Genomic DNA, 288,358 nt, shown 5'->3' with positions numbered 1-288,358 from the left:
TATGGTTTCTCCTATGCTAATATTCCTCCTTAACGTCGGTCGAATGACTGGGGTAGGCGGAGCCTAGGAGGGATCATGTGACCAGCTTTGCTGGGCTCTTTGCCATTTCCTGTTGGGGAAGAGAATATCCCACAAGTAAGGATGACGCCGTGGACCGGACACACCGTTGGAGAAAGAAATTTATCAGGTAAACATAAATTCTGTTTTCGTTATTCAGATAGAGAATAACATTTTAAACAACTTTCCAATTTACTTCTATTATTTAATTTACTTTATTCTTCAGATATCCTTCGTTGAAGTAATAGCAGTGTACATGGGTGAGCCAATCACACGAGGCATCTATGTGCAGCCACCAATCAGCAGCTACTGAGCCTATTTCTATATGCTTTTTGACAAAGAATATCAGGAGAATGAAGCAAATTACATAAGATGTAATTGGAAAGTTGAAATTCCATGCTTGGGTTTCATGTCCCTTTTAATGTTAAAGCGAAGCAATAATGCACTATCTCTTTATTATTGCACTGCGCAGACCCATGTGTTCACCCCCTGCAAAGGTTAAAGTCCGCTCCAGACCAGTAATGCACTGCAGATCCCGAGTTAAACTTAGCTAATTAGGGGAGGTATAATGTGCACAGCTGCAAGTCTCTGGCCATGGTCATCTCTGTAGTAGAAATGCATTTCCTCTCTCATGCGGACTTTAAATGGACATAAAAGTGCTAGAAGAAAATGGTGTAACATTCTGTTATTGCACTATTGCTGCCATATAACTATGTCATTCCTGTAAAAGGGTTAAACGTAGCAATGCAGTACTGGGAGCTCTCTCAACACATCTGGTACCTAGGTGTGCCTTTCAACAAATGATAACAAGAGTACAAAGTAAATTAGATAATAGAAGTCAATGAAAAAGTCTGTTAATATTGTGTGCTCTATCTGAACTGCAGCTTTTAAATATAACCTGAGATGCGAGAAGCACTGCATTTTGTAGATGCTGCTAAATTCATTCTTCACCGCTTTTGTACCTCTCGTGTGTTTTGTAAATTACATGACTGCCTTAAAGGGACATAAAACCCAATTTTTTTTCTTTCATGATTCGGATAGAGCATACAATTTTAAACAACTTTCCAATTTACTTCTGTTATCAAATTGTCTTCGCTTTCTTGTTATCCTTTGTTGAAGAGCTGGGATGTAAGTTCAAGAGTGTGCACGTGTCCACAACACTATATAGCAGCAGTTTTGCAACAATGTTATACATTAGCAGGAGCACTAGATGGCAGCACTATTTCCTGTCATGTAGTGCTTCCGGTGTTCTAAAGTAACGTATACCATAGGAATGTGTATACTACGTCACTTCCGGTGACGTGTAATCAGCTGTTGGAGGGGTGTGGCGCTCAATGCGCATGTGCAAGAGGCCCAACCTCCTCCAAACATCTGTTTAAGGAGATTTATTAGATAAAAACGGGTCGCAGGATTCTATGGACCGTAATCTGCAATGCGCATGTGAAAACAATGCCGCAAACAATGCCGCGCATGCGCACACGGCCCTACTCCTCAGTGATCCATTGTGCGCTGCTGACTTATGTTTTGAATTTTATAATAAAGGCTATATTTTTCTATGAAGTCCGGTGACTGCTCCAATTTTTTATTCTGGTAGGGAAGGTGAGGGTGTGTGGTGTGGGTATCATGACAGTATCACTATGCTGTCACATTTGTCACTGTTGTCATGCATATAGTTTTTAGCTCACTCAAATGTACTCTAGATTATATTGAATAAAGCGACCGCAGTGCGTGCATGCACAGTGAAGGGTATTAGCCTCTATAAATTATGATTACGGGCCATATATTTCCTCGATCCATTGCTTAATTTACATCAGCTGTTTGGAGGAGGTTGGGCCTCTTGTGCATGCACATTGAGCGCCACACCCCTCCAGCTGCTGAGTCACGTGACCTAAAGTAACGAGGTATACACATTCCTATGCGGTATACCATTTTCTTTAGAACACCGGCATGGGCATTCTACCTACCTAGGTATCCCTTTAACAAAGAATAATATGAGAGCTAAACAAATTTGATAATAGAAGTAAATTGGAAACTTTTTAAAAATTGTATTCTCTATCTAAATAATGAAAGACATTTTTTGGGTTTATTGTCCCTTTAAAGGGACATGAAAGTCAAAATGAAACTATCATCATGAATCAGACAGAGCATGTAATTCTAAGACACTTTTAAATGCCTTTGTATTATCAAATTTACTTTTTTTTTTCTTGGTAGCCTTTGTTGAAAAGCACACTTAGATAGTCTCAGGTGCAGCAACGCACAACTGTGTGCTAGCTGGTAATTGATTCCCTTGTACATATGCCTCTTGTCAGGGGCTCACCAGACGTAATCAGCTAGCTCCCAGTAGTGCATTGCTGCTCTGGAGCTGATTAACTCCCTTTTAGGGGTTAAACACATTTGTTTATGTGCAAGCAACTGTTCAATAATAAAATGCAATAAAATGTTAGAGCATTTTACATTTATGGCCTTTTAATTTATTATTTAAATTCCACCTAGACTTAATAATTTCTTAAAGGGATACTCAAGTAAAAATTAAACTTTCTTGATTAAGATAGAGCAACAATTTAAACAACTTTCCAATTTACTTCCATTAACAAAAAGTGCACAGTATTTTTATATTTACACATTTTGAGTCACCAGTTCCTACTGAGCCATGTGCAAGAAGTCACAGAATATACGTATATGCAATTGTGATTGGCTAATGGCTGTCACATGATACAGGAGTAGTGGAAATAGTCTGAACTTCAAATGAGTAGTAGATTTTATTCTGGCTATTTTTAGTTATGTCTAAGTGCTATTGCATTGTCTTGTTATCATGCATTTGTTGAGTATACAAATCTACTGTATTAACTGGTACTTTAAAGTCTTTAGTGTTCAAACCATAAAAATATAACAGATCCAAATTAAAATCCTTTTTTCTTTTGAAACTTTCAATGACACAATCTGGGGGGAAAAAAAACGTTTTAATTGTATTTCAAATGATCTTTCCATCTGATCCATTAATAATGTTTGTCTTTTCCACCTTCTGTGTACAGGTTCATATTCCTTCCTTCAATGTGTTTTCGAATTTCCCAGTACAAACAAAGAGAAAAACCATCCATTTTGCACGGGCGCTTGATTTCTCACCTCATAGTGGCTTCTTTTCCATAGCAAACAACAAAGGCGAAGCTTTGTTATATAGGTTGGTAATCTTAAAGCTTTCTATATTGATTATATTGCATTGTTGGAAATCTGCTTTAAAAGGCACAGTCTATATGGGCTACATACGTGGTAGGACACAAGATGGTACAAACCCTCCAACCTCTCCGTGGTCCTTGGCATTGCTTCTTAAACTGGGGGTCTTGCCCCCCTGGGGGACCCTGGGGGTCAAGACCCCAGGGGGACCCTTAAAACATTTTGGGGTCCCCACAAGGTTTGATAATTTACTTTATCCTTAAAACATTTCGTGGTCCCCTCAAGATTTGTTAATTTACTTTATCCTTGTTATGAGTGAGTGTGTATTTAAGTGATTGCGTCTAACCTTTAGTGATTAGCAATGGCTAAGAAAGTTTAATTTATTTTTTGCTAATAATGCCCTCACTTGAGTAGAATATTGACATATCAAAAAAATGTATACTCATCTGACAAAGGGTTTGTTTTGGACTTTATTATAATTATGGGGGTCTCAAATTTAAATTAAAAAAACGGGGGCCCAGGTAAACAAAAGTTAGCTCTGGTCTACAGTAAATAAAGCTGAACAAGGTTAAGATTGACTTATTCCTTAAAGAGACATTATACACCAATTTTCATTTAACTGCATGTAATAGACACTGCTATAAAGAATAATATGCACAGATACTTATATAAAAATCAATACTATTATCGCGTTTGTAACACGTTCGTCACCAGTTGTGCATGCATCCTCCACCACCCTGCCATTTTCGTAATCCACATGGATGCAGTGTAGGGAAAGCTGAAGCCTTAAAAAAAAAACAAGCCACTGCCCGCCGAAATAACACATAACCGCCCGCAAGAAATAAAATTTAAAAAAAAAACGAAACCGCCCGCACAAAGTATTAACAAACACCTAAACCGTCAACCCTCACATCGCAAAATAATAAAGTAATTAACCCCTAAACGGCCAACCCCCCACATCGCAATAAACCTATTAGCTCTTAAACCGCCAATCCCCCCACATTGCAATAAACCTAATTAACCTATTAACCCCAAAACCGCCAAACCCCCACATCACAATAACCCTAATTAATATATTAACCCCTATACCGCCAACCTCCCCACAACACAAATAACTAATTTAATTACTAAACCCCCTAACCTAACCCCAATTACTACTAAATGACAATTAAAATTAAAAAAAAACTAACATTAAATTACAAAAAATAAAAAGTCTAACATTACAGAAAAAAAATAAAATTATCAAAAATATTTTTTTTATACCTAATCCCTATGAAAATAAAAAAGCCCCCCCCCAAATAAAAACACCCCCTAATCTAAACTACCAATAGCCCTTAAAAGGGCCTTTTGTAGGGCATTGCCCTAAGTTAAACAGCTCTTTTACCTCTAAAAAAAATTCTAAGTCCCCCCTAACAGTAAACCCACCCCCACCCACTAAACACCCCAAAATAAAAAAACCTAACACTAAAAAAAATAAACTACCCATTGCCCCTAAAGGGGCATTTGTATGGGCATTGCCCTTAAAAGGACATTCAGCTCTTTTACTGCCCTTAAAAGGGCAATCAGCTCTTTTTAAAGCCCAAAAAAAGCCTTATCTAAAAAAAAAAAAAAACACCCCAAAAATTCAAATAAAAAAGCCTAAGCCCCAAATAGGTACTCACTATTCATGAAGTCTGGCGGAGAAGGTCTTCTTCCAGACGGATCCATTATCTTTTATCTTCATCCGAAGTGAAGGCAGCGCCGAGCGGAGGTGCGGAGCTGTGTTCCCAATACCTGGATCCTCAACGGCCGCAGTCCTTGACAGCATGGAGGCTCCTCTTCATGCGATTGTCCGTCGCACACTGAAGATTGAATGCAAGGTACCCCATATTTATTGGGGTACCTTACATTCCTATTTGCTGTAATTTTGAAATCAGCCAATAGGATGAGAGCTACTGAAATCATATTGGCTGATTTGAACAGCCAATAGGATTTCAGTAGCTCTAATCCTATTGGCTGATTTAAAAATTTAAGCCAATAGGAATGCAAGGTACCCCAAATTGATTGCGGTACCTTGCATTTAATCTTCAGTCTACGACGGACATCAGATGAAGAGGAGAATCCATGCCGCCGAGGATCGAGGCATCGGGTACACAGCTCTGCGCCTCCGCTATCCACCGCTTTCACTCCGGATGAAGATAGAAGATGATGGATCCGTCTTCGCCAGACTTCAGGAACAGTGAGTACCTATTTGGGGCTTAGGTTTAGGCTTTTTTATTTTAATTTTTGGGGTGTTTTTTTTTTTGTTTGTTTTTTTTTAAGATCAGGTTTTTTTTGGGCTTGACAAAGAGCTGAATGCCCTTTTAAGGGCAATGCCCATACAAATGCCCCTTTAGGGGCAATGGGTAGTTTTAGGTTTTTTTAGTGTTAGTTTTTTGGGTTTTTTTGGTGGGTGGGGGTTTTTTACTGTTGGGGGGGACTTTTTTTTAGAGGTAAAAGAGCTGTTTATGCCCTACAAAAAGCCCTTTTAAGGGCTATTGGTAGTTTAGTAGTAGATTTTGGAGTGTTTTTATTCTGCAGGGGATTTTTTATTTTTATAGGGGTATTAGTTTAGGTTTAAATTTTTTTATTTTGGATAGCTTTTTTTTCCTGTAATTTTACTTTATTATTTTTTGTAACTTTAGCTTGGGGGTTTGTATTTTTTAAACATAGACTGCCCTCTGGGCAGGCTTATCGCCTAGTTCAGTATAGAACCCTTAAAAACTTACTTAGAAGCTCCCAGTTAGCTCTGTTAAAAAGGTTTGCTGGAACACCCACTGCAAGTGGTTCTATAGCAAAAAAAAACCTTCCTCTGCATATGAAAAGACCCTTTACACAATCAGGAGCAAACTGGAGTAGGTATACATCAGTATTCTTCTAAAACTTTAGGGCTTGGTTAGGAGTCTGAAAATTAGTGCAATGTTATTTAAAAAAAAAAAAGCAAAGCTATAATAAAAAAAAGCTGTATAGGCTATATAAATGGATCATCTACAAAACATTTATGCAAAGCAAAATCTAGTGTATAATGTCCCTTTAAGGCAGGGGTGTCCAAACTTTGCTCTCCAGAGGTTTTGGAACTACATTTCCCATGATGCTCAGCTAGATAAAATGCTGGCTGAGCATCATCGGAAATGTAGTTCCAAAACCTCTGGAGAGCAAAGTTTGGACACCCCTGCTTTAAGGGAACCCAAAAGTCCCTGCAATGCTGTAAAAGTTGTACTTTCAAGAGTAAACTAATTATGAGCCATGTGACCTTGATTGTATCAGATCTCCTAGATATAGACAGTAAAATATCTTCGCTCCAATCACTGTGCTTTAGAGAAATGTAATTTATTAGAAAGTAAAAATCTTTTTTTTCTCTTGAAGGATAAAACACTATACAGATTTCTGATTTGAGAAATAGACGGTAAGTTGAAAATAAACTTATTTTTTGGCTACAAGATTTTGAATCAATTTTCTTTTTTTTCCCCACACACTTTATTGATAACACTCTCTCTTTATTTTCCCATTTCAGACTCAACTTTAGTCTCCAGAGCCCTCTTTACCGTCTGTTAAAGGGACGTGAAACCCAAATATTTTTCTTCAATGATTCAGATAAAATCAATTTGAAAGTTATTTAAAATCACATGCGCTATCTAAGTTATGAAAGAACATTTTTGGGTTTCATGTCCCTTTAAATGCTGTGCAAACTTTGCATATATTTTCACAGGGATTTGAGGCTGTACCAATCCATATAAAAAGCAGACTTTGCATGTTTTTCTAATGCTTTCTAATGACTTGGCACCAAAGGAACTCATGACTTTGTATTAAAGTAATATTCCAGTACATTAGAAAACAATTTTCACAAAGCTTTTTTTTATTCATGTGTTTAATACATCTGTATTAACAACTTGAAAGCCTATTTGGCCTTGTTTGCACAGCATATCTTGGCATTTCACTTATTTATTTTGTTTGTTTTAAAAAATGAGCACTTGACGTTTTAATAGTATCTTAAGAATTCAGCCAGATCACATTTTTAACCTAAAATATGATTAGCACAATGTTTGGTCATTATGTGATAGGATAGTACAAAAGTGTATTAAAAACCATCACAAAATTATATAATTTTAGCTTTTGCTATATGAGTCAACACTTGACTATGAACTCAATAAATTGCTATGATTTCATTTCACTTTTGCAGCAAATATTTTGCATCTATAGGTTTGAGAAAATCTAAGTAAATGAATGTAGTTGACTGTTTTTAAAGGGAAATACAACTATTATATATTTGTAAAGTATATATCAATTGAACACTTCATTGCAAACAGTTTAAATGTTTCTAAAACATTTTTGCATGAAGACTGTCATCTGCTTTGCAGTACCCAAAGGGATTTTGTCTCCTCTGCTTAGTCTGATTAGGGTCAGAGAGCTACTATAGTTGTCAAACAAATAGAAGTACCAGGGTTATGCTTGTGAAGTCTGAATTATGCACCATAATGTTCAGTTAATGGTATTGTCCACCCCAACATTGAAATGCACATCACAAAACAAATATAGCCAAAAATGCCTCTAGAAAAAGCCAATAATAGTGTACGGCAAAAATGTTTCTAAGTGAGAGTTTTACTGTGCACATGAAGCATATCTGTATATGCTTCTTGTGTATCTTAAACCGTATGCTTGTACAGAGAGCCGGTAGTGCCTGTGTTGGCAGTGACTCACTCTGCTTACTGGGTGTCTAAGAAGGACAAACTGCTTAAAATACTGATGCACGGAGCATATCTAGATATGTTTCACTTATACATTGAAAACAGTGATAGTTTTAAATAGAATGAATTTTTCTTCTAAAAGTGCATTGCAAAAATGACTTTATTCAGAATTTAAATGCATTCATGTACTTTTCAGTTTTGGTTGAAATGTCCCTTTAAATTATAAGTAAGGGAACAAAATAAAGTGTATTGCAAAGTTTTAATTAAACATTTTACTTTATGATTTCAATGTATGTCGTGTCCCTTTAAGTTATCCAAACAGCCGCACATTTGCTGTATTGGGCTCAATAGAAAACTAAACTCTAAACACTCATTTGAGTTAGATGTATTCACTCATTTAGTTAGATGTATTCACTCATTTAGTTAGATGTATTCACTCATTTAGTTAGATGTATTCACTCATTTAGTTAGATGTATTCACACATCACCTATGCCATTTTTTATGCTAATCTTTTACAGTTATTTCCACTTTTTTAATAGGATGATAAAGATGGTGCAAGATGATCTACAAGTAGATGGAGGAAAAAGCACACGTTTCATGTTACACAACAATGTTTATTTTGTAATTAGTTGTATAGACCATCACACTGCTGGTTTTGTTATTCCGATTCATGTTGGCCATTGGAATTTTACCATACTTAGAAAATAGTATTCATTGTTTTATTCTCCTCTGTATTCTGTAGAGCGAAGTATAACAAATCCCCAGTCAGTAAAAGATCTGTCCTTTTGAAAAAAATAACACAATAAATGTATATTCTGTAAAACTGATTGTGACCATGTATTTTCCACACCTGTAATAAATATTTTTTTTAAAGTATTGTTGCGTGACTGGTATTTTGCGGTTTGCTGAGTCGTCATTTACACTCATTTTAGAAGTTGCACATCAGACTTCTTACACTTTCCTGTAGATGGATAGCAGCTCTTAAAGGGGCAGTCTACCCGAAAATTTGTATTGTTTTAAAAGATAATGCCTTTATTACCCATTCCCCAGCTGTGTATTACCAACACCTTAATTTAAAGGGACACTGAACCCAGTTTTTTTCTTTCGTGATTCAGATAGAGCATGACATTTTAAGCAACTTTCTAATTTACTCCTATTATCAATTTTTCTTTGTTCTCTTGCTATCTTTATTTGAAAAAGTAAATTCCAGAACCTTGGACAGCACTTGTTTATTGGTGGATGAATGTATCCACCAATCAGCAAGAACAACCCAGGTTGTTCACCAAAATGGGCCGGCATTTAAACTTACATTCTTGCTTTTCAAATAAAGATACCAAGAGAATGAAGAACATTTGCTAATAGGAGTAAATTAGAAAGTTGCATGTTCTATCTGAATCACAAAAGGAAAAATTTGGGTTCAGTGTCCCTTTAATATAGTTTTTACTTCTGTGATTACCTTGTATCTAAGCCTCTGCAGACTTCCCCCTCTTAGTGCGTTTAGCAAAAAGTTATCTAAATAGCACACAGGAACTAGCACTGTCTGACTGTGAAAAGCTGATAAAATGCACTGATATGAGGTGGCCTGCAGAGGCTTAGAAACGGTCAGAAATGTAGAGGTTTAAATGTTATAAAGTATTTTAATATAAAAATGTTGTTTGTGCAAATCTGGGGAATGGGTAGTAAAGGTGTTATCTATCTTTTTTTAACAATAAAAAAAAAAGATCAAGTAGAACTGTCCCTTTAAAGTAGCAATTAGTCATTTATATGTGCATAACAAATATCCACAGGAAAGCACTGCAATACAAAAGTTCTGCTTTCAAAATTATTATTTCTTCTGTTATGTGCGATCAGTCCACGGGTCATCATTACTTCTGGGATATAACTCCTCCCCAACAGGAAATGCAAGAGGATTCACCCAGCAGAGCTGATATAGCTCCTCCCCTCTACGTCAGTCCCAGTCATTCTCTTGCACCCAACGACTAGATAGGATGTGTGAGAGGACTATGGTGATTATACTTAGTTTTTATGACTTCAATCAAAAGTTTGTTATTTTACAATAGCACCGGAGCGTGTTATTACTTCTCTGGCAGAGTTTGAAGAAGAATCTACCAGAGTTTTTTTACTATGATTTTAACCGGAGTAGTTAAGATCATATTGCTGTTCTCGGCCATCTGAGGGAGGTAAAGGCTTCAGATCAGGGGACAGCGGGCAGATGAATCTGCATTGAGGTATGTAGCAGTTTTTATTTTCTGAATGGAATTGATGAAAAAATCCTGCTATACCGTTATAATGACATGTATGTATACACTTCAGTATTCTGGGAATGGTTTTTCACCGGAACTACTCTGTTAAAGGTCACTAATCCTTTTAATAAATATTGTCATGTTAAACGTTTTTGCTGGAATGTAGAATCGTTTACATTGCTGAGGTACTGAGTAAATAAATGTTTGGGCATTATTTTCCACTTGGCAGTTGTCTGCTTTAAATTGTGACAGTTTCGTTTCTCCTCACTGCTGTGTGTGAGAGGGAGGGGCCGTTTTTGGCGCTCTTTTGCTACGCATCAAAAAATTCCAGTCAGCTACTATTATATTTCCTGCATGATCCGGTTCACTGACAGATCTCAGGGGTCTTCAAACTTCTTTGAAGGGAGGTACATTCTCTCAGCAGAGCTGTGAGAATTTTTATTGACTGTGAATAAAAACGTTACTCTATAATTTTTTATGTCAAATTTAGTTATTTACTAATGGGAACAAACCTTTGCTAAAAGTTGTGTTATTTTAAACTTGATGCTATAACTGTTTCAGTTCATTATCTCAACTGTCATTTAATCGTTTAAGTACCTCTTTGAGGCACAGTACGTTTTTGCTAAAAAAGATTATAACCAAGTTGCAAGTTATTGCTAGTGTGTTAAACATGTCTGACTCAGAGATTATCTGTGTCATTTGTTCCAATGCCAAGGTGGAGCCCAATAGAAATTTATGTACTAACTGTATTGATGCTACTTTAAATAAAAGTCAATCTGTACAATGTGAACAAATTTCACCAAACTGCGAGGGGAGAGTTATGCCGACTAACTCGCCTCACGCGGCAGTACCTGCATCTCCCGCCCGGGAGGTGAGTGATATTATGGCGCCTAATACATCTGGGCGGCCATTACAGATAACATTACATGATATGGCTACTGTTATGACTGAAGTTTTGTCTAAATTACCAGAACTAAGAGGCAAGCGTGATCACTCTGGGGTGAGAACAGAGTGCGCTGACAATACTAGGGCCATGTCTGATACTGCGTCACAGCTTGCAGAGCATGAGGACGGAGAGCTTCATTCTGTGGGTGACGGTTCTGATCCAAACAGATTGGATTCAGATATTTCAAATTTTAAATTTAAATTGGAGAACCTCCGTACATTACTAGGGGAGGTCTTAGCAGCTCTCAATGATTGTAACACCGTTGCAATACCAGAGAAAATGTGTAGGTTGGATAAATACTTTGCGGTACCGGCGAGTACTGACGTTTTTCCTATACCTAAGAGATTAACTGAAATTGTTACTAAGGAGTGGGATAGACCCGGTGTGCCGTTCTCACCCCCTCCAATATTTAGAAAGATGTTTCCAATAGACGCCACTACTCGGGACTTATGGCAAACGGTCCCTAAGGTGGAGGGAGCAGTTTCTACTTTAGCTAAGCGTACCACTATCCCGGTGGAGGATAGCTGTGCTTTTTCAGATCCAATGGATAAAAAATTAGAGGGTTACCTTAAGAAAATGTTTGTTCAACAAGGTTTTATATTGCAACCCCTTGCATGTATCGCGCCGATTACGGCTGCGGCAGCATTTTGGATTGAGTCTCTGGAAGAGAACCTTAGTTCATCTACGCTAGACGACATTATGGACAGGCTTAGAGTCCTTAAACTAGCCAATTCATTCATTTCGGAGGCCGTAGTACATTTAACCAAACTTACGGCTAAGAACTCTGGATTCGCCATACAGGCACGTAGAGCACTGTGGCTAAAATCCTGGTCAGCTGATGTTACTTCTAAGTCTAAATTACTTAATATACCTTTCAAGGGGCAGTCTTTATTTGGGCCCGGGTTGAAAGAAATTATCGCTGACATTACAGGAGGTAAGGGCCACGCCCTACCTCAAGACAAAGCCAAAGCTAAGGCTAGACAGTCTAATTTTCGTCCCTTTCGGAATTTCAAACCTGGAGCAGCGTCAACCTCCGCTGCACCAAAACAGGAAGGAGCTGTTGCTCGTTACAGACAAGGCTGGAAACCTAACCAGTCCTGGAATAAGGGCAAACAGGCCAGGAAACCTGCTACTGCCCCAAAGACAGCATGAACCGAGAGCCCCCGATCCGGGACCGGATCTAGTGGGGGGCAGACTTTCTCTCTTCGCTCAGGCCTGGGCAAGAGATGTTCAGGATCCCTGGGCGCTGGAGATCATATCTCAGGGATACCTTCTAGACTTCAAATTATCTCCCCCAAAAGGGAGATTTCATCTGTCAAGGTTGTCAACAAACCAGATAAAGAAAGAAGCGTTTCTACGCTGTGTACAAGATCTGTTATTAATGGGAGTGATCCATCCAGTTCCGCGGTCGGAACAAGGACAAGGGTTCTACTCAAACCTGTTTGTGGTTCCCAAAAAAGAGGGAACTTTCAGGCCAATCTTAGATTTAAAGATTCTAAACAAATTCCTAAGAGTTCCATCGTTCAAAATGGAAACTATTCGGACAATCTTACCTATGATCCAAAAGGGTCAGTACATGACCACAGTGGATTTAAAAGATGCTTACCTTCACATACCGATTCACAAAGATCATCAACGGTATCTACGGTTTGCCTTCCTAGACAGGCACTACCAGTTTGTAGCTCTTCCATTCGGATTGGCTACGGCCCCAAGAATCTTCACAAAGGTTCTGGGCGCCCTTCTGGCGGTACTAAGACCGCGAGGGATTTCGGTAGCTCCGTACCTAGACGACATTCTAATACAAGCTTCAAGCTTTCAAACTGCCAAGTCTCATACAGAGTTAGTTCTGGCATTTCTAAGGTCGCATGGATGGAAAGTGAACGAAAAGAAAGGTTCTCTTTTTCCTCTCACAAGAGTTCCATTCTTGGGGACTCTTATAGATTCTGTAGAAATGAAGATTTACCTGACAGAAGACAGGTTAACAAGGCTTCAGGATGCATGCCGTGTCCTTCATTCCATTCAACACCCGTCAGTAGCTCAATGCATGGAGGTGATCGGCTTAATGGTAGCGGCAATGGACATAGTACCTTTTGCACGCCTACACCTCAGACCGCTGCAATTGTGCATGCTAAGTCAGTGGAATGGGGATTACTCAGATTTGTCCCCTACCCTGAATCTGAATCAAGAGACCAGAAATTCTCTTCTATGGTGGCTTTATCGGCCACACCTGTCCAGGGGGATGCCATTCAGCAGGCCAGACTGGACAATCGTAACAACAGACGCCAGCCTGCTAGGTTGGGGCGCTGTCTGGAATTCTCTGAAGACTCAGGGATTATGGAATCAGGAGGAGAGTCTCCTTCCAATAAACATTCTGGAATTGAGGGCAGTTCTCAATGCCCTTCTAGCTTGGCCCCAATTAACAACTCAGGGGTTCATCAGGTTTCAGTCGGACAATATCACGACTGTAGCTTACATCAACCATCAGGGAGGGACAAGAAGCTCCCTAGCAATGATGGAAGTATCAAAGATAATTCGCTGGGCAGAGTCTCACTCTTGCCACCTGTCAGCAATCCACATCCCGGGAGTGGAGAACTGGGAGGCGGATTTCTTGAGTCGCCAGACTTTTCATCCGGGAGAGTGGGAACTTCATCCGGAGATTTTTGCCCAAATACTTCGACGTTGGGGCAAACCAGAGATAGATCTCATGGCGTCTCGCCAGAACGCCAAACTTCCTCACTACGGGTCCAGATCCAGGGATCCGGAAGCGGTTCTGATAGATGCTTTGACAGCACCTTGGAACTTCGGGATGGCTTATGTGTTTCCACCCTTCCCGCTGCTTCCTCGATTGATTGCGAAAATCAAACAAGAGAGAGCATCTGTGATTCTAATAGCGCCTGCATGGCCACGCAGGACTTGGTATGCAGATCTAGTGGACATGTCATCCTGTCCACCTTGGTCTCTACCTCTGAGACAGGACCTTCTGATACAGGGTCCATTCAAACATCAAAATCTAACTTCTCTGAAACTGACTGCTTGGAAATTGAACGCTTGATTTTATCAAAGCGTGGTTTTTCGGAGTCGGTTATTGATACCCTGATCCAGGCTAGGAAGCCTGTTACCAGAAAGATTTACCATAAAATATGGCGCAAATACCTATACTGGTGCGAATCCAAACGTTACTCCTGGAGTAAGGTTAGGATCCCTAGGATATTGTCTTTTCTACAAGAAGGTTTAGAAAAGGGTTTATCGGCTAGTTCATTAAAGGGACAGATTTCAGCTCTGTCCATCTTGTTACACAGGCGTCTGTCAGAAAATCCAGACGTCCAGGCTTTTTGTCAAGCTTTAGCTAGGATCAAGCCTGTGTTTAAAGCCGTTGCTCCGCCATGGAGTTTAAACTTAGTTCTTAACGTTTTACAAGGTGTTCCATTTGAACCCCTTCATTCCATTGATATAAAATTGTTATCTTGGAAAGTTCTGTTTTTAATGGCTATTTCCTCGGCTCGAAGAGTCTCTGAGTTATCAGCATTACATTGTGATTCTCCTTATCTGATTTTTCACTCAGATAAAGTAGTTCTGCGTACTAAACCTGGGTTCTTACCTAAGGTAGTTACTAACAGGAATATCAATCAAGAGATTGTTGTTCCATCCTTGTGTCCAAATCCTTCTTCAAAGAAGGAACGTCTTCTACACAATCTGGATGTAGTTCGTGCCCTCAAGTTCTACTTGCAGGCAACTAAAGATTTTCGCCAAACTTCTTCCCTGTTTGTCGTTTATTCTGGACAGAGGAGAGGTCAAAAAGCTTCTGCTACCTCTCTCTCTTTCTGGCTTCGTAGCATAATACGTTTAGCCTATGAGACTGCTGGACAGCAGCCTCCTGAAAGAATTACAGCTCACTCCACTAGAGCTGTGGCTTCCACTTGGGCCTTTAAGAATGAGGCCTCTGTTGAACAGATTTGCAAGGCTGCAACTTGGTCTTCGCTTCATACTTTTTCCAAATTTTACAAATTTGACACTTTTGCTTCTTCGGAGGCTATTTTTGGGAGAAAGGTTCTTCAGGCAGTGGTTCCTTCCGTATAATGAGCCTGCCTATCCCTCCCGTCATCCGTGTACTTTTGCTTTGGTATTGGTATCCCAGAAGTAATGATGACCCGTGGACTGATCGCACATAACAGAAGAAAACATAATTTATGCTTACCTGATAAATTCCTTTCTTCTGTTGTGCGATCAGTCCACGGCCCGCCCTGTTTTTTAAGGCAGGTAAATATTTTTTAAATTATACTCCAGTCACCACTTCACCCTTGGTTACTCCTTTCTCGTTGATTTTTGGTCGAATGACTGGGACTGACGTAGAGGGGAGGAGCTATATCAGCTCTGCTGGGTGAATCCTCTTGCATTTCCTGTTGGGGAGGAGTTATATCCCAGAAGTAATGATGACCCGTGGACTGATCGCACAACAGAAGAAAGGAATTTATCAGGTAAGCATAAATTATGTTTTTTTTTTATTTTTTTGAGGGGGGGTTGTTTCAGTTAAGGGACAGACCCCTAAAAATCTTTTTCAGTATATTTAGCTTATCTCCTTTGCTGCCAATAATAAATATATATATATATATATATATATATATATAATGTGTGTGTGTATATATGTACAGTTGTATGCAAAAGTTTAGGCACCACTGACAATGGACACAGTAATATTTCAGTAGTGAAATTAGGTTTATTGGATTAACAGAAAATGTGCAATATGCATCCAAACGAAATTAGACAGGTGCATACATTTGGGCACCCCAACAGAAATATTGCATCAATATTTAGTAGAGTCTACTTTAGCAGAAATAACAGCCTCTAGACCAGTGCTTTCCAAACTGTGTGTCGTGACACATTAGTGTGTCGGCAGCAGTGTGTAGGTGTGTCCCTGCTTCAGCACACATTTTTTTTAATTTCATTTTTTTTTTTTTTTGTTTCCGCCTACCGGCTACGCATATCACATGGTTGACACGTGATTGATACCTAGTGGGTCACAGATCACCCTACCCTATTGGGGCAGCTCAGTGGGAACTGAAACTATTCCCATTGGCGGCACATTGGTTCCTTACTGCACGTGTAGTCTTCTCAATCGGCTCGTGACTGCATGTGTCGTCAGTGAGTAGGACAGCAGTGTGTTTGCAGCGTTGGCAGTAGTCAGTCGGACTTGCAGAGCTCTGAGGGTGGTAGCTTAAACGCTGAGCTGAAGTCAGAAATCAGTGGGTTTTTTATGCAGCTAGCTCCCAGTAGTGTATTGCTGCTCTTGATATATGGATAGGAAGTGGAAGCTTAAAGGGCCATAATACACAAATTTGAAAGTGATGTAGCATAGCTGTAAAAAGCTGACTAGAAAATATCACCTGAACCTCTATGTAAAAAAGAAATATAATTTTACCTCAAAAGTTTCTCAGTAGCCACATCCCATTGTAAAGGATTTCTAAGCAGCAAATCAGTATGCCTGTCCCGGGACAGCGGAAGGAGCGAGCTTTCGTGCACACTCACGTTATTTCACTTTTCAGTGTAAGGAAGTTTACAATGAAATCTCATGAGAGTTAAGTGAAATCTCATGAGATCACAGTAAGAGTTCATGACCTCAGCACTGCTGATGCTGATTGGCTGCTGTTCATTTCTTCATTTTTTATTTTTTTTTACCTGCAGCTGGGAGCAGCTGAGTATAACTTTTTACACAGAACTTACTCTGCTGAGCTAAGGAGATTGTGAGGTAAAATATCTTCCTTTTTTACATAGAGATGCTCAGGTGATATTTTCCTGTCAGCTTTTTACAGTTAAGCTGCATCAGTTTTAAGTGATTTAGCATATGAGTATTATGTCCCTTTAAAAATGCTTGATGATGAAATGCGAGTGTCTTTATCTAATATTCCACCAAATATTCAGAAACTGTTCATCCCATCAATCTCATACATCCCATTAAAATAGTAAGTAGCTATTGGTGTTATTGAACCGTTTTTTAATTCTTGCACATACTTACTGTTACTTGTAAATACATTTTGTTGTTATATAATTTATGTATGTGTCCGTATCTCTTAAAACAAGTTAGTTTAACCTCCTGTTTGCCAGTACAACTGAATTACTGTGTCGCAAAATGATGTAGGGCTAAAAAGTGTGTCACCGACATGAAAAGTTTGGAAAGCTCTGCTCTAGACTCTTCCTATAGCCTGTAATGAGTGTCTGGATGAAGGTATTTTGGACCATTCCTCCTTGCAAAACATCTCCAGTTCAGTTAGGTTTGATGGTTGCCGAGCATGGACAGCCCGCTTCAAATCGCCCCACAGATTTTTTTTTTTTTGAATCAAGGATTTTTATTGAGGCAAAACAAGAGAAAGAAAATACATGAACATAATGTACATTTTGCATTACAGTGATCATTTTTACATACATGACATTATTTATCTATTGAATACTGAAACCTTCACAAATATGAGAATAAAAGGATCTTAATTCAAGTATGATGCATGTATCTCACTAATCAAACATAAAAAATATAGAAGATACTGTATGCATATACGAAATCAAATACACAAAATCAAGCATTACCTCATTTTTCCTTTTGTTACCTTATGTAAATACATAATATAATAGAATTTAAACATCCCAAGAAAATTATACTTCCTATAGAGTGGTATATTAAAGATAAAATAAGTGTATTTATTATTTGAAGATTGACAAATTATAAGGGGCCAAAACAAGTTGCTCCTATGAGATATACGTGAACAGGAGGCAAAGCGCCTCATTTTCTTTAGAGACAGAAGACTAAGAGCAACTTATGACAAAGCGATATCTGTAGCTGGTTAATACCGCTTATTTGTTCACCTAAAATAAGAGTGAACAATAGCTATAAGGGCGGGGGGCGGAGCTATTAATTATATTGGGGTTTACAAATTATCCAGGCAGTTATCTTTATAGTTGAACTTTATACATATGCTTAAATAGGCACCTGCTCGGAGACCCTGGACTTTTATGTGTAATATGGTTCAGATTACATTCTGGAACAATTATTCTCACAGCAGGGTATCAGGAAATATGAAATATGAGATATAAAATAAATAATATAACATATAGTAGAGAACAAGATATAGAGGGCTTCTAGAGGAGCTCCTCTCCTGGGGAGATGCCATCTACCGGCGACATGGGAAAAGGGAGTAGGGGTATGACCCGCAGGCAACCAGTACCGGCGGGAAAGGGAGGAGAGGAGACCCCTCTGTATTTTTTTTTTGTATAATGCCAATTCCACTGGCCCGGCCGCAACCAGCAGAACAAGCTTGAATTAGCATACAAAACCCTTCTGGGTAAACATACATTATCCATATACACTGCAACATCCTCCCTATCTTGTAATATTAAAGATCCTCTGACAAGCTAAAGTGGTGGGAGATTAGAGTAATATGGCGCACATTGCCAATAATAAGGTGCACTAGAATAATTAGGCTTATGAAGTGTACAAAAACAGCACTCAGCGAGTATTCAACCATACCTAACTGTTAAAATACCGAGGAATAACATGCGAACACTAACCCAGCTCTACAATCTAGGCATACATAATTGTTGATGCATTACAATTTTTAAACTTTTAAAGGATTGCATATATACATGTGAAGGAAAAAGACAACACACACTTCACACATCATGTTGCTAGAATAGATACACCTGTGAGAGAAACTATACATTAAACAAATAGCATAACTAGAAAAATCAACCAGACAGTGTGGAGTTAAATTATGTTACATATAAATAATAAGTCATATCATATCCAGGGTCCAGTAGATAACATAACCTTATAGTGTGAGATATAGCATTCTCTGTTACAGCCAAGTGTGCTGTCTATTTAGGGATATATAAGAAAAGCACTTCTAAATATAAATGTGGGGACTGCAAACTATAGTGTCAGCTTTAGTCATAACATACATAATGTAGAGTCCAACATTCCCTGCAACCTACAAGAAATTTTTTTTTTTTTTTTTCATTAGAATATAACATAGGGTAACTGTTAAACAGGAATTTTCAGGCTTGAAAGGCGTTATCTTGACAGGGTAGCTGATCTCCCAGCTCACATCACTGCCGTAAGACAAGATTGACCAAAGATGTTGTATGGACTGAAGGTGAATAAAGCTCTGACTTGAGAAATACTGGAGTTCAACTAATAACACTATAAATAATCAGGCCACATATAAGCAATAAAGATAATTCAAAACAACAAATGTCCCGTGAGATTTCTTCAGTTGGCACAAATAATTTATCTCTCATTAAAATGTCCAGCAGGTATGCATGTAAAGAAGCCCTATATAGGGGCGGGAGGGAATGGCCTCACTGACATAACTTCTACATTACCCTACTCCAGTCCTTGTGCTATGGCTTAGGTGTGACATACAGGCAGGTTGAGGTGTGCTGGACGTGGAATTACAGACCTTTGTGATTAAGAATTTGAGATGAGATACCTCCGCAACTGCGGGGGAACAACCAAAAAACTGCACCATATCTGAACTAGTAGGGTATGCCAGCAGAAGAGTATTAGGCATCCGAATCAAACCCGGAGCTGCTGCGAGAGGTGGCCTGAGTCTAGGCAGTTGCTGGCCCTTTGTAATCTGTGGGATCTGATCTAATTGTGCCGCAATGTATGACCAACTCGCTCCTGAATAATTGACAGTGAGTTCCTCTTGAGATAGGGTCAAACAAAGCCCACGTACCTCACCGGTCATAAGGCTTGGCTTGGAATCGGGTATCTGTCGCACCTCCGCCTTCTGCAAGTCCCGTTCCTGAGCGGCTGTTACGTTTAGTGCAGAGGTAAAGTGGTCAGCGAGGAGCGGGTTGCAATTGTATAACGGAGCGGCTCCGGAATCTACATCGCAGCTGTACAACAGAGAGGGTGGGGAATCCTGCACTAATAGGTGCTCCTGTGCTGTTTCTGTCTGCACGTCTCCATATTCTCTACTAGCCAATACCATACCGGTCCCCTCTCTCATCGCCATCTTTAAAGTGTCTGAAAGGTCCAGAAAACCTTTTGTCATCCGCCGGTCTAGGTCCAGAATCAGGGTATATAGAAGCTCATACTCCTTCTCCATATTACAAAGAACCCTATGTCCTGTCTAGTCGGAAATTAAGACGAGAGTCGGGAGCGGGGAGGTCGGGCCCAAACAACTCACTTCCCGTGGTGTGGCGTCTTCCCTTAGAAAATATCAATATTCTTAAAGTTAGTCACCCGATCCAACTCAGGCCAGGTGATCTTAGGTTGAGACCTAGATAGTAGTTGATCTTATGAGAGAGTAGTGTGTTCTTTTAATGAAAATATATATTTCTTTTAGCTGAGGCCTAGGAGCTCTAGAGAAGTGCGTCTAGCAGCTCTGGCTGTTGGCTCCGCCCGCCCCACAGATTTTAAATGATATTCAGGTCTGGGGACTGGGATGGCCATTCCAGAACATTGTACTTGTTCCTCTGCATAAATGCCAGAGTAGATTTTGAGCAGTGTTTTGGGTCGTTGTCTTGTTAAAATATCCAGCCTCGGCGTAACTTCAACTTTTTGACCGATTCCTCAACATTATTCTCAGGTATCTGCTGATATTGAGTGGAATCCATGCGACCCTCAACTTTAACAAGATTTCCAGTACCGGCACTGGCCACACAGCCCCACAGCATTATGGAACATCCACCAAATTTTACTGTGGGTAGCAAGTGTTGGTCTTGGAACGCTGTGTTCTTTTGCCGCCATGCATAACGCCACTTGTTATGACCAAATAACTCAATCTTTGTTTCATCAGTCCACAACACCTTCTTCCAAAATGAAGCTGGCTTGTCCAAATGTGCGTTTGTGGCGTGTGTGCAGAAAAGGCTTCTTCTGCATCACTCTCCCAAACAGCTTCTCCTTGTGCAAAGTGCGCTGAATTGTTGAACGATGCACAGTGACACTATCTGCAGCAAGATGATGTTGTAGGTCTTTGGAGGTAGTCTGTGGGCTGTTTTTGACAAGAACTGTGCCTGTGGTCTTCCATTTCCTCACTATGTTCCTCACAGTGGACACTGACAGCTTAAATCTCTGCAATAGCTTTTTGTAGCCTTCCCCTAAACCATAATGTTGGACAATCATGTTGCCACTCTTCAGAGGGGAGTCAAAGAGAACAACTTGCAATTGGCCACCTTAAATACCTTTTCTCATGATTGGATTCACCTGTTTAAAGGCTTAATGGGCTCACCAAACCAATTGTGTGTTCCAATTAATCAGTGCTAGGTAGTTACAGATATTCAAAATGACAAGGGTGCCCAAATGTATGCACCTGTCTAATTTTGTTTTAATGCATATTGCACATTTTCTGCTAATCCAATAAACCTAATTTCACTACTGAAATATTACTGTGTCCTTCAGTTATTTGATAGATCAAAATGAAATTACTGATCCAAACACTCACTTATTTATAAATGAAAATCATGGAAATTGTTAGGGGTGCCTAAACTTTTGCAAATGACTGTATATAAATGACCCTTTGCACTAATCACTTATACAACAAAGTAAATTAAAAACATGACAACAAAATAACAATTTGTGCAAGAACTTACCTGATAAATTCATTTATTTTATGTGGTGAGAGTCCACGAGCTGTTACATATGGAATATAAACTTTCTCTCTGAACAAGATCACAAAATAAAGGCACCTCCTAGTGTGATACAGCGGATTTAATTGGATAATAAAGATGCTAAATGAATACTCACAAGTGGAGCAGCACCCAATTGTGCTAAATAAGGCAGAATGGGACCTTGCAGTGTCCCAGCTCACTGTACCAGCATTAGGACCGGTATCCCCAATGTCCTCAGTGGATAAAAATAAGCTCAGACTCTCAGTGATAGTATTAAAATAAACCACAGTTTAATGGCATATAAAATTCAGATGTGAACTAAATGACTCTGACATAAAATATCAAAATGCAACGCGTTTCTCAGACTACTGTCTGTTTCATCAGGCATTTTTCTCAACTTGATTCTAATGCCTTTGTTATTTTTGAATTTTTTAAGAATAGGTAATTATTTTTTGGGATTTAATTTCTCAGCGGAAATAGCTGTCTGAGAGTCTCTGTCAGAGGACAGAGGAAGGATAGTGCTGTCAGACCTGGAAGTGCTGTGACTGCTCCACAACAGAGAACCTGGAGGGTAAGCCCATTTTCTTTATCTAGCCTGTGCATTCATTCCCTATGTGGGAGCATTGGAAGAGGACAACAATATTTAAGGTGACCTGATGGCACCTACAGTCCCTCAGAAGGTTTATTAGGATATATATATATATATATATATATATATATATATATATATATATATATATATATATATATATATATATATATATCCATTTAGTGGGATATTTCAGTGGCTTAGGCAGAAAGCTGACAATATTCTCTATATAGCAGGGCTTAGCTGTGCTCAGCAGACATCCCAGTGTTTCACTTATCACTGGATCACTTCTGCCTTGTATGTGAGTTGGGGGCATGTTTTTGAAGACCTGAGTGTCTCATCATATGGGCTCTTAGACTTTAGTGTTGGGGTTATTGCGATTTTCAGTGTTTTTACATTTACTTTTGGCCCCGATTGCAGCGGGTTAGCAACAAAGTTTTGCATGCTTTCCACGACCTTGCAGGGATTGTGATCGGTGGTCTGTGCAACGGCAGATCTCTACTCTTTCTCCGGTTTCCATCTGGGAGGTGGTAAGTACACCAGTCTGTGCATAGATAGCGTAGAGGTGCCCGAAAGTGCTATTTTTCTTTTTAAAGGAACAATTAATCCTCGCTGATTGTTTTGTGTATTACTCCTTGGGATCCAAGATTAAAGTTATGAAGAGTAAGTTTGAAATTTCTACTGAGGATGATCTTCATCCTCTTTTGATTTCTGACAAATGTATGTATTGCGAAGAGGCTGAAGTGTCCCCCATGCACAGTTTTGTTCAGCTTGCCTAGCCTCCCTTTTACAGTCTAAGTCTAAAAAGCCAAAGACTGTCTGCTCCTTCCATTTTAATTATCCCCTCTGTGCCCTTAACCTCACCGGACTCTGTTGTCCAGGACATGCTCAGCTTCATCCTCCACTGGGGTTGTCTGTTTACCAGTGGATTTTGCAGCATATAACAGTCATCAGGGAGGAAAAAGAAGTTCCCTAGCAATGGAGGTATCTTGTATTCTTCTGTGGGCAGAATCCTACAATTGTCACGTCTCAGCCATCCATATTCCAGGTGTGGACAATTGGGAAGCAGACTTCCTAAGCAGACAGACCTTCCATCCAGAGGAGTGGTCTCTTCATCAGGAGGTTTTCAGTGATTCTCATAGCTCCGGCTTGGCCGCTCAGGACTTGGTTTACAGACCTCATAACGATGTCATCTGCTCCACATTGGAGGTTACCTCAGAGGGTTAACCTTCAGCAGAGTCTGTTTCTTTACCAAAATCTAGATTCTCTGAGGCTTACTGCGTGGCGTCTGTCCAAGAGAGGTTTCTCAGCCGGTCACTATCCATATTTACCACAGGGTGTGGCTTACTTACCTGTCTTGTTTTTCCCTGACATAAGGTGAGGGTTCCTCAAATTCTTTTGTTTCTCCAGGAGGGTTTGGAGAAGGGAATGTCTACTAGTATTCTTAAAGGGCAGATCTCTGCTCTCTCTGTTTTGCTACATAAAAGTTTGGCTAATCTGCCTGATGTTCAGTCTTTTGTTCAGGCCCATTGCTAGAAGTCAGCCTGTGTTTAAGCCTGTTGCTCCCCCTTGGAGCCTTAATCTTGTTTTTTGCGTTCAACAGGCTCCGTTTGAGCCTATGCATTGTGTTGACATTAAACTGTCCTGGAAAATTTTGTTTCTGTTGGCTATTTCCTCAGCAGGGTCTCTGAGTTATCCACTTTGGAGTGTGATCCTCCTCTGATTTTTCATTCGGATAAGGCGGTTTTATGTACTAAGTTAGTTTTTTTTACCTAATGTTGTCTCTTCGCGCAATTTCAATCAGGAGATTATGGTGCCTTCTTTTTGCCCTAATCCTTCTTGTCATGTATTTGTACCTTGTTCCTTTAAATCTCTGCTACATACATTACATAACTTCCCTATAAAGGGGGACGACTCCTCTAGCTAGATGCTTAGATATTGCCAAGCCTTACAGTGTTCCTGTGTAATTGCCTGATTGAGCTTTCACTGGATATTTCCTGCCTACTCTGCCTCTGAATCTCTGCCGAGTTCTATCGTCAGTCAGTTTGCGTTCACTCCTGCCCGGATTCTCTCAGCAACTCATCTAGGTTGTTTTCAACTTCTCTGTAGCAAGCCGACTACAATGTTTCATCATCAGTTTTGCTGCCCATTTTAAAGCTCCTTTTTTCCTGCACTGACTGTCTCATACTCACCTGTTAAGCTAATTGTTTCAATCGTGCTGCTGCAAGAATCTTACCATTCAACTTGTACTTTTGCTCCTTTATTTCTGTGTTAGTTGAATCTGCTATGTTTGCTCAATTTGTATTTAACCCCTTAAAGGGATAGGAAAGTCACCATTAAACTTGCATGATTCCAATAGAGCATGTCATTTTAAGACACTTTTAAATTCACTTCTGAATACGCATATATCATTCACCAGTGGGAGCTGCTGCTAATTGGTGCCTGCACACATCTGTCCCTTGTGATTGGCTAACTAGATGTGTTCAGTTAGCTGCCAGTATTGCAATGCTGTTCCTTCAGCAATGGATAACAAGAGAATGAAGCACATTTGATAATCAAAGTATTGGAAAGATGTTTAAAATTCTATGTTCTATCTGAATCATAAAATGTTGGGTTTTACTATCCCTTTAAGGACCAGGCATTTCAGACTAAAACTTCCCCAAAAGACCAGAGCATTTTTAGCATTTTTGCCATCACTCCATTTAAACAGAAATAGATCCTTGTTTTGTTTTTTTATTTATCTATCAAAACTATATATACTTTTTAGTAGACAACCCAGAGTATTGATCTAGGCCTATTTTGGTATATTTCATGCCACCATTTCACCACTAAATGCGATTAAATAAAAAAAAAATGTTAACTTTTTCACAGACTATAGGTTTCTCAATAAAATTATTTACATACTGCTTGTGCAGTCATGGCACAAATGGTTATAAAAGCTTTTCTGGGATCCCCTTTGTTTAGAATTAGCAGACATATATGGCTTTGCCATTGCTTTTTGGTAATTAGAAGGCTGCTAATTGCAGCTGCACACCACACTTTTATTATTCCTAGCAGTGAAGGGGTCAATTAGGTAGCTAGTAAGGTTGATTTTAGCTTTAGTGTAGAGATAAGCCTCCCACCTAACACTTTCCACCCCCTGTTCCCTCCCTGATTCCTCTCAAACAGCTCTCTTCCCTCCACCACCCCCCTACTGGTCACCCCCTTTTTAAGTACTGGCAGTCAGCCTGCCAGTATGCAGTTTTAGACCTTTTTTAATTTAATTTTTTATTATTATTATTATTTTGTTCGGTGTAGGATTACCCCCTTACCTTCCCACCTCCCTGATTTCTCCCAAAAAGCTCTCTAACCCTCCCACCTCTAACTCATTTCCACCATCTGTCTGCCAGTACCCAGTTTTCTATATAAAAAAAAATAATTTCAATTTAATAAAAAAAAATTATGTAGTATATCTGCCCCACCTCGTTTATCCCCCATCTCTCATCCTTCCCCTCCCAGATTGATTTCCCACCCTCTAATCTCCCATCCACTATAGGATCCTCCTCCCTCCCTCCTTCCCCCTCCCTGCAGTCCTAGATCAGTTTTTTGTTGCCATGTCTTCTCTATATGAAGATATAGATGCTCAGTTCACTGCTGAGACTGCCTTAAGAAATATGAAACCAGGCAAAAGACCCGTGGAGGACTTTATTGTTGAATTTGAAAGGTGAGCCCGTGACTCACAATGGAACGACATCAGCCTTAGGAATCAGTTCCGCCTCAATCTCTCTGAACCCTTGAAAGATGAGTTATCCCGAATTGCCTTACCAGCAACCCTAGAGGAACTCATGAAGTTAGCAACAACTATTGATCGTAGATTCTGCAAGAGAAAGGCTGAATTTTCACAAACAGAACTATCGCATAAAAGAACAGTTGTTCAATACACTGTCATGTACCAGCCATGCCCATCACCTGAATCAATGGAGATTGGTGTCATGAGAGGTCCATTATTACAAAACTTTATTTATGAAGTGCCATCATATTCCGCAGCGCTGTCCATGGATAGAGTTTAATTAAATAAAACAATAATATAAAAACAATAATATAAAACTAAGAGACAGGACAAAATTTACAAACACATACAGGAGGAATTGAGGGTCCTATTCCCATGGGAACTTACAATCTAGAAGGGTAGGAGGTTGAGAAACAGGAGGTGAGGATTGCAAGATTGAGAACGATGTTAATGCAGAGTTAGATGAGGGAAATGTTGTTAGGTAAGAGAAATATTATTGAGTTGGGTGGTAGGCTTCTCTGAACAGAAAAGTCTTCAGGGAGCATTTAAAGGAAGAAAGATTAGGGTAAAGCCTGACAGCATGAGGGAGAGTGTTCAAGAGGGTAGGTGCTGCACCACAGAGGTCCTGCAGTCTAGCATGAGAGGAAGTGATAGTCGCAGATGCAAGGAGCAGGCCATTGTTGGATCTTAGTGGGCGGGCTGGAGTATACTTGTTGATTAGAGAGGATAGGTAGAGGGGAGCAGTGTTGGTGAGCGATTTGTATGCAAGGGTGAGAATTTTTAATTTAATTTTGCTGTGAATGGGGAGCCAATGAAAGGACTTGCAGAGAGGTGCAGCAGATACAGAGCAACGGGAAAGGTGGATCAGCCTGGCAGAGGCATTTAGGATGGATTGAATGGGGGAGAGGCGGGAAAGAGGAAGGCCAGTAAGTAGGTTATTGCAGTAGTCATGTCGGGAAATTACAAGGGAGTGGATTATTTGCTTTGTGGTGTTAGCGCACAGAAAAGATTGAATCTTGGAAATATTTCGTAGATGGTTGCGGTAGGATGTAGAAAGCAATTTGATATGGGGGGCGAAGGATAGATTTGAGTCAAGTGTAACTCCGAGGCAGCAGACGGGGCGATGGGGAAATGGTGATGCCGTCAACGGGGATAGAGAAGTCACAAGTCGGCGTAGAGCTTGAGGGGGGGATAAGAAGGAGCTCAGTCTTGGACATGTTAATCTTTAGGTGGTGAGAGGCCATCCAGGAAGAAATACCAGATAAGCAGTCGCTGACAAGAAAGGGACAGAGGGAGAGAGAGCAGGGGTGGAGAGGTAGATCTGGGTGTCATCAGCATAGAGGTGATATTTGAAGCAATAACTGTTGATAAGTTTACCCAGCAAAGAAGTATAAATGGAGAAGAGTAGAGGACCCAGAACAGATCCTTGAGGTACTCCAAAAGACAGAGGCATTGGAGAGTAGGAGTCCTTCATTATCCTACGAAGAAAAGCAAAGAAGTATTAAACTATGCCTCGCACTGGTAAGACGGGTTTTTTAACTGATTGTCTTCCTATTGATTCCAATTCTTCGTCTTATTGCACTCTCTCTGTAGCCATACAGTGGGACCAAAAACTTCTCCAAGTTGAAGCAATTATTGATTCTGGAGACTGTGGCAACTTCATAGATTGCAATTTAATATGTAAAAATAAAATACCATTTGTTGCAAAACTCAACCCCCTGTCTGTGCGAGTTATTGATGGTACTTCTATTGCCAATGGTCCAATCAAACACCACACTGCACCCTTACAGATGAGTACTCAATTCGGGCATACTGAACACCTTTCCTTTGATATTATTCCTTCCCCTCTGTTCCCTGTGATACTCAGATACAATTTAATTCTTCATGATGTCAAGAAACCTGTCTACAACATATTATATTGCACATCTCAACCCTACCTATCCCTGATTCCTATAAGAACTTTGCAGATGTGTTCAGTAAAAAAGAAGCTAAAAACCTACCACTGCACAGGCCTTATGATTGTCCTATAGATCTTATCCCTGAGGCCTCAATTCCTTATGGACATAATGTATTTATTCTCTGTCAGAAACAGAACTCCTTCAACTCAAAGAATATTTAGCAGACAATTTAATTTTTTTTTATTAGGCCTTCCACTTACCCTGCATGAGCTGGCATGTTTTTCGTTAGGAATAAAGACAAAACACTACGTCCAATAATTACTTGACTACCGCCAACTGAACAAAATTACCATAAAGAACCACTACCCCCTGCCATTAATACCAGAGTTGGTCAAGAGACTACAGCAAGCTACTATTTTCACTAAATTAGACCTAAGAGGCCCATACAATCTTATAAGTATAAGGGCAGGCGACATATGTAAAACCGCTTTCCGTATAAGGTACGGCCTGTATGAATATCTTGTTATGCCTTTTGGCCTCTGTAATGCGCCTGCCACTTTTCAATTTTTTATAAACTACATATTTTATGACCTTTTGGATGTTTGTGTGATAATATATCTAGATGATATCCTAATCTATTCTACTATTTAAAAAAGAATATATAAAACATGTATGTTGGGTTCTCTCCAAGCTATGAACATATAGATTGTATTTTAAACTAGAAAAATGCATCCTCAGAATCTATTAGTTTCCTTGGTTACAAAATAACTCCTGATAATATCCAGATGGAAAATGATAAAATTCAAACGATCCTATCCTGGCCAGCTCCAGAAAACAAAAAAGAGTTACAAAGATTTCTGTGTTTTTCTAATTTCTATAGGAAATTAATTAAGAACTATTCAGCCATAGTGTCATGTTAGTACACCTTTAACTAAGGGGCTGGTCCTTTTTCATTCAGCCCTCATAAAAAGCCAAGCAAGGAGGTTCTCATTGCTTGATATTTCCAAGCAGTGTTCATTTGCGCTGTTCCTGTCTCAAGCCTTCGACACTCTTGGATTTACAGAATTATATTTTATTTTTTCCCTGTGTACATAGGTGTGTATTCAACTATATCTTTTCTAGTGAACATTCACACTATTTTATACTTTTGATATTCGTCAGTTGTGTTTTTTGCTAACTGATCTCTAGACGTTTAGCTTTCAGCTTAACTTTTCAGCTGTAGTGATCAGCTGTTAATTCCAGCCTGCCTCACTTCCGCATTTCGGTGTGAACGCCGACTTTTGCTCACGAACGGATTCATCTCCTCCGTGCACACTACATCTACCAACTCAAAGACTTCATTGCTCACCTTATTAGCATCCGTACTGTTTCTCATCATACTCATAATTGTGTGACTTCAGATCGTATTCTCCTCCTGATATTCCACAGTGTATTGTTGTTCCTACCTGATACTTTAAATTCATCCAAGGTCTCAAGTAATTACACTTGTCTCAGTATTACCTACTAGATTTACTTATTGTATCTGCAGAAGCTTTCTATATGCATTTATACATTATAGGATATATTCAGACTAAGTATTTATCCTGATCTGTTACCCTGAATATATCAGACTAATTGCTATTTCAACTCCCAGGATATATAACAGTATTTATACTGAGGCTGTATATAGCTACAAAATAACTTATTACTCGCAAATGTGTGCCAACATAGTAATAATATTTCCCTGCTCTGCATAATAGATTCATTTGCACAGTTGTCATTACACATAGTCAAAACTCTTACTCGCCTCACTGGATCATCATCATCTTTTTGTGGACTGATAATGCCCAAGATATATTTGTATTGCTAAAAAAGAAAATCACTACCAAGCCCATCTTACACATGCAGATCCTAAATTGCTGTATATTCTCAAAGTTGACGCTTCAGAATATGCTCTTGGTGCTAGCCTTTCAAAAAGGAAATTACCCCATAGCAGAAAAGGAACTTCTAGCCATAAAAGTTGCTCTGGAGACACCTCCTTGAAGGGACTTCTCTATCTATTCTAATATAAACCGACCACCGGAACCTTGAATACCTTAAATCCATTAAAAAAATCCTCTCGGCTAGTAAGATGGAGCCTATTTTTCAAAATGTCTAACTTCATTATCACATATCGGCCCAGTTCAGCTAATAGCAAAGCTGATAAATTTATTTCTCTTGTGGTGTATCCAGTCCACGGATCATCCATTACTTGTGGGATATTCTCATTCCCAACAGGAAGTTGCAAGAGGACACCCACAGCAGAGCTGTCTATATAGCTCCTCCCCTAACTGCCATATCCAGTCATTCGACCGAAAACAAACAGAGAAAGGAGAAACCATAGGGTGCCGTGGTGACTGTAGTTTAAAATTAAAAAATACCTGCCTTAAAATGACAGGGCGGGCCATGGACTGGATACACCACAAGAGAAATAAATTTATCAGGTAAGCATAAATTATGTTTTCTCTTGTAAGGTGTATCCAGTCCACGGATCATCCATTACTTGTGGGATACCAATACCAAAGCTAAAGTACACGGATGAAGGGAGGGACAAGGCAGGTACTTAAACGGAAGGTACCACTGCCTGTAAAACCTACAAAGCAGATGTTTGACGAAAATCTTTAGTAGCTTGTAAGTAAAACTTTAAAGCACGAACCACGTCCAGATTGTGTAATAGACGTTCCTTCTTTGAAGAAGGATTAGGACACAAAGACGGAACAACAATCTCTTGATTGATATTCTTATTAGATACCACCTTAGGTAAAAACCCAGGTTTGGTACGCAGAACTACCTTATCTGCATGGAAGATCAGATAAGGAGAATCACATTGTAAGGCAGATAACTCGGAAACTCTACGAGCCGAGGAAATAGCTACCAAAAAAAGAACTTTCCAAGATAAAAGTTTGATATCTATGGAATGAAGAACTTTAAGAACCAAATTTAAACTCCATGGTGGAGCAACAGGTTTAAACACAGGCTTGATTCTAACTAAAGCCTGACAAAATTCCTGAATGTCTGGGACATCCGCCAGTCGCTTGTGCAAAAGAATAGATAGCGCAGAAATCTGTCCCTTTAAGGAACTAGCTGACAATCCTTTCTCCAATCCTTCTTGGAGAAAAGATAATATCCTGGGAATCCTGACTTTACTCCATGAGTAGCCCTTGGATTCACACCAATAAAGATATTTCCGCCATATCTTATGATAGATTTTCCTGGTGACAGGCTTTCGTGCCTGAATTAAGGTATCAATGACTGACTCGGAGAAATCACGCTTTGATAAAATCAAGCATTCAATCTCCAGGCAGTCAGCCTCAGAGAAATTAGATTTGGATGGTTGAAAGGACCTTGAAGTAGAAGGTCCTGTCTCAGTGGCAGAGTCCATGGTGGAAAGGATGACATGTCCACCAGATGTGCATACCAAGTCCTGCGTGGCCATGCAGGCGCTATCAAGCTCACTGATGCTCTCTCCTGCTTGATTTTGGCAATCAGATGAGGGAGCAGAGGAAACGGTGGAAACACATAAGCCAGGTTGAAGGACCAAGGCGCTGCTAGAGCATCTATCAGCGTTGTCTTGGGGTCCCTGGACCTGGATCCGTAACAAGGAAGCTTGGCGTTCTGGCGAGATGCCATGAGATCCAGTTCTGGTTTGCCCCAACGATAAACCAATTGAGCAAACACCTCCGGATGGAGATCCCACTCCCCCGGATGAAAAGTCTGACGTAGTTCTCTACACCTGGGATATGGATAGCTGATAGGTGGCAAGAGTGAATCTCTGCCCAGCGAATTATCTTTGAGACTTCTAATATCACTAGGGAACTCCTTGTTCCCCCTTGATGGTTGATGTAAGCCACAGTCGTGATGTTGTCCGACTGAAATCTGATGAACCTCATTGTCTCTAAATGAGGCCAAGCCTGAAGAGCATTGAATATCGCTCTTAGTTCCAGAATGTTTATTGGAAGGAGTGACTCCTCCTGAGTCCACGATCCCTGAGCCTTCAGGGAGTTCCAGACTGCACCCCAACCTAGAAGGCTGGCATCTGTCGTCACAATTGTCCAATCTGGCCTGCGAAAGGTCATACCTTTGGACAGATGGACCCGAGATAGCCACCAGAGAAGAGAATCCCTGGTCTCTTGATCCAGATTTAGTAGAGGGGACAAATCTGTGTAATCCCCATTCCACTGACTGAGCATGCAGAGTTGCAGCAGTCTGAGATGTAGGCGTGCAAACGGCACTATGTCCATTGCCGCTACCATTAAGCCGATTACTCCGTCAGGTAAATTTTAATTTCTACAGAATCTATCAGAGTTCCTAGGAAGGAAACTCTTGTAAGGGGGGATAGAGAACTCTTTTCCTCGTTCACCTTCCACCCATGCAACCTCAGAAATGGCAACACTATGTCCGTATGAGACTTGGCAATTTGGAAGTTTGACTCCTGAATTAGGATGTCGTCTAAATAAGGGGCCACTGCTATGCCCCGCGGCCTTAGGACCGCCAGAAGCGACCCCAGAACCTTCGTAAAAATTCTTGGGGCTGTAGCTAGCCCAAAGGGAAGAGCTACAAACTGGTAATGCCTGTCTAGGAAGGCAAACCTGAGAAACCGATGATGATCTTTGTGTATCGGAATGTGAAGATAAGCATCCTTTAAATCCACTGTAGTCATGTATTGACCCTCCTGGATCATAGGTAGGATGGTACGAATAGTCTCCATCTTGAATGATGGAACTCTGAGGAATTTGTTTAAGATCTTTAGATCCAAAATTGGTCTGAAGGTTCCCTCTTTTTTGGGAACTACAAACAGATTTGAGTAAAATCCCTGTCCCTGTTCCTCCTTTGGAACTGGATGGATCACTCCTATAACTAGGAGGTCTTGTACACAGTGTAAGAATGCCTCTCTCTTTATCTGGTTTTCAGATAATTGTGAAAGGTGAAATCTCCCTTTTGGGGGGGAAGCCTTGAAGTCCAGAAGATATCCCTGGGATATAATTTCCAACGCCCAGGGATCCTGAACATCTCTTGCCCACGCCTGGGCGAAGAGCGAAAGTCTGCCCCCTACTAGATCCGTTATCGGATAGGGGGCCGTTCCCTTTCATGCTGTCTTAGAGGCAGCAGCAGGCTTTTTGGCCTGCTTACCCTTGTTCCAGGTCTGGTTAGGTCTCCAGACCGTCTTGGACTGAGAAAAAGTTCCCTCTTGTTTTGCATTAGAGGAAGTTGATGCCGCACTTGCATTGAAGTTTCGAAAGGCACGGAAATTAGACTGTTTGGCCCTTGATTTGGACCTATCCTGAGGAAGGGCATGACCTTTTCCTCCAGTGATATCAGCAATAATCTCCTTCAAACCAGGCCCAAATAGGGTCTGCCCCTTGAAGGGAATGTTAAGCAGCTTAGACTTTGAAGTAACGTCAGCTGACCATGATTTAAGCCATAGTGCTCTGCGCGCCTGAATAGCAAAACCAGAATTCTTAGCCGTTAATTTAGTCAAATGAACAATGGCATCAGAAACAAAAGAATTGGCTAGCTTAAGTGCTCTAAGCTTGTCAAGTATGTCATCCAATGGAGTCGCTACCTGTAGAGTCTCTTCCAGAGACTCAAACCAGAACGCCGCAGCAGCAGTGACAGGAGCAATGCATGCAAGAGGCTGTAGGATAAAGCCTTGTTGAATAAACATTTTCTTAAGGTAACCCTCTAACTTTTTATCCATTGGATCTAAGAAAGCACAACTGTCCTCGACAGGGATAGTAGTACGCTTTGCTAGAGTAGAAACTGCTCCCTCCACCTTAGGAACTGTCTGCCATAAGTCCCGTGTGGTGGCGTCTATTGGAAACATTTTTCTAAAAATAGGAGGGGGAGAGAACGGCACACCTGGTCTATCCCATTCCTTAGTAATAATTTCTGTAAACCTTTTAGGTATTGGAAAAACATCAGTACACACCGGAACTGCATAGTATTTATCCAGTCTACACAATTTCTCTGGCACTGCAATTGTATCACAGTCATTCAGAGCAGCTAAAACCTCCCTGAGTAACACGCAGAGGTGCTCAAGCTTAAATTTAAATGTAGAAATATCAGAATCAGGTTGCATCATCTTCCCTGAGTCAGAAATATCACCCACAGAAAGAAGCTCTCCTTCTTCAGCTTCTGCATATTGTGAGGCATTATCAGACATAGCTCTTAAAGCGTCAGTATGCTCTGTATTTCGTCTAACTCCAGAGCTATCTTGCTTTCCTCTAAATTCAGGTAGTCTGGCTAATACCGCTGACAGTGTATTATCCATGACTGCCGCCATGTCTTGTAAAGTAAACGCTATGGGCGCCCTAGATGTACTTGGCGCCATTTGAGCGTGAGTCCCTTGAGCGGGAGTCAAAGGATCTGACACGTGGGGATAGTTAGTCGGCATAACTTCCCCCTCGTCAGATTCCTCTGGTGATACATTTTTTAAAGACAGAATATGATCTTTATTGCTTAAAGTGAAATCAGTACATTTGGTACACATTCAAGAGGGGGCTCCACAATGGCTTTTAAACATAATGAACAAGGAGTTTCCTCTATGTCAGACATGTTTATACAGACTAGCAATGAGACTAGCAAGCTTGGAAAACACTTTAAATCGAGTTAACAAGCAAATATAATAAACGGTACTGTGCCTTTAAGAGAAACAAATTTTGTCAGAATTTGAAAAACAGTGAAAAAAGGCAGTAAATCAAACAAAATTTTTACAGTGTGTATAATAGGCTAACAGAGCATTGCACCCACTTGCAAATGGATGATTAACCCCTTAGTTCAAAAACCGGATCAAAAAAACGATCTAGACATTTTTAAACAGTCACACCAAACTGCCACAGCCTTGCTGTGGGCCTTAACACAGTGGAAAGCCTCAGGAAACTGTTTCTAGGCAAATTTAAGCCAGCCATGTGGAAAAAACTAGGCCCCAATAAAGTTTTATCACCAAAGTATATATAAAAACGTTTAAACATGCCAGCAAACGTTTTATATTGCAAATATAAAAGAGTATTACCTCAGAAAATAAGCATGATACCAGTCCGCTATTAAATCACTGTATTCAGGCTTACCTTACATAATATTGGCAACAGCAGCATTTTCTAGCAATCACATCTTCTAGAAAAATACTTAACTGCACATACCTCATAGCAGGATAACCTGCACGCCATTCCCTCCGCTGAAGTTATCTCTCTCTTCAGTCATGTGTGAGAACAGCAATGGTTCTTAGTTACAACCTGCTAAGATCATAGGAAATCACAGGCAGATTCTTCTATTTTTCTGCCTGGGAAACAAAATAGTACAACTCCGGGTACCATTTAAAAAATAATAAACTTTTGATTGAAGTAAAATAACAGCTACATTTCACCATTTCTCTCTTACTACCTCCATGTTTGTTGAGAGTTTGCAAGATAATGACTGGATATGGCAGTTAGGGGAGGAGCTATATAGAAAGCTCTGCTGTGGGTGTCCTCTTGCAACTCCTTTTGGGAATTGTGGCCTGTCAAAGGACAGTGCCTTTGTCTAAATGTGTGATGGGGGATTTTATGCTTCCCCCCCTGGGAGTGCCCTGTGTGCATGTAACCTAAATAAAAAGCAGGCTGGGCATCCCAGTCCTCAGTTCTTGGTTGTCCCTCAATCGCAGCGTTGACTCGTTTTTGTGGGCAGAAGGGTATCCTAGCTGTACTACAGCTAAGGGGGATTATTCTACATTTGCGAGACTCATATAGAATACTATGGAAAGCAGTTTCTCCCCTCTTCAGCAATAGGAATCCAGGCTACTAAGCGGTCCATCTCTCAGCGAGACTAAGGGTAACCGTAACATTTGGCGGCAGCGGTGGGATTTTTCCTGGATTTCCTAGGAGAGGTACAGAACGGATGGAGAGCGCTTACGAAAAATTGAAGCGTACAACCCTAAAGGATTTACTTGAAAGCAGAGGGGGGTACGCCAGCAACCGGCCGAGGAGAGAGCTGATCGCAGAATTGACCGAACTGGATCAGAGCTTCACAATGGCGGAAACACCGACCACGATTAGTGACGAAAAAACCAGGATTGTTCGGGAGAGGCTCTCACTGTACGGGCCGAACCCCTCCATGGAATTGGTACAGCAGTTGATGGCGGAAGCGGACAAGGATATACGAGAGACTCGAGCCCACGAACTCAACCTAGCGAACGCACACCGCAATGCTGAAGCCCCGCAGGTAATCATCCCTGTCGAAAATGCTGGGAGACCCAAGATACCCTATGCGGCATTTCGACCCTTCCTAGAGAGCGAGACAGGGATTGATGAATATTTGGCGGACTTCGAAAGGCAATGTGCCCTGCACCAGATTCCCAACAGGGAGTGGCCCACGATATTGTCTGGGAAACTATCCGGGCGAGCCCTGGAAGCCTTTCGTACTCTGGGTGCTGAGGAAGTGACACAGTATGAGCTAGTTAAGGAGACACTGTTGCGACGGTACGCAGTAACTCCGGACGCGTATCGCCGACAGTTTCGGGGCACGAAAAAGAAGCCTAACGATACCCATATGGAATGGGCGCACCGAATGCGGAGAGCGGCAAATCACTGGATGAGCGGAAGTAAAGCGGTGACTGGTGAGGAAATTTTACAATTGTTTCTCTTAGAACATTTTTATAATGGCATGGAACAGCAAGGGAAGGAATGGCTGCGAGACAGGCAACCTTCTACCTTAGAAGAAGCAGCCAAATTGGCCGATGAACATTATGACTCCCGTCTTCACGAACCCAGAGAGGTTTACCGTGCACCCCCTCGTGCTGAATTCCGAGCCCCGGTGCCCGCAGGGCCCGCCCGACACTCAGGACCACCCAATAACAGCTCTGAGCGTCCCAGACCGACTTGCCACCGATGCAAGCAACCAGGGCATTTCATGGCTAGCTGCCCCCTTAATACGCACCAGACACCCAGGAATTACAATTACCCCTCTGGGGCATATCGTCCGGCCCGGACCCTCTGTGTTAACCAAGAGGCCCCTATGGAGGAATATTTGGGGCCGCTTCACGAGGCGGACCCTGTATATGCTGCCTCAGATAACCGCCAGCACCATCGGCAGAAGGTATGGCTCGAGGGGCGATCTACCGAGGGATTGAGAGACACAGGGGCTACTATCACGCTGGTACAGAGTCATTTGGTGCCGGAGCACAAGCGATCTGGACAGACTGTGGCCGTTAGAGTGGCGGGGGGGGATGTGTACAAAATTCCAACAGCTAAAGTGCATCTTGATTGGGGAGCGGGAAAGGGGGCTGTGAACGTGGGCATAATGGATAATTTACCTGCCGAAGTACTACTGGGCAATGATTTGGGCCCCATGACTTCTGCCTATGCTCCAGTATGCAACAACGAGGCGGACCCAGTGACTACACGGGCCCAAGCCCGGACGGAGCGAGAACTCTCACCAGTGCGGGAGACACAGGTAAGACCTACCCCGACATTGCCTGACATGTTAGGCCCCATACCCTGGGACACCCCAGATGCTTTCGAGACAGAGTCTAAGACTGACCCGACCTTACAAAAGTACCGGGAACGAGCAGAGACCGGAGGGGGCGGGGCAGATAATGAAACATTCTTATGGGAAAAAGGGAAACTATACCGCTGGACAGAGAAAAGGGGACAGCGTAGGCGACAGCTGGTAGTGCCCCACAAATACCGTCAAGAAATCCTCAAGATAGGCCATGACATCCCCTTAGCAGGCCACCTAGCTGTATCCCGTACCCTACACCGCATTACTCACACGTTCTTTTGGCCAGGGGTACACGCCGACGTTAGAACTTACTGTAACACCTGCGATGTGTGTCAACGAGTAGGAAGGCGAGGCGATCACCCTAAAGCCCATCTAGTAAATATGCCCATTGTAGAGGAACCCTTCAGCCGGGTTGCTATTGACCTAGTGGGACCACTGGCTACCCCTAGTCCCTCCGGTAAGCGCTACATTCTTACCGTAGTGGACTACGCTACCAGGTACCCAGAGGCTGTCGCCCTATCCAACATACAAGCGGATACGGTAGCGAATGCACTAGTACAGGTGTTCTCCCGGGTAGGATTTCCAAAAGAAATCCTATCCGACCGAGGCACCCAATTTACGGCTGAATTGACCCAACAACTCTGGCAGGTTTGCAAAATTAAGTCCCTCCTGAGCTCCCCATACCACCCCCAGACGAACGGGCTGTGTGAGAGGTTCAATGGGACCCTCAAGCAAATGCTCAAGACGTTCACTCAGGAATACCGAGACTGGGAACGCTTCCTGCCGCACCTCCTTTTTGCTTATCGGGAGGTGCCCCAGGAAACGACAGGGTTCTCTCCCTTCGAGTTGCTCTACGGAAGAAAGGTACGGGGACCCCTAAACCTGATCCGGGAGCACTGGGAGGGAGAGATGGAGACTGACGGTGTCCCCATTGTGCCATACGTGCTGGAACTCAGGGACCGAATGGAGCAATTAGCCAAATCCGTGCGGGCTAATCTCCAGTCGGCCCAGAGAAGACAGAAAGTATGGTACGATCGGGGGGCCCGAAAGAGAATCTTTACCATAGGACAAAAGGTGTTAGTACTTAAGCCGGTGAAGACAGACAAATTGCAGGCGTCCTGGCAGGGCCCCTACCAGATCGTAGAGAAAAGGGGAGACACCACTTATGTGATAGCTAGCTGCCACGACAACAATCTTAGAAAGACATTCCATGTAAACATGCTCAAGGAATATTTTGAGCGACCAGAGAACGTGACGGCCGTATGTTGTTCCCCTCAGACCTATTAGAAAAGAGTCTCCCCACAGGTATAGTGGCTCAGGTTCAGATAGGAGACCGACTTAGCCCCACTGAAAGGGAGCAGCTCAACCAACTCCTACAGTCCAAACACCTCACCTTCTCCCCGAAGCCAGGGTACACTACTTTAACCACCCACCAGGTAGATACTCCGGGACAAGCTCCCTTGCGCCAGGCTCCGTACCGAATCCCCGAAGCAGTTAGGATAGGAATGAAGAAGGAGATCGATGAGATGCTCCAACTCGGGGTAATTGAGCCCTCCGATAGTCCCTGGGCCTCCCCAGTTGTCTTGGTGCCCAAGAAAGATGGGACCACCCGGTTCTGCGTAGACTATCGGAGGCTCAATGAAAAGACCGTGACGGACGCTTACCCTATGCCCAGGGTAGACGAGCTACTCGATCGTATAGCCAGGGGAAATTACCTGACCACTATTGACCTCTGCAAAGGTTACTGGCAGATTCCCCTGGCCCCGGAGGCTATCCCCAAGTCGACATTCGTCACCCCATTCGGCTTATATCAGTTTAGGGTAATGCCGTTTGGGATGAAGAATGCCCCAGCTACATTCCAGCGCTTGGTGGATAGGCTCCTGGATGGCTTCCAGAGTTTTGCTTGCGCCTACCTGGACGACATAGCGATCCACAGTGAGTCATGGGAGGACCACTTAGCTCACATAGGAATGGTTCTGGATCAGATCCGGGCTGCTGGCCTGACTCTGAAGCCAGAAAAATGCCACTTTGGGATGGCCGAGGTACAGTACCTGGGTCACCGGGTGGGGTGTGGAAAGCAGCGACCAGAGCCGGCCAAGATAGAAGCTGTCGCCAATTGGCCCACCCCCATCACTAAGACTCAGGTCCTAGCCTTCCTGGGCACGGCAGGGTACTATAGACGGTTCGTACCAGACTACAGCACACTTGCCAAACCCCTGACTGACTTGACCAAGAAGAACTTACCTCGACAGGTCCTGTGGTCTCCCCACTGTGAAACGGCTTTCCAGGCTCTCAAAAATGCTCTAATTAACGCTCCTGTCTTGGCGGCTCCAGCCCTTAACAAACGTTTTATCGTCCACACAGATGCTTCCATGTTCGGGCTGGGAGCCGTCCTCAGCCAAGTAGGCGAAGATGGAGGGGAGCACCCAGTTGCCTACATCAGCCGGAAGCTCCTGCCCCGTGAAGTCAGCTATGCAGCGGTCGAAAAGGAGTGTTTGGCTTTGGTGTGGGCATTAAAGAAATTGACTCCCTATTTATATGGGCAGGAGTTCACTCTGGTCACCGACCATAACCCGTTGGTGTGGCTGAACCGGGTCTCTGGAGATAATGGCAGGCTATTACGTTGGAGTTTATCGTTGCAACCCTTCAATTTCACCATTACTTACAGACCTGGGAAACAGAATGGCAACGCCGACGGGTTGTCCAGACAAACCGACCTCAGCCCCGCATAACCAGCGGTCTGGACAGCCTTAGTCTGCCCCGAAAAGGGGTCAGACCGTGTCTGCCAGAGTGTTCCACAGAAAGGGAGCACTGTTACAGAAGCATTAGTTATTTTGTTGTGAAGAAACTTATTTCCCAGCAGCAATGCCTGAACCAGCCAAGCCAGCGCCTAAGAAGGGCTCCAAGAAAACTGTAACAAGTATCATTTCATAAAGGGTTAACTCTGTTCAGTTTTGAGAAAACTATTTTCTGAGGCAGGTTTCCTAGCATATTGTGTACTGTAATTAAGTTTGTGATAAGCATTCACTGCTAGGTGATAAGAAGGACTCAATTGTTTTCTTGTGTGTACTTGTTATCTGCGGTGGCCTGTCCAAGGGCTTTGTCTAAATGTGTGATGGGGGATTTTATGCTTCCCCCCCTGGGAGTGCCCTGTGTGCATGTAACCTAAATAAAAAGCAGGCTGGGCATCCCAGTCCTCAGTTCTTGGTTGTCCCTCAATCGCAGCGTTGACTCGTTTTTGTGGGCAGAAGGGTATCCTAGCTGTACTACAGCTAAGGGGGATTATTCTACATTTGCGAGACTCATATAGAATACTATGGAAAGCAGTTTCTCCCCTCTTCAGCAATAGGAATCCAGGCTACTAAGCGGTCCATCTCTCAGCGAGACTAAGGGTAACCGTAACAAGAATATCCCACAAGTAATGGATGATCCGTGGACTGGATACACCTTACAAGAGAAAAGCATGTATCATTCCTCCTGACCATATCATTGGACTCATAGAATATTTTAGTTCAAAAATAAAAAATAATTTAAGCCTGGATCCATCCATCCCTTACGATCTATTACAACAACATCCTGATGGTTTATATTACAGAGATGGGAAATTATACGTTCCGTCCACATTACGTGTAGCAGTTCTTAAACAAGTATGTGATGCACCTTTATCTGGACATCAAGGTATTTACAAAACCATTCAATTACTTAAAAGAAATTTCTGGTGGCCCCAAATGCACAAAACTGCAACAGACTATGTAACTACATGTACTGTATGTATAACCTCAAAACATCAAAGAAAAGCACCTTCTGAGATATTAACTTCACTTCCCATTCCACAAGAACCTTGGGAAGCTATAGCAATGAATGTTATTGTTGACCTTCCTCTCTTCCATACCTACAACACCATTCTAGTTGTCATTGATCAACTAACAAAAATGGCATATTTATTCTTCTAACTGCTATACCTTCAGCTCCCAAAACTGTAAGTATCACTACAGATAGAGGTGTACAGTTCACCTCCAAGTTTTAAAGAGAACTGTGTTAAATTCTTTCAATTGAAAATAGATTCATTAGTGCTTACTGTGACGAGACCAATCTCGCCACATTGCATTGGAGGAGCCTGGTTGCCGGCCTGCTGCCTTTAGACTATGGCCCCATGTTGAAACGCCCAATTATCTCCTGGATAGAAGACTCTGTGGAACTGGTTTTGGGCAGAAAAGACATGCTTCATTTGGTAACAAAGGACTTCAACCTAATTTTTAAACCCCTGAACCTATTGAATTTTGGATATGCTTGTCCCCAAGTTATACTGGTTAAAATGATATAAGTTTTATGTATTTGTGATGTATACTTTTAAAGTTATGAATAATGTGGGAAAACTGTATTTCTCTGCCTGTGATAATTACATCAACCATTGTGTAAGGTAATTGTATCCCAGGCAGAGGGGAGGATTTTGTGTGGGAGTGTCTGAGAGTATTGTATGTGTTTATTGGTTGTTTTACAAAACCCTGGGGGTGGTACTAATGTGTAAGAATGTGTATTTAAGAACAATAAACACACAACTCTGGCTGATATCTGTTTGACCCTCACCATGGAGCTTTGCCTCGTGCTTGGGGGAGGGAGAGGGGAAATTTACTGTATACTGAGCCTCTGGAAGGGAAGATCTACTAAACAGCGGTTTAACCCTTTTATGCTTGGGGGTGCCGTAACACTTACCATCCCCAAACCAATGGATTGATGGAGAAAACCAACCAATGGTTAGAGCAATTCCTCCTTTGTTTCGCCACATACTTAAAAGGCGATTTAACCACCTTCCCCTCTCTGTATTTGCCTTTAACAACACGCTAAGCAGCACTACTAAACACACTACCTTCTTCGCAAATTATGGGTTCCACCCACCCTTCTATATCCTTGCTCCAAAAAGTTCAAATAACAGAGCCGTTACTGACACCTTAACTACTATCCAAAAAGGGGTGAGAGTAACACATGCCAACATCAAATCTGCACAGTCCACACAAAAATTCTACTCCAATCAACATAAACGTCAACCCCCCTTGTATAATGTAGGAGATGGTTGTCCATGAAAAATGTAAAGCTTCAGACACCTTTAAGTAAACTATTTGTTGGACCCTTCCCGATCATCAAGATTGTCAATTCCAATTCTGTCCGTTTACAATTACCACTATCTTATCACATACATTCCACTTTTCATGTTTGCTTACTGAAACCCTATAAGCAGGATTCTTTTAACCGTTTACCACAACCACCTCCAGCAGTAATAATTGAAGGAGAGACTGAATACCAATTGGATTCTATACTAGATTCTAGAATCCATAGAAAACGTCTACAATATATTTTCAGATGGATGGAATATAATGTATCTGAAGATTATTGGATTGATGCTACTGATGTTAAAGCCCCCCCACTTAATTAGACATTTCCACCGGTTCCATCAACTCAAACCTGCACTTCAGCCTGGAAGGCTTCTTTTAGAGGGGGGTCCTGTCATGTATTTGTGCCTTGTTCCTTTAAATCTCTGCTTGTATTACATAACTTCCCTATAAAGGGGAACGACTCCTCTATCTAGATGCTTAGATATTGTCAAGCCTTACAGTGTTCCTGTGTAATAACCTGTTTCAGCTTTCCCTGGATACTTCCTGTCTTCTCTTTCTCTGAATCTCTGCAGAGTTCTATCGTCAGTCAGTTTGCGTTCACTCCTACCCAGATTCTCTCAGCAACTCATCTACGTTGTTTTCAACCTCTCTGTAGCAAGCCGGCTACAATGTTTTATCAAAGTATCAGGTTTGCTGCTTCATTTTATAGCTCATTTTTTCCTGCACTGACTGTCTCATACTCGCATGTTAAGCTAACTGTTTCAATCGTGCTGCTGCAAGAATCTTACCATTCAACTTGTACTTTTGCTTCTTTATTTCTGTGTTATTTGAATCTGCTAAGCTTTGTGACTTAATACTAGTTCCATTTGTATTTAAAGTAACCATTTAGCATACTATAAGTACTAGCACTATAATAATAGCAGAATTTATTTATCAGTATTTCCTCTTTTAACTTCTGCTTATACATTCAATCAAAACCTTCAGTTCATGACAAGCTGTATATGAAACTTCTTCTGTGAAGGAGCGTGTGTTACATAATTTGGATGTAGTCCGAGCTTTAAAATTCTATCTTCATGCTACCAAGAACTTTCGTCATTCCTCTACCTTGTTCATTTTGTATGCTGGTAAGGGCAGGGGCCAGAAAGTCACTGTGGCTACCCTTTCCTTTTGGTTGAGAAGTGTCATCCATATGGCATATGATGAAGCTGGTCTGCAGCCTCCTGTGGGAATTACGGCTCATTCTACTCGTGCAGTGTCTTCGTCGTGGTCCTTTAAGAATGAAGCTTCTATGGAACAAATCTGTAATTTGATGTTTTTGCTTCAGCAAAGGCTTCCTTTGGGAGAAAGTTGCTTCAAACGGTGGTGCCTTCAGTTACGGTCTGCCTGCCTTGTTTAGCCCTCCATATTCATTCTGCGTCCTCTTTAGCTTGGGTATTGGATTCCCAAGAGTAATGAATGGATTTGTGGACTTTCACTGCCATTAGAAAGAAAACAAAATGAATGCTTACTGTATAAATTATTTTCTTTCTTGGCAATGAGAGTGCACAAACCCGCCCTGTTCAATTTTTCTTTTTTTGTGCGGCAGTTTTTTCCTCTTCTTCCGGGACCGCTAGTGTTTATCTTACTTTCCTGTTCTTCTGCTGAATTACTGGGGAAGTAGGGGAAGTGTGAGAGAAACTTAATGCTTTGACTGGGGTGTATTTGCCTCCTCCTGGTTGCCAGGTGTTGTATTCCCAACAGTAATGAATGGATTTGTGGACTCTCACTGCCAAGAAAGAAAATAATTTATCAGGTAAGCAGAAATTTTGTTATTTGCATTAGAATGTCCCTTTAAATTATATATATATATATTTTTAAAAAAACCATAAAGATCATTTGTACAAGATTTTAATAACATTTATTGAGATGCTGACAGTAACCAAACACATTAAATGATTATAGAAAAGGTGAAAATGTTTAGTTCATTTTTTTGTTAAACAAAACGAAAATAACATTATATAATAGGATAAAGATATAAATGATCTTGTCTGAAATTTGGATTCTCTTACAGTTTTACAGAAATGTGCTCAAATGGAACAAAACAAAATTAACGCATTTCAACAAATGATACAAAACATGAAATTTTCCTTATGGGGTTCACTATTTTATGACCTGGGGCAAACCTTTTAATCTCAGTATCTTAATGCACCAATTTTAAGCTATTTTTTTTACCAGGCAGATATTCACTGAACTTTAAAAACTATGTGTTAGATGCCTGGATGTTGTAGATTTGATATGAGAAGAATGTGTTCATTTTAAGGGGTGGAGTTAAATAGCAAATAATACTTAAAACAAAACAAAAATTAAAAAGTGCTCAAACAGACAACAGAATGACCAAAAAACTAAATTCAGTACATGAGTTACATTTGCATAACAAAAATGGCATTGATTTAAATTACTATCGGAGAAGTAATAAAGTAATTTATGTCATTATATTCTTTAATAATATATATATTTATAATACATATATTTTGTGTCATGAAATAAACAATTTTAGCCTGGATTTCATTTCCTTTTTAGTTTGTTCACTTTAATTTTCCGTTATGCATGTACGATAAAGCTGTCCAAGAATTTGTAGAACGAGATGAAGAATCCACTGTGAAAGTGTTCAAAGCAATTTCTAGAAACATTGCCATATGTACAAATGGCTGAAAAGTCTTCCAGTTCCAAAGTTCACAAAAAAAAACAACCCATAGTAAGTGCCTCACTTGTCCTTTATGGTAGGCTATATTCATTATTCTTAAAGGTTCCAAGTTTCTTTGTGTGTTTAATTTTTTGCAGCACTTTTGCACATGATGAGCAGTTGTAGTTTATGGAGTACAATTCCAAAAAAATAGTGAATGAGGTCTTGTGCAATCCAGTTCACGCTTACCCAGATGAACGGGATTTTAATTTTTTCACAACTCTAGTTACTTGAGAAGCCATTCATTCACTGCAAAAGTGAATTAAAGAAAGGAGTTATTATAATCAACTGCTTCCAATTGAAAGGTACATCAAACACATTGAGATTATAATAGAAAATGATTAATTATGCATCTTAAAATATACATTTTTGCAATATACTTTCATTATTCATTTCGCCCCTTTTTTCCTGTGATTTAAAGTATTGGTATAATGCCAATCGGCCCGCACTGCTGCAAATCAAATAGCTGGTTTAGGCAATTTGCAGCATTTAAAAAACCTAATTGACAGAATTTGCTTTCTGGCCTCTCTAGGGGGTCAATTTATTATAGTGTGAGCGGACATGATACGATGTAGCGGATCATGTCTGCTGCACATTGATAAATGCTGACAGCATACGCTGTCGGCATTTATCATTGCACCAGCAGTTCTTGTGAACTACTGGTGCAATACCGCCCCCTGCAAACGCTAGAAGGGGGTGTCAATCGACCCTATCGTATTCAATTGGGTTGATTTCTGTCCGCCGCCTCAGAGCAGGCAGACAGGTTATGGAGCAGCGTTCTTTAGGCCCCTGCTTCATAACTTCTGTTTCCAGCGAGTCTGAAGGCTCGCCGGAAACATGGGGCATCAAGCTCCGTAGGAGTGTTGTACGAAGCACACTTTTTACACAAATGTGTGATGTGTTTATTGTTCCTTTAATGGTTAATATAAAGAAACTTTCATTATGTATTTTTTTTTCTTTGGGGAAGATCTGTGAAAATCCTAGCAGAAATCAAGTTGAAGAGCCATCTATATCCCTGTTTGGGTCTTTTGTGTGTGTTTGTTTTACTTCATTTGGATATTTCAGTAATTGTATTCATTCAAACTGCAGCTCTTCTCATTTTGAAAACAAAGTAAAAAATCCCCCTAACTGTGATATGATGTTTACATATTGGTGTTAGCCGCACTGCTCAAGTAGAAACAGCAACATCTATTGGCCAATAAGGGTCAGTACTTTCTGAAAGGGATGGGGGATATTGCCCCAACCCCCTCTGTCCCTTCCCTTCTAGCCAAACCTAGGTCTACCTAGCGACACCCCAACCACCTAGTAAATCCCCAGCTCCACCCACTGAACACTCTGACTCCACCCACACTAGCTCAGTCTCTTCTTATCTTGCCAAGTCCCCGATGGTGCTAGCCGCACCGCAACCACTTAGTCACATCCCCAGCTACACCCACTGAACACATTACATTCACCTTCCACCCATACTAGCTCAGTGTCTCCTTATCTAGCCAAGTCCCAGAAAGCCTAGCCACACCCCCAACCTCTTAGTTACATCCCCAGCTCTCCCTACTGAACACTTTACACTCACCTTCCACCCACATTGGCTAAGTCACTTCCTATCTAGCAAAGTCCCAGACTGCTTAGCCACACCCCCAATCTCCTAGTCATATTTTTATGACATACTCAGCTCTGCTCATTGAAAACATGCCACCTGCCTCCACCAACAGAACAACCGCAACTACCTTACAGGCCTCAGCTTCCTGGGTACATGCATGAAGTTTTACAGAATGTTTGCCCCCTCCAAAGCAATAATGGCCAATCCAACAGCTTTTTATTTCCTCTGCCACTCAAAATTCTTGTCCTGGGACATTTTGTAAAATAGATATCTCAAGTGTTTTGCTTTTTTTTACAATATAACAATTACTGTGATCATTATTTCATGACAAAAACAAAACAAAACACGAGCGTTCATACCTTTATATTGTAGTTTTTGTGTTCTCTTATTTGGACAATCTTTCCCTTGTAAACTAAAGTTGATATTCGTGCGGATGCAGCGGTTGTTAAGAGGCTGAACTGGTCTAAAATTGTCACTCATACTTGAGAATATCTGAGATGGCTGGTTTTGGCTTAGAAGTCGTAAAGAATGCATCTGCAAAGAAATACAAAAACAGTTACATACAAATCTCGCAATGTATTGATATAATCTAGCTAAGAAAGCAAATACGGTTCTAGAAGTTATAAAGTGCTCCTGCGTAGGTAATCTCACAATATGTATGCCAAATTATGCAGCGCTTTACAAATAAATGATAATAATAATAATTTTGTTACAAATGCACATTCGTTATACGAAACACGGATATTCATCTCGTTTCAACGAATGGAATATCCGATTGAATGCTGCATGAAAATGAAAGTGAAAGAAACAATAATTATGTACTAATCCCGTCCTCTTCTGCACAGAGCCCCGGCCGTGTTAATAGGAGGCTTTTTGCGGTGGCTCCCAGGGCCTGCAGTAAATGAGAAGGTCACCTATTAGCCAGCGCTTTGTGAAGAAGGATTAGCCCAGCTCTTCAGTGTGCTAAAGGGAAGTATTTTACACTACAGGTGAATTTCACCTGTAGAAAAATGATATTTACATTTGTTTAATGTCAATGTTCCACAAATTGATGTTTTTCGTTTAGTTTAAAGGGACAGTCTAGGCCAAAATAAACTTTCATGATTCAGATAGAGCATGTAATTTTAAACAATTTTCCAATTTACTTTTATCACCAATTTTGCTTTGTTCTCTTGGTATTCTTAGTTGAAAGCTTAACCTAGGAGGTTCATATGCTAATTTCTTAGGCCTAGATTTAGAGTTGGGCGGTAGCCGTGAAAACCAGCGTTAGAGGCTCCTAACGCTGGTTTTAGGCTACCGCCGGTATTTAGAGTCAGTCATTAAAGGGTCTAACGCTCACTTTCCAGCCGCGACTTTTCCATACCGCAGATCCCCTTACGTCAATTGCGTATCCTATCTTTTCAATGGGATCTTTCTAACGCTGGTATTTAGAGTCGTGTCTGAAGTGAGCGTTAGAAATCTAACGACAAAACTCCAGCCGCAGAAAAAAGTCAGTAGTTAAGAGCTTTCTGGGCTAACGCTGGTTTATAAAGCTCTTAACTACTGTGCTCTAAAGTACACTAACACCCATAAACTACCTATGTACCCCTAAACCGAGGTCCCCCCACATCGCCGCCACTCGATAAAAAATATTTAACCCTTAATCTGCCGACCGCCACCTACGTTATACTTATGTACCCCTAATCTGCTGCCCCTAACACCGCCGACCCCTATATTATATTTATTAACCCCTAATCTGCCGACCGGACCGCACCGCTACTATAATAAAGTTATTAACCCCTAATCCGCCTCACTCCCGCCTCAATAACCCTATAATAAATAGTATTAACCCCTAATCTGCCCTCCCTAACATCGCCGACACCTAACTTCAATTATTAACCCCTAATCTGCCGACCGAATCTCGCTGCTACTGTAATAAATGGATTAACCCCTAAAGCTAAGTCTAACCCTAACCCTAACACCCCCCTAAGTTAAATATAATTTAAATCTAACTAAATAAATTAACTATTATTAAATACATTATTCCTATTTAAAGCTAAATACTTACCTGTAAAATAAACCCTAATACAGCTACAATATAAATTATAAATATATTGTAGCTATTTTAGGATTAATATTTATTTTACAGGCAACTTTGTAATTATTTTAACCAGGTACAATAGCTATTAAATAGTTAATAACTATTTAATAGCTAAAATAGTTAAAATAATTACAAAATGACCTGTAAAATAAATCTTAACCTAAGTTACAATTAAACCTAACACTACACTATCAATAAATTAATTAAATAAAATACCTACAATTAAACCTAACACTAAACTATCAATAAATTAATTAAATACAATACCTACAAATAAATACAATTAAATAAACTAACTAAAGTACAAAAAATAAAAAAACTATGTTACAAAAAATAATAAAATATTTACAAACATTAGAAAAATATTACAACAATTTTAAACTAATTACACCTACTCTAAGCCCCCTAATAAAATAACAAAGACCCCCAAAATAATAAAATGCCCTACCCTATTCTAAATTACAAAAGTTCAAAGCTCTTTTACCTTACCAGCCCTGAACAGGGCCCTTTGCAGGGCATGCCCCAAGAAATTCAGCTCTTTTGCCTGTAAAAAAACACATACAATACCCCCCCAACATTACAACCCACCACCCACATACCCCTAATCTAACCCAAACCCCCCTTAAATAAACCTAACACTAAGCCCCTGAAGATCTTCCTACCTTGTCTTCACCTCACCGGGTATCACACCGATCCGCTTAGTGTTAGGTTTATTTAAGGGGGGTTTGGGTTAGATTAGGGGTATGTGGGTGGTGGGTTGTAATGTTGGGGGGGGGTATTGTATGTGTTTTTTTACAGGCAAAAGAGCTGAATTTCTTGGGGCATGCCCCGCAAAGGGCCCTGTTCAGGGCTGGTAAGGTAAAAGAGCTTTGTACTTTTTTATTTTAGAATAGGGTAGGGCATTTTATTATTTTGGGGGTCTTTGTTATTTTATTAGGGGGCTTAGAGTAGGTGTAATTAGTTTAAAATTGTTGTACTATTTTTCTTATGTTTGTAAATATTTTATTATTTTTTGTAACTTAGTTCTTTTTTATTTTTTGTACTTTAGTTAGTTTATTTAATTGTAGTTATTTGTAGGAATTGTATTTAATTTATTTATTGATAGTTTAGTGTTAGGTTTAATTGTAGATAATTGTAGGTATTGTATTTAATTAATTTATTGATAGTGTAGTGTTAGGTTTAATTGTAACTTAGGTTAGGATTTATTTTACAGGTAATTTTTTAATTATTTTAACTAGGTAGCTATTAAATAGTAAATAACTATTTAATAGCTATTGTACCTGGTTAAAATAAATACAAAGTTGCCTGTAAAATAAATATTAATCCTAAAATAGCTACAATATAATTATAATTTATATTGTAGCTATATTAGGGTTTATTTTACAGGTAAGTATTTAGTTTTAAATAGGAATAATTTATATAATAAGAGTTAATTTATTTAGTTAGATTTAAATTATATTTAATTTAGGGGGGTGTTAGTGTTAGGGTTAGACTTAGCTTTAGGGGTTAATCCATTTATTAGAGTAGCGGTGAGCTCCGATCAGCAGATTAGGGGTTAATACTTGAAGTTAGGTGTCGGCGATGTTAGGGAGGGCAGATTAGGGGTTAATACTATTTATTATAGGGTTATTGAGGCGGGAGTGAGGCGGATTAGGGGTTAATAGCTTTATTATAGTAGCGCTCAGGTCCGGTTGGCAGATTACGGGTTAATAAGTGTAGTTAGGTGGAGGCGACGTTGTGGGGGGGGCAGATTAGGGGTTAATAAATATAATATAGGGGTCGGCGGTGTTAGGGGCAGCAGATTAGGGGTACATAGGGATAACGTAGGTGGCGGCGGTGTACGGAGCGGCAGATTAGGGGTTAATAATAATATGCAGGGGTCAGCGATAGCGGGGGCGGCAGATTAGGGGTTAATAAGTGTAAGGTTAGGAGTGTTTAGACTCGGGGTACATGTTAGGGTGTTAGGTGCAGATGTAGGAAGTGTTTCCCCATAGGATACAATGGGCTGCGTTAGGAGCTGAACGCGGCTTTTTTGCAGGTGTTAGGTTTTTTTTTTCAGCTCAAACAGCTCCATTGTTTCCTATGGGGGAATCGTGCACGAGCACGTTTTTGAAGCTGGCCGTGTCCGTAAGCACCGCTGGTATCTAGAGTTGCAGTGGCGGTAAATGATGCTCTACGCTCCCTTTTTGGAGCCTAACGCACTGAAAACCCTGCCATTATGTGAACTCCAAATACCAGCGGTCTTTAAAAGGTGCGGGGAAAAAAAAGCACGCGTAGCTAACGCACCCCTTTGGCCGCACAACTCTAAATCTAGGCCTTAGACTTTGAAGCCCACCTCTTTCAGATTGCATTTTAACAGTTTTTCACCACTAGAGGGTGTTAGTTCACATATTTCATATAGATAACACTGTGCTCGTGCACGTGAAGTAAACTGGGAGCAGGCACTGATTGGCTAGACTGCAAGTCTGTCAAAAGAACTGAAAAAAGGGGCAGTTTGCAGAGGCTTAGATACAAGATAATCACAGAGGTTAAAAGTATATTATTATAACTGTGTTGGTTATGCAAAATTGGGAAATGGGTAATAAAGGGATTATCTATCTTTTAAAGCAATAAAAAATTCTGGTGTAGACTGTCCCTTTAAAACGAGGCAAATACTGAATAGCACGGGCACTAATTTTTTTTAACTGTTTTTGAATACTTGTAATGTACGTGTAAGATTCTGCCTAACTAACGGCTAGATTACGAGTTTTGCTGTAAGATGAAAAAGCAGCGTTAACAGGTCCTAACGCTGCTTTTCACTACCGCTGCTATTACGAGTCTTGCAGGTTTAGGGGCACTGCACATTTTTTTGGCCTTACAGAAAACCAACTTACGTAAACTTTGTAAACCCTTTTTTCTATGGAATTTTCATAGCGCCGGTATTACGAGTCTGTCCTGGGAGGCCAAAAAGTGAGCGGTACACCCTCTACCTCCAAGATTCCTAACGCATTCTAAAGTCAGTAGTTATGAGTTTTACACTACAACGCTGTAGCATAAAACTCATAACTAAAGTGCTAAAAAGTACACTAACACCCATAAACTACCTATTAACCACTAAACCGAGGCCCTCCCGCTTTGCAAACACTAAAATAAATTTATTAACCCCTAATCTGCTGCTCTGGACATCGCCACCACTAGAATAAACTTATTAACCCCTAAACTGCCGCACTGCCGCCTCGCAAACACTAGTTAAATATTATTAACCCCTAATCTGCCACCCCTAACATCGCCACCACCTACATTATACTTATTAACCCCTAATCTTCTGCTCCAACCTACATTATACTTATTAACCCCTAATCTGCTGCCCCAACATCGACGACACCTACATTATATTTATTAACCCCTAATCTCCCGTCCCCAATGTCGCCGCAACCTACCTACTTTTATTAACCCCTAATCTGCCGCCCCTAATGTCACTATATTAAATGTATTGCGTTAGCTACGCGTGTTTTTTTCCCCCCGCACATTTTAAATACCGCTGGTATTTAGAGTTCACAGAAGGGCTGCGTTAGGCTCCAAAAAGGGAGCGTACAGGCATATTTACCGCCACTGCAACTCTCAATACCAGCGGTGCTTACGGACGCGGCCAGCTTCAAAAACATGCTCGTGCACGATTCCCCCATAGGAAACAATGGGGCCGTTTAAACTTGAAAAAAACACCTGCAAAAAAGCAGCGTTCAGCTCCTAACGCAGCCCCATTGTTTCCTATAAGGAAACACTTCATAAGTCTGCACCTAACACCCCTAACCTTACACTTATTAACCCCTAATCTGCCGCCCCCGCTATCGCTGACCCCTTCTGTATATTATTAACCCCTAATCTGCCGCTCCGTACACCGCCGCAACCTACTTTATCCCTATGTACCCCTGATCTGCTGCCCCTAACACCGCCGACCCCTATATTATATTTATTAACCCCTAATCTGCCGCCCCCAACGTCGCCGCCACCTACCTACAATTATTAACCCCTAATCTGCCGACCGGACCTCACCGCTACTCTAATAAATGTATTAACCCCTAAAGCTAAGTCTAACACTAACACCCCCCTAAGTTAAATATAATTGAAATCTAATTAAATAAAATAAGTCTTATTAAATAAATTATTCCTATTTAAAGCTAAATACTTACCTGTAAAATAAACCCTAAGCTAGCTACAATATAACTAATAGTTACATTGTAGCCATCATAGGATTTAAATTTATTTTACAGGCAACTTTGTATTTATTTTAACCAGGTACAATAGCTATTAAATAGTTAATATCTATTTAATAGCTACCTAGTTAAAATAATTACAAAATTACCTGTAAAATAAATCCTAACCTAAGTTACAATTAAACCTAACACTACACTATCAATAAATTAATTAAATACAATACCTACAATTATCTACAATTAAAAATAATACTACACTATCAATAAATTAATTACATACAAATACCTACAAAGAAATACATTTAAATAAACTAACTAAAGTACAAAAAATAAAAAAAGAACTAAGTTACAAAAAATAAAAAAATATTTACAAACATTATAAAAATATTACAACAATTTTAAGCTAATTACACCTACTCTAAGCCCCCTAATAAAATAACAAAGCCCCCCAAAATAAAAAAATGCCCTACCCTATTCTAAAATAAAAATAGAAAAGCTCTTTTACCTTACCAGCCCTTAAAAGGGCCTTTTGCGGGACATGCCCCAAAGAATTCAGCTCTTTTGCCTGTAAAAAAAAAACATACAATACCCCCCCAACATTACAACCCACCACCCACATACCCCTAATCTAACCCAAACCCCCCTTAAATAAACCTAACACTAAGCCCTTGAAGATCTCCCTACCTTATCTTCACCACGCCGGGTATCACCGATCCATCCAGAAGAGGCTCCGAAGTCTTCATCCAAGCCCAAGTGGGCTGAAGAGGTCCATCATCCGGCTGAAGTCTTGATCCAAGCGGGGGCTGAAGAGGTCCATCATCCGGCTGAAGTCTTCTATCAAGCGGCATTTTCAGTCTTCTTTCTTCTGGATCCATCTTCATCCCGCCAACGCGGAACATCCATCCTGGCCGATGACTTCCCGATGAATGAAGGTTCCTTTAAGGGACGTCATCCAAGATGGCGTCCCTTGGATTCTATCAGCCAATTGGAATTAAGGTAGGAAAATTCTGATTGGCTGATGGAATCAGCCAATCAGATTCAAGTTCAATCCGATTGGCTGATCCAATCAGCCAATCAGATTGAGCTTGCATTCTATTGGCTGATCGGAACAGCCAATAGAATGCAAGCTCAATCCGATTGGCTGATTGGAGCTGAATTCTTTGGGGCATGCCCTGCAAAAGGCCCTTTTAAGGGCTGGTAAGGTAAAAGAGCTTTTCTATTTTTATTTTAGAATAGGGTAGGGCATTTTTTTTATTTTGGGGGGCTTTGTTATTTTATTAGGGGGCTTAGAGTAGGTGTAATTAGCTTAAAATTGTTGTAATATTTTTATAATGTTTGTAAATATTTTTTTATTTTTTGTAACTTAGTTCTTTTTTTATTTTTTGTACTTTAGTTAGTTTATTTAATTGTATTTCTTTGTAGGTATTTGTATGTAATTCATTTATTGATAGTGTAGTGTTAGGTTTAATTGTAGATAACTGTAGGTATTTTATTTAATTAATTTATTGATAGTGTAGTGTTAGGTTTAATTGTAACTTAGGTTAGGATTTATTTTACAGGTAATTTTTTAATTATTTTAACTAGGTAGCTATTAAATAGATATTAACTATTTAATAGCTATTGTACCTGGTTAAAATAAATACAAAGTTGCCTGTAAAATAAATATTAATCCTAAAATAGCTACAATATAATTATAATTTAAATTGTAGCTATATTACGGTTTATTTTACTGGTAAGTATTTAGCTTTAAATAGGAATAATTTATTTAATAAGAAATAATTTATTTAGTTAGATAAAAATTATATTTAACTTAGGGGGGTGTTAGTGTTAGGGTTAGACTTAGCTTTAGGGGTTAATACATTTATTAGAGTAGCGGCGAGGTCCGGTCGGCAGATTAGGGGTTAATACTTGAAGTTAGGTGTCGGCGATGTTAGGGAGGGCAGATTAGGGGTTAATACTATTTATTATAGGGTTATTGAGGTGGGAGTGAGGCGGATTAGGGGTTAATAACATTATTATAGTAGCGGTGAGGTCCGGTCGGCAGATTAGGGGTTAATAATTGTAGGTAGGTGGCGGCGACGTTTGGGCCGGCAGATTAGGGGTTAATAAATATAATATAGGGGTCGGCGGTGTTAGGGACAGCAGATTAGGGGTACATATGGATAACGTAGGTTGCGGCGGTGTGCGGTCGGCAGCTAAGGGGTTAAAAATTTTTATTATAGTGGCGGCGATGTGGGGGAACCTCGGTTTAGGGGTACATAGGTAGTTTATGAGTGTTAGTGTACTTTAGAGCACAGTAGTTAAGAGCTTTATGAACTGGCGTTAGCCCAGAAAGCTCTTAACTCCTGGCTTTTCTCTGCGGCTGGAGTCTTGTCGTTAGATTTCTAACGCTCACTTCAGCCAAGACTCTAAATACCAGCATTAGAAAGATGCCATTGAAAAGATAGGATACGCAAATGGCGTAGGGGGATCTGCGGTATGGAAAAGTCGCCTCTGGAAAGTGAGCGTTAGACCCTTTCCTGACTGACTCTAAATACCAGCGGGCGGCCAAAACCAGCGTTAGGAGCCCCTAACGCTGGTTTTGACGGCTAACGCAGAACTCTAAATCTAGCGGTTAGGGTTTATGTTTATTTTACAGGCAAGTTTGTATTTATTTTAACTAGGTGGAATAGTTACTAAATAGTTATTAACTATTTAATAACTACCTAGCTAAAATAAATACAAATTGACCTGTAAAATAAAACCTAACCTAAGTTACAATAACACCTAACACTTTACTACAATTCAATAAATTAACTAAATTAAATACAATTAAATAAATTTAATTAAATTAGCTAAATCACGAAAACAAACAAACACTAAATTACAGAAAATAAAAAAACATAATTTATGTAAGAACTTACCTGATAAATTAATTTCTTTCATATTAGCAAGAGTCCATGAGCTAGTGACGTATGGGATATACATTCCTACCAGGAGGGGCAAAGTTTCCCAAACCTCAAAATGCCTATAAATACACCCCTCACCACACCCACAAATCAGTTTAACGCATAGCCAAGAAGTGGGGTGATAAGACAAAAGTGCGAAAGCATAAAAAATAAGGAATTGGAATAATTGTGCTTTATACAAAAAAATCATAACCACCACAAAAAAAGGGTGGGCCTCATGGACTCTTGCTAATATGAAAGAAATGAATTTATCAGGTAAGTTTTTACATAAATTATGTTTTCTTTCATGTAATTAGCAAGAGTCCATGAGCTAGTGACGTATGGGATAATGAATACCCAAGATGTGGATCTTCCACGCAAGAGTCACTAGAGAGGGAGGGATAAAATAAAGACAGCCAATTCCGCTGAAAATAATCCACACCCAAAAATAAAGTTTAAATCTTATAATGAAAAAAACTGAAATTATAAGCAGAAGAATCAAACTGAAACAGCTGCCTGAAGTACTTTTCTACCAAAAACTGCTTCAGAAGAAGAAAATACATCAAAATGGTAGAATTTAGTAAAAGTATGCAAAGAAGACCAAGTTGCTGCTTTGCAAATCTGATCAACCGAAGCTTCATTCCTAAACGCCCAGGAAGTAGAAACTGACCTAGTAGAATGAGCTGTAATCCTTTGAGGCAGAGTTTTACCCGACTCAACATAAGCATGATGAATTAAAGATTTCAACCAAGATGCCAAAGAAATGGCAGAGGCCTTCTGACCTTTCCTAGAACCGGAAAAGATAACAAATAGATTAGAAGTCTTTCGGAAATTCTTAGTAGCTTCAACATAATATTTCAAAGCTCTAACTACATCCAAAGAATGCAAAGATCTCTCCTTAGAATTCTTAGGATTAGGACACAATGAAGGAACCACAATTTCTCTACTAATGTTGTTGGAATTCACAACCTTAGGTAAAAATGTAAAAGAAGTTTGCAACACCGCCTTATCCTGATGAAAAATCAGAAAAGGAGACTCACAAGAAAGAGCAGATAATTCAGAAACTCTTCTAGCAGAAGAGATGGCCAAAAGAAACAAAACTTTCCAAGAAAGTAGTTTAATGTCCAGTGAATGCATAGGTTCAAAAGGAGGAGCTTAAAGAGCCCCCAGAACCAAATTCAAACTCCAAGGAGAAGAAATTGACTTAATAACAGGCTTTATACGAACCAAAGCTTGTACAAAACAATGAATATCAGGAAGATTAGCAATCTTTCTGTGAAAAAGAACAGAAAGAGCAGAGATTTGTCCTTTCAAGGAACTTGCAGACAAACCTTTATCCAAACCATCCTGAAGAAACTGTAAAATTCTCGGAATTCTAAAAGAATGCCAGGAAAAATGATGAGAAAGACACCAAGAAATGTAAGTCTTCCAGACTCGATAATATATCTTTCTAGATACAGATTTACGAGCCTGTAACATAGTATTAATCACAGAGTCAGAGAAACCTCTTTGACTAAGAATCAAGCGTTCAATCTCCATACCTTCAAATTTAAGGATTTGAGATCCTGATGGAAAAAAGGACCTTGCGACAGAAGGTCTGGTCTTAACGGAAGAGTCCACGGTTGGCAAGAGGCCATCCGGACAAGATCCGCATACCAAAACCTGTGAGGCCATGCTGGAGCCACCAGCAGAACAAAAGAGCATTCCTTCAGAATCTTGGAAATTACTCTTGGAAGAAGAACTAGAGGCGGAAAGATATAGGCAGGATGATACTTCCAAGGAAGTGACAATGCATCCACTGCTTCCGCCTGAGGATCCCTGGATCTGGACAGATACCTGGGAAGTTTCTTGTTTAGATGAGAAGCCATCAGATCTATTTCTGGAAGTCCCCACATTTGAACAATCTGAAGAAAAACCTCTGGGTGAAGAGACCATTCGCCCGGATGTAACGTTTGGCGACTGAGATAATCCGCTTCCCAATTGTCTATACCTGGGATATGAACCGCAGAAATTAGACAGGAGCTGGATTCCGCCCAAACCAGTATTCAAGATACTTCTTTCATAGCCAGAGGACTGTGAGTCCCTCCTTGATGATTGATATATGCCACAGTTGTGACATTGTCTGTTTGAAAACAAATGAACGATTCTCTCTTTAGAAGAGGCCATGACTGAAGAGCTCTGAAAATTGCACTGAGTTCCAAAATATTGATCGGTAATCTCACCTCCTGAGATTCCCAAACCCCTTGTGCTGTCAGAGACCCCCAAACAGCTCCCCAACCTGTCAGACTTGCATCTGTTGAAATCACAGTCCAGGTTGGAAGAACAAAAGAAGCCCCCTGAACTAAACAATGGTGATCTGTCCACCACGTCAGAGAGTGTCGTACAATCAGTTTTAAAGATATTAATTGAGATATTTTTGTGTAATCCCTGCACCACTGGTTCAGCATACAAAGCTGAAGAGGTCGCATGTGAAAACGAGCAAAGGGGATCGCGTCCGATGCAGCAGACATAAGACCTATAATTTCCATGCATAAGGCTACAGAAGGGAATGATTGAGACTGAAGGTTTCGACAAGCTGAAACCAATTTCAGACGTCTCTTGTCTGTCAGAGACAGAGTCATGGACACTGAATCTATCTGGAAACCTAAAAAGGTTACCCTTGTCTGAGGAATCAATGAACTTTTTGGTAAATTGATCCTCCAACCATGATCTCGAAGAAACAATACAAGTCGATTCGTATGAGATTCTGCTAAATGTGAAGACTGAGCAAGTACCAAGATATCGTCCAAATAAGGAAATACCACAATACCCTGTTCTCTGATTACAGACAGAAGGGCACCGAGAACCTTTGTAAAAATCCTTGGAGCTGTTGCTAGGCCAAACGGCAGAGCCACAAACTGGTAATGCTTGTCTAGGAAAGAGAATCTCAGAAACTGATAGTGATCTGGATGAATCGGAATATGCAGATATGCATCCTGTAAATCTATTGTGGACATATAATGCCCTTGCTGAACAAAAGGCAGGATATTCCTTATAGTTACCATTTTGAATGTCGGTATCCTTACATAACGATTCAATATTTTTAAATCCAGAACTGGTCTGAAGGAATTCTCCTTCTTTGGTACAATTAAGAGATTTGAGTAAAACCCCAGCCCCTGTTCCAGAACTGGAACTGGCATAATTACTCCAGCCAACTCTAGATCTGAAACACATTTCAGAAATGCTTGAGCCTTCGCTGGATTTACTGGGACACGGGAAAGAAAAAATCTTCTTGCAGGAGGCCTTATCTTTAAGCCGATTCTGTACCCTTCTGAAACAATGTTCTGAATCCAAAGATTGTGAACTGAATTGATCCAAATTTCTTTGAAAAATCGCAATCTGCCCCCTACCAGCTGGGCTGGAACGAGGGCCGCACCTTCATGTGGACTTGGGAGCTGGCTTTGGTTTTCTAAAAGGCTTGGATTTATTCCAGACTGGAGATGGTTTCCAAACTGATACCGCTCCTGTGGGTGAAGGATCAGGCTTTTGTTCCTTATTGTGACGAAAGGAACCAAAACGACTATTAGACATAAATTTACCTTTAGATTTTTTATCCTGTGGTAAAAAAGTTCCTTTCCCTCCAGTAACAGTTGAGATAATAGAATCCAACTGTGAACCAAATAATTTATTACCCTGGAAAGAAAGGGAAAGCAAAGTTGACTTAGAAGACATATCAGCATTTCAAGTTTTAAGCCATAAAGCTCTTCTAGCTAAAATAGCTAGAGACATATACCTGACATCAACCCTAATGATATCAAAGATGGCATCACAAATAAAATTATTAGCATGTTGGATTAACAATGCTATGAGAATTATGATCTGTAACTTGTTGCGCTAAAGCTTCTAACCAAAAAGTTGAAGCTGCAGCAACATCCGCTAAAGATATAGCAGGTCTAAGAAGATTACCTGAACATAAGTAAGCTTTTCTTAGAAAGGATTCAATTTTCCTATCTAAAGGATCTTTAAAGGAAGTACTATCTGCCGTAGGAATAGTAGTATGTTTAGCAAGAGTAGAGATAGCCCCATCAACCTTAGGGATTTTATCCCAAAACTCTAATCTGTCAGATGGCACAGGATATAATTGCTTAAAACGTTTAGAAGGAGTAAATGAATTACCCAAATTATTCCATTCCCTGGAGATTACTTCAGAAATAGCATCAGGGACAGGAAAAACTTCTGGAATAACTACAGGAGATTTAAAAACCTTATTTAAACGTTTAGATTTAGTATCAAGAGGACCAGAATCCTCTATTTCTAATGCAATTAAAACTTCTTTAAGTAAAGAACGAATAAATTCCATTTTGAACAAATATGAAGATTTATCAGCATCAACCTCTGAAACAGAATCCTCTGAACCAGAGGAATCATTATAAGAATCAGAATGATGATGTTCATTTAAAAATTCATCTGAAAAATGAGAAGTTTTAAAAGACCTTTTACGTTTACTAGAAGGAGGAATAACAGACATAGCCTTCTTAATGGATTTAGAAACAAAATCTCTTATGTTAACAGAAACACTCTGAGTATTAGATGTTGATGGAACAGCAACAGGTAATGTAACATTACTAAAGGAAATATCTGCATTAACAAGTTTGTCATGACATTCATTACAAACAACAGCTGGAGGAACAGATACCACAAGTTTACAGCAAATACACTTAACTTTGGTAGATCCAGCATCAGGCAGTGATTTTCCAGAAGTATCTTCTGACTCAGGGTCAATCTGGGACATCTTGCAATATGTAATAGAAAAAACAACATATAAAGCAAAATTGATCAAATTCCTTAAATGACAGTTTCAGGAATGGGAAAAAAAAAAATGCCAGTGAACAAGCTTCTAGCAACCAGAAGCAATAAACAATGAGGCTTAAATAATGTGGAGACAATAGTGACGCCCAAATTTTTTAGCGCCAAAAAAAAAGACACCCACATTATTTGGCGCCTAAATACCTTGGCGCCAAAAATGACACCCCATCCGGTAACACCGACACTTTTGGCGCAAAAAAACGTCAAAAATGACGCAACTTCCGATGACACGTATGACGCCGGAAACACAGAAAAAAATTTTGCGCCAAAAAAGTCCGCGCCAAGAATGACGTAATAAAATGAAGCATTTTCAGCCCCCGCGAGCCTAACAGCCCACAGGGAAAAAAAGTCAAATTTTAAGGTAAGAATAAAATGATTTATTCATATGCATTATCCCAAATATGAAACTGACTGTCTGAAATAAGGAACTTTGAACATCCTGAATCAAGGCAAATAAATGTTTAAACACATATATTTAGAACTTTATATAAAAGTGCCCAACCATAGCTTAGAGTGTCACAAAAATAAGACTTACTTACCCCAGGACACTCATCTACATGTAGTAGAAAGCCAAACCAGTACTGAAACGAGAATCAGTAGAGGTAATGGTATATATATAAGAGTATATCGTCGATCTGAAAAGGGAGGTAAGAGATGAATCTCTACGAACGATAACAGAGAACCTATGAAATAGACCCCGTAGAAGGAGATAATTGAATTCAAATAGGCAATACTCTCTTCACATCCCTCTGACATTCACTGCACGCTGAGAGGAAAACCGGGCTCCAACCTGCTGCGGAGCGCATATCAACGTAGAATCTAGCACAAACTTACTTCACCACCTCCATAGGAGGCAAAGTTTGTAAAACTGATTTGTGGGTGTGGTGAGGGGTGTATTTATAGGCATTTTGAGGTTTGGGAAACTTTGCCCCTCCTGGTAGGAATGTATATCCCATACGTGACTAGCTCATGGACTCTTGCTAATTACATGAAAGAAACAAATTACAGATCTTTAAACTAATTACACCTAATCTAATAGCCCTATCAAAATAACCCCCCCAACAAAAAAAAAAACCCCTAGCCTAAACTAAACTATCAATAGCCATTAAAAGGGCCTTTTGCAGGGCATTGCCCCAAAGAAATCAGCTCTTTTACTTGTAAAAAAAAATACAAACACCCCCCCCAACAGTAAAACCCACCACCCACACAACCAAGCCCTCAAATAAAAGCCTAACTAAAAAAAACTAAGCTCCCCATTGCCCTGAAAAGGGCATTTGGAAGGGCATTGCCTTTAAAAGGGCATTTAGCTCTATTGCAGGCCCAAAGCCCTAACCTAAAAAATAAACCCACCCAATACACCCTTAAAAAAATCCTAACACTAACCCCCAAAGATTCACTTACCGGGAGAAGTCTTCACCCAAGCGGCAAGATGTCCTCAAGGAAGACGGCAGAAGTGGTCCTCCAGACGGGCAGAAGTCTTCATCCAGGCGGCATCTTCTATCTTCCTCCTTCCGACACGGAGCGGCTCCATCTTCAAGATATCCGGCGCGGAGCATCCTCTTCAAACGACATCTTCTTCAGAATGAATATCACTTTAAGTGACGTTATCCAAGATGGCGTCCCTTAGATTCCTATTGGCTGATAGATATCTATCAACCAATCGGAATTAAGGTAGAAAAAATCCTATTGGCTGATACAATCAGCCAGTAGGATTGAGCTCGCATTCTATTGCATGATTGGAACAGCCAATAGAATGCCAGCTCAATCCTATTGGCTGATTGCATCAGCCAATAGGATTTTTTCTACCTTAATTTCGATTGGCTGATAGAATTCTATCAGCCAATCGGAATCTAAGGGACGCCATTTAAGGGCTATTGATAGTTTAGTTTAGGATTTTTTTTATTTTGGGGCGCTTTTTTTATTTTGATAGGGCTATTAGATTAGGTGTAATTAGTTTAAAGATCTGTAATTTGTTTTTTATTTTTGGTAATTTAGTGTTTTTTTGTGTGAATTAGCTAATTTAATTGAATTTATTTAATTGTATTTAATTTAGTTAATTTATTTAATTGTAGTGTAGTAGTGTTAGGTGTTAGTGTAACTTAGGTTAGGTTTTATTTTACAGGTAAATTTGTATTTATTTTAGTTAGGTTGTTATTAAATAGTTAATAACTATTTAGTAACTATTCTACCTAGTTAAAATAAATACAAACTTGCCTGTAAAATAAAAATAAACCCTAAGCTAGCTACAATGTAACTATTAGTTATATTGTAGCTATCTTAGGGTCTATTTTATAGGTAAGTATTTAGTTTTAACCCCTTAAGGACCAGCGACGTACCCTGTATGTCACTGGTCTTTTTTTGGGACTTGATTGTTTTATAGCGCGGTCTTACCACCAGCGTTGAGACTGCTCTATTCCACAAAGCCTGCTGGAGGGAGGGCATTAATAGCCTGTTCTTGCTAGACTAATGCTATTATGTCCTGAAAAAAACCCTTAATGACCAGTGACATACAGGGTACATTGTGGTCATTAAGGGGTTAAATAGGAATTATTTAGTTAATTATAGTAATTTTCTTTAGATTTATTTAAATTATATTTAAATTAGGGGGTGTTAGGGTTAGACTTAGATTTAGGGGTTAAAACATTTTATATGGTGGCGGCGACGTTGGGGGCGGCAGATTAGGGGTTAATAAGTGTAGGTAGGTTGCGGCGACATTGGGGGCGGGAGATTAGGGGTTAATAAATATAATGTAGGCGTTGGTGATGTTGGGGCAGCAGATTAGGAGTTAATAAGTATAATGTAGGTGGTGGCGGTGTCCGGAGCGGCAGATTAGGGGTTAATGAGAATAATGTAGGTGTCGGCGATGTCAGGGTGGCAGATTAGGAGTTAATAAGTATAATGTAGGTGTTGGCGATGTCAGGGGCAGCAGATTAGGGGTTAATAAGTGTAAGATTATGGGGTGTTTAGATTCGGGGTTCATGTTAGTGTGTTAGGTGTAAACATAAAATGTGTTTTCTAATAGGAATCAATGGGGCTGCGTTACTGAGATTTACGCTGATTTTTGGCAGGTGTTAGACTTTTTCTCAGCCGGCTCTCCCCATTGATGTCTATGTCTGGCACGTAAAACCAGCTCACCGCTCACTTAAGCAGCGCTGGTATTGAAGTGCGGTATGGAGCTCAATTTTGCTCTACGCTCACTTCTTGCCTTTTAACGCTGGGTTTGTAAAAACCTGTAATACCAGCGCTGCAGGTAAGTGAGCGGTGGGAATAAACTGCACGGTAGCACCGCATACCTCATAACGCAAAACTCGTAATCTGGCCGTAAATATTTCGCCCGTGCACAACTCTTATAATAATAATGATTTAGCACTTTTTTAGTACACGTATTTTTAAAATTTATTTTATTTATTTATTTTACATGCAAATTCGCCGCTAATCAATGGGTCTTAATACATTTAACATATTAATATTTGATTATACGTATAAAAATAATGAAATCTGTTGATTCAGGTAGTACTTAGATAATCACAATCAAAGTCTTTAAGATTTCTTAATTGTATTTAAGTAGTTTCAATCAATGGAGTATGTTCTAATTCTTTAGAAAAAACTTTTTAACTAGCCATTTAAGTCTAAGAGACCTTCTGTAGCTTCATTTATTCAATAGACTTTTTTTTTAAAGGGTTTACAATTAATTATACAAAATAGATCTACTTAATGACGCATACGGTACGTGTCTGCAATCAAACCGTATGTCATAGAGAGTCATAGTTTAATATAAAGATTACACCAACCTCACCTTTAAAAAAGTTTGCCATGAAGACATTTAAAGGGACAGTAAACAATTTGCAATAATAACACACTTCTGCAGTTACAAAAGATTAAAGGGACACTGAACCCAATTTTTTTTCTTTTGTGATTCAGATAGAGCATGCAATTTTTTTTTTAAATCCTTTTATTTTTTTAACCAACAATTGGCACATATGAGCATTAATACATAATCAACTAATAAGAAACACGATCAATAACTTCAGGTGTTCATGCATAATTACCAAACATATAATATGTAATACAATCAATAAAGGGTGTGCAGAACATCTTAACCCAAAACATTGAAAACCAACTTTTAGTATATGCCTAGTGTTGGAGTTTTTTTTTTTTATCTTCGAAAAAAAAAAAAGAAAAAAAAAAAAAACAATACAACAACCGAAGGAAAGAGGACAAAGACAAAAAACAAACAAACAAAAAAAAGAAAAAAGGGGAGGAGGGGAACCGAAAAAAGGAACGAACCAAGAAGATATAAAGGGTAGGGAAGGGAAAAGAAGGGGCAGGGGCCCTCACCCCTGTCCCCCCCACATGGAGCCGACAATTAAAGAAAAGGGGGGAAGTGAAGGAGGGGGCCCTCCCGCGGGGATTCCAAGAGACATCTAAATCTCTTTACTTTATTTAATCATTACCAAAGACCAAGAAGTACCAGTTCCGAATTTCTAAAAGGGAATATTAGGTCATTCATTTCTGTGGCAGGTAGTGACTTAATGAAAATTGACCATTTACAAAAAAATTGTTTAATGTCTGATTCATTATCTAAGTTAGTGTCTCTTTGTTCTAGAGAACATTGTTTTTTCAGACAGTTTTTTATCTCTGGAATCGATGGGATTGCTCTTGATTTCCATTTTTTGAAGATGAGGTATCTGGTTGCCAGTATGGAGAGAAATATTAGTTTGTGGCATGGGTTGTGGTTCTTAGGGCCAAAAATAATTGATAGTTGTGAGAGACTCACGTGGGGGATTTTAAGGGTCCTATTGAGCCAAAACTCTAGTTTCCGCCAGAGATGCCTTATTCTAGGGCAGCTCCAGATCATGTGAATTAAATCGACTGTAGGAAGTGAGCACTTTGGGCATTTATTGAAGCTGGAGTTGTAGATTTTGTGGCCCTTTTGAGGAGTGAAGTATGAATTGTGAAGGAGCTTGACATGTGTCTCCCGCCAAGTGGCTGAGAGAGTGACCTGGGCCACTTTACGAATTGAAGACTGAATGGTTTTAACGTCAATGCCAACATGTGGAACCAACTGGTTCCACATCCTGGTAATTTTTCCAAGCTCTGTTTCGTCCTTACCTGATTTAATTAGCTGATAGCAAAAGGAAATAGAGCTAATTCCATTTTTAAACAAGGTGAACCAACTTCCCAGCTTACCCAAGGTCCAGTTCCAGCCAATCTCCCTCATTAACTCAAGTAGTAAATGTCTGCTTTGCAGAAAAGCATAGAAATCTTTATTATTGATTTGGAACTCTGTTTTCAAATTGTCAAAAGATTTCACACAGTTCCTTTCTATATCCCATAGTTGTATTTTTGAATATTACGGAGTCTACTCCTGCCGGAAAATTCGGGTTCCCCTGTAGCGGGAGATATTGGGAGACTTTGCAATTTAAAGACAATATTTTACCCACCTTCCACCAGGCCTTTAAAGGATTGGAAAAAGATTTGAGCATTTTAATTTTACCTGGTAATTCTTTAGGTGGGCAATGAATTAAGGCTAATGGTAGATAAGGATAGCAGATATTTTCTTCTAGAGAGTTGTTCATAACATAGTTACTTTGAGAGATCCAGTCAACCACCACTCGGGTCAAAAAGGCATAATTGTATGATCGGATGTCTGGGAGTGCAAGGCCACCATTATCTTTTGATAGGGAGAGTTTGTTTAAAGATATTCTCGGTCTCTTTCCCTGCCAGAGGTATTTATTAAGTGCACTGTTAAGACATCGCACATCCCTCTGTAGAAGGATTAATGGAATATTTTGTAATACATAGAGAAGCTTGGGGAGCAAGGTCATTTTAAATAGAGCAACCCGTCCAGAGATGGAAAGTGGCAATGATTGCCAGATTTTAAGTTTCTCCCTAATGTTTGTTAATACTGGGGGGATATTAAGTTCGTACAATTCCCCCGGCGAGGAGGGGATTAGGATTCCTAGATATTTGAGAAAATTTCTCGATACAGTGAAGGGGATATCAGAAGGAGAGTTGGGATTTTGTCTGAGCCATAGCAGCTCTGATTTTGCTTCGTTTATCTTATAGCCCGAGAAGGCACCAAAGCTAGTAGTAATGTCTAATAATTTGGGTATGCTGGTTTTAGTGTCTGAGAGATATAACAGTAAATCGTCAGCGTATAAGGCGATTTTTGTGACCTGCTTGCCCAGTTTAATTCCTGATAGTTGCTGCCTGACCATAATTGCCAATGGTTCAATTGAGACGTCGAAGAGCAGGGGGGACAAGGGGCAGCCCTGGCGTGTGCCCCTTCCAAGGATTATCCGTGGAGATGATAGATGGTTGACGATCAGAGTTGTACAAGGTTCCTTATACAAATTCATAATAAAATTAGCAAACTTACCTCTAAAGCCGAACTTGGCCAAGGAGGTAAAGAGATGGTCAAAAACTATTGAGTCAAATGCTTTCTCTGCATCGATTGAAACAATAGCCAGATCTAATGCTGCCCCGTCGCCCCCGCTCTCCGGCGCCTGCAAGTTCCTGAAATACTCTGCAATGGTCAGAGCCTCCCTGATTTTTGCTGAGGAGTTGCGTCCTTGAAGAAATCCAGCCTGGTCTGGATGTATAATAGTGTCCAGTGGTGCCTGAAGGCGCCCCGCGATAATAGAGCACATAATCTTATAGTCTCCATTTAGGAGAGCTATGGGCCTGTATGATTCCTTTAGGGAGGGGTCTTTTCCGCCCTTCAGGATTAGAATGGTGTTGGAGGCAGAAAAAGAGGTAGCTACAGGGTCACCACTAACATACATTTTATTAAATAAATTCTTAAGATAAGGAGCAATCTCAATATTCATGATTTTATAGAACTCGTTTGGGAGGCCATCTGGTCCAGGGGTCTTATTGGTGGTGAGATCCGTAATAGTTCTTATGATCTCTATTTCAGTTATTGGGGCATTAAGAGTGTCAAGCGCGTCAGTTGAGATTTTAGGACATGTGATATTGCTCCAAAAGTGAGATGCTTGGGTGAGGTCTGGGGTCCTGCGTGTATATAAGTCCTGATAATAACTGGTGAATGCCTTTGCTATCTCCTCCGACTTCTCAAGGAGGGTATCCTCCTGTTGGATACTCTCAATGGGGGATACCTTTTTCTCTCTTTTGACCAAGTTTGCCAGTAGCTTGCCCGATTTGTTCCCAAATCTGTACATTCTGGCTTGAAGTTTCAAGTCCCTCTGAGTCTCCTGGAAAACCGCAAATGTGTCTCTAGTATTTTTGGCCCTGATGTATTTTGCCCAGTTTATAGATGTTTTATCAAGTAAATAAGAATTATACGAGTTGATTAGTGAGTTAGTGATTTCTTTCTCTCTTGATCGTATTTTCCTGGATCTTTCAGCACTATAGGCTATGATTTCGCCTCTAAGGACAGCCTTAGCGGCTTCCCAGAAGACCAGGGGGGAGTCAATGTAAGTCTGATTATGATATAGATAATCAGAAAATTTAAGTTTGAGCCAATTTTTAAATTTCAAATCATTTGCGAGAAAGGAGGGGAAAACAAAACGAGGTGGGCAAGTTTTGTGAAGGTTAGACTGGATCTCGAGTGAAATAGGGCCATGGTCAGAGAGAAAAATCGGTAATATGGCTGTTTTCACTTCTGAAAGGGTTATTCTATCATTAATGAGGAAGAGATCAATTCTGGACAGCGTCTTGTGCGCTCTTGATAGACAAGTAAAATCCCTAACATTGGGATTCTGAAGCCTCCAAGCATCTCTAACTGCAAGATTATGTGTAATTAGTTTTATTAATTTGGTTTCTAAGTTGTCTCGTTTTTGTTTGCCCAGTTTATTGGTGGTTCTAAGTCTGTCAAGTGGGGAGTGTGGAGCCATATTGAAGTCGCCACCTAGAATTAAATGCCCCTCCTGGACCGCGAGAATTTTAGCCTGAAGTCTGGACCAGAAGGCTGGGTCTAGTTTATTGGGAGCGTAAACATTACACATAGTGTAGATTGCATTGTTTACTTTTGCTTTAACTATCACAAATCTTCCATCAGGGTCTGTTTCATTATAAGTGACCTCCAATTTGATTTTTTTCCCGATCAGGATGGCCACCCCCCTTCTCCTCCGATCTCCCGGGGAGAAGAAAATTTCTCTCACCCAGGAGGATTTAAGTTTCAAGGACTCCTCCGGCGACAAATGCGTTTCTTGTAGGAAAGCTATCTCTGACCCAAGTTTCCTAAGGTGTGTAAGAATAGCTTTCCTTTTGATAGGGGTGGAAATCCCACCCACATTCCAAGAGATTATTTTAAAATTTGCCATTTGTCACTAGCTGAGTCTTGAAGTGGAGTCCATGTGGGAGGGGGGAGAGGAAGGGGAGTGAGAGGAGTAGCAAAAAAAAAAAAAAAAAAAAAAAAAAGGAAAAGAAGCACACATAAGCACAAACACAGACATTTGGAAGAGAAGAAGAAAAAAAAAGAGACTGCATTACAGCAGTGACATCCTTAATTCTGACTTGGAATCTATAGACCTGACACATCTGCATCTTTTAAATATTGTTCTACCTCTTGTGTGGTGTTAAACAAATAGACGTTCTCAGCCTCTGTGATTTTAAGTTTTGCAGGGTAAATGATAGTAGCTTGATAACCCTGTTGAATTAATTTGGTGCAGATGGGGGCAAGCAACTTTCTTTTAGCTGTTGTTTCGGCTGAGAAGTCCTGGAAAAGGAGAATTTTAGATTCCCCAAGCGTAATGGGCTGATTTCTTCGGTAAAATTGCAGCAGTGTGACCTTGTCTTGAAAATTTAGTAATTTCGCTATCACCGGTCTGGGTCTATGGTTGCCTTTATTGTCCGCTCGGGGTCTGCCCATTCTATGTGCCCTTTCAACAAGAATTGGGGGGTGATTAGGGGGAATTTTAAGGAGTTGAGGTAGTGATTCAGAAATAAAAGAATTTAGATCCTCATAGGCTTTATCCTCAGGGATCCCTATTAACCGAATATTGTTCCTACGGGAACGATTCTCGAGGTCTTCAAGTTTGGCTTGCATAGCAGTGATGGAAAGGTTAGTGGAGTCTAGATTGGTATTGTGAAGAGTGGTGAGATCTTCAAGATCTGACACTCTCTGTTCAATTTCATTAATTCTATTAGCAAACTGTTTGACTTCCTGAGATAGAAGTGTGATGTCCTGTCTGATCTCCAATTTAAGTGTATCAAAATTAGGGGCCAGAGCTTCTGCTATTTTGGTAACCAGAGCTTGCATATCGAATGGCTCAGTCTGTAGGGGTGCCATAGCATTTGTTTCATGAGTTTCAGGCAATATGCCTGAAGTGTTCTTTGTTTTCCTATCTCTTTGCCTTGCGGCCATGGCAGGCGAGGTAGTCTTAAGGTGAGAGTGAAGAAATTTGTCCATGTAGTGAATAAGGGAAGGGGAGAACTTATTTGATTGGGGGGGTTCTCCCAGTGCACAAGTGGGGAATAAAAGGTGGGGGAGGGGGGGAGTGAAGGGTTGTGAGGGAAGTGCGGGCCAGGGGTTGTGTCTTGTTATCCTAGTGAAGGGGGAAAAAAATAATTAGTTAATAGGTTAATATAAAAGAAGGCAAAAAAAAGAAGGTCCAATCCAAAAAGTGAATTAAGACTCGCTCACCAAGCCATGTATATCAGAATTGAAGCAATTCAAGAGAGAGTCATTAGACTAAGCAAGATGATTACCTGCTGTTTTACCTACTGTTGTACTGATTGGTGGCTTAATTTATCAAAGATCAAAGAATATACACCGGCATATTCACCAAGTCATATGTGGGTTGAAAATAGCAGTAAGAGAGAGGTATACAAGGGGAGAGAACGAAAAAAAAAAAAGAAAAAAAAGAAAAGAAAGAAAAGAGAGAGCAAAAAGGAGTTTCACTAAACGATACACAGTATATACGCCTCCCTGAGTTTTCTCCGGACAATTATAGAGCTGTGTAATATCGAATACTAAGTACCCCTGAGTCAAGACTCAATAAGCTTAGATATATTCTTTTAAATAAGAATAGGTTACTACGTCTTGAATGATTTAATCTCTGTATACACAAATGCACAGCTTTTTACTTCATAAACTATGATGCAGCTCTAGACTATTCTTTGAATAATTTATATAAATGTTTTACCCTTTTAAATCAAGATAGCTTTTGTAATATTCAACAAGGTCCCTTCAGATAATGTCAAAGGTCTGCTTTGTTATTCTCGACATGTTTGTAAGTATTCAGTTTCAAAAGTCTAATAATGGTTTCAGAAGAATTAGAGGACTACTAAGGGGTAAATACTGATAATTATCTGAAAAGTTGATTAAGTTTAACTATAAAGATTTAAATTTTTAAAGACTCACATATTCTATATAACTTAGGCCTTCTTATGCAATTCTTAAATTTATGCTAGTAAGAGAAATACTGTAGGCAGGCTGTAGAAAAGATAACTATGTTAACTGTATTAAATTAATAGCCGCTGATTGTCATTGCGTATAAAAGCAGGTTTTAAGTTTAACAGACTTGAAATGAGATATCCCCAGGACTTTGTGTTTAATAAGTCAGCACAAAACAGGGACCCAGGTCAAAGTAACAAAAAGTAGATTCTGAGATCAACTATGTTGCAGTTTTAAATAACCCAGGGGAGAATAGATTTTCCTTTTACTTTCCCTCTCCTACCCTTTCCCTCTGTACTACGTTCTGAGTAGCTCTGGATGGAATTTTATGAGCTTGAGCAGAATGTTCACACAACATACATTGTATCAATCATGATTTACAAATTTTGTGATTAGGTACACTGAGTCTTATTGCGTTACACAGATTATCCCTGAACATATAGGTACGATGTTCATCTGAGCTTCCCTTAAATCGACCAAGAGCGATATATGAGTTCAATGCTTTTGAGAGCCGTTCTATTAGTAACTGAAGAGGCTTTTTATTTCCAGCAAAGCCCAGAACATAGGGGGGGTAATAAATGGTGATCCTTAAGAAAGTCTTACTGGGTGCCCCTTTTTAAATGTGACATGTCCAGTTTCCATTCTAGCCTCCAATTCTATTCACTTCCACTTCCCCCCTCCGCTAAGTGCTGTAGTATAATGTGACTGCAAGGGGTATCTTAGCCATGTGCTGAACAAAACACTCACCCCTTTGTGTGCTAGCCTGCCGTCCACCCGCACTGCTGTCAAGCTCTGCTCAGCATTCTCCGCCGCTCGTCGCTCCAGCAACCCGGGCTGCAGCTGCAAACAACTCCCCTCGCGCAGCACCGGTGGGAGGGGAGGAAGTAGTGCAGCACCGGATACCGGCTCCAGATGAAGGACCCGCTCCTAAACCGAAACCCCGCTCCAGGGCTGGGGCCGGCTCCCTCCCACGCAGCACCGGTGGGGGAGGGAAGAAGGAGAGGGCGAAGGTCAATCAGCCCCACAGCGGGGAAAGCAGGAGGTAATAGCGGGTGGAGTTTGAGGTGCAGTATCGGGTCCGGGGTTCAATTGGCAAGGTCCGTTGGAGTACCGGGAGAGGGGAAGGTTTTAGTTTGTACAAGGTGTGCAAGTTTCGTGTGGAGGGCTAGAGAAGTCCCAGACCATAAGGGGAAACAATACCGATACTGTGTAAGTTTGATGCAGATACAAGAGGCAAACAGATACAGCCAAATACAAAAGTCCAGGTAACTGGGTTGCAGGGGCCAGTGGGATGACAGGCCGCTGTACAGGGTTCCGGGTCAGATCTTTTTTGATTTCCTAAGAGAGTAGCCCTTAACCTTAGGGCCAGGCGCGAAGAATCCAAGAGTATTAAAACAGAGTGTTTTATCCACCGCCAGGCGTCTGTGGAATTGGAGCTGTAGCTTGAGCCGCACCTGAGCAGCGCACCTGTGCAGGCACACCTGTGTGGCTCAAGGAAAAACAACACGGATTCTGTGTAAGTCTGATGCAGATACAAGAGGCAAATGGGTACAGCCAGGTACAAAAGTCCAGATGACTGGGTTGCAGGGGCCAGTGGGATGACAGGCCACTGTATAGGGTTCCGGATCAGATCTTTTTTGATTTTCCTAAGAGACTAGCCCTTAACCTTAGGGCCAGGCGCGAAAAATCCACCGCCAGCGTCTATGGGGTTGGAGCTGTAGCTTGAGCCACACCTGAGCAGCGCACCTGTGCAGGCACACCTGTGTGACTCCACCTCCACCGGAACCGGGCTCGCCAGCTAGAGCATGCAATTTTAAGCAACTTTCTAATTTACTCCTATTATCAATTTTTCTTCGTTCTCTTGCTATCTTTATTTGAAAAAAAGCCATCTAAGCTTTTTTGGCTTAAGAATTCTGGACAGCACTTTTTAATTGGTGGATGATTTTTTTCCACCAATCAGCAAGGACAACCCAGGTTGTTCACCAAAAATGGGCCGGCATCTAAACTTAGATTCTTGCATTTTAAATAAAGATACCAAGAGAATAAAGAACATTTGATAATAGGAGTAAATTAGAAAGTTGCTTAAAATTTCATGTTCTATCTGAATCACGAAAGAAAAATTTTGGGTTCAGTGTCCCTTTAACGTATCATCAGAGTCTGAGCGTTATTAGGACAGGTTAACACCTTGCTTGCCATTATTTTTTCAATAGTAAAACTCCATCCACTATTTTCATATTTGGAGGAGCTAATCCGGAGTCTAGAGATTACAGGCTTTGCCACTGTCATTATGTTAAAAATCCTCTATTCTTTGGCTACCGCAGAAATGATCAAACTACATATTATGAATATATATGTAACAAGGTTAAATTTGTGAAACCTGCCATGTACTCAGTGTTCAGGGCTGAGAAATCCACGATTTCCAGACTTAGCGAGCAAAATAAATAATTAAAGTATATTGCAAAGTTGTTTTATTATGTAAAATTAACCATTTTATATAATACTCTCAAAGTGTTTACCCCCTTAAGCCACCAGGACGTAGCTACTACGTCATGGTACTTTGCCTAGTGTACCTTGTTGACATAGTACCTACGTCCAACCTTCTGCCTCATCCTGCTGTCCTGGCTGTCAGCTCTAACAGCTAAGACCGCAGTCAGAGGCAGTAGACATCAGCTTTCATATGGTAAGGGAGTGCTGATCATGTTTCCTTTACCATATGAAGGCAGATCACAGATGCAAACAGTTACACCATCAGGCCCATTTATCAAAGGGCTTGCGGACCTGATCCGACACTGCGGATCAGGTCCGCAAGACCTCGCTAAATGCGGAGAGCAATACGCTCTCCGCATTTAACATTGCACCAGCAGCTCACAAGAGCTGCTGGTGCAACGCCGCCCCCTGCTGACTCGCGGCTAATCGGCCGCCAGCAGGGGGTGTCAATCAACCCGATCGTACTCGATCGGGTTGATTTCCGGCGATTCCTGTCCGCCTGCTCAGAGCAGGCGGACAGGGTTATGGAGCAGCGGTCTTTGTGACCGCTGCTTCATAAGTCTGAAGACTCGCCAGAAACACGGCCCTTCAAGCTCTGTACGGAGCTTGATAAATGAGCCTGTACGTCAGGGATCAGGTAGGAATCAGTGGGTGGGAGGTATCATGTGGGAGGCTAATCTCTACACTAAAGATAAAATTAATTTCTAATTACCAAAAAGCAATGGCAATGCCATGCATGGCTCCTATTCCTAAACAAAGGGGATCTCAAAGAAGCTTTTGCAAACAATTGTATTATGACTGCACAAGTGGTATGTAAATCAGTTTAGAGAAAAACCCAGAGTTTGTGAAAAAGTTAACAATTTTTTTAATATGAAAAGGTGCCATGAAATATACCAAAGTGGGCCTAGATCAATACCTTGGGTATATAGTGTTGATAGGTAAATAAAATGTCTGGTCCTTAAGGTGTTAATGACAAATAAAAAGTAATTTTAGTTTTAAATTAAAGGATCATTAAAGGGATATGAAACCCCCCAAAAAAGTAAAAAAAAGTTTCCAATTGACTATTATCACATTTGCTTTGTTCCCATGGTATTCTTTGTTGAAGTGGTGTCTGGAGCACTACATGACAGGAACTAGTGCTGCCCTCTAGTGTTCTTGCAAATGTAAATAATTCTTGGAAAACTGCTTCAATCTAGTGCTTCAGACGTGCACTATCCCTGTTTTTCATCAAAAGATACCAAGAAAACAAAGAAAATTTGATAATAGAAGTAAATTAGAAAATTGTTTCCAATGGCATGCTCTATCTGAATCATGAAAGGAACAATTTGGGTTTCCTGTCCCTTTAAACTCAATGTTTCAACCATTCATAAAGAGTTAGATTAAGAGTGGTGCGCTAACAGTTGCGCGCAAGGGAAAAGGGGTCTATTGCGGCTCTTTATGTGCGTTAGGTTTTTTGATTGTATTATATGTTCAAAGTAAATGCAATCGCTTGCGAGCAATTGAAGTTAACGCGCGACCTCAGAGCTCTGGTCAACTGTTTCACGGAAAAAAAAAGTCTCACGAAACACAGAAAAAATACACAACAAAGTACAGTTACACCCACAATAACACAGCTAATAAAACAATATTTAAAAAAAAATGATTGCACGAAAAAAGAGGTCTCAGGTGTTAGAAAGAAAAAAAAGACAGGCAAAAGTTCTTTAACATAGAGATACATATATATATACAAGTCTAATATATATATGTATGTATATGAATATGTTTATATATAAGTACATATGTATTTATATATATACATACAGTTTCTCACAAAAGGGAGTACACTCCTCACATTTTTGTAAATATTTTATTATATCTTTTCATGTGACAACACTAAAGAAATGACACTTTGCTACAATGTAAAGTAGTGAGTGTACAGCCTGTATAACAGTGTACATTTGCTGTCCCCTCAAAATAACTCAACACACAGCCATTAATGTCTAAACTGTTGGCAACAAAAGTGAGTACACCCCTAAGTGGAAATGTCCAATTTGGACCCAATTAGCCATTTTCCCTCCCCGGTGTCATGTGACTCGTTAGTGTTACAAGGTGTGAATGGGGAGCAGGTGTGTTAAATTTGGTGTTATCACTCTCACACTCATACTGGTCACTGGAAGTTCAATATGGCACCTCATGGCAAAGAACTCTCTGAGGATCTGAAAAATAGAATTGTTGCTCTACATAAAGATGGCCTAGGCTATAAGAAGATTGCCAAGACCCTGAAACTAAGCTGCAGCACAGTGGGCAAGACCATACAGTGGTTTCACAGGACAGGTTCCACTCACAACAGGCCTCGCCATGGTCGACCAAAGAAGTTGAGTGCAAGTGCTCAGCGTCATATCCAGAGGTTGTCTTTGGGAAATACACGTATGAGTGCTGCCAGCATTGGTGTAGAGGTTGAATGGGTGGGGGGGTCAGCCTGTCAGTGCTCAGACCATACGCACACTGCAATAAATTGGTCTGCATGGCTGTCGTCCCAGAAGGAAGCCTCTTCTAAAGATGATGCACAAGAAAGTCCGCAAACAGTTTGCTGAAGACAAGCAGACTAAGGACATGGATTACTGGAACCATGTCCTGTGGTCCGATGAGACCACGATAAACTTATTTGGTTCAGATGGTGTCAAGCGTGTGTGGCAGCCTCCAGGTGAGGAGTACAAAGACAAGTGTGTCTTGCCTACAGTCAAGCATGGTGGTGGGAGTGTCATGGTCTGGGCCTGCATAAGTGCTGCCAGCACTGGGGAGCTACAGTTCATTGAGGGAACCATGAATGCCAAAATGTACTGTGACATACTTAAGCAGAGCATGACCCCCTCCCTTCAGAGAATGGGCCGCAGGGCAGTATTCCAACATGAAAACGACCCCAAACACACCTCCAAGATGACCACTGCCTTGCTAAAGAAGCTGAGGGTAAAGGTGATGGACTGGCCAAGCATGTCTCCAGACCTAAACCCTATTGAACATCTGTGGGACATTTCCACTTAAGGGTGTACTCACTTTTGTTGCCAACGGTTTAGACATTAATGACTGTGTGATGAGTTGTTTTGAGAGAACAACAAATTTACACTTATACAAGCTGTGCACTCACTACTTTACATTGTAGCAAAGTGCCATTTCTTCAGTATATATATATATATATATATATATGTAGACATACATATAAGTGTATTAGAGCCCTTTGCAGTCAAGTAGATGAAAATATGAAAAATCATATTTATGCAATATTTATATTTAATAAATTGTTATACTGTATATTTAGTGTAAATAATTCACATTTCAATGTTCTGTACATAGCAATAAATGCTTTATGTATTTCTAAATATATATTAGGTATTGATATATATTGTACCAATATACCATCAGATATATGTAGAAATGTATATTTATGAATATATAGAACATATTCTGTAATGTGCAGAACATTGGAATGTGAAATATTCATATTTTCATGTCATGCTAGCACACTTGAGAATATGCGATCGTGTTTCCGTGTGAGTAGTGTTTTATTTTTTGCTCCATTGACTTAAATGATGGAATAGGTTATCATGTGTACAGTATTGTAACTTGTATGTGCGTCGGGTTAGCGTGTGAGTGAAAAACTGTTTACTTTTAGCTAATATGAGCACAACCCGACATAAGCAAAAATCTTACATCTAGCGCAGTTAACACTGGAGCGAGAGCGTTAAATAGCGTTCTGCTTGTAACGTGGCCCAAACTGTTTAATTATTGAAAATGAAACATTGGGCTCCATGTACTAAGCAGTGTAAGCTTTCTTGGGAGCCCTTGCGGGGCAGGATCGCACATGTGAGCCTGCTTTCCGCAATGTTAGAAGCCGCGGTCATCAAATCGCTGCTTCTTGTACTCTCTGCCGCTTCTGTATTGGTGGAGAGCAATCCCCCCAAACACTTTGGCTCGGGGTGATGGACATATATACACACATATAAACACATAAATGAACATGTATACACATACTGTATATACATATTTAGACATGTATATGTATGTTTATATTCAAACACCTTGTCACATACCATAAAACCATTTTAAATATATTTTATTAATGGTTCTATGAATATTTTTGATTATATAGTGTAACACTTTATTTTAATATATCTATGTTGTATTTGGAGAAACTTTTTATTTAGCCCTAACCCTTTCCACGAGAACTTCATTGCAATATTGCACCCACGATAGCGCACCTCTTGTAACCTAGCCCTAAATCAGTACAGTAAGAAAATACACATCATAGTAAAAATCATATTTTTAGTTAAGCATATTTATTAAAAGATGATTCTTTTTACCTTCCCATGTATGGTTTTGAAACATTCAGCTTAATATTAAACAGTTTAAAACTTTAGAGTGACAAAAAAAATCATGTGTATATAAATAATATCAAATATTTGGAAAACAAAGTTATTATCTCCATCTAGTGGCCCAAAATGATAACAGCACAAAACCAACAGAGTTTTCATATATATTGTAACAGAATGTAGGTGCTGCTTTGCCATCTAGTGGTAAACTCTTTGCATAACAGCAAAGCAAAATACATCTCGAAACGAAACCTGCAATGTCTCAAAAGCTAATGAAATGCAGCATCTTAATTTCATAGGGAAAATGTACAAGGGTCAAAATGTCTTTTTACTTGTTTGACGGTACAATAAGGAAGCTCAGCAATGTTATACTATCTGGGATCTAAAGGTATTCTGCTCTCTAGCTTAGTGCTCCTTCACTGAAGAGAAGCAAGCAGTGAATATTCTAAAATATGTGATATTATCTATTATCTATCTATCTATCTATCTATCTATCTATCTATCTATCATCTATCTATCTAGCTATCTATCTAGCTATCTATCTAGCTATCATCTATCTATCATCTATCTATCTATCTATCTATCTATCTATCTATCTGTCATCTATCTTTCTATCTATCTATCTATCTATCATCTACTCTATCTATTTATCATGTATCTATCTATCATCTATCTTTCTATCTATCTATCTATCTATCTATCTATCTATCATCTACTCTATCTATCTATATATCTATCTATTTATCATGTATCTATCTATCTATCTATCATGTATCTATCTATCTATCATATATCTATCTATCTATCTATCTATCTGTCATCTATCTTTCTATCTATCTATCTATCTATCTATCATCTACTCTATCTATTTATCATCTATCTATCTATCTATCTATCTATCTTTCTATCTATCTATCATCTACTCTATCTATATATCTATCTATCTATCTATCTATTTATCATGTATCTATCTATCTATCTATCTATCATGTATCTATCTATCTATCTATCTATCTATCAATCTATCGTTCTATCTATCTATCTATCTATCTATCATCTACTCTACCTATCTCTGGAGGGAAAGAAATCAATCCTTGGATTGATGGTTTTGTACACCTATATAGCACTCACAATCCTAAGAAGGGGGTGGCTATGAGTTAGAACAGTAACAATAAGAATTACATTTCTGGAGTGGTGTGCACTGAATACTTAAAATATAACCTTTATTAGGAAATTCAATAAAAATATCCATAAACAAACATACATATATTAAAAACACAGGCTGATTGTCTGGTTATGATTATCAGCGCACTAGATGAGTTTTGGTGCAGATAATTTAATATGAGATTAAATCTTCAACCTAGGATGAATAGATCCATAGTTGAGAAAAATGTCATCTTATAATTTGTTTTAGGAGAGTAGTATCGCAAATACTGTAGCTTATTATGGGTATAGAGGGGAAGTAGGGGTTCCACTTAAGGTATAGAGTAATTAACACGTTGCTCACAATGGGTAAAAATCCGATTGCACATAATGCTTGTGACTAAATAAGAGAGTAATAGCTATCACTATTGTATAGTTCAATCATATGTTAGATACAAGGTTTTTGTACAGGCTAATATTGTTGCTAAATGTAGCGGTTTGCTGACATTAAAAAAATCATCTATATAGATACTTATTGAATATATAATAACAGCAATATATAGTATGTTGTGTTCTTTATAGGTATAAGTTGGTGTATCTCAAGATAAATCTTTGTCTCCTGTATCCTGACTGCAGAGGATTCCTACAAATATATTAGCCTGTTTACGCTGTCGGTAACAGATATTTACTTTTGTATGTAAAAATGCTTATAATATCAAATGTGTTACGACTACAGGAGATTGCTATAAATATATTTGCCTGCTTGTGACAGGTATTCACTCCACTTTGTAAACTGCTTATAATATCCGGTGTATCATGGCTACAGGAGATTACTACAAATATATTAGCCTGCTTAGGCTGACAATAACAAGTATTTACTCTATTATGTGACCTCCTTATAACATCAGTTGAACTGCTCTGCCTTTAAATAAAAATCAACCTACTGAAGCATACTGATGATACTAATATTCCCTTATAACAAATATCCTGATATGATGTTAATGCTGGTGTTCGAATAACGCAATGGTTAAGTATAATTAGATTGCTGCCCGCTATCTATTTATCAAAAGTATTATTTGGCAATATATCGCCATCCATAGAGGGTCAATGCTTATATTATCAACCTATATCTATCTATCTATTTATCATCTCTCTCTCTATCTATCTATCTATCTATCTATCTATCTATCTATCTATCTATCTATCTATCTATCTATCATCTACAGTGGGGAAAAAAAGTATTTAGTCAGCCACCAATTGTGCAAGTTCTCCCACTTAAGAAGATGAGAGAGGCCTGTAATTTTCATCATAGGTATACCTCAACTATGAGAGACAAAATGTGGAAACAAATCCAGACAATCACATTGTCTGATTTGGAAAGAATTTATTTGCAAATTATGGTGGAAAATAAGTATTTGGTAACCTAAAAACAAGCAAGATTTCTGGCTCTCACAGACCTGTATCTTCTTCTTTAAGAGGCTCCTCTGTACTCCACTCATTACCTGTATTAATGGCACCTGTTTGAACTTGTTATCAGTATAAAAGACACCTGTCCACAACCTCAAACAGTCGCACTCCAAACTCCACTATGGTGAAGACCAAAGAGCTGTCAAAGGACATCAGAAACAAAATTGTAGACCTGCACCAGGCTGGGAAGACTGAATCTGCAATAGGCAAGCAGCTTGGTGTGAAGAAATCAACCGTGGGAGCAATAATTAGAAAATGGAAGACATACAAGACCACTGATAATATCCCTCGATCTGGGGCTCCACGCAAGATCTCACCCCGTGGGGTCAAAATAATCACAAGAACAGTGAGCAAACATCCCAGAACCACACGGGGGACCTAGTGAATGAACTGCAGAGAGCTGGGACCAAGGTAACAAAGGCTACCATCAGTAACACACTACGCCGCCAGGGACTCAGATCCTGCAGTGCCAGACGTGTCCCCCTGCTTAAGCCAGTGCACATCCGGGCCCATCTGAAGTATGCTAGAGAGCATTTGGATGATCCAGAAGTGGATTGGGAGAATGTCATATGGTCAGATGAAACCAAAGTAGAACTCGTCGTGTTTGGAGGAGAGAGAATGCTGAGTTGCAACCAAAGAACACCTTACCTACTGTGAAGCATGGGGGTGGCAACATCATGCTTTGGGGCTGTTTCTCTGCAAGGGGAACAGGACAACTGATCCATGTACATGAAAGAATGGGGCCATGTATTGTGAGATTTTCAGTGCAAACCTCCTTCCATCAGCAAGGGCATTGAAGATGAAACGTGGCTGGGTCTTTCAGCATGACAATGAATGATCCCAAACACACCACCCAGGCAACGAAGGAGTGGCTTCATAAGAAGCATTTCAAGGTCCTGGAGTGGCCTAGCCAGTCTCCAGATCTCAACCCCATAGAAAACCTTTGGACGGAGTTGAAAGTTCGTGTTACTCAGCGACAGCCCCAAAACATCACTGCTCTAGAGGAGATCTGCATGCAGGAATGGGCCAACATACCAGCAACAGTGTGTGACAACCTTGTGAAGACTTACAGAAAACTTTTGACCTCTGTCATTGCCAACAAAGGATATATAACAAAGTATTGAGATGAACTTTAGATATTGACCAAATACTTATTTTCCACCATAATTTGCAAATAAACTCTTTCCAAATCAGACAATGTGATTGTCTGGATTTGTTTCCACATTTTGTCTCTCATAGTTGAGGTATACCTATGGTGAAAATTACAGGCCTCTCTCATCTTCTTAAGTGGGAGAACTTGCACAATTGGTGGCTGACTAAATACTTTTTTGCCCCACTGTACCTATCATGTATCTATCTATCTATCTATCTATCTATCTATCTATCTATCTGTCTGTCTATCTATCATCTATCTATCCATCTATCATCTCTGTATCCCGTATCTATCTATCTATCTATCTATCTATCTATCTATCTATCTATCTATCATGTATCTATCATCTATCTATCTATATATCTATCATCTACTCTATCTATTTATCATGTATCTATCTATCATCTATCTGCCTATCTATCATATCTATCTATCTATTTATCTATCTATCTACTGTATCTATAATCTCTCTGTCTATCATGTATCTATCTATCACCTATCTATCATCTACTCTATCTATCTATCTATCTATCTATCTATCATATCAATCTATATATTTATCATCTATCAATCTATATCTATCTATTTATCTATCTATCTCTTTATCTATCTATCTATCTATCTATCTATCTATCTATCTATCTATATCTATCTGTCTAGCTATCTGTCTATCTATCTATCTATCTATCTATCTCTCTATCTATCTATCATATAACATGAAAGTCAAAAACAAACATTCATGAGACTTGTCAGTGTACTCATATTATTCAATGTACTTAATTCTTTTGGTATCCTTTGTTGAAATGCATACCTAGGTTTAGGAGCAGCAATGCACTTCTGGGAGCTAGCTAATAATTGGTGGCTACTCCCCCTTGAGTTATCTTCTTATCCTGGAGTATGCTCCCCTGTTGTGCCAGGTCTGAGAGAGAAAATGCTGGTATGCGTTTGACGCTGTCCTGAATGGTTTTTCTTTAAAATTCACTGGCCTTGTAAGGGAGCCCCCCTAGGAAAGCAAGTGTTAATTGGCTACGCGTTTCAGCTGTCAGATTGCAGTCTTTCTCAAGCCTTTCTAATTCCCATGAATGAATTTCCAAGAAAGCTGTCTGAATTTCAAAGAAACACCGTCCAGGAAAGCGTCAAACGCCAACTAGCCTTTTCTCTCTCAGACCCGGCACAACAGGGAGCATACTCCAAGATAAGGGGATTAATACGGGGAAATTCTGTCCCCAATGTTCCAGTTATATCCCAGAGTAAACAAGGCACCCTGAATCCTTGCGGTGAATGAGTTGTACAATGATACTGCCATGATGATACTTATGCAAGTTATTAACACTGCTAGTGGCTTATTTTATATGAAAGAAATTCATGACACAATGCATAGAAGCCAATATTACCATTGGAGTTACAAAAATACACCAAGAGGCACAACGTTTTCCTACTTTGGGGACCGCTAGAGATTTAGAGGAAAAAACTCTTAAGGACAATAAAGGCGTTTTGTTTGTTTTTTTTTTTACCAATTTTTGACAATTGTTATTTACTGCAATTAATATACCATTTTTAAAGATTTTTAAAACTTAGCTATCAAATAAATTATGTTTTAAATGTTACCTTGGTTGTGTGTTTGAATTTTTTTTTTTTTATAGACAAATTATCTTTTCACTATATATATTTTTAGGGGATACATAAGAGCAAAAGAGAAATATATATATATTTGTTTTGCATGCACGCATTTTTTTTATATATATATATATATATATATATATATAGTTTTTATCACCCCCTGTTTAACTCAGGATCAGTATCACATTACCAGTTCAGAGCTGACTTTAACTATGTGTTTAACTATATTGGCAAGGGGTAAATACAGTTATATGAGCAAATAGTGCAGTAATACAATACTGTATTGCATTAGAGCATTGTATTATTGTACTTGATTTTTCTTTAAGATTGAGATTGTTTTTTAATGTCCCCCAGAACAAAACTGATTTACGTGGTGTTTTGGCAGCAGATAATAACAAATTAACCAGATGTATTTCTGTTATGTACCTTTTGCAGAAGAGTGCAGTGGCTAATGTTTGTTTTTGTTACATTTTCATAAAAGAAACCCAACTTTGTTCTTTCAAGTGAAGGTACAGTAAGTGGAAAGAGCTGCATTGTTTATTTGGCATTACCACTTAACTGACCTGAATATACAGAGGCCGATAAGGTATGGGGCTTGACAACTCTTGGGAACTGAGTTGCTATGACAACTGAAATTTACAGCCTTGTGTGGTCCCCAGTCGCGGTTTACATTAGTTTTTTCCTGCAGGCTTGCTTTAAATGGACACTTTCACTCTTTAGCTGTCTGTCATTTTGTCTGCATTTCCATCCCTCTGTCTGTCTATCTATCTATTTATCTATCAATTTATCTTTATATTTATGCATACAGTAACCAGGAACGAACAACATCTCAGTAGCTTTTTCTATGGCAAGTTACCACACGCGTGCAGCCTCTTTTAGATCCATTGTGCTTTTCACAGAGAACTTTCCTGAAGTATATCAGTCTGATCTCGCCTAGTAAGATCAATCCGGCCCTGAAATACCTGGTATATCTCCTCTGAACAAGGATCATGGCAACCCCAGACGATTATGTCGGCCTTCTGTGGGCCTGGCCAGTGAGGTTCAGTTATGTCTATCTAAGCACAGTGGGCAAGGAGTCCACGTCTTGTTTTCCGATCATAATACAAATGCATACAGAAAGAGAAGCGCTCTACAAGGAACAAACAACATCTCACTAGCTTGTTCTATGGCGATTTACCACCCGGCAGCAGCCTCTTTTAGCCAAATTGTGCGTTTTACAAAGGAGAAGTATATCAGTCTGATCCCGCCTAACAAGGTCAGCCCGAAATACCAGTCAATCCTGCACCTAACAAGGAATAAGTAATACTTATTTAGGCATTGTTTAAGCTCTCAGTCCTGCTTAAAAACACTAGGAAATTCCATACATAAATGTCCTACACCCTGGAATATTTCTGTAACTTTATCAATCACATTACTGATTGTATCACATATGACATAACTGGTGACATCACACATGGTATAATCTATTACATCATCAATAGTATCACATATTAAATTTAAAGATCAATGACATCACATTTAATTGCAGGGACTGCCTGATGAGAGAACTTAGTATCCTGAAAGATTGCAAATTCCAATCAGAATTTTAATTGGAAATACCTTATATTTTGTGTATTTCAAATGTAAGGGCAGCCCAATCTATTAGAAAACTCACTTATTTTTAATTTAAAATAAAAATAAAAGAAACAGATTGTGTAAAAAAAACCCCTGCAAACCACTTACTTGCTTTCTTGCAAAATGAGCACTTAGAATTTCTCATTGTAGCCCCTACCCTCAAGAGAGCAGGCTTATTTTGTACTTAAAGGAACATTAAATCCATTATATTTCTTACATAATTCCGATAGAACATGCTATTTTAAACAACTTTGCAATTTATTTCTATTATCTCATTTGTTTTGTTCTTTTTGTATCCTTTGTTGAAAAACATATCTAAATAGGCTCAGAATCTGCCGATTGGTGGCTGCACATATATGCCTGTAATGCTGTAATGGCTGAATAAAGGCTTTTCATGTTTGTACTACTAAGGAGTGCTTCTTACTCTTTTTTGGAATATTCTACACACTATTAGATAATAGGAGTAAGTTGGAAAGTTGTTTAAAATTGTAGAATCTATCTGAATCATGAATGAAAAATGTTGGGTTTCATGTCCCTTTAAGTTGAATTCTGCCTCTACTGGGCATGAGCAAAACAGACTTACTGTCTCTCTAGCATTATCTGAATAGTAAACCAGCTCATTTTACTGTAGAAGTTTTATGACAACAAGCTATAAATTCCTTCCTGTAGAGACTACAGTCTTATTGTAGGGCTGTGACAGAAAGTAATGGACACTAAACAAATTAAGGTAAAAATTAGAAATAAAAGATAAAATCTGATTTTTGTTTTTCGTTTAACAAAAGGAAAATCAGAATGAATGCACCAAAGAAAAGGAAAGAATGAAAAAATACTGATAAAATCGTCAGTATTCATTTGTTTCCTTTAAAAAAATGTAAGGGGTTAATACTTACATTAGCTTGCTCTCCATACTCTCCAGAGCACCTTAAAGGGCAACTGTAGTCAAATATACTCTCGTGTTGTAACAATAGTATACTGTTAAATAAATCTTTTTTCAATGTACATCCTATTTGAAATCTTATTCGTTTTCAATATATAACTTTTTTAATTTTAATTGTTTTCCAAACCCACTGATTTATAGTCCGTAGCTGTATTCCAATCCTGGAGGACAACTCCAGTTGGAAGATGGCGACTACCGGGCGCAATGCGCATGCGCGATTTCACGCAACGTCATCGGATAGATTGAAATTTAATGTGCGCATGCGTTATTTTCTGTCTGTTGTCAGCGATGTCGGCTTCTGTGCCAATATGCGCATGCAAGACTAATAGAAAACAATTGCGCATGCGATGAGTGACGAAAATGTATTTAAATTACATGCTAATACTGGCCATACGATTGGCAAGTATGTTATTGCTTAGACGGCCCACATTTGAGGGCTGGATAACGACGTCATTGACAGAAAGTAAAAGTTTATTTTTATGCTAAAGGCAGCTTTGTTTTTCAAAATGAAAAGGTACCTTTTATTTATAATAACATTGCAATGTTTAATGTTGAGTGCGTTTTGCTTAAGGTCAGCAAAAGTTAGTATTCCTTTAAGGTAACTAAAATTCAGTATTAGTTTCATTTTAAATTAAATTAATACCGAATAGTGCAGCCATTGAATATTCGGGGAAACCTGAATATTCAGAATGAAAATTTCTTCTGAAATGAAACTTTCTTGGCTGCACATCGCTAAAGCTTAGTGCATTTTTTAATACAACAATGAAACAGACTGTTTAACATCCCTTTAAAAATACCAGGATTTTAAAACCTCCTTAAAATCATTAGTAAACAAATACATTCAAATAAAAAAATACAACAAAACAAAAATATCTATAACTGACCTCTAACGTATGCACAAAAAGAAATTTGAAAACAGTGGAAACCATGAATGTTTTTTTGGGCTTCTGATCTATTGGCCTATTTATGTTTTATTTATAAGTGAGCGCCAGCTAATTTCTTTTACAGTGTGTGACCTGGTTAGGATTGCCAGCTTTCCTACACATAAATACTGGACAATCTGTTGACTAGGCCCAGTGGTATGTGGGGTCACCCAACACCCTCCAAAAGTTCTACCTTAGCCAAAACTTTTGATCCCACTATGTATATTTTTTACAACTGAGCAGTTATTTTACCCCTTGGCTGCTAGTAACAAACAAATAATATTACCTTTATGGCTGACAGTACAACATGTAAAAAGAAGAGATTTGACCGCCATGACTGCCCCTCACTTCTTTCTTCTCCATATTTGTAATGCATTAAATTTAGCTTACACCTGGAGACTTTTTAAAAATGGACATTTAAGTCCAGTATTTTTATTTTTAAAGATTTTAGTGGACAACCTGATGAAATACTGGACTGTCCAGTTAAATACAGAACACCTGGCAACCCTAGTCCTGGTGGGTGGTACTTTCTGTCCATGAGTGAGAGTGCCAGCTAATTTCTTTTACATTGTGTGTCCTGATGGGTTCTGCTTTCTGTGCAAGACTCAGTGATAGCTAGTTTATTTTGCAATATGTGTTTGTTTTATATTTGTGGTTGAACCTAGTGGATTTAGCACACAGTCTGCTCTTGGGTAAGCTGCATATGTAGGGAAGTGCTGCCAGTTTATTGTGAGTGTCCTCATGAGTAAAATTCATCTTGTTTATCCTGGTGGAAGCTGCCCAGGACTTTGGATGTACACCCAGTCCAGTGTAAGAATACAGCCAGTTTCCATGATCTGTAATTAATAATAACATAAAAAACAAGTAATGCAATTAAAGAGATGCATTTCCAAGGAACAAACATGTTGCCTTCTAAAATGAATGATATTCTTCCATCTAACCAACATGCACTGAAGATCCCAGAAAGTAACTTAGAGTTTGCAAAATATGTTTGCTGCTTATGTACAAAGATACATACCAAGGGCCACAGTCACCTGTTATTAATGAGATCTCCTATTCTAATGGCAGATAGTAACTTGTGCAGATATTAGCTCCATGTAAATTTGATCCTCTACTATAAAGATACATTCATTTTAATGTTTGCCCCTATTGTATTGAGTACTTGTAAAGCACGGCTAATCACCCGTAAGGGTCTCAAGACGCTGCTCATTTTAACGACCTCAGAAGGCTGAAAGGCTGAGTGGACCTCACCGGGGATCGAACCTGCAACCCTTGGGTTGCTACAGAGCTCAGCCACAGTGCCTTAGCATGCTGAGCTATCTGTCTGGTTATATTGCTACAATTTTTTAAATCTATATTTACATCATAATTAAATGTTTAAGACCAGGTTAGATTGCACATAGACCATTTTTTCAGCCACCAATATGCTGTTAATGTTAAATCCTCTCTGATTGGTTTAGGGAGCTGTTGGGTAGTATACAACAAGGTAGGAAGACAATTTTCTCTATGTACATGCACTATAACCTGGCTTTAGTAATGCATTTAGTTTTTGTGCTTACAACTACCACTGCAGATGGAGGTTCAGAAAGATCATAGAATTTTAAGAGACTTTTCAATGTATTACTATTATCAAATGTATTTTGTTCACTTGGTATCGTTTGCTGAAAAGCATACATAGGTAGGCTCACAAACAGCAATTTGCTACTGGGAGCTAGCTGCTGGGGTTAAACACATAAAGATAGATTCCAATCTTTCTAATCATGCTTATTGTCTCGGTTACTGCTCCTAATATGCCTTTTTATCATGTGAGCAATAACAATGCTAATGACGACACTATTTCCGTTTTTAAAGAAGATCATACCAGATCAGATGCATGGATAGCCATCACAATCCACCAGACCACACACTCTCAACTAAATATCAACAACAAAATGGACATAGTGAGTTAAAAACCAAAGGATCTTCATATATGCTCAAAGCCCACAGATCAACTGATAATACACATGGGCCAAGGATCTGTGCTTGCTCAGACCAGAAAAACAAAATGGTGCAGCTCATGCCAACAACAGGTCAGCATTTTGAATAGGTTTGAAACAAGGAACAAATAATACTGAATATGTCATCATTATCAATATGTGAATGTATAAACATCTATTAATGTCTCCAATATATCTCCAACTGCAAAATAAATATAGACATCAATACCAATGTATTCTTATCAGTAAATGATAATAAAAACTTATTTTAATTAAAAAAAATAAACACCACTCTACTGAATTGCAGAAACACACACACATGGACTTCATGAACCCATAAAACCACTATAAAAGGAAGTGCTCACTGATAGGGATCGTGTTGCATGTTTGTCATGTTGTCAAGGTTTCTGATTGGTTGTGCAGGCAATAGGAATGTGATGTAAGGTATTTGTTTATCAAAAGCCATTATGGGTCATTAAGGGTAACATTGTGGGGAAATGAACAAAGAATCTTGTGGCAGTTATTAAAGTTGACTGTTGGCTCAGTGAGATTGTGATTACTGTGATAACCCCCCCCCTCAAAAACAGACAATCTCATGTTTCAGATATCGAAAGAGAAAATTAGAAATATTGGAATTTGACCCCCTACAGTTCTATGGAAGCAACAGTACAATAATAACCACATTTTTCTTTTAATGTCCAGCTTCTCCACTACTGCCCTAAAGACATTCCCTGTATGAAATTGAGGTTTAACGAATGAATAATGTTGTCAAAATTCTGAACCAGGGGCCGAACTACCATTGGTGCAGCAGGTGCTGTGGCACTAGGGCCCAAAAGCTGGAGGGGGCCCATAAAAGCCAGTCTATACATAGGTGTGTGCAGAATGTGTACAATACTAAGGCAGGGAAGCCTTTTATTAATGCAAGTTGCAGGTCCATCTATCTATCCTCAAAATCATTATATTAAGCAGAATGTATTTTATTACATTTGCGTTTTATTGAGTTACCCTTGGGGGGCCCTAAAAAATCTTGCACTGGGGCTCTCTGTTGAGTAGGTCCGCTACTGTTCTGAACAATCCCATAAACGAATTTTGGATAAAATTATTAAAGTTTTTTTTATCTGTGATGAAAAATTTGTCCTAAATTATTATTTTTGTCCATGCACATGTCAATAGTAATTGATACATTTGTTTAACCCATTCGACCTGTGCGCGCACGATAAGCCCTTTTCGTTATGCAGGAGTATCGCCGATCATCGCTGGTGGCCTAGTGAGTGGCACTCCAAGGCTTTATTTGAGTGATGGTGATGTCACCACATACGGGATGACAAAGGGAACAGAACCAGGAAGCTTATGTAGCTGCAAGGGAGCTGGATAGGGGGAGGTTTTTTAAACCCTTTCATCTCAGCTCCCTTAGCAGCAACAAACCTCTGATTTTAAAGAGTGTTAGGTGTTGTTTTCAGAGGGGGAGTGTCAGTCAGGACTTGGGCCCACCGTACCCAACAGCTCTTTAAAATAATGGCAGTCTTGGAGCAGTACTGCAAAAGAAGATGCTTAAAAATTAAGTAAAATTGCTTTGGAATATTATATGTGCAATTAAAAAATTCTAGTATGTCTAACCCCTAATGACCCCTAATAAAGTTTATTATCTAGTAGACAAGTCCCTCTTTTGTCTGTATAGTCAGGTGGTCACTATGGTAACAGTTGACACCTTGCAAGAAAAAAGTGTTTAATTTTTATACTATACAATGGGGCCGCTCTAATCTTTATTAGAATCCTCAAAATCCCATATGGCTCCCTATTTCACATGTGGCTATCCTTAGATGACAACTTAGTCAGGAGATCACAGTGACATGAGTGGTCACTGGGCTATTTTCTTTATTATGTACTAAAATCTAAGCAAAAAATGATAAAAAAAATGTAATTGTTTTTGCCGCAGCTATCTCACATGCCATAAAATATAAATAGAATAATGGTATATTGTGATTCTACTGGACCTGCTTAAAAAAAACAATATATAATTTATGTACAAAAGGGTTTAAATGTAGGTAGCAAAAAATCTCAAAATTGTCTCAATACTGGGTGAAAAAAAAAATAGCTTAACAGTGAAAGGGTTAAAGCTGTGGGAAGTGGGAATACGACTTTATAATACAATTCTGGATCTTATAAGACTTTCTGACCTTATGTTAGTACCGGTGTGTTCTATGTACAATTCAATTAACGATAGTTTTTCTTCATCTTGTTCTCCAAGGGAACGGCACGCTGCCTAAGCTGATGCCAATGTCCAGTTCATTAGATTTTATGTGAACTCATTTTTGATTAGGAGACCCAAATGGTCTAATGGCCTTTGTGAAGTTAGTAAGGGAAGACTTTCTTTTGCTTCCCAAAATGACAAATTATCTGTTTTTAATACACCACAGCTCTTAGGGAAAAAAACATAACTTAAAGGGACAGTAAACACATTGGGCTAATTAATCAAGCTCCGTATGGTGCAATGATAAATGCCGATAGCTTATCATGTCTACTCGCACTATAATAAATATACCCCTTGTAATTACAAGACATTTCTGTTGTGTAGCTATAAAATAGCATATCAGCCAAGTCCCAACGTCTTTAAAATACATTAACATCTTGTTTGCTGCAACAGTTTTTAATGGCCAAACTCCACCCACAATTTGCCTTATGTTATGGCGCCAATCTGGGCTTCAGTCTGCAGAGCAGACAAAAATGCTAGTCACATTATATTGTTAGTATAAAATTCATTGTTTTGCAGTTGTTATATGATATGATATGTACCAGGGTTAGACTTGATAAGTGCTTCCTGTCCCTTTAAAGGGATACTAAACCCAATTTTTTTCTTTCATGATTCTGATAGAGCAGCAATTTTAAGCAACTTTCTAATTTACTGCTATTATCACTTTTCTTCATTCTCTTGGTATCTTTATTTGCAAATCAGGAATGAAAGCTTAGGAGCCAGCCCATTTTTGGTTCAGAACTCTGGATAGCGCTTGCTGATTGGTGGCTATTTTAAGCCACCAATCAGCAAGCGCTATCCAGGGTCCTGAACCTAAAATTGGTCGTCTTCTAAGTTTTCATTCCTGGTTGTTCAAATAAAGATACCAAGAGAATGAAGAAAAATTGATACTAAGGGGCCGATTCATCAATCTCCGAATGGAGCTTGATGCCCCTGTTTCCGTGCGAGCCTTCACGCTTGCCGGAAACAGGAGTTAAGAAGCAGCGGTCTTAAGACAGCTGCTCCTTAAAGTGAAGGTCAAGTCTGGCGTACAGGATCGCATATTTCAATGTATCAGCAAAAATCAATATGATGTTCATTCACCAAAATATAGGAAAAGGCAATAATAACTTTTATTTTTTACTTGTTGTACCCGCTCCGTTGATGCTTCACAATCCGCCCGCCATAGTACCTTCAGTGATTGACATATATTAGCTCCTATCGGTATTTTACCCCCATGGCGTCCAGCCCCTTTTCTCTTTCGTCATCGCCACCCTATGCGCATGCGTTTATACAAACAGTGCATCGTCATTGGCATGCTCGTTCATGTAACGCGCATGCATTTTCAGTTCTGTCCTTAGTTACATTGAATCGTCAGCATTGGTCTCATTTTGGATTACAGCAAAACCGCTTGCAAACGAAATAATTGGTTATTAAGTCAGCGCGGCGCATCTCACATACTTATTAAAGTATATCAAAATAGTTTTAAACTATTATTCATGATTCTGGCTATTAATTGTTGCGCCGTGGATCGGAGGATACGCATGCGCAGTTCAAATCTATCGCGGGTGCATGAGCGTAGTCCTCTTCTAAACAACAAAGCTACGTCAGCAGATGAGAATAAGGAAGTGTTGATGGGGCGGAGCGTACAGTGAAAACGGTGGTATAATAAACATACTCTTTATATGTAAAGCAATATTTTTTGGGACATATGAAATAAGCGACTGCAATAAATTTAACATTCCTTTTGAAAAAAAGTCTTGTAAATACGAAAAATGGACCTTCACTTTAACTCATCCGCCTGCTCTGAGGTGACGAACAGCAATCCGCACGATTGCATACAATCGGGTTGATTGACACCCCCTGCTAGTGGCCGATTGGCCGTGAATCTGCAGGGGGCGACATTGCACAAGCAGTTCACAAGAACATGATACGCTACAGCAGATCATGTCCGTCCGCACATTCATAAAATGGCCCCTATGAGTAAATGAGAACGTTGCTTAAAATTGCATGTTCTACCTGTAGGATAAAAGAAAAAATGGGTGATATTATCCCTTAAAATAACGTTTTCATGGAAAAAATCAATATGTATAAATGGTACTGTTTTATATGGATAGTATTTTTATGTCCCTTTAAAATGAGATGTTTTAAAAACGTTTTAGATTGTAACATTAAAAATTTAATTACATGTAGAAAAAACACTTTGCTGTGTACATTATTTATTTGTTTCCCGTGTACTTGTAATTTAAGTCTGAAAATTAAGTTTTCCCATTTATAGTAAACCTAGGAGCAGCAATTGCCCACTGGGAGCTAGCTGAACACATCAGGTGAGCCAATGAAAAGAGGCATATATGCGCAGCTCCCAATCACCAGCTAGCTCCCAGCAGTGCATTTCTGCTTTTGAGCTTTCCTAGGATACCAGGAGAAAGAAGCAAATTTGATAATAGGAGTAAATTAGAAAGTTGTTTGAAACGGCATGCTCCAGTCGCGACTTTTAACAAAAAGACTTTAAAAAGTTGTGATGCAAAATCCCATTCCTCCATTATTTAAAAGCGCAACATAAAAGAGGATTTTGCGATGGGGGCGGAGCTAGCTGCCGTTGAGACTAGACGTGTTCTCATGAAGCTCCTGCTTATGAGAGCATTTTTATGGCATATCATCTATATACAAACTCTGAAAATTCTCTCTTTTGTTACTCTGAAGACTTCAGCTACATGTCTGGTCCTGTCTCAGACTCAGAAACACGCTATAACTACGGGTATACCAACTTCAAGTGCCTCTAAGTGAAGCGAGGTCACTCGGTAAAAACGCCATCTTGAATTGTAATATAACTATCGCATTTAATAAGTTGCCTGTCCGGCCAGAGATCATTTGCTCTATTGTTAACTATGGGGGTTTACTATACTGAAATAAGATCCTGTCTCTTGGAATTGAGCCACCGCATGACGAACCACTTTAATTGTCTGAGAGAGGCCATCAGAAGCGGCCCCGCAAACACAGTGGCGTCTGCTGTAATAATAGAGAAGCAAGTGGAACTTCAAACTACAACTACAGCCTACCCCCAGCAGGGTACTTCGTCAGCGCTAAGATGCCAGACTCCAGTGGCCATTTCACCTTACATCTTGCAAGTGGTGGAGGGAGAAGCTTGTTCTGTTGAAGAGACAGGGTTGCAGCAGTCTGATGCACGATCGATCACATTTGCTTGGAGCGCATATACAGATGGTCCTAAGAGAGCGGCGCCCCACCAGACGATTCACATAGCCGATCTCTGCTTTCCACTCCATGATTGGACAGATCCCCACAACCCCTCAGGCCTGTGTCATAGAAGCGCAGTGCGGGGCCAGGGTAGCTGGCTCTATGTGTCTTTCATTGAGGTGCCGCTGTCTGGGGCAGGAGGTGCACCCGCTACAGGCATCGGTTAAAGAACAGTGATACTCATAGCAGCACAAACTGAATCGGAGAGTATATGTGCTGAGACCCTTATCTGTACGCCACAACCGATTCTATGACACCACACGACTCGCACACTATATCCATATTTAAAGCGGACAAGATCCATTTATTAACTGTGTGTCTGATCTGCTTCTTCCAAATCGGTTATGTGATGTGTCCAAAAATAGATAAATATTTTACTTGGGACTTCCACACTGGAAATGAACATTCTTTGTTAATCCTCCTGCTTATGGTTTGAAATGGTCAACCCCCTCACATTTAGTTATTACCTAGTTATCCTCGCTTAATTTTAATTGCCTATTTATTGCCTGACAAAATTTATTTGCATACCACTGTTTGTTCACTATGTAGAAGCCCTAGTGTGTAGCAGGGAGGTAAGGGTCCTAATACCCGTAATCTTTATCGTTCTCATTCTCCTATGTAGACAGACTACAGAGGATTTCATAGCACTTAGTGTTCATTTACTCAGGCGATCTTATGTTTGTGCATATAACTCACAGCTGTTGATATTAACAATGAGCTGGTTGAAAATTTTGCCCTGTGCACTCAGATTTTACCTAGCAGCCTGTATGTAATATTTTAAGCAGTGAGGCTGGCTCTAGTGGCAGATCAGCTTCATACGCAGTTGTATAGCCCATCTTCTTGAAGTTAAGTACACTTAATACTCCCAATTTCTGAAGCTAAATATTTACATCTTATTGTATACCTTGATGTGGTATGTATACTAGTACATAGTTCTCCCTTCTATAAGGCACTTTTACCTATAACACTGGCTGCTGTTAATGTTTTCTTTACACTTCACTCTCCTTTAGCATAGTAATTAGAAATTGGTTTGAATAAGTATAATGCGGTCTGCAGCGTAAACTATATCAATACTATTTTATCTACTCAGGTTTTGTTATATCTCTCCATTTCTATGCTATGTCTTTTTAGTGCCCCATGGGTTTCGCATCACATTATCTTATGTTTGTTTTTACTATGTTTATATATTATAATCTTTCCTCCATAGAGCTAGCCCAGATATAATAGGCTTCAATGTCAATATATGTTTGCCTTTACTTAGCTTGTATATCTAACTTCCATATATTAACTGCTCAATTCTAATTTTAGCTTTAAGTTGTACAAAGCTGTTAGGAGTGAAGTGCTGTGATCCCCATATACCAGGAGTCATTAACTTTTATAAGACAGTCTGTAATAGTCCACATTTACTTATAGTTAACATTACCACCCTATATCTCTGTTCACTCAAATGTTCTCATACGTAGAAGTGCTTAGAGGGTTGTTTAGGAAAAGCCAAATGGTTTATAGTTATTTCTTAATAGTGTTGTTTCCTCATATACGTATTATCACGTAGCTTACTATGATACTGAGATCCAGATTACCACTTCTCCCAGGTGGAACTCAACTATAATTTGTGACTATGCTCTATGTTCCTACCATTTCCCTAATTGTCTGCTCAGATGTGTTTCTACCACTATCAATAATATCAAGCCCCCACACGCACACTATTGGTATATAAACTAATTACTATTGCTTAGCTCACACTGTAAATACTAACTGGCTCCGCCCTCCAACCCCCCCCATTCCCTTTATTACATTTTGAGCGGCTCTTGCCCGCTGCATCCCCCTCCCCCATAAATATATAGAGTTACCTCCTCCCTAGTCTCACTCTTATTTGAATAGATACCTTACTCTATTTTTTGTACATAGCTAGGAGAGGACCTTTTCTGCTTGTATCACGTTTATGGCACTCTAATACAAAACTGAAGTCTTTCTATGTGATAGCCCACATTTTCTGGTAATATTTGAGATGCTAGAATGCAATACTCTCTAAACTATGCTGTGTATACATTGTCTTGTAAATGTTCTGGGGCATAGACTATATTCTGTATTTGTTTACGACTTCAATAAAAAAAAAAAAAAAAAAAAGAGGATTTTGCATATTTCATAATCCAATGTTCAGCACATAGCAGAATATGTTCTGTTTATTCTTAAAGATATATTTAAATATACATCTGATGGATTTTTGCACAAATATATATTTATACCTATACATTATTATCTATAGGTATAGATATATACATATATACATAGGAATATCTATTTAAAAGTACATAGAACATATTCTGCTACGTGAAGAACATTGGAATGTGAAATATTTACAGTAAAAACACAGTTAAACAATTTATAACATATGAACATTGCATAAATATGATTTTTCATGTGTTTACTTGAATGCAAAGAGCTCTAATGCACTTATATAAAAGTATAATATTTATATGTAAAAGACAGACATTTTAACCCCTTAACGACCGAGGACGTGCAGGGTACGTCCTCAAAAAAAAGGCAGTTAACGTCTGAGGACGTACCCTGCACGTCCTCGGTGTGGAAAGCAGCTGGAAGCGATCCTGTTCGCTTCCAGCTGCTTTCCGGTTATTGCAGTGATGCCTCGATATGGAGGCATCCTGCAATAACTCTAGATGGCCATCCGATGCAGAGAGAGCCACTCTGTGGCCCTCTCTGCACCGGACATCGATGGCCGGTATCGTTGGTGGGTGGGAGCCGACTTGGGAGGCGGGTGGGCGGCCATCGATGGGCCGGGTAATGTAGAGGGGGGCGGGATCGGGGGCAGGGCTGATGGGGGCGCGCACGGGCGCGCACGCGTGCACGGGGGCGGCGGGCGGGCGCGTGGACGGGGCGGGAGCGGGTGGGAATGCTACACTACAGAAAATAGAACTGTGTATAAAAGTTTGAGAAAGGGGTATTTTAATTTGAAAAAAAATATAAATCGAAGGTATCTAGGAGGGGGTGGGGGTTAGTCTTTGGTGGGGCAGGGAGCTACACTACAGAAAAGGGGAAAAATTAAAAAATCAGCAATTTTATTCTAAACTGGGTACTGGCAGACAGCTGCCAGTACCCAAGATGGCGGCCATTAAGACAGAGGGGGAGAGTTAGAGAGCTGTTTGGTGGGGGATCAGTCAGGTTGGGGGCTAAAGGGGGGTCCTACAGAGCAGCATATGTAAATATGCCTTTTCTTTTTTTAAAAAAAAGCCCAAATATAGCTTTTATTTTAGTACTGGCAGTTTCTGCCAGTACTTAAGATGGCGGGGACAATTGTGGGGTGGGGGAGGGAAGAGAGCTGTTTGGGAGGGATCAGGGGGTCTGATGTTTCAGGTGGGAGGCTAAGCTCTACACTAAAGCTAAAATTAACCCTGCAAGCTCCCTACAAGCTACCTAATTAATCCCTTCACTGCTAGCCATAATACGTGTGATGCGCATTTAGCGGCCTAAGTACCAAAAAGCAACGCCAAAGCCATATGTGTCTGCTATTTCTGAACAAAGGGGATCACAGAGAAAAATTTACAACCATTTATGCCATAATTGCACAAGCTGTTTGTAAATATTTTCAGTGAGAAACAAAAAGTTTGTGAAAAAGGGAACTTTTTTTTTTTATTTGATCGCATTTGGCGGTGAAATGGTGGCATGAAATATACCAAAATGGGCCTAGATCAATACTTTGGGTTGTCTGCTACACTAGACTAAAGCTAAAATTAACCCTACAAGCTCCCTACAAGCTCCCTAATTAACCCCTGCACTGCTGGGCATAATACACGTGTGGTGCGCAGCGGCATTTAGCGGCCTTCTAATTACCAAAAAGCAATGCCAAAGCCATATATGTCTGCTATTTCTGAACAAAGGGGATCCCAGAGAAAAATTTACAACCATTTATGCAATAATTGCACAAGCTGTTTGTAAATAATTTCAGTGAGAAACCGAAAGTTTGTGAAAAAGTGAACGATTTTTTGTATTTGATCGCATTTGGCGGTGAAATGGTGGCATGAAATATACCAAAATTGGCCTAGATCAATACTTTGGGATGTCTTCTAAAAAAAAATATATACATGTCAAGGCATATTCAGGGATTCCTGAAAGATATCAGTGTCCCAATGTAACTAGAGCTAATCTTGAATAAAATGGTTTGGAAATAGCAAAGTGCTACTTGTATTTATGGCCCTATAACTTGCAAAAAAAGCAAAGAACATGTAAACATTAGGTATTTCTAAACTCAGGACAAAATTTAGAAAATATTTAGCATGGGTGTTTTTTGGTGGTTGTAGATGTGTAACAGATTTTGGGGGTCAAAGTTAGAAAAAGTGTGTTTTTTCCATTTTTTTCTCATATTTTATAATTTTTTTTATAATAAATTATAAGATATGATGAAAATAATGGTATCTTTGGAAAGTCCATTTAATGGCGAGAAAAACGGTATATAATATGTGTGGGTACAGTAAATGAGCAAGAGGAAAATTACAGCTAAACACAAACACCGCAAAAATGTAAAAATAGCCTTGGTCCCAAACGGACAGAAAATGGAAAAGTGCTGTGGTCATTAAGGGGTTAAAGAAACTGGAAAAAAGTGTAAAAAGACTATACTAATAAATAATTATAAATATTTAGAATAATAAATATTGGAAGGGTAAAAAAACTATACTTATTTCTCAGCGAAAAATAAGTCTGTAAAGCTATGAGACCCTTCACTGGAAAGAGAAGCTCATCTATTAAATAGTCAAATCCCCATTTAGATAAAACATAATTAATGTGATAATGGCAATTTCTTAAACCATTATACACAAGCAGGGTAAATCTGTGTCACTTTCTTAACAAACAAATAAATAAAAATGAATTCATACACCCAGAGAGACCTCTCATTTAACCCTTTAATGACGTCACCTGGCTCAAGGGCTGTAAGCGTGCAGGTCTTTTTGACAGCAGTGAGAAAAGGTTATTTATGTGTGCATCACTGCCCTGTAACGCTACAGGCGGCCAACATAAAGAGTACTACAGCTGCCATTAAGGGGTTAAAACCACCAGACTCCTTAAGATGCCACATGTTTGATGATTTAGGGAAATAACATAAAGTTGGAAAAATAACAGTGCTCACCTTATGCCAGAAAATGATATAATCCAAAACATGCTTGAAATGTCACATTATAAGAAGAGTCTCTTTATTGAAATGACAGGTCATATGAGCTTTTAGAAATCACATGGTCAACTTGAAATATACATGGTTAGAGTTAAAATATGTAAATATATACAAGACTGATTTGTCTGCAATAACATAAAAATGGATGGGAATAATGGTGGCAGCTAAAAAAGTAATGAAGGAAGCATTGTTGTCCTTTCATGATTCAGACAGAGAATACAATTTAAAAAAAGTTTCCAATTTACTTGTATTATCAAATTTGATTTGTTCTCTTGTTATTCTTTGTTGAAATTATATTTAGATAGGTAGCGTGCCCATGTGTGGAGAACAACATGACAGGACATAATGCTGCCATCCAGTGCTCTTGTTAATGTTTAACATTATCACCAAATAGCTGCAGATACGTGCACACTCCTAAATGTATCTTCCTCCTTTTCAACAAAGGATAACAAGAAAACAAAGAAAAATTGATAACGGAAATATATTGGAAAGTTGTTTAAAATTGTATGTATTATCTGAAATATTAAAGAAACGTGTTGGGTTTTATGTCCTTTTAAGTTAGTAAGGTCCATCTTACGGTATCATGTGATAGGACAGAAAAGGAAGAATAAAATGTCATTGTTTAGTTAGAGCATGCCACTTTAAGAGACTTTTTAATTTATTTCTATTATTACATTCCCTTCATTCTCTTGGTGGAAATGAATACCTAGATAGGTCGATGAGCAGTAATGCACTACTGGGAGCTAGCTGGTGATGGGTGGCTATACACATATGCCATTTGTCCACATATGTTCAGCTAGCTCCCAGTAGGGCTGCTCAGGAGTTGACCATTGCAAGGGTTAAACACATACTTAAATGCAAGTAATCAGGTTGTTTCTAGGAGGAAGGGGAACTGGACAGATGCTCGGGCTCTAGAGGCACTTGGGCCACACAAAGGGGACTAGCCAGTGCTCCCACTACGTTTTTATGTTTTCACAGTAAGCAGCTGACACCATTAGTTGATGCTGTTGACCACCCTCTTTTACTCCAGACCTTCCAATCCTTCGGCATCTGCGACACAGCACTCTCGTGGTTCTCTTCCTATCTGTCTAACCGTACCTTTAGTGTAGCCTTCTCTGGGGTATCCTCTGCCCCGTTGCCACTTTCTGTTGGGGTAACACAAGGCACTTTACTCGGTCCCCTTCTCTTCTTAATCTACATGTCATCATTAAGTTCCTTAGTAAAGTCCTACGGGTTTCAATATCATTTGTATGCCGACGACACCAGACCTATCTACTTCCTTGCTAACCCGTGTCACTAACTGTCTCTCTCATATCTCATCTTGGATGTCCTCTCACTACCTGAAGCTAAATCTCTCCAAAACTGAGTTCCTTATTTTCCACCCTTCTTACAAAATCTCCACCCCCTTTTCTCTATAACTGTTGATAACTCCATCATTACCCCAACCCCACATGCCCGATGTCTTGGAGTCACACTTGACTCAGTTTTATCTTTCACTCCTCACATTCAGTCCTTGGCTAAAGCCTGCTGCTTCCACCTTAAAATCATCTCTAAAATTAGACATTTCCTTACACAAGACACAACTAAGATTTGAATCCACCATTCCTGCTGCATGATATAGAAATGATGCAGGAGGCTATTTGCAGCTTAAGCTAAGGTAAGACTCTAAGATGACTAAGGTGTAGACTGTCCCTTTAAGATATTCCTCACATCTGATGATATGAGATCAGAATAATCAGCTGGAATATATGCAATTTAAAATCTCTTATTATAATAAGACTTGTTCAAAATATTTGATCGTTTGCGGCCAGAATAATTAAAATCCATAATTTATACAGATCCCACATTTGTATCTGATTCTCTGTGACCAGAATATTGAAATCAAAAAGATGTAAATTAGATCTAATGTTGTCAACAAATTATCAATAAAATCTATCTGCTTCAATCCATATGATTGACTCTTCTAAATTTACTACGAGATTTCCCCAGTTTCTTCTGCTTCAAAACTCTCATAAGGTCCACTCAGTTCTCTATTCTTTAGTGAAACAGATGAACAATCAGCTGAATCTGGGTAGGCCATGAGGCTAGAGACATCTATGTGATTTTGCCTACTGTGGCCAGAAAGTCAATCTTCAAGAAATGTGACCCAGTGTGCCAAGTATAATCAGGTGTTACTGCAATAACTCACATATCCCTCTGGGGGAAGTATAATCAGCTCTTATTATCATATTACCCACAACATTTCCTAGAGAGCATTCAGGAACAGGAGGATGTGGGCTGGGTCAGGAGGACTTTAGGGTGGAGTTGAGGTAGACTGAAGGTGACGCAAGGGTTGGGCCAGGCGCAGTGTCAGGATCATCCAGGGACAGAGCAGGGTGTTCCACAGGCCAATATTTCATGGGCTGGATGGCAGTGTAGTGAGGTGGTAATTTAAAAGTAAGGGGAAGTTGTGGTAGAGATCTCAGGACAGTCAGAGCCCCGAAAACATTACTATTCCACCAAATGTGTGACAGATGGGAGCCCTGTATTACTAGTCATTTTCTATGGCCAATATAACCAGTGCAAACTGCTTCATCCCACACATGAGCTCCAACCGACCCATGAGCTCCAACCAACCTATTCTATTGGTAATGATGGGAATACACAGAGATACAAATTACAAGCTCTATCGGAATTATGACAATTTAATTTTGAATTTCCATTTAATAGTTGCTTAATCATGAAAGAAAACATTTGGAGTTGCATGTCCCTTTAAAGGAACAGTGTACACCAGTTTTCATAAAACTGGATGTAATAGAAACTCTTAGTTTAGCACAGTTAATGAGGTTAGGCTGGAACAACCAATGAAAGGGGCTGAGAAAGCAGAAAGGGCAGATACCCCCCCCCCCATATGAAAAGACAGAATACACAAAGAATAGCAGCAAGAATCTGTAGACCTGGGTCTGCATCTGATACTTAGGGGCTTGGTTAAGAGTCTGAAAATCATCACAATGGTGTTAAAAAATAAGTAAAACTATGCATTGTTACAAAAACACTCCCAGATAGGCTATATAAATGGATCATCTACAAAACATTTTAGAAAAGAAAAATCTTCCCTTTAAGTTTAGGGACCAGGGATAGCAGGTTTAGAAAGCTAAAGGTTAAACTGAAAAGGTAACGGGATAAGGGTAACAGGATTATGTTTAAGGGTTTAGGATTATGGAATTATCTTAAAGGGTTGGGAATTAGTGTATTAGGTTTAGGGAGTGAAAATGTTAGAATTGTGGATTAGGGAACTGGATTTAGGGAATTAGATTTAGTATCTTAATGAATTAGATTTGGGGGCTAGGGATTTATCTTTAGGAGGTAAGGGAACTAAAATAAGGGTGTTAGAGAATTAGATTTAGGGGGTTATGGAGTTAGGTTAGGGAGTTAGGGATTTAGATTTAAAGGGACAGTAAAGTCATACTGTAATTAGCCATTCATGATTTAAACAGAGCATAAAATTTTAAATAACTTTACAATTTACTTATAGTATATAATTTGCTTCCTTCTCTTGTTATCCTTTGCTAAAAAGTTTATCTAGGAAAGCTCAGGAGCAGAAAAGAACCTAGGTTCTAACTGCTGATTGGTGATTGCATATATATATACCGATTGTCATTGGCTCAACATGTGTTCAGTTAGAAACCAGTTGTGCATTGCTGCACCTTAAACAAATGATACCAAGAGAATGAAGCAAATTTGATAATAGAAGTAAACTGGAAAGTTGTTTAAAATTGTATGTTCTACCTAAATCACGAAAAGGATTTTTGGGGGATTTCATATCCCTTTAAGAGGTTAGGACGGAGGTTGGGTTTTAAGGGGTTAGGGATTTATAGTTAAGAGGTTAGGGAGTTAGGGATTTAGGTTTAAGAGGTTAAGGGGTTAAGGAGTTAGGGATTTAGATTTAAGAGGTTAGGGGTCATGGATTTAGGTTTAAGAGGTTAGGGATTTAGATTTAAGAGGTTAGTGGATTAGGTTTAGGTGGTTATGGATTTAGCTTTAAGAGGTTAGGGGGTTAGGGAGTTAGGGAGTTAGGGATTTAGGTTTAAGAGGTTAGGGAGTTAGGTTTAGGGGTTAGGGATTTAGGTTTAAGAGGTTAGGGAGTTAGGTTTAGGGGTTAGGGATTTAAGTTTAAGAGGTTAGGGAGTTAGGTTTAGGGGTTAGGGATTTAGGTTTAGGGTTAGGGATTTAGGTTTAAGAGGTTAGGGATTTAGATTTAAGAGGTTAGTGGATAAGGTTTAGGTGGTTATGGATTTAGCTTTAAGAGGTTAGGGGGTTAGGGAGTTAGGGATTTAGGTTTAAGAGGTTAGGGAGTTAGGTGTAGGGTTAGGGATTTAGGTTTAAGAGGTTAGGGAGTTAGGTTTAGGGTTAGGGATTTAGGTTTAAGAGGTTAGGGAGTTAGGTTTAGGGTTAGGGATTTAGGTTTAAGAGGTTAGGGAGTTAGGGATCTAGATTTAAGAGGTTAGGGAGTTAGATTTAGGTGGCTAGGGATTTTGGTTTAAGAATTCAGGGAGTTAGATTAAGGAGGTTAGGAATTTAGGTTTAAATGGTTAGGGAGTTAGGTTTAAAGTGCATGTAAAGTCAACCTACTCGCTCTGCATCATAGTGTGTCATTTCAAAAATAAAAGTGAGTTTCATTCATCAAAATGTGAAAATCGCATTCTAAAAAGAAATATTTCATAATTTACTTTCTATTCTTCTCGGCGATTCCTCCGCCCGCCATTATGGTCCCACATAAATTTGATGATTGACACTTCTCTTTCGGAATATTTTCCTCACCCCCGGGGCGTCAGGCCAGTTGTTCCCTACGTCACGCTAATCTACTGCGCATGCGCGAACTACCCGATATACTATACTTTGTTACGGAGTATTAACGCATGCGCAATGTGATACGAGGTGCCGAGGTTTACAGCGTATTGGTTGCTGAACGCATGCGCGTATTGTCATCCAAATTGTGAACGCATGCGCAAATGAGACCCCTAATCGTGAACGCGATTCAAAATGATGTCATCGAGTGGGCGGTAGATATTTAAATGATGCATGGAGAAAAACAGGAAGAAGATGGTTGGGAGGAGTTCAATGGATAGCACGGAGCTAAGTTTAGATATCAAAATAACGATAAACATTATTTATTTTAAAATAATATTATTGCGGTTTGAATATTTATAAGTGTGTGAACAAGTTGGTAACAATTAATAACCAAAAATTTACATTCACTTTAAGAGGATAAAGGTTTAGGGAGACAAAGATTATGGATCATATTCAGAGGATGTGGGTTAGGAGAAAGGGTTTAAGGGAGTCTTTCCCCTTACCTGCATTCTTGTGATATAGATGGGCTTGTTCATTATAATCCAACTTGCTGTCTCGTAGCACGGTGGTATTGTCATGGACCCATCATATGTAATGAAACTAGATGTCTCAGGATAAAGCTCCTCTATATTAAGCCCCTGTAGTAAATATGCATCATCTGAAGACATATCATGAAGAAACACGTTAAATAGTCATATCACAAAAATAATGCACATTCCTAATAGTTACAATTGTAGCATCAAAGCTTCTTCTACAAGAGAGGCAGAACGTACATCAAAGGGGCATACTAGAGAAATATTAAAATGCTCTCAACCATTACACCATTTTATTATTGCATTAATAGTTGCTGTATCTATGGGGCTGGGGAACAAAAACTCACCAGCATGGAGAGAAACCAAACATGGGGATTTTATTTTTTATAATTTTATTGTAATTTAGGTACCTCCCCTTTACATCCAATCTCTCCAGTGCAGAGAGCTTTAAATTATCAGGCCTTATGTGTTAAACCCCTGCAAAAGTGCAAACACATAGTTAAAGGGACAGTGTAGTCAAAATTAAGCTTTTATGATTCCAATAGGGAATGCAATTTAAAACAACTTTTCAATTTACTTTTATTATCAAATTTGCTTTGCTCTCTTTGTATTCTTTGTGGAAAGCTAAACCTAGGTAGGCTCATATGCTAATTTTTAAGCCGTTGGACTGCCTCTTATTTCATTGCATTTTGACCGTTTTTGACAGACACTGCTAGTCCATGTGTGTCATATAGATAACATTGTGCTCACTACCCTGGAGTTATTTAAGAGTCAGCACTGATTGGCTGAAATCCATGTCTATGAAAAGAACTTAGAAACCAGGTAATTACAGAGGTAAAAAGTATATTAGTATGTGTTGGTTATGCAAAACTGGGAAATGGGTAATAAAGGGATTATCTATCTTTTTAAACAATAACAATTCTGGAGTAGACTGTCCCTTTAACGTCTGCTCAGGGTTGACAGCTGACCGATATGCACGCTTGCTGCTGTAACTGACCGATATGCACGCTTGCTGCTGTAACTGACCGATATGCACGCTTGCTGCTTTCGATTGTAGCTATAGAGAAGGTTTTTACTATATATTTAATCTATTTGGGTGGGTTAAACACAGTTACAAGATATCACAAGTGAAATAATAACATGCTGTAATGCATTACAACATTTTCACGTTGCACTAGTATGTCTGTCACTATTTCAGTCAAAACAACAATGCAACATTCTCTCTAGCTGGCATTATGAAGACTGGGAGTATTAATTTTGAAGGGACACACACTTAGGAATAAAACTAAAAATGTCTTATTTCTAAGTTTGAGTCATATTATAGTAGACTTTACAATTTATTGTTCACATATATACTAATGTGATTGGCAAAATTGTTCATTTAAAATAACAAGTGTTGGCTTCATTTGTTTGTTTAAGTAAATGGAAATGACGAAAAATACAATGTGGACCATCTGTTCATACAAACTTTTGTTTCAGTCACTACTGGCGAAACATTTGAGACAAGAGGTTGCGTTAAGTGCAAAAGTAAGTTTGTGGTCTACTTAGTTGAGTGTATTTCCTGTAATAGGCAGTACGTAGGGAGGACGACCAGAGAGGTGGGTACGAGGGTCAAGGAACACTTGGCCCACATCAGTGGTGAAAGGGCAGTGTCAGCTCTATCTAGACACTTTTTGGAGACACACAATGGTGATGTTGGTTCCTTTAGGTGGCAGGCTATCAAACAGATCCAGAAACCCCCAAGGGGAGGTGATAAGTTACAAATACTCTCTAGACAAGAGATTTTCTGGATACATAAATTGGGTAGCCTGCTACCTGTGGGATTCAATTCTGAATTTGACATCATCAACTACTGGAATAGGTAAAAAAAATTCTCTTTTTCTTTCCAATGTATAAGTTGGTAGCTACATTCATGGCATAACAGAATTCAGGGATTGCTGTTCGATATTGATTTTAGGTACCATGGTGTTTACCTTAACATATATTTTAGACATACCCCCTGTGTCCCGGATAGACCCCATACCCCCAATGATTTGTATGAAGAGATAAAATTTAAATCAAGAGCGTAGTGGCCTAATGGTTTAATTGCTATCATTGCACCCATTTTTGGGTTATTAAATGTGAATTGATAGTACCAATAACAGTGATGTAATACCGATTGCTTATCCTCTGTTTCATAATTATAATTATTTTGAGCATTTGGGTGATCTCAGGATTTAATATTAACACACTGGATGAGATAGCTTTATTTGGATATTAATTATATTTTAACCATTTTGTTATATTGGTGAAATCATTTAATTTTGATATTGTTATCTTAAAAGCTTATACTCATTTTTAGGATAATCTAATCACTCATTTATTGAGACAGTTCACTTTAAGAAAAGATACTTTAGGATTGAATAATAACGTGTTAGTTTTTTGCATCTCTAAATTGCCTTACTTTCCATTTTTCATACAACTTCTATTTCAATGTTTATTTACATTTTGCTAACAATGGATAACTAAATATTAGATCAGTTGTACTGTTTATATTGTGTTAGCTATATTCAGTCGAATTATTTCCTTGTCCTTTTTCTATCAATAGTTTTATCATCACAATTAATATGGTGTCTGTAATAAAGTAATAAGAGTTAGCTAAGAGTTAAAATGTGGGAGTGACTGGATTCTCCAATAGGAGAACACCAGTCTGATTAAAAGCCTTAGAGTGGCAGTCTGTTTTTAGGTTTATGACTACGGTCGCAATGACCGAAACCGGTCAAACTTTTCTTGTACCGCATTTTTAACACAAGAGGAACACTTCTTTGTTTTATGGATTATACCCAATAAAGTTTTTTACTTTTAACTCCTATCTCTGCACTGTGTCTGTATTGTGGAGCGAGTGGAACACACTGTGCTTTCTTTTTCCTGTTTAAGTAAATGTCAAATTTTCCTGAATATGGGGAAAAAAGTAATTTTTTCCCCATCATTAAATCAGTTTATCAATTGCAATTTTTCGATTAAGGAATGTAACATTGAAATGTTGATTCTCATAGACATCAATGTCTTGCACAAGTGAGTATTTACAACTTGTTTGCCCTAAATAATTTCTCCTTTATGGTGCCAATATTATGTATCTCTTATGTATAACTCTTTCATATAAATTCATTTTTACAAAGTATTTGACCTCGTTTTATTGCTCGAAATATAGTATATCACTATACCACAAAACATTTATATATTGAAATGTCTATCTTTTGCGATAGAACATTTGGTCTGCAATTATTATGCTGATTCCCCCCCCCCCCAAAAAAAAAATAATAAAAACAAAAAAACATTGAACAGCATTGCTACCTTTGTATACTTTTACTATGAAATGAGATTAACTTACTTTTATATGTTATTCTTGTTATCGTATCTCTGGTAAGCATACGATTTAGGAATGGATTCGAGGAATCTGTTACCTAAAACAAAAGTTACATTTAAATAAGTTAAACTTGAAAATTTGCAGATATTTTACATAGTGCATAAACATTGATACATAATTGTTGTAGTACCAAGAATAAAAAATGTACATTAAGTAGGCAGAGTATGACATTCAGGGAGCAAAACTGTTAGCTCTGCAGATAGCCTAGATTCCATCCTGTCAATTTTTTTGTCAGCCAAGCTATCTCCTGGTCTGGTCTACAAGCCATCAAAATTACTTCAAGTAAATGTATCAGCACTTTTCTGATAGTTTGGATCATCATCTGTTGATATTTACCATTATTTTTACTATCCAGGTGGCTTACTGAGCTCCTGAAACCAGACTATTATAATTAAGTGCTTTTTTGTTCATTCCATGTAATGCACCCCCACATAACTGGAGCTTTAATCCTGATAGAAGTTCTCATTTTTCATCTTCAACCTCTTTCTCTGCAGAGAATGACCTCATAGAAATAAATAATCTAATTTGACAGATTTTTTTTTTAAAGATCCATGAGGGTTTCATATCAGAGCTAAGCAATCTCCTTAACAAAGGTTGTTTAATTACTTGAAAAAGTCAGGGATCTTTCAAAAGACTATTAATTCAGATATTTCCCCCCAAAAGGCGTAACCTGATGAACAAGGGCATCTGTTAAATTAAAGCAACTTTTTTGGATGTGTTTGTGTGAAAGTGAAAAATGGTGGCTTTAATCAAAATTCAAGAACTTTTTTTCCTAGTGCTAGAAGTGGGATAAGGTTAGGTACATATTTTTGCATGATGGTCTTAAGGTGCGCGGGGATGATTATGAGTAGGACGTATCTAAGGTTGGCCAGGTTGGGTATCTTGATAAGCACTATGGAGTGTGCTGTTTCTACAATAGCACAAATTATTTTATCAGTATTATTATTTGTAGGATTCTGTATCTGTTAAAGCCTCCATTATTTAAATGGCCCATATTCCTTTAAGAAAAACATAAATTGATTGTGTTTAATTACTATTAATATATAAATGCATTACTCTTTGCAGAGTTCCACCAAGGAACCAAAATCAGGGCCGGATTTACCATTAGGCAGAGTAGGCAAGTGCCTACAGGCGCCTTCCAGAAAAAAAATACTGGGCAAATACTGTCTGGAGTGTTTTGTTATATATCATGGATTGCCTTTTATGTGGCAAAATCAGCAGCTGCTGTAAATAAAATCAAAATTCTATAAAGTTATAGGGGCTCGTGTTTCTGGGGAGTCTTCAGACTCGGCAGAAACAGCAGTTATGAAGCAGCGGTCACAAAGGCCACTGCTCCATAACCTGTCCGCCCGCTCTGAGCAGGCGACAGAGATCGCCGGAAATCAACCTGCTCGAGTACGATTGGGTTGATTGACACCCCCCTGCTGGCGGCCCATTGTCCGCGAGACTGCAGGGGGCGGCGTTGCACCAGCAGCTCTTGTGAGCTGCTGGTGCAATGCTGAATACGAAGAGCGTATTGCTCTTAGTATTCAGCGAGGTCTGGCGGACCTGATCCGCACTGTTGGATCAGGTCCGCCAGACCTTGTTAAATAGAGGCCTTAGGCTGTATCTATAGGTTCATACATATGAACCGGGAGTGTGTGGGGGGCTCTCAGGCCCGGATTTATAGCCCAGGTGCCTGTAGGCACCAAAATCTAAAGCTCCCCAACACGCTCCCGGTTCACATGTATGAACCTATAGATACAGCCTAAAACTTTATAGAATTATGATTTTTTTTTACAGCAGCTGCTAATTTTGCCACATAAAAGGCAGTCCATGATATATAACAAAACACTCCAGACATTATTTGCCCAGTATGATAAGATTCCAATCAGAACAATATTTTTTTATATATAATTTATACAAGAAAAGTGCAGGTTTTATTGACTGGGGCTTCATTTAGAAACTTTACTGACCAAGCCTGCAATGTTCTCAATCAACCAAGGGTCAGTTGTTTTTTTAAAAAGTGTGTTTATCCTGTGCAACAGCCCTGGCGTTTTGCATTTTAGCAATAATATTCATACCTATGGTATCTTATATGAAAGACTTCCCTTTGACTGTACAATCTGTCATTTTAATTTTGACAGCCGCTGCTGCTACAGCTGATACATGCCCACTGTGCACTCAAAGCGCTCTGTGATAGCGCACAAGTAGTCACTCATTGTCACTCCCCATAAAAGAACCAACCCCCACACACTTACTGTCAGGCCGCCTTGGCTGCTCTGTCCGCATTCACTTGAGAAATGGACCAGACCGGCCAGCAAGGTGGCCATCTTGGTTTAGGGCAAAGTTATTATCTACAATGGTGAGTGAGGGCAGAGAGGCAGAGGTGTGCAGAAAAGGCATATGGCGCAGAGAGACAGGCACCCCTCTATGGAAGGAGCCTGTAGACACATGCCTACTCTGCCTAATGGTAAATCCGGCCCTGGGGGCACTTTAGACTTTGGTGCCTACAGGCACCGGGGCTATAAATCCAGGCCGGACCAAAATGTTGACTTTTTACTCTTATTCATGTACAAGAAACCATTTTAGTGCAGAAGCCAACCCTTTCTCTTTAGAAATAAAACATGTAATACAGTTATTTATTTGTAGCCAAACACACCTAGGAAACATACTAAATATACAATAAGAAAATATACTTACCTTTATAAATATGGAAATTACAACAAGCCCATTTGGACTTTTAGCTGCTTCTGTTATATTTGTATACAATTCATGATTATAGTGTAGTAGCTGGGCCTATGGAAAAAACAGCAAACATGAATTTTATGTTATGTAGAAAAAAAACCCAATAACAAATTTGTTCCACTTTTATGCTTTTCAGAAGCAACAATGAAAAATCAGGTATAGTGGTTCCATTTCCTGCACACATAAGGGATACTAAACCCATTTTTTTTATTTTATGATTTGGCTAGACTAGAGCATACATTGATAAGCAACTTTCTAATTTATTCCTACTATCAATTTTTCTTGTTCTCTTGGTATCATTATTTGAAAAGCAGGGATGAAAGGTTAGGAGCCAACCCATTTTAGGTTCAGCACCTGGGTAGCGCTTGCTGATTGGTGGATAAATGTAGCCTAGACCAAAAATGGGCCGGCTCCTAAGCTTTTATTCCTGCTTTTTCAAATAGAGATACCAAGAGAACCAAGGAAAAATTGATAATAGGAGTAGATTAGAAAGTTGCTTAAAATTACATGCTCTATCCAAATCATAAAAAAATATATATATTGGGGTCAGTATCCCTTTAACCTGGTACCAGACAGATAGAGAGTAAACCTGCCTTTCTACGATTTAAATTCATTGATATTGGCTTTCTCTAGTTCTAATTTTACTTTAGTAGTAAGTTAAACCCTATACTATCTGAGATACTAAAAACACGTTGCCATGATTATTCAATATTTTATACCAATCTAGTCATTGGTCTTGCACATTACCCACCTTACTGATTATTATTGAATAGTTTTGACACTGAATAATGCTTTGAGGGTACAGATATTTCATTTTTATTGTTGTTACAATTTTCTGTTCTTACAAATTTTTTTCTGTAGGCTTGGAAATGCTTGCAGTGCTCTTTAGATCAGGGGTCACCAACCTTTCAGACCTCAGGGACCACTAAACTCACAATTAGTGAATCCCGTGGACCACTAACATTCATTTTTTAAGAAAGGTACAAAACTCTATAATGTATATATATATATATATATATATATATATATAAATAAAAATAAACACAGTATATATATATATATATATATATACACACACATACTGTACATAACTAGTATAACCATAGCTAAATTTACATTATGTATATATTTACACATTTTTAAGAATTATTTTTTTGGAATTAACTAAGTGAATGACAGAACTGAGAGAATACTTCCAAATGACAGATGAAGGGTGAGTGCCCACTTTTGAGCTGGAAACAGAAAGGCAGAAAGTGGGAAAAAAATAATTATGTTTAAAAGGACCACAAGACTTCCAAGTTACCTCCCCAGTTAGGAATTATTCAAAACTAATTATGATCATGGACAGACATTGGAGTCATAAATTAAGTTCATATCAGAAAGCTCTCAATATGGTTGTGAGCTAACCATGACTGATGTTACTGGCAATTACTATAATACTGGTGGATGGCAATTATTATAATTCAGGTGGAATTACTTTGCGTGTGGGAAAATTATTAGAATGAAAAATAATTAATATTTAATAAAAAAAAAAGAAGATGGAGGGGAGTAATAAAAATTACTACAAAGAGACAGGTAAAGGGAAGAAAATAAATAAAATATGAGAGAGAACTTTTTTTAAAGATTTTATTTTTTTTATTTTAATTCCACTATTTCAAGGACCTGTCACCCCGGTCACGCGCCGCAACTCCCTACAGTGCCTGGTTGGACAACAGTGAAAACCGACAGAGGAAGAGTTAAAATACAATCTCCATACGCACGTTGCATAGTACTGCGCAACTTCCGTAGCTAGATTGTATTTTTAACTCTTCCTTCGTCGGTTTTCACTGTTGTCCAACCAGGCACTGTAGGGAGTTGCGGCACAACCGGGGTGTAATCATCAAAGGAAATTAATTCCTGCTTGATGGTGTCAAGGACCATCAACATCTTCTCGTGGACCACCAGTGGTCCAGGGACCACTGGTTGGCGACCACTGGTCTATATAATAGCTCTATAGAACACGGCAGAGACCAGGTCAGTTCAATAAATGTGGATCATTCAGACAAATGGGTAAAAAAGAAGCAGGGTTCAGCAATACTGAGGCAGTACAGACAAAATAAGCCAGAAGTCAAAGACAAAAAACAAACAAAGTTCAGTAACAGCAGAATCAATCAGAATAAAATGGCACAAGAAGGGATGCAGCATTGCTTTAAATTGCGTCAAAAAAGGTGTCAAAATATTGTGTACCAAAGAAATGGATAACTGAATAATCAGGACATGTGGCATCGTTTGTACTGAACAACGGCGGCAGAAATGAGTGAATCACATGGAGAAAGACTCTTACGTAACTGGAGTGATGAAACCAAGAATTGTACTGACACATTTAAAATCTGTTATGTTTGATGTTAGGATTAAGGATTAGTGTTAAAATAAGGTTTAGGGGTGTTTGTTAGGATTAGGGGTTATGATAATGATTGGGGTAGGTTAAGGCTCTGGTTATTGTGTCATTTAGCTTAGCATTTAGGATTGGGTATGACGCTAACTTTAAGGTAGGAGATAGGGATAAACAAAGAAAAACTGCTTTGCTGTCAGAGAAGTTTGAAATACTTTGGAAAGCAGCTATGAGACTAAATTAATCTAAAATATGAAATTTGGAATGACATAACAACCCAGTTATGCAAGCACCTCTTGTGTATCAATTCTTAATAATAATAATGGAAAAAAAATATTTCCAAAAATATATTTAATCCTTAGCATCTTCTGATGTATACCCATTATTTTCTACAGAACGTCTCATTTTTACCTCCCAAGTGCATAAATCCCCTATATACACCTGCACTTTCTCAGCATTCCCTTTCCCTGATTAATCTACTCTCCCCTGGAACAGGACATAGTCAAAATACACCCAAGTGCATTTCAATTTTGATTAGAGGCATTTTGCAATATACATATCAGCAAATGATTCTATTAAAAGTGATCACTGTTTCAGTCAAGGGTAATTCTAGATCTTAAAATATGGGTTTTGTGAAAAAGGTCTCAAACAAAGCCACACATCAAGGCTAAAGGGTGGAACTGGTGGGGTGTGGGTCATCCTTTTTATGACTTATACCTATTTTTATATTTAAATTCCCACTGTGCCACCATTTAACTATATGCTTTATCAGTCACTAGGGGTATCTAGCACACATGGAACCCCACAGAATAGCCACTGTTTTTTTTTAAAGCTTTTATTGTAACTGCAACATATTAAGCACTGCCCATATGAGCATGAACTGGCAGATTGTGCATCCTCAGAGAGCCAGCGGTGAAATGTGTTGCCACCTGACCCCTGAACAGGAGCAAGTAAAAAAAATGCAGGTTCATAGAGCATGTGGAAAAATTCTTAATTTTGATTATAATATTCCCTTACAAAAGTATGCTCTAGTTGCAATATAAATGCTAAAAATACAATGTGGTCATATTAAAAACTGGTGTCTACATATACAGCTCAGTGAATGATACTTTTCATTTTAGTTTATTCAACTTATAATAGCTATTGTGTTTATGGTTTCAACATGCTATGTCACTGGATTTTACAGGCTCTTTTTCTGACTTTGGGTTTAAATAAGTAAAATGGATAAAGCTAAAAACATATAAAGACTCACCTCCCCGGAAAAAGCTTGGCCATTGAGAAGATGTTCAGATCCTCGATCATCTTCACTCCCAAAATGTAACCTGATCTCTTCTAAACGATGGCTATACGTGAGCGGACCACCTGAAATGTTTACTAAATGTTCCTTATCAAGCCTTAGTGACACATGTCTTCCTGTATTGTACATAGTTCCTCCCACCTAGAATGAGAATATAGAAAAGAATAAAGTTTGCAGTGAATGTTGTACAATGTACTTCAAGAACGTTTTGTGTGTGAAGGAGAGACACATATGTTACAATATAATGCTAAAACCCCCCACACATTTTACGGGATTTCTCTCCTTGCTGATGTTTAGTCACATTATTCTAAATACTAAGGGCAAGATTACAAGAGAAGCGTTCTGTAACACTTTTGCATGATCGTTAACTACGCTAGAAGTAAGCTTTTTTGCGCACGTCAGTTTGCGCTCGTATTACAATTTGAAAGTAAATTGTTTTTGCTCGTGCGATAACCCGACGCGAGTAAAAAAACTGAACTTAGAATATTGCGCATGTGATAACCTATTCCCCAATAGAAGTCATTGGAGCAAAAAATCTAACACCATACTCGCGCGTAAACCAGATCTCATATTCTCAAGTGTGCTAACCCGACATGAAAATATAAATATTTCATATTCTAATGTTGTTCACGAAGAATATCTATTTAAGTATACTTAGAACATATTCCCTTATGTGCATAACATTGGAATGTGAAATATTTACATTAAACACATAGTTAAATCCTTTATTAAATATGAATATTGCATTAAATATGATTTTTCAAGTTTTCATCAACTTAACTGCAAAGGGCTCCAATGTGTCTATAAATGTGTACATTTGTATTTATATGTGTATATATGTCTGTAAATACATATATACACATATAAATACATGTATACACATATAAATACATATGCACACATATAAATACATATATACACATATAAATACATATATACACATATAAATACATATGCACACATATAAATACATATATACACATATAAATACATATATACACATATAAATACATATATACACATATAAATACATATATACACATATAAATACATATGCATACATATATTGACATATATCTATACATGAATATACATCTTTAGATATGTATACGTATGTATCTCTATGTTAAAGTCCTTTACCTGCATTTTTTTCTTACACCTGAGACTTCATATATTTGAGCCCTTATTATTTAGATGGTGTTATTATGAGTGTAACTGTACTTTGTAATGTATTTTTGAAGTGTTTTGTGACATTTTTTTGTTTTGCGAAACAGTTAACCATAACTCTGAGAATCCACTAACTCGACGCACGTTAACTTCAATTGCGCTCAAGTGATCACGTTTACTTTCAACTTGTAATATGAGCGAAAAACCTGATGTGCATAAACAGCCATGGTAAAGCCCTTCTCGCTTGCGCGCAACAGTTTGCACACCACTTGTAATCTAGCCCTAAATAAATCTTTTGTAACACTGCAAACTTTTAGTGTGACATTGGCAGGATGACATGTAAGTGTACCCAATTACTATTTGTATAGAAGCTTGTTCAAGTTATATGGGAGTCAAAAGATAAAGGATAAGTCAAAAGGAAACTTTCATAAATTAGATAGTGCCTATCATTTATAAAAAAAGCCAATTTATTTTTAATTAACATGCCTCTTTCTCACAGTCTCCTTTGTTTAAACTCAGCTCCTTCCCATGTGAGCATACAGAGATAGGGTCAGGATTGTGCATGTGTCTTGAGTACTCTCATCCAGATGTGAACCCTCAAAACAATGCCTGTTTGCGGGAGAGCAATGATTAACCAGACATTATAAGTGCTTGTGGTAGCAATTAGTGATCAGAAAATTAACCAGAGATCCAATCTCTGGTTAATTTTCTAAAAGTGCCCTAAATGCCCTCAAATAAAAATAACCTTTTTTTGTATAAAAAAACAACTGCACTAGGCAGTTTGGGGTTCTAAAGTTGGTGGGAGTCGGGTGTTAGAAAAAAAAACTACACTGAAAAGTGCCTTTACATTGCGGTCTATGGAAACCGTGTGTTCCCATAGACCGCAATGTAAATATATATGTATATGCATATATACATATATATATTTATGTGTTAATATGTGTATATTAACATGTAAATATATATGTATATATTCATATACATACATATTTAAAAATGCTGCCCAGCTTTTCCATTGCTGTGCTACATACACAGGTAAGGTCACTGGTGATTTTTATCATTAACAATGTCATGTAGGATGACATCAGTAATGCCATTGATGATGTCATGCAGTATATTTTATCAGACTTTCATATTTTACCTTTAGAGATTGCCTTTATAAATATCTCTAAATGTTAAATATTTTAGAAAAGAGAAAAGAGTTCTCAAACAAATTCATGGTACTGATTTTATACTGTTATAGCACAATTAACACTGTTTGATTTAAGCACTGGGGAATACCCATGGGAATGAGAAAAAGTACTTTTCTGTCAATGCTTTCATATGAAGCAATCTATTCTGCTAAATAAGCAGCACCATTCTGTGTAAAGAAAACAGATGTATAATTGAATGTGCTTCTTTGAATTCAACATTTGTTAATTTTGTTTAACTCTCTGGTATGCTAGGATTTCTTCTAGTTGGAAGGCTCATCTCAGAATGTAAAAATAGATATACTGTTACCAGTGGCAATATAGCTTTAGTTACCTTGAATTAAATTTTAATATGAGTTTACATCAATTAAATTTACATTAATTGGAGGTGTTCTGTATCATTAACAAGACTGACTAAAATGATAAACTAAGGACAGGAGCAGTCAGTCTGCTAAATTGTGGCAAATGGTATCAGAATGTATCTTGACTCCTTAAATAATTTAATAGATAAAAAAAAACCCTACTCCAGCCCATTGTTGACAATTCCTTCAGTACCAAAACAACATTTGAAGTTTACATCACCCTAAACAGACATTTTTTTAAATCAATATACAATCTACAAAACTCACAGACAGATAAATAAATTCCATTTAACCAAAACCTTTAATGATAAGATTTGTTAATCTTCCATCAAATCAAAAAATCAAGTGAAATTAATCTACAGTTTTATTTTTTTTAATGCATAAAATTAGGACTTATGAAGTATATAGCTTTCCAAAATAACCCATAACATTGTTTCACTTGTATTAATCTATTCCCATGATATAATATCTCTGTGACATATTTCATTAAAGGGACAGTCAACACCAGAATTTTTGTTGTTTTAAAAGCTAGATAATCCCTTAATTATCAATTCCCCAGTTTTGCATAACCAACACAGTCATAATTATACACGTTTTACCTCTGTAATTACCTTGTATCTAAGCCTCATCCAGACTGCCCCCTTATTTCATAACATTTTTCAATGTTATCTATATGAAACATGTGAACTAATGCCCTCTAGTGGTGAACAAAGCAAAATTGGTGATAAAAGTAAATTGGAAAGTTGTTTAAAATTACATGCCCTATTTGAAACATGAAAGGTTTTTTTGGACTTGACTGTCCCTTTAACATTGCTACAGTTGTTAATGCTTTTGCTTTATTTAAAAAAACCACCTTGTGGTAGTATCTAAATATATATTAACCCCCCCAAAAAACCATAAATCTAGTTTCCATCAAATATTCAAGATTTCTAGTGACTACCAGTCCAAGAAAGTAAATTTTCTGTTTTTGTAGGTTTGAGTAGGAGCTTAAACTCTGGCATTAACAAAAGTTTTTTGATAACAAAATTATTTGCAAAAGATGGAAACGTCATTGATGTGCCTAAAAAAAATTCACAGATAACATGAATATTTTGGATTACGCAGCGTGCAATTTAGTGCTTTTTTTTTTTTTTTAATTATAGTGCATTTCATATTTACATCTTTCTGCCACATGATAGAGGACATTTTAAAAGTTTGAGTTGAAAAAATAAAAAAAGATTTATGAAGGTTTGTCCCTGTCCACCAAAACAAGATTATCACTTGTTTACATCCACCAATGAGGTTTAATACTGCAGTATGCAACATGAAATTTATGATTTCAGTTTAAAATGAAAACAAAATAAAGTTACATTTTTATGATTTAAAATCTTTCCTGTGCGTGTTAAAAATGTTTCTACAATTTCCCTTACAACCTCTAATAACTAGACAATAGAGATAACCAATGGCACTCATTAGGTATATTGAACCCCAATCCCTAATAGAGCCACTGATTCAGGCTGGGTCTAGGTGCTGTGTATTGATTCAATGAACACAATCTGAGAAGAGAGGTAGTGAGATTACCTCTCCAAAAATACACTCAGGGGACACAAAAACAAAATATGTATCTATAGGTAACTTAACACTAACATCACGTTTGAAAATTAAAAATGGCAAATAGCACAAAAGTATTCATAAAATTTAAAGGACCAGTCAACACATTAGATTTGCATAATCAACAAATGCAAGATAACAAGACAATGCAATAGCACTTAGCCTGAACTTCAACTGAGTAGTAAATTTTTTTATAACAAATTTCAAAGTTATGTATATTTCCACTCTCCCTGTACCATGTGACAGCAATCAGCCAATCACAAATGCATATATGTATAGTCTGTGAATTCTTGCACATGCTCAGTAGGATCTGGTGACTCAAAAATTGTTAATATAAAAGACTGTGCACATTTTTTTTAATGAAAGTAAATTGGAAAGTTGTTTAAAATTACATACTGTATCTGAATCATGAAAATTTAATTTAACCTGAGTGTCCCTTTAACTTTTATTGGGGTAAAGTAAAATTAGGAAAATATGTTAAAAACACACATAGGTACTTAACGTAGTGAATATAATGGTTCAATTATCAGGGTAATCTAATTGAAATAGGTGTGTAATACAGGATTGTTATTGCTGTGTTTGTCACTTGTAGTGATAACATTGAAATAATCTCAATGGTAAATTAATACCTCAGTTGGAAGATCTCTTATGTGCAATAGACTAATAACTGTCTGGTATTTCATTATGGAGCCAAATATGTATGGACATATATTATTGTAGCTATAAAAAATATATGAATCAAAAGAAAAAAGAAAAGAGCAATTAACATACACCTAGATTACGAGTTTTGCGTTACAGTTTTAACGCTGAAAAAAATGGCCATTTCAGCGTAAAAACAGTAATGCAGCCATTACGAGTCTTGTCGGTATAGCTGTACCGCAAGCATTTTAGCTTGTAACGTCAATCCCACACTCAAAAAAAATGATGTTTTTGCGTGGGATGTCCTTTGCGCCGGTATTACAGGTTGTGCGGTGATGCTAAAATGCTTGCGTTCCAGCCTATACCGACACGATCCATTCCGCTATCTGAAAACAGTAGTTATGAGTTTTGCGCAACAAAAATTAAAAAAAACCCTCATAATTAAAATGTTACAAACTATACTAGCACCCATAAACTACCTATTAACCCCTAAACCGAGGCCCTCCCGCATTGCAAACACTATTTAAAACTTATTAACCCCAAATCTGCCACTCCCGACATCGCTGCCACTAATAAAAGGTATGTTGAAGAGAGAATCGTTCATTTGTTTTCAGACAGACAATATCACAACTGTGGTATATGTCAATCATCAGGGTGAGACTTGCAGTCCCCAAGCCATGAAAGATGTATTTTGGATACTTGCTTGGACGGAATTAAGCTCCTGTCTAATTTCTGTGGTTCATATCCCAGGTATAGACAATTGGGAAGTGGATTATCTCAGCCGTCAGACTTTACATCTGGGGGAGTGGTCGCTCCATCTAGATGTGTTTTCTCAGATTGTTCAGATGTGGGGTCTTCCAGAAATAGATCTGATGGCTTCGCATCTAAATAAGAAACTTCCCAGGTACCTGTCCAGATCCAGGGATCCTCAGGCAGAAGCAGTGGATGCGTTAGCAGTTCCTTGGTGGTACCAACCTGCTTATATCTTCCCACCTCTAGTTCTTCTTCCAAAAGTGATCTCCAAAATCATCATGGAACAATTGTTTGTGTTGCTGGTAGCTCCAGCATGACCTCACAGGTTTTGGTATGCGGATCTTGTCCGGATGTCCAGTTGCCAACCCTGGCCACTTCCATTAAGGCTAGACCTTCTGTCTCAAGGTCTGTTTTTCCATCAGGATCTCAAATCATTAAATTTGAGGGTATGGAAATTGAACGCCTAGTGCTTAGTTATAGAGGATTCTCTGACTCAGTGATTAATACTATGTTACAGGCTCGTAAATCTGTTTCTAGGAAGATTTATTATCGAGTTTGGAAGACATATTTCATGGTGTTCTTATCATAAATTTTCCTGGCATTCTTTTAGAATTCATAGAATTTTACAGTTTCTTCAGGATGCTCTTTCTGTTTTATTTCACGGAAAGATTGCTAAACTTCCTGATATTCACTGTTTTGTACAGGTTTGGTCCATATCAAGCCTGTCATTAAATCAATCTCTCCTCCTTGGAGTCTTAATTTGATTTTTAAGGCCTTACAGGCTCCTCCTTTTGAGCCTATGCATTTTTTGGACATTGAACTACTTTCTTGGAAAGTGTTGTTCCTTTTGGCCATCTCTTCTGCTAGAAGAGTTTCTGAATTATCTGCTCTTTCTTGTGAATCTCCATTTCTGATTTTCCATCAGGATAAGGCAGTTTTGCGGACTTCATTTAAATTCTTACCTAAGGTTGTGAATTCTAACAACATTAATAGAGAAATTGTTGTCCCTTTAAACTTAAAGGGACAGTCTAGTCAAAATTAATTAATTGATATCATCGAATTTGCTTTGTTCTGTTAGTATTCTTCATTGAAAGGCCCGGGGCTCTATGATGAAGGGTCAGGATTAGTGCGGCTCTCAAGTGTGCTATAGGTAAGTACTTTAACCCCTAAAGCTAATTAAAAGGAAACTAATGAATACTGACAAATTTTATCAATATTTCTTAATTTTCTTTAAATGATATAGTGCATTTGTTCGGATATTCGTTTTCTGATGTAACAAATGCACAAAACTATCAAATAGTGTTAATGTGAACTTTTTAACTTTTTCCCCCTGCAAAAAGCCTTCCCAAATGTGGAGTAATAGATTTAATGGCATTAATTTGCTTGTTTGTTCATAGAAGGGGCCCTTGTTTAGTATTTTGAAAGAAATACAAAGAATGCAGCAACATTAATAATTTTTTATATTTGTTCAAAATCCAAATCCAAATATTGTAAATGCTACATAGATCTTCTCTTTTAAACAAAAATAGTCAAATTTAAGTAGGGAAGATTTGTAAAGCAAAATCCAAAATGTATTCAAATATTTTAGAAAAAAAAAGGACTAGATTACAAGTGAAGCATGAAAATATTAGTTCTATTGTACTCTAACACCGCTCATTGTGCTCGTATCACAAGTTCAAAGAAATCCCAGGGCACGCTAACATCTGAATATTAGATAGCACTGGTGCGCTAAATCCCTCACATATTAGAATGTTATGGGGCTGTGCTAAAAAAAATCATTTAAACTAATGTCACTCTAGTGCTAACCTGAAAGTGAGCTAACCTGAAGACGCGCTAAGTCAAGGATCTTTTTTATTTAAAATATATATATATGGGCATGCACTAAAAATCCATTCCCACTTGGCATAACTAATAACAAAAAGAAACCAAGTGGCTATTCCTTATGAATTGTGTCTCCCCTAATGGAATTAATGATAATAATAATTATTGGGTATACTTATAAAGTATGTTCTATGATATAAGTAAGTTGTGTAGAAGACGCTGATTTGTGCACTGGGTTTAATATGTTTATTGAACTAATCTGAAAATCCAGGCTTTTGAAACACATCGTTGATGCGTCCGTAATACCAATAACTTATCCAAATAGATTAACTTTGGATATTTATCTTTTTACACATTCGCTCATAAGGTTACAATGGAGGAGTAGGTTCTGACGTAATTGGTTAAAAAACAGTCATGTGACTGGACTTGTCTATGTTTTATTAGTCCTCAATCAGGTAGCCTTATAACACACACACTACTAGATTTTCGCTATAAGGATAAAGTGTTTGAGTAGGTGATACTGGGATTGGTTAATAATAGTCACATGACAAAGGTAAGAATGGAAACTATAGCCAGCCAATAGAAAACCTGAAAGCTTTCAGTCCTCATTCAGGTAGTACGTGACCGGACCAATAGGGAAGAGGGTGGGAATGTATGCTACATTCTGATTGGTTGCTTCCATTTTTAAATAGCTTCGGCTACAGTTATTTTCCAACTTTTTCTTGACCAAATATACTTGACAAAGGCCCGTATATGGGCTGAAATGCGTAGCAGTTCATTTTTTCTTTTTATTTTCTGCCAAACCTGTCGAATCGCATACCCCCAACTGATGCTGACGTGACCTGTTATCGGTCAGGAATATCGGGGGTATTACTGTAAGTTACAGTTAATCTTTTTTAACCAGCAAAGGTCTTTCACTGTGTTTTTTGGTGTTAATTTGCATGTAGGTTCTTAGAACCGAGGTATCTACCATTTTTTTAAAATAATAAATAAAAGGTTAAGTTTTAATATCCCCTGTACCTTACGGGAGCTGATTGTGCATTTGTAATCTCTTCTCTGTCACTCCATATGGTGAGACGTCCTTCCTATCAAGTATTTCCTCTAGAGGAGTAGCACCCGGTCACTGTACCGGTCTCTTTGGCCCCATATTATTAGCATAGTGCCACACTCATCCTAACTGATTTTTCATGCGCTAAAGAAGCATTATTAGTTATCATTTACGCACTAACCCGACACTGTGCTAAAGCTGAATGGGCTTTAGTAATACTTCTCATTCCTATGTTCTTCACACAGACAAAAACATTTTTTTTATTTTTAAATAGATATTTCTATAAATATCTGATATTTTTTATTAAAATATATATCTATACCTACATATCTATATGTATGTATATAAGAGCTAGGAAAGGGAGGGCACTCTCAGGATTTATATGCATCAAAGTTAGTTTATTGTTTATAACAACAACGTTAGAAAGTCATAAGGATAGGTCGACGTTTCGGCTTACACAGAAGCCTTCATCAAGACAGATGAACAACTCACAACGGCGACTAGCAGCCGCACACAACACCACCGGCAAAACAGTATGTATGTATATATATATATATATATATATTTAATTCCAGACACTATAGAGAAGAAAGCATGGTAGAGCTATATGAGATACCATAACTACAGTAGGGGATTTCAGCACTCAAAATATAACCCATTTAATCTAATATCTTAGATATATATGACTGCGGGATAATGTCAAATCCAAAAATGAACCGTACATGCAAAGATTCAATCATATGCAGATAGTTTATTGCAGAATTGCTAAAACAAATATAGCAGCTTAAAAATTTCTCATTAAATCTAATAAGCACCACTGCAGTGGGTTTTAGTTATGCATATCAAACATATCAAACATCATCGCAAACATATTGAAAACACATGCAGCAAACAAAAGTTGGAAGGGCAAAACATAATAAGATGTCAAACTGGACTGGCATTTACATAGATTACTCCATGATAAAGAAAGTAAAATGTCCTTTGAACAAACAGTGTTAGTCCCGAAATTAAGAGATCAGGTGCCTCAATTAGTTGCAATATAAACCAATTTTGTAATCCAACAGATTAGGCATGGACAATCCTGCAATCATATTCATAACAATATATGTTAACCGAGGTGAAAGCTTGAAGACTGTGCAGATTGATAGCAAATTGACCATATCTCAGTGGTGCAAACTAGAAGTAATAGAGCAGACCTGTTTGTAGACACTGCAGCGGCATCCGAGAAACAAAATCACAGGGCTGATAAGTTATGGACCGGGACATGAGCCTCAGGCATCCTTATCTCACCTATGCCGACAGCCAAACGTATCTCCTTGCTCGTTAGGGACACGGACTATGCAGGTGAGCTCTCCGCCTCTGTGCGTAAACCATATCCAGGCGACTTGATATAACCGCTTGAGTACCGCAAGAACCAGGCTTGCTTCTTCAGTTTGAATTTCCCGGGCAGATCAGACCAGCTGCTTGTACTACAGGTATCTTACTAGCTGCTTTAGAAGAGTCAACGCGCATTTCGCCCCATAATGCTGAGCGAAACAGGGGCCTCGTCAGGACTGTCAATCACATCAACTTGCGGGCTTATATTGCTACACCATTGGAGGAGTGGTTTCTATTTTAAACCAATACAATTAGCTGCTCATGCCAAGCCTCTGAAATTAGATGCTAATTAAAAGAAATGATAAGAGATTAGAAAAACTGAAAGATGATGTTGAGAAGGCTTTGGAGGTGGTAAATAAATTTGATAATGACCCTAATTTTAATAAATTGAATGAAGAAACAAAAACTCACATTTCTAAGTTACAAGCAGAAATTAAGATGAGGAAGTGTAGAAAGTTACATCGTGACCAAGAAGATTATTTGAATAAAAAGGTCTATGTTTACAAGTTTGATAGATGATCATATGACTCAGGCACTGACATGTCTGATATTGAAACTGATTTTGAAAGGGTGTCAAAAAACGATGGAACGTCTGGGTCACAAGGTATGGATCAAGGAGGAGGAGGAGGAGGGGTGGGAGGAAGAGGTGGAGAGAACAGAAATTTGAACCTAGTAGAACAGAGATACCACCAACGCAATCAGAGAGGGAGAGGAGAGAATATGAGACAAGGTTACAGGAGCAGAGGGAGACCACGCAGAAGACCCTATCAGGGCTATTAGTCCCAAATATAGTCACAGATGAATTGCAGATAATAAATCTTTCCTCGTTTAGGTTAAATTTGACTCATATTGAGGTATTGAAGAAAGGTCTGTCATTTTGCCCCACAAGTAAATTAAATAAGTTTGACTTAATTAAGGACCTTCACCTTTTTGCCAGAAAAATAGTGTTACATTATACTATGGCTCAGCATTCAGAGCAACAAAAGGATGAGGAAACACTAAAGATATTAACATCATTCTTATTAGAAAATGAAGATAGTGAGGCTAATGCTGGACTAAATCCTACCTTTAGAACTAATTTTAAATTGAAATCTACATTTATGCCCTCTATAGCACAAGTCCCTGCAGTGTCACTTTTTGTAAAAGCTGTGGAAAAACAAATTCGCAAATTGCCAGACGATTAGATCTGGGCAGATAATTTAACAGCTAAACAGAGACAAGCATTAAAGGAGCTTAATACAGCAAAAGGGGTCATTTATAAGCCAGCAGATAAGGGCGGAAACTTAGTTCTATTAGATGAGTCTTTCTATTTAAATGAGGTAAAAAGACAATTATTTAACAAATTGCAATATGAGAAACTTCCTAGGAATCCTATTAATCAAATGAAGCTAAAACTAAGTAGAATTCTACAGGAAGCAAAGATGGAAGGTCTACTCTCTCCTAATGAGTTCAAATTTATGAATCCAATGTGTCCGGTCAAGCCGACCTTTTTATTATCCCTAAAATCCATAAGAGTAGAACACATCCTCCAGGAAGACCGATCGTGTCTGGGATTGACGGCATTAGTGAACACATTGGACAATATGTTGATTTCTTTCTAAGACCTTACCTTCTGTCCCTCCCCTCCTATGTTAAAGACACTCCAGATCTTTTGAGAAAACTTGATGACCTAACTGTTCCTTCTAGCACTATCCTACTCTCTCTAGATGTAGAGAGACTTTACTCGTCTATAACTCACGAGAAAGGAATTAGAGCATGTGAACATTTTCTAAAAACCAGGGGACCAGGCAGTAACAGACATACAGCCTTTGTCATAAAACTCCTTCATTTCATCCTTGAAAATAATGTATTCCAGTTTGATAACTCTATATATAGGCAGGTCAGGGGGACAGTCATGGGTGCAGTATGTGCACCAACTTATGCATGTCTCCACTTGGGAGCATGGGAGTTGGATGTTTTTGAACAATTTAGTGAAGCTTTCGACTCCCATGTCTCCCTATGGATTAGGTTTGTGGATGACATTTTCATACTATGGGATGGCCCCCTGGCCTGCCTACATGAGTTTGTCTCTGATTTAAATAAAAATGATCGAAACATTTTTCTCACTTATGCTTATTGTGATAAAGAATTACCTTTTCTAGATATCTGCATTAAAAAAGAAGGTAGTCGTATCTCAACTGAAAATTTTCGGAAAGATACAGCGACTAACAATCTTTTAGAAGCCTCAAGTGGGCATCCAGAGCCCTTTAAAAAAGGCATCCCATATGGCCAACTGCTAAGATTAAAAAGGAATTGTTCCTCGAATAATAAATTTAACCCTCATGCTGAAAAAATGTGTAAACGCTTTATTGAAAGAGGCTATTCTCATAATTTTGTTAAAAGAACCTTAAATAAAGTACGCAAATTAAATCGTCATGACCTCCTATATACTCAAAAAGAAACTAAGTCTGATAACAGTATCAGATTTATTACTACTTTTAATTGCCAATGGCCAAGTATTAGAAATATTCTATCTCAAAATTGGCATATATTAACCTTGGATGACAAAATTGCAGATAAAGTGGGGAATAGACCATTATTGACCGCAAAAAAATCTCCTAATCTTAAAGATAAGTTAGTTAAAAGTAGATTTGTACCAGCTACGAACTGGTTAAATAAGCAACAAGTGAAAGGAAGCTTTACCTATGGACATTGTGTCTAATGTCCCTACATGCTTAAAAGCAAAACATTTTCAGCTAATACAGGTAAAAACTATACTATTTTTATGTTGTTTTGTTTGTTTTTCAAATTGTAACTCTGTGGGGGTTGTCTATCTTTTGGGGTGCTCCTGTCCCCTGTTCTATGTTGGTAAAACGAAACGTTTGTTCAAGGACAGGGTACAGGAGCACAGGGATGACATCCTCTACGAAAGAGACACAAGTGTTGCTCGTCATTTTAGGGAGGTACATAATAGTAGTACTGTTTCTTTAAAATTTAAAATTTGTAGGGATTGACAGAGGGATAACCAATGGTAGAGGTGGGAATGAAGATAATTGTTTATTAAAGAAGGAAGCGAGATGGACATTTATGTTAAATACAGTGTCCCCTTTTGTCCTAAATGAAAGGATTGAGTATGCTTCTTTTCTTAATTAAAGCCCAAACTATATAATACGATTTCTTTAATACAAGTTTCTCTGCCTTATTTAAGTGTAAAAGGAAATGTCCTCTTTAGAAGCATTGACACATTTTGTTAGCGTTAAGAGTTTATTGTTCCTTTATTTTCTATTTCCTCATTTGTTTGTGTAAAAAATTTTGAGTCATTTCTGCTGTGAAACACCATCAAAGTATTCTCCTAAACTATTTAAAAATAGGATCAAAGTATACTATCTAGACTTATAGTGTTTATTCTTCTTAGGCAATATGTTTAAGTTATGTCCGTTATACTAGTATTGATAACCAATGTAACAATGTTTGATTGAATCGAAACATGCAAGTGATTTTTGAGATGCAGTTAAAGTTTCTTTTGCTGAATTGTTTAACAAAAAATGTTCTTTCACATTATAGAAAATGGCTAATTTGTATCACTTTATTTATGTGTTGGAAAACACTGAATGTAATTGTAAGATGGGCATGATCGTTCCGTCTCATCTATTTTGAGAGGCTTGGCATGAGCAGCTAATTGTATTGGTTTAAAATAGAAACCACTCCTCCAATGGTGTAGCAATATAAGCCCGCAAGTTGATGTGATTGACAGTCCTGACGAGGCCCCTGTTTCGCTCAGCATTATGGGGCGAAATGCGCGTTGACTCTTCTAAAGCAGCTAGTAAGATACCTGTAGTACAAGCAGCTGGTCTGATCTGCCCGGGAAATTCAAACTGAAGAAGCAAGCCTGGTTCTTGCGGTACTCAAGCGGTTATATCAAGTCGCCTGGATATGGTTTACGCACAGAGGCGGAGAGCTCACCTGCATAGTCCGTGTCCCTAACGAGCAAGGAGATACGTTTGGCTGTCGGGATAGGTGAGATAAGGATGCCTGAGGCTCATGTCCCGGTCCGTAACTTATCAGCCCTGTGATTTTGTTTCTCGGATGCCGCTGCAGTGTCTACAAACAGGTCTGCTCTATTACTTCTAGTTTGCACCACTGAGATATGGTCAATTTGCTATCAATCTGCACAGTCTTCAAGCTAAGTTAACATTAGAGGACGCTTTCATCTCGGTTAACATATATTGTTATGAATATGATTGCAGGATTGTCCATGCCTAATCTGTTGGATTACAAAGTTGGTTTATATTGCAACTAATTGAGGCACCTGATCTCTTAATTTCGGGACTAACACTGTTTGTTCAAAGGACATTTTACTTTCTTTATCATGGAGTAATCTATGTAAATGCCAGTCCAGTTTGACATCTTGGTTGAGAGATATTATGTTTTGCCCTTCCAACTTTTGTTTGCTGCATGTGTTTTCAATATGTTTGCGATGATGTTTGATATGTTTGATATGCATTACTAAAACCCACTGCAGTGGTGCTTATTAGATTTAATGAGAAATATATTTTATATTTGTTTTAGCAATTCTGCAATAAACTATCTGCATATGATTAAATCTTTGCATGTATGGTTCATTTTTGGATTTGACATTATCCCGCAGTCATATATATCTAAGATATTAGATTAAATAAATTATATTTTGAGTGCTGAAATCCCCTACTGTAGTCATGGTATCTCATATAGCTCTACCATGTTTTCTTCTCTATAGTGTCTGGAATGAATTATTAATTAATTTTAAAGGGTTCTGCACCACGTTTTACTTCAGCTAAACTGAGTCAATCGATTTGTATAAATTCAGAATAAATGTTCCTATTATTCTTATATTAAGAAGGGTCCTGATATTTTATGTGTCTCTTCCACAACTTTAAATTTATATCTATATCTATATATATTCCCCTCTGTAAAAAATTATAAGACAACTGCAAAATTATCAGTTTCTCTGGTTTTACTATTTATAGGTATGTGTTTGAGTAAAATGAACATTTTTGTTTTATTCTATAAACTCCCAAATTCCAACTAAAAATATTGTAATTTAGAGCATTTATTATATTATATATGCCACTACTGCGGTCATCACTATCCTCTTGCAACTGGACCAGCTGGATGGCAAAAACAGAGCTAGTAATACCTCAAAAGTAATTGAAATAAAAAAAAAAACTATTGACCATGCCCAAAGAGTTAAAAAGAAGATATTTGAGTGAGAAAAAGAAAGGTTCAATTCAGGCTATACTGGCAGAGGGATACAGTGAGCATCAGGTTGCTTCAATCCTTAAAATTTAAAAGATGGCAGTTTATAAGAACAAAGCTACAGTCTGGCAGAGGATGAAACCAATCTCCATTACCTGACTGTCTACTACTATGTTAGTGGATGAGTTTATTTGGGTAAGTACAATATTTTTATTATAGACATTTATATATATATATAAAAGTGGGTAGGAAGCCCTATATATGTATTCAAAGTTTTTTTTCTACCAATAGGACTTTAGAATTAGACCCAAATCGTTATTGAATGTCAATGTTAATAATCCCTCTTACTCAATGTGAGGAATGTGCTCTTTATTAAAAGGTGGTCTTCACTCTACAAGCCAGTGTCCTGTTGAAAATAGCTACCTTGTCAAGATTTGCTACCTTGACGTGCTCATGCTCGCAATTACGTAATTTAAAGGTATTAGTGGAATGCGATTATGTAATGACCAGAATGCGCAGATGCAGGTGCCAAATATTGAATACCGCTGATTGGCTGTAACTGCCTGTGGGGGAGTTCCTAACCAACACAATAAGACACCCAGTGTGTGTGTTGTTAATCAGACACATATACACACTGCACTGTAATTCCCCCATCTCCACTATCTTTTTTGTCTCCGCCTGGGGGGTTGAAGAGGGCGTAGGCCCTCTTGTAAACTTCATCCCCCAAGGTTCCCTTGGGGTGGATGCCAGAAGATCAGTTGGGCCCCCCCTTGAACCCCCCAGATGGAGGGAAAAAAATAGTGAAGATGGGGGAATTACAGTGCAGCATATACAGTATATATGTGATTAACAATGCATACAATAGAAGCAGCAGATCAGTTCCCTCGTTGAGATTTGCTACCTGCATCTGCGCATGCTAGTCATTATATAATCACATCACACACATTCCTTTCAAACATATGTGGAGTGCGATTACGTAATTGTGAGCATGCATAGGTCGAGGTAGCAAGTCTCAACAAGGTAACTATTTTTGACAGAACACTGGCAGCTTCCATATCTGTTAGCCATTTCAGGTGTATCAAATGTTGGTCAGCAAAAAACAAAGGGGACAGGAAGCGCACAACAGGATCTCAGTGTAGCATGTCAATAATACACACTAAAATGGCATTATGTGTGGAATAGGAAGAAGTTTGTTTAGGACTTACAATCTGCTGAGTTACTTCTCTGCATCTTTTCCGAAGAACCAAGCGCAATACAATCCATGGGTCCAGAGGGGAACCCAGGACTGTTGAGTTGTGCTGTTTCTGGAAGGCCCTGCTTCTTGTAACACTGATCACATTCCTCAAAGGTTGAATCTTGTAAGTAGTTCCAACACAGGGGGGTTGGTTTACTTGGCTTTTTTTTTTAATGTTTAATCTTTTATTGAGATTTTTAGCAGTACCAACATAGTAAGGATTTTCATTCACAATAAAAGCACGAGGAGTAAGCATACAAAAAATAATGCGGTCAGCAAGTTACAAGTGTAATTCAATGTATGCTTAAGAAGAGATGTAATAAACATATAGATATGAAATCTCTGTTTTCTATTATATACTCTCCATAGTACATAGGAGGTCACTTTTGGACTCCAAACAAACATATTTCAAAGAGAGGAGAGCTGTGGAAATATTGAGCAATGATATAGATATGTGTTTAAGTATATATTATGATGGGGCTACTTTTGAACCGCCTATAATAAAGATAACAGCAAGTCATAGTTTAGTACTCAGCGTGTAAGCACCACGTGAAATAATGTAATATAAATGAAATTAGCATATAAAACCAAACATAGGGAAATAAGATTAGGCGTATGAATTTACAAGATTAGATCTGAACATTAATCTAATTTGTGATTTTAGGTTTTAGGGTGAGAATCTATAACAAAACATAGGGGCAATAAAAAAGTGTAACTACATAGCAAGATGATTAAAGGTATAATATTATACCGCCTCATATATTGTCATGCTATGATACCAAAGCATGTAAAGATGTCTCTTTTGCACACAACAATATATTTTCAGATAAGGCCATAGTTAAAACAGTGATAGTATAAATAATTGAAACCCTTTTTATGGAGATTATTAACTCCTCACACTCTTCAAAGGGTCACTCATAAGCGTGTTTAAACACAATTTACTCGTAAAGGGAGTCTAATTAACTAAACAGTTCACGTGGGTCTGTAGAGAATAATGATATTATTGAACAAGTTAGTAAGGGTTGTTACTGATATAAAACCTTTGTAAGCAACTGTCTATTTTATATATTGACCTTCAAAGAAAAAAAGGAACCTCTATAAGGTTATAACATGTGTCAATACACCTCTCTCTTGTCACTTCTCAATGGGGTTACGACTACTCTGTCTTAAATTTTACCCACGGTGAGCCTTAAAGGGATAGTAAACACCAAAAATGTTATTGTTTAAAAAGATAGATAATTCCTATATTTACCATTCCCCAGTTTTGCATGACCAACACTGTTATAGAAAGATACTTTTTACCTCTGTAATTACCTTGTATCTAAGCTTCTGCAGACTGCCTCCTTAGATCAGATCTTTTGACAGACTTGAATTTCAGGCAATTAGTGCTGACTCTTAAATAACTTCATGTGCAAGTTATCTATATGAAATACATGAACTAATGCCCTCTAGCTGTGAAAAACTGCCAAATGCTGAGGCGGCATTCAATGACTTAGAAATTAGCATATGAGCCTACCTAGGTTTAGCTTTTAAATAAGCATAACCAGAAAACAAAGCAGATTTGATGATAAAAGTAAATTAGAAAGTTGTTTAAAATTACATGCCCTATTTGAATCATGAAAGTTTAATTTGGACTTTACTATCCCTTTAAGCTAAACTTTTTAAACCTGCGTATTGGAGATTTGTATCGTAGCCTGTTTAGGTGTTATATGTGCAGTCAGGTATAACTTTATCAGCCCAAATACACAAACTAAAATAATATTACAGAAGGGTATAAACATTAATAGGATGCACAAGTAATACTGAGCTAAGAGTATAAATAATGAACAGATAATATTTACAATGTGCTGGACACAGTCATCGAACAAGATTGCTCTCATTAAGGTGCCCCAATGCTAAGGTCCTGAAAATGTAGTCCAGATTATCATTTCAAAATCTGAGGACTGAGGGTTCCTATTACTATGAAAATATTACCCAACGCCAGTTTTTGTATTAGTGATTGTGGGTTTGTCTCTTGATACGTGGGCTTCTGAATGAATGTTATAGTGCTGCCTTGCAAACCATGTAGATACAATATGAGATTCCTGCTATCGCAGTCTGGTAGATAGACTGTATGGAACCCTCTTCTGCAATCTCGGTGGAGTGGACTGTTGGGCTGGGGTGTCCGATGTATCACTTGGCATAAATGGCTGTGTGACTTCAGGCTGCATAATGCTATTTGTAAGGCCCTCCTTTCCCGCATATAGATGACTCATGTCTCGATTTCGGAGATCGGCCACAACTCCTGGATTGATAATTTGATGAGGGAGAACTTTGTAGGCATCAATAGGCAATAGTGTTGCCTGTATGTCCCTTCTCAGCGAGCTCGTTAAAGGTAGGTTGGGATCCGGCATCTTCTCTAGTACAGTGTTTGCATGGATGTTCTGTGCAAACTCTGGGCTAAGCTCCATCTGCTTTGAGGTAGGCGTCATAGAGACCTGTGGCCTCATGTAGCTTCTCATTTCTGCAGTCCCTTCACTGGTCTCACTTTGTAGTGCGGGTTTAGCTGTCTGTTTGCTTCCAGGCTGTAGAAGTAGAGCCAAGTTCTCCATCTTCTTGCAAAACTTGTTTTCAAAGTCTTTCAGGAGAACTTGGATAGTAAAATAGAAATCCCCCATGGTTGATAAATATGTTATATGTAGCTGATCTGTAATTTCTGCAATAATATTGGCAGAGTAATGTTGGCTCTCATATTACTCCGTAAGCAGGGGGGGGGGGGGATGTTGAGAGCCTTCCTAAATGTGGCCACTGCAGGTCCCAATGATCCAGATCACCACATTAGTCATACTCAAAAATTAGCAGAAGTATTTCTTGTAGCACTGAAATTTCATATTCTGTGCTTTTCAGCTTTAGATGACAAGAGAGATGGACGATATTCGGTGGCTTATCAGTTTCTTTGCTTGCAAAAGTGAAAAATGCTGCCAGCCATGACAGCTGCCTGGACACGCCCGTTTACTCAGCATTTTAATCTGTGCATATTGTTATTAAATACGCTACACTGAGAGCCTGTTGTGCGTTTCCTGTCCCCTATGTTTTTGCAGACCAACATATATATATATACTGTATATGTGTATAAATTAGTCAGCACGCACTGGACTTACAATAAAGTGAATCTTTAATGACAAAAGCAGTGAAGTTTTGGGTATTCACCCCTTCATAAGACCAACGTTGGTTGATAAAGGGGTGAATCCCCCGAAACATCACTGCTTTTGGAATTAAAGATTCACTTTATTGTAAGTCCAGTGAGTGCTGACTACTTTATACTTATTGGATTTTTACTTCAGTACCTTGGCCATTATTGAAACTGTTTGTGAGAGTGCACCTATCTGACTTGTGTGTGTGTATACAGTATATATATATATATATATATATATATATATATATATATGTGTGTGTGTGTGTATGTATTGCATGTGTGCACATACATATTTACACATATAAACACATAAATACATGTGTATAAACATATATATACACATTGGAGCCCTTTCCAGTCAAACACTTTGTCATATACCATATGCCTCTTTAACCCTTTTAAAACCTTTTAATCAATATTAAAAGGATATTTTTATTAAAAAGTGTATATATGTAATAGTTTATATTAATATGTTTTTGTGCGCTAAATATTCTAGTGCAGTTTTTGCTTCCCAGTGCAACCTATAACGTTTGACTTTTTATATGAGTGCTATTTAGTGTTGTTGTAATCTCCATTGAAAGTATAGGTTCCTCTAGAACGATGTCAGCCGCGCTAATCCTTCTCTGGTAAATGGGATTTACCGTGGATTTGTAATATTAAGTTGCTTGCCAATGTTAGCTCGGTCCAGCAAAATTGCTTATACACCTTTGCACTTTTCGCAGTCCAACACCTTGTCATATGACATACCTTTTTAAATCACTTTTAAAACATGTATGTAAATTAAATATATATATTTTACATTTAATATGTATAAATTTGAGTGAAACACTTTTTTTTAAAAGATATTATACGTGTTTTGTTATGTAAATATTCATGCCTTAACACTTTACTTTAGGTCTCCAAGCACTATAAATTATACATAACTCACCGCTTGTAATACGACAGATGATAGCCCACCCTGCACTATCCTTTAAAATGGCAGTGTTAAGATTCTCTGGTAAATATTTTTTTTTACCATTCACTTGTAATACCAATTTGTGCTCTATTCTTAGCACAGAGTCACGTTATGTATAGCCCACTCTGCGCTATCGATTGCGCTCTGCTTGTTATTTAGGCTAAAGTTGCATGTCTGCATAGGGCAAAATATAAACACTGCTCTTTTATGTGGGCTTTTATGCTACGTAATCTGTCATTTGTTTATGAGCTGTGCTCTCATGAACAATCTGTACCATAACACAAATGTAGATACTTTGCTCTGTGTGATGTTGTCTATTGCTCCATTGCTAACAATAAAGTTCTCTGGAGAGCAGATGGAAGACTTGTAGCACGATTAGCTGTGGGTTTGTGTGAAGTTGACACTCCTGCTGCTTTTTTAATAGCAAATCAGGTCCTTGATGTGACATTTGTTATTTCTGAAGTCATTTTATAGAGACATTTAAAGGGACATGGAACCCTACATTTTTTTTCATGATTCAGACATTCATACAATTTTAAACAACTTTTCAAATCTAATTTGCTTTCTTCTTTTGGTGTCCTTACTCAAAAGCATACCTAGGTATGCTCAGGAACAGCAATGCACTTCTGGGAGCTAACTCCCAGAAGTGCATTGCTGTTCCTTGAACAAAGGATACCCAAAGAATAAACCACATTTGATAACAGAAATACATTGGAAAGTTGTTTCAAATTGCATGATCTATCTAAATATCGAAAGAAACATTTTGTATTTCAAGTTCCTTTAAACTCAAATTTCAATTTACCATAAAATGTTTTATTGCACATAACTAAAAAACTTTGCTAAGTACTTTCATTATTTATTTTTCCTACTTTTCATTCCTACCCAAAGATGGTCTTGAATGCAGAAAACTGAAACTTTTACCTGTTGCACACAGATTGGCTGATGTGTACAGCAGTTGGGCTTTATTTACACCTAATTGGCTGCAGCAAAGGAAGTGAGATAAACAGCATTCCAGGAGGGGCGGAGCCGACCATGGACTGAAATGGCCGCATAGTTATGAAGCTCTGAAATCCTTAGACACAGTTAGGGCATAAAACCTTATTTATTTAAACTTTTGTCACAAAAAGATGCACTGGAGACACAACGCTCTTCTAGGCACAGAGATGGCTAGTAACAGGAGGAATGCATAGTGCAATCACACTGCACACGAAGAAGCGCCATTATTTTCAAGCACAGAACGGCCCTAAACCCACAGGCAAGAAAAGCCGAAAATAGAGAGATAACTGCTCACCGCAAATCAGACCCGTCTCCACTCCAGGGGGTAAGCAACTACCCGGTCACTGATTGAACGCGATAACACAGCAGACAGCTGTAGGAGCTGAAAGAGGCGGCCATAAATTACAACGGCACGCATTGAAGGTGAGCGCCATGTTTTAGCACTGTAAACACACGGATGTTGGGCTAGCCTTATACCACTGTTGCATACAGCTAGGACCACACAGATCTGAATAGCATACACACCGAGTGGGGGACCCTCCTTTTTACCGTTGGACACATAGTGACAGGAGTCGCTGTGGAATCTCTACAGGGGACATATCAGATAGTCCGTGCACACTGACCACGTGGCATAGGGCAATACAGTTTAACCACACACGATTGAAATTCACTCTCCTGCAGTGAAAATTTGAATGACGATCTCTCCAGATTCTTGCCCCTTGGCTCAGAGTTAGAGCAGTGAGAGCTGATAAAGGGTGTTCCTTTTTTTTTTTTTTGCTGCTGGACAATTAAATATCAGAGGTGCAGAGGCCCATAGCACCCTGCCTTCCCTCTTGCTACATACCATTACCTACAGGGAAATAATTACACCTAAAAGCATCTGTAAAGATCACTAAAAGAGATCAGAGCAAGAGGAAAGGTTGTTTATTACCTGAATAAAGTCCCCCTGCATAAACAACTACAAGCTGCTGACAGGGATCCTAAGCTCTGGGAAGGAATACAGCCCTGTTAATTATCCACTGAGACCTTTAAAATGGCTGCAAGGAAATCGTGTAAAGGAGACAAAAATGTGAAAAATAACCCAAATAAGATGAATATGTTCTTTAAAACGTCACAGGCATTAACAATGGAAGATGGAGAAGTATCCCAGACACCAGAAGAAACAGAAAACCATCAAGATGCAACAGCGGATACCCCACTCACAAGAGCTGATTTAAAATATCTTCCTACAAAGGGAGACTTCACCTCATTCATACAGCAGGTAGGCCGCATGATTAAGGACGGGCTGGCGGAGGTGAGGAAAGAGGTTAATGAGCTGGGAAATAGAATGGAATACCTAGAGGAACAGTCAGAGTCACAAACATCTGACATGGACCTCATGAACAGAAAACTCCTGTCACAAGAATCCCAAATTGCTTTCCTTCAGGAAAAATTGGAGGATTTGGACAACAGAGGGAGGAGGCAGAATATAAGGGTCAGAGGACTACCAGAAAGAATAACTCCTGAAATCTGCACTCCTCCCTCCAGGATCTATTTAAGAATATATTAAATGAATCTACTTACACCGAAATACCACTCGATAGGGCCCATAGGGCTTTGAGGCCACAACCCAAAGAAAAAGACCCCCCAAGGGACGTAATTATAAAATTCCACAAATATCTGGATAAAGAAAGGATAATGAAAGCTTCGAGACAACAACAACCAATTTCTTTTCAGGAACATCAGTTACAACTCTACTCAGATCTCAGTCCACTCACGTTGCAAAATAGAAAAAAGAAACAAGGTTTTTGACACAGCATCTCCAAGACAACGGAATTCCCTACAGATGGGGGTTCCCCTTTAGCATTAAAGTGCTGAAAAACAACCGCATTTATGTCTACAAATCAATAGAGGATCTGGAAGACTTTTGTACTCAATTGGGAATCCCACAGCCATCCTTACCGTCTATACATGAATCAAAAACACCTGCAACTATCAACCCACTACAGCAAAGACCACGTTGGCAGACAGTCCAGCGAAAACGCTCAAGAACCCCTGCTACAGGTGACTCATCAATAGCTCATGAATCTGATGAAGGCTGATTTGTCGTTCGGTATATAGAATATTGACCTTACAGCAAAAATCAAAAACCAGAAGTGAAATTTTGGACTATCTAAGGCTTGGTGAAGACCTCTCTCATCTGATCAGGTAATATCGTTTGTTGTTACTTTTCTTACGCTGCTCGGAATCATCTGTGAGACAGACATTGAACTGAATTACTAAAGACTGAGCAATAAATAAAGGCTATCATATGGCATCTATATTTTAGTAAAGTCGAAAGATTTTGCAGCTTTAGCGTATTAATAAAATTAACAGAGCTTGCTGACTATTTGCCTAAGAAGTGCACTGAAAAAGTTAAAGATATATTACTAAATAAAAAATAAAAAAAAATAAAAAAAATAGAATGATATGCATATGTGATAAATGTAATGTTCATACTCTGTTCCCCTAACTGTGTCTAGACCTATAGAGGTCTTTGGATCCCCATAACCTTTTCTTTGTTTTTTTATCTCTCAATTGAGAGGATGGTATTGATAATTAGAGTTATAGTTCAAATTTTAATATTGTCATATATGGTTACCATGACATGTTTGAATTTTTTATATTGTTGGTCACTGTCACTTGAAAAGTATTATTATACTGCCCGCTGGATAGAATTAATGTTCAGCAAAGAACTAAAGCAGACTGAATTACTAGTCAATGTCTCATGATATAAAGTTGATTTCACAAAACTGTAAAGGTCTGAACTCCCCTACCAAAAGGTCAATTGCAATGGCGTGGTTTAAAAAATCACAAGGATCAATAGTGTTTCTACAAGAAACCCATTTCCCCAAACATAAAGAACCAACACTCTATTCCAAAATCTACACCCAACAAATATTTAACTCAAATCCCCAAAAAAAGAATGGGGTTGGTATTTTAATAAGTAAAGATGTCCCATTCCAAATTTTAGATCAATTTTCAGATGAAGATGGTAGGATCCTGATATTAGTGGGCACACTATACAACACTCAGCTAACCTTAATGAACATATACGCGCCCAACATAAACCAAAACTGTTTTTATAATAAAGCTTTGGCCAAACTAGCGGCTAGATTTGGAGTTTTGTCGGTAACGACCCGAAAAGCTAACGCTGGCTTTTTTCTGGCCGCACCATAAAAATAACTCTGGTATTGAGAGTCCACATAAAGGCTGCGTTAGGCTCCAAAAAAGGAGCGTAGAGCATATTTAACGCAGCTTCAACTCTCGATACCAGAGTTGCTTACGCAAGCGGCCAGCCTCAAAAACGTGCTCGTGCACGATTCCCCCATAGGAAACAATGGGGCTGTTTGAGCTGAAAAAAACACCTGCAAAAAAGCCGCGTTCAGCTCCTAACGCAGCCCCATTGTTTGCTATATGGAAACACTTCCTACGTCTGCACCTAACACTCTAACATGTACCCCGAGTCTAAACACCCCTAACCTTACACTTATTAACCCCTAATCTGCCGCCCCCACTATCGCTGACCCCTGCATATTATTATTAACCCCTAATCTGCCGCTCCGTAAACCGCCGCTACTTACATTATCCCTATGTACCCCTAATCTGCTGCCCTAACATCGCCGACCCCTATATTATATTTATTAACCCCTAATCTGCCCCCCACAACGTCACCTCCACCTGCCTACACTTATTAACCCCTAATCTGCCGAGCGAACCTGAGCGCTACTATAATAAAGTTATTAACCCCTAATCCGCCTCACTAACCCTATAATAAATAGTATTAACCCCTAATCTGCCCTCCCTAACATCGCCGACACCTAACTTCAATTATTAACCCCTAATCTGCCGACTGGAGCTCACCGCTATTCTAATAAATGTATTAACCCCTAAAGCTAAGTCTAACCCTAACACCCCCCTAAGTTAAATATAATTTACATCTAACGAAATTAATTATCTCTTATTAAATAAATTATTCCTATTTAAAGCTAAATACTTACCTGTAAAATAAATCCTAATATAGCTACAATATAAATTATAATTACATTGTAGCTATTTTAGGATTAATATTTATTTTACAGGCAACTTTGTAATTATTTTAACCATGTACAATAGCTATTAAATAGTTAAGAACTATTTAATAGTTACCTAGTTAAAATAATTACAAAATTACCTGTAAAATAAATCCTAACCTAAGTTAGAATTAAACCTAACACTATACTATCATTAAATCAATTAAATAAAATACCTACAATTACCTACAATTAAACCTAACACTACACTATCAATAAATAAATTAAATACAATTCCTACAAATAACTACAATGAAATAAACTAACTAAAGTACAAAAAATAAAAAAGAACTAAGTTACAAAAAATAAAAAAATATTTACAAACATAAGAAAAATATTACAACAATTTTAAACTAATTACACCTACTCTAAGCCCCCTAATAAAATAACAAAGACCCCCAAAATAAAAAATGCCCTACCCTATTCTAAATTACTAAAGTTCAAAGCTCTTTTACCTTACCAGCCCTGAACAGGGCCCTTTGCGGGGCATGCCCCAAGAAGTTCAGCTCTTTTGCCTGTAAAAAAACACATACAATACCCCCCCCAACATTACAACCCACCACCCACATACCCCTAATCTAACCCAAACCCCCCTTAAATAAACCTAACACTAAGCCCCTGAAGATCATCCTACCTTGTCTTCACCTCACCAGGTATCACCGATCCGTCCTGGCTCCAAAATCTTCATCCAACCCAAGCGGGGGCTGGCGATCCATCATCCGGTGGCTGAAGAGGTCCAGAAGAGGCTCCAAAGTCTTCATCCTATCCGGGAAGAAGAGGCGATCCGGACCGGCAACCATCTTGATCCAAGCGGCATCTTCTATCTTCATCCGATGACGACCGGCTCCATCCTAAAGACCTCCACCGCGGACCCATCTTCTTCCGGCAACGTCCAACTGAAGAATGATGGTTCCTTTAAGGGACGTCATCCAAGATGGGGTCCCTCGAATTCCGATTGGCTGATAGGATTCTATCAGCCAATCGGAATTAAGGTAGGAATATTCTGATTGGCTGATGGAATCAGCCAATCAGAATCAAGTTCAATCCGATTGGCTGATACAATCAGCCAATCAGATTGAGCTCGCATTCTATTGGCTGTTCCGATCAGGATGAAGACTTTGGAGCCTCTTCTGGACCTCTTCAGCCACCGGATGATGGATCACCAGCCCCCGCTTGGGTTGGATGAAGATTTTGGAGCCAGGATGGATCGGTGATACCTGGTGAGGTGAAGACAAGGTAGGATGATCTTCAGGGGCTTAGTGTTAGGTTTATTTAAGGGGGGTTTGGGTTAGATTAGGGGTATGTGGGTGGTGGGTTGTAATGTTGGGGGGGGGGGTATTGTATGTTTTTTTTTACAGGCAAAAGAGCTGAACTTCTTGGGGCATGCCCCGCAAAGGGCCCTGTTCAGGGCTGGTAAGGTAAAAGAGCTTTGAACTTTAGTAATTTAGAATAGGGTAGGGCATTTTTTATTTTGGGGGTCTTTGTTATTTTATTAGGGGGCTTAGAGTAGGTGTAATTAGTTTAAAATTGTTGTAATATTTTTCTTATGTTTGTAAATATTTTTTTATTTTTTGTAACTTAGTTCTTTTTTATTTTTTGTACTTTAGTTAGTTTATTTCATTGTAGTTATTTGTAGGAATTGTATTTAATTTATTTATTGATAGTGTAGTGTTAGGTTTAATTGTAGGTAATTGTAGGTATTTTATTTAATTAATTTAATGATAGTATAGTGTTAGGTTTAATTGTAACTTAGGTTAGGATTTATTTTACAGGTAATTTTGTAATTATTTTAACTAGGTAGCTATTAAATAGTTCTTAACTATTTAATAGCTATTGTACCTGGTTAAAATAATTACAAAGTTGCCTGTAAAATAAATATTAATCCTAAAATAGCTACAATGTAATTATAATTTATATTGTAGCTATATTAGGATTTATTTTACAGGTAAGTATTTAGCTTTAAATAGGAATAATTTATTTAATAAGAGTTAATTTATTTCGTTAGATTAAAATTATATTTAACTTAGGGGGGTGTTAGTGTTAGGGTTAGACTTAGCTTTAGGGGTTAATACATTTATTAGAATAGCGGTGAGCTCCGGTCGGCAGATTAGGGGTTAATAATTGAAGATAGGTGTCGGCGATGTTAGGGAGGGCAGATTAGGGGTTAATACTATTTATTATAGGGTTAGTGAGGCGGATTAGGGGTTAATAACTTTATTATAGTAGCGGTGCGGTCCGCTCGGCAGATTAGGGGTTAATAAGTGTAGGCAGGTGGAGGCGACGTTGAGGGGGGCAGATTAGGGGTTAATAAATATAATATAGGGGTCGGCGGTGTTAGGGGCAGCAGATTAGGGGTACATAGCTATAATGTAGGTGGCGGTGCTTTGCGGTCGGCAGATTAGGGGTTAATTATTGTAGGTAGCTGGCGGCAACGTTGTGGGGGGCAGATTAGGGGTTAATAAATATAATACAGGGGTCGGTGGTGTTAGGGGCAGCAGATTAGGGGTACATAAGTATAACGTAGGTGGCGGTCGGCAGATTAGGGGTTAAAAAATTTAATCGAGTGGCGGCGATGTGGGGGGGCCTCAGTTTAGGGGTACATAGGTAGTTTATGGGTGTTAGTGTACTTTAGAGTACAGTAGTTAAGAGCTTTATGAACTGGCGTTAGCCCAAAAAGCTCTTAACTACTGACTTTTTTCTGCGGCTGGAGTTTTGTCGTTAGATTTCTAACGCTCACTTCAGCCACGACTCTAAATACCGGAGTTAGAAAGATCCCATTGAAAAGATAGGATACGCAATTGACGTAAGGGGATCTGCGGTATGGAAAAGTCGCGGCTGAAAAGTGAGCGTTAGACCCTTTTTTGAGTGACTCCAAATACCGGAGTTAGCCTAAAACCAGCGTTAGGAGCCTCTAACGCTGGTTTTCACGGCTAACGCCAAACTCCAAATCTAGCCGTAGGAGAAATGCAGAAAGGTGTAGTGATAATGGGCGGAGACTTCAATATCACATTGAACCCCCTTATAGATTGCTCCACAGGAAAGAGTCAAATAACTCAGAGAAATAGGGCATGCATTACCCAAAAATTAGATACCCTCTTATTAATAGATGTCTGGAGGTTACACCATCCCAGAACACGGAGCTATACCTTTTATTCACATCCAGGTCACTCCTATTCCAGAATAGACTATTGGCTATTAGATCATAATCATATAGCCAATGCCACAGACACAGAGATACTGCCGATATCATGGTCGGACCATGCATCTATCACGCTGGAACTTAGATGGCCCTCAATGCCCTCACGCCAACCTCTGTGGCGTTTGGACTCCACCTTACTGCACAACCCACTTATCAAACACCATATAGGGGAACACATCACAGAATTTTTCCGGCACAACACCTCATCGGGCACAAATAAGATTAACAATTGGTTAGCACATAAAGCTACTATTAGGGGAGAATTAATTAAGCAAAGAGCAACCCTACGTAAACAATATGACACAGAGTATAAAAAATTACTCTCTGCTTTAAAGCTAGCGGAACAGAGACACAAACTCAATCCTGCAGATGATGAACTTACGCAGTTGGTTTGTGGAGCTAGGTCAGCCTTTCGACAACACCTGCAAAGGGATGCTAATAACAAGGCATTTTATCTAAAAAAATTGTATTTCCATAATAACAATAAAGCAGGTACATGGTTGGCAAAAATTTTAGCAAAAAAAAGATATCAGGCCCACATTTTTAAAATAGATAATGATAAGGGACAGACAGAGACAGAACCTAAAAAAATAGCGAATGTGTTTGGGGATTACTATGCCAAACTATATAACATAGCAAATCAGGGAAAACCAGAGAATTTATGCCCCCTTAACCAATACTTAGACTCAGTGGATGTTCCAAAAATCTCCACACAAGAGGCTGATACCCTAGATTCTCCTTTTACACTGCAAGAGGTCTTAAAAGCTATAGAGACACTACCCAACAATAAGAGCCCAGGCCCAGATGGATATTCAAATGATTATTATAAGACGTACAAAGCACTAATAGCACCTCACCTACTAAAAGCTTTCCAACATATTGATGATGTGGGCAGCTTCCCAGCAGAATGTCTGGAAGCATACATTTCAGTGCTCCCCAAACCAAATAAACCAACTAATTTACCAAGTAATTACAGACCCATATCATTACTCAACACGGATCTCAAACTTTACGCAAAGATTTTAGCAGGGCGTATTAATAAAATACTACCCCAGATTATTCATCTTGACCAAGCAGATTTTGTCCCAGGGAGAGAAGCGAGAGACAACACCATTAGAACACTACAATTAATTGACTATGCTAAAATAAACAAATTAGGAATGGTGGTTGTCTCCGCTGATGCTGAAAAAGCGTTTGATCGCTTAGATTGGAGCTTTTTGCAAGCAACTCTATGCAAAATGGAATTCGGGGAAATTATTATAAAAATAATATTTAGCTTCTACCAAAACCCCTCAGCCCAAGTAAAAGCAAATAATATTTTGTCAGATAAATTTTTCATCCAGAATGGAACCCGACAGGGATGCCCTTTGTCCCCCCTTCTATTTGTGTTGAGCATGGAGATCCTGGCCCATAAAATTAGACAAAACGAGCAAATCTCAGGTATCAAAATTGGACAAAATAATTATAAATTGTCACTATACGCAGATGACGTGTTGCTCACACTGTCTGACCCCACAGAGTCTATCCCAGCAGTGTTGAGGGAGTTTGAAGAATTCGGAGTGTTCTCTAATTTCCTACTAAATGATCAAAAATCAGAAATTTTAAACATCTCTATGTCAAGAAAAGAATACTCGGAATTATTAAAAAAGTGCCCATTCATACCACAAAAAAAAGCCATCAAGTATCTGGGGATCTACCTGTCGCCCAGGCTTAGCACCTTGTTTGCTAAAAATTACCAAAACCTATACAATCAGCTAACTAAAGACCTAAATAGGTGGAATGACAAATTGATCTTGTGGTGGGGATGTATACAGGGAGTGCAGAATTATTAGGCAAGTTGTATTTTGGAGGATTAATTTTATTATTGAACAACAACCATGTTCTCAATGAACCCAAAAAACTCATTAATATCAAAGCTGAATAGTTTTGGAAGTAGTTTTTAGTTTGTTTTTAGTTATAGCTATTTTAGGGGGATATCTGTGTGTGCAGGTGACTATTACTGTGCATAATTATTAGGCAACTTAACAAAAAACAAATATATACCCATTTCAATTATTTATTTTTACCAGTGAAACCAATATAACATCTCAACATTCACAAATATACATTTCTGACATTCAAAAACAAAACAAAAACAAATCAGTGACCAATATAGCCACCTTTCTTTGCAAGGACACTCAAAAGCCTGCCATCCATGGATTCTGTCAGTGTTTTGATCTGTTCACCATCAACATTGCGTGCAGCAGCAACCACAGCCTCCCAGACACTGTTCAGAAGGTGTACTGTTTTCCCTCCTTGTAAATCTCACATTTGATGATGGACCACAGGTTCTCAATGGGGTTCAGATCAGGTGAACAAGGAGGCCATGTCATTAGATTTTCTTCTTTTATACCCTTTCTTGCCAGCCACGCTGTGGAGTACTTGGACGCGTGTGATGGAGCATTGTCCTGCATGAAAATCATGTTTTTCTTGAAGGATGCAGACTTCTTCCTGTACCACTGCTTGAAGAAGGTGTCTTCCAGAAACTGGCAGTAGGACTGGGAGTTGAGCTTGACTCCATCCTCAACCCGAAAAGGCCCCACAAGCTCATCTTTGATGATACCAGCCCAAACCAGTACTCCACCTCCACCTTGCTGGCGTCTGAGTCGGACTGGGGCTCTCTGCCCTTTACCAATCCAGCCACGGGCCCATCCATCTGGCCCATCAAGACTCACTCTCATTTCATCAGTCCATAAAACCTTAGAAAAATCAGTCTTGAGATATTTCTTGGCCCAGTCTTGACGTTTCAGCTTGTGTGTCTTGTTCAGTGGTGGTCGTCTTTCAGCCTTTCTTACCTTGGCCATGTCTCTGAGTATTGCACACCTTGTGCTTTTGGGCACTCCAGTGATGTTGCAGCTCTGAAATATGGCCAAACTGGTGGCAAGTGGCATCTTGGCAGCTGCACGCTTGACTTTTCTCAGTTCATGGGCAGTTATTTTGCACCTTGGTTTTTCCACACGCTTCTTGCGACCCTGTTGACTATTTTGAATGAAACGCTTGATTGTTCAATGATCACGCTTCAGAAGCTTTGCAATTTTAAGAGTGCTGCATCCCTCTGCAAGATATCTCACTATTTTTTGACTTTTCTGAGCCTGTCAAGTCCTTCTTTTGACCTATTTTGCCAAAGGAAAGGAAGTTGCCTAATAATTATGCACACCTGATATAGGGTGTTGATGTCATTAGACCACACCCCTTCTCATTACAGAGATGCACATCACCTAATATGCTTAATTGGTAGTAGGCTTTCGAGCCTATACAGCTTGGAGTAAGACAACATGCATAAAGAGGATGATGTGGTCAAAATACTCATTTGCCTAATAATTCTGCACTCTCTGTACAGGCAGTGAAAATCACTGTATTGCCCAAAATTCTTTATATGCTCCAAACGGTGCAAATCGCGCTACCTATCTTATTCCGCAATAAGCTACAGAAATTGATAAATAACTACATTTGGGGCAGAATTAAACCGAGAATCATTAAATCCACAATGTATAGAACTACACAGGAAGGGGGACTCCCTAACATTGAGATGTACTATAAAGCAAAATGCTTGCAAAGAATACTAGACTGGCATCGTAACGCTGAAAATAAAGCCTGGGTGACACTGGATTCCCATATCTTGAGGACCCCTTCCCCCGGGGTGCTGTGCTGAGTGGAAAGAAAGAGTCGACCTCCATGGATTAGGTCATATCCAATATACCACCATACTTTCGATATTTGGGATAATACTATAGCAAGTAACAGCCAAATATCATCCCTGCGATCCCCGATGTCCCCAGTTTCTCCTAATGCAGAATTACACGGGGGCTTGGAGCAAAAACTAACTAGACAACTTGATTGGGAAATGGGTTACACGCTACCCATAACCAAATTCCTAACTAATGGTAAACTAAGGCAAAGATCAGACCTTGACGGGGTATTGGGGGGCGCTTTCACGAAATGGCTGAAGTATTTTCAACTCCAGCACTTGCTGGCCACGTCCCCAGATAGAGAAAAACTAATTAGACAGCCTACCATGTTTGAACAACAGTGTCTTGGTAATCAACCACTATGCCATACCCTGGCATGGGCAAAGAGGGCACTATCGCTCAGTGAGTTGAGCGTGGCCCCTAACTACAGAAGTAGATGGCACAGGGAATTAGGAAAGGAACTAAATTAACAGGAATGGAAACATATTACACAGAATACTAGAAAATCCTTGACTTTGGCTAGGACTTTGGAATTAAACTTCAAGGTCCTGACGAGATGGTACCTCACCCCAGCGAGAATTAAGACAATTTATCCGACAGACTCTGATATGTGCTGGAGGGGGTGCGGTAGCAGGGGAACCATGATACATATTTGGTGGTCCTGTGATAAACTACAACTCTTCTGGTTACTAATAGGAGATTTTATCAAATTAATCAGCAACCAAAGCACCGAATATCAAATCCAACCCACGACAGCCCTACTAAACCTACTCCCAAAATGTAAATGCAAAATTAGGAGGAGACTAATACAGCTAGCTCTAAACACAGCCAAATCCCTGATAGCTTCTAACTGGAAATCACGGGTGGTCCCCACATATAGGGCCTGGGAAACGTTAATGAACCATACAATCCAACTGGAGGAGTATGGCTATTTTATAAGAAAGGATATGGAAATGTTTAACAACATAACGTTTTACTGGGAAGCACGAATGCACATACACTGAAATTCTGCATACGACCTCAGAAATACTATAACAAATGGGTGAGTGAAGTCTCTAGGGCAACCTAATGGACGTTACATAAACATGTAAATTAGCTGAAATGGACAGGATAAACTTTGGCTTCTGCATAATGATAGTGACCAACTTTTGTTTTGTGTTGAATTGATTTGTTTTATTTTCATGGACCTAGATTTAGAGTTTGGCGGTAGCCGTCAAAACCAGCGTTAGAGGCTCCTAACGCTGGTTTTAGGTTACCGCCGGTATTTGGAGTCAGTCAGGAAAGGGTCTAACGCTCACTTTTCAGCCGCGACTTTTCCATACCGCAGATCCCCTTACGTCAATTGCGTATCCTATCTTTTCAATGGGATCTTTCTAACTCCGGTATTTAGAGTCGTGGCTGAAGTGAGCGTTAGAAATCTAACGACAAAACTCCAGCCGCAGAAAAAAGTCAGTAGTTAAGAGCTTTCTGGGCTAACGCCGGTTTATAAAGCTCTTAACTACTGTGCTCTAAAGTACACTAACACCCATAAACTACCTATGTACCCCTAAACCGAGGCCCCCCCACATCGCCGACACTCTATTACATTTTTTTAACCCCTAATCTGCCGACCGCCACCTACGTTATACTTATGTACCCCTAATCTGCTGCCCCTAACACCGCCGACCCCTATATTATATTTATTAACCCCTAATCTGCCCCCCACAACGTCGCCGCCAGCTACCTACACTTATTAACCCCTAATCTGTCGTCCGCACGCCGCCGCCAGCTACATTATAGCTATGTACCCCTAATCTGCTGCCCCTAACACCGCCGACCCCTATATTATATTTATTAACCCCTAATCTGCCCCCCACAACGTCGCCTCCACCTGCCTACACTTATTAACCCCTAATCTGCCGAGCGGACCGCACCGCTATTATAATAAAGTTATTAACCCCTAATCCGCCTCACTCCCGCCTCAATAACCCTATAATAAATAGTATTAACCCCTAATCTGCCCTCCCTAACATCGCCGACACCTAACTTCAAGTATTAACCCCTAATCTGCCGATCGGAGCTCACCGCTACTCTAATAAATTTTTTAACCCCTAAAGCTAATTTTAAACCTAACCCTAACACCCCCTAAGTTAAATATAATTTTATTCTAACAAAATAAATTAACTCTTATTAACCCCTTAATGACAACTGACGTACCAGGTACGTCATGCAAAAACTAACAGTTAATGACAATGGACGTACCTGGTACGTCAGTTGTCAAACAGAGTGCTGGAAGCGATCACAAATGCTTCCAGCAGCTCTGAGGGTATTGCAGTGATGCCTCGATATGGAGGCATCCTGCAATACCACTTTACAAGCCTCCGATGTAGAGAGAGCCACTCTGTGGCCCTCTCTGCACCGGTAGCGATGGTGCCAGTGTCCGCCGGTGTGCGGGTGCGTTCGCGCGTGCACGAGATGTGCGTGTGCACGTGAACCTGCATGTGCGCGTGCACGGGGGCCGTGTGCATGTGCGTGCGTGCGTTTACGTGCACACATTAGCCACACTGACACCAATGAATGAGGGCAGAAAGGGATTAAAAGGTAAACATTTTTTTAAATATAAAAGGATCTGGGAGGGGGAGGGGGTGGGGGTATTGTGGGGGGGGCTGCTACACTACAGAAATAGTTTTTAAGGTAAAAATAAAATAAAAATACTTTTGGGGGGATTTTTGGGGCCAAACTGGGTACTGGCAGACAGCTGCCAGTACCCAAGATGGTGGTAATTATGTAGGGGAGAGGGTTAGAGAGATGGAGGGGGGATCAGGGAGGTTGGGGCTAAGGCAGGGGTCCATCACAGCTAAAATATTTTATTATTTTTATTTAAAAAAAAAAAAAAACCTCTTTTATTTAGTACTGGCAGACTTTCTGCCAGTACTTAAGATGGCGGGAACACTTGTGGGGTGGGGGAGGGAAGAGAGCTGTTTGGGAGGGATCAGGGGGTGGGATGTGTCAGGTGGGAGGCTGATCTCTAAAATTAACCCTGCAAGCTCCCTACAAGCTACCTAATTTAACCCCTTCACTGCTGGGCATAATTAATGTGTGGTGTGCAGCAGCATTTAACGGCCTTCTAATTACCAAAAAGCAACGCCAAAGCCATATATGTCTGCTATTTCTGAACAAAGGGAATCCCAGAGAAGCATTTACAACCATTTGTGCCATAATTGCAGAAGCTGTTTGTAAATAATTTCAGTGGGAAACCTAAAAGTTTGTGACAAATTTTGTGAAAAAGTGAACTTTTTTTTTTTATTATCGCATTTGGCGGTGAAATGGTGGCATGAAATATACCAAAATGGGCCTAGATCAATACTTTGGGTTGTCTTCTAAAAAAAAATATATACATGTCAAGGGATATTCAGGTATTTCTGACAGATATCAAGGTTCCAATGTAACTAGCGCTAATTTTGAAAAAAAGTGGTTTGGAAATAGCAAAGTGCTACTTGTATTTATTGCCCCATAACTTGCAAAAAAAGCAAAGAACATGTAAACATTGGATATTTCTAAAGTCAGGACAAAATTTAGAAACTATTTAGCATGGGTGTTTTTTGGTGATTGTAGATGTGTAACAGATTTTGGGGGTCAAAGTTAGAAAAAGTGTGTTTTTTTCAATTTTTTCCTCATATTTTATTATTTATTTTTTTAGTAAATTATAAGACATGATGAAAATAATGGTATCTTTATAAAGTCCATTTAATGGCGAGAAAAACGGTATATAATATGTGTGGGTACAGTAAATGAGTAAGAGGAAAATTACAGCTAAACGCAAACACTGCAGAAATGTAAAAATAGCCATTGTCATTAAGGGTAAGAAAATTGAAAAATGGTCTGGTCATTAAGGGGTTAAATAAATTATTCCTATTTAAATCTAAATACTTATCTGTAAAATAAACCCTAATATAGCTACAATATAAATTATAATTATATTATAGCTATTTTAGGATTAATATTTATTTTACAGGTAACTTTGTATTTATTTTAACCAGGTACAATAGCTATTAAATAGTTAAGAACTATTTAATAGCTAAAATAGTTAAAATAATTACAAAATTACCTGTAAAATAAATCCTAACCTAAGTTACAATTAAACCTAACACTACACTATCAATAAATAAATTAAATAAACTACCTACAATTATCTACAATTAAACCTAACACTACACTATCAATAAATTAATTAAATACAATATCTACAAATAAATACAATGAAATAAACTAACTAAAGTACAAAAAATAAAAAAGAACTAAGTTACAAAAAATAAAAAAATATTTACAAACATTAGAAAAATATTACAACAATTTTAAACTAATTAGACCTACTCTAAGCCCCCTAATAAAATAACAAAGCCCCCCAAAATAAAAAAATGCCCTACCCTATTCTAAATTACAAAAGTTCAAAGCTCTTTTACCTTACCAGCCCTGAAAAGGGCCCTTTGCGGGGCATGCCCCAAAGATTTCAGCTCTTTTGCCTGTAAAAAAAACACATACAATACCCCCCCCAACATTACAACCCACCACCCACATACCCCTAATCTAACCCAAACCCCCCTTAAATAAACCTAACACTAAGCCCCTGAAGATCTTCCTACCTTATCTTCACCATACCAGGTTCACCGATCGGTCCTCGGAAGTGTTGACCCAAGCCCAAGCGGGGGGCTGAAGAGTGACGTCCATCCTCGGGCTGAAGTCTGGATCCAAGCGGCGGCTGAAGAAATCCATCATCGGGCTGAAGTCGGAAGTCCATCATCGGGATGAAGTCTTCTATCAAGCCGCATCTTCAATCTTCTTTCTTCTGGAGCGGAGCAGAGCCATCTTCTTCCAAGCCGACGCGGAACATCCTCTTCAACTGACGCCTACTCGCCGAATGACGGTTCCTTTAAATGATGTCATCCAAGATGGCGTCCTTCGAATTCCGATTGGCTGATAGGATTCTATCAGCCAATCGGAATTAAGGTAGGAATATTCTGATTGGCTGATGGAATCAGCCAATCAGAATCAAGTTCCATTCGATTGGCTGATCCAATCAGCCAATCAGATTGAGCTCGCATTCTATTGGCTGATCGGAACAGCCAATAGAATGCGAGCTCAATCTGATTGGCTGGTAAGGTAAAAGAGCTTTGAACTTTTGTAATTTAGAATAGGGTAGGGCATTTTTTTATTTTGGGGGTCTTTGTTATTTTATTAGGGGGCTTAGAGTAGGTGTAATTAGTTTAAAATTGTTGTAATATTTTTCTGATGTTTGTAAATATTTTTTTATTTTTTGTAACTTAGTTCTTTTTTATTTTTTGTACTTTAGTTAGTTTATTTCATTGTATTTATTTGTAGATATTGTATTTAATTAATGTATTGATAGTGTAGTGTTAGGTTTAATTGTAGGTAATTGTAGGTATTTTATTTAATTAATTTATTGATAGTGTAGTGTTAGGTTTAATTGTAACTTAGGTTAGGATTTATTTTACAGGTAATTTTGTAATTATTTTAACTATTTTAGCTATTAAATAGTTCTTAACTATTTAATAACTATTGTACCTGGTTAAAATAAATACAAAGTTACCAGTAAAATAAATATAAATCCTAAAATAGCTATAATATAAATATAATTTATATTGTAGCTATATTAGGATTTATTTTACAGGTAAGTATTTAGCTTTAAATAGGAATAATTTATTTAATAAGAGTTAATTTATTTCGTTAGATTTAAATTATATTTAACTTAGGGGGGTGTTAGTGTTAGGGTTAGACTTAGGTTTAGGGGTTAATACATTTTCTAGAAAAGCGGTGAGCTCCAGTCGGCAGATTAGGGGTTAATGTATGAAGTTTGGTGTCGGCGATGTTAGGGAGGGCAGATTAGGGGTTAATACTATTTATTATAGGGTTAGTGAGGCGGATTAGGGGTTAATAACTTTATTATAATAGCGGTGCGGTCCGCTCGGCAGATTAGGGGTTAATAAGTGTAGGCAGGTGGAGGCGACATTGTGGGGGGCAGATTAGGGGTTAATAAATATAATATAGGGGTCGGCGGTGTTAGGGGCAGCAGATTAGGGGTACATAGGGATAATGTAAGTAGCGGCGGTTTAAGGAGCGGCAGATTAGGGGTTAATAATAATATGCAGGGGTCAGCGATAGCGGGGGCGGCAGAATAGGGGTTAATAAGTGTAAGGTTAGGGGTGTTTAGACTCGGGGTACATGTTAGAGTGTTAGGTGCAGACGTAGGAAGTGTTTCCCCATAGCAAACAATGGGGCTGCGTTAGGAGCTGAACGCGGCTTTTTTTTTTCAGCTCAAACAGCCCCATTGTTTTCTATGGGGGAATCGTGCACGAGCACGTTTTTGAAGCTGGCCGCGTCCGTAAGCACCGCTGGTATTGAGAGTTGAAGTTGCGTTAAATATGCTCTACGCTCTTTTGGAGCCTAACGCAGCCATTCTGTGAACTCTCAATACCAGCGGTATTTAAAAGGTGCGGCCAGAAAAAAGCCAGCGTTAGCTACGCACCCCTTTGGCCGCAGAACTCTAAATCTAGGCGTTTGTTAGTTATAAGAGTTATCTCACAAGCATTTTAAAGATAAAAATTCTGGTTGTTAAACCTATGCAAAGCACAGAATGACATGTTGGTCTGTAATCAATGCTATTCTAAATGCATTTCCATGTAATGTTTCATTTTTCATCCAATAAAAAACTTGATATAAAAAAAAAAAAACAGCATTCCAGAAGCTTGTCAAGGACAATGCATGTTCAGAGAAGTCTACCATCCAACTCAATAATAAATTATTTTCACTCACTCAACAACATTTCCCTCATCTAACTCTGTATTAACATCTTTCTCAATCTTGCAGTCCTCACCTCCTGTTTCTCAACCTCCTACCCTTCTAGATTGTAAGTTCCCAAGGGAATAGGGCCCTAAATTCCTCCTGTATGTCTTTGTAAATTGTGTCCTGTCTATTACAGGTTTTATATTGCTTTATTTAAATGAATTGTATCCTTGGACAGCGCTGTGGAATATGTTGGCGCTTCATAAATAAATTATAATAATAATAATACTTTTCTAACAAAATGTCAGTTTTAAATGCTACTAAAACTTCTAATGTCCCCTTAAAGGGACACTGAACCCAATTTTTTTCTTTCGTGATTCAGATAGAGCATGCAATTTTAATCAACTTTCTAATTTTCTCCTATTATCAATTTTTCTTCATTCTCTTGCTATCTTTAATTGAAAAAGAAGACATTTAAGCTTTTTTTTTGTTTAGAACTCTGGACAGCACTTTTTTATTGGTAGATGAATTTATCCACCAATCAGCAAGAACTACCCAGGTTGTTCACCAAAAATGGGTCGGCATCTAAACTTACATTCTTGCATTTCAAATAAAGATACAAAGAGAATGAAGAAAATTTGATAATAGGAGTAAATTAAAAAGTTGGGAGTAAAGAAAAAAATTGGGTCCAGTGTCCCTTTAACATCAAGTGCCTGTTTCTGCTTTTCTCATGTGTTTTTCACTTGATTTTGAATAGCGCTAATAATGTTATGCCTAATTTGTTTGACTTGCCTTTATGTCAACCTCTCTGCATTTGAGATCCTTAGTTCTGGGATTAAATGAACCTATGGAAGCTAAGATTATTATTTGTTGAGATTCCTATTTGGCAAACAGTTGTTGCCCATATGGGCTCCATTTATTATAGTCTTGACAAACAAGACTCCCAAATAGGAAACCTGTCCTTCTGAGGACACGGCAAGTTCGCAGAATGCGCTGCTCCCGGATATATCATTGCATGAGCAGCAACTTGTGCATCACCTTCCCCTTGCTGTCATGCAACCAATCGCAGAATAGCAGAGGCTGTCAATCACTTCAGGATCAGTCTTTTCTTAGGACCGCTTCTTGTTAATTTTCAGCGGTGACTTCCCAACTTTCCCTATTTGAGAGGGACAGTCCCTCGGAGTTCCAATTTGCAGAATTCCTTTTATCAATGCAAGATCAAAATGCAATGCACTGCTTACTTTCTGATATCTACTTTGTATATGTAAAAAAGGACAGTAATATCTATTTAACGTTGATTTATGAAAAGGCTGGATGGATTGACCACTTGCAACTTTATTATATGAAATCTGCATATTCAACATTTAAAAGAGGAGAGGCCCCATTACTGAACCAGCCATCTGTAAAAAGGAAACCTCAGTCATTACAAAAATTAACTATTTTGAATCATTATATTATCAGGATGAAACAAATAAATCTAGTGTACTATGACAGAAAATAAAACAATAATAATAATGTATAGAAAAAAAATCTACAGAAAATGAGAAAGTGATTACCATAACCAACCAGTGAACATATTAGAAGACAATTTTACTATGGAGTTAAAGGGACAGTCAACTCTTAAAAATGCAATGCACTGCTTACTTTCTGATATCTACTTTGTATATGTAAAAAAGGACAGTAATATCTATTTAACGTTGATTTATGAAAAGGCTGGATGGATTGACCACTTGCAACTTTATTATATGAAATCTGCATATTCAACATTTAAAAGAGGAGAGGCCCCATTACTGAACCAGCCATCTGTAAAAAGGAAACCTCAGTCATTACAAAAATTAACTATTTTGAATCATTATATTATCAGGATGAAACAAATAAATCTAGTGTACTATGACAGAAAATAAAACAATAATAATAATGTATAGAAAAAAAATCTACAGAAAATGAGAAAGTGATTACCATAACCAACCAGTGAACATATTAGAAGACAATTTTACTATGGAGTTAAAGGGACAGTCAACTCTTAAATTGTTAAAAAGATAGATAATGCCTTTACTACCCATTCCCCAGATTTGCACAACCAACATTTATATATTAATATGCTTTTTAACATGTATACCTCTATATTTCTTACATGCTTTTTTATTTGCTTTTCACAACAATAGACTACTAGTTCACGTGGGACATATAGATAACGTGTTCACGCCCGTGGAGTTATTTAAGAGTCAGCACAACACAGCAGTAATTGGCTAAAATGCAAGTCAATAGATAATAAATACAAATTCATGTGATCAGGGAGCTGTCAGAAGATGCTTAGATACAAGGTAATTTACAGAGGTAAAAAGTATATTAATTTAACTGTGTTGGTTGTGCAAAACTGGGGAATAGGTAATAAAGGGGTTATCTATCTTTTAAAACAATAACAATTATATTGTAGACTGTCCCTTTAAGCATTAATGGGGTATAGAGAAATGCAAACATAATTTGTCCTAATTTGCGCAAGAAAAGAATATTATGATGATCATTGCTGATTATGTAGAAATAAAATGTACCTCAGACGATCTTGCATAATGAGTAGAACTAGTGAGCTCCCCAGGAGGACAAAGATTGTGCGCATATAGGAATTGTAAGAATATCTGTAACCATTATATCCTTTTGACTAAAATTATGCACACTTCCACACTCCCTAAAGAGGCCAAAAAGTAAATCCCATAACCTGCAAATCCTGCAAATCAAATAGCAGGTTTAGGCAATTTGCAGTTTGGAAAACCAAGGTTACAAATTTTGGCATCTCTAGGGAACGTGGGACAAAGCACGTTTACTCGAAAACAAGAGCTCATCCTCTCTTTTTTACTGCCCATAAAACCCAATGTAAACTGTACACAGTATTCACAATTTATAAAATATGTTATTATTCAATGTAATTCGTCAACTGCAGGATATTGTTCACCAAATTCGATTCTATGGTAAAGCACAGGAAACACAGATGCCACAATAATAAAAATATATATTATAATGTCATGTTCTGAAGCAGGGCATGCCACCGGTCTGGTGATACTTCAATCGTTAGTGGTGACCCAGCTTAAGCTCAGATATTGTACCTGTTTAGTGCCTTTCTTAGCAATCCGGTCTCCTGATTTATTCCTGACCCTGGCTTGTTACCAGCTTGTTGACTTAAATCAGTGGTCTCAAAGTACCGGCCTTAGGTCCATATTTGGCCCTCAAGATAGTTTAATTTGGCCCTCCCTTGTTTATTAGGTAAATTATTAATTTTGCTGCATCAACTTTTTTAGGGTTCTAAGAGGTTTAACAAGTTGATGCTCTATATAGGCTCTCACAAGATAAATATAAAGACAAGCATGCATTGTCCAGTGTAGACTCCCATTATGCACTGTTGGATAAATGTCACTTTTTATTCAGTTCCAGAATGATCATTTCACTTGGCACTCACAAGATAAATATACAAAGGGGACGATTTATCAAAGCATCAATCTCGATGCAGTCGTTGGAGTCAATACGCTCGCCAGACATCGATGACATAAATCTACACACAACGCCCTTATTTATTAAAAAGTCTGTCAAAAACACGCGCGTCAAGTACAGCGTGATGAGCATCGGACTGTTGATAAATAAGAGTCATCGATGTTGCGGATATTCTGTTTTTTCCAACTTTATTTATACCATTTCATTACTGTCCATGAACAAGCACATTTCTCTAAAGCTAATCTTTAATTTTTCATCTTTTAATGGCCAAGAAATAGCTAGATTTATACCTGGACAAAACAACAATATCTCATAGAAAGTTATTTTTCTATTTATTTGTTATACAAAAAATCTGATACATGATATTTTCACATAAATTAATGTGTATTTATATTTCTATAAATCATAATATGCCTATCTCATGTTTTTTTTCTTTTAAAATGATTATTAATGCTAGAATTTGTACATATATCTTTGCACATACTAAATATATATGTGTGTTATGTCAGAAATCTTTTGCAAACATATTTACATGTCCCTAAATTCCTTTTTTTGTTCTAAACAATGTTGTCTTTCATATCTCTGTCTTTATTTATACCACTATATGTATATAGTGTAAATATATTATTATTCTGAGCAAGAATAATTGTGAATATAACATGTAATCACGGTATCATTTGTATTTATTTGCAATCAATGGATATTTTAAGAGCTGGGCCAGTTTTCTCTCTGCACCTGTGTAACCCTTCCTGATTGCAGTCTAGTTTTAAACACTACCCCTACACAGGTGTTTAAATATGGGCTGGCATATAAAATGACATTTCCAAATGAAAATTGAATTCAAGAGAAGGAAGAAAAACACTGAAAATAGCATGATAGTAAAGAGGTAATTTTTAAATTTCTTCTGTATCTGATTCATGACAGTTTAATGTTAGGTAGACTATCCCTTTGAGCTATCAGCTTAAGATTATATTGAATCAAACATCATTTGATTATTAAAATCATTGTCAATCAATGTTTATCTTTAATACTAATTTCACATATACATACTTTCAAAGTATAATACACAATTTAACAAATTGCACTTATAAGTTCTAATGAGTGATCAATGACTCAAGTATAGAGCAATTTGATTTGTTAGTGATAGTAGAAAAGGAATTTAATTTTATTTCCCTATATCTACTAGTGCACCAAATTTGAAGCAATACTTCCCATCATATACTTCCCATCATATTTGAAGCAATAATATTGTCCCCTTGCTTTGTAATGAGAGACAACGATGTAACATAATCCATAAGTAGGGTAACATCTCCTTACTTGATTTTATTTAGTAATAAGGGCTAAATAAAATCAACTAAATAAAGGACATGCAACCCATAATTTGTCTGATTTAGAAAGAGTATACAATTTTAATAAAGTTTCTAATTTAATTTTATTATCCAATATGCTTCATTGTCTTGCAGCATCGAACATAACCTTTTTGTGTTTTCAGACTCCCTTTGATTTCTATGGCATTTGCGGCCTCAAGGGTGGCGGTTTGAACGATAGGTACGCTGCGTCAGAATAGACGCAAGCGTACATGTTGAATGTTTGAGAAATAGGCAAGAGGGTCAAATAGAGTCAAATGTGATGGCGGATGATCAGTATTCTGCTCTAATAACACAAGCATTGATCTGCGTCGGATTGATATCGCGGTAGCGTATATTATGTCACACATTTCAACATTTGACGATCTTTGTTAAATACGGCAGATCAATTTTTGATTTACCTGATCCTGGCATAGTTACTGCCTTAGATATGTGTCAATTCCCTATATATTCCCTGCTGTATTGCTGCAATCTCTAACTGCTTACATTTACCTGATCCTGGCAAAATTACTGACTGGACCTGCCGCCAGTCTCCTTGTCACCTGTATACTCCCTGCTGTACTGATGCAATCTCTAACTGCTTAAATTTAGCTGATCCTGGCAAAGATACTGACTGGACCTGCTGCCAGTCTCCTTGTTGCCTGTATACTCCCTGCTGTACTGATGCAATCTCAGCCTGCTTAAACTTACCTGATTCTGGCAAAGGTACTGACTGGTCCTGCCGCCAGCCTCCTTGTCACCTGTATACTCCCTGCTGTACTGATGCAATCTCAGCCTGCTTAAACTTACCTGATTCTGGCAAAATTACTGACTGGTCCTGCCGCCAGTCTCCTTGTCACCTGTATACTCCCTGCTGTATTGCTGCAATCTCTAACTGCTTAAACTTAACTGATCCTGGCAAAGTTATTGACTGGTCCTGCCGCCAGCCTCCTTGTTGCCTGCATACTCCCTGCTGCACTGATGCAATCTCAGCCTGCTTAAATTTACCTGATCCTGGCAAAAATCTCCTTGTTGCCTGTACACTCCCTGCTTTACTGCAATCTCGGACTACCTGATCTTTTGTCTCCTGTATAACCCCTGCTGTACTGATGCATCCTGGACTGCTTAAATGGACAGTGAACCCAATTGTTTTCTTTTGTGATTCAGATAGAGGATGCAATTTTAAGCAACTTTATAATTTACTCATATTATTAAATGTTCTTCATTTTCTTGGTATTTTTATTTGAAAAGCAAGAATGTAAGTTTAGAAGCCGGCCCATTTTTGATGAACAACTTGGGTTGTTCTTGCTGATTGGTGGATAAAATCATCCATCAATAAACAAGTGCTGTCCAGGGTCCTAGACTTTCTTTTTCAAATAAAGATAGCAAGAGAACGAAGAAAAAATGATAATAGTAGCACATTAAAAAGTTGCTTAAAATTGCATGCTCTATCTGAATCATGAAAGAAAAAAAATGTGGGTTCAATGTCCCTTTAAATTTACCTGATCCTGTTGAAAAGTTACAGGCCTAACCTGCTACCAGTCTCCTGTATACTCAATGCTGTGCTTTAGCAAACTCAGGCTGCTTAAATGTACATAACCCCAGCAAAGTTATATGCTGGACCTGCTGCCAGTCGTCTTGCCTCCTGTATACTCCCTGCTGTACAGCTGCAATCTTGGGCTCTAAAGGTACATGACCCTGGTAAAGTGACTGCTCGGGCTTTCCACTTGCCTTACTTTGAGACATGACATACAATTTAAAAGTGTTCCATGGTCCTTTAAGCTTTCAATTTAAAACAAAATATGCACAAATTTGATGGACCATCTAGATCTACATTCAAAATCTATTTTTCTATGATTCTATAAATAGAAAAAAAGCTTTCTTGTTAATATAGATGTTTGTATCTATGGACTATATGTCTGGTTTATCAACCATAATAAATAAGTACATTTGAGATTGTCATGCTGATTGCAATATTAATATCAATCATTCGAAATATTGTTGACAACTCTGAACAATCGCAGATTTTTATCCTTTTGTAAAGGTTAAAAACTGAAAGTCTCACACTGATTCCCAATACTACTAATAACAGTTTAATTTCAAATGCTGATGTTTACAGCTGTGAGATATTCATCCGATGTCAGAGCTTTAGAAGAAGCTAATGGTTCGAAAATGCCAAGCTAATGTTTAATAATGTTTATAAATGGATCAGTGGACTTACTGCTGTTCTTACTGTCAAATAGAAAGGTGATTTCCTGACCTTTCATAAACCAAATTAGAACCATATATAAAAGTGAATAAATTGAGATGCTGATTGTAAGTGTGGAATGTAGTATTTGATTTGTGTTAAAGAGACATGAAACCCAAATTTTTTCTTTTATGATTAAAGTGATGGTAAATTTCAGACTATACAAATGTTAAAATGAAAAATATATTAGTTTGCAAGTAAAACCACATTTTTTTTTTAAAGTGTATATATAAATTTGATAATAAAAAATGTATAATCCTAATTGGTATTGGCTGTTCTCCCCCCCCCCTTAATTTCCTCTTTTGTCTGGGCTGTAATGTATAGAGCAGTCCCACCCACTCTCTACATAGGCTTTCTAAGGGCTTTAAAGGGGCTGGACTTCGAGATTGTCAAATGACACACATGTTGATTGGATGTTTACTGGATTTGTCATTAAACAAAAAAAGAGTTCATCCATGTGGGCCAGCATAATATTGTAATAGAAACATTACTATATGAACTAATTTAACCCTTGCACAGATGGATTAAAAAAAAAAAAAGCACACATACTTTTTTAATGGCAAAGATTTCATTTATGGCATTGGATTAGTTAAAGTTTACCATCACTTTAAGATAGAGCATGTGATTTTAAACAGTTTTCTAATTTACTATTGGGAGCTAGCTGATCACATTTGGTGAACCAATAATAAAAAAAGGCATTGGTGTGCAGCCACCAATCAGAAGCTAACTCCCAGTAAAGCACCACTGTTCCTGAGCCCTACCTAGGTATGCTTTTCAACTAAGTATACCAGGAGAATGAAGCAAATTAGATAATAAAAGTATATTGGGAAGTTGTTTACAATCACACGCTCTGTCTGAATCATGAAAGAATCCGACTGGTTTTGATATTAATTTAGAGGTACATGAAACACAAAATGTAACTTTCACAATTCAAATTCAGCAATTTTAAGCAACTTTCCAGTTTATTTCTATTATCAATTTTACTTGGTTTTCTTTATTGAAGAGCAGCAGAGTTTGTAACAATGAATAGCACAAATATTGTTGCAAACCCGGCTCCCCTATAGTGCTCAGGATATGTGCATAAAATATACTAAAGAACCAAGTAAATTTAAAGGGACACTGAACCCAAATTTGTTCTTTCGAGATTCAGTTAGTACATGCAATTTTAAGCAACTTTCTAATTTACTCCTATTATCAAATTGTCTTCATTCTCTTGGTATCTTTATTTGAAAAGCAAGAATGTAAGTTTAGATGCCGGACCATTTTTGGTGAACAACCTGGGTAGTTCTTGCTGATTGGTGGATAAATTAACCCACCAATAAACAAGTGCAGTCCAGCGTCTGAACCAAAAATTGACTGGCTAAGGAGCTAAGGAGCTTAGATGTCTTCTTTTTCAAATAAAGATAGCAAGAGAACGAAGAAAGTTTGATAATAGGAGCAAATAAGAAAGTTGCTTAAAATTGCATGCTCTATCTGATTCACGAAAGAAAAAATTTGAGTTCAGTGTCCCATTAATAATTGAAGAATATTAAAAAGTTGTTTAAAACTGAATGATGTCGGACTCATCAAATTGTAAATTTTATAAAGAATAATACATTTAAGTGGCAGAATGAGTTGAAAACAAAACAAAAAAAAATTGATTATTTTGAACTATCCAAAATATAGAACAAAATATACTATACAAAATATATCATGCAAACTACTAAGAAAAAAAATAATTGTAGTTAGTGTTTCTTTTCCTTTATGCGTCTTATTTTTTTTTACAGATTATGGACCAGATAACGAGCAGAGCGCTATTTAACGCTTTCGCTTAAACGTTAACTGCTCTAGAAGTAAGCTTTTTGCTCGCGTCGGGTTTGCGCTTATATTATGAGTTGAAAGTAAACAGTTTTTGCTCGCCGAGTTACCCCAATGCACGTAAAAAGCCGAACTTTCAATATCAAGCGTATTATAACCTATTCCCCCATAGAAGTAAATGGAGCAAAAAAACCCTACCCAACTCACTCACAAACCTGATTGCATATTCTCAAGTGCGCTAACTGACATGAAAATATGAATATATCACATTCCAATGTTCTTCACATAGCTGAATATGTTCTATTTATTCCTAAATACACATTTCTACATATATCTGATGGTATTTTGGTACAATATATATCTATACCTATATATATGCATGATTAAATATAGATATAGATATATACAGATATTTATAAGAATATCTATTTATAAATACTTAGCACATATTCCACTATGTGCAGAACATTGGGATGTGAAATATTTACGGTAAATACACAGTATAACACTCATCTACTTGACTACAAAGGGCTCTAATGCGCTTAAATACATATGTAAACATGTATAGACATATATATATATATATGTTTATATGTGTATATCTGTATTTACAGACATATACACATACAAATACATAAATACATATGTGCACATATATACACACACACATATATTATATATATATACACATACATATACATCTTTAAACATGTATATATGTATGTCTATGTTAAAGTCATTTGCCTGTCTTTTTATTTCTAACACCTGAGACCTCATATCTTTGAGCACTTGTAACTTTTGTGTTCATTTTTTTTGTTGTTTCATTTTTATAAGATATTATTATGAGTGTAACTATACTTTGTAATGTATTATTGATGTGTTTTGTAAAACTTTTTTGTTTTTGCGAGTTAACCAGAGCTCTGAGGTTGTAGTAATCATTCTAGCTTAAATCAGGATTGCGCTCCAGAGATAGCATTTACTTTCAACTCATAATACGCAATTTAACTTGCACACAAAATATAGTGAAAACCCGATATCACTTGCGTGTACTAGAAAGTCTTCTTTATATCATGCAAAATACACCTTTTTTTCTGTTAAGTAACAGCTTTCTATGTAGAATGACTGGAGCTGAATTTTAAAAATATGGTAGTCTCAAACTTGCTTACTAAGGACCCAATTCTAAAAAGATCTCTGGGCTGGCGAGATTCTATAAGAATGCTCACCATACCTTCTATTTCTCTGGTGGAATAATCTAAAGCACCTTTTTACCCTGAAAACAGGTTGTCTCGCTATGGGGTGTATACTGCATTTTTGTATGGGAAGAAGATGCATACCGTAACATTACAAAAGTGCACAATAAAATTTGCAATTGAAAAATCATACAAAACTAATAATTGAGATACTCCCAGAGAAATATGCAGGAAAGAAAATTGTATTGCTAAGGTGCATCAGAAATCATAAAAAAAAGAATTTTATAAAAACCGTAAACTTTGTATATAAAATATACAGGAATAAATTGTATTAACTATACACAGCGTAAATCGTAATTTAAGTACACTGGATGTGCAAAAAAAGCAAGAAATTTGTACTTAAAAGTACAAAATACAAAGCGTAATTGTTTTTTCTTAAAATGGGCTGAACAAAGTTTTCTCTCCAATCCCAGTGTAATTCTATATTTGCAACACAGTTCTCAGTATTTTTTCTCGCAAGTTCACATGTGGCGAATTTTAAACAAAATACTCAAAACAATAATTATTCTGAAGAGAAATGAATGCGAAAATTACAGCAAATTTCAGGCACAGTGAGCTGAAAACAGTGTGATTTGATTTGTATTAAGCCTAAAATTCATGTTTTAAAAGACACCAGTTTCCCTCAGCGTACTTAGCCCTCTATTGGGAACGTTTATCTAGCAGAGAGCTCTCATTATTTGTATGGGAGACATATATTCAATTTACCATTAGTGTGGTCTACTGTATATGTTGTTTGGAATAGATTTAGACACCATAATTTCTAAAAGAACAGAACATATGAGTATATTTTTGCCACAAACTTAAATTCTGAAGACCATATTTTATCCCTTTTAGATGGATGCAGTTAAATGCTAGTAGGTTATTTAGCCTCTAAACATAAGCCTGAATAAACAGCTTGTCACTGTGGATAGGAAAAGCGTTGCTTGATTAAATATATTTTTATAATTTTATGTTTTAAATTATTTGATTTTTATTTTGTGACCTGCATATAATTTTATTTGACACAGTATATGAGACATAAAGTAAACATTTGATCTGTGTATCCCGATTCCTGGTCACTGGAGTTGTAGTTAGCTGAGACTGAAAGGTTCCAGGCTGCCATTATACCACCTGGAGGCGCTATGTACTTCTGAGTCATTTTCTTTCCTTCTCTAATACTTTTGTGTCTGAATGAATAAACTAGGTAGCACCCTTCTGTTCTATATTTTTCTGATTGTTTTGTTCACAAGACTGGAAATCAAAGAGGAAAGCTCTCCTCAACTTAATATAGCTACAATAATGGTGCAAAGCTGTGAATATATATATATATATATATACACAGTATATATACACACATATATACAGTATATATATATAAATATATACACACACATGCATATATATATATATATATATATATATATATATATATATATATATATATAAAAGCATGGAAGGGGACTGCACTCTCAGACTGGACTGGGTACACATCCCATGACCTTGCAACATGCACAGCCCTGGGAGCTCACTAGCACTCTCAGACAGCTGCACTGTCCCCAGAGTCCCAGGCAGTTAACCCCAGACAGGTCTGGCTCTGGGTGCAAGGTCCATAGGGAAAATTACAAAACATTTTAATACAACACACAGAGAAAGTCCAGCACTCACTTGCAAGCTCTCAGCTAAGATTAAAAGCAAAAATGGAAGAGTTAGTTACCACATCTGGCCAAATGGGACAAGCCCAGGTACCACGTCAAGGTCTATCCCAAAACCTGGGTCCCTAAAACAACCAAACAATGCAAGCTCTCAATTAAACAAACTGGGGACACGTCAAGGGTGCACAGAATTATGTAATCACCCTAGACATATACAAAACACGGAAGGGGACTGCATTCACAGACTGGACTGGGTACACATTCTATGACCATGCATTAATATATACTGTATATATATATTTCCAACACATAGGCAGGCACTCATTGGATTTTCAAGGAAAATCACACTTTATTTGTGCAAAAATTTGATTTTTGTGTGAGTTTAGCTCCTCTTCCTCAGAAGCCCCACAGCTACCTAGAAAATTCTGAAACTCCAAGGTGACGGTTATAAACTTTTATTAAAAGCAACATTTTGACAAAAATAATTCAGCTTTTTCAATATACCATTCTGTCACTATAAAGAGGTAGTTCTCGGCTTACTGCGATAATAGCTGCTCGTTTTACATAATACGGCTTGTTACTTGGTACAGAGCAGTTTCGCTTCGCTTTGTAACTTACAAACAACAAACAGTTGAGGGGGCGCCCTAAAAATAACAATAGATAATAACTAGAGACAAGGAATATGGTGGGGAATGATACTAGTCTGTCTATCTTTTAAAGCACCACTGATGGAAGGTAGGGTGTTGGTGTAGTATGAGAGATAAAGCATGTATGAGAGTTAATATTAGGACAGACTCAGATATAATTGACTGTAAAAAAGTATATAATATGCCAAAGACAATATATATTTCATATAGCTAAGAATCTACAGATTTAGATCCTAGAATTAAACCCCTGTAAAATGTGAAATTGTGATAATAATCAAAATTACATATTTTGTATGTAAAATTACTATCAGGCTTCATGAAGCCTGATGAAACAGCCATTAGCTGAGAAACGCGTCGCCTTCGTTTTTAATATTTTAATAAAGTAATTTTTACTTTGAACACTTGCTGCCTTCTTTCTGGGACCTGGTTCCTGAGCTGGGGGCCCCTTTGGATTATCCTGACTGCATTTTGATCTTTGGACCAACGCTGTATCCTGAGTGCCTTATAACTAAGTCTATTGGGTGACTGTATTGACCCCATTCTGCTCCTATAGCATCAATGGAGATGCTATTAATATTGTGAGTACCATTCTTATTTTTTGGTCTTGATTCACCATTGCCCTAACAATACTAGGCCATATAGGTACCTGTGTCTTATCGTTTAATATAGACAACACTTCTTATGCGGGAGGCTTGGTCTTCTGGGTGACTGTAATAGATCCCAGACTGTTCCTACAGCACTGAGTGAGGTGCTTTCTCAAATGTGAGTTCATTTCTTGCATGCCTATTATTCTGCTTTGGATCAAACAATATTGGGCCATGTGGCGCATCTGTCTCCTCTTGCACTTTGTAACTTACCTTGTGACTGTAGTCTGTTTAATAGTTTTTTTTGCTTTTAATAAAAGTTTTTACAGCCACTTTGGAGTTCCAGAATTTCCTTGGCAGCCATGGGGCTTTATACGTAACAGCCTGGAAACTAAGGGCTCGATTTATGAAACTGCTATGGCAGCTTCGGATCGTCTTTGGCTGCAGGCTCTCGTCAGACCGCTGCTTCTTAACCTATTTCGCCAACTGTTATGTGGTGTAACTTAGTCCCCCAGACTTTTCTGACCAGGGAGACTGACTGCAGCCCATGCTCATGCAAATTACATGCAATGATAAATTCGGGCAGCGTATTGCTACCCACTAGACGCTATGCTGGGCAGATGGGAGCGAAGATGTACACCCCTGTCTGCCCGGTCTTTGGCAAATCTAAAAAGCTAAAAGCTTAGTTATAGCTCAATAGACTGCTTATGAGAGGTTCATCAAGCAAACATTTGTGACACCAGACATTCATCCACCTCCTCTTATTACAGGGATTTACACCATGTTGGACTTTTAACATAGCCTATTTTCTGGTAACAAGGTTTATACACTTGTTTCTTTTTACTAAATGTGTTACATGCTTTCAAAAGAATGCTCTACTTTTTATAGCACGGCCAAAATAAAATTCAAATCTTATTTATAAGTTTAAAGCAACATGAAGCCCAAATTATTTCCTTTATGATTCTGATAGAGAATACATGACAGGAAATAGTGCTGCCATCTAGTGGTCTTGCTAATGTAAAACATTGTTGCAAAACTGCTGCTATATGGTGCTGCAGACGTGTGAAACTCCTGAACTAACCTTTCTGCTTTTCAACAAAGGATAACAAGACAATAAAGAAAGTTTGATAATAGAAGTAAATTGGAAACTTGTTTAAAATTGTATGTTCTATCTGAATCACAAAATAATTTTTTGGGGTTTTATGTCCCTTTTAATATGTTAAAATTGTATGTATTTATTTATATTTATTTATTATATATATATATTTATATATTTGTTTTAACCTTTATATAGTTTTTATTTTTCACAAAACTGAATTGCTGTTTATTATTATTCATTCAGCTTGAGACTGCTTTTTAAAAGGACTTTCAGTATTTAAATGCAGTTTGACAGTAGATTGATTTAAAATATATTCTTTTGTTTGAAGTCACGAGAAGCATTCTGAGGGGGCAAAAACCACTTTATCCTTCTGCTTACTGGCTCTTAGACAGGGACAGCGGGAGTTACCGTATGTGTGGAGAAGACTCGTGATTACAAAATGCAGATCAAGGGAATTTTTTTTGTACAGTATATGAATAAAACAAAATAATACTCAGTGCTTGCTTATTATACTGTATATTATATTCTATACATACATATGTAGTACAAATCCACACTCACTATGGGCTAGATTACAAGTGGAGCTCTAATTTATTGTGCGATTGTAAATGGGAAAGTTCGCCCTTTTACGGGCACGCGATAAATAACCAGCCATTACAAGTGGCTGGTTATTGCTACTGCAAGCAAGCTTAGTACTCCGAAAATTAACCAGAGATCAGATCTCGGTTAATTTAAAAAATGTTCCCCAATTGCCCTCAAAATACTGTAGTTCTTGATAAAATAAAAAATCTAGCACTTTTATTTAAAAAAAATAAAATAAATAACTGCAAGAAGCAGTTATAAAGGGTTAAAACAGCAATAAAAGGGGTATTTACATGGCAGTCTATGGGGACTGTGTTATTCCTGTAAATATAAAAATGTAAATGCTTATATATATATATATATATATATATATATATATATATATATATATATATATATATATATATATATATATATATATATTTGAACTTATGTGTTAATATTTGTATATGCACATATTAACACATAAATATATATGTATTATATACATATATATTCAAATTTGCTGCCCATCGCTGCATGACTTACCCTCTTCGTTGCGCTAGGTTCTCATGCTGTCTGATGGCATGAGAACGAGGCTCCCATTCACATTACACCTAACTTGTAATACCAGCGCACATTTGGGTGTGCTGGTATTACTATGTGGAGAGCAAATATCGCTTTCGCAAAAGCAATATTTTGCGCTCCACTGGTAATTTAGCCCAATAGCTGTAGAAAGAGTTTATTAAAGTGATGTTTTAGGGACCTAATTGTGCTTCCTCAGACCAACAACGATTGTGAATCACACAAACATATATAGCTCTAGACGCCACCCCTGCGGAAAAAAAAGCATCAGAACTGTTATCATGGTGATGAATGATTACAGAAAATGGTAATGATGTGAAATATTCAGTGAGCCCTATATAGTCCTGTCTAGAAATAATAACTTGCTACATTTAAATAGTTACTCTATAAATAAATGTCCCCAGAGTTAATTTTTAAACTCTGTGTTAATATGACTGAATTTTCACTTCGGTCGCTAGAGTTGTCATTCTAGTATCCCAAGCAGATGAACAGACAGATAAAAGAATAGATAGGTAGATATATAGACAGACATAGAGAGAGACAGACAGACAAACCCTTGTAACAAAAAGAAGCTACTATCAGAAAATAAGTCAATGATGGTATTTACTGCCTTACATTTCCTATTTAAAAATGTATTGCAATTCTGGAAAATGTACTATGCTATTATAGTTTAAAAACAGATGTACTATTTATCTAGAAATTAATCTGCATAATTGATCTTACAAATGAAAATACATATCAGTGTTTGGGTGCAGTTTTAATACAAACATATAGCTGTAAAACAATCATTATTACTTAAATAATTTAATCATGGGATTAGTTTAAAAACGGATGGATGCCAAATTCAACAAATATTCTTTATTGTCCTGCTTATCCGCAAAGACGCTACTTTTCCCAGACTCCCTTTGTTTTACAAAACATGAATTTGCACAGATGGTGATCTATGATAATCTGCGCTCTCTGTAACTATGCTACCAGATACAGAACAGAATTTTTAATCAAATAGCAGTTTTAAAGCTTTATAGAACACAATTTTTTATTATTCCCCATAGATTTAGTTGTCATGTTGTGGATTTGTTTTGATAAATGTATATTAATTCACTTTGTGAAGCTTAAAGGGAAATGAAACTCAGAAATGTTAATCATGTGATTTTATACAACTTTTTATTTTACTTTTAGGATTATTTTTTCTTTGTTCTTTTTGTATCTTTTGTTGAAAAGCAAAGAAACAAGCTTAGTATTTCGAGCACTATATGGCAGCAGTTTTGCAAGAATGATATTCAAGAGCATTAGATGGCAGCACTATTTACTGCCATTTAGTGCTCCAGACACCTACCTGGGTAGCTCTTCAACAAAGAATACCATGGAAATAAAGAAAATGTGAGAAGTAAATTTAAATTACTCATTTTAATTAATCTTTTGGACTGAAATTATGATGCACAATCTATATTAAAGGAATAGAAAGCATGGGTGCATTTCAATTTTATGTAGAATACTATATATTTTTTTAGTAGACAACCCAAAATATTGATCTAGGCCCATTTTGGTATATTTCATGCCACCATTTCACTGCCAAATGCAATCAAATAAAAAAAATGGTTAACTTTTTCACAAACTTTAGGTTTCTCACTGAAATTATTTGCACACTGCTTGTGCAATCATGGCACAAATGGTTGTAAAAGCTTCTCTGGGATCCCCTTTGTTCAAAAATAGCAGACATTTATGACTTTGCCATTGCGATTTGGTAATTAGAAGGTCGCTAATTGCAGCTGTGAACCACACTTTTATTATTCCCAGCAGTGAATGGAGTTAATCAGGTAGCTTGTAACTTGTAAGGTTAATTTTAGCTTTAGTGTAGGGATTACCCTTTACCTGACACTTCCCACCCCTGATCCCTCCCAAACAGCTCTCTTCCCTCATTCACCCCCCCACTGGTCACCCCCAACTTAAGTACTGGCAGACAGTCTGCCAGTATACAGTTTTATAACTTTGTTTTAAATATTTTTTTATAACTACTTTCTTCAGTGCAAAGCTACCGCTACAGTGTCCCTCACTGCATCGGTAACTCTGCAAGTCTATTTCTGCACTGCCCGATTCCTGGGGCATGCAGAAATATCGCAATCTTGCTATTTTTAGCGAGATCGCGTCAGAGAGAGGCCCAGGATAGCAGTGCCGTACAGGGTACGGCACAGGTCCTTAAGGGCTTAACGAGCAGTGCCGTACAGGGTATGGTGCTGGTCGTTAAGGGATTAAATAAAATAAAAATATATAGTGCAATATAAGAAGAATTAAAAGGGACATTTAAGGCTAGATTACAAGTGGAGCGCTCATTTATTGCACTCCCGCAATCTGGCCCTTAGATTGTCACATGTAAAAGAGGATATTTTAAATGTTTTAATAGGACATTAAACACTTTGAGATTTTATTATAAATGTTTAATTGTAAGTAGTAAAATAACTTTGCAATATATTTATTTATTTTGTACTCATTTTCTGTAAATTAAAGGGACAGTAAACACCTTTAAATTACAAGTCATTTTGTTATAGAACAACATCAGCCAAGTCTAAACATTTTTAAAACAAATTAACATCTAGTTTTGCTGCAGCTGTTTTTCAATACCCAAATTTTCCCTAAATTGTCTTAATTATTGGAGCTAGTTTGAGCTTGAGTCTGCAGACAACAAAGTTAGTATTAACGTAAATGTTTTGCAGTTGTTAGCTGCTGAAGCCAAATATTGAAATATAGGTAGCAAGGTTAGAAATATTCATGTTCTGAGAATACGAAAATCTACAATTTTCAGGGCAAAATTACACGAAAAAGGGGGCAAAATAAATGATGAAAGCATATTGCAAAATCGTTTTAGTATATATAATTAAAAAATCTATATTAAAATCACAAGGTTTACTATCTCTTTAACTAAATTCTAAATTTCTGAAGTGAAGACTTTCAATATTTAAACTAACATAATTTAAAAAACAAATGCATCTATATTTTATGCACAGGTTGAGCTTCGCTTTAAAAACCTAGTTACAGCTAACATTTATTTACTGTTGGTTTTATGCCCCTTTAATATGTTAGTATTAGCAAAATGGAGAATAAATAGGTAAATGAGAAATATTGCAGGATACTTGTTCCCACAACATATTGGCCTTAATTACAATCTATTGGGAGCAGCATTTTCGGCTGTTTTTGGACCCAAAAAGGCTACCTTTCCATACAGCATGATCACAATAGTGTGATTTCGGCTTATTCTTACACTCGTAAATGGGTTTCAGTTGCTGAAAAAAAGCCCTATTTACACTATGGAGCAGGAAACTGCTTGTTGATCACAGCACGTTTCCGGCTCAATTTTCAACTACTTTTTAAGCCCAGTCCTTGGAAGAAATTTGTAGGCACCTGTTAGACTTAGACTATTTTCAAACAGTCTTAAATTGCGCCTATGTTAAACACTCTAAAAGGGCCACTGGAGACATTCTAGAGGTTTGTTAACAAACATGGTATCCATACATTAAAGTTCCTTCCATTCATCCCTATTGGAGAGGCTGTATACAGCAGCATAAACATTTACATATTGAAAAAAAGATTACAAATATAACAAACCGTCCACGTAGAACTAAAGGCAGTGCTCAGACACAGACAGGTGGTCTATGAGTAAGCACCAGTAGGGGCGTGAAACGCATCAGACGTCTGTCTGTTGTCCACCTGTCTGTGTCTGAGTACTGCCTTTAGTCCTACGTGGATGGTTTGTTAAAATTTTTTTATCTTTTTTCAATGAAGAATTTTTTGTTTTATTCACACTTTTCAGTAGTGCCTGCATCTTTTTCCCCTTGTTCTATCATTATGGCATTGATTCAGCTGTTGCTATGGCAATCTGGTTGGAGGAGAACTGGGTGACCTTAACTCTCTGGATTCACTTCCGATACGGACTAGCGTGGGTACAGAGTCGCTGAGGGACCGTTAACCTTTGTTTGGATAAAAATTTACATATACATAGGCACATATACATATGTAAATGTGAAGTATACGTGATGTTACGTACAGCTATGGGAATATGCAGAAAATCTCACTTCATGATACCTATAAATGATGTGATTTTATTTCATATATCATATTTAATTGTATTTCTCACTCGCACTGTTGTGATTGTCACAAACAGTACAGGCAGTGAAAGCTCCTCCATATGGGCAGTAGGGACAGCGCCTCAAAGGTTTTCTGGGAACAAAAAATAAAAATAAATAAATTAAATGCTAATGCAAGGTGGGACAGTCCAGTTACTTTTTTTCAGGAGGGACAGGGGGTGGGGGTTAGTTTAAAATAATAAAAAAGCTTATAATAATTTTTTTGTTTTTAGAAAATAATGTCAAGATCTGTCATCTAAGGGCATTTTTAAAAATCTGCTTTGTCTAAGAGCACTTTACACATGCTCAGTCTGCCCCATAAGAGGTTTTTAATGTTGCCCATTAAGTCTGCTTATGGACGTTTAAGCACAGACAACCTTAAAAAAATTTGCTCCTAAACTCCCATTGGCTGACAGCATAGTGGCATGGTTATACATCACACATTAAACATGCTGTTTGTTTCCACAATTCTACAGAGAACCAGACTGCTTCCAACTTGCAGCAAAAGTGCCTCTTGCTCTTTATGGTCTCTACCTTGTGAAAACGTGGCTACATATTAAAAAACGTTTCCCTCTTCAACTTGATCACCTTAAGCAATCGGACTTGCAATATCTTCAGAGAAGAGGAGATACAAGTGCTGGCGCTGGAGACAAAGGAAGTGCCGGGAACAACAAGTCTGACACCACTGCGGTACCGAGCATGTTGGGTAACATCATATACTCACACAGAAACTGGTTGGGGCTGTACTGGCTGAGACTCATAGTCCACAGGTACATGTTGCTAAAGACAGGGAACAATACTGTATTATGTATGTGGTGTCTGCCACTGGCCTTCAAGGGAAATAGGGCCCTAGTTTTTTTATAAAATAATTTATATAATCTATCGCTTACTCCCTCCCAGGGCCCCTGGACTATAAGTTCCTCATTGGAGCCCCATAGAGTGCTGCCTCACAGGAACCGGTGTGTCTGCAGAACGCACTGTTGCCTATGTCTGACTGCGGGTTCACAATGAGAGCTCTTACCTTGGCTAAATGGGAAAAATACAAGTTCCTTGGGGGTCTGGGCACACAAACTCTACTAACCATTGCAGGATTATTGCTTTGGAAGTTAGTATGAAAATGTATTTTTAAAGATGTGACTGTGGGATCAGAATTAGCTTGGGTCACAGCCATGCACTCCCAGTATAAGGCATACAAATATTTTTATTAAAGGTCAGGGTTGGCTGGCTGTATATTTCTAAATACAAGAATGGCCAGATTACGACTGGAGTGGTATTTTGCGCTCGCATTTGAGCTAGAAATAATTTCTTTGCACTTGGAGATTTGTTCTCATATTAGAAGTTGAAAGTAAAAAGTTTGCATTCTCACGTTGCAAAGTCGCATTAACAGATAAATATAGGAATATCTATTTAAAAACACATAGAACATATTCTCCTATGTGCAGAACACTGGAATGTTAAATATATACATTAAATACATAGTTAAACACTTAATTAAATCTGAATATTGCATAAATATGATCTCTCATGTTTTCATCTACTTGAATGCAAAGGGCTACAATGTCTATATAGGTATACAAATGTATTTATGTGTTTATATGTATATAAATGTCTGTAAAACATATATACACATATAAATACATATGTACACACATATAAACATGTCTATATACATATATATACAGTTATGCAAAAAGTCCAGCACTCACTATGCTTCCCACAATGTATAAATAAGAAAGCCAAAGAGAGCACTCATCTTCAGTCCAAGTGAAATGTATTCCATATTGTTGTGAATGTTTTTGGGGAGTGACCCCGTCATCAGACAAATTCAAACAGAATTTTTTTCCCCCCGAAAACGTAATAAATATCACTTGGATTGAAGGCGTGTTCTCTCTTTGGCTTTCTTACTTACATATATATATATACATATATATATATATAGACATTTATATGTACGTATTCCTATGCTAAAGCCCTTTGTCTGCCTATTTTTTCTAACACCTGAGACCTCATATCTTTGAGCCCTTATAACTTTTTATTGCATTTTTAAAAATATTTTTTTTGTTAGATAGTGCTATTATGAGTGTAACTGTACTTTTAAATGCATTTTTAATGTGTTTTGTGACACTTTTTTGACTCACGTAACAGTTAACCAGAGTTCTGAAGTCATGGTATCATTTTAGCATAAATCACGATTGCGCTCAAGCGTTCACATTTACTTGCAACTTGTAATATGAACGGAATTTAAATTGCGCGCAAATGGCCGCAAAAACCCGTTATTGCTCATGCTCAAACGATAGCGCTCCACTCGTAAGCTAGACCCAAGTTCGGAGCTTGAAGTAAAACGACAAAATCCTGGCTCTGTGGTATTTTTGAGGAGGAAACCAATTATGAATTTTAGTGAGTACAAGATGTTGAATGCATAGGTACACTTCAGAATTTAGCAAGTTAGTAGAAGTGAGGTTATAGGTTTTTAGTTTATCTCCTGCACTAATGTTCTGTAGTGCTCTAAACTCCCTGTCCACCAGTAAATGACTGCATTTCTGCTATGAATAAGCTCGGTGTTATGACAGTGTTTGGCCCAGTTATATAATTGGTGATTATGACTGTTAAGATTACTGCAGCTTTCACTGTATCTTTGCACTAACCTTGTTTTATCATTATATGTTAGAAGTGCTGCAGCATTAAGCTCAGCTCACCACACCCTCTGGGTGTGTCTGGGTCTCTGTGACATCATCAGAAGCCATGTTAGTTTTACTGATGGAACCTGCTAGTAAATAGCCATGTGGCTGTAGCTGAATAAAAGTTATCTAAAGTTCCTGCTGCAGAGTCTCAGTGATATGTGCAAGAGACATCAGACACAAGGTAACAGCACACAACTGAATGTTCTAATCCTGACTACACACAGAACATAACAGCTGGCGACGAGGAAAGGGATAAGATATTTTTTTTCTTTCATGATTCAGTTAGAGCATACTATTTTAAGCAACTTTCAAATGTATTTCTGTTGTCTAATTTCTTTCTTTCTCTTTGTATCCTTTGTTGAATAGTATACCAAGGTGGACTCAGAATCTGTTGATAGCTGCACACATATACCTCTTGTCATTGGCTGTTAGCTAGCTCCCAGTAGTGCATTACTGCTCCTTCAACAAAGGACACCAATAGAATGAAGCAAATTAGATAATAGAAGTACATTGGAAAATTGTATGATATATCGGAATAGTGAAAGAAATATTTTGAGTTTCATGTCCTTTTAAGACCAGCAGTAATGTCTGTTAACTCTTTCTATAAAGATAAGAGCCTTACAGTGAAATGTTTAAAGGGACAGTCAAATCCAAAATAAACTTTCATGATTCAGATAGGGCATGCAATTTTAAACAACTTTCCAATTTACTTTTATCACCAATTTTGCTATGTTCTCTAGGTATTCTTAATTTTAAAGCTAAATTTAGGAGGTTCAAATGCTAATTTCTTAGACCTTGAAGGCTGCCTCTAATCTGAATGCATTGTGACAGTTTTTCACCACTAGAGGGCGTTAGTTCATGTGTTTCAAATAGATAACACTGAGCTCATTGTCAGGGTGCCAGGAATCAGACTGAGACAAGAAGTGCAAAAATAATCACACCTTTATTAATAGCAAAAAATAATTAAAAGTCCACAAGTCAAATAACAAGCCAGGAATCAAAACCAGAGCTGGTAGTCAGACGAGCCGAGTCCCGAGCCAAAGCGAATAGTCAGACGAGCCGGAATCAGGAACAAGGAAAACAGCAGAGTCAGGAACAAGCCAGGGATCAGGAACCAGGAAGGACGTCAGGCAGCCAGGTAATACACAGGAACTCTCACAAACAGGTCTGAGACAACGCAAAGGCAAAGCATACTGAACAGAGGCCCTTTAAATAATAAGTGATGACATCACAATTCTGAGACTGCATCCAGTCTCACATAGATGATGCACACCAGTCTGGCCAAAAAAGGAAGTGCAGGAATTGAGCAGCATCCCCCACAATGCACCATAGTCAGGAAGAGAGGTGAGTAAAATGGCTGGCAGCAGCACATGGCAAACACAACAGGGAAAAAACCCTGACAGTACCCTCCCCTCAACGATCCCTCCCCCACGGGATGTCAAATGGCTTATTGGGGAAACGGGCATGGAAAGCACGGAGGAAGGCAGGAGCATGAACATCAGAGGAGGGAACCCAAGAACGCTCCTCTGGACTGTAGCCTCTCCAGTGAACCAAATACTGTACACGGCCCCTGGACATACAAGAGTCAATAATGCTGCTAACCTCATACTCCTCATGGTTGTCAACAAAGATAGGAAGGGGACGAGGCAACACAGTGGTAAACCGATTACAAACCAATGGTTTCAAGAGGGAGACATGAAAAACATTGGAGATGCGCATAGCAGGAGGAAGGTCAAGAGCGTAGGCCACAGGATTAACCCGTCAAAGTATTCAAAAAGGACTGACATAACGGGGAGCCAATTTATTGGAAGGCACACAAAGGTTCAAGTTGCGGGAGGACAGCCAAACTCTATCACCAACCTGGTAGGAAGGTGCAGGCAGACGGCTACGATCAGCCTGGAACTTTTGGCGCTGCATAGAACGATGAAGGCAATCCTGAATCTGCACCCACGTGGAACGGAGTTGCTGGAGATGCTCCTCCAAAGCCCTGAGACATGAATGAATCGGGCAACAAGGATGGTTGAAACCCATAATTCGCCATGAACGGGGATATCTTGGAGGAAGCATTAATAGCACTATTACGAGCAAACTCTGCCCAAGGTAACAGTTCAGACCAATTATTGTGGTGATCTGAGACATAGCAATGGAGGAACTGTTCCAGAGCTTAATTAGACCGTTCCGCAGCCCCATTGGATTGAGGGTGATATGCAGAGGAGAAGGAAAGCTGGATCCCCATTTGAGCACAAAAGGAACGCCAAAATCTGGAGACAAACTGGCTACCCCGGTCTGACACTATCTCCTTGGGTAACCCATGTAAACAGAAGACCTCCCGGGCAAAAATTGAAGCAAGCTGCTGAGCGGTAGGAAGCTTCATCAAGAGAATGCAATGTGACATTTTAGAAAAACGGTCAACCACCATAAGGATAACAGTATTGCCATTGGAAACAGGGAGCTCGACAATGAAGTCCATGGAAAGATGTGTCCAAGGATGCTCACCATTAGCAATAGGTTGAAGAAGACCCACAGGAAGACGTCGAGGAGTCTTATTCTGTGCACAAACTGAGCAGGAGGCAACATACGCAGCAACATCAGAACGATGACCTGGCCACCAGAATTGTCGAAGTGACAGACCAAATCATTTGGTTCTTGGCTGGGTGACCTGCGGCTTTAGAATAGTGGTAAGTGTGCAAAAGTTTAGTTCGAAGATTCTCAGGAACAAAACACTTACCACTAGGTTTCTCAGGAGGTGCATTGGTTTGTGCAGCCAGGATCTCCTCCCCCAAGGGAGAAGTCAAATTAGTACGTATGGTAGCCAAAATATGGTCAGGAGGTATAACAGGAGTAGGTACAGACTCCTCCTTGGACAGAGGCGAAAATTGTCAAGAGAGGGCATGAGCCCCAACATTATTACTACCAGGCAGGTAGGAGACCACATAATTAAACCAAGACAAGTTAAATTCTTGTGGTCAGTAAGAATGAGCACTGGCACGCTAGTACCCTCGAGAAGATGCCTCCATTCCTTAAGCGCCAGAATTATGGCCAGTAATTCCCTGTCGCCAATTTCATAATTGCACTCCGCTGGAGACAATTTCTTAGAGAAGAAACCACACGGATGCAAGGAACCGTCAGGTGTAGGACGTTGAGACAAGAGGGCACCTACTCCAGTCTCAGACGCATCAACCTCAAGAACGAAAGGCAGGACAGGGTTAGGATGAGCCAGAACTGGAGTGGCAGCAAAGGCAGTCTTAAGACTATCAAAGGCCTTAATGACAGTAGGTGACCAATGGAGTGGATCATTCTCTTTATGGGTCATGTCTGTGATAGGTTTGACCAAGGAAGAAAAGTTTTTAATAAACTTTCTATAGTAATTGGCGAACCCCAAAAAACGTTGAATAGACTGAAGACCAATTGGGCGAGGCCACTGCAGAACTGCAGATAACGTGTCAGGATCCATGGAGAACCCTGCAACGGAGATAACATAACCTAGGAAGGTTACTTGAGTCTGATGGAACTCACATTTCTTGAGTTTATAAAACAGGCTGTTCTCACGTAGTCTCTGAAGAACCTGTGTAACATGAGAATGATGATCCTCAAGTGTGGGTGAGTGCATGAGGATGTTGTCTAAGTACACCACAACACACTGTTGCAACATATCTCATAGGACATCATTAATAAATTCCTCAAATACAGCAGTAGCATTACATAGGCCAAAGGGCATTACAAGATACTCATAATGCCCGCTCCTGGTGTTAAATGCTGTTTTCCATTCGTGGCCCTCATTAATCCTAACTAGATTGTATGCTCCTCTCAAATCAAGTTTAGTAAAGACCGTAGCTCCCTTGAGGCGGTCAAAGAGTTCCGTAATAAGCGGAATAGGGTAAGCATTCTTAATGGTAAGACGATTAAGACCCCTATAATCGATACATGGTCTTAACTCGCCACCATTTTTCTTCACAAAGAAGAAGCCAGCCCCTGCAGGAGAGCAGTATTTGCGGATGATCCCCCGCGACAGACCATCGGCAACATACTCCTCCATAGCACAATTCTCTGCAACAGACAGAGGGTACACCCGGCCCCGAGGAGGAATGGCTCCGGGTTGCAGGTCTATGGCACAATCGTAAGACCAGTGAGGAGGCAACGTACCAGCACGCACCTTGTCAAACACGTCTAGGAACTCTCGGTACTCCTCTGGCAATTGAGAAACTGAAGAAGTGCACAAGACTTTAACTGGTTTCCGAAGACAAGTGGAAATACATTGCGGGGACCACGACAAAATTTCGGACCTGCGCCAGTCGAGACTGGGATTGTGCTTTTGGAGCCAGGGATAACCCAGAACAACCGGAAAATGTGGAGAGTTTATCACCTGGAACAGGAGGGTTTCAAAATGGAGAGCTCCAACAGCCATGGACAACAGAGCAGTTTCGTGAGTAGCAAGTGCGGGCTGAAGGGGCCTGCCATCAATGGCCTCAATAGCAAGCGGAACGGACCGAGGCAAAACAGGAATGAAGTGCTTGGATACAAAAGCACTGTCAATGAAATAGCCCGCAGCACCGGAGTCAACAAGAGCCTGGGTGACTATGGAGGATTCCACCCAGGAAAGGACAACCATGACCAAAGGTTTCTCCTTAAGCGGTTCCGGGGACGAGGATAAACCACCCAAGGTCTGCCCCTGACAGGACCTAAGCTGTGAGCGTTTCCCGGCCGTGTAGGACAAGACAAAAGGTGGCCCTGTAACCCATAATAGAGGCAGAGCCCCTCCCTCCTCCTAAAGGCCCTCTACGCCGTGGAGAGACGTGTGAATCCCAGCTGCATCGGCTCAGCAGTACCTGGTGACTCGGGACCAAGAGGCATGGGAGGAGAGGGAGGCATGGGTGGGAACGAACACGTAGGAGACAGCGGAACAGGAGGCTTCCGCAAGCGCTCCTTGAAAGAGGGCCTCTCTCTGAGTCTGATGTCAATTAGGATCAAAAAAGACAAGAAAGCCTCGAGATCCTCTGGTAAATCTCTGGCAGCAACTTCATCTTTAATCGCATCAGAGAGCCCATGAAAGAAGGCGGCAACAAGAGCTTCATTGTTCCAACCTACCTCTGCGGCAAGCGTACGGAACTCAATAGCATACTGAGCAACAGATCTTGTACCTTGCTGAATGGACATGAGTCATTTAGCAGCAGAGGAGGAGCGAGCTGGAACATCAAATACCCTTCGAAAGGGGGCCACAAATTCAGGGTAATTTGAAATCACAGGTTTATTAGTCTCCCACAAGGGATTAGCCCAGGCAAGAGCTGTGTCAGAGAGTAACGAGATGAGAAATCCCACCTTAGCTCTGTCAGAGGGAAATGCCTGAGGTAACATCTCAAAGTAAATGCCCACCTGGTTCAAAAACCCTCTGCACTGAAAAGGATTGCCTCCATATCGCTGAGGTAGAGGTGCAGAACTGGACATGCTCCTGGTAGGCATAGGTGCAGCAGCGGAAACAGGAGCAGCCATAACTTGCGTGACACTTTGGTCCAAATGTGCAGTGCGAGTCAGCAGGGTTTGCAGGGCTAGTGCAAATTGATCCAAGCGGTGATCCTGTACATCCATCCAGGAAATGATGGCAGGTAAAGGTGGATTATTAGCACCATCAGGATTCATGACCTTTGCGTAATGTCAGGGTGCCAGGAATCAGACTGAGACGAGAAGTGCAAAAATAATCACACCTTTATTAATAGCAAAAAATAATTAAAAGTCCACAAATCAAATAACAAGCCAGGAATCAAAATCAGAGCTGGAAGTCAGACGAGCCGAGTCAGGAGCCAAAGCGAATAGTCAGACGAGCCGGAATCAGGAACAAGGAAAACAGCAGAGTCAGGAACAAGCCAGGGATCAGGAACCAGGAAGGACGTCAGGCAGCCAGGTAATACACAGGAGCTCTCACAAACAGGTCTGAGACAACGCAAAGGCAAAGCATACTGAACAGAGGCCCTTTAAATAATAAGTGATGACATCACAATTCTGAGACTGCATCCTGTCTCACATAGATTATGTACACCAGTCTGGCCATAAAAGGAAGTGCAGGAATTGAGCAGCATCCCCCACAATGCACCATAGTCAGGAAGAGAGGTGAGTAAAATGGCTGCCAGCAGCACATGGCAAACACAACAGGGAAAAAACCCTGACATTCATGCACGGGAAGTTACCTAGGAATGAGCACTGATTGGCTAAAATGCAAGTCTGTCAAATGAACTGAAATAAGCGGGCAGTTTGCAGAGGCTTAGATACAAGGTAATTACAGAGGTAAAATGTGTATTATTATAACTGCATTGGTTATGCAAAACTGGGGAATGGGTAATAAAGGGATTAGCTATCTTATTAAACAACAAAAAATCTGGTGTTGACTGTCCCTTTAATATAGTAAAACACTTTCTTTTGCAATTGGTAATATGTATATTAAAGATCTTGATTGCTGGTTCTAATAGGCAGAGCCATCTGAGGGATGGGGCTTTCTTTTAAAGGGTGGGGTCTAGTGCCTCACCATCTTCCAAATTCAACAGCTGCCCCTTCAGGCGTTATTAAAATTGTGTTTTTACACATAATCACACTTTCAAAATTAACTATTGCAATCCACTTCCATCCCCACCACTGCTAACCTATCTTAATTAATATATTAGGTTATCTGGATGGCCAGACTGTGTACTGTTTTTCTATCATTTTATGTGTGTTTGAGAAATTTTATGAGGATTCATTTAAACTATATTTATTTTGTATGTTTTTGAAGACCTGAGTCAATTTTGGCATGAACAGTGCACAAAATGTCGAATACGAGTTTAAATGGAAAACACTTATAATAAAGTTTTTTTAAATTAAAGGATTTTCACTTATAAACTGTAAATCTCGACCTCGCTTACTTGCCGCTTAGTATCTTCTAGTGGCGACTCTAGGAACAATATATAGGGGGGGCACATAAGCTACCACAGTCAAAACTGGGGGGGCACTAATAATTTTCACCATTAAATGATACCACTGAAAAAACCTAAATATATATATATATATATATATATATATATATATATATATATATATATAAAAATATATATATATATATATATAAATAAGATTCCAAAATACCAGAGTAATGTGGTACGCAATGATACCTTTTTTTGTATTAACCTAATACTAAAAAGACAAGTTTTCGAGAGTTTTCCTTTCTCCCTCAGGTATTGTTTCAGACCCGAGAAAGAGAGGAAAACTCTCAAAAGCTTTTCTTCATAGTTTAAAGCAATTTCAGCAAACACCAGGGCTCTATAAATCAGGGTTTTTCAAACTTTTTTTCCCCAAGACCCAGTGCCATGGTACCACATACCTTTGTGACCCTATTTTTGTGTTTGGTCTGAAAACACACACACACACCCTCATACAACACACATACCACACCTCACCATCACACTACACAGACACACACCGTACTCACCCTCATTCTACACACAACCACACATTTAATACAGCACACACACCACACACTCACCCTCATCCTACACACACATAATCATACAACACACAACCTCATACTACACACACATACAACACAAACACACCACTCCCCCTCATACACACCACACACACCACTCCCCCTCATACAACACACACACACCACTCACCCTCATACAACACACACCACTCACCCTCATACAACACACACCACTCACCCTCATACAACACACACCACTCACCCTCATACAACACACACACACACCATACTCATACAATACATACCACACTCACCCTCATACGACACTTACACCACTCTCACCCTCATACCACACACACACACACCACACTCATACAAAACACACACACCCTCATACACACACCACACATACCCTCATACTACACACACACCACACACTCACCCTTATACAACATACACACAATCACCCTCATACAACACACACCACTCACCCTCATACAACACACACCACTCACCCTCATACAACACACACACACACCATACTCATACAATACATACCACACTCACCCTCATACGACACTTACACCACTCTCACCCTCATACCACACACACACACACCACACTCATACAAAACACACACACCCTCATACACACACCACACATACCCTCATACTACACACACACCACACACTCACCCTTATACAACATACACACAATCACCCTCATACAACACACACACACACACACACACCACACACTCACCCTCATACAACACACATACCTCAGCACACACACTCTCATTCAACATACACAGCAGTGCAACTGTAGCAGATTCTTGTAAAAATACAGTATGCCCCCTACCATTTATGCCTTTAAAAACCACCTCTCTGCAATATACAATGCGAAGCAGCACATAGTGAAACCAGGGCAGCATTTCACTATTAGAGTAAGACCTGCAGCTGTATTACATAAACCACTCAGGTATATACCCTGCCATACCTGCAACTTCCCTAAAGGTATATATATATAGAACACGCAGGGGAGCACTCTCACTTCCAAAAATCAGACAGCCAGGGTGCTAGTGGCAGGTAGAATACAAATAACAAAAAAAGCTGGCACTCACTGGTCTTATATCAAAACACACTTTACTGTACCGTGAGTGCCAGCTTTTTTTTGTTTTTTTGTTATTTGTATTAATATATATATATATATCAATAAATAATGGTTTAATCCTGTATATTGTGTTGTTAATTTTAAAATATTTTATTTTTGCAAATAAACAAAAATTTGCTGAAATTTTTTTATGCAACAAAAAATTCTGAAAGGACCTCAGTTTACATTTCAATTGGTGGGCAAATGCCCCCCCTTGCCCCCCTGTAGCGACGCCACTGGTATCTTCCTAAGAGATACTTAAATGACACTGACAATCGTTAACATATTTTATAGGGGACAAGCCTCCATGCACATATTATTGAATTCACGCTCACATATGCTCCTTCCAGATTACATGTTTAATTATATGAGTGAGAAATGTAATCAAATATGATATATGAAATATTAAATCACGCTATTTGTAGAAGTTGTTGTCCTAAGGTACCTATAGAAGTATGTCTACCCTGACAAGATACGTATGGCATTCATATGGATACAGGGTGTTGAGGATGTCTTGCGATGACAATAGGAAGTCAGAGGACACATTCTGAGTACTTGCAGTACAAGGCAATTTATGTCTCACAGGTAAATAACAATATTCGCTTGTACTGCAAGTACTCAGAATGTGTTTCAAATTAGACATGTTTAAAGGTTAGTATATAGTGTTCACAGGTACTAAGTGATAGCACACATACCTTTCTAGGATTTATTCCACAACAGGAGGAACTAATTAATTAGTACCTTCATTTTTAACATATATTCAATGTATTGTTACATATTGAGTATTTGATTCACACATTTAATTACATGTCTTTTTGTGCACTATAAACACTGACGTATTAAGGGGTGTTAACCATGGTGCAAGCTACCAATCAGGTATCACAGAGCTGAATCTAATTATCGGTACAGCCTCAAAAGGTGTCTGAACTGATCCTCTGGTAAGCAGTGAACAAGTGCGCATGTGCACAAAACGCATCTACGTGAGGATTAGTTCAGCTACCTGATTGAAATAGTCACTGCTGGCTTTTCTACTTGGATGTTTTACAAGTTTGGATACTTTTTACAAGTCTTTGCCTTGGGACTTTCTGTACTACATGCAACATTTTGGAATCTACGTGCCATTCTCTGAGCGCTACTACCTTTTGGATAACTATATATATATATGTATATATATATATATATATATATATATAAATATAACTATATATATATATATATATATATATATATTCTTATTTTCTATAAGCAGAATTGGTCATTATGTGTTGGGTGGTCTGGCCCACTTCCCTTCCACAGCCTCTCAGTGACCCTGTTTAAAAGAACTTAAACATGCCCTTCAGATGCAGCCATGCCCACAAAATACTAGTGGGAAATATCCAACAAACTACCTCAGAAAGCCTTCAGGAAATGTTGGGAGATATTTAACAACTTTATTCTACTGTTATTGCTTTTTAATTTGACGTCTGAGCAATACTATTTAAGTGTTGAATCTGCATGTAACAAAAAGCAGCTGTTTATTTAGATTTCATCTGTTCTTAGTGACTATACTGATGATTCCTTTCATTGAGATTTACATATTTTAATAAATAAGCCTTTGTGTTGCAGATAGTTGTTTCATTGTCATGTTTATTCAAACAAGTGGGATATGAACGAGAGTGCTGTAATTATCTAAATAATATTGTTGGTTGCACACAAAAAAGATCCAGTAGGAGTTATTTATGTGTTTTATTCTCAACTGAATCCTGCATGAAAAAAGTTAAAAGATTTATTGCCATCTTAATTTAGTGTAAGCATAATATAAGATTGATGTTAGAAAAGGCCTAATGTATTTATTCCATGTAATAGTTCTTACTTTAAAATGAAAATGAGTAAATTTGAGAAATAACAGAGCCAAAATGGACTTTATAATTGGGTTTATGTGAAAGGTTTAAACAAATTTGTAAAGTCATTTACCGTATATATAGAGAGCTTCTCTGTGAAATCATTTCATCTATGTAGAATGCACCTAATAGCTAATTATCTTTGGAAACGGCAAGTGAAATTATTATTAGTTAAGATAATTAGAAGAAAGAGAAATTTACTTTTATTGCAAGCATCTAAGTGTTACATTTCAGCAATGCCCTCGAATAATCTTGGTATTGGATCCACTGGTTAAATAATGAGAGAAACTTGACCTAAACATTAAGGTGAACAACATTAGCTGTGGCAATAAATGGAAGGCACATCAGCAGGATATTGGGTACAGGCCAGGCAATGTATGATGATGCAGGTGAAGCATCTCCAGTAAAGTCCAGTACATGGCTAAGAGGGTAAATGGAGTAAGAGGTAAAGCAAGTCTGAAGCAATGTGGTTTAATAAGCTCAGTCCAGTAAATGACTTACAAGGTAGCTGAAACAATAGATACTGCAAAGTTGGATACATCTGGTTATACTGTATAAGCTCAGACCAGTAAATAGATAACAAAGCAGCTGGAACAAGAGATATTGCAAGACTTGAGAAATCTGGTTATAAAAGCTCAGTCCAAATAATGGAAACATGGTAACTGGAAGAAAAGGTACAGCAATGCTACAGAAATCTGAGTATGTAAACTTAATAGCAAGTTACCTGAACAAAATACATTTCAAGGCTAAAAGCAAAGTTTGGCAAACAAAACAGATTAATGCACTGGTATTAGGTAGCAAGAGGTTAAACTTGTAGCAGTAGGCAACAATTTCAGTCCAGGGAAATCAAGGTAAAAATAAGTCACCATAGGTTAGGCTAGAACAAGCAGGGTTATACATTCGTATTCAGGCATAGGCAAACGTGATCCAAAAGCAGGTAAAGAGGCATCAGGGGGTCATACATATAAGTGAGTAGAAATTATAATTCCAACTAGAGCATAGACAGACTGACTAAATACATGAAAACTTAAAAAACACACCACAGCTATTGTCATTATGCAAAAAATGAGCAAATTGAAAGCTAAAAAACATGTTATTGGCAGAATTCCAAATCAAATGTTAATAACCATGAGAATTCTGAAATGAAACTTCCTTAACCCTCAAATTCAATTATACAGTTCCTACTGTGGGGCCAGTATTTTTAATATAGTAAATCTAAACGGTATGTTTTTAATTTTACATTAGAGCAAATACCCTACTGTAAAAAGGTGATACCATTTTATTAATAATAATAATAATAATATAATACTAATAATAATTATAATAACTGCAACTTTTATAGCACTTTCCTCCAGGGGGTTGGACTTAAAGCGTTTTACACAAAGGATATTTACATAAGAGGGTTAGAAGTTACAGTTTTGATTCCTGAAAGATTTGTGTAAACAAATAGGTATTAGCACATTAAGCTTTTGTGCATGTGGTGATCGAGACGTGCAAGTTGGGCAATAGGGCACCAGTAATTCTTTTAAATTGTGAGGTGACACAGTTTTGTATCATTTGACACTTAATTGATATTGCACAGGGGTGTACTCCTATTGTATACTCTAAATGCAACAAAAGTCAGTACAAGTTACATTAGTTATATTCAAATTTTTTATTGTTTCAATGCTTTTTATGTCCACCTTTATTTTTGACGACAGACTCAATCCTGGGGCATGGAGGACACTAATGTTGGCGAGATGTTCTTCCATTCTTCAAAGACATTTTTTTCCAGCTGCTCTATTCTGGAGGGGTTGTGTTGCTCTGCTTTTCTCTTTAAAATACCCCAAAGGTGTTCTATTGGATTCAAGTCAGGGGACATGGTTGGCCAGGTCATAGTTTTCACTTTTTTCTTCATTAGAAACTCTTTTGTGATTTTGTCAGTTTGCTTTGACTCATTATCATGCTGGAATGTTCCCCTTCTGCAAAGCTTCTGGAGACTGCGAGTAATCTTGTCAGACAGTATTTAGGGATATCCACAGGCATTCATGGTACCATCTATAAATGTCATCTCCCCAACACGTTTTGCACTCATGCAGTCCCATATCATCACACTCCCACCTCCGTGCTTCACTGAACTATGCATTTACTGTAGTAGTCCTGGCCAGATCCACATCAAACATGCTGGACCCCATCTGAGCCGAACAAATGTATCTTGGTCTTATCTGACCAATAAATGTGCTCCCAATATTCATCAGGCTTCTTTTCATGATGTTTAGCTAACATTGCAGTTTTAAGCCGAAGAGCAAGAAATGCTTTTTTCTTGGATGTCCTTCACACTGTCTGAGCTGCCAAAGAAACTCCAATTTCCATTGATGACTCCAGAGAAAATCTGAAGCACTTGCCTGTCTGTTTTTCAGAGCTAGGGGCCCATTTATCAAGCTCCGGATGGAGCTTGAGGGCTAGTGTTTCTGGTGAGCCTGCAGGCTCGCCAGAAACACCAGTTATGAAGCAGCGGTCTAAAGACCGCTGCTCCATAACATGTCTGCCTGCTCTGAGGAGACGGACAGACATCGCTGCAATTCAACCCAATCGAATATGATCGGGTTGATTTACACCCCCCTGCTGGCGGCCAATCGCGAATCTGCAGGGGGAGGCGTTGCACCAGCAGCTCACAAGAGCTGCTGGTGCAATGCTGAATACAGAGAGCGTATTGCTCTCCGCATTCAGCGAGGTCTGTCGGACCTGATCCGCACTGTCCGATCAGGTCCGACAGACCTTTGTTAAATAGGGGCCATAGAGTATGCAAGTAGTGTACTGTCCGTGGTGTCATTTTAAGAGGATGGTCACTGAGACTCTGCATAGTGTTACTATGGTTCATTCTATGAGGGGTAGTTATCAACGTGTCTACCTCAAATACGCTGGAATTCCGCAGCGTATTTGATGCGAGGCAGATTCGCCTTAGTTATCAAGCCCTAGATACCGGCAAAAGTAGAATTTTGTGACGTAAGCTTCGATCCGCCGGACTCAGCCGATTCTTACGTCACTCCAGATGTTCCGCACACAAGTGCGGCACAATCTGACTACTTTTGCTAGTTATCAAAAAACTAGCAGGTACGCTCGGCACTTTTCCGGCCCAGCGTACCTGGTTTTCAAACCGCCGCCCTGGAGGCGGCGGATCACATAGGAATCAATGGGAGTCTGACCCCTAAACCGCCGCTCCCGGAGCCCACCGCAAGCTATACTAAATATGTTAACCCCTAAACCGCCGCTCCCTGTCCCCGCCGCAACTATAATATATTTATTAACCCCTAAACCGCCGCTCCCTGTCCCCGCCGCAACTATAATATATGTATTAACCCCTAAACCGCCGCTCCCGGACCCCGCCGCCACCTACATTATACCTAGTAACCCCTATCCTGCCCCCCCTATACCACCGCCACCTATAATTAAGTTATTAACCCCTATCCTGCCGATCCCGGACCCCGCCGCAACTAAATAAAAAGTTTAACCCCTAAACCGCCGCTCCCGGACCCCGCCGCAACCTATATTAAATTTATTAACCCCTAATCTGCCCCCCCTACACCGTTGCCACCTATAATACATTTATTAACCCCTATCCTGCCCCCCCTACACCGCCGCCACTGTAATAAAATTATTAACCCCTAAACCTTAGTCTAACCCTAACCCTAACACCCCCCTAACTTAAATATTAATTAAATAAATATAAATAAATTTAACTCTTATTAACTAAATGAATCCTATTTAAAACTAATTACTTACCTTTAAAATAAACCCTTATATAGCTACAATATAAATAATAATTATATTGTAGCTATCTTAGGATTTATTTTTATTTTACAGGCAAATTTCAAATTATTTTAACTAGGTACAATAGCTATTAAATAGTTATTAACTATTTAATAGCTACCTAGCTAAAATAAAGAGAAATTTACCTGTAAAATAAAAACTAACCTAAGTTACAATTACACCTAACACTACACTATACTTTAATAAATTATTCCTATTTAAAACTAAATACTTACCTGTAAAATAAACCCTAAGATAGCTACAATGTAATTCATAATTACATTGTAGCTATTTTAGGATTTATATTTATTTTACAGGTAACTTTGTATTTATTTTAGCTAGTTAGAATAGTTATTAAATAGTTATTAACTATTTAATAACTACCTAGCTAAGAGAAATACAAAATTACCTGTAAAATAAATCCTAACCTAAGTTACAATTAAACCTAACACTACACTATCATTAAATTAATTAAATAAATTACCTACAAATACCTACAATTAAATACAATTAAATAAACTAACTAAGTTACAAAAAATAAAAAAAAAATAAGTTACAAACATTTAAAAAATATTACAACAATTTTAAGATACTTACACCTAATCTAAGCCCCCTAATAAAATAACAAAGACCCCCAAAATAAAAAAATGCCCTACCCTATTCTAAATTAAAAAGTTACCAGCTCTTTTACCTTACCAGCCCTTAAAAGGGCCTTTTGCGGGTCATGCCCCAAAGAATTCTGCTCTTTTGCCTGTAAAAGAAAAATACAACCCCCCCAACATTAAAACCCACCACCCACATACCCCTAATCTAACCCAAACCCCCCTTAAATAAACCTAACACTACCCCCCTGAAGATCATCCTACCTTGAGTCGTCTTCATCCAACCGACCACCGATGGAACCGAAGAGGAGATCCGGAGCGGCAGAAGTCATCATCCAAGGGGCGCTGAAGAAATCTTCCATCCGATGAAGTCATCATCCATGCGGCGCTGAAGAGGTCTTCCAACCGGGCGATGTCATCTTCCAAGCGGCATCTTCAATCTTCTTTCTTCCGGATCCATCTTCATCCTGCCGACGCAGAACATCCTTCTTCCCCAACGGCCGACGACTGAATGAAGGTTCCTTTAAGGGACGTCATCCAAGATGGCGTCCCTTCAATTCCGATTGGCTGATAGGATTCTATCAGCCAATCGGAATTAAGGTAGGAAAAATCTGATTGGCTGATGCTATCAGCCAATCAGATTGAAGTTCAATCCAATTGGCTGATCCAATCAGCCAATCAGATTGAGCTCGCATTCTATTGGCTGATCGGAACAGCCAATAGAATGCAAGCTCAATCTAATTGGCTGATTGGATCAGCCAATCGGATTGAACTTCAATCTGATTGGCTGATAGCATCAGCCAATCAGATTTTTCCTACCTTAATTCCGATTGGCTGATAGAATCCTATCAGCCAATCGGAATTGAAGGGATGCCATCTTGGATGACGTCCCTTAAAGGAACCTTCATTCAGTCGTCGGCCGTTGGGGAAGAAGGATGTTCCGCGTCAGCGGGATGAAGATGGATCTGGAAGAAAGAAGATTGAAGATGCCGCTTGGAAGATGACATCGTCCGGTTGGAAGACCTCTTCAGCGCCGCATGGATGATGACTTCATCGGATGGAAGATTTCTTCAGCGCCCCTTGGATGATGACTTCTGCCACTCCGGATCTCCTCTTCGGTTCCTTCGGTGGTCGGTTGGCTGAAGATGACTCAAGGTAGGATGATCTTCAGGGGGGTAGTGTTAGGTTTATTTAAGGGGGGTTTGGGTTAGATTAGGGGTATGTGGGTGGTGGGTTTTAATGTTGGGGGGGGGTTGTATTTTTCTTTTACAGGCAAAAGAGCAGAATTCTTTGGGGCATGCCCTGTAAAAGGCCCTTTTAAAGGCTGGTAAGGTAAAAGAGCTGGTAACTTTTTAATTTAGAATAGGGTAGGGCATTTTTTTATTTTGGGGGGCTTTGTTATTTTATTAGTGGGCTTAGATTAGGTGTAAGTAGCTTTTTTTATTTTTTGTACTTTAGATAGTTTAATTTAATTTAATTGTAGTTATTTGTAGGTAATTTATTTAATTAATTTAATGATAGTGTAGTGTTAGGTTTAATTGTAACTTAGGTTAGGATTTATTTTACAGGTAATTTTGTATTTCTTTTAGCTAGGTAGTTATTAAATAGTTAATAACTATTTAATAACTATTCTAACTAGCTAAAATAAATACAAAGTTACCTGTAAAATAAATATAAATCCTAAAATAGCTACAATGTAATTATTAATTATATTCTAGCTATCTTAGGGTTTATTTTACAGGTAAGTATTTAGTTTTAAATAGGAATAATTTATTAAAGTATAGTGTAGTGTTAGGTGTAATTGTAACTTAGGTTAGTTTTTATTTTACAGGTAAATTTCTCTTTATTTTAGCTAGGTAGCTATTAAATAGTTAATAACTATTTAATAGCTATTGTACCTAGTTAAAATAGATTGAAAGATGCCTGTAAAATAAAAATAAATCCTAAGATAGCTACAATATAATTATTATTTATATTGTAGCTATATTAGGGTTTATTTTAAAGGTAAGTATTTAGTTTTAAATAGGATTCATTTAGTTAATAAGAGTTAAATTTATTTATATGTATTTAATTAATATTTAAGTTAGAGGGGTGTTAGGGTTAGGGTTAGACTTAGGTTTAGGGGTTAATAATTTTATTACAGTGGCGGCGGTGTAGGGGGGGCAGGATAGGGGTTAATAAATGTATTATAGGTGGCGACGGTGTAGGGGGGGCAGATTAGGGGTTAATAAGTTTAATATAGGTTGCGGCGGGGTCCGGGAGCAGCGGTTTAGGGGTTAAACTATTTAGGATAGGGGTTCATAACTTTATTATAGGTGGCGGCGGTGCAGGGGGGGCAGGATAGGGGTTAATAGGTATAATGTAGGTGGCGGCGGGGTCCGGGAGCGGCGGTTTAGGGGTTAATACATATATTATAGTTGCGGCAGGCACCGGGAGTGGCGGTTTAGGGGTTAATACATATATTATAGTTGCGACGGGCACCGGGAGCGGTGGTTTAGGGGTTAACATATTTAGTATAGCTTGCGGTGGGCTCCGGGAGCGGCGGTTCAGGGGTTAATACATTTATAAGAGTTGCGGCAGGGTCTAGGAGCGGTGGTTTGGGGGTTAGTAACTTTATTGAGTTGCGGGGGTCTCCGGGGCGCCGGTATAGGGGGTAGAACAGTGTAGTTAGTGTGGGTGCTTAGTGACAGCTTGTCAATAAAGCTGTCAAAAAGCCGAAGAGCAGCGAGATCGGATGAGTGATAACTCTCACAGTCCGCTGCTCATCGCCCCGTACTTGGTGCACGGCTTTTTGACAGCTTTTTTGATAACTTAGGCGAACGTATTCAGGTCCGCGGCGGTGATTGTAGATGAGCTTAGGCGGGCGTATTGGACCGGCGAAGGCAGGTAAAGTAGACGGCTTGATAACTACCCCTCTATACCTCCTTATTATTGTTGCAACTGTGTTTCAACTAATTTTTATATGTCACCAATCTTCCTCTATCCTTATTCTCAGTTGCTCTGGCAATTCTTTTCCATGTGGAGCCATGATGCAGACGTGCAGATAGAAACAGCCCACAGATCCCAAATGGAGAAAGTTCTGGTGTTCACAGGTCAATTTATAACCCTGTTCATGCAAAAATTGTCAGCATTCATTTGTTTCGTTTAACTTTGTAAGAGGTTAATACTTACTTTAGTGCATTCTTCCAGAGCCCCAGCCGCGCTAACAGGACAGGAAGCTTAGCGAGTTTGTCACCCAGAACCTGCACTAAAGGTAGTGCAAGTCTTAGGAACCAAGAGCATTTAGCCTTCTGTTAGCGCAGCCGGGGCTCTGACAACAAGAGGATTGGGCTAGAGTGCACGCCAAGCTCTCCAGAGCTTATTAAGGTAAGTATTGTAGCTAATACATTTGCATTCATTTTAACAAAAACAAATGTAAAACTAAAATTCAGTACTCATTTTGTTTAAGAGTTAACAAATACAGAATAGTGCATCCACGGAATATTCAGGGAAATGTATTTCCCTGAATATTTGTAATGAAAATCAAAAATTTCTTGGCTGCACATCTCTAAAAAAGCAAAAAGCATCCAGGGACTTCCAGTTCAGACCTCTCTTACTGAATATATAAAAGACTGCTGCAAGCTCATTAATCCAGTGAGTTTAAAAGGGACATGAAACCCAACATTTTTCTTTTATGTTGAAGGAGCAGCAATGCACTAATTAGAACTGAACAAAATCCGGTGAGCCAATGACAAGATGCAAATATGTGCCGCCACCAATCAGCAGCTAGCTCCCAGTATGCTTTGCTGCTCCTGACCATACCTAGGTACTCTTCCAGAAAAGGATATCAAGAGAACAAAGCAAATTAGATAATAGAAGTAAAATGGGAAGTGTTTTGCTCTGTCTGAATCATGAAATAAACATATTGGACTAGATTACAAGTGGGGCCCTAATTTATCGTGATCCAGTAAATGGGCAAATTCACCTGGTTTCGGGCGTGAGATAAAAAAAAAATAGCCATTACAAGCTCACGGTAGCAATTAGCTCTCAGAAAATTAACCAGAGATCAGATCTCTGGTTAATTTTCAAAATATCCCCCTAAATTTAGTGTAGTGTGACTTCGAAAATAATAATAAATGTAGCACCTTTTAATTTTTTATTAATAACTGCAAGAAGCAGTTTTAAGGGGTTAAAGGTGGCAGGTCTGAGGTGTTAGAAAAAAACGGCACAAAAAAGTGCCTTTACATTGCGGTCTATGGGGGGACTGTGTTATTACTATAAATATATATGTACCCTCTCACCTGCTCGCTGCACTACTTCTCATGACATGTCTTACGGCATGAGAACGAGACTCCCATTGGAGCCAATGAAAGTGCCCTCTCGTGAGTGCAATGCTTCTGTGCAATGCAAATGCAAGGTTGAGTTCACATTTTGCACCTCACTTTTTACTACCGGAGCACATTTTCATGCACTAGTATTACTAAGTTAAGCGCAAATATCACTATCATATTTAGCGCTCAACTTGTAATCTAGCCCTTTTCTGTTTCATGAAACTTTAATGAATCTTGGTGTTATCAACACAGCTTGTCAAAGCAATACAGTATAACAAATATACATTCTTCATAAACACGGAGTATATATTTTCTAAAGAAAGTAAAAAAAAAAAAATCTTACCTTTCGTCCACCTGTGTTAATACGTAGTGGTGTTAAGAATGGATCAAAAATCATATGGCTGGTTTCTATGTTAACAGGAGACTGTCTCTTTCCAACTGCACACAAATTCCAAGCTGAATTTACCAATCCCCAGAAGGAAGGCACTGTAACAAAATACAAATGTGTATTAGAGGTAGCTCATATTTTTGATTCTCTGCAGTGCAGTTAAGAGCACACCATTTTAAAGGTTAATTAAACTCCAAGGGGTAAATGTATCAAGGTTTGCCGGAAACAGAAATTATGAAGCAGTGGTCTAAAGACCGCTGCTCCATAACTTGTCTGCCTGCTCTGAGGCGGCAGACAGAAATCAACCCGATCGAATATGATCGGGTTGATTGACACCCCCTGCTAGCGGTTGCTTGGCCGCGAATCTGCAGGGGGCGGCATTGCACAAGCCATTCACAAGAACTGCTGGTGCAATGATAAATGCCGATAGCATATGCTGTCGGCATTTATCAATGTGCGGCGGACATGATATGCTACATCGTATCATGTCTGCTCGCACATTAATAAATTTACCCCCAAATGTAATTCTTATCCTACATGCTGCACAGTGATTGGTTAATCCGTGCAGTATCCATTTTTACTTGTAACAAATTGGCTGCAACGAAGGAAATAATATATCAATAATCAAGAAGTGTCTCTGGACTGAAAAACTATTTAATTATGCTAGGAAAAGGATAATGACAATTTTCACAGAGCTACAACTCTTTTAATAGTTTGTCCCTCATTTATAAATCAATTTCAACTTTTGTTTTCTCTGAGGTATCCACACAAATTATACCTAATTTTTATGAAAAGGATTTTTAGTAAATAATTTTAGTTTGCATAAATATTTTAATGTGGTAAAATAATTAAACAAAAACGTTGGGGCCCATGTATTAAAAGTTTTGTGGACAAGGATTAAAAATTTAAAACCTGTCGCAGAGTGTTTTGCAGAGTGTGAGGCGGCCCCCCTTTCCTCGTGTGACCAATCGTGTGAGAGAAGGTCCTGTCAATCACCTTGAGCGAACTTGTTCCGGGTGATTGTAACAAAAAGAGCATGTGCAAGCTTACCCTGCAAGGGCTCCAAAGCAGCTTACGCTTACGCTGCTTAGTACTTTTGTGTCTTTATTTCAATAGTGTACATAGTAAATAGCAGCAGGGGAGTCATTATTTCCTAAATATTTCAAACCCACATTTTATTGTACAAAGGGGTTTGGTGACATTATCAGTGCTTCCGCCAAGAACCGGTGATGGGGAAAGAAACTGCTGTCTCCTTCCCTGGCTGCAGGAGCCGGGGGGGGACCCCCTCAGAATGACAACACCTGGTGGTAAGCCACAAATAACGAGTTGTTATATGCATGTAAGGGGTTAAATTACACTATTCTGTAATTTATTTTATACACAGATCATTTTGAAATGCTTTAAATATAAATATTTAGAGCTAGATTACAAGTGGAGCTCTAAATTATCGCCTTTTGTGGACGCGCAATAAATAACCAGCGATTACAAGTGGCTGGTTATTGCTACCGTGAGATCCAATACCAGGTTAATTTTCTAAAAGTGCCACAAATGCCCTCAAAAGAGGGGTCACTATAGTTTTAATTAAAAAAATTTAGCTTTTTTTTTTAAATAAAAAACAACTGCACTAAGCAGTTTTTGGGGTCTAAAGTTGGAGGCCGCCTTTTCATTGCTATCTATGGGAACTGTGTGTTCCCAGCAAATATATACTGTACGTATATGACTATATAAATATATATTTTGGTGTTAATATTTGTTTATACACATATTATACGTATGTATATATTCATATACATATATATTTAAAAAGTTGCTGCCATCACTGCGCTGCGCAAGGTTCTGATGCCGTCTTTGATGGCATCAGAACGAGGCTCCCATTGGAGCCTATGGAAGCACACTCTTGTGAGCGCAATGCTTCCCAGCAATGCGAAGGTAAGCTTGGGGTCGCATTGCTGTAAACAAGTAATACCATTGCACATTAGCATGCGCTGGTATTACACAGTAGAGCGCCAATATGGCTTTCATGAAATCGATATTTAGCGATCCACTTGTAATCTGGCCCTTAATGACCCTATTCACACAAAAAAGCTGAAAGGCTCATAATTCTCCTTACTATTGTTCCCTTTGACAGTCATTATACTATTTAAATGTTTCTGTAGAACAAATGTTCTTATTGACTGTTTAAATAAGAGGTTGGTGTACCTTTGAATGTTGATTTCCATAGATACTAGTCTATGAGAATCAACATTCTAATGCTACTATTAAAATACTGAAATATTGTGTTCGCTATAGGAAATGTTTATATTTGTTTGTGTGAAGGTCTTTTGAAAATCCTTGCAGGAACCCACCTGCAATAATCGTGTGATAGTTTTTTATCTGTTTTTACTGTTTACTAATTAAAGCTTTTTGTCTAATTCATACAGCAGCTTTTTAGGATCAGCTAAGAAAACAAAACAGACAATAATCTGAACTGCAGTATAACATATGCAGTGTATGTATGTAGGTGGAAATCCCATAACTATTTAGATTTCCTGGAGACCTTATGGGACTTAAAGGTGACTGAGACTTGTGGCTGGGACCAGCAGGTGTTTAGTGGGTGAAGTTGGGACCAGATGGATGGAGTCATGGGCAGATCTGGGCATGAGCTGAGACTGTGGGCTATTGGGAATGTCTGGAAGGTCCCTGTTTGGAAACTGGAACATTTGCCCTGAATGGGTCTCTGTAGATGGGAGAGTGCTCCCAAACCACAAAAATCCCACAGTTTGTGAGACAGTTGGTAGCTGTCATTGTCATAGCAGCTAATATACCTCTTCCAATATAGCACCTTTGTTTGTCCTGCACAGCACTGGCTAACACTTCTGTAAGGGGCGAACAACTAGACAGAATTATTTACCCAGCTTGCTCTCACATACAAATCACCCAGTCTATAGCCAAATCTACTTTCCTGTGACTGTTATGGAACAGCTCTACTCAAGCAGGATATATACTGTCTGATGGGTGCTACTGACTATTTACTATCCTGATTGCTACTGCCTCTTTATATTGCTGGTCACTACTGCCTGTGTATCATGATGGCTGCAACTGACTGTGTACTCTACTGGATGCTACTACATTTGTATCATGCTGATAACTACTGCTTGTGTATCATGCTGGTCACTACTGTCTGTGTACCACGCTGGTCACTACTCTCTGTGTATTAAATTGGACACTACTGCCTGTATATCATGCTGATCATCACTGTCTGTGTATAATGCTGGTCACTACTGTCTGTGGGGTAGATTTATCATAGTGTGAGTAGACATGATACGAACGGTCAATTGGCCGCTAGCAGGGGGTGTCAATCAACCCGATCGAGTTGATTTCTGTCCGCGGCCTCAGAACAGGTGGACAAGTTATAGAGCAGCGGTCTTTAGACTCTGCTTCATAACTTCTGTTTCTGTCGAGCTTGAAGACTTGATAAATCGGCCCCTGTGTATCATGCTGGTCACTACTGTCTGTGTATTACACTTATCACTACTGCTTGTGTATCACGTTGGTAACTACTGCCTGTGTATCACGCTGGTCACTACTGTCTGTGTATTACACTGATCACTACTGCCTGTGTATCACATTAGTCACTACTGCCTGTGTATCACGCTGGTCACTACTGCCTGTGTATCACGCTGGTCACTACTGCCTGTGTATCACATTAGTCACTACTGCCTGTGTATCACATTAGTCACTACTGCCTGTGTATCACGCTGGTCACTACTGCCTGTGTATCACGCTGGTCACTACTGCCTGTGTATCATGCTGGTCATTACTGCCTGTGTATTCCTTTGATCACTACTGCCTGTGTATCATGGTGGTCACTCCTGTGTATCACACTGGTCACTACTGTCTGTATTATGCTGGTCACTACTGCCTGTGTATCACGCTGGTCATTACTGTCTGTGTATCATGCTGATCACTACTGCCTGTGTATCACGCTGGTCATTACTGTCTATGTATCATGCTGATCACTACTGTCTGTGTATCATGCTGATCATTACTGTCTGTGTATTATGCTGGTCACCACTGTCTGTATCATGCTTGTCATTACTGTCTGTGTATCATGCTGATCACTACTGTCTGTTTATCATGCTGATCACTACTGTCGGTATCATGCTGATCATTGCTGTCTGTGTATCATGCTGATCACTACTGTCTGTGTATCATGCTGATCATTACTGTCTTTGTATCATGCTGATCATTACTGTCTGTGTATTATGCTGGTCACCACAGTCTGTATCATGTTGGTCACTGCTGTCTGTGTATAACGCTGATCACTACTGTCTGTGTATCATGCTGATCACTATTGTCTGTGTATCATACTGATCATTACTGCCTGTGTATCATGCTGATCACTACTGTCTGTGTATCATGCTGATCACTACTGTCTGTGTATCTTGCTGATCACTACTGTCTGTGTATCATGCTGATCACTACTGTCTGTGTATCATGCTGATCATTACTGTCTGTGTATTATGCGGGTCACCACTCTCTGTATCATGCTGATCACTACTGTATGTGTATCATGCTGGTCACTACTGTCTGTGTATTATGCTGATCACTACTGCCTGTGTATTATGATGGTCACCACTGTCTGTATCATGCTGGTCACTACTGTCTGTGTATCATGCTGATCATTACTGTCTGTGTATTATGCTGGTCACCACTGTCTGTATAATGTTGGTCACTACTGTCTGTGTATCATGCTGATCACTACTGTCTGTGTATCATGCTGATCACTATTGTCTGTGTATCATACTAATTAGGGATGCACCGATACCAATACTAGTATCGGTATCGGTACAGATACCAAGTATTTGCATGAGTACTTGTACTCGTGCAAATGCACCGATACTTAAACCGATACCTCTACTTCCTACCCATATGCTATCTTGTGGCGTTTTTTCAAACTGCATGTTCCCATTTCATTTTAAACTGGAGTGGAGACTAAACTAAAAATTGTTTACTACTATTCTGACAATACAAATTGCTATTATTTGTATTATTGTAGGAGAGATCACTGTACCTTGTTCAGACAAACCCCTGAAGTACTGGGCAGTTAATAAACAGATTTCCAGCTCTGGCTAAAATGGCCCAAAAATATTTTTCTGCCCCATGCAGTAGTGTGGAAAGTGAAAGACTGTTCAACTTAGAGTCGAACCTCCATACCAATGTCAGATTGATGTTATATAACAGCCCTACAACCCAATTGCATCACCCCTTTAAATTTAATATTTTATTGTAATATTTTTTATTTATAAACATGTTCAGTGAACTTTTTTATTATTTCATAATGTCTTTTGAATTACAGTCCTTTATAATTATAAAGAAGGAATCTTAAATAATTAGTCTGCATTGTGCTTGGTAAACTGTCACATGACATAAAAAAAAAAAGTATCGGTAATTGGTATCGGCGAGTATTTGAAAACAAGTATCGGTACTTGTACTCAGTCATAAAAAAATGGTATCGGTGCAACCCTAATACTAATCATTACTGCCTGTGTATCATGCTGATCACTACTGCATGTGTATCATGCTGGTCACTACTGTCTGTGTACCATGCTGGTCACTACTGTCTGTGTATCATGCTGGTCACTACAGTCTGTGTATCATGCTGATCACTACTGTCTGTGTATCATGCTGATCACTACTGTCTGTGTATTATGCTGGTCACAATATCTGTATCATGGTGGTCACTCCTGTGTATCACACTGGTCACTACTGTCTGTATTATGCTGGTCACTACTGCCTGTGTATCACGCTGGTCATTACTGTCTGTGTATCATGCTGATCACTACTGCCTGTGTATCACGCTGGTCATTACTGTCTATGTATCATGCTGATCACTACTGTCTGTGTATTATGCTGATCATTACTGTCTGTGTATTATGCTGGTCACCACTGTCTGTATCATGCTGGCCACTATTGTCTGTGTATCATGCTGATCACTACTGTCTGTGTATCATGCTGATCACTACTGTCTGTGTATCATGCTGATCATTACTGTCTTTGTATCATGCTGATCATTACTGTCTGTGTATTATGCTGGTCGTCACCACATTCTGTATCATGTTGGTCACTGCTGTCTGTGTATGATGCTGATCACTACTGTCTGTGTATCATGCTGATCACTATTGTCTGTGTATCATACTGATCATTACTGCCTGTGTATCATGCTGATCACTACTGTCTGTGTATCATGCTGATCACTACTGTCTGTGTATCTTGCTGATCACTACTGTCTGTGTATCATGCTGATCACTACTGTCTGTGTATCATGCTGATCATTACTGTCTGTGTATTATGCTGGTCACCACTGTCTGTATCATACTGATTACTACTGTCTGTGTATCATGCTGATCATTACTGTCTGTGTATTATGCTGGTCACCACTGTCTGTATCATGTTGGTGTATCATGCTGATCACTACTGTCTGTGTATCATGCTGATCACTATTGTCTGTGTATCATACTAATCATTACTGCCTGTGTATCATGCTGATCACTACTGCATGTGTATCATGCTGGTCACTACTGTCTGTGTATCATGCTGGTCACTACTGTCTGTGTATCATGCTGATCACTACTGTCTGTGTATTATGCTGGTCACAATATCTGTATCATGCTGGTCACTACTGTCTGTGTATCATGCTGATCACTACTGTCTGTGTATTATGCTGGTCACCAATGTCGGTATTATGCTGGTCACTACTGTCTGTGTATCATGCTGATCACTACTGTCTGTTTATTATGCTGGTCACCACTGTCTGTATCATGCTGGTCACTACTGTCTGTGTATCAAACTGGTCACCACTGCCTGTGTATCATAGTGGTCACTACTGTCTGTATCATACTGATCACTACTGTCTGTGTATCATGCTGATCACTACTGTCTGTGTATCATGCTGATCATTACTGTCTGTGTATTACGCTGGTCACCACTGTCTGTATCATACTGATCACTACTGTCTGTGTATCATGCTGATCATTACTGTCTGTGTATTATACTGATCACTACTGCCTGTGTATCATGCTGATCACTACTGTCTGTGTATCATGCTGGTCACTACTGTCTGTGTATTATGCTGATCACTACTGTCTGTGTATCATGCTGATCACTACTGCTTGTGTTTCATGCTGGTCACTACTGTCTGTGTATCATGCTGATTACTACTGTCTGTGTATAATGCTGGTCACTACTGTCTGTGTATCATGCTGATCACTACTGTCTGTGTATTATGCTGGTCACTAATGTCTGTATCATGCTGGTCACTACTGTCTGTGTATCATGCTAATCACTACTGTCTGTGTATCATGCTGATCACTACTGTCTGTGTATTATGCTAGTCAGCAATGTCTAGGGTTGCCAGATGTTTGCAACAAAAATACCGGACAGATAAGGGGGGGGGGGGGGTTAAAAAAAAGTGTATCTATATATATATAAAGTAAAGGGAAAAACTTGCACTCACTGGAACTTTTCAATAAATCTTTACTGTAACGATTTATTGAAAAGTTCCAGTGAGTGCAAGTTTTTCCTTTACTAATATCACGTGACGTCCGACAGTCTCAGTCTCACACACACTCACAGCAGCACGCAGGCACGCACGGCGATCAGCTGCTGTGAGACAAGTACAGTGAGTGTAGCCTAGGGCTAAAAGGTGCCGGTGGACATGGGCTGACTGGGTAGGTAGGGGATGCGGCTTGGACTCCGGCAACAGGACAACACAGACTCCGGCAACACAGACAGGTCACTACTGTCTGTGTATTATGCTGATCACTACTGCCTGTGTATTATGCTGGTCACCACTGTCTGTATCATGCTGGTCACTACTGTCTGTGTATCATGCTGATCACTACTGTCTGTATCATGCTGATCATTACTGTCTTTGTATCATGCTGATCATTACTGTCTGTGTATTATGCTGGTCACCACTGTCTGTATCATGTTGGTCATTACTGTCTGTGTATCATGCTGATTACTACTGTCTGTGTATCATGCTGATCACTATTTTCTGTGTATCATACTGATCATTACTGCCTTTGTATTATGCTGATCACTACTGCCTGTGTATCATGCTGGTCACTACTGTCTGTGTATCATGCTGGTCACTACAGTCTGTGTATCATGCTGATCACTACTGTCTGTGTATTATGCTGGTCACAATATCTGTATCATGCTGGTCACTACTGTCTGTGTATCATGCTGATCACTACTGTCTGTTTATTATGCTGGTCACCACTGTCTGTATCATGCTGGTCACTACTGTCTGTGTATCAAACTGGTCACCACTGCCTGTGTATCATACTGGTCACTACTGTCTGTATTATACTAATCACTACTGTCTGTGTATTATACTGATCACTACTGCCTGTGTATCATACTGGTCACTACTGTCTGTGTATCATGCTGGTCATTACTGTCTGTGTATCATACTGGTCACTACAGTCTGTGTATCATGCTGGTCACTACTGTCTGTGTATCATCATGGTCACTATTGTCTGTGTATCATGCTGGTATGTCCTGCTAGCTACAACTGCTTGTGTATTCTGCTAGCTACTACTGCCTGTTTGGTCAGGCAGTAGTGACCAGTGTGATACACAGACAGTAGTGACTAGCATGATACACAGGCAGTAGTGACCAGTGTGATACACCGGCAGTAGAGACCAGCGTGATACACAGGCAGTAGTGACTAGTATGATACACAGGCAGTAGTGACCAGCATGATACACAGGCAGTAGTGACCAGCATTATACACAGGCAGTAGTGACCAGCGTAATACACAGGCAGTAGTGACCAGTGTGATACACCGGCAGTAGTGACCAGCGTGATACACAGACAGTAGGGAATAGCATAATACATAGGCCGTGGTGACCAGCATGATACACAGGCAGAAGTGACCATTGTGATACACAGGCAGTAGTGACCAGCGTGATACATAGGCAGTAGTGACCAGCATGATACACAGGCAGTAGTGACTAGCATGATACACAGGCAGTAGTGACTAGCATGATACACAGGCAGTAGTGACCAGCATGATACACAGGCAGTAGTGACCAGCATGATACACAGATAGTAGTGACCAGCATGATACACAGGCAGTAGTGACCAGCATAATACAGACAGTAGTGACCAGTGTGATAGACAGGCAGTAGTGAATAGCATGATACACAGGCAGTAGTAACCAGTGTGATACACCAGCAGTAGTGACCAGTGTGATACACAGGCAGTAGCGCATAGCATGATACAGTCAGTAGTGACCAGTGTGATGGACAGGCAGTAGTGAATAGCATGATACACAGGCAGTAGTAACCAGTGTGATACACCAGCAGTAGTGACCAGCGTGATACACAGGCAGTAGTGACCAGCATAATACAGACAGTAGTGACCAGCATGATACACAGGCAGTAGTGAATAGCATGATACACAGGCAGTAGTGACCAGCGTGATACACAGGAAGTAGGGACCAGCATGATACACAGGCAGTAGTGACTATCATGATACACAGTCAGTAGTGACCAGCATGATACACAGGAAGTAGTGACCAGCGTGATACACAGGGAGTAGTGACCAGCGTGATACACAGACAGTAGTGACTAGCATGATACACAGACAGTAGTGACCAGCATGATACACAGACAGTAGTGACCAGCATGATACACAGACAGTAGTGACCACTGCCTGTGTATCATACTGGTCACTACTGTCTGTATCATACTGATCACTACTGTCTGTGTATCATGCTGATCACTACTGTCTGTGTATCATGCTGATCATTACTGTCTGTGTATTATGCTGGTCACCACTGTCTGTATCATACTGATCACTACTGTCTGTGTATCATGCTGATCACTACTGTCTGTGTATCATTCTGATCACTACTGTCTGTGTATCATGCTGATCACTACTGTCTGTGTATCATGCTGATCATTACTGTCTGTGTATTATGCTGGTCACCACTGTCTGTATCATACTGATCACTACTGTCTGTGTATCATGCTGATCATTACTGTCTGTGTAATATGCGGGTCACCACTCTCTGTATCATGCTGATCACTACTGTATGTGTATCATGCTGATCACTACTGTCTGTGTCTCATGCTGGTCACTACTGTCTGTGTCTCATGCTGGTCACTACTGTCTGTGTATTATGCTGATCACTACTGTCTGTGTATCATACTAATCACTACTGCCTGTGTTTCATGCTGGTCACTACTGTCTGTGTATCATGCTGATTACTACTGTCTGTGTATAATGCTGGTCACTACTGCCTGTGTATCACGCTGGTCACTACTGTCTGTGTATTATGCTGGTCACCAATATCTGTATCATGCTGGTCACTATTGTCTGTGTATCATGCTGATCACTACTGTCTGTGTATTATGCTGGTCACCAATGTCTGTATCATGCTGGTCACTACTGTCTGTGTATCATGCTGATCACTACTGTCTGTGTATTATGCTAGTCACCAATGTCTGTATCTTGCTGGTCACTACTGTCTGTGTATCATGCTGATCACTACTGTCTGTGTATTATGCTGGTCACCAATGTCTGTATCATGCTGGTCACTACTGTCTGTGTATTATGCTGGTCACCACTGTCTGTATCATGCTGGTCACTACTGTCTGTGTATCATGCTGATCACTACTGTCTGTATCATGCTGATCATTACTGTCTTTGTATCATGCTGATCACTACTGTCTGTGCATTATGCTGGTCACCAATGTCTGTATCTTGCTGGTCACTACTGTCTGTGTATCATGCTGATCACTACTGTCTGTGTATTATGCTGGTCACCAATGTCTGTATCATGCTGGTCACTACTGTCTGTGTATTATGCTGGTCACCACTGTCTGTATCATGATGGTCACTACTGTCTGTGTATCATGCTGATCACTACTGTCTGTATCATGCTGATCATTACTGTCTGTGTATCATGCTGATCACTACTGTCTGTGTATTATGCTGGTCACCAATGTCTGTATCTTGCTGATCACTACTGCCTGTGTATTATGCTGGTCACCACTGTCTGTATCATGCTGGTCACTGCTGTCTGTGTATCATGCTGATCACTACTGTCTGTATCATGCTGATCATTACTGTCTTTGTATCATGCTGATCATTACTGTCTGTGTATTATGCTGGTCACCACTGTCTGTATGATGTTGGTCACTACTGTCTGTGTATCATGCTGATCACTACTGTCTGTGTATCATGCTGATCACTATTGTCTGTGTATCATACTGATCATTACTGCCTGTGTATCATGCTGATCACTACTGCCTGTGTATCATGCTGGTCACTACTGTCTGTGTATCATGCTGGTCACTACTGTCTGTGTATCATGCTGGTCACTACAGTCTGTGTATCATGCTGATCACTACTGTCTGTGTATCATGCTGATCACTACTGCCTGTGTATTATGCTGGTCACACTCACAATATCTGTATCATGCTGGTCACTACTGTCTGTGTATCATGCTGATCACTACTGTCTGTGTATTATGCTGGTCACCAATGTCTGTATTATGCTGGTCACTACTTTCTGTGTATCATGCTGATCACTACTGTCTGTGTATTATACTGATCACTACTGCCTGTGTATCATACTGGTCACTACTGTCTGTGTATCATGCTGGTCATTACTGTCTGTGTATCATGCTGGTCACTACTGTCTGTGTATCATCATGGTCACTCTTGTCTGTGTATCATGCTGGTATGTCCTGCTAGCTACTACTGCTTGTGTATTCTGCTAGCTACTACTGCCTGTTTGGTCAGGCAGTAGTGACCAGTGTGATACACAGACAGTAGTGACTAGCATGATACACAGGCAGTAGTGACCAGTGTGATACACAGGCAGTAGAGACCAGCGTGATACACAGGCAGTAGTGACTAGTATGATACACAGGCAGTAGTGACCAGCATGATACACAGGCAGTAGTGACCAGCATTATACACAGGCAGTAGTGACCAGCGTAATACACAGGCAGTAGTGACCAGTGTGATACACCGGCAGTAGTGACCAGCGTGATACACAGACAGTAGGGAATAGCATAATACACAGGCAGTGGTGACCAGCATGATACACAGGCAGAAGTGACCAGTGTGATACACAGGCAGTAGTGACCAGCGTGATACATAGGCAGTAGTGACCAGCATGATACACAGGCAGTAGTGACTAGCATGATACACAGGCAGTAGTGACTAGCATGATACACAGGCAGTAGTGACCAGCATGATACACAGCCAGTAGTGACCAGCGTGATACACAGCAAGGCAGTAGTGACCAGCATGATACACAGGCAGTAGTGACCAGCATGATACACAGACAGTAGTGACCAGCGTGATACACAGGCAGTAGGGACCAGCATGATACACAGGCAGTAGTGACCAGCATGATACACAGGCAGTAATGATCAGCATGATACACAGACAGTAGTGACCATCATGATACACAGACAGTAGTGACCAGCGTGATACACAGGCAGTAGTGACCAGCATGATACACAGGCAGTAGTGACCAGCATGATACACAGGCAATAATGATCAGCATGATACACAGACAGTTGTGACCAGCATGATAGACAGGCAGTAGTGACCAGCGTGATACACAGGCAGTAGTGACCAGCATGATACACAGGCAGTAGTGACCAGCGTGATACACAGGCAGTAGTGACCAGCATGATACACAGGCAGTAGTGACCAGCGTGATACACAGGCAGTAGTGACCAGCATTATACACAGGCAGTAGTGACCAGCATGATACACAGATAGTAGTGACCAGCATGATACACAGGCAGTAGTGACCAGCATGATACACAGGCAGTAGTGACCAGCATAATACAGACAGTAGTGACCAGTGTGATAGACAGGCAGTAGTGAATAGCATGATACACAGGGAGTAGTAACCAGTGTGATACACCAGCAGTAGTGACCAGCGTGATACACAGGCAGTAGTGACCAGTGTGATACACAGGCAGTAGCGAATAGCATGATACAGTCAGTAGTGACCAGTGTGATAGACAGGCAGTAGTGAATAGCATGATACACAGGCAGTAGTAACCAGTGTGATACACCAGCAGTAGTGACCAGCGTGATACACAGGCAGTAGTGACTAGCATGATACACAGGCAGTAGTGACCAGCTTAATACAGACAGTAGTGACCAGCATGATACACAGGCAGTAGTGAATAGCATGATACACAGGCAGTAGTGACCAGTGTGATACACCAGCAGTAGTGACCAGCGTGATACACAGGAAGTAGGGACCAGCATGATACACAGGCAGTAGTGACTATCATGATACACGGTCAGTAGTGACCAGCATGATACACAGGCAGTAGTGACCAGCGTGATACACAGGGAGTAGTGACCAGCATGATACACAGACAGTAGTGACTAGCATGATACACAGACAGTAGTGACCAGCATGATACACAGACAGTAGTGACCAGCATGATACACAGACAGTAGTGACCACTGCCGGTGTATCATACTGGTCACTACTGTCTGTATCATACTGATCACTACTGTCTGTGTATCATGCTGATCACTACTGTCTGTGTATCATGCTGGTCACTACTGTCTGTGTATTATGCTGGTCACCAATGTCTGTATCATGCTGGCCACTATTGTCTGTGTATCATGCTGATCACTACTGTCTGTGTATTATGCTGGTCACCAATGTCTGTATCATGCTGGTCACTACTGTCTGTGTATCATGCTGATCACTACTGTCTGTGTATTATGCTAGTCACCAATGTCTGTATCTTGCTGGTCACTACTGTCTGTGTATCATGCTGATCACTACTGTCTGTGTATTATGCTGGTCACCAATGTCTGTATCATGCTGGTCACTACTGTATGTGTATTATGCTGGTCACCACTGTCTGTATCATGCTGGTCACTACTGTCTGTGTATCATGCTGATCACTACTGTCTGTATCATGCTGATCATTACTGTCTTTGTATCATGCTGATCACTACTGTCTGTGCATTATGCTGGTCACCAATGTCTGTATCTTGCTGGTCACTACTGTCTGTGTATCATGCTGATCACTACTGTCTGTGTATTATGCTGGTCACCAATGTCTGTATCATGCTGGTCACTACTGTCTGTGTATTATGCTGGTCACCACTGTCTGTATCATGATGGTCACTACTGTCTGTGTATCCTGCTGATCACTACTGTCTGTATCATGCTGATCATTACTGTCTGTGTATCATGCTGATCACTACTGTCTGTGTATTATGCTGGTCACCAATGTCTTTATCATGCTGATCACTACTGCCTGTGTATTATGCTGGTCACCACTGTCTGTATCATGCTGGTCACTGCTGTCTGTGTATCATGCTGATCACTACTGTCTGTATCATGCTGATCATTACTGTCTTTGTATCATGCTGATCATTACTGTCTGTGTATTATGCTGGTCACCACTGTCTGTATGATGTTGGTCACTACTGTCTGTGTATCATGCTGATCACTACTGTCTGTGTATCATGCTGATCACTATTGTCTGTGTATCATACTGATCATTACTGCCTGTGTATCATGCTGATCACTACTGCCTGTGTATCATGCTGGTCACTACTGTCTGTGTATCATGCTGGTCACTACTGTCTGTGTATCATGCTGGTCACTACAGTCTGTGTATCATGCTGATCACTACTGTCTGTGTATCATGCTGATCACTACTGCCTGTGTATTATGCTGGTCACACTCACAATATCTGTATCATGCTGGTCACTACTGTCTGTGTATCATGCTGATCACTACTGTCTGTGTATTATGCTGGTCACCAATGTCTGTATTATGCTGGTCACTACTTTCTGTGTATCATGCTGATCACTACTGTCTGTGTATTATACTGATCACTACTGCCTGTGTATCATACTGGTCACTACTGTCTGTGTATCATGCTGGTCATTACTGTCTGTGTATCATGCTGGTCACTACTGTCTGTGTATCATCATGGTCACTATTGTCTGTGTATCATGCTGGTATGTCCTGCTAGCTACTACTGCTTGTGTATTCTGCTAGCTACTACTGCCTGTTTGGTCAGGCAGTAGTGACCAGTGTGATAAACAGACAGTAGTGACTAGCATGATACACAGGCAGTAGTGACCAGTGTGATACACAGGCAGTAGAGACCAGCGTGATACACAGGCAGTAGTGACTAGTATGATACACAGGCAGTAGTGACCAGCATGATACACAGGCAGTAGTGACCAGCATTATACACAGGCAGTAGTGACCAGCGTAATACACAGGCAGTAGTGACCAGTGTGATACACCGGCAGTAGTGACCAGCGTGATACACAGACAGTAGGGAATAGCATAATACACAGGCAGTGGTGACCAGCATGATACACAGGCAGAAGTGACCAGTGTGATACACAGGCAGTAGTGACCAGCGTGATACACAGGCAGTAGTGACTAGCATGATACACAGGCAGTAGTGACTAGCATGATACACAGGCAGTAGTGACCAGCATGATACACAGGCAGTAGTGACCAGCGTGATACACAGCAAGGCAGTAGTGACCAGCATGATACACAGGCAGTAGTGACCAGCATGATACACAGGCAGTAGTGACCAGCATGATACACAGACAGTGGTGACCAGCGTGATACACAGGCAGTAGGGACCAGCATGATACACAGGCAGTAGTGACCAGCATGATACACAGACAGTAATGATCAGCATGATACACAGACAGTAGTGACCATCATGATACACAGACAGTAGTGACCAGCGTGATACACAGGCAGTAGTGACCAGCATGATACACAGGCAGTAGTGACCAGCATGATACACAGGCAATAATGATCAGCATGATACACAGACAGTTGTGACCAGCATGATACACAGGCAGTAGTGACCAGCGTGATACACAGGCAGTAGTGACCAGCATGATACACAGGCAGTAGTGACCAGCGTGATACACAGGCAGTAGTGACCAGCATGATACACAGGCAGTAGTGACCAGCGTGATACACAGGCAGTAGTGACCAGCATTATACACAGGCAGTAGTGACCAGCATGATACACAGATAGTAGTGACCAGCATGATACACAGGCAGTAGTGACCAGCATGATACACAGGCAGTAGTGACCAGCATAATACAGACAGTAGTGACCAGTGTGATAGACAGGCAGTAGTGAATAGCATGATACACAGGCAGTAGTAACCAGTGTGATACACCAGCAGTAGTGACCAGCGTGATACACAGGCAGTAGTGACTAGTGTGATACACAGGCAGTAGCGAATAGCATGATACAGTCAGTAGTGACCAGTGTGATAGACAGGCAGTAGTGAATAGCATGATACACAGGCAGTAGTAACCACTGTGATACACCAGCAGTAGTGACCAGCGTGATACACAGGCAGTAGTGACTAGCATGATACACAGGCAGTAGTGACCAGCATAATACAGACAGTAGTGACCAGCATGATACACAGGCAGTAGTGAATAGCATGATACACAGGCAGTAGTGACCAGTGTGATACACCAGCAGTAGTGACCAGCGTGATACACAGGAAGTAGGGACCAGCATGATACACAGGCAGTAGTGACTATCATGATACACGGTCAGTAGTGACCAGCATGATACACAGGAAGTAGTGACCAGCGTGATACACAGGGAGTAGTGACCAGCATGATACACAGACAGTAGTGACTAGCATGATACACAGACAGTAGTGACCAGCATGATACACAGACAGTAGTGACCAGCATGATACACAGACAGTAGTGACCACTGCCTGTGTATCATACTGGTCACTACTGTCTGTATCATACTGATCACTACTGTCTGTGTATCATGCTGATCACTACTGTCTGTGTATCATGCTGATCATTACTGTCTGTGTATTATGCTGGTCACCACTGTCTGTATCATACTGATCACTACTGTCTGTGTATCATGCTGATCACTACTGTCTGTGTATCATGCTGATCACTACTGTCTGTGTATCATGCTGATCACTACTGTCTGTGTATCATGCTGATCACTACTGTCTGTGTATCATGCTGATCATTACTGTCTGTGTATTATGCTGGTCACCACTGTCTGTATCATACTGATCACTACTGTCTGTGTATCATGCTGATCATTACTGTCTGTGTAATATGCGGGTCACCACTCTCTGTATCATGCTGATCACTACTGTATGTGTATCATGCTGATCACTACTGTCTGTGTCTCATGCTGGTCACTACTGTCTGTGTCTCACGCTGGTCACTACTGTCTGTGTATTATGCTGATCACTACTGTCTGTGTATCATACTGATCACTACTGCCTGTGTTTCATGCTGGTCACTACTGTCTGTGTATCATGCTGATTACTACTGTCTGTGTATAATGCTGGTCACTACTGTCTGTGTATCATGCTGGTCACTACTGTCTGTGTATCATGCTGATCACTACTGTCTGTGTATTATGCTGGTCACCAATGTCTTTATCATGCTGATCACTACTGCCTGTGTATTATGCTGGTCACCACTGTCTGTATCATGCTGGTCACTGCTGTCTGTGTATCATGCTGATCACTACAGGCAGTAGTGACCAGCATGATACACAGACAGTAGTGACCAGCGTGATACACAGGCAGTAGTGACCAGCATGATACACAGGCAGTAATGATCAGCATGATACACAGACAGTAGTGACCATCATGATACACAGACAGTAGTGACCAGCGTGATACACAGGCAGTAGTGACCAGCATGATACACAGGCAGTAGTGACCAGCATGATACACAGGCAATAATGATCAGCATGATACACAGACAGTTGTGACCAGCATGATACACAGGCAGTAGTGACCAGCATGATACTCAGGCAGTAGTGACCAGCATGATACACAGGCAGTAGTGACCAGCGTGATACACAGGCAGTAGTGACCAGCATGATACACAGGCAGTAATGATCAGCATGATACACAGGCAGTAGTGACCAGCATGATACACAGACAGTAGTGACCAGCATGATACACAGGCAGTAGTGACCAGCATGATACACAGTGGCGTCACTAGGGGGGGCGTGGGGGGCGGGCTGCACCCGGGTGACACCCTCCAGGGGGTGACACCAAAAAAAAACAAAAAATTTTTTTTTTATTTTTTTTATTTTTTTTTAATTTTATTGAAATTCAAAGAAATACAATGTTGAGATGCATAGATTTTTTTTTTATTAGAGGGGCTGGCATTTGTGAACATTGGTGGGACTGGGGAAGTTGTAGACACACAATTTTTTTGCCCCTTGAGCCAGTGCTGCAATTTCAACAAATAGTTTTCCCGGCTGCTTTTGCTTGTTTGTACTTTGCTTTTCCCCTGCCCAATTTCGCTATGAATGTTGTGGGCATGCCGTGGGGCTTGCAAAGTTGCGCTGCTAGCCTAAACCTGCCTGCCTATCTGTGCTCACTGCTCAGTGACATGGGGAGCAGTGGAGTCACTCACTGCTGTGCTGTCTCTCTAAACGGGAACTGGCAAATCATGAGGGGATGCCTGGCACCTGACCGCATGACTGTTTGACACTGTCTTTAAAGTGAAGGAGCCACGTATGATGCCCACCAAACCATTACGGTTATGGTACACTAAGTGCACACTGAACAGGTAGGAGGGTGGGCGGGGGTCTGGGGGTGGGCAGAGTGCAGAGGTGATTGGCCATAAGAAGCGGAGAGCAGAATTTTCATAGTTTGCGCCTAAACCTTTTCTTTAGTGATTTATTTTTAGAGTGCTCTGTTTATCTTTCATTTGATGCTCTGCTGAGCCAGGGAGCAGCTCTAGGCATGAACTTTATGATTAATGCAGTGCAGTTTACATATTTTGTAAGTGTGTGTCTGAGTTTTTGTGTGTGTGTGCGTCTCAGTGTTTTTGTGTGTGTGTCTGAGTGTGTTTCCGAGTGTTTGTGTGTGCATCTGAGTATGTTTTTAAGTGTGTCTGAGTGTTTGTATGTGTGTGTGCCTGTGTTTTTGTGTGTGTCTGCTTTCTGGGGGGGGTGACACCATAACTTACCGCACCGGGTGACACCAACCCTAGTGACGCCACTGATGATACACAGGCAGTAGTGACCAGCATGATACACAGGCAGTAGTGACCAGCATGATACACAGGCAGTAGTGACCAGCATGAAACACAGGCAGTAGTGACCAGCATGATACACAAGCAGTAATGATCAACATGATACACAGGCAGTAGTGACCAGCATGATACACAGGCAGTAGTGACCAGCATGATACACAGACAGTAGTGACCAGCATGATACACAGGCAGTAGTGACCAGCATAATACACAAACAGTAGTGACCAGCATGATACACAGACAGTAGTGACCAGCATGATACACAAACAGTAGTGACCAGCATGATACACAGACAGTATTACTATTAGCTACTACTGACTGTGTGTCCTGCTTGCTAGAACTACATGTTAAGCCTGCTAGCTTTTGCTGCTTGTGTATCCTGCTAGCTTTGCTGCCTTTGTGTCCTGATAGCTACATATATATATATACACACAGCATCTTAGATCTTAGAGATGGTATTTTCAAAACCTATAACAATTGTGTGTTTGTTTTTGGAAAATGGGTGTTCTATGCTTGTGAGGTGTCTCTCAGTCCATCTATGAAGCAGTGAAAAGCATTTTATCCACATTGCTTATAAAAAACATATTTAAAAATGAGTGTATTACTTATTGCTTATGGAGGCTTTTTCATATTCTTAAAGGGCCCAATGATCTAAAGCTCTCTGCTCAGATGAGATGATCTAAAATGATCCTCCAGCATCGGCAGCATTGGAGGGGGGGGGGGGGGGAGGGGTTGCCTGCAGGTAAGAGAGACCTGCTTGCCAGGGGCCCAGGACCAGAGGCGGCTCAGAAAAATATTGTGTGCTGTTTTTTTTTTGGTCCCTGGGATATTTATATTGTAGCTCTGCTCCTAGCGTCTGGTGCAGAGGTAGATTTGGGTGTCCTTATCATAAAAATGATATTGAAACCTGTGAGACTTTATTAAGGAACCTAAGGATGACATATAGATTGAGAAGAGAAGGGGAAAAAGGACAAAGCCTTGTGGTACCCCAACAGAAAATGGTAAAGGAGTAGACAATGCACCAGAGAAGGCTACAATAAAGGTATGGCTAGACAGGTAGGTAGGAGAACCACAAGAAGGCTGTGTCACAAATGCCAAAGGATTGGAGTATTTGGAGCTAGAGAGTGTGGTCAACAGTATCAAAGGCTGCAGACAAATTGAGAAGGATTAACAGAGGTAAGTGGCCCTTCAATTTTGCTGTAAGTAGGTCATTAGTAACCTTAATGATTGCTGTCTCTGTGGAGTGTTGTGAGTGAAATCAAGATTTTAATAGATCAAGAAAGGAATTTACTGTGAGGAAATTTCATAAATGTGTATATACTAGCCTTTACAAAAGATTTGAGGAAAGGGGTAGTAGCAAAATAGGGCAGTAGTTGGATGGGGAAGTTGGATCAGGAGAAGGAATTTTGAGGATAGGTGTTACTTGTGCATGTTTAAGAGATGAGGGAAATATACCTGTGCTGAGGGAGAGGTAGAAAATATGTGTTAGGATTGGATTAAGAGTAGTAGACAGGGAGGGGAGTAGTTGTGAGGGGATAGGATCAAGAGGACAGGTAGTAAGGTTAGAGGAAGATAAAAGAGCAGAAAATTCTTCCTCAGTAACATGGGAAAAAGTTGTGTTTGTGGCTGTGTAGTTTTTGGACCCTTGAGAGTTTTTGAGTTTATATATATATATATATATATATATATATATATATATATATATACAATTAGCACGTGTTCCAGTACTCCAGCTTCAACTAATAATGAAGCACCTGGGTGCAATCCTCAATGGATTGTAGATAAGAGTTAGGAAAGGGAGGGCACTCTCAGGATTTATATACATCAAAGTTAGTTTATTGTTTATAACAACAACGTTAGAAAGTCATAAGGATAGGTCGACGTTTCGGTTTACATAGAAGCCTTCATCAAGACAGATGAACAACTCACAACGGCGACTAGCAGCTGCACACAACACCACCGGCAAAACACCGGTGGTGTTGTGTGCGGCTGCTAGTCGCCGTTGTGAGTTGTTCATCTGTCTTGATGAAGGCAGCGTTGCACCAGCAGCTCACAAGAACTGATGGTGCAATGCTAAATACGGAGAGCGTATTGCTCTCCGCATTCAGCAAGGTCTGTCGGACCTGATCCGCACTGTCGGATCAGGTCCGACAGACCTTTAATAAATAGGCCTCTGAATATCAGTCGGGTAGATTACGAGTTTTGCACTAAACAGGGTGCATTATTTCACTCTCCATAACGCTACCATTACGAGTTACTGAAAAGCCTCCATGTGTGTGCGATATTGTGGCGTTAAGCTCCATACCACAAAAAACCCAAGGGCTGCTTTGACATGCTCGTGCACGCTTTCCCCCAAAGACATCAATGGGAGGAGAGTGTAAGAAAAAAAACTAACACCTGAAGTGCGGAATGAAAAATCTTCGTAATGCAACCCCATTGATGTCTATGGGGAAAAAAAGTTACGTTTAAACCTAACACCCTAACATAAACCCCAAGTCTAAACACCCCTAATGCATATCCGACACCTAAATAAAGTTATTAAACCCTAATCTGCTGCTCCCCGACATCGCTGCCACGATAATAAAGTTATTAACTCCTATGCCGCCGCTCCCCATCATCGCCGCCACTATAATAAAGTTATTAACCCCAATTCCGCCACTCCCCAATATTGCTGCCACTATAATAAAGTTATTAACCCCTATTCTGCTGCTCCCCAACATCGCTGCCACTATAATAAAGCTATTAACCCCTAATTCGCCGCTCCCCGACATTGCCAACACTATAATAGTTATTAACCCCTAAACCTCCCGCCTCCCACATCACCGCCACTAAATAAACCTATTAACCCCTAAACCTCCAGACCCCCACATTGCCTCTACTAAATAAACCTATAAACCCCTAAACCGCCAGCCCCCCCACATCGCAAAACACTAAACTAAACTATTAAACCCTAAACCTAACACCCCTTAATTTTAAATTAAAATTACAATATAACTATCTTAAAATAAATAAAAACTTACCTGTGAAATAAAAAAACCTAAGTTTAAACTATATATCAACCTAACATAACTATTCTAATAGAATTAAAAAAACTACCAATTAAAAAATCTAAATTACAAATTTAAAAAAACCTAACACTACGAAAAAAATTAAAAAATCTAAAATTCCAAAAAATAATAAACACTAAATTGCGAAAAATAAAAACACTAAGCTTACAAAAAATAATAAACGAAATTATCAAAAATAAAAACAATTACACCTAATCTAATAGCCCTATAAAAATAAAAAAGCCCCCCCAAAATAAAAACACCCCCTAGCCTACAATAAACTACCAATAGCCCTTAAAAGGGCCTTTTGTAGGACATTGCCCTAAGTTAAACAGCTCTTTTACCTGTAAAAAAATACAAAGTTCCCCTAACAGTAAAACCCACCACCCAACCAACCCCCCAAAATAAAAAACCTAACCTACCCATTGTGGAGCCATCCTAGAAGCCAAAGACATCCTGCACGGAGTGTCCTCTTCATACGGTTACCACTGTACACTGAAGTTGAATCTAAGGTAGCCATTTCAAAATGGCGTACCTTGCATTCCTATTGGCTCATTTGATTCTTCACATTCAAATCAACCAATAGGATGAGAGCTTCTGAAAACCTATTGGCTGATCAAATCAGCCAATAGGATAAGACCTATTGAAATCCTTTGGCTGTTCAAATTAGCCAATAGGATTTCAGTAGCTCTCATCCTATTGGCTGTTTTAAACAGTCAATAGGATTCCAGTAGCTCTCATCCTATTGGCTGTTTTGAATTTTAATAATCAAATTAGCCAATAGGAATGCAAGGTACACCATTTTAAAATGGCTAAATTTTATTCAACTTCAGGAACCATGAGTAGATATTATGGGGTTAGTGTTAGGTTTTTTTTCAATTTTTTGGGTGTTTTTTTTTATTAGGGCTTTGGGCTTTTTAAAAAGAATGAAAAAGAACTGAATGCCGTTTTAAGGGCAATGTCCATACAAATGCTCCTTTAGGGGCAATGGGTAGCTTAGGTTTTTTTTTAGAGTTAGGTTTTTTTATTTTTGGGGGGTTGGTTGGGTGGTGGGTTTTACTGTTGGGGGGATTTTGTATTTTTTTTACAGGTAAAAGAGCTGTTTAACTTAGGGCAATGCCCAACAAAAGGCCCTTTTAAGGGCTATTGGTAGTGTATTGTAGGTTAGGGATTGTTTTTATTTTGGGGGGGCTTTTTATTTTTATAGGGCTAATAGATTAGGTGTAATTGTTTTTATTTTTGATCATTTCATTTATTATTTTTTGTAAGCTTAGTGTTTTTTATTTTTCGTAATTTAGTGTTTTATTTTTTGTAATTTTAGATTTTTTATTTTTTTTCGTAGTGTTGGGTTTTTTAAATTTGTAATTTAGATTTTTTTAATTGTTAGTATTTTTTTATTTTATTAGAATAGTAATGTTAGGTTAATTTATAGTTTAATGTTAGGTTTATTTTATTTCACAGGTAAGTTTTTTTATTTTAAGATAGTTATATTTTAATTTAAAGTTAGGGGGTGTTAGGTTTAGGGGTTAATAGTTTAATTTAGTGTTTGTGATGTGGGGGCCGGCGGTTTAGGGGTAAATAGGTTTATTTAGTGGCGGCGATGTGGGAGGCCGGAGGTTTAGTAGTTAATAGGTTTATTTAGTGGCGGTGATGTGGGAGGCCGGAGGTTTAGGGGTTAATAATTTTATTATAGTGGCGGCGATGTGGGAGGCCGGAGGTTTAGGGGTTAATACCTTTATTATAGTGGCAGCGATGTTGGGAAGCGGTGGATTAGGGGTTAATAGCTTTATTATAGTGACGGCGATGTCGGGGGGCAGCGGATTAGGGATTATTAGGTTTATTTAATAGTTGCAATGTGGGTGGGCGGCAGATTAGGGGTTAATAGGTTTTAAATAGTGTTTGTGATGCAGGCCACAGATTAGGGGTTAATAGGTTTTAAATAGTGTTTGTGATGCAGGAGGGCGGCAGTTTAGGGGTTATTAGGGCGTTTATGAGTGTTAGTGTACTTTGTAATAGTTTAGTTATGAGTTTTGTGAAACATTTTTGTTGCGCAAAACTCATAACTACTGCTCTCAGATGGCGGTATGGATCATGCCGGTATAGGCTGTAATGCAAGCATTTTAGCCTCAACACACAACCTGTAATACCGGCGCTATGAAAATCCCATGCAAAAACATATTTTTTTTAAAATGCGGAATGGACGTTGCATTACAGGCTAAAATGCTTGCAGTATAGCAATACCGACACAACTCGTAATATGCGTTACTGGCCATTACGCTAGAATTGCCATTTTTTCAGCGTTAAAAGCCATAACTTAAAATTCGGAATCTACCTGAGTGTCAGGTGCTCCCATGTTAACTTCCCTCCTGTGAAATTCTCTATTCCAGAGAGCTTATTTACTTTCTATGGGAGGCAGCTCTCATCTCTCTGGGGCTTCCAGGTTCCACCATTTCCTTAGAGAAATCAGTGAGTTCAGCCCCTGTTAATTCTGCACTATAATTTCTCTGCATGATGGAGAACTTTTGATCATCGAGCCCAAAAGTGTTTTCATCTCCCTATTCCTCACCTTTTATCTCTAGTCTTTGGCTGTCTTGAGGTGATTTATCAGTTTCATATCTATAATCATGATAGGAAAAGCACTCTTTCCAATAGCAGTGATCATATTAGGTAGTTTAGGTGTAAATATTATTGCTTGTTCCAGTTTTTTTGCTAATAGAATTTCCCCTTGAAGAGAAAGTAGTTACCAGTCAGTAGCCCCAAAAATTCACAAAAGTTTTGAAAATCTACCTGGACGTCCAATAGTAGACAGTATAGGCTATATATTATGTCCGGCAACACAATATTTAGATAAAATCTTGTCCCCACTAGTTATGAAGGATAGGTCCTTTGTTAAAGATACATAAAGTCAGAAGGAAAAAATGCACCAATGAGGCGTAGTTTCTGCTTGCAGTAAAAATGTTTATTGTACAATCCAAAAGTAATGTACAAACAAAGTCACAGTGGAGAACGCCTGACGCGTTTCGCGCATGCGTAGATGCGCTTCATCGGAGGCTAATAAGAATCTAATTGTGACAGCTTTTAAACGAACATTCTGCCAATCATTTGTGAGTTTGAATATGAGCCAATGGTGTGACTACCCAGTGCAGCTAATCAGTTCAATGGTGAATGGAATATGTTAATTTTATTTTTATTTCCATAAGATATAACCGTTCTGGGATGTCAGACCAGAAAAAATTCTTCCTGGCTCATATTAGATATACTTATGTGTATATTCAATATTCAATATATTAACAGAGGATGTATATATTCTACGGTATCCAATAGTGACAGTCAGTGAATTTCTAATTGAAATTGACTTATAGGCTAAAGACATATGGTGAAAAAATTGTGTATAGTATAAATACTTATACTTAACGTGAGACACTTGCTATCTTATATAATTATTTCATAATGTCTGCCTAAAAAATGACTGGACACTACTAGTAGAACATAGTGGAAAAATATAACGGAAAAAAGTGAGAAACATCATGTCATAAAAAATATATAAAAACTAAATACATGTACATCGCTCATATTCAAAAGAATATAGAAAATATATAAAATAAAAAAATATAGTATAAATGAAATTCAAATGACTTACTAATCAAACATTCTATCCCTACACTCTATTATACAATACCCTAAAAATGATGATGGCACTAATCCTATATAGTTAGGGCAAGATTTACACTGATTAAACTATTAATAATTGCCCAGTAGCCTAATGGGCTGGAGCTTAGTCAAATGTTAATATCTAAGGTCAGCTAGACAAGGGGTCCTTGATAGTCATCTCAAGTAAGTGTGTAGTCAGTAATTGAGGTTGATGGGTAGGAGGATATAAAGGGAGTGGATATAATTAAATTAGAATAAAAGATAAAAATAGAATGAATAATAAAGAATAAGGCAAAAATAGGTCTGGGAGGGAATAAAAAAATAAAGCATGTAAAATATACCATAGAACAAAGAATAAAATAAAATAAAGCTAGGAATTAGGTTAAAAAATGAAATTCAAACTTCAAAGGGAAGACCCTAAGATATAATATAGTATATCAATAGTAATGTACTTTTCTGTGTATTTAACATTCTCAGATCCTATTGTGTGTTGCAAGCTTATATTGAATAAAGATAAGGGGGGTCATAGAAAAGTGGCCACTGAGATATGGTAGAACTAGCAAGACTATAGCCAATAGACTGTGTCATTAGATGAAGTTGTATGATTGGTAGTGTGTTATATATTCTATTTTTAAGATCTATGTTGCTATTCTCAGAGGTGTTACTTATACAAATAGATCTACATCTAATCTCCTATTTATACCATGGGGGTATCTAGTATCTAATCTAAGTATCCAAAATACTTCTCTTTTGAGTAGCTTGGCTGTTTTGTCCCCTCCTCTTGCATTGTTTATGATTCTTTCAATGCCAGTAAATGAGAAATAATCAGTGCCTATACCATGTTGGTGAAAGTGGCGAAATTAACATATTCCGTTCACCATTGAACTGATTAGCTGCACTGGGTAGTCACACCATTGGCTCATATTCAAACTCACAAATGATTGGCAGAATGTTCGTTTAAAAGCTGTCACAATTAGATTCTAATTAGCCTCCGATGAAGCGCATCTACGCATGCGCGAAACGCGTCAGGCGTTCTCCACTGTGACTTTGTTTGTACATTACTTTTGGATTGTACAATAAACATTTTTACTGCAAGCAGAAACTACGCCTCATTGGTGCATTTTTTCCTTCTGACTTTATGTTTCTTTAGCGGTTGGACCTACCGCTTTCTTGCACCAGCTACCTGCTTTAGCCACTCTTGGGATACAGAACCGGCTCCTTGTCCTTTTGGTTTATACCTCCCCCCCAGGATATACTAGTTGGTTTAGCCTTGCAACGTCACGGGTGACGCACCAAGGAAACGTCTCCACGCTTGATCTCTCCGAAGCACGCCGAGAAGGGAAACACAGACTGCACCCCCTAGGAAGGGTTTCATCGACCCATTCGAGGAGAAGTACGGAAGTGTTCCTAGGCACCCCACCAACGTAGTGGAGGGTAAGAGTTGATCTTATGACATTGTGAACTGGCATTTCCACCCGTGACTACTAGGCTCTGGGACATACTTTAACACTTTGAATGGGATTTTACTCTTTCCATGGGACAATGGACTCTGTACCAATCTGAGTGACTTTACATACTGATCGGGGTCCAAAAATTGATACACAGATTATTGGGACCTGAATTCCCCACCTTTATGTGCTTCGATATACGTTTAGAGCACTTGGGGATTTTTGTTCTGAACACATTCTCGCTTTGATGATTATTTCTTTGTTAAAGATACTCTGTCCTTTATTGAAAAACTCTTTCTTGCTACTTGGGACATTACATCTCTGTATACGGTTATCCCCCACTAAGGGCTCGCTTCCATTGAGCCGTTAAAAATGGAGTCGTAAGCTACCGAAGTGGCCGAAGTAAAAGTAAATAACGGCTCCATTTTAGTACCAGGTTTCCATTGAAAAGGATAGTGTGTTGTGTGCAGTCACTCTTTTTGACCAAACGTAAGTTTGAGCTGCCAACCGGCAAAAAACGCGCCATAACAAGTTCATTTTCATGGTAATCCGACCTCTGTCTATAAGAATAACGTTTTGCGCCTGCGCTCTTTACCTGTGATCGCCTCTAGAGAGAAAGACACGAGAGCTAGTTACGCTGGTAGAAGTTTGGTGGTTTGCTTAGTTATTGTTAGTGGAAAGTTGGAGATTTATGTTTAATACATTCATATATTTGTAGGCTCATATTATATATTAGGAACACACACACACATCCATACATTAGTTAATTAACACACATTAGTTTATACACACAAACACACACACCCACACTTTTATGTAATACAAACACATTCACATTTATTTTTCATTTCATTAACCTCCCCCCATATCCCCATCTTCCTTTTTTATCTCTTTTATTAACCGTAATACAAAAAAAAACAAAAAAACAATGGCACTACTGCAATAATTAAAGGGAACCCAATATTTAATTGAATTCTGAATATATGTGTATCCCACTTCCCATATCCCCTTTACCTACCCTTCCCTTAACTACTACATAACTTTATTTTCCTTTTATTCATTTATACGTTTTGCACATTCATTTTTTGATTTACTTCCCATATTATTTTGCTCTGATTTTTTTATAATCTCATATATATTGTGTTAGGTTAGAGTTAGGGAGGAAGGAGAAAGGGATGGATAGGACTAGTGGAGTTGGAAAGGGGGTGTATAGGGCAGTGGAGAGGGGGTAGAAGGAGGGGGAAGTAGGGAATGGTATTGGCAGGTCTAGGAGCCGAGGTTTGGGTGGAGGATTTGTCCTTCCTCAAACCCTGGCAGAGGAGGCAAGGAGAGCGGGTGGAAGAGGAGTGGAGGTGGGAGGAGTGAAAAGGAGTCAGCCTCAGCTAGGCACACAAAGAAAAGGGAGAGTGGGGCAGACTGTGGCAAGTGGGGGTGGGGCTGGTGGTAGCCTGTCAGAGCCTGCAGGGACAGAGAAGGGAGAGAGGGCTGGTCCAAAGTCACAGGAGGGAGAGTCTGTGTCTGCTGGCCCTTCAGGTGTGAAGGGCAGGCTAAGAGAGGAGAGGTACTCTGAGGAGGAGAAGGAAGCTCTGGTTGAGGCCTACATGTAGAGGGCACCTCAGCTGGAGAACCCTAACCTGAGGGTGAGTGTCAGGAATAAGTTGTGGGAGGAGATTCGAGTGGCAGTCAGCTGCTTAGGACACACTCGTTCTACTGCCAACATAAAACATCGATATCATGACTGCAGGAAGGAAACCAAGGCGAAGATGGCACAGCAGGCTAAATATGCATGTGGGACAGGTGGTGGTCCTATTAAGCGGATTCACCTGAAGTCATGGGAGGAGATGCTGTCCGTCATCTCGGGTGAAGCTGTCCTAGGATGTAAGGGGACAATGGACACCTCTGTGCCACCTGAAGAGGTGTATGAAGGTGAATATTCTATATTAAATATAACCAAATATATGATGTATATATGTTTTAGATCATAAATATCCATCTGCTTTTAGCTACAAATGTCAGTTTACATAGTTGTATTTAATATGTTCAGCAAGCACTCTGTATAGTATATCTGTTCCGACAAGCAAGGATATTGATTATATAATATCCAATAATATAAAACATTTCATATAAATCTGTCATTAACAATGTTCCTTTAAGACACAGTCTATAAAGATTAATCAGTTATGGTCATATATGTTTGGATTTCATACCAAACACACTATATGTATGTGTGTATGTAGGTATGTATGTGTGTGTGTATGTATGTATGTATGTATGTATGTATGTATGTCTGTATGTACGTGTATGTATGTATGTATGTATGTATGTGTGTATGTATGTCTGTGTGTATGTATGTCTGTGTGTATGTATGTATGTCTGTATGTATGTGTGTATGTATGCATGTATGTATGTGTGTATGTATGTATGCATGCATGTATGCGTGTATGTATGTATGTATGTGTGTATGTATGTGTGTATGTATGTCTGTATGTATGTGTATGTATGTGTGTATGTATGTATGTATGTATGTCTGTATGTATGTATGTATGTGTATGTATGTATGTATGCATGTGTGTATGTATGTATGTGTGTATGTATGTATGTATGTATGTATGTATGTCTGTATGTATGTGTATGTATGTGTGTATGTATGTATGTGTGTATGTATGTATGTCTGTATGTATGTATGTGTATGTATGTATGTATGTGTGTATGTATGTGTGTATGCATGTGTGTATGTGTGTATGTATGTATGTCTGTATGTATGTATGTGTATGTATGTATGTATGTGTGTATGTATGTGTGTATGTATGTATGTATATCTGTATGCATGTATGTCTGTATGTATGTGGGTATGTATGTATGTGTGTCTGTCTGTATGTCTGTCTGTATGTATGTATGTATGTGTGTATGTATGTCTGTATGTATGTCTGTATGTATGTGTATGTATGTGTGTATGTATGTCTGTATGTCTGTATGTATGTATGTATGTGTATGTATGTATGTATGTATGTATATGTATGTATGTGTGTATGTATGTGTGTATGTATGTATGTCTGTCTGTATGTCTGTCTGTATGTATGTATGTGTATGTATGCGTGCATGTATGTATGTATGTATGTGTATGTATGTGTGTATGTATGTATGTATGTATGTATGTGTATGTATGTATGTTTGTGGGTATGTATGTATATATGTGGGTATGTATGTATGTGTGTCTGTCTGTCTGTATGTATGTATGTGTGTATGTATGTCTTTATGTATGTCTGTATGTATGTGTATGTATGTGTGTATGTATGTATGTGTGTATGTATGTATGTCTGTATGTCTGTATGTCTGTATGTATGTATGTGTATGTATGTATGTATGTATGTATGTGTGTATGTATGTATGTGTGTATGTATGTCTGTCTGTCTGTCTGTATGTCTGTGTGTATGTATGTGTGTATGTATGTATGTATGTATGTGTATGTATGTGTGTATGTATGTATGTGTATGTATGTATGTATGTATGTCTGTATGTATGTATGTGTGTATGTATGTATGTATGTATGTATGTATGTATGTATGTGGGTATGTATGTATGTGTGTATGTATGTATGTGTGTATGTATGTATGTATGTGGGTATGTATGTATGTGTGTATGTATGTCTGTATGTCTGTCTGTATGTATGTATGTATGTGGGTATGTATGTATGTGTGTATGTATGTCTGTATGTCTGTCTGTCTGTATGTATGTATGTGGGTATGTATGTATGTGTGCATGTATGTATGTGTGTATGTATGTATGTATGTGTGTATGTATGTATGTGGGTATGTATGTAGATATACACACAACTACAGTATATGAAATATAATCGTATGTATTGTTATGCTACAAAGTAATATATTTTATTAAATAGATAATGTATACATATATTTATTTGTAGGTTCAGAACAGGAGGAGTGTGAAGCTGCACTATCACCACAGCAGGATGTTCCTGCATTCACTGAGGAGGATGAGGATGTCTATGGGGAAACTACCTCCCATATCAGCCTCCTAGAAGGAGATGCGCAGCAGCCCAGGGCATATGAGGTGGAGGATGTATCAGGCCCTTCTCCATCTACCTCCGAGACGACATATTATGTTATGGGTTATGAACCCTAGCAGCAATGAAAAGAAAGAGCAGCACAAAAAATATTATTGCAAAAAAATGGATTTTAATGCAAACTTCTTCATCACATAAACTTGACACACAGAGTGGAGGTGAGAAAGGGGGCGTGTCTTTACGCGTTTCGTGCCGCAGGGCACTTAGTCATAGGATAATTTTCTGTTATACAAGGCTAGTATATAAACAAATCTAGACCAATCACATAGGAGAAAATAAGACAATACCTAAACACACATGGTAACAGTTAAAAATAGCAATCAAAAGGATACTATCTTGCCATAACACTTTAGTGACTATGATAGTTACAATTTACTGGAATAACCAACATTTATGGTACACAGTTTTCTGTTAACAAGTTGGCTACAATATGAAAGCAAATTAAGCTCTTTGACTTTGTGGCAAAAAAATATTAATTTAAAGGAGAACCTGGAAAAATACGGACTTTATTTTTATTGTTTTAATTATTATTTGTTCATATTATGGGTCTCTCCCCCTTTTTATCAGTCCACATATATATATTTATTTTTTTTAGTATATATTTTTCAGTACTTGATTTTTATATTGCATATGGATATCCACTTACAATATATGATTAGTTTTTTTCTTATAGTCATTAATACTTAGACACGATGTCAAGTACCGTACAAGTAAAGTTTATACTTTGATATTTGCTAATAATCTTGATTAGTCCCTTATAATGGCAACTAACACCTAGATGTGTTGTTAAATACCCCACAGCAAAGTCCGTATTTTTCCAGGTTCTCCTTTAAATTAATATTTTTTTGCCACAAAGTCAAAGAGCTTAATTTGCTTTCATATTGTAGCCAACTTGTTAACAGAAAACTGTGTACCATAAATGTTGGTTATTCCAGTAAATTGTAACTATCATAGTCACTAAAGTGTTATGGCAAGATAGTATCCTTTTGATTGCTATTTTTAACTGTTATCATGTGTGTTTAGGTATTGTCTTATTTTCTCCTATGTGATTGGTCTAGATTTGTTTATATACTAGCCTTGTATAACAGAAAATTATCCTATGACTAAGTGCCCTGCGGCACGAAACGCGTAAAGACACGCCCCCTTTCTCACCTCCACTCTGTGTGTCAAGTTTTTGTGATGAAGAAGTTTGGATTAAAATCCAATTTTTTGCAATAATATTTTTTGTGCTGCTCTTTCTTTTCATTGCTGCATTTGGGACTGCTTGGTTCTACATTGAGCTTTCCCTATCACCAGAAGCTCTCTAGCTGCACAGAAGATTTTGGCCAGCACCGGAAGCTCTTACCCGGCGTCTGGAGGATCAGCTGGCTGGTCTGCCTGGAGCTACGCCTCCCCCTTTACTACGTATGAACCCTAGCAGACCCATCCTCCTCAACACTGGCAGTTCATGCATACTCCGCAGCAACAGATAACACACTCCCCACAGCTGCACCCACTGCAGCAGATGATGCACCCACCGCAGCAGATGATGCACCCACCGCAGCAGATGATGCACCCCCCACAACATCATCATCCTCCGCAGCAGATTAGGTACCCACCTCAGCAGCATACAGATCTGCATCATCTGTATTATATGCCTCCCACTCCTATAGCACACCAGGAATCCACACCACCACCACCACCACCACCCACTGCACCCACCAATGTTTTGCCAACAGTGCTATCACAGACAACCTCCCAGTCACCAATACGGAGAGACACCCCTGGAACCAGCCAACAATTGGTTCTTGAGACATTAAGTCTACAACAGGGTCCGGCACAGTCCCATCAGGATGATCTACTTAAGATAATCCATAGAGAGCTTAGGCTGTCCAGGCTCCAGCAGCAGCAGGCTTTCAGGAGGATACAGAGCCAAAGGGACATACATAATGCCTCACTCGTCCGCCTGGCAGAGGCAGTGGAGAGGCTCATGGATAGGCCACAAACTCCATCCTCGCTTGCATCCTCGTCATCTCCCTGCAGTACCCTGAATCCCATTTAGGAGTAGTAGAGAACCTAGGTTCTAGCTGTTGATTGGTGGCTGAATATATATATATATATTGATTGTGATTGGCTCACCTATGAGTTCAGTTAGAAACCATTAGTGCATTGCTGCTTCTTCAACAAATGATACCAAGAGAATGAAACAAATTAGATAATAGAAGTAAATTTGAAAGTTGTTTAAAATTGTATTCTCTATTTGAATCATGAGAGAGAAAATTTGGTTTCATGTCCCTTTAACACTTTTTTAAGTCCGATTTCCATCTCATAAATATGCATATATTTTTCTAATCCAAATTTGAAAATATATTTCAATATTATTCTAATAGCTGTTTATTTGCTAAAAATTAACAGCTTTATTAATTTTTATTTCACATGATGTCAATTAATATGCAGGTGTACATTGTTAATGAATGTATGTGTACTTCTATCGAGAATATTATGCCATTTAAAGGGACACTGAACCCAATTTTTTTCTTTTGTGATTCAGAGAGAGCATGCAATTTTAAGCAACTTTCTAATTTACTCCTATTATTTTTTTTTTCGTTCTCTTGCTATCTTTATTTAAAAAAAAAAGAAATAAAAGCTAAGGAGCAAGACAATTTTTTTTAGAACCCTGGACAGCACTTTTTTAATTGGTGGATGAATTTATCCACCAATCGGCAAGGACAACCCACGTTGTTCACCAAAAATGGGCCGGCATCTAAACTTACATTCTTGCATTTCAAATAAAGAAACCAAGAGAATGAAAAAAAATTGATAATAGGAGTAAATTAGAAAGTTGCTTAAAATTGCATGCTCTATCTGAATCACGAAAGAAAAAATGTGGGTTCAGTGTCCCTTTAAGAATACTTGAGGATACGTGTCTGAAATCAATACAGTATATGCTCTCTAACATCAGTCAATGTGGCACGTGTAAATGTTATGATTAATATTCCACAAGCATATGTTATTTGCTCCTTCAGATAAAGCTAATAAGGGTTATCCAGTTGTAGAAGAGTTGAAAAGTAAATACTCCTTCCTGTTGATATGGCCAAATACCTTGCATTCATGCTTATAGTCATGTGTGGAATGTAATATCTGAAACCTATACCTATCATGACTAATGCACTCCTTTTGTCAATATATTATTAAATATTTAGACTAATTAGAGAAATGCATCTCTATGATATTTAAGCACTGATGTATGCACAACATATATGTGATTGCCAGAGGCGTAACTAGAAACCACAGGCTGGCCTGACCCTACCCGTCCCAGTACTTTATGAAGTGACTACAGTAGTCTGTGACATGGTCCAGCCCCCCCCGTACTGTATATAGTGGTACTGAATAATGACACTGTTACACTCACATGATATCAGTGCAGGCAGTGATCAGTGCAGGCAGTGGCAGGTCAACTTTTTTTTTAAACTGGGCCCCCACCCTCGGGGGCCCCGTCGCAGTTGCAACCTCTGCACCCGCTGTAGTTCCATCCCTGGTGATTACCATGATATAGAGGTGATTAATACATTTTAATTGACATTGTATGAACAGACACAGACTCTCCCTGGTACCAATGCACAATGCACTTTTAAATTGTTTCAATAACTCCATGTTAAAGACAATACTTCAAATCTCTTGAAGTATGTCATATTTAGCACTTATGCATTTTGGTTCATATTCTAAATATTGCAAATGTATTCTCTGCTTTAGCAGACATGATATTACATATATTTTATAAATATTAGTACTATACTACATTATACTTTAATGTGTCATCATTTTTGTATTGAATAAATATGTTGAATGATTTTCACATTGAAAATTACATATGAATGAGGGGAACTCTGTAATAATAAAGTTCTTCTTTGTGATAAACAACTTATTTCCTTTGACTTATTTTTCTATATTATTTTCTATCAAGTAACCATGCCATTCAAGTGTGCAATCTCAGGGGATTGTATGTATTGATAATCTATGTTTATCTTAAGGATTATATTATATATGTATTTGTCTCTTTAAAATGAGGATTTTACATCTTTCTTAAAAGGGATAGTCTATTCAAAATTATATTCGTGAATCAGAGCATGCAGTATTAATATATTTAAATATGTACTCCTATTTTCTATTTAACTTCATTATCATCTGAAATTTTGTAAAGCAGGAATGTAAGCTTAGGAATCTTCCCATTTTGATTTTGCACATGGGGAGCGCTTGATGATTGTTGCCTAAATGTAGCCAACAATTAGCTAGTGCAACACAGGTGCTGAACATTAAATGGAATGCCTCCTAAACTTAAATACATAATTAAAATAAGAAAAATAACGAAATTAAATTGATTATGAGTACATATGTAAGTTGATTGGAGTTGAATGCTTTATCTGATTCCTGAATGTTTAATTGTGAATATACTATCCCTTTAATTTAAAGTGACATAACACAAATTTTTAATTCCATTATTTTGCTAGAACATATATATTTACAAGTAAATCTAATATAATTATATGGTTTATATAGGTCAAAGATGTATATACCATTATCATACATATATACATGTATGCAAAGATTATTATTAGATATAATTATATTTATATATGTATTGAGAATATATATAGCATCCCTGGTCAAAGGTTGCATTTGAAATAGGTGATATATGTTTGCATCTATTTTTCTATGTACATACATATTGATATATCAATGAAAACATAGGTGCAAATATTCCTCTACACAGCACCAATAAATGTAGCATATATCATCTTATTTCAACATTGAATAAGCCGGAGTCCGCCTGCCGATATTGAGGTAAAACGCGCCATTGGAAGCAGTTGATAAACGATATTGCTTCAGACAGCATATTTATCAGTTTGCAAGTGCACGCAAACCGAATTATGACTCAATGGAAACTAGCCCTAAGTAGGGATCTCCACTATTAAAAGGGTCCTTAAGAAAAGTGGTACTTACAGTGATCAATATGTGACTTTTTTTAGGAGATTTACTTGAATTAATCCTGACTGGTAACTACTTTCTCTTCAATGGGAAATTCTATATGCAAAAAACTGGATATGGTCAAATGTGACCCCATCTTATGCCTGTTTGGTGATGGATGCCATTGAGGAAAGGGTAGTGTACACTCATAATTTGTTTCAAAGACATTGTCTGGCATGGTTCCGCTATATAGATGATTTATTCATCTTATGGTAGGGCCAGTCTGACATGTTACAAGATCAAAACATCAGTGGAGAATGAGGTACCCTTACTAAAACTTAGTGCCATATATAATTCTCAACAAATAGAACAAAAAAGCCTGGATGCTTTGGTATACAAACATTCATTGAAAACAGATATGTATGTCAATTAGACAGCCAGGAATACTGTATGCTCTTACATAGGAAATGTTTTCATCCCCTAGAATCTTCAAAAGTGGCACCAAATAACAATTTATGCGTATAGTGAGGATTGTGTCAGATCCAAAAACAAGGGAGACTAGAACAGAACAAATTATGCAAACGTTTGTTAGGAGAGGATATGAAGAAAAGGAATTACAGGAAGTAAAAAAATACAATGAAATCAGTAAAACAGGAAAAGGGGAAAGAAGTTAATAGATTGTCGTTTGTCAGCACATATAATTCTTTAAGTAATCAGATATATAATATCCTAAGGAAAATTGGCATATCCTGCAGAATGCATGTCCTAATATAAAATAATTTGTCCAACTTCCCACGGCATCCTACCGCAAAGGTAATGCTAGTGGTAAACATTTAGTGCGAGATGATAAGACAGCACTGTGTTCTTTGCCTGCGCATGGTACTTATCTGTGCTTGGGATGTGCACAGTGTCACAGTGTCATAAAAGGTGGAGAAATTTTCCATCCATATACTAGAAAAAAATACAAAATCAGAAATATAACTTTGCAAAATAAAACAAAACATTTTTTTTGCTGTCACACATTATCTCTGAGTTGGCAGTAGCCCTTTGACATGCATGCTGGATTACCTGTGTTTTTTTAAAAAATACAGAAAACCAGGATATTATACATGTAATTCAACCTATGGAGTTTATGCCCTCAAATGCCTATGGGCTTTTATATATTGGAGCTTAAGCTTAACTGGAGCTTTTTGTAAGTATTTTAGATTTGTATAGGTTGAACTCGATGGACTTCAGTCTTTTTTCAACCTTATCTACTATGTATGTTACTATGTATCTACTATGAGATGACTCAAAAAGACTCAAAAAGTCAAGGATCAAATATGACAGCATAGGTCCACAATTAGAAATCCAGAAATGGCAGATTTCCCAGTACCGACACATTTTGGAATGGAAAATGGAAAAGGGACATCAGGCTAACAAATTAAGGGCCAGATTATGGGTGGAGCACAGCTTTTGCGAGCGCAATATTTGCGCTTTACTCATAATACCAGTGCACACAGTTGTGCGCTGGTATTTGAAGTGGCAAGGAAGATTTGCGCTCAATAGAGCGCACTTCCATAGGCTCCAATTGGAGACATGGCATGAGAACCTAGCACAGCAAAGGGGGTAAGTAGCGCAGAAGATTTTAAATATATACTGTATGTATAAGCTTATTTACATATATATGTATGTGTTTATATGTGTATATACACAGACACATATATATAAATAAGCATATACATATATATTTACAGAGAACGCACAGTTCCTCATAGATGCAATAATTTTTTCTAACACCTCACACCCACCAACTTTAACCCCTAAAAACTGCTTCTGTGCAGTTATTTTTTATTTGGGGCACTTTTGGAAAATTAACCAGAGATCTGATCTCTGGTTAATTTTCAGAGCTCATGCTAGCTAAAGGCAGCCACTTGTAATGGCTGGTTATTAATTGCTCGCCCATAAACAGGCGAATTTGTCCATTTATGGACGTGCAATAAATTAGCGCTCCACTTGTAATCTAGCCCTAAGATTTATGGTAATAAGCCAAGCATGAAAAAACTTAGAGGAGGAGAAACCTTGAAATATTTACTTTACAAAGAGGCCAAGTGGATATGGAAATGGAATACTATCATGTATCCAAGAGGCCTAAACATGGAATTCAATCTAATCCCCTTCATCTAATGGCAATTGTTACTATTGAATTATTTGTTATAGTTAAATAATGTGCAAATGGTAGATATAAAAAGCAGCAGAAGTAAAATTTTAAATTTTTCTTTATAAATCCCCTTTATCTAGGTTCTCTTCTTAGATTGTTTTAACTTTAGGGCATAATGTTGTGTAAAGATGTGGGAAAGGGTTAAAATAAAGAAAACTATGTAGCGCAGGAAGCCATGCCCACCTGGTCACATAGGATTGGCTCTTGTTTTATGGGTACGGTTTTAAAAATTTGTTTTGCACAGTGATATATTAGCTTGATAAAGGGGCAAGAGCCCCAAAATTTTGCTAATGATTTAAGGGACACTGAACCCAAATTTTTTTCTTTCGTAATTCAGATAGAGAATGCAAATTTAAGTAACTTTCTAATTTACTCCAATTATCAATTTTTCTTCGTTCTCTTGCTTTCTTTATTTGAAAAAGAAGGAATCTAAGCTATTTTTTTGGGGTCAGAACCATGAAAAGCACTTGTTTATTGGTGGGTGAATTTATACACCAATCAGAAAGAACAACACAGTGTGTTCACCAAAAATGGGCCGGCATCTAAACTTACATTCTTTCATTTCAAATAAAGATATCAAGAGAATGAAGAGAATTTGATAATAGAAGTAAACTATAAAGTTGCTTAAAATTGCATGCTCGAGGGGGGCGGAGCCAGCAACGCCTGAGAGTGGACGCACATTTCTAAAGCTCCAGCTAATATCGTCTTAATATGGATTTAAAATGCTTCTCAAGGCAAATCACACCCTCTAAGCTTTGAAGAACGGGTGCAAGACCTTGGCTCAATACTTGGCGAAGGTAACAAAATAACACCTCTGCAGATATCTCAAGTTATAACCGGAGGCCTTTCCTGATGCTGTGCGGGCGGTGGCCATTTTCTCCCTGCGCGGTAGGGAAGTTACCCTGTACAGACTAGTTTACACTTTTCTATGCGAACTGAGACCTTTTTTTCTTGCTACCACCCTAATCCTCTACATCTAAGATGGTGGACGCCAAATGGATCCTAGCCGAGCTAAGCAAACTCTTAAAATCTTATAGCCTTGCTTTTACTACCGCTCCGGGCGGAGCCTTGGATCCAGCAGTCTCCGACGGAGTTCAGGAGGAAGCTTGCCTGTGCCCGGCCTACGGCGGCAGCGAGAGTGGTGATGCTATGGGGCCCCGGCATCTACCGCATACCTCAGAAGCGGCTACGTCTTTAAATAATGCTGCCGACGGGGGCCGGCTACCCGATCAGTACAGATCTCGAGCAACTGGAGTTGAAAGTTTGGCCCCGGAACTCGGGGCTCTCTCGCACAGCTCTCTCATTACCTACCTGCCATCGTCATTGACAGCCCAAACGGCCAGGACTCATACATGTGGATCGATCTCGGTCCTTGATTCTGCTCTTTGCCTAGAATATCACGATAAGAAAGCTAAGTATTGCCTTTCCTCTGCACATTTAATTGGACTGTACTGGGGATACAGTTTGGAGTCAGCCCATGAACTGAGGGATAGACTTTCCTTATTCTGGCCATCCGGCGTGGGATAGAGACACTGAGCTGTGCGGTCACCGGAGGCTCACCTGACTAGATAATGCACTATGCGGGTGACCAGTCATTAAGTGGGACTGCACTTTTCTAAACACCTATTGAGCAGGACGCCTGTTTTATAGTTATAGGACTGCCTTTGTCTACATGCTCCTAGTTTAGTGGCGAGCTTATAGTTGTATGTGGTTCACAGTTTTTTATCATCTAACCTACACCAGGGAAACTGTTCTGCAATATTTGAGCAAACTCGAATTTAGCAATGGGAAAAGCTATTGCTCCGTTAGTAAAATGGAAGTGAGCTCTGTCTTTTAGGACACACTGTTGCAGTGTACATGGTTATTCGTTCATTCTGCTTATGTTCATGCACACGCAGCTTTCCATGTACAGCTCTCCCTGATAGTTTTTCCCCATCAAATCATAGTCTCAACTAGGTTGCAATGTTTAGGGCAGGCATTTGTAAAATGGGTGCTGCCTGGTCTTTTTACATGTGGAGCGTTACCTTCTGTACGCCCCTGATATAATCTATACCACATCCATGTACATTATTTCAAAGAGCTCACTACTACCACCCTGTCCTGTGTTTCAAATTGACCTCCGCAATGTATTGATTGTATATCTGTTTACAATTTTATATTCTCACTCTAATGTTCCCAGTGTATATATTTGTTTAAGTTTCACACTAGTGTTCTCTATATCTCTAACTCTCTAGGCCAACTGTAGGCCATGCATACACTATGTAATTCTTAGGTTGCTGGAACTAAATGGGTATCCTTCAAGTTTATAACAATTACTCTATCTAGCTCTGTTATAATATATGGCTTAGCAGTGTATATGGACTTACACCTAAGATAATAATTGCGAGTCTGTTAATACTCACCAATTATTATGTGAAGGGTTACTCGCAAAGAGAACTGCAATCCCATATATAGGTTTCTAATATGTTTATGCTTTCTAGGGCTATGCTAAGTAATTACATACTCATGGAATATCATTACATTAATGACATTTAAAGTGCTAGAGAGATGATGTTTACGTATAATTTGCCTATAGCTGTTATCCACATATAGATTTCTATCATTCCCATAAATTACCCCTAGGTTTGAGCAAGCATACCTTTGAACTCTAGAGAGAAAAATTGACTGTGTCTTTTATGACATATCTATTCAATGTAATAGATGTACACATATGCCCTTCCATGATAGTCTTAGATGGTTGCTCATTAGTAAAGCTACATATCACTATGGGTAACTATGTACTTAACATAGTATTCACGCAGGCTGGTCCTGCAGTCTATACAGTTTCCCTCATCATAGTCCCAGAGCTAAACTTTATAAGGTGTGTCAGACCCATACAGTTAGACCATTTTTCCCTGATATTTTGGGTATGACATTGTCCCAATACGCACTGGTTCTTTGTTAAGCATTTATTGTTAACCCATATATGCTTCTTTTCATATAGCTAGGATGCTGAGCCACCCTGAGACATGTTTACTCTATATTATAAGAACGCAGCCTAATTTATTAGACTCACTATACCCAGGTTACCACCTCCTCCCCCCCCCCCTACATAATATATCTCCTTGATTAGGAGAGTTAGCTGTGCGGTCTCCCTTTTTCTTGTACCGCATCTTCACTACCTTCTTTATGAACATATCTCTTAGTACATTATTACAGCACTCATTTTCCCATGGATATATAGTCTTTAATGACAGTTAGAAGGGATTAATTCTGGTTCTATTTACATGTTTTTCTTTTGATATAATCCCTAACAGTGTGTTAATATAAAATAATAATCTTAAAAAATCTGAGGTAAACAAAACAAGATCCATGAGTGATCTCTTATTTAACAGGTAGCCTCCCATGATGGTAAAACTCTCACTTAGCCAGGGGTCCAAGAGTGGCCCTTTTAAACAAGAGGGGAGGCTTAAACCATTTTGGGCATGATTGTATTGTGCCTCTGAGAAACTTTTTCAACATTAATCACCTTGTTGCTTTGTTAGTGGATATTACTGATGACGCTTATAGTCTTTCAACTGTATGATGAATCTTATACTGTGTTATTGTGATGGCACTTGTGAAATGTTTTACATATCTTGTTTGTATGCCAAATTTTACCTAAAAAAAAAATAAAAAAAAATTAAAAAAAATTGCATGCTCTATCAGAGTCACGAAAGAAAAAAATTTGGGTTCAGTGTCCCTTTAAGTTTTTATAAAGTTTGTCACTTTTTGTCTAATATTCTGGAGTGCAACTTCATTTTTGACTTTGGATATTCCATGGGTCTGGGGAAGACCCGTAATGTTGGCACCCAGTGAACAAAAAACATTTTTGACTTATTTTTGCACTGGTGTGCAGCTCCGGACAGCTTTTTATATTTCTATGGAAAACATATCACAAGTCGCAGGGGCAGACCCTTTTTTTTAGATAATTCAATAAGGGCTGCCCCTGCGAGTGTCAAAGTAGGTTTTCATGTTTTGCCCAGTGAAGCTTTGATTATCCAGCCCTAAGTATTGGTCTATGTGTATACAGAGATAATTTACTGATGCTTTTATGTAAATATAGACAAACTAATAAAGTCTTATCTTTCTTGAGCAATTCCCCTATATGCTTTATACTCTGCAAGTGCAACTGGTATAATAAGTCAATTTGTCAACACATTAAGGGGAAACCAATTTCACAGTGCAGACCCTTGCAGACTGCCCATTCTCCCAATGCTTTTCTTATAGCTTTTTACAAGCTTGCATTTTAGCAAATTAGTGCTGGTTCTTGTGAACCCATTATCATTCTCCACAGGAGTGAGCACAATGTTATCTATATGGTACACATGAACTAGCACTGTCTGGCTGTTGTGTAAGATTTAAAAAGCTAAAACAAACACAAAGATAAAAGGGGCCTGCAGGGGCTTAGCAACAGGAAAATTTAGAGGTTATAAAGTATATTAACCCCTTAAGGACAAGGCCATTTTTTAATTTCTTTCCCTTAAGGACCAGGGTTATTTTTACATTTCTGCTGTGTTTGTCTTTAGCTGTAATTTTCCTCTTACTCATTTACTGTACCCACACATATTATATACCGTTTTCTCGCCACTAAATGGACTTTTTAAAGATACCATTATTTTCATCATATCTTATAATTTACTATTAAAAATATTATAAAATATGAGGAAAAAATGGAAAAAAACACACTTTAACTTTGACCCCCAAAATCTGTTACACATCTACAACCACCAAAAAACAACCATGCTAAATAGTTTCTAAATTTTGTCCTGAGTTTAGAAATACCCAATGTTAACATATATATATGTATATATATATATATATATATATATATATATATTTATTTATATGTGTGTACAGATGTATATATGTATTTATAAACACCCCTGTATTTGTCACAGAGTATTTTAAAGTGTAACCTCTTATGAGTGCTTACGTATAACCCTCCGTGAAATCGAATTTTTCCAAGTCACACAATTAGCGGTTATCACGGGGTTAATAATAAGGAAGTATATTCCACAATGTAAGTATAAGTATACTGATATCAACAAGGATTACCTCTCTTCTGTCCAGACTCGCCTTATAAATTTGGCAATTGCTGTGGTAGTTTGGGGACATCCAAACAAACTCCACTGTGTAGTCACAAGAAACCAGTCCCGGTTAGCAAATATTGCTTGTACTTACAGAGAGAACGTAAGACCTTGATGTAGTGCCGACGGTGTGTTCACGGCACAGGCTGTGATGTTGGAAGCGCTGGGGCTCTCCACTCCGCCCATGAATGAAAGTAATCCAATATAGTAGCAACAAAGTAACGGTTCCAAATACATCAAACAGGAGAAAATATGCCAGTTAAAACATCCTTTTTATTGTGCAAAAAAAGTTAAAAAGAACAAAAGGGCACAGCACAGAATCTGCAGCTTTACCAAGGTGCATTTTTTCAGCTTTACACTATGTAAAACATGTTTTTTTAAATATTGTGTTTATATAGCTTAGCTGCTAGAAGTTCACACTATGTTGAACATGTTTTACTTCTAATACTGACCAAGATATTGTTTAAAACTATGAAGAAAATTATATTAATTAAAAAAAGGAGTCTGACATATCTATTACAGCTGAGTCGATCACAGGTGAAGGTCACAAGTTCCTTACAAATATTTTATACAATTAGATTAAAGTTATGAGAAACTGATTTTCTCCTAAAGACTACAAAGTTTGTTACATAAAAAGGGAGTAGGTTTCAGTATCTTAAATCAGGGTATTGCAAACACAATGGCCTAGATTTAGAGTTCGGCGGTAAAAGGGCTGTTAACGCTCCGCGGGCTTTTTTCTGGCCGCACCATAAATTTAACTCTGGTATCGAGAGTTAAAACAAATGCTGCGTTAGGCTCCAAAAAAGGAGCGTAGGGCATTTTTACCGCAAATGCAACTCTCGATACCAGAGTTGCTTACGGACGCGGCCGGCCTCAAAAACGTGCTCGTGCACGATTCTCCCATAGGAAACAATGGGGCTGTTTGAGCTGAAAAAAAACCTAACACCTGCAAAAAAGCAGCGTTCAGCTCCTAACGCAGCCCCATTGTTTCCTATGGGGAAACACTTCCTACGTCTGCACCTAACACCCTAACATGTACCCCGAGTCTAAACACCCCTAACCTTACACTTATTAACCCCTAATCTGCCGCCCCCGCTATCGCTGACCCCTGCATTACAGTTTTAACCCCTAATCTTCCGCTCCGTAAACCGCCGCAACCTACGTTATCCCTATGTACCCCTAATCTGCTGCCCTAACATCGCCGACCCCTATGTTATATTTATTAACCCCTAATCTGCCCCCCACAACGTCGCCGACACCTGCCTACACTTATTAACCCCTAATCTGCCGAGCGGACCGCACCGCTACTATAATAAAGTTATTAACCCCTAACCCGCCTCACTAACCCTATCATAAATAGTATTAACCCCTAATCTGCCCTCCCTAACATCGCCGACACCTACCTTCAATTATTAACCCCTAATCTTCCGATCGGAGCTCACCGCTATTCTAATAAATGTATTAACCCCTAAAGCTAAGTCTAACCCTAACACTAACACCCCCCTAACTTAAATATAATTTTAATCTAACGAAATAAATTAACTCTTATTAAATAAATTAATCCTATTTAAAGCTAAATACTTACCTGTAAAATAAATCCTAATATAGCTACAATATAAATTATAATTATATTATAGCTATTTTAGGATTAATATTTATTTTACAGGCAACTTGGTATTTATTTTAACTAGGTACAATAGCTATTAAATAGTTAAGAACTATTTAATAGTTACCTAGTTAAAATAATAACAAATTTACCTGTAAAATAAATCCTAACCTAAGATATAATTAAACCTAACACTACCCTATCAATAAAATAATTAAATAAACTACCTACAATTACCTACAATTAACCTAACACTACACTATCAATAAATTAAATAAACACAATTGCTACAAATAAATACAATTAAATAAACTAGCTAAAGTACAAAAAATAAAAAAGAACTAAGTTACAGAAAATAAAAAAATATTTACAAACATAAGAAAAATATTACAACAATTTTAAACTAATTACACCTACTCTAAGCCCCCTAATAAAATAACAAAGCCCCCCAAAATAATAAATTCCCTACCCTATTTTAAATTAAAAAAGTTACAAGCTCTTTTACCTTACCAGCCCTGAACAGGGCCCTTTGCGGGGCATGCCCCAAGAATTTCAGCTCTTTTGCCTGTAAAAAAAAACATACAATACCCCCCCCCCAACATTACAACCCACCACCCACATACCCCTAATCTAACCCAAACCCCCCTTAAATAAACCTAACACTAAGCCCCTGAAGATCTTCCTACCTTGTCTTCACCATACCAGGTTCACCGATCCGTCCTGGCTCCGATATCTTCATCCAACCCAAGCGGGGGCTAGACATCCACTGAAGAAGTCCAGAAGAGGGTCCAAAGTCTTCCTCCTATCCGGCAAGAAGAGGACATCCGGACCGGCAAACATCTTCTCCAAGCGGCATCTTCTATCTTCTTCCATCCGGTGCGGAGCGGGTCCATCTTGAAGCAGGCGACGCGGATCCATCCTCTTCTTCCGATGTCTCCCGACGAATGACGGTTCCTTTAAGGGACGTCATCCAAGATGGCGTCCCTCGAATTCCGATTGGCTGATAGGATTCTATCAACCAATCGGAATTAAGGTAGGAATTTTCTGATTGGCTGATGGAATCAGCCAATCAGAATCAAGTTCAATCCGATTGGCTGATCCAATCAGCCAATCAGATTGAGCTCGCATTCTATTGGCTGTTCCGATCAGCCAATAGAATGCGAGCTCAATCTGATTGGCTGATTGGATCGGCCAATCGGATTGAACTAGATTCTGATTGGCTGATTCCATCAGCCAATCAGAAAATTCCTACCTTAATTCCGATTGGCTGATAGAATCCTATCAGCCAATCGGAATTCGAGGGACGCCATCTTGGATGACGTCCCTTAAAGGAACCGTCATTCGTCGGGAGACATCGGAAGAAGAGGATGGATCCGCGTCGCCTGCTTCAAGATGGACCCGCTCCGCACCGGATGGAAGAAGATAGAAGATGCCGCTTGGAGAAGATGTTTGCCGGTCCGGATGTCCTCTTCTTGCCGGATAGGAGGAAGACTTTGGACCCTCTTCTGGACTTCTTCAGTGGATGTCTAGCCCCCGCTTGGGTTGGATGAAGATATCGGAGCCAGGACGGATCGGTGAACCTGGTATGGTGAAGACAAGGTAGGAAGATCTTCAGGGGCTTAGTGTTAGGTTTATTTAAGGGGGGTTTGGGTTAGATTAGGGGTATGTGGGTGGTGGGTTGTAATGTTGGGGGGGGGGGGTATTGTATGTTTTCTTTTACAGGCAAAAGAGCTGAACTTCTTGGGGCATGCCCCGCAAAGGGCCCTGTTCAGGGCTGGTAAGGTAAAAGAGCTTGTAACTTTTTTAATTTAGAATAGGGTAGGGAATTTATTATTTTGGGGGTCTTTGTTATTTTATTAGGGGGCTTAGAGTAGGTGTAATTAGTTTAAAATTGTTGTAATATTTTTCTTATGTTTGTAAATATTTTTTTATTTTCTGTAACTTAGTTCTTTTTTATTTTTTGTACTTTAGCTAGTTTATTTAATTGTATTTATTTGTAGCAATTGTGTTTATTTAATTTATTGATAGTGTAGTGTTAGGTTAATTGTAGGTAATTGTAGGTAGTTTATTTAATTATTTTATTGATAGGGTAGTGTTAGGTTTAATTATATCTTAGGTTAGGATTTATTTTACAGGTAATTTTGTAATTATTTTAACTAGGTAACTATTAAATAGTTCTTAACTATTTAATAGCTATTGTACCTAGTTAAAATAAATACCAAGTTGCCTGTAAAATAAATATTAATCCTAAAATAGCTAAAATATAATTATAATTTATATTGTAGCTATATTAGGGTTTATTTTACAGGTAAGTATTTAGCTTTAAATAGGATTAATTTATTTAATAAGAGTTAATTTATTTCGTTAGATGTAAATTATATTTAAGTTAGGGGGGTGTTAGTGTTAGGGTTAGACTTAGCTTTAGGGGTTAATACATTTATTAGAATAGCGGTGAGCTCCGATCGGAAGATTAGGGGTTAATAATTGAAGGTAGGTGTCGGCGATGTTAGGGAGGGCAGATTAGGGGTTAATACTATTTATGATAGGGTTAGTGAGACGGATTAGGGGTTAATAACTTTATTATAGTAGCGCTCAGGTCCGCTCGGCAGATTAGGGGTTAATAAGTGTAGGCAGGTGTCGGCGACGTTGAGGGGGGCAGATTAGGGGATAATAAATATAATATAGGGGTCGGCGGTGTTAGGGGTAGCAGATTAGGGGTACATAGGGATAACGTAGGTGGCGGCGCTTTGCGGTCGGAAGATTAGGGGTTAATTATTTTAAGTAGCTGGCGGCGATGTTGTGGGGGGCAGATTAGGGGTTAATAAATGTAATATAGGGGTCGGCGGGGTTAGGGGCAGCAGATTAGGGGTACATAAGTATAACGTAGGTGGCGGTCGGCAGATTAGGGGTTAAAATTTTTAATCGAGTGGCGGCGATGTGGGGGGACCTCGGTTTAGGGGTACATAGGTAGTTTATGGGTGTTAGTGTACTTTAGGGTACAGTAGTTAAGAGCTTTATAAACCGGCGTTAGCCAGAAAGCTCTTAACTCCTGCTATTTTCAGGCGGCTGGAATCTTGTCGTTAGAGCTCTAACGCTCACTGCAGAAACGACTCTAAATACCGGCGTTAGAAAGATCCCATTGAAAAGATAGGCTACGCAAATGGCGTAGGGGGATCTGCGGTATGGAAAAGTCGCGGCTGTAAAGTGAGCGTTAGACCCTTTAATCACTGACTCCAAATACCAGCGGGCGCCCAAAACCAGCGTTAGGAGCCTCTAACGCTGGTTTTGACGGCTACCGCCGAACTCTAAATCTAGGCCAATATTTGTGAAAGATGACAAAAAGCTGTCCCCAAATGTATTAGTTTATAAGAATGGGTATCTACTTTTTTCTTTCTCACATTTTACATGCATTACCATCACTCCATATCTTTCCATCCCTCCCCTTTTCCTCCCCTCCATCTCCCCCCCCCCTTTTGCTGACCAGGGGATTTATTTCAGGATTTCTTGAAAAAGAAAAGAAAAAAGGTAAAAGGAGTATGTGATATTTATCTTTTCATATGTATTTATCCCTATGGAAATAGACTGTAAATATGTATGTGGCTGCCTCTATATACACACAAACATTGTATCATAACAAAGGCATGAATGATATGAAGTTGGCAATTTTTCTTTCTTTTTTTCTCTGAAATTTTCATTTTATTCAACAATTTTCAATAATATTTGATACAAAGTTTAAAATATTTTTAAAAAAGTTATAGAATAGAAATAAAAATACAGGAAATTAAACAAGACGTAATGAACCAAGGAACATTCATAAAATATTTAGCTTTCCTCTACTATTTAGTCTAGGACTTGATATATTTTAGGTTTTAAAGTGCTTGGGGCATCCATTAGGCTTTCAGGGTCCCCTTACTATTTTATAATCTTGTGCACCATGTGCAAAGATGCCAATATTAATAATGTAAGACTTTTCCTTTCTAATGGTTAACTGTATTGATGTATTGTACACAGGCGTCCAGTCAAGCGGGAACGCATGGGAATGGAGTTCCTGCACTATTTTTGCAGTTGGAACTAAGTTCCCTCCAGACAGAGAACAGAAACACTTCAGTAAACACTGCTGCTACTAGTGGAAGGAACTAGAGCAGAGTCTGGTTAGAGGGATAGTGAGAACCTCTAGTAATGGGCAGTAACACTTCCTAAAATACACTCAATGCAAGCCTGTCAGTGGTCCTGCTGTGTGATCAACCCACATTATGTGTAACACATGGTGCGCACATTTCTGTGTGGCTTGTTCTGGAGTTATTTAGTTCCCCTCAGCAGAAATTTTATAGGACTATTGCCCTTTAAGTGGATGAGACTGTGTGACAGAGGAGGATTCTCAGGCCCAAAGGCAACCATTAAACCCTTCATTGGTTTTTATTTGGTTTCATTAACCAAAGTGTTTAGATTATACACATATAAATACAGTGTGTAAGTGTTTGTGTATATATATATATATATATATATATATATAAAACAATATTCATTTTTTAGGGGAGGTCGAAGTCTTGGTGAGTTCCCACACTTTCTTTTGTAGGACTTGACCCCTGATTGTACACTTATATATCTGCTAATAAAGCTTGTTAATAAAAAAAAAAAAGGGATATGGCTATGTAAAACGGAATGAGCAATATACAGTGAATAATTTTAGCCCAAAAAGCATACCATCATTTTTTTTTTAATATCTACTACCACTTACTTTATTTTAGATTCAGCAATACACTGCTTCTTCAACTGTGAAATTAAAGGTGGCTGCGCTTAAAGGGATATGAAGCCCCAAATGTTTCTTTCATGATTCAGATACAATATAGAATTTTAAGCATCTTTTCAATTTACTTCTATTATATAATTTGCTTTCTCTTGGTATCCTTTGTTTTAAAGCATATCTAGGTAGGCTTGGAAGCTGGGAGCTAGCTGCTTATTTGGGGGCTGTACTTTTATGCCTCATGCCATAGGCTTAGCAATGTGTTCAGCTAGCTCCCAGTAGTGCATTGCTCTTTATTTAATAAAGGATACCAAGAGAATGAAGCAAAATTTAAAGGAGTAAATTGAAATGTTGTTTACAAATGTATGCTCTATCTGAATCATAAATGGACAAAATTGTGTTTTATGTCCTGTTAAAACGAAATTAAAGTGAGACTGTAATAATACGTTTAACCCCTTAATGACCGCAGCACTTTTCCATTTTCTGTCCTTTTGGGACCAAGGCTATTTTTACATTTTTGCGGTGTTTGTGTTTAGCTGTAATTCTCCTCTTACTCATTTACTGTACCCACACATATTATATACCGTTTTTCTCGCCATTAAATGGACTTTCTAAAGATACTATTATTTCCATCATATCTTATAATTTACTATAAAAAAAATTATAAAATATGAGGAAAAATTGAAAAAAAATACACTTTTTCTAACTTTGACCCCCAAAATCTGTTACACATCTACAACCACCAAAAAACACCCATGCTAAATAGTTTCTAAATTTTGTCCTGAGTTTAGAAATACCCAATGTTTACATGTTCTTTGCTTTTTTTGCAAGTTATAGGGCCATAAATACAAGTAGCACTTTGCTATTTCCAAACCATTTTTTTTTCAAAATTAGCGCTAGTTACATTAGAACACTAATATCTTTCAGGAATCTCTGAATATCCATTGACATGTATATATTTTTTTTTAGTAGACATCCCAAAGTATTGATCTAGGCCAATTTTGGTATATTTCATGCCACCATTTCACCGCCAAATGCGATCAAATAAAAAAAATTGTTCACTTTTTCACAAATTTTTTCACAAACTTTAGGATTCTCACTGAAATTATTTACAAACAGCTTATGCAATTATGGCACAAATGGTTGTAAATTCTTCTCTGGGATCCCCTTTGTTCAGAAATAGCAGACTTATATGGCTTTGGTGTTGCTTTTTGGTAATTAGAATGCCACTAAATGCCACTGCGCACCACACGTGTATTATGCCCAGCAGTGAAGGGGTTAATTAGGGAGCATGTAGGGAGCTTTTTGGGGTAATTTTAGCTTTAGTGTAGTGTAGTAGACAACCCCAAGTATTGATCTAGGCCCATTTTGGTATATTTCATGCCACCATTTCACCGCCAAATGCGATCAAATTAAAAAAAAACGTTAAATTTTTCACAATTTTAGGTTTCTCACTGAAATCATTTACAAACAGCTTGTGCAATTATGGCACAAATGGTTGTAAATGCTTCTCTGGGATCCCCTTTGTTCAGAAACAGCAGACATATATGGCTTTGGCGTTGCTTTTTGGTATTTAGAAGGCCGCTAAATGCCGCTGCGCATCACACGTGTATTATGGCGAGCAGTGAAGGGGTTAATTAGGTAGCTTGTAGGGAGCTTGCAGGGTTAATATCACATTTAGTGTAGAGCTCAGCCTCCCACCTGAAACATCAGACCCCTGATCCCTCCCAAACAGCTCTCTTCCCTCCCCCACCCCACAATTGTCCCCGCCATCTTAAGTACTGGCAGAAAGTCTGCCAGTACTAAAATAAGCTATATTTGTTTTTTTTTTGTGTTTTTAAAAAGCATATTTACATATGCTGCTGTGTACTATCCCCCCCTTAGCCCCCAACCTCACTGATCCCCCCCAAACAGCTCTATAACCCTCCCAATCTAACTTAATATGCGCCATCTTGGGTACTGGCAGCTGTCTGCCAGTACCCAGTTTAGAAGAAAATATGGTTTTTTTTTATTTTTATTACAATTTTCTGTAGTGTAGCTTCCCCCCACACAAAACCAACCCCCCACCCCTCCACGATCTATTTTTGTGCTTTTGCACAAACAAGATTGGGCCCTTTTTCCTAGCAATATTTTCCGTAGTGTAGCGGTTCCCACCCGCTCCCCCCCCGTGCACGCGCCCACCCGCCAACCTCCGTGCACGTGCGCGCTCCCGCGCGCCCCCTAACGGCCCCGCCTCCGATCCCACCCCCCTTGATGGCAGAAGATACACCGATGGCCGCCCACCCGCCTCCCAAGTCGGCTCCCACCCACCAACGATACCGGCCATCGATGTCCGGTGCAGGGAGGGCCACAGAGTGGCTCTCTCTGCATCGGATGGCCATGTAAAGTTATTGCAGGATGCCTCCATATCGAGGCATCACTGCAATAACCGGAAAGCAGCTGGAAGCGAGCAGGATCGCTTCCAGCTGCTTTCCACACCGAGGACGTGCAGGGTACGTCCTCAGGCATTAACTGCCTTTTTTTTGAGGACGTACCCTGCACGTCCTCGGTCATTAAGGGGTTAATTATGTGTAATAAAAAAGATAAAACAACAAATTTGCAGTATGTTTTCATTATTTATTTTTCCCCCTTTTTCTGATTTTACCATTCCTGTTAGAAGTGGAAGTTAATTATTAAAGGGTAATTCTCAGGCTAATCTTTTCTTTGAATAAATCATTAAGGGCAAGATTGCAAGTCGCGTGTTATGACTTTTTTTGTGTGCAATATGGTCTTTTCGCAATTAATTTCCATTGCGCAGCTATTACAAGTTTTGAAAAAATGATTTGCAAGCACACATTCAACATTTATGCAACAAAAATAAAAAAAAATTGTGCGGCACTTAATCCTATGATCCTATGTGCTGCCTTTTCTTCTTCATGTATTGCCTTCAAGGCGGGAAAAGCTCAACCCTATCTTTTGGCTTGCACCTCGCTACTCGCACTGAATAGGCCGTTTTGTCTTGTGGTACCTTTCATTGTCTGTGATTTGGAGGAAGTGGCCGATTTGTCTTGCTGAACCTGGAGCTTCGCTACTCCCCTTCATTCTCTTACACTCATATTAACACTGGCTAATAAAAATTATAAAAAAAAATATTGCTCAAAAAAGTTATAAGTGCTCAAAGATGGGAGATCTCGGGTGTTAGAAAAAAAGCCTACGCAGTGATTTTACATTGACATACATACACATACATAGAGAAAGAAGGATTTATATGTATAGAGATTTGTTTAACTAGGAAGATAATGACTTAGACTTTAGATTACAATCTTATGCATATAAAACAATATCTCAGAGGGATTTTCAAAGAGATATTCGCATATAGATCTCGAGATATCTAGACATATATATATAATCATATACATATCTCGCTATAAATAGATATATCAGTCCAAAAATCATCACTTTTATAGAGAAATATATATTTACAAATAAATAGAACATATTACGTTACGAAAAATTTTCGCAATATGAAATAATCACATTTTCATGTACACTTTTCGAGGAAAATGCGTCAAGGCCGTTGCGCAACTTTAATTAGGGTTTTTGTGTGTTTTTTTCTATTTGTCTTCCCCATTGACTCCTATGAGGAATATGTGGACGTGCACACGATTTGGCTGTTTGCATTACGCGGCTTAACACGCACGCAAAATAGGTTATTATTCAACTTGTAATAGCTGCGCAACCCATAAATGAGAAAAAGCCATAACGCGAGCGGTGTTTTGCAACTGATTTGCGGCTCGAATTGTAATCTTGCCCTTAGTTTTTAATGCTTTAATGACCCCTTAATATGTTGGCATTAGTATCATTGAGAATACTTAAGCGCTATTTTACAAGTGGAGAGCTCATTTATTGCGCGCTGTAAACGTGAAAATTCGCCCACTTGTAATCTAGCACTAAATGGGGAAAACGAGAATTAGTACAAGATACATGTTCCCACAACTTCTGGAAACACACAACCAGTGAATAAAAGTGCTTTTATTTTTATACTGTACAATTGGGCCTCTCTACTCTATATTATAACTCCCAAAAGCCCATATGGTCTCCTATTTAAAGTGAATAAGCTGTTAAAAAAAATGTATAATAGTTTGTTTAGATTTTAGTAAATAGTATTGAAAATGGCCAAGTGACCACACTGTTACTGTAATCACCTTACTAAATTGTCATCATGGGCAGCTACATGTGAAAGTGAAGGTCCATTTTGATGAATTAGTGCCCGTTTTTTAATAAACCTATTAAAAATAAGGGCACTTTAATTCATCAAAATTGACATTTCATTGTTTTCTTCAAAAACTTACCTTTTAATCCAGCACTTCCTCCGCCCATCGCAAGCCGTCTTTGCGGGTCCAAAATGACGAATCCGGCTTCCTCCAATCACAGTGTTGCATCAGGCCAAGATTCCCCCGGGGGGGGGGGGAATCTGTCATTGGAGGATTCCCGATTCGTCATTTCTGACGTCTGCAGAGGCTTCCGATGACCTGGGGAATCGCTGGAGCGACATTCAGGATTAAAAGGTAAGTTTTTGAAGAAAACAGTGAAATCTTAATTTTGATGAATTAAAGTGCCCTTGTTTTTAAAAGGTTTATTAAAAACCGGCCACTTATTCATCAAAATGGACCTTCACTTTAACATGTAGCTGCCCATGATGACATTTTAGTAAGGTGATTACAGTAACAGTGTGGTCACTTGGCCATTTTCAATATTATTTACTAAAATATAAGCAAACTATTATACATTTTTTTTTAACAGCTTATGTAACAGCTATCTCACATGCCATGAATTATAAGCGTAATAACAGTATATTGTGAATCTGCTAGGCCTGCTGAAAAAAACAATATATCATTTGTGTGGGTCATTCACTGAAATTTGACTTATAATAGGGTCTAAATTAAGGTAGCCAAAAAAGTTCAAAATTGACTCAGCACGAGTGTAAAAAAGGCTTAGCAACGAAATGGTTAAATAATAGTTCTGCAGTATTATTATTTCTTTTGTTTAAATAAGGTGTGATCATATTAGCTGCTCTAAAACATGTGTGCTAAAAAAAGAAATGAATGCTAATAAAAAGAACAAATCATATCATATCATACCTGGAACAAAACTGCCCTGGACGACCTCTTTATAAGCCCACCAACCTTCATGGATTTTTGGTGAATTCTGTTGTGCTGAAAAACAAACACTGGACATTAATATTATAGTACATGTTCAAATAAACAAAATGGTTTAAAGAGATTCAACACACCTTATAATAAATAAATATGGGCTAGATTGCGAGTGGAGCGGGATTTTGCGCTCCCGCGTTAACTCCGCTAGACTTTGGCTTTTTGCATGAGTCGGGTAGCGCTCGTATTACGTATTAAGTTGAAAGCAAAATGTTTTTGCTCATGTGCTAACCTGACGCGCGTAAAAAGCCAAAGTTAGAATATCGCGACCGCTTTAATATATTAACCCATAGACTTCAATAGAGCACGAAAAGTGAACTAACACCCAAGAAGTTGCGCAAACTTATTCATATTTTCTCAAGTGCGCTAACCCGACATGAAATATTAACATTTCACATTACAATCTTCTTCACATAACATATGTTCTATTTATTCTTAAATACATATTTCTATATATATGTGATGTTTTTTTGCAAAATATCTATCTATCATCATTCAATCAATCATCTATCAATCTATCTCTCTCTCTCTCTATATATATATATGCTAAAATATATATTTAAAAATACTTAGAACTTATTTCCCCTATGTGAAGAACATTGGAATGTGAAGTATTTACAGTATATACATAGTTAACACTTTATTAAAAATGAATATCGCTTAAATATGATTTTTCCTGTTTTCAGCTACATGATTGCAAAGGGCTCCAATGCATCCATGTATATATATGTATTTATGTGTTATATATATATATATATATATATATATATATATACACATATAAATACATACATACATATGTACACACCACAAACACATAAATATATATATATATATATATATATATATATATATGTGTCAGGGTATTGATGAGTGATATTTAATGGATATATATATCAACATATAATATAGGTAATATTTCAGTATTATACGAAGTGCTTTAACCATTTGTAAATGACTGAGGTGGGTGACACAAAAACCCCCATTACTAAATAAGATACACTTTACAGAGCAGGATATCTCAAATATACACACTTCAAAGGGACCTTATCACATTAGGTATTCTTAGGTTTGTACTTCCATATAAGGAGTTTCCTGCATGAAGAGTGGGTAATAGAATTAGTTCATCACAGACCCCCTGTAGTGACAGAGACAGTCTACAAGTGACCAGTTCTTTGAAGCTAGCAAGATTTCAGGATGGACAGCAAATGTAACCCTTATCATCTTAGAGTTAATTGTTGCATACTGAGTTTCAAAGAGGGTTGCCACCTTTCTTGGAAGAAAATACCAGCCATGCTAATTAACATAAATTTGCAAAAATAATTAAACCGCATAACTCAAAAACTAAAGCTGATAGGACTGATTTTAAATGCTCATTTGTTTATAACAAGTATTCATCACATTTAGAAGAAGCTTTGACAGGGGCTTTCTTTCAATATTTATTCTTTATTTTCTACATTGACATGAATCTTAAAAATACCGGTCGTGTCGGTAAAATACCGGCTGGGTGGCAACCTTATTTACAAAACCCAGACTTTATGTTAGCTTCAAATGTTTTAATATTAAAAGGGGAAGTAAAAGGTTCAGATGACATCAATTGTCCAAGTAATTTGGAAACATATTCAATCTACCAAGACTTATGCATGTGCCAGTATATATAAGTCTGAGAGAAATGCCTAATATCCTATACTAAATAAGTGTCTGATAATTAAATGAATAACTGCATTGGAGATGTTTGAAATGTTTGACAAATGATATTTAGATTGTATAAAAGGTTCTATATTCTGAAATGAACAATACCTATGTAATTTGCGCTATGAATTATATCATATAATTTATGCACTCAATATTAAATGTGGTATACACTAAATATGGACTATACTGTATTTATGTTAAACTGGAATGATGATCAAATATAGATATGGCTATATGATTAATTACATCAGACTGCTACTTACAGATTATGTATATGACATAAAATTGTACTGGAAATATTGAGTTATAACTGCTAAGTCCCCTCATAGAAATATGACTTTAAAATACATCTCTTAAAATATTATAAGTAGGAAATTGTAGTGAGACATACACTAAGGATATGTATATTATATCTATATGCATATATATACTATAGATTTAACATATGCCCATGTTTGATCTTAAAATTACATGCTCAGTTAAATTAGATGGACCATGCATTGACCAGATAATTTTAGTAAAACTATAACATTATAAATGTATTAAATGTAAATTTCTATCAAATATATATAGAGTTTAAATACAGTTAATATTTTGCCAAAAAAACTGCATTCCAGTGCCTGTTGCACCCGGTGTTTAATATGAGGTAATGCAGTCAAAAGGTTTGGTTTCTAGGCCTGCAGAAATTACCAAGGGCCAATGAGAGATAAGCTCAGACTCAAAGGGCGTACCCAGAGAAATTCTATTGGAATGATTTAAAGAACGAAGGAGGAGTTTATCATTGATATAACCTTCTACACTATGCAAAAAAAAGGACAGACTCACTTTGTAAAACAAAGATACACACCGTTTGGGCCTACTTTCTCTGAACCCTGGCTGGAAAACTCTCTTTGGGCAAGAGAGATACTCTGTGACCTGTTACCCTTGCAAAATAGTGATACCTTCACGTATGACCATAAGAAATACTGTATCTGGAATACTGAACTCTCAAATTGGTTTACTGTTAATGTATTAAGCGGTTTGATGTTGTTATATTTTTAATGTTTTGAAGCAAAGATATTCTTTATTGTTGTAGTTTAATTAAAGCTGGTATTAAAAGATGTATTTTATAGTTGCAACTCTAGTATTAAATAGACCAGTGAATTTCATATATTAAATATACTAGCGCTAAGTCAATTATTATTGAGAAAAGGGTCAGGCATTAATATTTATATATATATTTTTTTTTATTTACTGTGGTATATTTTAGAAATTGCACTAGTTCTTTTGGCTAAATTGGAATGATTTTAAACTATATTATTCAATATATTTTGAATTGATAATATATAAATCTCTTGTTATTTAATTGAAGTACATTAGATTATCTTAGTCTAAAAAAGTGAATTATATTTCTCTGGAAATCACATAATATTGTGGGAGTTAAGCTAAGATTTCATTGTGAGATTTGGACATAGGTGAGTCCAAACGTTGTTAAATAAGCTATATATATTGAATTGGTTAAATATATAATTAATGCGTGATATTTAATAGGCGATTCATTTTGAGTTAAGGTTAATTTATAGAAATATTGTGTCCATAATACTGAGGTACCAGACGATTAATGGAATATTGATTAATCTAAATATTTTATAGCGTGTTTAATATAGAATATTGTAACAACTAGACATATATTTGACCATAATCAATACCCTATTTTCTGCATAAATATAATCAATGTGTAAATAAATATTAACTGGTAAGAACTTAGGAAATATTTTAGTGTTATCGAATATTAATATCGATAATTGACAGCAATATTATTACTGCTATTAATTATTAATATTCATAATCAAACATACTAACATATATAAACATATATATATATATATATATATATATATATATATATATATATATACATATTTAGACATGAATATGTATGTATCTCTATGTTAAAGCCCTTGGCTGCCTTTTTTCCCCTAACAACTGAGACCTCATATTTTTGAAGCCTTATAACTTTTTATTGCAATTTTTTTAAAATATGTTTTATTAGATAGTGTTATTATGAGTGTAAGTGTAGTTTTAAATGTATTTTTAATGTTTTTTTTGTGCAACGTTTTAGTCGAGCTTGACAGTTAACCAGAGCTATCCCGACGCAAGTAAAATTCAATTCTGCTCGAGCGAACGCATTTAACGTTCAACTTGTAATACGCATGCTACTTCCAATGCGCAAAGAGCCGCAATAAAGCCCTTATCGCTTGTGCGCAACTGTTAGCGCGCCAGTTGTATTCTAGCCTTATATTGGTTAAAATGTAAAAAAAACAACACACCTTTTCAGCAACCTCTTGCATTGTTTCACCATTATAATTCCACAGTATTGACGCATTAAAAATCTATTTTAATCTGTTTTGAGTGTATGTTTTATATTACAGTTTTACCACATGCTCAGTTCACTTACAAACAGTCACTTTTTGACTTTATAAAAGTTACAAAATGTTGCTGTGAAATAAAAAAAAACAACTTACTTCTGACAATCATCATCAGAATTAAATTAATTAAGGGATAGGAAATTCAGAATTAAACTTGCATGATTAAGATAGAGCATCTTATTGTAAGAAATGTTTAAATTCACTTCTATTTTCAAATGTACTTTGTTCTCTTGGTATCCCTTGTTGAAATAGAAAAATGTACATATACTTCACTTCTTGGAGCTAGCTGGTGATTGGTGCCTGCACACATTTGTCTCTTGTGATTGGCTCTCTAGATATGTTCAGCTAGCTCTCAGTAGTGCATTGCTGATCCTTCAGCAAAGGATAAAAAAGGGAATGAAGCAAATTGATAGTCTAAGTAAATTGGAAAGTTGTTTAAAATTGCATGTTCTATCTAAACCCTGAAGGAAAATATTATCATATATTACTTCTGTGTTGCCTCTGCATCTTTTGCTTACATAAAGGTCCATGAAAATACCTACAATAAGTACACAAATTAGATTGTATCCTCATTTTAATTTTTGTTTGGAAAATATGTATCAGATCAAATACCCATATCTATCTATCTATCTATCTATCTATCTATCTATCATCTATCTATCGGTCTGTCTGTCTGTCGGTCTATCTATCAATGATCTAATCTATCTATCTATCTATCTATCTATCTATCTATCTATCTATCTATCTATCTATCTATCTATCTATCTATATGTCTGTCTATCTATCTATCTATCTATCTATCTATCTATCAATCTATCTATCAATCTATCTATCTATCTATCTATCTATATCTATATGTCTGTCTATCTATCTATCTATCTATCTATCTATCTATCTATCTATCTATCTATCATCTATCTATATATATGTCTGTCTATCTATCTATCTATCTATCTATCTATTTATCTATCTATCAATCTATCTAGTATATATAAGCAATGAAAATGATATGAATAATACAACTGATGTATCTGTAAGCTCTGCTTAGTTTTTATGTGGCGAGCAGTATAGCACTGGATTGCTTCTTTTGTCATTCTTCTATAACTTGAAAAAAAGAGCTGATAATGCTTTATAAACATTATAATTTAAAGTAGACATGTCAATTTGTTTCATTACAAATGCAAATTTCTTAACAAAACAGGGATATTCATCTCATTTTGACAAGACAAATATCTGAACGAATGCAGCACAAAGGGCTCGGTGTACAAAGCAGCGTAAGCTGCTCTGGAGCCTTTGCCAGGCAGGTTCGCTCATACAAGCCTGCTTCACGCAATGTAATCTAATGACCATTGTGTCTTACACTCTTCGCCACGTGGTGATTGACAGACCCTTCTCTTTCACGCAATTGATCGTGCGAGAGAATGGGCGGCCTTTACAAGCTCACTTGAGCCGCTGCCCATATGCCGCAAAGGCGAGCGGACAATTTCTTAAATTGAGAAGCTTGCCTGTTTGCCTTTTAATACATGGAGCCCAAAATTTAAAGAAAACAAAGGTATAATACCGAACTTGGCAGCTTTAATTTGTTTCCTTTAAATAATTAAAAATACTTGGAGAGCGGCACTAACCCACTCCTCTTTTTCCAAGAGCCCCAGTTGTGCTAACAGGGGGCTTAGCATGGCGGCTCCCAGGGTCTGTACTGAAGAAGAGGATTGAGTTAGCACAGATCTCTGTAGCGCTGAAGGTAAGTATTTTACACTACAGGTAAACTTTTTCATCTGTAGCAGTGGAACATGTACATTCACAAAAATGAATATAAATGTTCAACAAATTGGCAGTGTTTGTCTCCTTTTAAGGTATTTTTGGAATATTCGTAATGAAAGATTTGGCCATACTAAAAATTTCACCCATGCACATGTCTGGTTTACAGTGTCTTTATTAATATTTCACAGATAACTGTTTCTTTAAGTAGTATACTGCCAAAGTTTTTTTTTTAAATAAAGTGTTTTAAAAATTATACTGTGTAAGCAAAATCTTCATTGTTTTGCAGCCTCTGCTAAATTATTTATTATTTATGTATGGCAGCAGGGAACAGATATAAATAAACTCATTCACTGATCAATCAATAAATCAATTTCTGTGTAGACTCAGAGGTCAGGGGTCAAAATCCTGCAGCATTTTCATTTTTTTAGTTAAAATACAGAAAACGTAAGCAAAATAAATAATGAAAATACAATAACATTTGTTAAGATGCCTAATTAAAAAAAAAAATCACATTGATCTCATTATTTGTTAGGCAAGCGCATTCATTGCTTTCGTTTAACAATGAATGTTGCATATGGCCGCCGGCAGCAGCATTCGACTCCTTTTTAAAAATAGATTTCTTTGTGTAAATGTGCAACACATAAAGATCTGTAAAAATACAGATCTTTATGTGTTGCATTTTCACGAGAAGAAATCTGGCTTCAAAAAGAGATGAAAGCCGGAAAGCTGCTGCCGGCGGTCATATTCAGTCATTTGTTGTTAAGCAAAAACTATGAATGCACATGCCTATTAATGGCTTTCAGCTTGTTGCATGTAACCATTAATACACTTTACTTTACATATCAATCTCTTAGGTGTAATGTGAAAATGCCCTTTAAAAAAATGTAAAACACATACATATTCAATAATCCTATATAATAAAAGACCAAGGCCTAGATTTGGAGTTTGGCGTTAGCCGTGAAAACCAGCGTTAGAGGCTCCTAACGCTGGTTTTAGGCTACCGCCGGTATTTGGAGTCAGTGATTAAAGGGTCTAACGCTCACTTTTCAGCCGCGACTTTTCAATACCGCAGATCCCCTTACGTCAATTGCGTATCCTATCTTTTCAATGGGATCTTCCTAACTCCGGTATTTAGAGTAGTTTCTGAAGTGAGCGTTAGAGCTCTAACGACAAAACTCCAGCCGCCGGAAAAAAGCAGGAGTTAAGAGCTTTCTGGGCTAACGCCGGTTCATAAAGCTCTTAACTACTGTACCCTAAAGTACACTAACACCCATAAACTACCTATGTACCCCTAAACCGAGGTCCCCCCACATCGCCGCCACTCGATTAAATTTTTTTAACCCCTAATCTGCCGATCGCCACCTACGTTATACTTATGTACCCCTAATCTGCTGCCCCTAACCCCGCCGACCCCTGTATTACATTTATTAACCCCTAACCTGCCCCCCACAACGTCGCCGCCAGCTACTTACAATAATTAACCCCTAATCTGCCGACCGCAAAGCGCCGCCACCTACGTTATCCTTATGTACCCTAATCTGCTGCCCCTAACACCGCCGACCCCTATATTATATTTATTAACCCCTAATCTGCCCCCCTCAACGTCGCCGACACCTGCCTACACTTATTAACCCCTAATCTGCCGAGCGGACCTGAGCGCTACTATAATAAAGTTATTAACCCCTAATCCGCCTCACTAACCCTATCATAAATAGTATTAACCCCTAATCTGCCCTCCCTAACATCGCCGACACCTAACTTCAATTATTAACCCCTAATCTGACGACCGGAGCTCACCGCTACTATAATAAATGGATTAACCCCTAAAGCTAAGTCTAACCCTAACACTAACACCCCCCTAAGTTAAATATAATTTAAATCTAACGAAATTAATTAACTCTTATTAAATAAATTATTCCTATTTAAAGCTAAATACTTACCTGTAAAATACATCCTAATATAGCTACAATATAAATTATAATTATATTGTAGCTATTTTAGGATTAATATTTATTTTACAGGCAACTTGGTAATTATTTTAACCAGGTACAATAGCTATTAAATAGTTAAGAACTATTTAATAGTTACCTAGTTAAAATAATAACAAAATTACCTGTAAAATAAATCCTAACCTAAGTTATAATTAAACCTAACACTACCCTATCAATAAATTAATTAAATAAAATACCTACAATTACCTACAATTAACCTAACACTACACTATCAATAAATAAATTAAATACAATTGCTACAAATAACTACAATTACATAAACTAACTAAAGTACAAAAAATAAAAAAGAACTAAGTTACAAAAAATAAAAAAATATTTACAAACATAAGAAAAATATTACAACAATTTTAAACTAATTACACCTACTCTAAGCCCCCTAATAAAATAACAAAGACCCCCAAAATAAAAAAATGCCCTACCCTATTCTAAATTAATAGAGTTAAAAGCTCTTTTACCTTACCAGCCCTGAACAGGGCCCTTTGCGGGGCATGCCCAAAGAAGTTCAGCTCTTTTGCCTGTAAAAAAAAACATACAATACCCCCCCCAACATTACAACCCACCACCCACATACCCCTAATCTAACCCAAACCCCCCTTAAATAAACCTAACACTAAGCCCCTGAAGATCTTCCTACCTTGTCTTCACCATCCAGGTATCACCGATCCGTCCTGGCATCCGGTGCTGAAGAGGTCCAGAAGAGGCTCCAAAGTCTTCCTCCTATCCGGCAAGAAGAGGACATCCGGACCGGCAAACCTCTTCTCCAAGCGGCATCTTCGATCTTCTTCCATCCGGTGCGGAGCGGGTCCATCTTGAATCAGCCGACGCGGATCCATCCTCTTCTACCGGCGTCTCCCGACGAATGACGGTTCCTTTAAGGGACGTCATCCAAGATGGCGTCCCTCGAATTCCGATTGGCTGATAGGATTCTATCAGCCAATCGGAATTAAGGTAGGAATATTCTGATTGGCTGATGGAATCAGCCAATCAGAATCAAGTTCAATCCGATTGGCTGATCCAATCAGCCAATCAGATTGAGCTCACATTCTATTGGCTGATCGGAACAGCCAATAGAATGCAAGCTCAATCTGATTGGCTGATTGGATCAGCCAATCGGATTGAACTTGATTCTGATTGGCTGATTCCATCAGCCAATCAGAATATTCCTACCTTAATTCCGATTGGCTGATAGAATCCTATCAGCCAATCGGAATTCGAGGGACGCCATCTTGGATGACGTCCCTTAAAGGAACCGTCATTCATCGGGAGACGCCGGAAGAAGAGGATGGATCCGCGTTGGCTGATTCAAGATGGACCCGCTCCGCACCGGATGGAAGAAGATCGAAGATGCCGCTTGGAGAAGATGTTTGCCGGTCCGGATGTCCTCTTCTTGCCGGATAGGAGGAAGACTTTGGAGCCTCTTCTGGACCTCTTCAGCACTGGATGCCAGGACGGATCGGTGATACCTGGATGGTGAAGACAAGGTAGGAAGATCTTCAGGGGCTTAGTGTTAGGTTTATTTAAGGGGGGTTTGGGTTAGATTAGGGGTATGTGGGTGGTGGGTTGTACTGTTGGGGGGGGTATTGTATGTTTTTTTTTACAGGCAAAAGAGCTGAACTTCTTGGGGCATGCCCCGCAAAGGGCCCTGTTCAGGGCTGGTAAGGTAAAAGAGCTTTTAACTCTATTAATTTAGAATAGGGTAGGGCATTTTTTTTATTTTGGGGGTCTTTGTTATTTTATTAGGGGGCTTAGAGTAGGTGTAATTAGTTTAAAATTGTTGTAATATTTTTCTTATGTTTGTAAATATTTTTTTATTTTTTGTAACTTAGTTCTTTTTTATTTTTTGTACTTTAGTTAGTTTATGTAATTGTAGTTATTTGTAGAAATTGTATTTAATTTATTTATTGATAGTGTAGTGTTAGGTTAATTGTAGGTAATTGTAGGTATTTTATTTAATTAATTTATTGATAGGGTAGTGTTAGGTTTAATTATAACTTAGGTTAGGATTTATTTTACAGGTAATTTTGTTATTATTTTAACTAGGTAACTATTAAATAGTTCTTAACTATTTAATAGCTATTGTACCTGGTTAAAATAATTACAAAGTTGCCTGTAAAATAAATATTAATCCTAAAATAGCTACAATATAATTATAATTTATATTGTAGCTATATTAGGATGTATTTTACAGGTATTTAGCTTTAAATAGGAATAATTTATTTAATAAGAGTTAATTAATTTCGTTAAATTTAAATTATATTTAACTTAGGGGGGTGTTAGTGTTAGGGTTAGACTTAGCTTTAGGGGTTAATCCATTTATTATAGTAGCGGTGAGCTCCGGTCGTCAGATTAGGGGTTAATAATTGAAGTTAGGTGTCGGCGATGTTAGGGAGGGCAGATTAGGGGTTAATACTATTTATGATAGGGTTAGTGAGGCGGGTTAGGGGTTAATAACTTTATTATAGTAGCGCTCAGGTCCGCTCGGCAGATTAGGGGTTAATAAGTGTAGGCAGGTGTCGGCGACGTTGAGGGGGGCAGATTAGGGGTTAATAAATATAATATAGGGGTCGGCGGTGTTAGGGGCAGCAGATTAGGGGTACATAGGGATAACGTAGGTTGCGGCGGTGTACGGAGCGGAAGATTAGGGGTTAAAAATAATATGCAGGGGTCAGCGATAGCGGGGGCGGCAGATTAGGGGTTAATAAGTGTAAGGTTAGGGGTGTTTAGACTCGGGGTACATGTTAGGGTGTTAGGTGCAGACGTAGGAAGTGTTTCCCCATAGGAAACAATGGGGCTGCGTTAGGAGCTGAACGCTGCTTTTTTGCAGGTGTTAGGTTTTTTTACAGCTCAAACAGCCCCATTGTTTCCTATGGGAGAATCGTGCACGAGCACGTTTTTGAGGCTGGCCGCGTCCGTAAGCAACTCTGGTATCGAGAGTTGCATTTGCGGTAAAAATGCTCTACGCTCCTTTTTTGGAGCCTAACGCAGCATTTTTTTGAACTCTCGATACCAGAGTTAATTTTATGGTGCGGCCAGAAAAAAGCCAGAGGAGCGTTAACAGCCCATCTACCGCCAAACTCCAAATCTAGGCCCAAGTGTGTTTGTCCGAAGCTGTCATGCGCAGTAGAGACAGCACGAGGACAAACAAACCTGGCCTTTGAGTCCCTAGCTGATCTGCGCTCTGCTGCAGAAGTGGGCGTGGCCGGGCGTGGGCAGGGGGCGTGACCGGCATGAAGGGGGCATGGACGGATGTGAATGGCCGTGAAGGGGGCATGGCCAGATGTGAAGGGGGCATGGACGGGCGCGGTCACGCAATAGAGGGGAGAGAGATAGAGAGGGGATAGGGGAGAGAGATAGAGAGAGAGATAGAGGGGAGAGAGAGGGGGGAGAGAGAGGGGGGAGAGAGAGGGGGAGAGAGAGGGGGGAGAGAGAGGGGGGGGAGATAGGGGGGAGAGAGGGGGAGAGAGAGAGAGGGGGGAGAGAGATAGAGAGCAAAAGAGAGGGGGGGAGAGAGAGGGGGGGAAAGAGAGAGGGGAGAGAGAGAGGGGGGAGAGAGAGAGAGGGGGAGAGAGAGCAAAAGAGAGGGGGAGAGAGAGAGCAAAAGAGAGGGGGGAGAGAGCACAAAAGAGAGGGGGGAGAGAGAGCGCAAAAGAGAGGGGGGAAGAGAGAGTACAAAAGACGGGGGGAGAGAGAGAGCGCAAAAGAGAGGGGGAGAGAGAGCACAAAAGACAGGGGGAGAGAGCGCAAAAGAGAGGGGTGGAGAGAGAGCACAAAAGAGAGGGGGGAGAGAGAGCGCAAAAGAGAGGGGGGAGAGAGAGTGCAAAAAAGAGGGGGGAGGGAGAGAGCAAAAGAGAGGGGAGAGAGAGCGCAAAAGAGAGGGGGAGAGAGAGAGCGCAAAAGAGAGGGGAGAGAGAGAGAGGGGGAGAGAGAGGGGGGAGAGAGAGGGGGGAGAGATAGAGAAGGGAGAGAGAGAGAGAGAGAGAGAGAGAGGGGAGGGGGAGAGAGAGGGGGGAGAGAGAGAGAGAGCGAGCAAAAGAGAGTTGCCAGACATTGGGCTCCATATATTAAGCAGTGAATGCTTATGCAAGCCTGCTTACCACAATGTATATGACTGCTTTTTCTTAACCTCTCCACCACCTCTGAGGAGGCATAGATAACCAACCCCAAATGCATTTTTTCAGGTTGATTGGCAGGCCCTGCTCTTGTGGTTGTGTGACAGCATGGAAATTCTTGTTCAATAGTACATGCTTGCCACAAAGAATGGAGGACAGGTTCCCAAGTCAGGTAACGTGTCCATCTGCAGATTAGTACATTGAACCCATTAAATTAAAATACAGTGGGCACTGTGTTTATCACATGGTAAAATTTTCATTCAAAAAGAATTGATGTGAACCAGATGCAAAATGGAAGCTGATATCGATTTATAAAAATGTTTTGCCTTAAAGTTAACATACTATTGTAAACTTGGCATTAATGGGAAATTAATGTTTGAGAGTTTAAAAGGACAGTAAAGTCAAAATTAAACTTTTATGATTCACCTTAGATCTGCTATCAAATTTGCTTTGTGTGTGTGCAACTTACATTGTGTCACTAGCTTTGTTTAATGAACAACCCCATATATCATTCACAAATGTAATTAGTAAACATAATATGATAGAAAAAATGAAAGAGTTAGAGATGGCGGAGTCCATGGCAGTGCAGGCAGCAAGAGTTTTGAGAAGTTTGACAGCAAAGGACAGAGAAAGCATACTCCTTATGGCTTGAAAAAGGCTGAAGTAATAATGAAATGCGTTGCCAGTGGTTTGTCAAGCAAAGGACAGCTTTGCCCAGGACAGGGGAACGTACTGGCTTTTGTAAAGGCTGAAGTAATAGCCCGTGGTTTTTCCTGCTACATGGATGTGGAGCTAAGTGGCTTAATTACTTTTTACATATGTGATTTAATAAGGATACTTGAGGAGGATTGTTGCTATTAGCAATCACATGGAATTGTGCAACAAAGGATTTTGAATCAACTAATTAGTAGGTCCACTATTTTTCATGCCACTGTTTCATTGCCAAACGTTGGGGTTCCCACTGGAATACATACCACGTGTGCAGTCAGAACACAAATTGATCTAAATCTTCTCTGGGATCCATTTTGTTCAGAAATAGCAGACACGAATGGCTTTGCAATGGCTTTTTTTAGTAATAATTGCAGCTGCGCATCACATTTCTTAAATTCTCATCATTAAAATGGTTAATCAAGTAGCTTGTAAGGTTAAGTTTACATGCAGTGTAGAAATTAACCTCCCACCTGATACCTCCCACCCCCTGATCCCTAACTGATGTCTTCTGTACAGCTCTCTTTCCTCCTTCACCCCCCACCGGTCACCATCATCTTAGGTATTGGCAGACAATCTGCCAATGTTAAGTTTTAGTGCTTAATTTTACTTAAAAATTTTAGTTTTCTTATTTTCTGCAGTGTAGGATTCCCCCTTACCCTCCCACCTCCCTGATACCCAGTTTGTATAAATGTATATGTATTTTTATCTGTTTTTTAAAAAAAAAAAAAAAATCTAATTTTTCTGTAGTGCAGCACCCAACACCCCCCCCAAACGATCCTTTTCTAGGGCCTCCCTCTAATAATGTGTTTCTCTCTTCCGCTCTCTGTTGAATTAATTTTTTGCAGTGTAGCGGCCAAGCCCATTCCCACCCCCTCCTTCCTGCCCCCCAGCGATGGGCCACCCACCCACCTACCTCCCTCCTGACCCTCCCACACCACCAATGATAGGCACCACCACATCCCAATGCAGAGATGGAAACAGGGTATCTCTCTCTGCATTGGTTTATCTGCACTGCTATTTCTGCATTGCCCCACTTGTGAGGCATGCAGAAATAGCACAATCTTACCACTGTTAGCGAGATCGCTGCAGAAAGAGGCCAAGTACTTGTCCTTAATGGCTAAATGATCAGCAGACATTACGTTGTTTAATTTAACTGGTGCATTCATTTGGATATTCATATATTTTTTTTTTACAAATTCACATTAATAACGAAACAAATGCACAAGCTAATTTTTAAAAAAAGGATCCTTGTATGTTTTTTTATTTTATTTGTGTATCATATTACATTTACTAATTAATTTGTGTCATTATCGTTAAAGGGACATTGTTCAATACATTTTTCTTTGCATAAATGTTTTGTAGATTCATTTATATAGCCCATCTGGCAGTGTTTTTGTAACAATGTATAGTTTTGCTTATTTTTTTTATAACATTGTGCTGATTTTAAGACTCCTAACCAAGCCCCAAAGTATCACATGTATACTGATGTCTACAGAATCCTGCTTGCTCCTGTTTGTGTAATGGGTCTTTTCTGCTTTCTTAGCCCCCTTTCAGTGGGTGTCCCAGCCTAACCTCATCAACAGTGATAAACTGGGAGCTTCTAAGTAAGTTTTAAAATATTTTTATACTGATTTTTAGATCAGTATCTGTGCATATTCTTATTTATAGTAGTGCATATTACATGCAGTTATATGAAAATTGGTGTATACTGTCCCTTTAATCTTTGTTGGAAATCATACCCAGGTAGGTTTAGGAGCAATAATGCACTACTTGGAACAAACTGGTGATTAGTGGTTATGCACATACATATCTACACATATAAACACTTAAGTATAAATGTATACACATATATAGACATATATAGACATGTACACATACACATATTTACAAGTATATAAACATATATATATATTCACACACTCACATGCATTGTAGCCCTTTCCAGTCAAATACCTTATCCCTTTTTTTAACCATTTTAAAACCTCTTTAGTAATATTAAAATTATATTTTTTATTCAATATATATATTTTCACCTTATCCCTTCTTTAATTGGCTCACCAGGAGATCGATCCGATAAAAATTGTCGCCCGGAAAAGCTGGCGACACCAATATTTACGCTGGTTTGGTATCCTATATACGGCGTAACTTAGAAATTACGCGCGTATATTTCTGGCGTTGCCCGTAGTTTTTTGGGCCATAGACAGGTATACCAAACCAGCGCAGTTTGGTATCCAATATACAGCATAAGGACTTACGTGGCGAAAATGGAGAAATCTTACTCCATTTTCACCTCACCACAAAAAGCAGCCATAAGAAGCCTTACGCTGACTATTGGAGCCCCGTAACTCCCTAAACTAGCTGCTAAATAAAACCTAACACCTAACGCATGTGCAATGTCTATCTACCTGTCAACCACGATCCCCCGCCGCAATCCCTAATAAAGTTATTAACCCCTAAACCGCCGCTCCCGGACCCCGCCGCCATCTACATAAACTAACCCCCTACTGTGAGCCCCTAAAACTGCCACCATCTAACTGATCTATCCCCTAATGTGAACCCCTAAAACCGCCGCCATCTACCTTATCTATCCCCTAATCTGACCCCTTACACCGCCGGCACCTATATAAAAATTATTAACCCCTAATCTAATCCCCCTATACCGCCGCCAGCTATATTAATATTATTAACCCCTAATCTAATATCCCTAAAGTAATAAGCTCTATTAACAGCCCTTAAAAGGGCCTTTTGCGGGGCTTTGCCCCAAAGTAAACAGCTCTTTTGCCCTATAACCTGCCCTCCCTACACCGCCGCCACCTATATTAATAGTATTAACCCCTAATGTAAGCCCCTACATCTATATTAAAATTATTAACCCCTAATTTAATCTACCTACCCCGCCGCCAGCTATATTATCTATATTAACCCTAAGTATATTATAGTTAATATAGTTATTACATTATATATATTAACTATATTAACCCTAATTATATTAGGGTTAATATAGTTAATATAGTTACTATAGTATTTATATTAACTATATTAACTCTATCTAACCCTAACACCCCTAACTAAATTCTTATTAAATAAATCTAATTCATATTATAAACTAAAATATTCCTATTTAAATCTAAATACTTACCTATAAAATAAACCCTAAGATAGCTACAATATAATTAATAATTACATTGTAGCTATGTTAGGGTTTATATTTATTTTACAGGTAAATTGTTAATTATTTTAACTAGGTATAATAGCTATTAAATAGTTATTAACTATTTAATAGCTACCTAGTTAAAATAATTACCCAATACAATTAAATAAACTTCGGCCCGGTTGGGTGAAGACAAGGTAGGGAGATCTTCAGGGGGGTAGTGTTAGGTTTATTTAAGGGGGGTTTGGGTTAGATTAGGGGTATGTGGGTGGTGGGTTGTAATGTTGGGGGGTGGTATTGTGTTTTTTTTTCAGGCAAAAGAGCAGTTTTCTTTGGGGCATGCCCCGCAAAAGGCCCTTTTAAGGGCTGGTAAGGTAAAAGAGCTTTGAACTTGTTTAATTTAGAATAGGGTAGGGCATTTTTTTTATTTTGGGGGTTTATTATTTTATTAGGGGGCTTAGAATAGGTGTAATTAGCTTAAAAATCTTGTAATCTTTTTTTTATTTTTTGTAATTTAGTGTTTGGTTTTTTTTGTAATTTAGTTTAGTGTATTTAATTGTATTTTAGTTTAGATATTTGCAGTTTATTTAATTTATTGATAGTGTAGGTGTATTTGTAACTTAGGTTAGGATTTATTTTACAGGTAAATTGGTAATTATTTTAACTAGGTAGCTGTTAAATAGTTATTAACTATTTAATAGCAGAGACAGGCAAACTTCCCGGAAGGAGGAGCTTGACAGAGCACGCGAAAGCAGCGTGCTACCTGCAGGAGCTCAATGGAGATCTAATACCGGTCAAGGTCCGTTGCTGGAATAAGTGATGCACTCCCTAGGACACTGCCCTATACCAAGTAGGGTTTGACCTGGAAGTTTCCCGTTAGCCGACTGAGGCTCATTCGCTAGAGTCGCTGCCAAGCCACTAACTAACACTGCTTAAAAACAGAGAGCAGTTTACACTGAAGAGCGATGACTGAATCTATGTGCATAGAAAAAATGGAATAATGCTGAATCCAGTACAAGTGTTGTTTTCCTACCTCTTAACGGAGGCGTGATTAAGTCCCCATTCCAAATCTAAAAGTTTGCGGAGCTGAATGTTAAGGATGAAACCCTGATTGTCCTGGCTTTTTTCCCACCTGGTTGAGATCTGGCTCGGAGCGGAGGTTGATTCTGACAGACTGACCCTGCTGCAGACCGTAAGGAACCTATGGGGGTAAGACTGGTTCACCTATCCGGCGGGGCTGGAACTCTGGGATTTCCCTCTCGCGAGGAGTGAGGCGGCAGCAGTGCTGATCGAAGGATAGGTTCACTAGCTGGCGTGATCGCTGCCGCTGAGGGATAAGAATCGAAGACCTGTGGTAGTTGAAATCGCCGGGGCAAGTAACTGCAAGTAACCCCAATTTATAACGGAGCAAGGTGCTGGAGCTTCTATCCTTCAGTTAAATGCTGGTCTGCGGATTTAACTGCTTTCATAGAGATTTCTCCAGCTTAAGGATTGTCTCCCAAAGATAACAGATGTCCACATTCGGCTAAGATATCGGACAATATCTAAGCCTATCCAGAGCAAGGAAATCTTACCTAAAGTTTTCACCACGCAAGTACTTTTTTCTTTATTTTAGACTTTATTTAAGGCCATATTATGTGGCCCGCAGCTACACAAATGCTGCGTTAACCTTTGGTGCCTATAAATTCCTTTGTAAGAACCAACTTAGATAAAGGAGACATTGAGAGTATACATAGTTGCCTACGGACCGCAACAATGTGTTTCTTTATATATCAAGTATAACAGTGAAGTGGGAACTAAGCCAACTTGTATACACTGTGGCAATACAAACTCAAGGCCATAGAAGAGGCCGCTTGGTCTATGCATATTTTTTTTTTGCTGTTTTGTTTAAACGTGCAACTGTACATATATCAGCTTTTCTATTTTGTGTTTATAGTCTTCTATAAGATATCTGGGGTCTGAAAGTGGATCTACACCGGGAAGCTGATTAGATGTTTTAAAGATATTCTTGAAACGTTACAACAGGCTGTATATTTTGTTTTGAATTGAGAGTTTATATTCTGATATAGACACTAGGAGACATTAGAAATTAAGCTAGGTCTGTTGTTAGACACCTGCTTCAGTTTGTCTTTTTATAAACCCTATGTTAAACCGTTAAACTGTAAATAAGGATCACAGACTCAACTTATATATCATTGGCGGCAGACAATACGAGATAAGTGGAGTAAAGCCTGGCCTAATTTGAGGAAACTGGGTTAAGCTGATACTGTGTTGCTCTTTTTTTTTAAAGTCTGAAATTTCAAATTACGGCCACATCTCCAAATATAGATCCCAGAACTGGTGTAATATATTTAGCACATTGAAAACAGTATTATACGGAGTACGGCCTTCTCCCTTGCAACATAAGGAGCTTAAGGGTGAACCCATTACAATCTAAAGATTCATGGTGTTTATATGTCTTATGCCCTCCTTACAGGTGCCTTTCTACCTTAGCACATAGAACAGTAAGGGGAATATTGCTTTGGTTAAGTTTTTTTTTTTCTTATATATATTTCTTAACAGATAACATGGGAAAATAGAACCCTGCGTAGGTCCAATACAAGATATTTACTCCAGGTGGTTAGTATTAGACTCTGGGCTAAAATATTAATTGAATCCTAAGGTCATATATCTAATTAAAGGCTATTAAAGAGTCAGAGTAAAACACAACATGAGGAAAGGCTAGCCCCCTTAGGGCCAACTCAAGGAAATTGGTTTATCTCAATATTATAATAGCCTATATCTTATAGGGTCCAGTGGTCAATAGGGGCCATAAATCCAAGTAAAAGTCACAAATATTTTCTATATTCTGTGTAGTAGAAACAGCTTTCTACTGTATCTACTTCCTTCTACTGTTTAGTAATAAGAGCTGTAAGGAAAATCCCACAAAAGTAAAATCCAGTTCATGATGTACCTTTTAGCGATTTCAGGTATGGTCATTTAACTCACTCAGTATATTGCACATTATATTCACTAATTTTTTTTTTCCTTACACCTTCACAAGTGGGGCTTGTTCCCCTCTAAGCACGTATAGTCTTCACTCCATTTTTGTTTGTTTTTTTGTTTTTTCTCTCTCTCCACTTCTCCGTGGCCAGCACTATTCCTCCCCTCACTTACACGAGAAATATATGGAAAAATTTCTCATCCCACACACTGCACTTTCTCAGACCATGTCGCCTAAAATCAAAGACAGAAAGTTACGTACATCGGATATTATGATGGAAAATACTAGCGAAGGAATAAATATGAAAGCAGACTTACAACCACTAGTTACCCAATTTAGTGACATTTTTTTGCCGCAATTTGACTCTCTTAAAATACAAATATCTGGTTTATCATCAGAATTAAAAGTATTCGCCAATAGACTTACAGAAGCAGAAGATTGAATATCCACAGTAGAAGATACATCCAATAACCACTCCCAAAGAATATTAGAGCTTGACTGCCAGGATTGATGATCTAGAAGACCGCTCTAGGCGGAATAATCTAAAAATAATAGGCCTACCTGAGACAGACCAATATAGAGATCTTTTACAATTTGCATCAATAACTCTCCCTCAAGCTCTAGGTATTGCACAGGTGCCATTACTTGTAGAAAGAGCTCATAGACTGGGCCCTCCTAGAACTAGAGCTAATGGGAAAAACACTTATAGACCAATCTTGATAACATTTCTGAACTTCCAAGATAAAACAAACATTCTTAGAGCATATAGAAAAGTCAAAAATGTCCACATTGGAGAAAATAAAATTCTAGCCTTTCAAGACTATTCTACAGATACAGCCTCTAAGAGGAAAGAGATGGCTCCCTTTTGTACTAGCTTGATTCAAGAGGGCCTCTTAGCCAAATTATTGTATCCTGCAAAAATTCTTATAGAAGAGAAGGAAGGCACAATTAAACTAGACAATTTAGAAGAAGCTAAAGCTTATTTCAAAAAACACAAGATACCACTTATATTAGATTTAAGGAATTTATCTTAGCTTACCAATCTGAGTGTGTTTATGTTGTATCTTAAGATACCTGTTAGAAATGGAAATCTATATATGGTATTTATGATATACTGGCTCTTTTTTAAGTTGATATATATGCTAGAGGAGCTAGCAAATTATATATTGCTTTGGCGGAGAACTTGTTCGCGTTTATGTGTTGGTTTGAATGTCTGTCTGTCTTTCCCCTCTCTTTGTTTTTTGTTTTTTTTCTTCTTCTTTCCTCTTGCTCTCTACCCCCCTCTCTTCTTCCCCCCTCCCCATCCAGACTTGGAATGTTTTATAAATAAAAGGGAATATTAGGTGTCTTTCGTGGAATGTGGGGGGTATCACCTCTCCAATCAAAAGGAAAACAATAATTAGACAATTGGCCAAATATAACCCTGATATAGTTTTATTACAAGAAACACACTTAAAACGGAGGAATTAGGTAAACTTAAAACTAAATGGGTTGGGGAGGTGATAGCCACGCCTTGCTCCAGAAGGAAAAAAGAAGTTGCCATCTTGATAAATAAAAAATTGGTTTATAATATTTTGAACATAACTTTAGATCCTCAAGAGAGATGGGCAGTGCTCGAGATTCAGGTAGATGGCCTCAAAATGGTGATTTGTAATGTGTATGGTCCTAACAATACTGACCCTAGCTTTTGGAATAATTTAGTTTTTATGCTAACTAAATTTCAAGGACAGAATATAATCCTAGCGGGTGACTTTAATTTAATACCTACAGAATCACTAGATAAATGCTCTCCTAAAAACTCTGCCTTTTCTAAACATAAAGCGAAAATTTTCAAGCAAGTTTGCAAAAATTTGAAGCTACATGATATTTGGCGCCTGCAGCATCCCGATACAAGGTCTTTCACCTGTGATTCAAAAAGTCATGGCTCTTTTTCACGGATAGATTTTTTCCTGCTGTCCAGCGCCTTAATTAAATTAGAAGTCAAGACAGAGATATTTGATATTCTGACTTCAGATCACGCAATTATTTCTTTAGATTTTCATTTATCATCAACCCAGAGTAGCGAAAGGAATAACTTCTTTTTCCCAAAATTTTTAGTAGATAATGTAGAATTTAATAACTGGTTAAGACATAAATGGAGAGAATATGAGCTTCTAAATAGAGCATACCGTGGGAAAATAGAAATATTCTGGGAAACTACTAAGGCCTAGCTAAGAGGTCATATTAAAGCCTATATGATTGCAAAAAAAAGGAAGTCTCAGGAAAGGGAAATTCTGTTAGCTAAACAAGTCCAGAATGCATACTGTAAATATATTAACAATCCCTCTAAACAGTCTGGGGATAAATATAAAACAGCCAAAGCATAAAGAGATATCTTTATTAAACAAAAGGTCGCCTGGGAAGAACTTAAATTAAGTAACAAATATAAAGGTCAATTTGGGAAGTCGGCCAAATTTCTATCCAGGCTAGATAAGGCTAGGAAAAAAGCTAATATAATAGAAGCAATCTACGAGGGGACGAATAGAGTTACTGATCAAGTGAAAATTAAAAATGTCTTCCTAGAATATTATCAAAATCTGTACGCAGCGAAAGAAATTAGTATAGAAAATAAGAATAATTTTTGGCACAAGATTAGCCCCCCTAAGGTATCTCAAGAAGTGGTTAGTGCTCTTAATAGACCTATTATGAAAGAGGAAGTCTTGGAAGCTATTAACAATGCTAAGGCTAATAAATCTCCCAGCCCGGATCAGATACCTGCTGAACTATATAAAATACTTAGAATAGAGGTAGCGGACAGTTTAGTCTCAATGGTTAACGGATATTATATAGATGGCATAAACATGTCAAAATACTTTTCTGAGTCTATCATATCAATGATTTTGAAAAAAGGCAAAGACCCACTAGACCCCAAGTCATATAGACCCATCTCACTACTTAATGTAGATTATAAGCTATTAACTCATATTGTTACGAACCGATTAAAACTTTGCCTTGACCCTATTATTCATATTGATCAAACGGGTTTTATGCATCAAAGATCCTCCACCAAAAATATCAGGAAAGTAGCGTTAGTATTAGAACATTTCTGGAACAAAATATCAGAGAGAAAAACAGACAACCGGGATTTTGCATTAATTACAATCGATGCCGAAAAGGCGTTCGATTCTGTGGTCTGGGACCATCTATTCTCGACGTTAAACATTTTTGGTTTTTCAGGTCACTTTACACAATTTATCAAAATATTATATAATCATCCACGGTCCAGTATCCTAATTAACGGTAGCTATACCTCGAATTTAACCTTACACAGGGGAACGAGACAGGGATGCCCACTTTCCCCCTTTTTGTTTAACCTTGCGATAGAGCCTCTGGCTATTACACTGCGACAAGAGCTACAAGGTATTAGGCTAGGACAAGAAAGACTAGTATTATCCTTATATGCAGATGATTTGTTATTATTTATTAAAAATACGAAGAGAAATATACCGTTGGCCTTAAACATTATTGATATGTTTGGTTCTATTTCAGGCTATAAAATTAATGCCAATAAGTCCGAAATCCTCTGGTTACATAAGACCAAAAAAAGTATCCAAGAACATCCTTTTCAAGAGTCTGCCAGTATTAAGTACCTAGGATTAAATTTTCATTCTGACCCAAACCAATGGTATAAATTAAATTACTCCGTTTTTTTCAAAAAAGCCACAGAGAAATTGCAACGTTGGACGGTTTTTCCCATTGCTCTCTCTGCTAAGGTGATGATCATTAAAACTATTTTGTTCCCCCAACTGATGTACATTATGCAAAATCTACCGCTATTTATAAAGAGTCAAGATATAAAAAGATTTAATAGAGACTGCGCTAATTTTATATGGAATAATAAGAGACATATGCTATCTATAGCAAAATTAGCACTCAGATTTGAAGAAGGTGGTTTATCTTTCCCAGATATTAAAAAGTATAACATAGCTACCCTATCTCGTTTCGCATTTGATTGGCTAACAGAAGCTAACCACCTTACACATTTTTATATAGAAGAACAACTGACTTCCCCATACACTCTGAAAGCGCTGCTGCACTGCCCGATATCACAACTCCCAAAGGATATTAAAAAAATTATAGTAATACGTAATACGATTGAAGCATGGCAAAAATTAAACAAATTACTGAAAATTAACTTTGAGGCATCTCCACTTCTCCCAATTCAAGGTAATCCAAAATTTATCCCTGGGTTATCTTATGAAGTTTTTAACGTTTGGTCTCAAAAAGGCTTATCATATGTTTATCAATGTTTAAATAACTACCTGCAGATTAGATCATTTAAGGATATTGCTAGGGAATTTGGTCTTTCAAACAAAAATTTTTTTGCTTACTTGCAGATTAGACATTTTATAGCAGAAAGCAAAATATCAAATTCAGAAAGCGAAGGTTGGGGGCAAATTGAAACATATTTAACAAGCTACAAAACAGGTAATCATAGCATCGCCTTATTATATAAAATTATGCTGGCTAAGAAGGGACAGTTAATGACTAATAGTCTTCTAGAGAAATGGAATACGCATTATGAAAACATGACTGTAGATACACTCAATGCAAGTCTTAAATGGATCAAGAGTGCTATCATTTCGACAGCATGGAAAGAATCACATATAAAGTTAATTAATAATGCCTATCTAACCCCCATGAAAATGTATAAATGGAACACTAATTCTGCCGTTAATTGTCCCAGATGTAATAACATAAGTGCAGATATAGTGCATTGTTTTTGGGAGTGCCCCAAAATTCTGCAGTTCTGGATTAAGGTAGAATTTTGGCTCAATAAGATGTTAGACAATAGAGTAAAAATCACATCTAAACATATTTTTTTCCTTTTTACCTCAGAGACTAATAGAGATAATATTTACCTTATTAATACAGCGATCATGCTGGGACGGAATTTAATTTTAAAAAACTGGAGAAACAAAAGGGCCCCTTTGCCATGTTTCATAAATTTAATATACTCTCAGGTAATTTTTGAACAAATGAGTATTTCTGCCCCACAAAAAAAAAAAATTAAAGCTTTTTTTTCAAAATGGTTAAGAGTTATCCTTTCTTACCCGCGTGATATTCAATTCGCTCTCATTTCTAATTTCCGAAGATCAGATTATTTTGAAACTCTGATATTGTCAGGGGTCTTTCCAACGGAATGGTATTGACTCCCAAAGAATCTATGCTGAGAGATTCCAGAGGAGAGTATAGGGTATCCTGTGAGGAGTGGTTGAGGCGGGGTGGGGTAGGAGAGAGGAACAGGGATAGGTTATGTTCCCCCTTTTTTTTTTTTTTTTTTTTTTTCTCTTCCTCTGTTCCCTTCTTTTTGTTTTGTTGTTGTTTCTGGTATGAGTGGACCTCTCCCTCCCTCTCCCTCCCTCTCCTTCAGGGGAGGGAAAGGTAGATAGGTATAAAATCCTGGAAAATGCAATATGGGTACGACAATACACTATGTTTGAATATTTTTGTTAAAGTAAGATAGAGGTATAACTATTATTATATGACTTAAAATGATATTTTTCTCTGTCTTTAACCTGTACCCATTTTTGTAAAAGGAAATAAAGAATAATAATAAAAAAAACAACTATTTAATAGCTATTGTACCTAGTTAAAATAAATACCAAGTTACCTGTAAAATAAATATAAACCCTAAAATAGCTACAATGTAATTATTAATTACATTGTAGCTATCTTAGGGTTTATTTTATAGGTAAGTATTTAGATTTAAATAGGAATATTTTCATTAATAATATTAATATTAGATTTATTTTAATAAGAGTTTAGTTAGGGATGTTAGAGTTAGATAGGGTTATTATACTTATATATATATATAATATAATAATGATATTAACTATATTAACCCTAATATAATTAGGGTTAATATAGTTAATATATATAATATAATAATTATATTAACTATATTAACCCTAATATAATTAGGGTTAATATAGTTAATATAGCTGGCGGCGATGTAGGGGGATTAGATTAGGGGTTAATGTGTTTAATATAGGCGGCGGCGGTGTAGGGGGATTAGATTAGGGATTAATACATTTATTATAGGTGGCAGCGGTGTAGGGGGATTTAGATTGTAGGCAAAAGAGCTGATTACTTTGTGACAAAGCCCCGCCAAAAGCCCTTTTAAGGGCTGGCAAAAAAGCAGTTTACTTTGGGGTAATGACACGCAAAAAGCCCTTTTCAGGGCTATTTGTAGGGTTAGACTTAGGTTTAGTGGTAGGGATAGTTTAGTATTTTAGGGGTTAAATAATTTAATATAGATGGCGACGGGGTAGGGGGATTAAATTAGGGGTTAATAATTTTAAAATAGATGGCGGCGGGGTAGGGGCTCACTTTAGGGGGTAGGTAAGGTAGATGGCGGTGGGGTAGGGGCTCACTTTAGAGGGTAGGTAAGGTAGATGGCGGCGGTGTTAGGGGCTCACTTTAGGGGGTTATAGATTTAATATAGCTGGCGGCGGGGTCCGGGAGCGGCGGTTTAGGGGTCAATAACTTTATTAGGTGGCGGCGGGGTCTGGGAGCGGCGGTTTAGGGGTTAATAACTTTTTTTATTGTTAGGATAGTGAGGGGGGATAGCGGATAGAGGGTTAGACGTGTCGGGCTATGTTTAGGAGGCGTGTTAGACAGTGCGGGTGATTTCATACTTTAGTCAGGTTTTGTAGGCGCCGGCAGTTTCTAACGTGGCGCAAGTCACTGGCAACGCCAGAAATTTGTACTTACGCAGATTTCTGGACATTGCTTGTTTATCAGACTTACGGCACGTTAGCATCTGACGGCGCCGTATATTCGATAGCTCGAGTTGCGAGCTGAAACTTCGGGCGACGCGGGTTCCCTCGCTTGCGCCGCAAACTACGCCGTATATCGGATCGCGCCCCTGATGTGTTCAGCTATTTCCCGGTAGTGTATTGCTGCTCTGCAGCTGATTTTAGCAGTGTGCTTAACCCTTTTGCATGGTGTTAAACACAAAGTTATATGAAATCAACAACGCAATAATAGTAACAAATTAAAATACTGTTCAATAATGATAAATCATGACTTTACTGCCTCTTTAGTGTCCTTGAAAATGCTAGCTGGTTGATTTATTTTAAACAATTTAATTTTAAAAAAACAACCACTGTGCACTTGATATCCAGTCACTAATCCGCAATCACAACTACATTTGATTTAGTACACTGAGAAACACTGGATGCGTAATTTGCATTTATTGTTTAAAAGTAATATTGTGTTAGCAGGAGTAAGTTATTGAACAGTATTTCTACAAAGAAATATGGCACATGAGCTTTTAACCTAATTATCTGAGAGAACTCAAGCTGTGACAGTCACTGAGAATTAATATATTAAAAAACGTATGTATTAAATCCAACATTTCATTTTTCACGCCTTTGTAGATTTTTTGTATGCAGGTCAGATATTATTTTGTTCTCATTTTTTTTTTTTAAAGCATCCCATGTAAAATTCAACTGGACTACTGACAAAGTCAAATCTAATCTAATCTTCTGGAGATTATTCCTAAATCAAAACAGATGTGCTTGATTGTACAAATGTTTCCTCTTAACTTCTTTATTGAGCCCTGATTAAGTTGATTCTTACATACTAAATAGATAGAGTGGTTTAAACAACAAGCCATGGAATAGCAAAACAAGTGAAGAGGCCGTAAAACCTTATTGAGAATTTGGTCACTAAATCACAGACGTGGTAAAGATTGGAAAACATTTAGAACTAGACTACAAATTGAGCGCTAAATATCTCTTACGCTAAATCGATATTTGTGCTCAACTGAGTAATACCATCACACGCTAATGTGTGCTGGAATTACAAGTGAGGTGCAATGCAAGTGAGACCTCGAGTTTGCACTGCATGAAAGCATTGAGCGCACGAGAGCGGGCTTCCATAGGCTCATTCACATTTTTTATTGCTGTTTTGGTGGTGGTATTTGTGTTCTGGGTGGTTCCCTGTTTTATTTAATTCCATAAAGTTAGTGTTTTAACTTATTTACTGTTAGTTAAAGGGACATAAAATAAGTTGGGATAGAGACAAAATATAATAATATGTACTTTAATTACTTTACCTGCAAATTTATACTGCAGTGCCTCGCCATTAACCCTTTCTTTTTAGGTTCTTTTTGTAAAGCTCTAACTCCCCCCACACAATACCTTCAATGGCTGTATCTATATCTATTGTTGCTTTGGTAGAATACAAAAGTGAATAGGGATTATCTGCTGGTGTATACCTAGAAGCTGTGAACTCATTGAAACGCAATGCCTGTGCATAAACACTGATAAGGGGAGGTGGAGTTGGCTGCCCCAGGCAGCTTAGCTATGTAATTAATTTTGCTTATTTTTGAAAATTATTTTAAAATACTTGCCAGCAATTGTTAAACAATTTTGTTATGCAAACTATTTTTATTTAATTAGCCCTTTTATGATATGCAAAGATCTCAACCTGTTTAATGTCCCTTTAAGGAAGGAGTGCTAATTAGCCCCTTACTTTCTCTCCTTTTATTAGTACTTATATTTAAAGGGGTAGCACCGACCCTGTTTAGTAATACTAGAGGGTTATTTTCTTTAATACACTTTTCACAGTGCCAGTATATATTATTTTTTGATCAGATAGAGCATACAATGTTAAAAAAGTTTCCAATTTACTTCTATTATCAAATTGACTTTATTCTCATTGCTTCCTTTGTTGAAGAGAATACTTTGGCCGGCAGTATGGCATAGCATTCTTGCAAAAACTGCTGCCACATATAGTGCTCCAGACACATGCTCACTCCTCAGTCTACATACCCGTTTTTCACCAAAGTATACCAAGAGAACTAATTAAATTTGATAATGACTTTTTTTTTAATTGGATGTGCAATCTTAACCAATGACCATGAAATAAAAGATTTTGGTTTTGTGTTCCTTAAAAGGGATAGTAAATGAAAAATTAATCTTTTATGATTCAGATACAGCATGCAATTTTCAACAACTTTCCAATATCCTTCTATTATCTAATTTGCTTTGTTCTCTTTTTTTTTAAAAATAAGAATACCTAGGAAGGCTCAGGAGTAGCAAAGCACCACTGGGAGATAGTTTACGATTTGTGGCTGAACATATATGCCTCTTTTCATTGGCTCACCAGTCTTTAGTTAGCTCCCAGTAGTTCATTGCTGCTCTTTCAACAAGAGAACAAAGCAAATTAAAAAAAAAAAGTAAATTGGAAAGTTGTTGAAAATTGTATTCTCTATCTGAATCATGAAAGTTTAATTTTTAATTTACTGTTAGGACCAGTAAATACAGTAGATTTGCATAATCAACAAATGCATAATAACAAGACAATGCAATAGCATGAGTAGTAGTTATGAGTAGTAGTTATGTATATTTCCACTCCTCCTGTATCATGTGACAGCTATCAGCCAATCACAAATGCATTTACATTTATTCTGTGAATTTTTGCACATGCTCAGTAGAAGCTGGTGAGTCAAAAAGTTTAAATATAAAAAGACTATGCACATTTAGTTAATAGAAGTAAATTGGAAAGTTGTTTAAAATTGCTGCTCTATCTGAATAATGAAAGTTTAATTTTGACTTGAGTGTCCGTTTAAGCAGTTAAAGGGACAGTATACACTCATTTTCATATAACTGCATGTAATATACACTACTATAAAGAATAATATGCACAGATACTGATATAAAAATCCAGTATAAAACTGTTTAAAAACTTACTTAGAAGCTGTCAGTTTGGCTCTGTTGAAAAGGTAGCTGGAAAGCCCACTGCAAGTGACAAATAAGACACTCCCCCCCTCCCCCTTCTTTTGCATATGAAAAGACCCTTTACACAAACAGGAGCAAGCTGGAGTAGGTAGTCGAGCGTATTCACATAAAACTTTGGGGCTTGGTTAGGAGTCTGAAAATCAGAGCAATGTTATTTAAAAATAAGCAAAACTATACATTAATTTAAAAAAAAAACTTTATGGGCTATATAAATAGATTATCTACAAAACATTTATGCAAAGAAAAAATGAGTGTATAATGTCCCTTTAAAGCATTTTTCTGTGACTGATAAAAAGTTTTATATATAAACTTAAATTAGTGGAAATAAAATCCATAAAAAATTAGTAGTTTATAAAAAAAAAAAGAAGCTTTTTTTCATGTATTTGGAACATTTTTGCTGATCTGTTCGAAAGAGTTAAATAAACTATAATGGCAGAAATGTATCTATTGAAAACCTTATATTATTGTACTTTTACAATTTGCAATTATATTGTAGTTATATAAAGATTTTTGCGAATGTTATAATTACGCATAAAAAGCTAGCTACATAAAAACATTTATAGAATATTTTTAACTTGATACATGTGTTTAATGTAAAACAGTTTTGCTGATCTGTTAAAAAAAATTAAACTATTATTGCAGGAATTAATCTGTTGAAAATCTTTTATTACAATACTACTAAAGGTTTTAATTTTACTATATGATATGAAATTGTATAATTACACATTAAAAACTAGGTACATATATAAAACAACCCAAAATGTAACCCCAAAAAACACCACCACCAAATTAAAATACAACAATAATAATAATAATAATAATAATAATAATAATAATAATAATAATAATAATAATAATAATAAAATAATTGTTTACTTTCCTAAGCTCACTTTGGCGGCTTCTGAATTTTTGGCTCATTTACATGGAAATATTGGGCTACTTAACGGTGTGTTGGGATGGATCTCAACATTTATAACATAACAAAGTTCGACCATTGACATGGGCAAAAGCTGCAGAGGGAACCAAAATATGTTGTAGGTTTCTTTGGCCATCTATATTCACCTTATTTAAAACTCCAATTTTTCATTTCAGGATTCAGACATAGAATAGAATAAAACAAATAAATAATCAATAAATGTTCTTTGCTGAAAAGCATTTCTAGGTAGATAATAAAATGTCTGGTGCACTTCATAACAGAAAACACTGCTGCCATCTTGTGATCTTGCAAAATGGATAAGATTGTAAGTATTCTTTGAAATCTGCTGCAATATAATACTTCAGACACATGCATGCTCCTGAAACTACCTACCTACCTACCTACTTTTCAACAACAAAGGATATCAAGAGAATGAAGTAAATTTGATAATTAAAATTAATTAGAAACTTTTTGTCCACAACCTGCCACTACCCTCTGTCTCAAGTATGACAGAAAATCACTCCTGCTCATGGTAAAAAAAATAGAAATTGTAATTCTTGACAGAAAATTAGCAAGAAACATTCAAGTTAAATTATACTCACTCTTGGAACTAAAGACACAATGAATACCAATCTATCAGAACAAAACTCTGTTAATTTACCACAGTCTAATCCAATCACCACATGCTTAAGAATCGTGTTAATGCGCCTCTGACACATTTAACAACATTTTTGGAACATTGCAGGTTTATCTTTCTGATGCTCATAAAAATCTAACACTAGCATTAGAACAGAACATTTTAGATGAATTTCCTCTTCATAATTAAACTCCTGCTGCTGCTATAAAGCACCAGACAATCAAATGGATGCTCTGTACAACCAGAGCAAGTATATACTGTATATCAGTAAGAGTTAAAGGAACGTGTGCAAAAAGAAAATACCCTGTCTTAGATCATTTATTATTTTCAACAAGGGATAACAGGAGAACAAAGCACATTTGAAATAGAAGTGAATTTAAAAGTGTCTCAAAATGACATGCTCTATCAGAATCATGTAAGTTTAATTTTGACTTTCCTATCCATTAAATTGTCAGGTTCCACGACTATTAGCATTCTTTACAACACTCAAGAAGTAAGTGTTTACTCCACCCATGGGGAAAACAAAAACATCAATTGGTGCAATGTAAGGCTTCACACTAACTAATAAGTCAACTAGCCATGAGAGAGGGGTAATCCAAGGCAAACATTACAACCAGGAGTAATTAAAATCCAAAAATGTTTTGCAAGCTGGAATTGTTCTCTCCTAATACTTCATGTTAACTAATACTTCTGAGTTAGCATGAAGTATTAGAAGAGAACAATTCCAGTTTAGTGAACATTTATGGTACCTATTTTTACTCAGTAAAAATCACACAAAAGTAGGTACCCATCTGGAATGTATCTTAGATAAGATTTATTTCAAAGCAAGATAAAGCCTGCTGAAAGGATATGTGCTGTAATGTAATTTGTCTCATCAAACATTTCAAGAGACTGGTGAGCCCTACCAAAGAGTAAAACATAGTAACAGGACATGGATTCTGTTGGTGGACAACCAGGATTAGATCTACTACAACCCCCCATCACTATATGTTACACAGCCAGGTGTATTTAGACCCCCCATTACTGTATGTTACACAGCCAGATGTTATCAGACACCCCATTACTATATGTTACATAGCCAGATGTAATCTGACCCCCCATTACTATATGTTACAAAGCCAGGTGTAATTAGACCCCCATTACTTTATGTTACACAGCCAGATGTTATAAGACACCCCATTACTATATGTTACATATACAGATGTAATCCGACCCCCCCATTACTATATTTTACACAGCCAGGTGTTATTAGACTACCTATTACTGTATGTTACGCAGCCAGTTGTTATCAGACACCCCATTACTATATGTTACTCAGCCAGGTGTTATCAGACACCCCATTACTATGTTACACAGCCAGGTGTAATCAGAACCCCCCCATTACTATATGTTACACAGCCAGGTGTAATCAGACACCCCATTACTATATGTTACATAGCCAGATGTAATCCGACCCCCCATTACTATATGTTACAAAGCCAGGTGTAATTAGACCCCCATTACTTTATGTTACACAACCAGATGTTATAAGACACCCCATTACTATATGTTACATATACAGATGTAATCCGACCCCCCCCATTACTATATTTTACACAGCCAGGTGTTATTAGACTCCCTATTACTGTATGTTACGCAGCCAGTTGTTATCAGACACCCCATTACTATATGTTACTCAGCCAGGTGTTATCAGACACCCCATTACTATGTTACACAGCCAGGTGTAATCAGAACCCCCCCCATTACTATATGTTACACAGCCAGGTGTAATCAGACCCCCCCATTACTATATGTTATACAGCCAGGTGTAATCAAACCCTCTATTACTGTATATTATACAGCCAGGTCAGGTGTAATCAACCCCCCCCCCCCATTATTGTATGTTAAACAGCCAGGTCTAATCAGACCCCCCCATTGCTTAATGTTATACAGCCTGGTCAGGTGTAATCATACCCCCATTACTGCATGTTACACAGCCAGGTGTAATCAGATCCCCATTGCTATATGTTACACAGCCTGGTGTAATCAGACCCCCACTTACTATATGTCACACAGCCTGGTCAGGTGTAATGAGACCCCCATTGCTATATGTTACACATCCTGGTGTAATCAGACCCCCATTACTATGTGTTACACAGCCTGGTCAAGTTTAATCAGACCCCAATTGCTATATGTTACACAACCTGGTGTAATCAGACCCCCAATTACTATTTGTTACATAGCTGGGTCAGGTGTAATCAGACCCCCATTGCTATATTTTACACAGCCTGGCCAGATGTAATCAAACCCCCCATTACTGTATGTTACACAGATAGGTGTAATCAGTCCCCCTCCCATTGCTATATGTTACACAGCCAGGTCAGGTGTAATCAGACCCCCCCATTACTGTATGTTATAGCGCCTGTTCAGGTGTAATCAGACACCCCCATTACTGTATGTTACACAGCCAGGTGTAATTAGCCCCCCTTCCATTGCTATATTTTACACAGCCAGGTCAGGTGTAATCAGACCCCCCCATTACTGTATGTTACAGCACCTGGTCAGGTGTAATCAGATCCCTCATTACAATATTTTACACAGCCAGGTGTAATCAGACCCCCATTACTGTAAGTCACACAGCCTGGTCAGGTGTAATCAGACCCCCATTGCTATATGTTATACAGCATGTCCAGGTATAATCAGACCCCCCAATTACTGTATGTCACACAGCCTGGTCAGGTGTAATCCGAACCCTCATTCCAATATTTTACAAAGCCCACCTGGGCTATATGTTATACAGCCTGTCTAGGTTTAATCTGCCCTCCCCCAATTGCTATATGTAACACAGGTATGTTGGGTACAAATTAGCCTGACAGGGAATAATTTAGATCTTTCTTATCACTCTTTTTTTACACTGCCTGAGCAGGTACAAACAATTTGTAAATATTTGGTTATCACAGCAAGCCCAAATGTAAATCCTCTTTTTATCAACTTCTTCCTTGTCATAATAGTGTGTAAAGCAAGGTGAATATCTGCTGAGCCAATGACAAGAAACATATGTGCTGAATGTGCTATGTTGCTAGTAGCAACTTGTTACCTTCGCAGTTAATATCATGGATATTTCTGTTTTTTTTCTCCCCCAATTCCAGCGTCTAAATAAAGCAAAAAAGCAAGTGAGTAGTGAATGTTTGCAAAAAAACATCCCAAAAAACATTTGTGTAGGACAAGGGTTGTACCTGCCTGTGATAGGGAATTCCTTATCAGACGTTATAAACATGCAGAGTAATGTCCTTGTACTTTAGTCCAGTTTCCAAAAGGGCCTCATTAGGATACAGATAGTACTGCTGCTAGAAACATGGACATTGACACCAGTTATGAACCAGTAGCCCTATGTAATTTCCCATATACCTAAAATGTCTAAAACTGTGCTCACTACCACATATATGTAACTGTTGCCCAATTGAGAGAGGCAGACCTGCCTGCTGCCTCTCTTCATACATTTCATATCCAAATCTTTTTCTTTCTTTTTTTTAATTTCAATTGTAAATGCTTTATTCTCTTGCCATGACAGGTGAGGCAAATTAAAATTTAAGTGGTATTGCACTGTATTTGTATTGTGTATTTGTCAGTTATTCAGTTCTATTGTATTTAGTGGTCTTTTAAAGGGAGAAGTCTACTCCAGAATTGTATTTGTATTGTGTATTTGTCAGTTATTCAGTTCTATTGTATTTAGTGGTCTTTTAAAGGGAGACGTCTACTCCAGAATATTTGCTGTTTAAAAACATAGATAATCCCTTTATTACCCATTCCCCAGTTTTGCATAACCAACAATGTTATATTAATACACTTTTTACTTCTGTATCTAAGCTTCTGCAGACTTCCCCCTTATCTCAGTTCTTTTGATAGACTTGCATTTGAGCCAATCAGTGCTGAGTCATAAATAACTCCACGGGAGTGAGCACAATGTCATCTATATAACACACATGGACTAGTGCAGTCTAACTGTGAAAAAAATCTCAAAATGCACTGAGGTAAGAGGCAGTTTAACTGCTTAGAAATTAACATATCAGTCTACCAAAATTTGATGATAAAAGTAAATTGGAAAATTGTATGCCCTATCTGAGTCATGAATGTTTTATTTTGACTAAACCACTGTTTTTCAAACTTGTCCTCAGGTCTCCCTAACAGGTCACATTTTGAGGATATCTGAACTAGAGAACAGGTGAAATAATCAGCTGATTAGTAAACATGGTTAGTTTACCTACTCTCATCCAAGGTAATCCTGAAAACCTGACCTGTTGGGGAGGCCTGAGGACAGGTTTGAAAACAAATGGACTAAACTACTGTCCCTTTAAGTATAATAAGGGGCTTAGTAATGCTGAGGTTGTAACACCAGAAAAAGGGATCATGATCGCAAGTTGAAGGGTAGTAGGTTGAGGAGTCATTTGCACAAGTGCTAATTCACAGAAATGTTTTTTTATGGAATAAACTTCCACAAAAGTTGGCAAAGGCAAACACTGTGGCGGACTTCAAGAATGCCTGGGATAAGCATAAGGCTGACCTATGAACTAAGTAAGATTATACTTTTAGGAAATTTTGAACAGAATTGTTGACCCTATGGTTCTTATTTGCCATCAAACTCAAAATCTATGTTACCTCCTAACTGTCCAACATCTTGCAGGATAGTCATGGATTGGTGGGTTGGCCAACTGTCATTTCTGCAGCTTTTTATAGCAATTGTTTCAGTTTCCAGGTCCTGCTGACTCCGCCTCCAACATGTCCATATTCCACCAAGCTCCACCCACACAGCCACGCCCCAACAAAATGCGCCACCTCAAAATGCAAGTGAACAAGTCACCCTCACCTCCGGAAAGTGTTGTGAAGCATGACATTTTGTAACTGCATATTTTTTCTCTACTGTGAATATAAATATAGTAAACAAATGCCTCAATCTTTTACAGTTACCAGCAACGAATAATTTCAATCTGTCAAATATTTACTGTAAACAAACATCTAAAGAGAAACATCACAGTTACTCTTAAAATAAACAACTTTTTAAGCAGCTTAGTTCTTTATTTACATAAATAAAGAAATATACACAACTAAAATGTATTTAAAAACATGAATTTACACAGTAAATCAAAATAAATTCAGGTTGTTAAATAAGAATTACACTGGAATTATAACTTTAAGATTTGATAAAGGAAAATAAATGTTAAATTTAATTAGAAAAATGGATCAGCTGTTGAAAATAATATCCATATTAAGTATTTAGTCATATTTAAACGATATATATATATATATATATATATATATATATATATATATGTATAAACACACAGTATATATATATATATATATATATATATATATATATATATAGTATATAGATAGCTAGATAGATAGAGATAGTCAGACTGACAGACAGATAGTTTAAAGGTGGATGATAGCTAAATAGATGATAGACAATGGATAGCTACACAGACCGACAGATAGAGATAGATAGATAGATAGATAGATAGATAGAAAGTTATTCCAATTGAAAGGCAGACAGATAATTACAAAATCTAATTACTCTTGTTATATTAGAGGTGCTTATGCCTAAATAATAATGATCAAAATGAAATAAGACAAAGAAAAAGTGCATATTGCAGCGATCAGCTCATGATATTAACATGATTTTATAAAAGATATGTATAATTTCACAGTGATTAGCTATCAAGTTACAAACTATAGATTAATACAAACAATTAATACAAATAAGAGTCATAACACCCAAACCTAAAATCTCCTTAAGTGTACATTGTCCTGTGTGATAAAGTGGAGGATTTCATTTAATAATAGCCTTTATCCCAGGTTCTCTACTCAGACGTGCACTGCTAAAAGTACAGTTTGGGGAAATATTGTACCAGGCAATAGCTCTCCTTCCCTTTAGATTGCATCTCCATAGTCAGGCAAGTAGTGAGATACTGCTATACAAAAAAGGAAAAATATCTGTAGCTTCTGTGTTAAAATCCAGTCTTTATTAGGTTGTATTAAAAACAGCAATCAATTCATAGGTAAAGCAGAGAGCAAGGAGCAGATAAGCCCCAAATGCATTTCAGCTAAACAAACATGCCATTCTCACAGACATCAAATGGGATCACTTTTGTCTGAAATCACTTACAGTGTAATTCACTGATTTAAGTGTTTACTTATTTTGTGTTTTTTGTATTATGGTATTCTCTAACAGATATTATACTAAACATACATCTTTACACACATTTGTTTCATACTTTTCAATCAGCAAAATTATAATTTTTTACTTAAAATAAATTACCGGATAAATAGCATTATTAAACCTTCTCAAGTTACAAATAAATTAAATTTTGCGCAGCAGAAATTATGAATATGTCAGAATTCTGTAAGTTTATGAAAACTTTACAGATATATATATATATATATATATATATAGATGATAATAGATAGAAACAGTAATGGAACTACCATGGTCACAGAGGGCGCATCTGCCACCGGTCCCTAGAGGTCCGACACTTAAGGGGGTTCCAGCAGGTGCGACCTGGCACTGAAGTTCATCCACTGTGCAGGTCTCCCCGGTCTCTGGTAAAGACCCAGCTCCTCAAACAGACTCCCCTCTGGTAGTAAGCTACCTCCCGCAGCTGTAACTTCCTATCAGATATGGCTCTTCCAGTTGGCCGTGGTGTGAGTGTTTGAGCGCAGCGAAGTAAGCTCAGCTGAGCCCGGTACACACAAGCAAGTAGTCTGAAGAGCAGGTGAGAGGGCTCTATCTTCTATCTGTGGATATTTTTTACAGCTCTGAATAGAACGTTATACTAATTCATGCCAGTTTTTACAGCAACATAATGTTGTGTGCATAATGTTTAAAAAAAAAAAAAAAAAAAAAAAAAATATATATATATATATATATATATAGTTTAGATTTCTTGGTCATAAAACATTATGCACACAATATTATGTTACTGTAAAATTAGGCATGGATTGGTTTGTACCATCCATTTAGCGCTGTAGGTCTAATGCAGTGTAGGGTTAGTGCACAATCAATAAGTGTTAGTTTTTCTTTCCCAGTTTGTGCTCTCCATTGGGAAGCCTATGGAGAGAAGAAGTTAGCGCGATATCCTTCTGTTCTGAAGTTCTGAAGTTAGCGTGTGCTTGATTTTTCTTCCATGCAAACATTTTACTTTTAACTTGTAATACGCGTACATTAAAATTTTGCTTCTGGCTGTGTTTGTGTGTGAGCTTAAGTGCTAAATAGCATCCCACAATCTGGTCAATAATAGGTTGAATTTGATAAGCTCCCTAGCAAGCTAGTATTACCTACTTTAAATCT

The 288,358-nt window shown here is 38.5% G+C and overlaps 2 protein-coding genes across 4 annotated transcripts in view; one reads left to right on the top strand and one right to left on the bottom strand.

Annotated features, from left to right (window-relative positions):
• UTP18 (UTP18 small subunit processome component) overlaps positions 1-8,808 on the top strand; it is a gene marked incomplete in the record, with an annotated part of 140,710 nt that extends 131,902 nt beyond the window's left edge. For all 3 annotated transcript variants that reach the window (XM_053708355.1, XM_053708363.1, XM_053708347.1), the window contains 2 exon segments: positions 6,613-6,652; positions 8,472-8,808. In XM_053708355.1, the coding sequence (XP_053564330.1) occupies positions 6,613-6,637 (25 nt within the window).
• A 36,302-nt stretch (positions 8,809-45,110) lies between these two features.
• On the bottom strand, positions 45,111-250,885 carry CA10 (carbonic anhydrase 10; the record flags this gene model as incomplete). Its single annotated transcript, XM_053708336.1, has 8 exons — positions 45,111-45,553; positions 47,261-47,435; positions 104,976-105,130; positions 108,376-108,448; positions 111,094-111,189; positions 114,762-114,947; positions 195,679-195,821; positions 250,786-250,885. Coding segments are annotated over 8 exons (951 nt in total), but the record flags the coding sequence as incomplete, so codon positions are not given.
• Between the last annotated feature and the right edge of the window lie 37,473 nt (positions 250,886-288,358).

Source organism: Bombina bombina, chromosome 1 (assembly GCF_027579735.1).
Source record: "Bombina bombina isolate aBomBom1 chromosome 1, aBomBom1.pri, whole genome shotgun sequence".
Classification (NCBI taxonomy): domain Eukaryota; kingdom Metazoa; phylum Chordata; class Amphibia; order Anura; family Bombinatoridae; genus Bombina; species Bombina bombina.
This window is presented reverse-complemented; position numbering and strand designations above follow the sequence as displayed.